General features: G+C 37.7%; 9 protein-coding genes and 1 pseudogene across 14 annotated transcripts in view; 4 read left to right on the forward strand and 6 right to left on the reverse strand.

Annotated features, from left to right (window-relative positions):
* Nucleotides 1-1,984: 1,984 nt before the first annotated feature.
* Nucleotides 1,985-22,947, reverse strand: stxbp1b (syntaxin binding protein 1b). Its single transcript, XM_073839695.1, has 20 exons — nucleotides 22,842-22,947; nucleotides 20,148-20,197; nucleotides 19,752-19,833; nucleotides 19,582-19,658; nucleotides 18,519-18,597; nucleotides 18,328-18,431; nucleotides 14,860-15,008; nucleotides 14,507-14,591; nucleotides 14,212-14,342; nucleotides 13,911-14,018; nucleotides 11,970-12,030; nucleotides 11,820-11,885; nucleotides 11,660-11,740; nucleotides 11,440-11,578; nucleotides 11,089-11,198; nucleotides 8,073-8,177; nucleotides 7,897-7,982; nucleotides 7,650-7,804; nucleotides 6,668-6,794; nucleotides 1,985-2,789 (listed from the first exon to the last, which is right to left on the reverse strand). The coding sequence occupies exons 1-19, from the start codon at nucleotides 22,876-22,878 to the stop codon at nucleotides 6,685-6,687; spliced, it is 1,815 nt and encodes a 604-aa protein (XP_073695796.1). The 5' UTR covers nucleotides 22,879-22,947; the 3' UTR covers nucleotides 1,985-2,789; nucleotides 6,668-6,684.
* A 3,705-nt stretch (nucleotides 22,948-26,652) lies between these two features.
* Nucleotides 26,653-63,689, forward strand: niban2b (niban apoptosis regulator 2b). The gene is made up of 14 exons (XM_073839938.1): nucleotides 26,653-27,005; nucleotides 39,370-39,500; nucleotides 39,919-40,047; nucleotides 40,818-40,923; nucleotides 42,302-42,469; nucleotides 51,496-51,611; nucleotides 54,229-54,333; nucleotides 54,487-54,649; nucleotides 56,187-56,374; nucleotides 56,480-56,635; nucleotides 58,512-58,625; nucleotides 58,738-58,845; nucleotides 58,934-59,045; nucleotides 61,417-63,689. The coding sequence occupies exons 1-14, from the start codon at nucleotides 26,951-26,953 to the stop codon at nucleotides 62,325-62,327; spliced, it is 2,562 nt and encodes an 853-aa protein (XP_073696039.1). The 5' UTR covers nucleotides 26,653-26,950; the 3' UTR covers nucleotides 62,328-63,689.
* A 2,307-nt stretch (nucleotides 63,690-65,996) lies between these two features.
* npdc1b (neural proliferation, differentiation and control, 1b) lies at nucleotides 65,997-97,510 on the forward strand. Of its 2 annotated transcripts, none has more exons than XM_073841127.1 (9): nucleotides 65,997-66,295; nucleotides 82,726-82,872; nucleotides 90,644-90,739; nucleotides 93,390-93,611; nucleotides 93,732-93,798; nucleotides 93,881-93,965; nucleotides 94,060-94,136; nucleotides 95,708-95,807; nucleotides 96,011-97,510. In XM_073841127.1, exons 1-9 carry the CDS (start codon nucleotides 66,211-66,213, stop codon nucleotides 96,086-96,088), a joined length of 957 nt encoding a protein of 318 aa, XP_073697228.1. In that variant the 5' UTR covers nucleotides 65,997-66,210; the 3' UTR covers nucleotides 96,089-97,510. The 2 variants fall into 2 exon arrangements, with proteins under 2 accessions (XP_073697228.1, XP_073697229.1); XM_073841128.1 differs by having other exon boundaries at nucleotides 90,647-90,739.
* A 2,051-nt stretch (nucleotides 97,511-99,561) lies between these two features.
* Nucleotides 99,562-115,859, reverse strand: LOC141335790 (corticosteroid-binding globulin-like; annotated as a pseudogene).
* A 528-nt stretch (nucleotides 115,860-116,387) lies between these two features.
* On the reverse strand, nucleotides 116,388-118,570 carry LOC141335712 (corticosteroid-binding globulin). The gene is made up of 5 exons (XM_073841247.1): nucleotides 118,448-118,570; nucleotides 117,593-118,210; nucleotides 117,213-117,495; nucleotides 116,957-117,101; nucleotides 116,388-116,869 (listed from the first exon to the last, which is right to left on the reverse strand). The coding sequence occupies exons 2-5, from the start codon at nucleotides 118,191-118,193 to the stop codon at nucleotides 116,669-116,671; spliced, it is 1,230 nt and encodes a 409-aa protein (XP_073697348.1). The 5' UTR covers nucleotides 118,194-118,210; nucleotides 118,448-118,570; the 3' UTR covers nucleotides 116,388-116,668.
* Nucleotides 118,571-128,770: 10,200 nt separating this feature from the next.
* Nucleotides 128,771-130,811, reverse strand: LOC141335470 (corticosteroid-binding globulin-like). Its single transcript, XM_073840946.1, has 5 exons — nucleotides 130,710-130,811; nucleotides 129,920-130,559; nucleotides 129,556-129,835; nucleotides 129,302-129,446; nucleotides 128,771-129,203 (listed from the first exon to the last, which is right to left on the reverse strand). The coding sequence occupies exons 2-5, from the start codon at nucleotides 130,518-130,520 to the stop codon at nucleotides 129,012-129,014; spliced, it is 1,218 nt and encodes a 405-aa protein (XP_073697047.1). The 5' UTR covers nucleotides 130,521-130,559; nucleotides 130,710-130,811; the 3' UTR covers nucleotides 128,771-129,011.
* A 434-nt stretch (nucleotides 130,812-131,245) lies between these two features.
* trafd1 (TRAF-type zinc finger domain containing 1) lies at nucleotides 131,246-140,393 on the reverse strand. The gene is made up of 11 exons (XM_073840945.1): nucleotides 139,936-140,393; nucleotides 139,649-139,686; nucleotides 138,992-139,127; nucleotides 137,945-137,998; nucleotides 137,343-137,748; nucleotides 135,256-135,617; nucleotides 134,549-134,797; nucleotides 133,959-134,088; nucleotides 133,643-133,853; nucleotides 132,231-132,291; nucleotides 131,246-132,091 (listed from the first exon to the last, which is right to left on the reverse strand). Exons 2-11 carry the CDS (start codon nucleotides 139,681-139,683, stop codon nucleotides 132,053-132,055), a joined length of 1,683 nt encoding a protein of 560 aa, XP_073697046.1. The 5' UTR covers nucleotides 139,684-139,686; nucleotides 139,936-140,393; the 3' UTR covers nucleotides 131,246-132,052.
* Nucleotides 140,394-141,775: 1,382 nt separating this feature from the next.
* traf2a (Tnf receptor-associated factor 2a) lies at nucleotides 141,776-156,709 on the forward strand. The gene is made up of 11 exons (XM_073840741.1): nucleotides 141,776-142,232; nucleotides 142,473-142,723; nucleotides 143,053-143,131; nucleotides 145,403-145,501; nucleotides 147,913-148,074; nucleotides 148,234-148,308; nucleotides 148,409-148,483; nucleotides 149,069-149,572; nucleotides 149,658-149,835; nucleotides 149,965-150,113; nucleotides 153,611-156,709. Exons 2-11 carry the CDS (start codon nucleotides 142,536-142,538, stop codon nucleotides 153,827-153,829), a joined length of 1,728 nt encoding a protein of 575 aa, XP_073696842.1. The 5' UTR covers nucleotides 141,776-142,232; nucleotides 142,473-142,535; the 3' UTR covers nucleotides 153,830-156,709.
* A 12,500-nt stretch (nucleotides 156,710-169,209) lies between these two features.
* LOC141334841 (leukotriene B4 receptor 1-like) lies at nucleotides 169,210-170,115 on the reverse strand. The gene has a single exon (XM_073840066.1). It carries the CDS (start codon nucleotides 170,113-170,115, stop codon nucleotides 169,210-169,212), a length of 906 nt encoding a protein of 301 aa, XP_073696167.1.
* Nucleotides 170,116-258,989: 88,874 nt separating this feature from the next.
* tncb (tenascin Cb) overlaps nucleotides 258,990-288,358 on the forward strand; it is a 43,375-nt gene continuing 14,006 nt past the window's right edge. Inside the window, exons 1-11 of one of the 5 annotated variants that reach the window (XM_073839926.1) lie at nucleotides 258,990-259,274; nucleotides 269,729-270,272; nucleotides 273,596-275,656; nucleotides 276,001-276,264; nucleotides 276,355-276,470; nucleotides 277,134-277,287; nucleotides 278,647-278,916; nucleotides 279,095-279,280; nucleotides 282,605-282,694; nucleotides 283,923-284,186; nucleotides 286,522-286,797. In XM_073839926.1, coding sequence (XP_073696027.1) covers nucleotides 269,798-270,272; nucleotides 273,596-275,656; nucleotides 276,001-276,264; nucleotides 276,355-276,470; nucleotides 277,134-277,287; nucleotides 278,647-278,916; nucleotides 279,095-279,280; nucleotides 282,605-282,694; nucleotides 283,923-284,186; nucleotides 286,522-286,797 — 4,156 coding nt within the window. In that variant the 5' untranslated portion in view covers nucleotides 258,990-259,274; nucleotides 269,729-269,797. The remainder of the gene's footprint in view (nucleotides 259,275-269,728; nucleotides 270,273-273,595; nucleotides 275,657-276,000; nucleotides 276,265-276,354; nucleotides 276,471-277,133; nucleotides 277,288-278,646; nucleotides 278,917-279,094; nucleotides 279,281-282,604; nucleotides 282,695-283,922; nucleotides 284,187-286,521; nucleotides 286,798-288,358) is intronic. The other 4 variants (XM_073839928.1, XM_073839924.1, XM_073839925.1 and 1 more) reach the window with 4 other exon arrangements.

Consider the following 288,358-nt stretch of genomic DNA (forward strand, 5'->3'; position numbering starts at 1 on the left):
CAACCCACCTTCGTGAGATTGCCAGACCTTCATACAGGTCGCGTGGACCGGGCTGTGCACGCTTCCCCTTTTCATTAAGGGTTCCCTAAAAAGACAGCAGTGCCCCCTTCTGGAGAAGCGATTCTCCCTGTGGATCAGGGTCAGGATTTTTGTCCTCCACTGTCGTCCACTATTGCAGGATGGTCTCAGCTCCATGTTCTTCTCTGTTGACAGATAGCTTGCGAGCTTCTGTCCAGGGGAGGGTTAGTGTGGCAATCCCCTCACCTTCAGGGTTATCCCCTTTCCGTCTCTTCAGACGGCATGGAGCTGATAGTGAAACCCTCTGGGAAAACACTCTCCTTAAATCCGATCATGTCGGTAAGCGTCCCACGCTATGCCTGGGCGTCTTCCAGTTAAAACCACAAGTGTGGTAAGTGCACACACACCTGGGGCACTTCTATAAAATCCACGTGTTGGTAGGTTCCCACCAAGTTTGGGTTCCTCTTTTAAATCCCTTTTTGGTATGGGTCACACGTTTTGCCTTGTTCCCATCTATTGGAGTCGGCTCACAACCCCGGTTCCCTGGGTTCGACTCCTTTGATATCTTAGCTGATGTCTGCTGACCATCCACTATTAGGGCGCGCCACTACTAGTGGCCCTTTGAACGGACCCAGGACAGGTTTCTGCCCTCATATGGGAGCCAGTTCCTGAGGGAACTAGGCCCTATGTTGCGGTAGTTTCTGGTTCTGACAAGTCTAAGTTTCCATCGAAGCTTAGCCGTTTCCCTCAGAAGGAATTACTATAATTCCAAGCCTGAGCTGTGCCCTGGGTTCTACCCAGTCTGGTAAGTGGGTAACAGGTCAGGCCTCTGGCCGGGAGGGGTAACGTTTTGACAGCCGTCACCACGTCCTAGTAGGGGCAATTCCTCTCAGAATTGTTGCTTAGTGCTCGCTGGCTTAGCATGCACTCCCCTCAGCATGGCAGTGTTGGTATACCGTTCCCCAAAAGCGCCCTCTAGAGGACGCAGTGAGAGTTCCCTTCGGAAGGGAACGTCTCAGGTTACGTATGTAACCCTAGTTCCCTGAGAATAGGGAACGAGACACTGCGTCCTCTAGGCTTCTTCGCCATGCTTCGGACGATAAAGCTTCAGACTTTGAAGATGTATTGTGTTGCACGGGCGCCTCTTTATGTTATGGTCGCCCGGTAGTGACGCAACGGCAGCGACTGACGCGCCGCGGTGACGTCATACGCTGGCGCCGGCCATTTCATGTAGTTTTTCTATGCATTCTTCAGACTCGAGGCACGCTGCAGCGTTCCCCAAAAGCGCCCTCTAGAGGACGCAGTGTCTCGTTCCCTATTCTCAGGGAACTAGGGTTACATACGTAACCTGAGACGTTTTTCAACCCCAAATGTTGTTTCCTTCAGATGTTTTATTCATACACCACATACCTAAATGCAGATACTCTGTCTTTAAGTTGATAAAGTTGATCTTCTTTTTGTTATTTTGTTGCTTGTCATTTGTTGTACTTCGCAATGTGAAACACATAATATTGTAACTTTACAGGAACTAAATTATCGTAGGCTGATTACAGAACAACACCATATAAAGACAGCGCACAATCCGAAGGTATCAATATTATGCCTGAAATATTTATGATTTATGCCAAACTGGAAAAGAGACTTAAATAAATATTTAAAGACTGAATTAAATGTCTGTAAATTATTATTTGTATTTCTTGGTTAATTTATATTGTTAACAGCCAAAAATGTGTTCATCCAGCTCTGTTTTCTGGTGAAGTTGTGTTTTGGTGCCCTCATGTGTTCAAATGAAGCACTTTTTGGTTTTAATTTCAAAGGTTTGCAGTACTTCTAAGGCAGTGACAATAATGTGACACCATTCAGATTTTTGTTTTGAGCATTATTCTTTCTAAAGTGTTTGAAAATGTCTGTAATAGATTGTTATAATGATGACAAGATGTTAAGGTGAGGGTTTTTTTGTCAGGAAGATGTTTAACAGGAGCCAGTTTATTTTACTATATGCACAAGACAATAGTTTGCACTTCATAACCTCTGATGTGTTAAACATGTTAAATATATTTAAATATGGCAGATATATTGTGTATTTACACTGCATGAATTTGAATTCTTAGTGTAAATAACAGATTACAACATAAAAAGCAATCATACTACATTACTACACAAGGAGCAGTCATTTGGTGCTTAAGATGTAAAACAAAAATAGAGTATCAACAAGGGAGGCTTTACTATAATAACAAAGTCTATATACAGGACTAGCTACTATTATTTCCAAACCACAATATTAAAATAACACGAAGCAGTTGATATTCACAATGGGACATCCAGTATTAAATTGCACGAAACAAGACACTGCACAGCAGGCCAAACTACTGATTCAATTCAGAATAACTTTACAGAAGAGGAAAGTGCAATCTTAAACTCAATTTGCTATGCTGAACATTGACAGTGTTCAAATCATCTTCTGTTATTGTTTTATCTACCTATGAGGTACACTCAAGTCTACTGGTCCCATATTACCAACACCTAAATAATTTTCTATTTTACTGATCTTTGATGTAATCTGAAGCTAATATTTAGGTGGTTATAAATGTAACAGAGGCTAATTATGTAATAATATACTTCACTATAGCATATTGCTGAATGACAAGGAGAGTGCTAAAGGGTGACAAACTACCTGAAATATTGTATGGGTGTGTGAGTTAAGATTCTGTCTTCTGACTTTCTGGTTGGATCATCAGATTAGTGAGTCAGGGCAATGACGTCACCGCATTCTAAAAGGAAAGAAAGAGAAAATCAGGCAAATTTGATTAAAGGAGAAGTTCACTTCCGGAACAAAAATGTACAAATAATTTACTCACCCCCCTACTCATATCCAAGATGTCATGTCTTTCTTTCTTCAGTCGATAAGAAATTTTGTTTCTTGAGGAAAACATTTCAGGAATTATCTCCATATAGTGGACTGCAATGTGCCCTTAAGTTTGAACTTCCAAAATGCAGTTTAAATGCAGTTTCAAATGGCTCAAAACGATGTAGTATGGCAAGCTGTTTTAGCCTAAAATATACTAAGTGTTACTTGTCGTAATTGCATTTTTACTAGTAAGAATTGAATTAGAGGGCTCTATAATTTAATTCCTACTAGTAACAATGCCAGTTAGAGAGCTCTCTAATTAAATTCTTAGTAGTAACAATATTAATTAAAGAGCTCTCTAATTCAATTCTTATTAGTAACAATTCCAATTAGAGAACTCCACAAATTAATTTTTAGTAGTCATATGTCTCCTTTGACTTCCATTCATTTTTAATTACAGAGCTCTACAACAGAATTTTTACTAGTAAGAATTCCAATTAGAGAGCTCTCTAAATCAATATTTACTAGTAATAATTCTAATTAGAGAGCTCTTTAATTCAGTTTTTACTAACAATTTCGATTAGAGATCTCTAATTTAATTATTACTAGTAAAAAATGCAATTACACAGCTCTATAATTCAATTTTTACTAGTAAAAAACCACATTAAAGATATGTTTAATTGCAGAGATCCGTAATTGAATTAAAGAGCTCTCTAATTCAGTTCTTACTAGTAATAATTGAATTCGAGAGATCTCTAATCGGAATTCTTAGTAAAAATTGAATCAGAGAGCTCTTTAATTGGAATTATTACTAGTAAAAATTGATTTAGAGAGCTCTCTAATTGTAATTGTTACTAGTAAGAATTCAATTGTAGAGCTCTCTAATTGTAATTCTTAATAGTAAAAATTGTTGTAGAGCTCTGTAATTTAAAATGAATGGAAGTCAATGGAGACATGTGACTAGTAAAAATTAATTTTTAGAGCTCTCTAATTGGAATTGTTACTAGTAATACTTGAATTAGAGAGCTCTCTTATTGTAATTGTAACTAGTAAAAATTGATTTAGATAGCTATATAATTGGCATTGTTACTAGTAGGAATTTAATTATAGAGCTCTCTAATTGAATTGTTACTAGTAAAAATGCAGTTACAATGAGTAACGCATAGTATATAGTTTAGGCTAAAACAGCTTGCCATAATGTAGGGCGATTTTGAAGTTGGGGAAGAAAACAAGATGGGATTTTTTCGACATACCCTACCTGTATTGAACCGGAAACAAAATTTCATGTAGACTAATGCTGCGTTCAAGTGCTCCTAGGACTTTCAAGTCATCATTACGACGTCAGGTGCGTTCAAGTCACTTTGGTCGGAACAATATGGCGATTTACCTTTTCTGCATTAAAATTCAACAATTTTTTAAAACTGCATTCACAAAATGATAAATAAAGAATGTGCATCATTGCGTTTTTTTCTGTTTTTATTAAGTTTATGAAGGTGCATCAGTATATATTCTATGATAATTATACAATAATATAATATTTTGTATATTGTGGCGAGGCGTCTGCCCGCCCCCCTAATTTTCATCACCACCCCGTCCCGTATTCGCCGCCCTTCTCCAGGCTCCCGACGGGAGTGGGTGTGTAGGGGAGAGGAGGGGCGTGTAATCGGCTCGGGCTGGCGGCGTGTGATGGGGACACCTGATGTAAATGAAGCCTCATCACCGCCGCTGTTTAAATCCCGAGCGCGCCTCTCCTCGGGAGACCGGTCTCTTTCCCCCGTGCATGCACGCTGGTGTCCTCGCGGGTCCAGGAGGGGGTGAAGAGGGAATCCCGCGCCACAAGAGTTTGGAGAGCCGCCGGACCCGCGGTCCGGTTGAGGCCGCCAGAAGCCGCCGCCCCAGCGCCGGACAGCTCGAGAGGGATGAGCCTGCCGGAGATGCCGCCGCCCTAGCACCCCGGCGCTAGCATGGAAAGCGCCCGCGGCCGCCGGACTCCGCCCCTCTCCTGGACCCTTCCCCTCTGAACACTACCGTTCCGTCACGCTGCCCCAGCACCCGAGGACACCAGACTCCCCTTTTATTTTGGACACTGTTTTACTTTATGGACTCACTTTCCCTTATTTTCTGTTTAATAAAAGCCTCTCCGAGGCCTGACGCCACACCCACTGTGTCTGTCGTTTGCCCCTCCCGCCACAGTGGTGGAGAATGCGGGCAAGGCGGGGCTTAGACAGCGCAGTGGGCAACACCTGATGACGTCATCCCCTCTCGCTCGCAAAAGTTCGTGAAAACCCGGACAGGGACGGAGGAACGACGGAGACGGCCTCCCAGCCGCAAGAAGGGTAAGTGATGTTTCAGTTAGTCACTTATCCTGCGGTTGGTTGAGGCTGTCGACTAATACCGGTTTTTCTGTCCCTGTTCCGGTACGCGGCGAGAGGGAGCGTTGCCTTGGAGAGGAATCCCCGCCCACTCCGACCGCTGGAGCCTGGATGAGGAAGGTAGCACTCCTGCGTGGGCGGCGACCTTAGGACGGGGATGTCGCTTGGGGGGGGGAATGTGGCGAGGCGTCTGCCCGCCCCCCTAATTTTCATCACCACCCCGTCCCGTATTCGCCGCCCTTCTCCAGGCTCCCGACGGGAGTGGGTGTGTAGGGGAGAGGAGGGGCGTGTAATCGGCTCGGGCTGGCGGCGTGTGATGGGGACACCTGATGTAAATGAAGCCTCATCACCGCCGCTGTTTAAATCCCGAGCGCGCCTCTCCTCGGGAGACCGGTCTCTTTCCCCCGTGCATGCACGCTGGTGTCCTCGCGGGTCCAGGAGGGGGTGAAGAGGGAATCCCGCGCCACAAGAGTTTGGAGAGCCGCCGGACCCGCGGTCCGGTTGAGGCCGCCAGAAGCCGCCGCCCCAGCGCCGGACAGCTCGAGAGGGATGAGCCTGCCGGAGATGCCGCCGCCCTAGCACCCCGGCGCTAGCATGGAAAGCGCCCGCGGCCGCCGGACTCCGCCCCTCTCCTGGACCCTTCCCCTCTGAACACTACCGTTCCGTCACGCTGCCCCAGCACCCGAGGACACCAGACTCCCCTTTTATTTTGGACACTGTTTTACTTTATGGACTCACTTTCCCTTATTTTCTGTTTAATAAAAGCCTCTCCGAGGCCTGACGCCACACCCACTGTGTCTGTCGTTTGCCCCTCCCGCCACAATATGTAACTTAAATAGTTTTATTGTACATTACAAAAAATAATTGTATTCATTTCAATACATTCGATCAATACAGACATTGCAGATCTAATGTCTTTGGCTGCGTCCCGTGCATCTGACACGTTTTTTCGCTGACACGCCCCAACTCGGAAACTCTGGGCTTAAAGAAAATTTTGTGTTTCCCACTCATAAAACGACTTTGTGGTGGCATTCATGTGCGTCCAACTCATAAATGCGATCTATCCAACATGACTTGAACGCACCATTAGACAAGATGAGCATTTGAGGTTAAAAGGTATATAAATTGTCAATTTGTTTCGAAAATGACCAATTGTTTTGCTAAATAAGGCCCTTTATCTTTGGCTGGAATTGTTTAGAGCCATTTGAAGCTGCAATTAAACTGGATATTGGAAGTTCAAACTTCTGGGCACCACTGAAGTTTACTATATGGAGATACTTCCTGAAATGTTTTCCCAAAGAAATATAATTTCTTATTGACTAAAGAAAGAAAGACATGAACATCTTATGACAAGGGGGTGAGTAAATTAAATGAACTTGTCATTTAAAATAAATTCAATTTAATCAATGTAAAATGAAAAAGATCTGACCATTTTTCTTGTCTTGATCATTTATCATCTTCAGGAAGCTGGTCCTCGGGGGCTGCATTAGGGTCCAGGAAGTCTTGGTGCTGCAGGTGCTTTAGGTACTTAACAGGAGTGATGGTGTGGGTGGAGCCTGTGAGGGAGGTCAGAAAAATGATCAGGGGCCAGTTGCATTTATCTTTTCTGTCACTTGCTACAGTGTATATTCACTGTCAAGCCAAATGACAGATTGTTTTAAAACCATAACCCATATGTTCCTAGAGCAGAATGCTTTTGATGCTCAATAATTCATATTTGTGACCCTGGACCACAAAACCAGTCTTAAGTAGCACAGGTATATTTGCAGCAATACCCAAAAATACATTGTATGGGTCAAAATTATCGATTTTTCTTTTATGCCAAAAATCATGTAAAGATCATGTTCCATGAAGATATTTTGTAAATTTCCTACCGTAAATATATCAAAACTTAATTTTTGATTAGTAATATGCATTGCTAAGAACTTGATATGGACACTTTGCCTTTCAATATTTAGATTTTTTTGCACCCTCAGATTCCAGATTTTCAAATAGTTGTATCTCGGCCAAATATTGTCCTATTCTCACAAATCAATCTATACATTCCATACATCAATGGAAAGTGTATTTATTCAGCTTTCAGATTATGTATAAATCTCAATTTTAAAAAAATGACCCTAATGACCCATAATGGTCCATAATGGTCATCTTGGAAGATATGTGGGAGAGTAAAAAACTAAAAAAAACTTGATGACCCCAAACATTTGAATGGTATATTTATAATGCAAAGTCTGATATTATATTTTTAATATAAATAATATATCGCCTCTAATTTCTAAAGGCACAGTGACACAACCATAAAAAGAAAGCCAGAACTGTATAATGCTGTCTGTTGTGATGGTTGTCTCTGAAATGGTGAGTCATTGATAGTTTTGAGGTGTCAGAAAGGGCCCTTGAGCACTGCAACCCACCGATGAGAGCTTCCCATTTGCCGTTGGCCTGTGTGACCTCATAGACGCAGCGCATCTCGCTGTAGGTCACACCCCCGATGATAAAGACGATGATGCGTGGGCCGTTGCGTATCTCTCCCGGGCTCTTGTTTTTATGCCAGTTTCCATAACGTGCACTGAAAATGGACAGCAGTGGTATTATCACTAGATTAATGAGAAGATGTTGCATACTGAATCCATATGTTTGTGCAGGTAACACAGATTCTACCTGGTAGCTGTGGTCGTCTTTGAGGATGCCGTGCGTGTGGAGATGTAAGGGTATTGTTTTGGGTCGAGTTTGTCTTCAATGGCATCCTGTCATAGTGTAATTAAGAGAAATTAAAAAGAAAAGTAAAAGCAAGTTGACATATCTTAAGTGAGGCAGGTACTGATATTTCAGCTCACCTCCATGATGTCTTTGACCAAAGGAGTCCATCGGGAGAGCTGGTATGTTTGCTCACTGATCCTTTCCTTGCGGTCAGATTTCTTTCCTTTACGTGTGGTTACTTGCTGTGGATACATATTTAAAGAGCTGCATTTTGACCTCAGACATTATGGATGAAAAACTGAGAATTATTTAGATATATATTTTTATTCTATATTCTATGTATTTTGATGCTTCAAGTAAATTAATGCTTTATAAAATTCATATGTGACCCTGGACCACAAAACCTGTCTTAGGTAGCAATAGCCAAAAATACATTGTACGGGTCAAAATTATAGATATTTCTTTTATGCCAAAAATCATTAGGATATAAAGTAAAGATCATGTTCCATGAAGATATTTAGTAAATTTCCTACCATAAATATATCCGAAAATTAATTTTTGATTAGTAATATGCATTACTAAGGACTTAATTTGGACAACTTTAAAGGCATTTTTCTTAGTATTTAGATTTTTTGGCACACTTACAAATAGTTGTATCTCGGTCAAATATTGTCCTATCCTAACAAACCATACATCAATGGAAAGATTATTTATCCAGTCTTTAGATGATGTATAAATCTTAATTTAAAAATATAATACCCTTATGAATGGTTTTGTGGTTCAGGGTCACATAACTATATTTTTCATTTTGAGATTTACTTTAGATTACAGGGAACAATATAATTCAATTGTAAGTGTTATTAAATATTAAGTGAGTAAAGCTGAATTTCAGCATCATTACTCGTCTTCAGTGTCACATGATCCTTCAGAAATCATCCTAATATGCTGATTATTATCAATGTTGAAAACAGTTGGAACCTGTGATACTTTTTTAAGGATTATTTCATGAATAAAAAGTTAAAAATAACAGCATTTCTTTAAAATAGAAATCTTTTCTAACAATATACACTAGCGTTCAAAAGTTTGGTGTCAGTAAATTCTTTTTAAGAAAGAAATTATTACTTTTATTCACCAAAGATGTGTTAAATTGATAAAAAGTGATATATAAGACTTATATTTTTATTAAAGATTGCCATTTTCCACTTTTTTTACCTTTTTATTCATCAAAGAATATTGAAAAAAGTATCACAGGTTTCAAAAAATATTTGGCAGCACAACTGTTGCCAACATTGATAATTCTAATAATAAATCAGCATGTTAGAATGATTTCTGAAGGATCATGTGACACTTAAGACTGCATCAAAGGAATAAATTGTATTTTAACCCTCATGTGGTGTTCATGTCATTTTTGACTGGAGAAGATTTTCTTTTTCCTGAAAATACTAGTTAATGTTATCGCATTGAACTGAAACTTAGTGACTTTGTTCACAGAGACTATAACAACTTGTCCACATTTTTTATTTATTTATTTTTTACTTTTTTGTGTTGTTTTTTTCACCTTGTTACACCTATGGTGTTCCCTGTCAAAAATGACAGGCCTACACAAAATAGCTTATAAATCCCTTGTTATGCTATATTATCCCCAAAAATTGGATTCAATCTTGTTTTCTTTCAATTAGGACTGGTTTTGTATTCAATTTTCAAACAGTTTAATTGTAGGAGTCATTTATCTGAGCTTATGCACCTCAGTTTTTGAGTGAAAAAAGCATTATTTGTTAATAATTTTGGCAATATTGAGAAAAATATGAAAATAAATTGCACTGTTGATCACACTAGTCTACTTTAATGTTTAACCAGGAAATTTCGTTTGAAATGCTTTTATTTTGTACAAAATGACACAGAGTCACACTTGTGGTGTTCCCGGTCAAAAATGACGAGCCTACACAAAATATCTTATAAATCACTTGTTATGCTATATTATCACCAAAAATTGGATTCAATCTTTTTATCAACTTGTTTTCTTTTAATTAGGACTGGTTTTGTATTTCATTTTCAAACGGTTTAATTGTAGGAGTCATTTATCCGAGCTCCTGGTCATTGAAAGTGAATGGGGGAGACTGAAAATTAGAGAAAAATTTAGTTGTCAGGAGCATGTTTATCATGTTCACATATGTATATGTGTGCTTGCAGACATAGAGCCATTGGACATGTGCATGCATGGATACACATGCCACACATATGCCACACACACACACACACACACACACACACACACACACAAACAAACTATTTTCTGAAAGAAACATTCTTTTTCACAGTGATAATTTTTTTTTAATCTAATATCCATTCATCAATCTGCCATTACCACATTCGAACACACACTCACACACCTAAACTCACACTCACGCACAAACTGGCTGTGACTGCAGTGACCCTGCTTCAAAAGAATCTCTCTTTCATGTTCTTGTTTCATCACACCTTCCAGACAAAATATTATGACATTTTGTTTTGGAACTGTGATGTTCTCATTTTTTTACTTAAAAAATTAGATGCCTACTCTCAGATAAATGAGGCCCACAATTAATTAGATGCAAATAGAAATATAAAACCAGTCCTAATTGACAGAAAACAAGTTGACAAAAAGATTGAATCCAAGATTGGGTGAAAATGTGGTTAAATGAGTGATTTATAAGCAATTTTTTATAGGCCTGTCATTTTTGACCGGGAACACCACAAGTGTGACTATGTGCCATTTTTTTTACAAAATAAAAGTTTTTCAAAACAAACTTCCTGGTGAACCATTAAAGTAGACTAGTGTGATCAACAGAACCAATATTTGTTCATATTTTTTTAATATTTCCAAAATTATTCAAAAATAATGATTTTTTTACTTAAAAAATTAGATGCCTACTCTCAGATAAATGAGGCCCACAATCAATTAGATGCAAATAGAAATATAAAACCAGTCCTAATTGACAGAAAACAAGTTGACAAAAAGATTGAATCCAAGATTGGGTGAAAATGTGGTTAAATGAGTGATTTATAAGCTATTTTTTATAGGCCTGTCATTTTTGACCGGGAACACCATAGGTGTAATAGGATTTTGAACACCACATGAGGGTTAAAGAATATTAAAATAGAGGATCAGCTGACCTCAGAAATGATGGGAAGCCCCATATGGGCCATGTTAGAGATGATGTCACTGTCCTCCGGAGGAATCTGAGCATGCTGGAGGAGCTTACAGAGATTCTCCTCTGACACACCTAGGAGACACACACAGTCAACCAGGATTAATTATACATAATTATTCACATAATTATATAGTTTGAACTGGCTCTAAATTCTCACAGCCCTGCATTATGACAAGTTTTGCTCACTGTTGTGTGATATTAGTAATGACTGAGTGTACAAACTGTACATGTCAAACGTACCACCCCCATCTCACCCACACACAACAAAACAAATAGAGAATACAAAGCATTGGGCATTTTGCAGCTTTCTCACCATTCTTGAGGAAAATGTAGAGCAGGATGATACGGATTTTGTCCATGATGGTAACATTGGCATCCAGTAGGATGGGTACGATGGCTCTCATGGGATCTTTGATCTTCTCACCCTCTGCATCTGTGCCCATAGCTAGATCCTATGACAGAGCACATAGACACTATCAACACTAACTAATGTGAGGCCTTAAGCAAACAGAGTGATCGAAAATAAGCTCTACCTGCTCGACACGGCATAGTTTGTCCACTGTGCCCTGGTAATGCTTCATGCAGTCTTCTGCTAAGTGCAGGTGAGTTGAATACTGCAAGATTACAAAACCACCATCAGAAAGACTGCAATATTGACTTAATTCATATAAAACTTGTAAATGATCTCAGTACCTTGCTTAACTCTTTCTGGTACTGTGGCATCTTTTTAAGCATTTGGGAGAGCTCTTTCATGGTGGTCTGGCAGATGCAAAAATATTTTTTTCAGTTATTAGAAATAATTAGGAAATTGCAGTTATCTTTGAGCAGTGATCAATAACACACCTTCTCCCCCGTGTTCATCTTTTTGCTTGCAGAGAAGTCCTTAAGTGATTTAGTCACAGCCCTAAAAGAGAGAAACTGTTATGCTGTATTTAACTTATTTTAAACTTAAGCAGCACAACTGTTTTCAGAAAAAAATCGTAGAACAAAAATAAAACAATGGCAATATTATAAAATATATCATTAGAAAGTGTATAAATCATTTGTTTTGTGACACCAGCAGGTAAAGCTACAGCGGGAGTCCATGTCTCTCTCTCCTCCCCTGAGCCCATTGAGTTTTAACAGACACCCTAAAGCATGCAGTGATAATGAATGGGATGTAAGAGGTGAGAGAAGCCAATGCCTCCATCGCAATATGATTGGATATTACTTGGATGTTATGTTCGGCTGTGATTGGTTATTGCGATAAATCCTGCCTCTTGGCAGGATCAGTCTTAATGAACAATATAATAGCGTTAATGGGAAGACTCATTTAAAAAAAGTATATAAACAACTCACACACTTAGATATAACCACTTTGTTATGTCAAAATAAGACTTAAAATTGCTTAAAAACATGATCTGTGGGAGTTTGTAGTGAATAATTAGCTTGGTGAAATTTAAAGTAAATGTCAGTGTCTGTTACCAATATGTACCGAGCTTTGATGACTAATGATCCAAAAATTCAAAAATAGTTAAAAATGATATATTAATATAATAGCTGAATATAAGAACAAATAAAATACATTTTTAAATGGTTTATGCATTGAGTTATTATTTTGGAATGTAAACTGCTTAAAAACACTAACTTGAGATTCATACTTGACTTTAATAAATAGAATATTGATTACATTGTTAATGTAAAAATATAAAATAGAATTGTTTTTCTTTTTCTGATAGTAGTATTCTAAAGTAATGTTTATTTAACCAAAAAAATGTGGCTGGCAAAATAATTTACAAAAAAAAAAAAAAAAAAAAAACACATTTAAAAAAAAAATTAAATGATTTCTGAAAGATCATGTGACTAAAAATTGGGCTTTGCCATCACAGCAATAAATTATATTTTAAAATGTATTGAAATAGATAACAGTTATTTGAAATTGTAATAATATTTCACAATATTACTGTTTATACTGTATCTTTGATCACATAAATGTGTAAAAAAAACTTATTTAAAAAAAAAACTTAATCGGGGAAAGTTACTTTTAAAAGTAATGCATTACAATATTGCATTACTCCCTAAAAAAGTAACTAATTACTTTTTATGGAAAGTAATGCATTACATTACTTTTGCGTTACTTTTGCTTTACTTTTCAAATCTCGGCAGGGCTTGCTTGTTTGTTTTAACTATAAAAAGTTATATTTTTAGCAAATGTAAAAGCCCTTTCACACCAAAAAGTAAAATGAATAAGCCTCAGGCTGAAGGAAAAGTAAATTCACATCTGTACAGTAGAACGCAGGAGACGAAGGTTCAACACTCTTCAGCAATAAAAAAAAAAACAATATAGCACATGTTTGTTTATCTAAAATCATTTTTGCTTATTAGTATGGTTGAACAGGATCATCAAAGGTCAGCAGCAAAGACACTGGTTAATAAAATGGGATTAAATACATAAAGGATATTTGTGATATTTAACATATTTAATTTTTGTAGGCTTGCATCATATTCTGTTTGCATTTCACTCTTTTAATTCATTTTGATGAGTACTGAATCTGTTTTTTGCGAGTGAGAGTTAATTCATGTTCACATTTAGTCTAGAACTACAGTAACATTATGTTTACACAGCACACAAAAGTAACTCAGATATTTTATTGTAAATTTAAAAGTAATGCTCTACTTTACTAGTTACTTTAAAAAAGTAATTTGATTACGTGACTTGCTTTACTTGTAATGCATTGCCCGCCAACACTGTTGAATGGTAGTGTGTATATAAATGTGAACCTGCGTTGGGCTAAACAAACTTACGTGGACACTTCCGCTATGTGTTTATGTCTCAGAGTCATCCACAGGTCATCATCCTCATCCAACAGCACCTCCTTCATACGAGTGTCACCCATTCCACTGGTCTCATACCTGATTAACACACACACATATGCACCATTAGCATCAGTAAGCTGCATATAGTACATGTGTAGAGTCTGGTGATGGATGGAGCTATTAACATCATGAAAAATAAAAAACTTGAAATTGACCGAAGGTCAGTTTAAATGATCTGAGTGACCTCAGAGCAGTATACAGATGAATTACAAACTGTTGGAGTTATTACTTGTAGACATCATTCTCAATGGGCAGCAGGTCATAGGCCATGGCCTGAAATGTAAGCTCGTGTAGAAGTGGCGAGACAGGGTCAAAACCTCGATCTAGAATCAATAGCTGGGAACGTGCTTTATCAGGTCCCTGTGAAAGAGAGGAAAAAAAGAAAGAGACAAAGATGGAGCACAAAACAGTAGAGCAAGGAATTAAAGTTAGACAGTGAGAAATTAAGGTCACTGCTGCCAGACAGAAGCAGTTTATTTTTATCACCCGGGACAAAATATTGTGCTACAAACTCTGAGACTCACCTCTCCCAAAGTGGGGTCATCCGCTTTGTAACCGTCCAGTTTATCCTGAAGCATCTGGGCCAGGACTGCATTGTCTTTGTAATCTCTTCAAAACACAGCAACACATCAATCATGATGCGGACTTTCGCTGACCATTAATGATCACTGAAGATGAAATCTAATCACTAGACACTTATGATCTGTTATATCAGATTTTTAAATAACAGTTGTGTGCTTGTGGTTTTTATATTGTTTTGGCAGATGGCTGATGATGCTTGGACTTGCATTACAGATATGAGTCAGCAGATGGTGTTTATGAGAATGCGAGTTTGACAGTGAGCTGTTTGTGTGTGTCTTTCTTCTTCCTGTCTCACCCTCTGTATCTAACAGCTGGGTACTCTTTCAGCGTGGAACACAGGGTGGCTATTTGCTCTGCTAAACGCTCCAACACCTGGTTCTTTACATCAGCTTTAAACGGGCTGTAGAAATCCTGGAAGGCATCTGTTTTGTCCACTGAGAACACCTGAAAACAACAATAGATGCATTTATTCTTAACAGTTTAGATCTTTAAAGTGACTCAGATGTATTCAAAAATTGATTTAGAGGCTGCATCACTGAAATTTTGCATACTGTCTAACTGGTACTATAGTTGGTTTAAAGCTGCAGTCGGTAACCTAACCGCTCTAGCAGTTAATAAACAGACATGCATGCATCTTGCGGAAGAACACTATAGCCAGAGCTGCTCTCTGTTTATGTCTATGACGAATCACACAGGTACTGGGCTACTTCGCAGGCGAACATAAATTATGAACACAAAAAAAGGTTATGGACTGCAGCTTTAAACATACATTGCAATTGTTAAAAAAAAAATTCAGATTTAGTATAAATGAAATACTGTTAAATAGGGAAGAACATTAGAGATGTAGAACATTATTACTGTGTCCTAACCAGGTGTGGTGAGATAAAGTGACTATTAATTGCTTTTCTTTAATCTTCCAGGTTACTTTTTGGCCTACCTAGCCCTAATTCCAACAGACTGACAGAACATTTTCTCACTCGCTTGGTTTTATTGGTCCTGCCCTCAGTGAAATCTCACTGGTTCAAAGAACTGCTTCATGTAACTATAAAAATATGTTCTTCAGGTAACATGTTCTGTCCCTTTAAAGGAGTAGTTCACTTTCAGAACAAACATTTACAGATAATGTACTCATCCCCTTGTCATCCAAGATTTTAATGCCATTTTAAGCTGCATTTTGGAAGTTCAAACTCGGGGGCACCATAGAAGTCCATTATATGGAGAGAAATCCTGAAATGTTTTTCTCTAAAAACATAATTTTTCTTACCACTGAAGAAAGAAAGACATGAACATCTTGGATGACAAGAGGGTGAGTACATTATCTGTAAATTTTTGTTCTGAAATCGAACTCCTCCTTTAAATCAGTATTTCTCAGCGTTTGTGAATTCAATGCCCTTCACTGTTCAAGACTATATTTGAAGATATCCCTATGGCTGTAATAACAAAATATCTGACTTTTTTATTAACAGAAACTAGGTGTCCCCAAAATAATTAAAATATTTATTAAAATATGAATCTATATAAATCTTTTTTACTTTTTATATAAACAATACAATTGTATATAATTTTATATTTTATATAAATAATTGTTATATATATTTATTTATTTTATATAAAATAATTTAGCATGCAGGTTTTTCACTCCGTCATTACAGGATAAAGGTTTATTATTATTATTAATATTGTTATTGTTATTATTATTTTTACATGTTGACTCATTTTTGACATGTAAAATGTATTACAAAAATTCCTATTATTTTATGATTTTATTTATTTCCTTCCTAGAAATCCTAGAATCCTAGAAATCACATGTTTAAAATATTCCAAGACTATGGGAGCCCTTATTCTTAACTGAAAAAGCCAATTGTTAGAGGGAAAAATGAAAACAACAAATATTATGTCAGTTTAAATCTTGATTTTTAACTGTTTTGGCTTATTTGAGTGCTTATTTTGTCGTATTTTTTAAATCATTTTAATACAGTTGAGGTCAAAAGTTTACATCCCCCTTTCATAATCTGTGAAATGTTAATTATTTTACCAAAATAGGAGGAATCATACAAAATGCATGTTATTGTCTATTTAGTACTGACCTAAATAAGATATTTATAAGAGAAAATAATAGTTAAATTTATAAAAATGACCCCATTCAAAAGTTTACATCCCCTTGGTTATTAATACTATGTTGTTACCTGAATGATCACAGCTTGTTTGTCCTGAAAAGTTTAACTGCCCGCTGTTCTTCAGAAAAAATCCAAAATTCTTTGGTTTTCCATTTTTTTTGTGTATTTGAACCCTTTCCAACAATGACTGTATGATTTTGAGATCCATGGGATGTATATGCAACTATTATAGAAGGTTCAAACACTGACTGATGCTTCATTAGGAAAAACGATGTATTAAGAGCCGGGGGGTGAAAACTTTTGGACAGAATGGACTGGAGACATAGGCGTTTTTTTTTTTGCTTAAATATCACATTTTTTTTTCATTTAGTGCTGCCCTTCAGAGGTTACAGAAAATAGTTACATGTTTCTAGAAGATAAAATAAGTTAAATTTACCCTGGCCTTCAAATTCAAAAAGTTTACACCCCCAGGCTTAATGCATGGTTTTTCCTTCTGGAGCATCTGGAGCATTCCTTCCTGTAAACATCTTTTATGTGAAAAATCTTATTCAGGTCAATACTAAAAACACAATAACATGCATTTTGTATGATCCCTCTTATGTTGGTAAAATAATGAACATTTTACAGATTCTGAATGGGGGTTGTAAACTTTTGACCTCAACTGTTTATTAAAAATATATATTTAAACCACCTTGCAGCCCCCCTTGAAAGTGTCCTGAGGCCCCCTAGTGAGGTTCAGCCCCCGGCTGAGAACCAGTCCCTAAAATTCATCTTAAATAAAACTATAAACGGGTTTGACCAACTCTACACACCATGTTCTCAGTCATTTTTATTGAAATATTACTAATAGCAGTGGCAATTCACATCAGTTTAAAGTTTGTACCTGCTTGCTAATTGGTAACTGTGATTTAGTGCCACAGGCAACTTTTAACAAATAACTTTTCTGTACTATGGCAAATTGCATCTCACTGCTGTCCATCTGCACAGGGGAACCAGCTAAATGCTAAAATCCTTTAGCAAGGATGAATGTTAATGGCTGTTACTGTCCCATAATCCTCTTTCACAACAGTAGTAACTCATTGACACATCATCTGCCTCGCCTCTCCAAGTACATGTATGCTATGTTCTGTACATTCTACCTGTTCGGCCAAAAACATGGTATTCAGATTAATCTACTACTACATAATAACTGCACTATCCTCTTTTCTTCCCTCAGCTTGACCTATAATCCATATCAGTGTTGTATCTCTCTCTTTCTATCCTAACACACTAGCCTCAACATACTGCCCCATCTGTCACATGAACATAACCCTACTGACATCCAACCAAATTCCAACTCCACGCTCTCTCTCATTGGCTGCCTGGTAATTCATTGATGGGGCATTAGCCAATGGGGAGCTGGATTAGAGTTAGGACAGGGAGGGCTGATTCAGCCACTCCTTGGGATTAATTATAGAGGGCAACAACAGAGGATTGGCGGCACAGAGACAGGCCAACCAGAGCTGCTCTCGAATGTTCCAGCATGATACAACCAGGGCTCATGCGTTCACTACCCTTCCTCCCACATCTCCATACATCCTCCTAAGAATCATCCCTTCTTTCCCGGGTCCTGGGAAGTCTCAGGATGTAGTGTAGAAGCTACTCACCTGTGATTCATAGGGCAGGAAGGCGATGTTAATCTCAGTCAGTGTCTTTATGGCTTTAGAGGCACGGGATTTACTTATCAAGTTGAACAAAGAGTCTGGGATTGCTAAATTCAAAAATAAAAACAGAGATTGAGTGAGATATACTGTATATCCTAGATAAATATCTGCAAAAAGACAAAAAACACACTCACTGTCTGTGAAGAACACATGTGCCCCTCTGTATATGGGATTACGTGGATCTCTGAAGTCATTGATGAGTCCCTCAACTGACTGTTGAAAATACAGACATATATTATTTATTCATTTATAATAAAAATTCTGTATTCACTACCATTCAAAAGTTTTGGGCCAGTAGGATTTTTAAATGTTTTTAAAGTCTTTTAAAGCTCACAGAGGCTGTATGTATTTGATTAAAAATCAAGAAAAACATTAATATTGTGAAATATTACAATTTGAGATAACAGTTTTCTTACAATATTGTAAAATGTAATTTATTCCTGTGGTGACAAAGCTGAATTTTCAGTTATTACTTCAGTCTTCAGTGTCACATTATTCTTTGGAAATAATTCTCAAATGCTGATTTATGCTCAAGAAACATTATTATCAATGTTGAAAACTCAAATATTTTTGTTTTTCTGTGACATATTTTTCAAGATTCTTTGAATGATGAATCTTTTTTTTTTAGGATTCTTTGAATATAGATTTTTTGAATCAATTGAAAGTTCAAAAGAACAACATTTATTTGAAATAGAAATCTTGTAACATTACAAATGTCTTTACTTTTCTCTTCATCAAATTACTGCATCCTTGCTGAAATTACAATTGATTGCATATCATCTTGTGTATGTTGGGTTACGATACAAACTACCATATGTTACCCTGGACCACAAAACCAGTCATAAGGGTCATTTTATAAATAAGCTTTCCATTGATGTGTGGTTTGTTAGGATAGGACAATATTTGGCCGAGATACAACTATTTGAAAATCTGAAATCTGAGGGTTTGAAAAATCAAACTATTAAGAAAATCACCTATAAAGTTGTCCAAATGAAGTTTTTAGCAATGCCAATTACTAATCAAATATTGTTTATATATATATTTATTGTAGGAAATGTACAACATATCTTCATGGAACATGAGCTTTATTGTTGGCTATCGCTACAAATATACCTGTGCTACTTAAGACTGGTTTTGTGGTCCAGGGTCACATATAAGCTCTGTTTTTTATATATAAAAATACACAAGACAGTTTACCTCATCAGATGGAGTGATGAGATATATGGCTTCCATGGTAGGAAGAGGCTCACGCCGCTTGGTTATGTCCTCAACAACTGGAGAAATAAAATAAAATGGTCAATTTCAGCCTACTGTTAAGCAGGTTGTGCCTGTTTAAAGCATTTTTTTTTTACAGGAGTTAAACTCACTTGTGATTCCCTCAGACATAATGTCTGTCATTTTACAGCATGATGAGATCATTCTCATGCTCAGATTGTCCACCACCAAAACCTGAGAAAGAACAGCATGCATGATATACTGTATGTAGAACAACACATAACAAATCAAAGACCAGTGTAACACAATATTTTTAAATGCTGTTGTTGGGTTAATTTTAATACTGGTTTAGGGTGGTCTTTTAAGAAGGCCTAATATGACACCAGAATCATCTTTAATTTAAGTTAGTTTCAAAATTCTTTGCATCGACTAAATAAAAATTGTGTTTGGACACAAGTGCTGCACAATACAACACATCAACAATAATCCTTTTCAGAATGATTGACATATTCTACATAAAACGATGGTGAGATTGATGTACTGCATACCTTCCATTCTCCCTTCTGCTTCACCTTCTTAATGACATCATTCATAATCTCTGTAGAACGAAGCAAAAAAAAGCATGATTTCTGCAAAATGTGACTGCGTAATATTGATGTTACAATGCTAGAAATGTGACCTTGGACCACAAAACCAGTCATAAGGGTCAATTTGAAAATAAGATGTATACATAGTCTGAAATCGAAATAAATAAACTTTCCATTGATAGTTTGTTAGGATATGTCAGTATTTAGCAGAGAAACAGCTATTTGAAAATCTGAAATCAGAGGATGCCAAACAAAAAAATCTAAATATTTAGAAAATCACTTTTAAAGTTGTCTAAATTAAGTTCTTAGCCATGCATATTACTTAAGTTTTGATATATTTACAGTAGAAAGTTTACCAAATATCTTCATGGAATATGATCATTATTTAATATCCTTATGATTTTGGCATAAAAGAAAATGTATCATTTTGACCCATACAGTGTATTTTTTGCTTTTCCTACAAATTTGACTGGTTTTGTGGTCCAGGGTCACATATATGTTATAGATTAATCTGAAATAATGATTCTACTGTATTGACTGAGACAGATATCTAAATATTATGTTTCATACTCAACATATGGTAAGAATGTTGAGAAATAAATATATTGAAAGTACTTTGAGCTAAATTAAGTTTGAGTAAGAAATCTCCAGGTGTGTGAAAATGTAAGCATTTCTGCCACACTTTAAATATATCTGAGACAATATATCACTTTAAATATATCTGTGCTAAAACAGTGCATAATCATACACTCTGACAGACTTTTTCTCGCACTCACAGTCCACCGAGACAACTATGCAGAGTTTGCCAAACAGTATCAGGTAGAGGTGTTGCTGAGTCTAAACCTTCTCTCCTTTTTTGAACACATTTTAAACATCACCATACCCTCTGCAGAGACTAAACAACACATTTTTGGGGTTTGATATGGTTTGCTGGTTCTCACATTGTTTGAAGTATGAAATGAGGATGCTTTTTGTAATTTGTCCAGTGTGTTTTGGTGTTTTTTTACTCTTTGGATTTAGTGTTTAGCTAATGAAAGTTAATGATTAAGAAAATTGTATGAAATCAAATAATAAAAAGAAATCAAAAATACCATGCATGTTAATGACAGCAGATAAGAAAATGTTCAACTTTATTTGTTGTTTTAAATGACATATATTGTGTGGGGTGAGAGAGACCCAGCAATCGCAGGCCTAATCTCTTCCCAATCCTCTTACACCACCAGCCTCTCTATTTTTGTTCTTCCTCTATCTCTCTTTCTCATGCTCTTTGTCACTCTTTTTTCTCTTTTTCTCATTCTTTTTTTTTCTCTCTTTGTATCTCTGCCACTGGATGTGGACCTGAATCATTTTTACTGGCCTTTTAAAAGCTCCAATAAATGGCGAGATCCCAAATGCAACAGCTTCCTGCAGTCATATAACACATTTCACAGCTACTGACGCTGGATCTGTCAGTTCTAACACCCAGAGGTGTCGTTGCATTAAAATAAACTCGTGATGAACCTCACAGGCTATTACTGAAAACGTCGAACAACAAATCAACATCCAGGCCGACAAAATTTTTGTTTATAAAACAGTTGCTGGTGAGATTTGTGATTAATATAATAACATAAAGTGTGGAAACTGGATTGAAAGTTTTTTAGATACTTACAGACTAAAAACTGATAATACCTTTTTTAATAGTACAAACCAATATGTCCAAAAACAAGAATAGACAAATACCCTCAAGCAGTATTTTTGATATAGGCCTGCTATGTTCATGCAGTAATGAATATGTAGTGCTTGATCTGAAAGTAGCAAACACTCACACCTGATAATTGGTGATGTTTTTCCTCAGAAACTCTAAGATTTAATCAACACCAGGACTATATATGGCAACAAAAAATAACAAGAAAGAATGGCAAAGGGCAGATGGCGAAAAGCGAAGTCTGGATGCGATGAAAGAAGGAATCAAAGATTGTGTTATGAACACCGGAAAATCTCGTCAATCCTCATGGTTGCTTTTAAAGCAAGAAAATAATGATAGCTTAAAAAAAATGTAAAACTGTAAAACTGTAAGGGATGGAGTATAGGAAAATCTAACATCCATTGAGTCTATAGATAAAACAAGTGAAATAATATTATGGTGTGAAGGAATCACATTCATAATGCATAGATAGATAGATAGATAGATAGATAGATAGATAGATAGATAGATAGATAGATAGATAGATAGATAGATAGATAGATAGATATTTTTTTAAATAGCTTTTCTAAGAACAAATTCCTGCCTGTATTATTTGTATTCAGGTCTATTTTTCCATTTGTTTGTGCTTCAATCCAACAGCACTATGAGATTCCCCTCATATCTAGATCCTTAATCCCATAGGACTAACGTTACACAGATTACTGTGTATCTCCAGTGTGCTTTTAGCTACATCACAATTATTTGCATAGTGCAATATAATATAATATAATATGAGATTAATACATTTAAAAGATTTAGGAAGAGCAGTGTTATTGTATGAGGACTATTTTGTTGGTGAATGGTCTAATAGCATTTCACTCAACGTGTTAAACGCATAACGCAAGTACAAACTTCTAAGGAGATGTCGATAATACCACAAATTAGACATTTCAATTTAAGCCCTGAATTAGCTTTAACAAAACATTTCTTACTTTCTCCGACAATCGCCTTGAGCCCCAGAGATGCCATCCTGTCTCCTGTTCTCTCACTCTCTCGTCTCCCTGCTGGACTCAGAGTGTGCGCGCACTCAGAGCTACAGTTGGTGTAAATGGGATGTGGTGCTTGCGTCGTTGCCTAATCCCACCACACGCCTCCGCAGCTCCGCTGTTGACATATGCTGCATGTCTTCTAAACTGCACACACGTTGTGCATATTAACTACAGCCTTCCAGCAGTTTCTATCATGCTCTAATCAAGCATTGACTGTTTTTGTGAGCGATTTGTTTTACCATGTTTTACCATGAACTGCTAAAATGGATTTCAAATTTAAGTCTAGAAAAATTAACTTTTGCGAAATATTCCAAGAGCAATAACTGTAGTAGTTGTGCTTCTGCTTCTGTAAGAATACAAAAGTGCACTAGCACCCACTAGAGGGCGACGTCGTCTTTAATTTTTTTTTATTTTGCCCAGTACAAGTGGCCACTATTTTAATGAAAATGTCTTTAAATCTCCCTATAAATTATATTTTTGATATTTTGCCTAGTATTTCATAGATGAAAAGAACATTTACCTTTACTCTTTAGCAAAAACAAAACAAACAAACTAAAAAACAGTAAAACGAAATTGTTTATTTAAAATAACAGCTTTGTTAGAATAAGAAAAATAATAATACTGGGTTCCTTTTTCATAGTTTATTTATTTATTTTTGTACATTACACACATTTTCATTGTATCTCTTAGTATCAAGCTCTGTATGGTTGTGAGAAATTAGATTTATCCCAGTGATTTATTCCGGAAGATTTTGTGCTTAAAGAGAAAAAAAATATCTTATTGTAACAAAACTGTTATTTTGAATAAACTATTTATTTTTACAGATTTTTTGTGTTTGGTTGTTTTTGCTAAAGAGTAAAGGCAAATGCAAAAAAATAAATAAATAAAATAAAAATCTGTAATAAATAAATAATTTATTCAAATACTACCTTTGTTAGAATAAATACAATTATATTGGACGCTTTATTCATAGTTTATTTTTTTTTGTACATTACACACATTTTCATTGTATCTCTTAAAATCAAGCTCTGTATGGTAGTGAGAAATTTGATTTATCCCAGTGATTTCATTCTTGTGAATGTTTCAGAAGATTTTGTGCTTTACTTTAAGAAAAAAAAAATGCTTATTGTAACAAAACTGTTATTTTGAATAAACTATTTATTTTTTACAGATTTTTTTGTGTTTGGTTGTTTTTGCTAAAGAGTAAAAGTAAATGCAAAAAAATCAGTAAAATTTTACAGATTATTTTCTTTTCCTTATCCTTTTTCCTTTTTTGCTAAACAGTAAAAGTAAATGCAAAACCATCCTAATTAGCAAAAAAAAAAAAGTAAAAATAAACAGTTCATTCAAAATAACAGTTTTGTTAGAGTAAGTTAAATTATATTGGATGCTTTATTCATAGTTTTATTTATTTGTGTATTTTTGCACATTGCACACATTTTTATTGTATCTCTTAAAGGGGTCATCGGATGCCCATTTTCCACAAGTTCATATGATTCTTTATGAAAAGTCTATAATATACTTTGGTTAAAAATTCTCAATAGTAATGTGAAAAAAAAAACAGCATTTTACCTTGTCAAAAGCAGCTCTGCAAAAACTCAGTTTATTTTAAGACATGGCCCCTTTAAATGCCACCGAGCTCTGCTCGCCCCGCCCCTCTCTGGGATTACGAGACATACACTGCGTCCGAAATCGCATACTTCCCTACTATATAGAATGCAAAAAACAGTATGTGAGGCGAGTAGTATGTCCGAATTCATAGGTTGCGTCCGAAATCGCATACTACTTAAGTAGGTACTACATTTAAATTCAAACGTACTACCCAACCGTTAAAACAGTACGTTCTATATAGTATGAATGTGAGTAGTATGAATGGAATTCGGACATACTACATCCGCCAAATTGATGTTGTCACTTGTCTTGCGTCATCACAACAGCGCGAAAATGTACACTTGAAAAGAGCCGCGTCTCCATAGATACATATAAGTAGATGCCTCAATAGTGACTGTTTCTATGGGCCGTTTATACGTAAGCCGTCCGCCATTTCACTGCAGTCAACTTGACGTCATTCACCCATAGATCTATGTAACTGACTATGGTAAATCACTGAATATTCGAAATGCCACAGTCCTGCACAGCCGTTGGCAAACCTACTATATGGTGAATGATGTCAAGTGGACCGTTCCTCATCTACGTGCTTGGAGCGGCCCGATGAGGCATCTACGTATATATCTATGCGCGTCTCCACTTTCCGCCATTTTTCGAATATGACGCCTCCTCCCGCGGAGCCTCATGGGATAGGAAAGTGTCCATGGTATGCCTACTACAGAATTCTGGCGGAAGCAGTAGGTCATCCGGGTACTTCTCGCCTACTGAATTTCGAATACTATGAATTCGGACATACTACTCGCCTCGCGTACTGCTTTTCACGTACTATATAGTAGGGTAGTATGCGATTTCGGACGCAGCCATAGTATTCGAAATACAGTAGGCGAGAAGTACCCGGATGACTGCTTCCGCCCGAATTCTGCAGTATGCATACCATGGACACTTCAGGCTCCAGGACAGGAGTCGTCATATTCGAAAATTGGCGGAAAGTGGAGACGCAGTGGATGAGGTACGTCCGAATTCCATTCATACTACCCATATTCATACTATATAGAATGTACATTTTTAACGGTCGGGAAGTACGTTCAAATTTAAATGTAGTACCTACTGAAGCAGTATGCGATTTCAGACGCAGCAATAATTGTTTACTTCAGCCATTTAGCTGCATTTAGTGGCGAAACTTGGCAACAAGCATATTATTAAGAAAGGCCATTTACGAAGATGCATAAAAAAATCTTCATAGTCACTTCTGCTGTGGGTGAAGCTGCATCAGGAACGATTTGCAGGAACACAGAGGCATATGATATGCAGACCGAGATCGCGCTTTCCTTTTAAACGCGAAAGTAAAGTTTTCAATTGCATCTTCAGTAAATGATAACTGCTGTGTTCATTATTACATCCAACAACAGAACACTTCAATCGCTCAATTAGAGTCTTCCTCTGCACCTGAGTCCACACTGACAATGATGATCTTATTCGGACTGTTTCAGCTCGGTGAAGGCGGGTCTAAGGTAAAACACTCATGTCAATCAATTGTGTTTCGTCACAATGACAAGAAGGGGATATTACTTTTAAAGATAAAAAAAAAATACCACTGGGTGGATTTTTATCATTGTAAGGTGGTTGTGTACACAAACTACCAACACACATTAATGTTCAAACAACATGGAAAAGTTAGTTTTGCATCCGATGACCCCTTTAAGATTAATTTGACTCATCCAAGTGAGTCGATTCTTTTGAATGTTTCGGAAGATTTTGTGCTTTAATCAAGAAAAAAGACAATAACAATGAACTTAATAATTAGGACGTCATTATACCAACTTTTTGTCTATAGCCTAGTATAATAGACATTTGCCCTCATTTATTAAATTCGTTGATGACTCATTCATTGCATGGGGCGTCTTCGTTTATTCCTATTTGTGCTATTTGTCACCTTTACTCATACTATAGTCAGTCTTTGAAGTTAGAATTAAAAGCCCTTTCAAAAGTGAACAACATGAATCAGTAACGTTACATGTAGAGTTGATGGGAATGATTCGTTCAAATATTTGTTCGAGGCACAGCCCCGCCTCTAATTGGAGGTGAATTCAGAATCCTGTAACCCCGCCTTCAGCACGCTCATGTGTCTCAAGAAATGTGTGTTTTGACGCAGAAACCGAGCTCAGGACTGCTTCACGCGGGACTAAAGAATCATAAACCAAAAGTAATGGAAAACTGAGACTTTGATAATTCAGCGCGGTGCCTGTCAACTCTAACGTTGCATGTAACTCCAGCCACTCTTCCTGCGTTTAAACTACTTGGGTAAAAAAGAGGGGCGGAGCCGCTAAAATCAACTTCAGTTCATATCTTATCATAAGAAACCAGCGCCCTGCTGCTGCTACACAGCTGCTCCTCTGAGACGAAGTTGACCGATCCAGCCAAATTTGCCAACTAACAGCGGCGCGATGGGGGATTTGATCTCAACTCATCTGGATGAAGGCAAACGGGAGGTTATAACAGGTAAGCGCTCTGATGGACGTGTCTACTAACCGCGATGCTTCACTAGACGTGATAGATAATCAGTTTTGGTATGCAAAATATGGTGTTGCGAAAGGGTTGCAATGCAGTTAAGGCCAGTGCTGGGGTTTATGGTGAAAGGGTTTACATTCCCCCCCAAAAAAATAAACGTGGGATAATAAACTTTGTGCTGTTCCCGTGCTTTGCTGCGACGTGGCACAGTGTTTCCTGTTACTTTTTAGAAGTTTTAAATTACACACTGCAGAAATAATAATACTATGAGAAGTAAGTAAAAAAAATTGAGAGAACGTTAAACTTGTATGCTTCTCCATTAGGATGTAGAAGATAATGTGAGCTGAACAACCAATTTATGTATCTTATCTTAAGTAAATGTTGACAAAAAATAATGCAGTGTAAATAAATTAGTATGGGTGGCTAGGTGACCTGCATCTCTTCAAAACTTTGTGGTCAGGTGTGGTTTGGGTGGAACAGGATTGAGGAAAGGCCGAGAACTTCACTTTATAGTTTTTGCCGTTAGAATTGAATTTAAAGAGCAACATTTACCCTAGGCGTATAAACATAGCGAGTACAAACAAACCATTTATCTGACTTAAATGATAAATATGAATATTACATAAGTCATAAAGGCATCAAATACAAATGTAGTTGTATAAAATGCAATACGGTCAGGATAGATTGAGATGTAACCATGAGCTGTTGGGAATGTTGCTTTAATGTTTGGTATTTCAGAGCTAACTTCAGCTGTTTTGTTGTTGTTGTTTCATTTTTCCATTTCATTTTTGTAACATTAATTTCTAAAACAGTAAATACAAATATTTGACAGCTACTGGTGTATATGTGTATATATATATATATATATGACCCTGGACCACAAAACTAGTCTTAAGTAGCAATAGCCAAAAATACATTGTATGGGTCAAATTATCGATTTTTCTTTTATGCCAAAAATTGTTAGGAAACTAAGATCATATTCCATGAAGATATTTTGTATTTTTCCCCCACTTTGACTTAATTTGCATTGCTAAGAACTTTATTTGGACAATTTTCAAAAGCGATTTTCTCAATACTTTTTTTTTTTTTTTTTGCACTTTATAATCCTTTATTTGTCATTTTAGTCTGCAAAAAATCTGGAGTGTCACTCAGAAAGCTTATAATTTTGAAACCTTGTAAGAATAATGTAAATGCTTTATTGAAAGATTATTGTTAAATTCAAACTGAGATTGCTTTGAGAAGTGCAAGAGAGAACTTTCTATCCTCTTAGCTTTTGCACATTTTAAGAGAAAGCACATATCAGATATGGAATCTCAGGAATGCATGCAGAGCCGAACAGCAGTAAGGAGGCTGTCTGGATGATCTGTCATACTCAGCATTTAGATAACCTTTGTTCAGGAGGTCATGTATGCATCACTCTCATAGTCATAAGTTAATTAATAGTGGGTGTGACTGACTTCATTTTTAAGGTTCTGTGAAAATGCATGGGAATGTAGTAGAATCATCCTAGAGTCAGTGTATGTAATCATCTTGTCAGACATTATGAAACATCTTCAGTAGGCTTTTGTTTAATGTTGTCTGTATAACCTCACCTTTCTCTTGTCAGTAAAAAGGGAGTCCCCCAATATGAAAAGTGTCCAAGTTGGAAAGCCACACTTTTTTTCCCTATTGTCTTCATGTAGTCTAGAATGAATGAAGTCATCTTCTCAAAATAGTGGGTGGGGAATAAAATGACCTCAGCACTTCCTGTCTCAAATCTGCTTTTCTTTGAGTTTACAATGTTTGACAGATTTAGTGGCTGCAAATGTTTATTTTACATTGTATTTAATTGAATTACATTGTATTTTATTGGGTTTTTATGTTTGTTTAACCATGTTTTTGGGTCAAATCTTCCATGGTGAGGAGATTGAGATGTTTGAGTCCGTTTGGGAAGTAAATGACACCCCCACACCACTATTTTGAGTGGCTGAGGAAATGCTTTAATGGAATGTTCATGGAAGGGTGTTTCTTGGGAAGTCGCAGAACACTAATAGAGCGGAAATTTTCTGAACACAATATGTTTGTTATAGAGCTTCATAATGAGGTCATAGTGCACAACCCATTCAACTTCCTATAGTGTGTGTGTGTGTGTGTAGCCCCTGTTACATTGCTAATGCTAACTCATCGTCTTCTCAAGCGAACAATTCTTAGTCATCCACAGAGCTGACTGGAATTTAGAGCTACACGATTCTGAATAAAATGAGAACCACAGTTTTTTTTGCTCAGAATAAAGATCACGATTCTGGAGAACTTTTTTTTATTTTAAAGATTTACCCCTGAACATAAGGTTATCAAACAACAGTAAAATAGCAGTGAAATAAGACAAAATAAACTTTGCTTTAAATTTAAAGAAATGTAATACAAAGGTATTATGTCAGAGTAAAGCGATTTAAAGATTCTTAGCTAGAAACACTAGCCTATCAACATTTTATGGCTGTCACCATCCACTCTGTGGGATGCCCAAGTTGACTCCATTTTACAAATAAATCCTAATCTAACCATGACAAACTATATATCATTGGAAAGGTCTAAGGCTCCTAAATAGATATTTGACATTTTTAGTGTTACAAATTATGGAGGAAAATAATTTATGACAAGAGTTTCATAGATTAATTTATGACAAGAGTGCACCTCAAAAATCTACTTCATAACTGGAGTTCTGACCTTTTACTCAGACAGACTTTCTTGTTGCCTTTTTTCCCTATTACACATTAGAAATAAGAAATGATATATCAGATGAAAACTTAAAATTTCAAAATTCATCCTTTGGAATGCCATTTTAAAATCAGACATTGAATTAACATGGAAACTGTACATCAAAATCATATTACTAAATGTTCTTGTCCATGAATTATAAAGATTTAAGATTCAATTCAATTCAAGGGGTTAATGGATCGTCATGCTCATGTATGGTTCCATTGCTCTGCCGGTCCATAAATCTGGCACGATCAAAGTACTCTTTCAGTATTCAAAGTGCTAATAGAGACAGAATTTTCCAAGCATGATATAGAGCTATCTACACAACTTATAGCCCACATACTAATAACAGCCTAGATATTTTATGTAGCTTAATTTGCGCGCATTGGGGAGTCGCTCTCTAAACGCGGGGTATTAAAATTGCTTTTGAAAGCGCGTCCGGGTTTTACTTTTGGTTTCGTTTTAACGATCCCGCGAAACTCTCGGCAGCGCTGAGCGTGGATTTTACAATACAAGACATTACTTTAAAAAAAACATTTGAAAGTGGGTGGACACCAACGGGATTTTGAAAAGCGTGTCCCCAGTGGAACTCTGCCGCTGAGTTATCATCTGATGTGAATGAATGCCGCGTTGTACAGTACATATACAGAGGCGTCATGAATTGCATCTGACAGAATGTGCGCTGAAGATGACGTTTAAATGGTTATGTAATGTTGGAGAGAACGGCGAACCTGTCACTGCATCAGCTCACAGCAGACTGTGCAGTAATTAGGCTAGCAAAAGTTTTGTAAAATATAAATAAAATATAATTGGCTGAATCGTATAAATGCCGGATTAAGATTGTGAGGGGGGTCGAATCGAGATCGCGATCTTTTAACGATTAATTGTGCAGCTCTACTGGAATTTAGGCAAAAATTGAAGCGAGTCTGGAGTTAGTCTGAAATATCATCTAGCTGGAATAGCAGTGTCACTGTGGGAAAACAAGAAGCAAAGATTTGTTGTAAGGCCTCTGCTTATTCTTCAGAATTAGATTTTCGCTCAAGGCTTTACTTGACTCTTATCATCAGCCAGTGTCATTTTAAATGGAAATTTTCCATGATGAACATCAGGCTTGCTCAATGTTGGACTCAGCACCAATGAGGCTCTCAGGACAATTAAAACAAATGATGAGCACAGCATGTTTATAAATCACATCCCAGCATGGTTCACTTACTGGAGCAACAGGTCATCAAAAAACAAGTATATCAAGCGTATATATTTTTTGTTTCTCCACTTTGTCCCAAGGCAACTGAAAGGGATGGTTCAACCTAAAATAAAAATTTTATGTTTATCTGCTTAACCCCAGGGCATCCAAGATGTAGGTGACTTCGTTTCTTCAGTAGAACATAAACAAAGATTTTTAACTCAAACCATTGCAACCTGTCATATAAGTCATATAATGGCAGTCGATGGTTAACAAATCTTGAAGAGTAAAAAAACATACACAGACGAAACCAAATGAAACCCTGTGGCTCGTGATGATACATTAAGACACACAACGATCGGTCTGAGCAGATTTGGTAACCATTGACTGCCATTATATGACTGACAGACTGCATTAACTGCAGATTTGAATTAAACTTTGATTGTGTTCTATTAAAGAAACAAAATCACCTCCATCTTGGATGCCCTGGGGGTAAGCAGATAAACATCACATTTTCATTTTTGGGTGAACTATCCTTTTAACAATTTCTAAATTCCCCCTTGTCAGATTTTATATGCGCTGTTATTTATCCCTGACAGTATTTACATAAACTTCAGGAATTTATAAGCTCACTTCTTGATTAATACTTATAATTAAACAATATAATTTATCTAAACTGTTTGTGCTGTCAAACTCAAATTCAAAACCCATTTGTTAGAAATGTTAATGGAATGTTTATAAACTAGACGAGGAGCTCATGTTGAAATAATTGATGACAGACATTGAATTATTAAAAATTTAATGCACCCAAGATGGTAATTTGGCCACGAAGCAGGGTGTGCATTAAAATTTCAATAATCCAGCAGTCTACAGTCATCTATTCCAAATATGCCAAAGCAAATGTAATGTTGAGTGAAATTATACATTTTCAATCAAAGTTTTAGGGTCAGTAAGATATTTTTTGGAATTAAAGTAATACTTTTATCTAACAAGAATGCATTAAATTGACAAAAAGTGATTTTATTTCAAATAAATGCTGTTCTATTTCTCATTTATTTATTTTAATTCATGTATTAATTCATTTATTTTTACTTTAAGTGTATTAACAATATTTCTTAAGTAAGATATTTCTTAAGTGCAAAATCATTAGAATAATAACTGAAAGACCACGTGACATTGAAGACTGCAACAATGGCTGCTGAAAAATAAAATATATTAATACATTAAAATATATTAATAAAAAAACAGTAATTTTCAATTTTTAACAACTATTTTCTGACACAAATCTAAATTTATCAAATTTTTGGTAGGGCCAGTGGAACTGTTGGTCAAGTAAAAAAAAATGTTTCTTCTGATTAAGGTACAGCCTAAGCTGCCTTTACTATTTCAGAAGTGTTAATTGAAGATCTCATCTGGATATGCAACTATAATTCTGTCAGCATTACTTAATGCAGTGCTATTATAGAAAATTACCCTTGGCATTTCAGTCAACCAATCAAAATCAAGAATACAGGTATTATACCCAATGATCCATGATCATACTCTTCTTGAAAGAATCAAACAGGACCATGATCCAAGTGTTTTGGGATTTCCTGCTGTGAGCTCAACTAGATAAGCCTGAATGAGACATGCTTGCTGTGTTTGTATGACTAACAAAAGAAAGAGTCTTAGTCCTTACAAAGACGTTTCTGATTGCACTCTTTAAGTGTAATCGAGTTGCTCTGTGATTATAGTTTGTTTCATTGGGTAATGAAGTGTTGGAGTTTGGAGTCTCTCTTTGAAGTGGCTGCTGTTCGGTAATGCTAACTTGATTTTTTCTGGAGCTTGTAATGAAATTAAAAAGGAACAAGGAGTGGCACCAAGTATCACATGAGACTCATTCAGTGAGTGACTCATAAACAAACAGCACACACACATATACACAAACGCTCTCAGTTTTAGAGATTCACATGAACAGGCCCTCTATCTTGTGGTTTCTTTTAGACCCGGGGCCTAGTTCATAACCATTGTTTTCATTAAACCACTTAAAGAAATGACCTCTCTTAGACCTCTTTTTTTTTCCACTGTAAAAGGATTTTTGAATATATAGTCATGTGCACGCATCATATAGCAGAGTATGTGCTGCAAGTTTCTCATGGTCATGGACAATTTCCAGGCCTGAAGTGATTCGTTGATCATGTTAACTTTTGGAGCATATTTGTTGTCAGTACCAGGATCTGAACTCCCAGATTTCCCAGCTTTCACTTCATCCGCTCTGACATGGACACATTCCAAAGAAACTTCCTTTTCCTTTCCCCCCCCCCGAAGGCCATCTGCCCCCTGTGTGGTCGCCATGATGGTATTGTAATTATCCTCACTAGTGGAACCTCTCTTTAAGTGTCTGTGTCCCAACCTCCACATTACCAATGCAGAGCTTGGCCAGATTTTATTCCCAACCATCAGCTTCATGCACATTGCTGAGATGTTTGTTTTAGTGTCGAAATCAGTAACTGAGAAAAGCAAGCTTCGTTCGTTGGATTTTGGAGGAGATAGGGATTGTGAAATTGTGTCAGGAATGATGTGGCATTGCAGCAGAGCATTGGAACTTGGCCTAAGGATGTTGGCTTAAGATTGATGCCTGATTAGTGTGCAAACAATGTTGCAGGAACAAATGCCCAGCCCTTACAGTCAGCTTAGTTCCCACCATCAATGTTTGTATGTGTAAAATAGCTAATCCACACTACCTATAATCCTGAAACAGGCAGTGTCTTTAATAATCACAATAAGTTGCTGTCATTTCAAAAATGAGAATTGTGCTAAAGCTTTTGTTTCGAATCAAAGTTTGGAAGCTAAAATATAATATAGACTATTATAGTCGTAAATACTATAACAGACTATTATAGTATTTATTAAAACATTTTAAATTAACCGTTTTTTTCATGTTTCATTTTAATTTCTGTTTAATTTTTAGTAGGACTGGGCGATTCTTTCGATTTTTTTCGATTAATTCGAATTTACGTTTTAAGACGATTTAATTTATTAAATCGAGGTATCGCGATTTTTTTTTTTTAACTAAAAATATTAGATACATACATATATGTATTCAGAACGGAAAACAAATAACGCGTTCTGGCAAAATAACGCGAGTCACTAAGGGGACATGATTAGCTGCTTGCAAGCAAGTTAGCCTGTTACATTACAGTACAATTTCACTTATCACATAAACAGAGTAGAGAGATGATTGAAGACAATGGCGAATTATTTGCATATCAGGGCTCTAGAGTGCGACCTAATTTCTCAATGGTGCCACTAAAAAGAATCTTAGGTCGCACCGGTGTGACCAGCCGTTCAAGGGCAAAAAAAAAAAAACTACTACGTGCGACTATGAAAAAATATTTAGGAGCACCGTGTGTGACTGACCCGACCAGCATATTTGTATTTGCGCTGAGTGGAGCTTCAAAGGTTTCAATGTGTTTTGCACGTTGACTAATGTATCTCAAGTGTAGAGAGAGTGTAAATAAGAGACTGAATGGGCAGTAGCTTCGTTTATTATAATAGAGCTTTGTGAGATTGCGAACTAAGATAAGTGACAGCTTTTAATCATTTTTAAGGGAGTTTGTAAACGAGATATTGGTTTATTACAACAGTTAAATAAACAAGAAGTTATTATTAAGTGACTTACATTGTCTGACTATAACGCTATTGCCTGATTTTGCTCTATTTCGTCGTCAAAAGTAGTCTGAAACAAGTCACATTTGAGCCGCTGCGCATCTCCACTCAAACACAGCGGTGTTTTGTTTATGAATGAACGTGCATTTTTAAACTAATCTAGGGAAATGATTCAATTTCCCATTCATAAAGACTCGCTTGCTTTATTCCTGAATGAACCATCCGTTCGAACGAATCAAATGAATATGATTCAGTAATTAAATCAGTGTCTTACCACCACCTGCTGGCAGATCGTTTCAGTTATTTAAATCATTTAATATTTCTGCGTTCAAAATTGTATATTTTTGTATACGATATAAGTGCAAGAGAAAAGCATGGAAATATATATTTTCGTCCCATCTCATATTTATTTGTCTTACAAACATTTACTGTGTCTGGTATGATAAGAATGGGGTCTGGTGGAAAGCGATCACTGATGCAGTTGCATTGTATATTGCAAAATATATGGTGCCCATATATATTGTGGAAAAGCTGGGGTTTCTTTACATGCTAAAAGTAGTAGGGGGGAAAAATCGATTTAAATCGTTTTTTTTTTTTTTTTTTTGTGAAAAAATCGGGGATTTTATTTTTAGGCCATATCGCCCAGCCCTAATTTTTAGTAATTTTACTTTAATTTTTTATAGTAATTTTAGTTTTTTTATCTAATTTAATTTAAGGTAGTTTACCAGGGAAAATGTAAAATTTTTAAATGTAAGTGAACGTTTACATGAAATATTTGTATTTTATTTATTTCGTCTTTATTTCAATTAACAGCAACATTACTCTTAGTTCGAAGAGTAGTTAGCTTCCAGAAGGACAAGTTCCTGATAATTTACTCAACCCCATGTTAGCCAAGAAGTTCATGGCTGTCTTTCTTTAAGGAAAGAATTTAAGGTTTTTGTGGAAAACATTCCAGGATTTTTCTCAATATAGTTTCCTTCAATGGGAGCCAATGGGATGAAGGTCCAAACTGCAGTTTCAGCGCAGCTGTAAAAGGCTTTACACGATCCCAGCTTAGGAATAACGGTCTTACCTAGCAAAACGATTGGACATTTTCTGAGAAAAATGCAAATTTAAATATTTTCCAACCACAAATGCTTGTCTTGCATTAGTTTGACCTCACGCGTTACGTAATCATGCTCATGTGACGTAGACGGAAGTACCGACCCAGTGTTTACAAACTGAACATTCAAAGAAAGTCAACAGCCCTTTTCAAAAAAGGTAAAAAAAACAATATTTTATGTTGGAGGAGAAAATGAGGTTCAGTTTTGTTCACCCTACCCAACCCTACCAATTGTTTTAACCGAAGTACACAGACAAAGAACTAACCACCCCTCACTTTTCTAACATGATAACGTAATGCGTGAAGAGATCCAGTGCAAGACGAGCATTTATGGTTAAAGTATATATTCTACCAGTCAAAAGTTTGGACACACTTCCCCATCAAAGAGAATATGGAAGTGTGTCCAAACTTTTGATTGGTAGTGTACATCTTTTCGCTATATCATTTCACTAGATATGACCCTTATTCCTTAGATGGGATTGGTGTAGAGTGCTTTGAAGCTGCATTGAAACTGTAGTTTGGACCTTCAAGCCCATGGCCACCATTGAAGTCTGTAATATGGAGAAAATTCCAGGAATGTTTTCCTCAAAAAACTTAATTTCTTGTCGACTAAAGAAAGAAAAACATGAACATCTTGGATGACATGGGGGTGAGTAAATTATTAGGAAATTTTCATTCTGGAAGTGAACTAATCCTGCAACACTGCAGAAGGTTCAATTCACTTTCCATAGCTTTCTTGGCACGTGAAATCATCACGTATTTCCCATCGCCTCTAATATAGTACTTTTTAAAACAATGCAGATGGTCAGGGTGACCTCATTCTCAGCCTCCTTGCCTCCTTTTTCACATCCCCCTCTGTTAAGTACTGCCTGCACAACTGCCTAATGGCTTTAGCAGTTTATTTAATTACATATTCTGGCTTTATAGGGCAAATATGATGGATTGAGTGTTGGTCAGGAGAAATCATAAGCAGAGCTCCAAAGACTTTTAATTTCTTCAGTGTAGAGTGTACACATGTAGAGAGGGAACATTTTAGGGTGTTCCTGTGTGCATTTGACTTGGCAGACTGAAGTATGTAAATGCTATGCGTCAGGTCTGTTTATAATTTGCTTTGATGGAAACTTTGATGTTAATGACCTTGTTGAACTTGAGCATCTAGCAGTATGGATCTGATTTGTTTGAGTCTCTGTTTGTGGGAATTTTAAATTTTATCGGTCAAAATCATATACAACCTTGGAATATCCCGTACTGTTATCCAATTCTATATTTATTTTCGGAGCTAATGTGCAGGTGATTTCACTGACGTTTCTTAAGACTAATCACAATGGACATTCAAAGGCAATTCGATAACTAAGTTTAACATTTAATGTCTTTCTTTGTACCATCACTAAGTGCTTTATTTTCTATGCCCCTCTCTAATTTAATGGCATCTTCGCATTGTAAGCAAATGGAAAGGAATGTTGTTGTTTTTTTTGTTCCCCTTCCCTCAGTCTTTCCAAGAGACTGAATGCCTCCAAAGTTTTACAACACGCCCTACATAGTCATTTGGAAAACATCCCGCTATAAAGCAGTCAATAATGGAGCTGCCTTTGTACTTGTGCCAACTGCAGTGTTGATCTGCTGTTACATGCATGTGAAGGACAAAGCAGTGAAGCTCAAACACTGTAATCTCCTCTTCTGATCAGATACATGGAGCTCAGTGTGAATTGCTGTTAATGTTTAATGTCTATTGATTCATTGTACCGTAACTATCTGTTGTAAACCTGCAGTGGCCTGCAATATGTAAAATCTTAATGGGACTGCTTTCCATATAAATATTTATATTGCTGTGTTTGCTTAACTTTTTTTTTTATCAGTGTTATTGTTGTTGTTATTATTATATAAAATATTACATTTTAAAGTTGTTCAGCTATAGCATTACACTTACTATGGAAACTTACCAGGCAAGCATGACATGACTTGGAAGGATATATGAGTGTTTCAAAGAAATTATGTCATGCTAATATATTTTACAATGATTTTGATCTAATTTGGTATATTTTATACATGCTCACATTTATTTGTGTATATGTGTGTGTATGTGTATGTGTATGTGTATGTGAATATTAGGTCTAACTTGCCTGTAATACAATACTGCATATATACAGTCAAGCCCAAAATTATTCATACCCTTGGCAAATTCTGACTTAAAGTTACTTTTATTCAACCAGCAAGTTTTTTTTTTTTTTGACCGGAAATAACACAGGCTTCTCATAAAAGATAATAAGATGATGTACAAGAGGCATCATTGTGGAAAAAGATATTACTCCTTTTATTTACATTTGAACAAAAAGTGACATGTCCAAAATTATTCATACCCTTCTCAATAATCAATAGAATAGCCTTTTTTTCTATTACAGCAATCAAACGCTTCCTATAATTGCTGACTAGCTTTTTGCATGTCTCCACTGGTGTTTTTGGCCATTCATCTTTAGCAATGAGCTCCAACTCTTTCCGGTTGGAGGGTCTTCTTGCCATCACCCTGATCTTCAGCTCCCTCCACAGACTCTCAGTTGGATTTAAGTCAGAACTCTGGCTGGGCCACTGCAAAACGTTAAATGTTTTGTATGCTAACCATTTCTTCACCACTTTTGCTGTGTGTATTGGGTCATTGTTGTGCTGAAATGTCCACTGGTGCCCAAGGCCAAGTTTCTCTGCAGACTGCCTGATGTTGTTGTTGTTGTTGTTGGGAATTTTGATGTATTGCTCATTTTTCATGTTGCTGTGATTCTGTTCCCTGGTCCACTGGCTAAAAAACCCCTCAAAACATTAGTTTCCCACCACCATGTTTGACAGTGGGGATGGTGTTCTTAAGGTTGAAGGCTTCTTATTTTTTACGCCAAATGAAGGCTACATCATTGTAACCAAACAATTACATTTTTGTTTCATCTGACCATAAAACAAAAGACCAGAAGTCTTCTTTGTCCAGACAAGCATTGCAAAGGCCAAGCGGGCTTTTGTGTGCCTTATCTGGAGAAGTGGCATCCTCCTTGGTCTCCAGCGGTGTGCAGTGTCTGTATACTGTCTGCCTTGAGATGTTGCCACCAGCAGAGCCCAGATTCATCCTTGGATTCTTATTTTTTTTCCTCTCACTATCCTCCTGGCCAGCACAGGTGCCGACCACATCCTCTGAGATTTTTCACAGTGCGAAACACTGTAATGAATAATACTTTTCACTGTAGCCACGGGAACTTAAAAACATTTAAATATGGTCTTCTAGCCCTTTCCTGCGGCTTCCACAATGTGCAGCTGCAGGTCCTCAGTGAGCACAAACCAACAGCAGAGAGCTTCTGTTTTTCACCTGTTGAGTTGATTAAAACAGCTGTTCCCAATGAATCAGGGTAATTAGGATGCTTTAGAACAGCTTGGACTATTTGGAATGGTATAGAACTTTGGACTTTCCCATGGACTGTGACAGTTTGCAAAGGGTATGAATAATTTTGGACATGCCACTTTTTGTTGAAATGTAAATAAAAAAATAAAAAAATCCCACAATGATGCCTCTTGTACATGGTCTTATTATCTTTTGGGAGAAGCCTGTGTCATCTTTACCGGTCAAAAAAACTTAAACTATCATCTAGTTGTTTGAGTTCTGTGTATATTCATTAATTGTGGGTGTGGGGTTTTTTTTTTTTTTTTTTTCTTAGCACGGACAGGGGAGCTGATGGGAGAGTTTGGTCGGCTATATGAACAGCAGTATGCAGTCGCTCTCTTTAACAAGATGCGCTATGACATTGAGGGTGGAGGAGGTCCTCAGAATCAGCTCCTGCACAGGAAGGTAAAGCCATTTTCTATTCCTCTTTTTCAGCTCTGTTTGTCTTTTTTAAAGGTGCAAGTGAAACATTAGATCAGGGTTATTTCTAATAGGACTGATGGTCTGTGGTTCAAACAGCAGATTGGAATTGGGGATAATTGCTGTGTTTGAACGCATAGATTTGTTTATTTGGAATATGTAGTATTATCACAGTATGACGCTTTAAAGATGAGCACTTTGTACACTTCATTCATCCATGGGGTGTGTGTCTGTAGACTGACACACTGGGTGGGCAAAGTAAATACAAATTAAGTACTTCCAGTCTCTAGATAATGTATAATTAGGTGCTGGGTCCTTACTGAAAATAGGGACAACTGTCTCTTTCTCTTTCTGCCTAAACCAGATGTTATTTGAACCACGCTTCAATTTTTGTGTTTCTTAGGTGCCTCTTAAGAATAAGTCCATCTTCTCAGGGGCTTTGTTCCAGTATCTAGAAGAGAACAAAAAATGGAGGAATCGTTTTCTCTTTATTCCTGACTCCTACAACATCAACTATTATGAAAACAAACAGGTAATGAGTGTAATAAAATAAATTGCTCTTCAGTAGTAATGGACTAATACATCAGCCAAGCTAATCTTTTAGTCTTGAACTTTTTGGCCAACTTAAAAAAAATAAATTGGCTGATAATCTTACATCCCAAAGGCACTATTAACTGTTTTATAAATCCAGAAGTTAAAAATATATATTTATATATAACATAAATTATATATCTTTTCAAAATATATACTGTATATGTGTCTTTATATATATACATAATCCCCCGGTTTCATAGACAAGGCTTAAGCCTAGTCCTAGACTAAAATGTAAGTCTGAGCTGTTTCAACTGAAATAAACTTGCACTGACTGATCTTAAAATATATCAGTGCCTTTGTTTTGACTCAAGATGTACACCAGTAATGTTTTTTTTTCTAAGCACATTTATAAAAATTACTAAAATGTCCTAATTGAACTATTGCTTAATCATGGCTTAGTCTAAGTCCTGTCTGTGAAACCGGGCCAATATGTATAAAGTACACACACGTGTATTATATAAACAATTTTTTTTTTTTTGGATGCGATTAATCAATGGCCAGAGACAATTATTTTAATATGTTCCTTGAGGTTTACTTATAATGTTATAAGGTTTTTGCACAAAAAAAAAACAAATAAATATGTGCAAAGATTATTATTTTCAACCTCTTATATGCCAAAAGATCAAGGCAATTTTGATTTCTCGTGTCATTCATTTATTTGAAATAAAACTACTTGCTTTATACTTTATCTGTTTCTGTTTAATTTAGGCCCATGATAGAGGGCTGCATCCTAAAGGCACCATTAACTGTGCTGGCTACAGGGTCCTGACCTCTATGGAGGAATATCTTGAGCTCCTTAACACCAGCCTACCAGGTCAGTCTAAAGGAGTGAGAGGAAAATAAAAAAGAATGATGGGAAAACCTCAGGGAGTAAGGGAGTTCTTAAGGAATTTTCCTAAAGGAAAGTTAAGCTCTGTAAAACTATGCAAAAGTTACCAGCTTACAGGTTTTACTAGGATCATGTCATCATGACCAAGAAGTTGAAAGATTAGATAACTGCACAGTTAAGGTTAGTAAGCGATTCTGTCACACAAGACTCATGTGAATATGTACACTACCAGTCAAAATGTTTTTTAAAGAAGTCTCTTCTGCTCACCAAGCCTACATTTATTTGATCCAAAGTACAGCAAAACAGTAAAATTTTGACATACTATTTAAAATACCTGTTTTCTATTTGAATATATTTAAAAGTGTCATTTCAAAGCTGAATTTTAAGCATCATTACTCTAGTCTCACGATCCTTCAGAAATCATTCTAATATTCTGATTTGCTGCTCAGAAAACGTATTATTTTTATTATGTTGAAAACTACTGAGTCAAATTTTTTTTTTAGGTTTCTTTGATGAATAGAAGTTCAGAAGAACAGCATTTATCTGAAATATAATCTTTTGTAACATTATAAATGTCTTTATCATCACTTTTGATCAATTTAAAGCATCCTTGCTAAATAAAAGTATACATTTCTAAAAAAAAAAAAAAAATATATATATATATATATATATATACTGACATGTTAAAGCTTTTTATTTCAGATAAATGCTAATCCTTCTATTCATCAAAAACCTTGAAAAATGTACTCAACTGTTTTAAATATTGATAATAGTAATAGAAAAAAATGTTTCTTGAACAGAAAATTAGCATATTATAAATGTGACACTGAAGAGTGGAGTAATGTTGAAAATGCTGAAAATTTAGCTTTGATCACAGAAATAATTACATTTTAAAATATATTCAAACAGACAAAAGTTATTTTAAATAGTAAAAACAGTTTGAAATTATGAAATGAACATTTTGAAGTTTTCTTTGTACTTTGGACCAAATAAATGCAGGCTTGGTGAGCAGAGGAGACTTTAAAAATCGTAAAAATCTTGCTGTTCAGAAACTTTTGTCTGGTAGTGTATAATTTTTAAGTCATGTGGTTATAAAAAAATGTAAACCATGTGTATTTATTAGCTGGCCCTGTGACCTTGACTAAAAACCTACGACAAAAAAAAAAACAATATTGTATTGACCTTGCAGCCTTTTTTATTTGAATAAATGTAGAGTTGAGCCAGAGTCTAGATAAGAAATGATGAAATGGAGTGTAAAATGGGCTGTGGTCTTTGCATGTTGTGCAGCTTTAGTCATGATGACTGTGATCTTCTCATATGGCCACTTAATAGAATATTGACTCATGCAACATACTTTTTGCAGGTGTAAAAGCTAAAGTTGGCAGTTCTCCATTCCTGAAATGTGCGACGCAGTTTCCCCTCATTCTCTGGCATCCTTATGCTCGTCACTACTATTTCTGTGTGGTGACGGAAAAAGAGCAGCAAAAGTGGAACGCTGTCTTTCAAGACTGCGTCAGGCACACTAACAATGGTGAGTCTTAACCCTGTTCTTAAAAACAGCTTTGCTAGTGTGCACATTCTCCTCTGTCACTTCAACACCAGACACATATTTAAGGCATGACTCATTACTTCAGGTAATCGGCTTTCATTACGGTTATTGTTTGTGAGGATAAGCCGCTTTCAGACTTGCTAGATTAACTGATGTGTTATTTTCATAAATCAGCTCTTTTAGACATCACATTATCAAAAAGGAAACTCGAGCGGAACGCTTGGCATGGTCCATGGTATTCATTTGGCCTGTTTGATAATAGAAAGAATTTTACAGCTCAAGGCTGTAAAAAGAGTCAGATGAGATCATAGAGAAAGCTTGAGATGGGCTGTTATTCGTTCTCTGTGTGTGAGCTTGAAGACCGTTAATTCTGTAGAGCTTTATATAATTAGCAGAAATTATAGTATTTCACTATAAATGTCACTTTCTGTGTTATGTTTGTGCAAATTAGATAAAATGTGATTTGAGCAGACCTTTTATTTGTTGCATACTTCTAGCCAGTGTCAATTCCCAGACTGGACATGCATGTATTGCGCAAAAATCTCGGTTGTGTTTCTTGACGTTATGCTTGAATTTAAATTTACAAATAGTCACGTATTTGCTCGTGTAAATATAGTTACACCATGCCTAGGGTTATCAGAAAGTTCATTGTTACTGTGAGAGTGTCGCTCTTTCACAGTGATGTCACTGTTAGATTACTTGATATGCTGTTTGTCAGGCCCCTTAAACAAGAGTATACCTGTCTATTGAATCATATGTTGCAAATTATTGTGGTTATGTCACCTGCTTGGTGGGCCCTTCATATGGTTTTGTTTAATACTATTCACTGTTGAAAATGGCACTGTGATTACTAGATATTTTAAAGTGATAGTGACAGAGAGCAGTCTTATAACAGACAACATGAGGGTAACACCGTGTTACACTAAAATAATGCAATAAGCATTAACTAAATACCTGAAAATGTAACTTAAAACACTGTAACGTACAATTGAGGTCAAAAGTTTACATCCCCCTTTCATAATCTGCAAAATATTATTTTACCAAAGTAAGAGGGATCATACAAAATGCATGTTATTGTTTATTTAGTACTATGTTTCACATCAAAGATGTTTACATATAGTCCACAAGAGAAAATAATAGTTGAATTTATGAAAATGACCCCACTTCAAAGTTTACATATGCTGGATTCATTTTGTTGTTACCTAAATGGTTCACATCTGTGTTTTTTGTTTAGTGATAGTTGTTCATGAGTCCCTTGTTTGTTCTGAAGAGTTAAACTGCCTGCTGTTCTTCAGAAAAATCCTTCAGGTACCACAAATTCTTTGATTTTCCAGCATTTCTGTGTATTTTAAGATATGTCTGTGATACTTTATTCAACGTTGCAAAAAAATGTAGAAACCTTAAGCTCAACGCATTTTAAATGTATTTTATTTTTAAGGCAATGTTTTAAAATAATTGTGTTCTTGTATAAATTATTATAGTTTTACAGTATTTCTTGCTATTTATTTAATCAAACTCTGGTAATGGTATCGAATTTGGATCGGTCATGCATCACCGATATCCGATCCATTCAAAAAGCTTGGATCGGCGTCGATACCGATCCAGAGTATCGGATCGATGAAACCCTACTAAATAAACAATAACATGCATTTTGTATGATCTGTCTTATTTTGGTAAAATAATTAACAGTTTGCAGATTCTGAAAGGGGGATGTGACCTCAACTGTACATTACTCAGACATTGTCACACAGGAACTTCTAGGAATGTAATTTTGCCAATTTTACAGTAACTTATATGGTAGTTCATAGTTGTTATGATAGTTTTTACTTCCACAAACCCTAAATATAATGTGATTGTTAAACCATTTAGAGTTTATTTCTAGAATTATAGTTTGCTGGTTTTTAATGTAGCATTTTTATAGTCTCTCTGTAAAAAGTAAACATTTTTGTAGGTGTTGGATGTGAGGTTCTCTATGTCTCATAGACATCTTATGATGGCTTCTATGGCTGCTAGAGCTGTTTTCTCTCCGCTGTAGTCCAGATTCCAGAGTGGTCACAGCTGGGGCTGTTAACCCATAATTCAGTTTGGACGGGAGGCTGCCGAGAGGGAATGCACACTTGCGGCGAGGGCAGTAATGTCCCCTGGGGTAATAAAGCGCCCATCTAAAAGCGCGTGTGTGTGTGTGTTAGACTTAGCCAAATCCCTGCTGCGTGTAGTATGCTCTGAATGCAAGCACATCTGCAGAGCCCTTTTTCCCAAATAAGGGATGGTTCAATTCTGGTTAAGTTCTTTGCTATTCATTAGTCTGTTTAAGATGTTCCCTGACATATTTGAAAATGTGTTCAATTGTCATTTTCTATTCTCGCTGTTTAGGTTATCTGTTAGCAGAGACTGTGTGCTTCTAGAGAGGTGACTGAAAATTTTGACAATGTAACAACGAGGCACTTGTTTTTGTTCTCTGTTCATCACAGACACTAATAGGAGTGGATAAGTGGTTTTCCTTCGTTAGATTTTAATGAAGCATGCTGTAAACCGTAGTGCTTAATTTCTGGAATGTATCTAAACGCTGTGCTCAAACAGTTCAGTAACTATTGATTGCCTTTAACAGCAGAACAAACACTCTTTGTAGTGTTATGTAACTAGAGTCTGATTCATCAGTTGAAAATATGTTCTTTCTGTGAGTTTGTACCTGGTCACAATGGCAGGTTAAGACAAACCCTGCAAGAGGAGTGTAGGTCTGAGTGATTCATAATAGGGTGTTATTTATAATTTGACCACTGATATAATTGCCCTTCCCTTTTACCTGTCAAAATAACACGTTCATTATGTTAGTGCTGTAATTAAGTTAAGTAATGAGTCACTATAATGTGAGCCTGTGAATTGCAACATTTCCTGAAACACTGAGCATTGCCGCTGTTGAATCAGTTTTGCCACACCAAAAATAATCTTATTTAATGCGAGTTCTGTATGTGAGTTTGCAGTTCAAATTTAATTTGACAAGATGATGACAAGAAATATATTTTTATTAAGTTGTTTGATTCACAACTTACAATTAAATGACTCTTATGAACCAGTTATTTTTAGTAAATCAGAAACATAAAAACTGTAGTCTGATTCATGGACAAATGACTCTTATGAGCCGGTTCTTTTAATGAGTCATTAACAAGCATTCTCAAACTTAAAAGTTATTGGTTCAATTTGACAAATCCTCTGAATGAACGAACTTACTGAACTTTTAGTGATTTCTGTTGCAAAGCAAAGCAAGTTTTGGGTACTTAATTGGGTACTGTGAAATTATTCGTCACAACATCTGCTGAGAATTAAAGCATCTAAACTGAAAACATGAGCCGGGCACATGTCTTCGCTATGGTTGTGGGTGAGCATTGTGTCAGAACTGTGTTGGTTCAAATTGCACTTCTCCATAAAGAGCTAAATGGGATGTGTAACTTAATATGTTAAATTGCTTATAACAGCTCATCTGTGTCCTACAAAGTGTCAGGACAGTAGGATCCAGGAACAAGCAGTGATCCAATAGGATGGTGTTATTGTGTGAATGGTTGCCCAGAGGAGTGAACCCAAGCATGCTTGAACAGAGTTAGATCGGGGCTGGATCCTGACAAGTCAAGGCATGTTTTTGGAAGTGCTTCATTTACATGTACAATGTTTAAGACCACTTAATCATAGTGCTGTTGGAGCAACCCATGCATCTCTACTAGGGATGCACCGAAATGAAAATTCTTAGCTGAAGCGGAGCAAAATTAAACACTGGGCCGAAGGCCGATTACCGAACACGGTTTTTCGTAGTTTATTGCCCCAGGTATTTTGCCCTTTTTTTTCACCACTGCATAAATTGAATAGCCAAAATGTGCTTTTTACAATTTTGTCTTGCTTTTCAAAAAAAAAAAAAAATAAATCAATTACAAAACAACAATTTTAAAATATTTACTTAACACTGAACATTTTAACATTCTAGTAGACATTATAGTCTACTTCATACATTGTAGACTAATTTAACTTAAAAATAAGTTAGACAAATAATATTCTTTGGCCATTTTTTAAAGGGATAGTTCACCCAAAATGAAAATTTGATGTTTATCTGCTTACCCACAGGGCATCCAAGATTCAGGTGACTTTGTTTCTTCAGTAGAACACAAATGAATATTTTTAACTCAAACCATTGCAGTCTGTTAGTCTTATAATGGCAGTAAATGGGCAACAAACCTTTTGAAAGTAAAAAAAAAACATGCACAGACAAATCCAAATTAAACCCTGTGGCTTGTGACGATACATTGATGTCCTAAGACACGAAACTATCGTTTTTTGCGAGAAACTGAGCAGTATTTATTTTTTTACCTTTGATACACAGCAATATCCAACTGTCCTGAACGCGCGCTTAGCATCTGGCACGTTACCGGTGTACGTGCTTTGGCGTAGTATACGCAAACGTCGGAAGGGGAAATCGGTGAAAAGTCAACAGTCCCAGATGAGTTTGCGCAAGCAAACGTAATCTTTTAGCTTTTAATCAGTTTGAACAATCAGGATAAGCGCAAGTAATTACCATTTTCAATAGCCGCTATATCCACAATCTCTGTGCGCTGTGTAAACAATGAGTGTCATATACACATGACAGTTGGCTTCCAGCGTTTGTGTATACTACGCCAGAGCACATATTACGCGTGTAACACGCTGGATGCTGAGCTAAGGACAGTCGGACATTGATGTGCCTCAGAAGGTAAAAAATGATATAAATACTGTTCAGTTTTTTGCTCAGACCGATCGTTTTGTGTCTTAAGACCTCAATGTATCGTCACGAGCCGCAGAGTTTAATTTGGATTTGTCTGTGCATGTTTTTTTTTTTACTTTTAAAGGTTTGATGCCCATTCACTGCCGTTATATGACTAACAGACTGCAACGGTTTGAGTTAAAAAATATTAGTTTGTGTTCTACTGAAGAAACAAAGTCACCTACATCTTAGATGCCCTGGGGGTAAGCAGATAAACATCAAATTTTCATTTTTGGGTGAACTATCCCTTTAAGACCCCCTTCTTGAATTAGCCATGTGTTTTTTATTGTACAAATAAATGCAGCCTTGCTAAACAAAGGAGAATGTTATAATAAATATATTAATAAAGCTGTTGTAATGATTGTTATCATTATTTTTGTCTTACTTTTTTGTTTTAGTTTACAGAACAACAGTAAAATTACAATGCTAACATTTATGAATGTTCAGTCATCATACAGTAACCAGCAACAACCACCCCTTTCTCTTGTCCTCGAAGACATGCGATGCAGTTCTAAACAGTCTGTCGCTGTCGGTGCTTGTAATGATTTTTGCGTCTTTCTCTGACAGTTTTAAATGCTTCCACACTGCCGACAGGTTGGTTGCATTAGTGCGTGCCTCTATTTGATCGCGCCACGTCATTGTTGCTGTACATTCGACGCATCCCTAATTTCTACTGTACTGTACTATACTAGATGTTGCTTTAAGTATCCTGGCTTGTTGAGTTATGTTTGCCCGTGTTGTCATGAGCAATCTGTTTGGACTGTTGGCCCAGTAAAGTCTGGAATACAACAGCAATTAATTTAACCATGTTGTCCGTTGTTTTGTTAGTCAGAAGAGCTTTATTGTCAGGTATGTTTACACATATGAGGAATTTGTTTTGGTGACAGAAGCTTCTACAGCACAAACAGAATGACAGTGACAAGACACAGATAGTAAAAAGAATAAGTGAATGGGGAATAACAATATACAAAAATGGACAATAGATGGTTTTGTGTGTACAGGTATGTTATGTACAAATGCAAGGAAGTGTAAATAAGAAGTATAGTGTGTAAAAATAAATAAATGTATAAATAGTATTGTGCATTACACAAGTGTTCATGAGACGGATTGCCTGTGGGAAGAAACTGTTCTTATGTCTAGCCATTCCAATGCTCAGTGCTCTGTAGCGCCGACCAGACGGCAACAGTTCAAAGAGGAAGTGACCTGGATGTGAAGGGTCCATAATGATTTTGCCAGCTCTTTTCCTCACTCTGAATGAGTACAGTTCTTTGATAGTAAGGAAGGGTTGTACCAGTGATTTGCTCAGCAGTCCAGTCTTCTGATGTCAGTTTTGGTAGCTGAGCTGAACTAGACAGTTATATATATAGTGCAAAGGATGAATTCAGTGACTGCAGAGGAGAACTGTATCAGCAGATCCTGTGGCAGGTTGAACTATCTCAGCTGGTGAAAGAAGTTTAGCCTTTGCTGGGCATTTCAAAGGAACCTAAATGAGAAGCCCAAAGCTGCTTGTGGGACAGAGTCATATGCATCCTTAAAGGGATAGTGCACCCAAAAATGAAAATTCTTTCATTAATTACTCACCCTTATGTTGTTTCAAACCCGTAAGACCTTTGTTGATCTTTGGAACACAAATTAATATATTTTTGATGAGATCCGACAGCTAAGGTAGTAAGGGCAGTGGTTCAACTGTAATTTTATGAAGCTACAAGAATCCTTTTTATGTGTAAAGAAAATAGCACTGCTTGATAAATTGCATACAATATCAAATGTGCATCTTGTTAGTAAAGCCAGTTCTGTAATCAGTAGTAAATCTCCATCACGTGTGTGCTTTCAGATAGAGCAGCGTTTACTACACAGAGCTGTAGTTCATTGCTTGCGCAGCTTGTCAGTGAACAATGGTTCTGTGTAGTATACAAAAATAATGACTTTATTCAACAATTGTTTCTTTTCTGCATCAGTCTTTGCTGCACATTCACAATGTGGTGCCAACATTCTGACTTAGAATTATCCCTTTAATTGTGGTGTAACAGTGGTCAAGTATATTACTTTCTCTGGTAGGACATAATGTGCTGTCTGTATTTTTGCAGTTTACGGGAGAGATTTGCTTTAGAATCCCTGAAAATGATAGTATAGTTCACCCAAACATGAAAATTTGCTGAAATCTACTCAGGCCATCCAAGATACAGATGTTTCTTTGTTTCTTCATCAGAACAGATTTGGAGAAAATGCATCATTACAACACTTGCTCACTATTGGGTCCTCTGGACTTCTGCAGTGAATGTGTACCATCAGAATGAGAGCTAAATAAAAACACAACTTATCCACATGATTAAGTCCATCAATGAATGTCTTATGGAGTAAAAACTTTGTGCTTGTAAAAGGGAAATCCATCAAGATGTTTTTAACTTCAAACCATTGCTTCTGACTAAAATATAGGTTCCATAATATTATGGACTTGGATATTTTGTCCAGAAGTGACAGTTTAAAGTCATGACTTAATAATGGGTTTGTTTCTTACAAACTTGCAGATTTTCACTTCTGAAGATGATAATTGAGGGAATGGAGTCGTGTGAATTACCTGTAGGATGTTGTTGTTGTTTGGACTCTTTTGGTTAATAAATGAAGTAATGATAAATTTCTCCAAGTCTGTTACAATGAATACATCTTAGATTGCCTGCGGCTGGATACATCTTCAACAAGTTTTCTTTTTTGAGTGAACTATTCTTTTAATGTCTAAAACAGAGCAAAAACACTTCTGTGCAGGTCACAAGTCTTACTTTGTTGAAAATTCTGTAATTCATGGTCATGAGGTGGCCTACACAAAGTAGCTTGACTATGTCTCAAGGCTCACAGAGCTTTATAATATATATGGTACATGCCAGTCTTGGGAGAATGTTTTATTAGGCTCCTAAACAGGTTTACAGGCATGTTAATGAATTAAGTCCAGGTGGTTTCAAACCTCTCCAATGTCCAGACGCAAAGTTGCTCTTTGAAGGCCTATTGAATGTCATTGTAAAGGCCTTAGATTGACAGCCTGACACAAAAATGCGGAAATAGTCAGAATAATTTAAATTCCTGTACACATAAATATGAGTATTTATCTACAGTTACATGATGACTCAAAGGGATAAAAATGTAAAACCTCAAAGCTTAAACTCAGCCTAGTGTTATAAAACCGAAGTCTCATGTTGAGCAAGGTGTTTTTCAGCTCATTGGTGTCATAGGGTTATTAGGGCATGGTGTTTAAAGAGGATTTCTTTTTCTTCACCAAAGATCCTCATTTTTCTCACATTGTACTTTGATCATCTGACTTGAGATCAGTTGTTTTTACGGTGACCGAGCAGGAATAAGTGGCCCGTTATGCTTGATATCTAGTATTTGCATAACACGTCTAGGGGTCTGACCAGATGTTCATAAACATTTGTTTTATTTTATATTTTATTTTTTCCACATGTTCTTGAATACACTTACCTATGTGCAATTATTTTGTTATTTTACTTTACTTTTACTTTATTTGACTAGGCTTGAATGAACAACCCATGTTTCTTGTTTTCGCACAACGTTCTCCACATGTTCATAAATACATTTGCCCATCTGTGCATGCACTCACAAGAGCGTCAAGCTGTGCTGATGTGAAGTGCTGGACTTCCTGCCTGTTCTCCTCCAGCCCCCCACACCCAGCCTGCTTGAACTTCCTCTCTTTGTAAGGGTTCAGGCACTTGTGCACGCATACTATATTTACAAGAGGCTTTTACAATATGTGGGCTTTTACAGTAGAGTGTCATCAGAATTGCCATATAGATTGTCAGAGTACTCAACTTATCTTCAAATTGTGTTCGATTCACACATCAGTTAGGTCACTCCTCTATGACTCTTCAGTATATGGTGGCAACTATGGCGTTGTTTAGGGAATTACTATGGTAACCGATGAGGCAATGCTTCCTGTTTATCACGGTGACCAAAGCAGATTGAAGTCTGTCTGTTGGTTGATGGGGAAAATCGAATTGTTAGACGTGCCTGTGAGCGTATTTATAAAGATGACCCCTCTTTCATTTTTTGTCACCCGGTATTTTCACTTCTCTAAATGAAGAGGAACTGTGCCATGTTATGATGTCATTAGAAATTAATATCTTATGGTGTTTGATTCTTGATTGTTTTGTTAAAAATAAAAGGTTTGTTACTTGATCATATGATGATGATGATAAAGTCCTGTTTTCTCACTCAGGACTGCCTGAGGAATGTAAAGTTCAGACCCCGGCGTTCACAGATGCAGTGCGACTTTATCGGCAGGCCCATGGTCACTATGGAACCTGGGAGATGATGTGTGGGACGCCTCCACAGGTAAAACACACACATAAACACTTTCATGTATCTTTGGCAGCTCTCTCATTAGGAGTTGGGGCGTGAATACTTTTTGAATTTGAAGATTAGGGTAAATTTCACTTATTTTGTCTTCTGGGGAACAGTAGCTGTAGCTTCTGAAGGGCAGTATTAAATGAAAAAAAATATTATATTTAGGCAAAATAAGAAAAATGTAGATTACACATATCTGTTCAAAAGTTTTCACCCCCTGGCTCTTAATGCATTATCTTTCTGAAGCATCAGTGAGCATTTGAACCTTCTGTAATAGTTGCAAATGAGTCCCTCAGTTGTCCTCAGTGTGAATAGATCTCAAAATCATACTTTGTCATTGTTGCAAAGGGTTCAAATACACAGAAATGCTGAAAAACCAAAGAATTTGTGGGACATGAGGGATTTGTCTCTTATGAACTATGTGTAAACGTCTTTTATGTGAAATATCTTATTCAGGTCAGTACTAAATAAAAAGAAAATAGCTTGCATTTTGTATGATCCCTAATATTTTTGTAAAATAATTAACATTTTGCAGATTCTGCAAGGTGTATGTCAACTTTTGACTTCAACTGTGTTTATTACAGTAAAATATATTATAAATTATTCTAAATAAATCAAATAAACATTTATTTTCTTATTTATATTTTATTTTTATTTATTTTTCTGATTTTTTTTCCCTCACAAATAAATGCTAATATTTACAAAGAGATTGTTTGTTAAACAATGCTCAAACTATTCGGTTTATACAAATGTCCTGTGATACCTTTGCATCTCTAGTGACCCTACATTAAGGTTGAGAACAGTATGATAAATCTTCAGTAAGTCTTTTTGATTTTTTGTTTTGTTCTGTTTTTAAAAAAGTCGCTGCGTAGGGAGGTGAAAGGACGTCACACAGCAATTGTTTGGGTTATAATAGAATACAGATGAAGGTCAGAGCTAAATTGATTCACAGGAAGTGACCCGTTTCAAATTGTAGTGTCCCTGGAGAAAAGTTTTTGTGTGGCGTCAGAGAAAGAGAGGATTTTATTCCTGGTTGGGTGGGGGTTTATAGGTTTCTACTGTATAGGTAGTCATTGCAAATAAAATATGTACATTATGATGGATTAACATTAATATAAACAACACAATAAGTGAAAAACTAAAATGTAGATAACATTAGTGGAATCTGACCTTCCAGCCTGCATAACTGTAACAATTAAATCTTTTATACAATGGTTATACTGTGGCTAATTGGCCAGCTTTATCAGATAATCTGATAAAGAAGTATCTCGGAAGTTTAAAGCTAAAAAATTAAATGTAGCGTGTCAGTATTTAACCTGTGATCCTCCTGCCAATATCAGTATTATTTTCCTTCTTAGCGGAGTTCTTTAACAGCATTGTTTTCTGTCTGGAACAAGTGAAACAAATAAAAATGGAGACATCATGTGAAAGTCGTAGGAGTGTGTCCTCTGCCCTGGTGAAAAAAACAGATAATACCAGCCTATGCTGGTTGGCTGGTCTTAGCTGGTTTAAGCTGGTCTCCCAGCCTGGCCAGGCTGGTCAGGCTGGTTTTAGCTGGTGGTTTCCCAGCCTGACAAGCTAAGACCAGCCTGACCAGCCTGGCCAGGCTGGAAAAGTGGCCAAAACCCCTCTAAAACCAGCCTGCCTTCCAGCTATGACCAGCTAAAACCAGCCAACCAGTTTAGGCTGGTTTTAGCTGTTTTTTTCACCAGGGTGGTAACTTGTAGTCTCACGTAGCCAGACCTTCAGAATGATGGCTGAAGGTCTGGAATTCATGGCAGCTTTCATTGGCCAAGGCCCGCCCATAAGACCGTTTGATCGACATGTCAAACAACCAATCACAGTTCGTTTCGTTCAGCGTCACGTTTCTGTGCGTGGAAATGCCCCCACAACAACAGACTGGCATGCAACAAGTCAGTCATTGAAATAACCAGCATCGAAAGTTAACGAAGAAGAGGGAGAACAAAGCAGTAAGTCAGTAATTTGTTCGCGAACGTCTCATGTGTATAACAACAATGTCGTCTGCATAAGCACATTTTAGCAAAACGCCGAGTAAATCAGTCTGCGCTTTGTTTCCCGGCGGACCGAAATTAAACGCGACACGCGTCTCCCGGAAATCCGATCAAATTCAACTAATCAGATGACGACTTCGACATTCCTGAAGTGTTTCCAGTTAAGCGTACCATATGTATCAGAGGTTTAGCCAACGTTCCGTGGGCGTGATGTCTGAGGCTGAGACTAGGTAACTTGTGACTGTAAAACCATGTTCACAATAATAAGCCTACATAGGTTTATTTTTCTTGTAGTACAGTAACAGAAGTCCTGTAGGCTTTGGAAGGATGTCACATTAACTTGTTTAATGATATATGATCGGTTTCCAGACAAGTCTGGCAATAGTAATATTAAAACATGCTCCAGGCAAGCCAGGTTTCCTGTTATATCAACAAAAAAAAAATGATAAGAATGAGTTAACACACCCTCCAGGCCTATATGATCCTGATATGCCACTTAAACACATTATTTATGATTTTTCAGAACTGATGTTGATTTTAATAAAGGTACATGTTAAAGTGTTTTTTAAAGTGTTTTATGATTGTCTTCCCAGATCCTTGCCAACCTTGTCATGGAGACCCTCCTCCCTGAGATGAGGGACCTTATAACCCCTAAACTGAAGGGCAAGATGCATGAGAGACAGAGGAATTGGATGCTGGTACTTCACACTATCTTTTTACTATTTTAATTTACAACAGAGTATATGTGGGTTTGAAATATACAGCTATACTGTACAGCTTTGGATGTAACCCAAAAGCTTTATAAAACAACCTGGATGAATTACAGTGGCTTCTGTTTCATTTTTGGCCAGATATCAGATGCAGTGCATGGCCTGGTTCAGAGCCAGACTCAGGCGCAGTATGAAGCAGTAGTGCAGAGCTGTGAAGCAGGTCGCCCCCCACTGGAAACCACTATCCGCACGGACATGGACCAGATCATCACTTCCAAGGAACATGTGACCAGCAAAATAAAAGGTAGCGTTAACTGGTAATTTATGCCTTCATTTATCTTTATCAAGTAACACTGGTGTCAAGTAACTTACCTGGTATCTAAACAGCCAAACATTTATCTGAGGAAAACTGACATCAGATTGCATTATGTTTCTAGTGATCCACTTTCAAGGAAGTTTATTTAAAGGGTGTTGTGAAAGAAGCCGGCCGACAGATGTCACATTTTGACAGCTTCACTTTGATTAATGAGGATGATGACAGAATATGACAGAAGTCAGAATCTGCAAAATGTTAATTATTTTACCCAAATAAGTGGGATCAAATGTGTACATATAGTCCTCAAGAGAAAATAATAGTTGAATTTATTAAAAATCAAGTGTATGTAAACTTTTGAACTGGGTAATTTTAATACTGTGTCACCTGAATGATCCACAGCTGTTTTTTGTTTTTGTTTGTTTAGTGATACTTGTTCATGAGTCCCTGGTTTGTCCTGAACAGTTAAACTGCTCACTGTTCCCTCAGGTCCCACAAATTCTTTGGTTTTTCAGCATTTTTGTGTATTTTTAAACCCTTTCTAACAATGTATGATTTTGAAATCCATCTTTTCACACTGAGGACAACTGAGGGACTGATATGCAGCTATTACAGAAGACTCAAAAGTTTACTGATGCTCCAGAAGGAAACACAATGCATTAAGAGCCAGGGTGTGAAAACTTTTTGAATTTTTAAGATCTGGGAAATTTCACTTATTTTGTCTTCTGGAAAACATGTAAGTGTTTCTCCTTCTGAAGCATCAGTGAGCGTTTGAACCTTCTGTAATAGTTGCATATGACTCATATGAGTCCCTCAATGTGAAAAGATCAATTTCAAAATTATACAGTCATTGTTGGAAATAGGGGTTGAAATATACAAAAATGCTTAAAACCACAGAATTTGGATCAGGATCTGAAGGATTTTTCTGAAGAACAGTGGGCAGTTTACCTGTTTGGGACAAACAAGGAACTCATGAACAACTATCACAAAAAACAGCTGTGGATCACTCAAGTAACAACACAGTATTAAGAATCAAGTGTATGTATTTTGAATGGGGTAATTTTTATAAATTCAGCTATTATTTTCTCTTGTGGATTATATGTAAATGTCTTTTATGTGAAATAACTTATTCAGGTCAGTACTAAATAAAAAATAACATGCTTTTTGTATGATCCCTCTTATTTTGGTAAAATAATTAACATTTTGCAGATTCTGCAAGGTGTATGCAAACTTTTGACCTCAACTGTATTATGGCAAAGATTGAATCCTTTAAGAGCAGAATGTCTTGAAGTTAGTTGCTGTGCATATGTACGTACTGCAATATAACAGTATTTATCTTTCATACTGTACTTTATACTGTGAGTACTTAATTCACTTTAACCTGTTGACTTCTTTAAGTATTAAAGTCGTTTTACAAATTATAGTGTTTTGTGTTGTATCATGTATAACATGAAAATAATTAGTGATATTTGTATATTCCAGAATTTTAATATCAGCATGTTAAACAATTTTTTCTGTGTGTCTGTAGCACTTGTGCTGCCCAAGGCAGAGAAGCTTCTGAAGGTGAGTATCCAGCCGTACATCAGCTCAATCCTGGAGGCACTGATGGAGCCCACCAGCAGAGGCTTCTTTGAGGTGCGAGACTTGTTCTTCAGAGAGCTGGTAGACATGAGCAAGAACCTCCTCAATGATGGCAACAAGGAAAAACTCGGGGAGGTAATGTCAAGTCCCCCTCATGACATCTGGTTGCACTTTCACTGCTAATAGGCTGCTTGAGCCATGACTTTGCAAGACCTGAAACTTTTTTTCTTTGGTGTCCAGCACATGGAGAAGATCTCCATGCTAGCCTTTCACCCTGTGAAGATGCAGAGCTGCTACGAGAAGGTAGAGACTCTGAGTTTAGAGGGACTTCAGCAGCGCTTTGACGTTTCCAGCCCTTCCGTGTTTGTCCAGAGAGCCCAAATTCTAATGCGAGAGGTCAGTCAACTTTGTACCAAGAACAGCAACAAACTTGGAAAAATTTATTTTATAAACAACCACAACTAATACTGGCAAGTACTCTAAAACAGTGGTATTAACAACAAAGTACAAATATGTACCACACATCCGAGCTATTTTTATTTTGTTTATGAAATCAAGATGATTCGTTAAACTGCAGCTGGTTTGAAGAAGTACACAATCATCTCTGTTAGGGGGGTATCTTACTTTTGTGGGCAAAACAAGTGGCTTGTGTGTGCCACTTAGGGTTTGGTTTGTGGTTTTGTTGTGTATGAAACTGTATGCCCTGAGGAGGTACGTGCTGTTGTGGCAGAGATGTTAAACCTCATTTTGGTGACTAAATTACATGGCTACAGTTTTAAGGACTAGCATATGGCTGCTGATTGTGAGCACAAGAAACAAAGGTGTGTCTTTCATATAAAGTGCTAATCATGCATTAGCACTTTATGTAAAAGCCATTTTTACAACAGAGATGGGTTTTCAAAGCACAGGGAGTGGAGAAACAAGACTAAACTTGTTGTGAATTATCAAAATACTGTTGCACCATCTAGTTCCCACCCATCTTGTGTGATAAATATGCCCCCTTGTGGCAAGATTGATTACAATATGTGTCTATTTCATATCCAAGACATTTTCATGAATCCTGCCACACTTTGGCTAGAGACTTGAATACAGTTGAGGTCAAAAGTTTACACCCCCTTTCAGAATCTGCGAAATGTTCATTAATTTACCAAAATAAGAGGGATCATACAAAATGCACGTTATTGTTGATTTAGTACTGACCTGAATAAGATATTTGCATATAGTCCACAAGAGAAAATAATAGTTGAATTTCTAAAAATGTTTTTTGTAATTGATAGTTGTAAATGAGTCCCTTGTTTGTCCAGGACAGATAAACTGCCTTCAGAAACATCCTTTAGGTCCCACAAATTATTTGTTGGAAAGTGTTCAAATACACAAAAATACTGGAAAACCAATGACTGTATGATTTTGAGATCCATCTTTTCACACTGGCGACAACTGAGGGGCTCACATGCAACTATTACAGAAGGTTCAAGCTTCTCACTGAACCTCCTGAAGGGAAAAACCATGCATTAAGATGCACGTAACTTCTGTAGCCTCTGAAGGGTAGTTCTAAATCAAAAAATATGATATTTAGACAAAATAAGAAAAATGTACTCATCCCCATTCTGTTCAAAAGTTTACACCCCTGGCTCTTCATGCATGGTTTTTGTTCTGGAGCATCAGTGAGTGTTTAAACCTTCTGTAATAGTTGCATATGAGTCCCCTCAGTTGTCCTTCATGTGAAAAGATGGATCTTCAAATCATTTAGTCATTGTTGGAAAGGGTTCAAATACACAAAAATGCTGGAAAACCAAAGAATTTGTGGGACCTGAAGAATTTTTCTGAAGAACATTTTGCGTATTCTGAAAGGGGCATGTAAACTTTTGACCTCAACTGTATGGTACATGACTTTTAACAGATTTTAAAACATGGCATCATACACTACATGACTGGATCACACATTACTAGACTTTCAAATGGTTCCAAAAACAACAGAAGACACACAAAAAACACCAAAATGAAAAATGTGCTCTAAAATCAACTCAAAATATCAAATATATCCCCCGAATAGATGGAATCATAGTCTGTGAGATATATAAAAAAACTTGTAAGAGCCCATTGTACACTATCCGATTTTTTGAAATCTGTCAACTCTGGCCAAAATTCACAGACGAGCAGTAACTTTAGGAAACTAGTGTTGACTCCAGACTGCAAATTGAGGGCAAAAAATCTGGGCAAAGGTTTTGGAGTGTATTATAGCCTTAAAGACATATCCATCTGTTTCGTGCAGCAAATGGATGATGCGGTATACACATTTGAGCAGCTCCTGCACCAGAGTTTGGAGGGCCAAGAAGGGGAGGATCTCTGTAAAACCATCCAGCGCTGCCAGGATCGTGTCATCAAGGTAAAACAAAAAACCTGTCTGTATCATATCTTTTTGACCCATTAGGTTCTAGTTTTATATTTATAAATGTACTGGGTTTTTTTGTTTTTGTTTTTTTAAATTTGGTCTCTAGAAATTTGATTACGACAGCAGCACGGTTCGTAAGAAGTTCTTCAGAGAGGCTCTTCTGCAGATATTCATCCCTTACATGCTGAAACAGCTCTCCCCATCATGTTCTGCTGTAAGTCTTGGCTGGGGTCTAGCAATAATGCATTATCCAATCTAAAACAACACTGAAAATATTGAAAGTTATTATGTTGATTTTGCAGGAACTCCCTCGTTTCCAAGAGCTCATTTTTGAGGATTTTTCTCGTTTCATTCTGGTGGAAAACATATTTGAGGAAGTGGTGCTGCACACAGTCATGAAAGATATAATGATGGGTAAGACTTCTTTTAAAGAATGACAACTTTGCAAACTAAGAAGAATTGGGGCTAGGTTTACTAAACAGGCTCAATTAGCATTAGAGCGCAATTCCATTAAAGTGCTGATGGGAGGGGAAAATTCTGCGTGTGATTTACTGCCAATATGCACATTAAAGAACACAGCCAGATCATTTCCATGATGACCAATGCAATCTAACAAAAGCAGTGCAAATTACTGCCTGCTTTAAGGGCGTTAAATAATGCTGCAAATACCAGTAATTTGACGAGCGCAAACGTTAGTAAATCGCATTGCGTGATTCATTTTAATACACTCATACATTTTGTGTCTGAAAGGGAAACTACTGAAACTCCTACAAATGCTTATTCAATAAGGTCAGGTGCAAAAATAACTGTCCACGCCTTTTCGGGGGTAATTCTTCACTCCACATCCTGACAGTATTATTTTAAAGCCAAAAGATGGTTTGCGGTGGCGCAGACTGTTAGTAAATTTTGCCCTAAACATTTAGAGTTGTGATTTATTGGAAATAGTGACCAATCGCTTTTTTGTATTGTGAAACATTCATCTGGAAATATTAGTAATAATTAGTGGTGGGCCGTTATCGTGAGACTCTTATCGGGCGCTAAAAAAAATATCGCCGTTAATCTATTCTCAAAGTTGGGTTGGGAGCTGGGTCTATACTACGGAAGCTATGATGACTTTCACCTTGATATTTTAGCGCGGATGTATACCTAGCCGAATTGCACTGTAGGGGGCGAGAACGAGTCTTCAACCTGTGTGTATGCCTACTGTGAAATTACCGCATCAAACGTGACGTGCTAACATGGATGCAGCTATGAAGCCGCCGGGTTTGCTTCAGGGCAGGGGCGTTGCTAGACCCTTTTTACTGGGGCACGTGCCCCAGTGAAAATCTGCTGTGCCCCAGTTAAATCTCATATTTGAGTTATAATTTACTTTGATAATCCCGAAATAAAGACATTAAACTATATGCAACAACTGAATTGATGCATCTAAAAGCAACGCAGTTTAACCGAAGACTGTGCACGCAGATATCCATGCCCGTGCGCGTCTGTGTATTTAACTGCAACGCGCACGTCGCGCAGCCTTTTACGCAGAAGTACATGCAGTGTAGGAATAGTTGGTTACACAAGTTTGTATAGTTAATTGTGTTGTAAATGCAACTGTCAAGCAGTTTGATGCATTTTGGAAACAGGAGATGAGCCCCTGGTCTAATGCGCCACCTGGCTTGAGAAACCCGTTCTCAAAGACTTACTTTTAGTCATTGTGTATAAAAGGTTTTTAGCAAAGCTTTAATCATGTTGATCAATTAGAGGCCTTATAAATTTGAGCCAACGGTAAATGATTGGAAAAGTCAGGCATATGTCACTGCCTTATAATGGTTAAAGGCACAATATGTAAGATTTTTTTTAATTAAAATGTCCAAAAATGTTATATATTTTGTTGACTTCTAATTAAATTATCCTAAATGTTCCCAACAATGTTTAAATCCAGAGAAATAAGCAGTTTTAACTAGTGTCCTGTCCCTGTTCATTGTGTTGCCTGTGCTAATGACGCAATACACCCTTGATTTCCATATTTTGTAGAAAATATGGAAACATGAAGTACACTTTAGTATGTTATGCGTTTTATTAGACCGGTGACAAACCAGAGAGTAGCATTATAGCAGAACTTTCAACACACTCAAGCAGTCAACTGTGGCATAATAAAAGCGCCGGTGCTACGAGCCATGTGTTGCGCTTGTCTCTCATTAGCGATTTCTCCAGTGGCCTCGTTTCTTCATACTACAGTAATAAACCTTTAAATGCATTAGCTCATTCGTTAACATGATTTCTGCCCGTCCCATCAGATTTCAGTGGCTGTGGGGTTGAAGATGACAACTCGCATGATTCCACACAGGGTTGCCAGGTTTTCACAACAAAACCTGCCCAACTGCTACTTAAACTAGTTTTGCGGGGGTAAAATACATAGTTTTTTGCAGGGTTCCCCTGGTTAAATTTGCATTCCAGGGGATAAAAGTCATGTTTTTGGGGTCGCTTTAACCCGCGAACATGAAAAACAACCCGCGGCAACCGTGTTAATCTAGCTCAATTCTGCGGGAAAACCGCAACTTGGCAACACTGATCACGGCGTCATCAAACTACACCTTTGTTTCTAGCGGAGAAAATTGCATACTGTGTCTTTAAACATTACAAGCTCAAAAAAAAGGAAACTTGCACGGGTGAATCGTTCACAGTAAGATCTAAAACATTTAGAAAAGTAGATATAAAGAAGTCAATTTTCATTTCACAAAATTTTACAAAATACCTTCATACTAACACTGTCCTTATCAACTTTCCTTCTATGTTCCAGCTGTGAAGGAAGCAGCCGTTCAGAGGAGACATAACCTGTACCGAGACAGCATCGTTTTGACCAACAGCGACCCTAACCTTCTCCTGCTGGGGGAGAATCCTCCAATCGACTGGACTGAGGAATATGGAGGAGGCCAAGAGGAGGTGGAGGGAGAGAACGCAGGAGATCCGGAGGCTCAAAAAAGGCGCAGAATGAAGCAGGTGGTCTCCATGATCCAGATAGAAGGCAATGCCCCTATGCTTCCCAATGAATCATGCCTGGAAGTACCCGCTGGAGGCAATATTCCAGAAGAGGAGACGGAGGTACAATCAGACACCTCATTATCCCAAAAGTCAGAGAAGCAAGTGCCCAATGGAACCAAAGAGGATATGAACAAAAATGCGGTTAATGAGAAACCACCAACAAACGGAAGTGCAATAAAAGAGGAAGAAAGCACAACAGAAAAGTCACTGCAGGGCACAGGGAGCAACTCAGCCATAAACTGTGCCATACAGGAAATCGACAACGCAGTAAAGGAAGCGGAACACGAACTCAGGACACAGAAAACTGCAGAGTCATCATCCTCAAAAGAGGAAACTGCAGCCGAGGAGGTAAAACCCACCTCAGATTGTGAACCAATAAACCAAGCAAATGAAAACAAAGATACACCTTTAAGCACAGAGGAGAAGTCTTTGGATTCAATGGTAAGGGAAGCAGAAGCAGTGCCACCATCAGACCAACAGGAAAATCACATCACGGTGAGCACTCAAGACTCCCACACGGAGAACTCCAGCTCTCCATCACAGCACGACGACAGCGGATTCCAGTCGCCCGCTAATGAAGCAGCAGAGGAGGAGCATCAGACGGAAAAGGAAGAATGCAATGACTCTGAAACAGGAGAGGACACTGGGAAAGGAGAAAGTGCACAGTGAAATATCTCATGAACTGTTCATTTGTTGTGTTTATGCCTGTAAACAGTGAGTAAATGCATCACCCACTGCTCTAAAATGACTTTTGATTGAGTGGCAGAAGCTTTTTGTGGCGTTTTTGCCTGTAGAACACTTTTGTCTCACTACTCTGACTGTATAGACATCATTGTCTATATCTTTTTGCATGCACACTGTCATTTTTTTGCACTTAAAAAAAAGTCACTCTTAGTTAGAGCTGGGCTCGAATATGAACACATCCTAGGTCAAAATGTCTTCACCCTTCTGTTCACAAGTATGATATTCACTTTTGTTACAGATCTCCGTTCCTAGTTTAGTGTCATTTCGTTCATGCGTGGTGGAGAATGACAGACTGTGGAAGATTGATGTCAGAGTGGAAACCAGCAACGTTATGCCTCGTGTTAATAGTATATGGTGCCTTATTGAAATCTGCATATACGTAGTACTGCCAGAATTCACACTAAAGACATAGAATTTTATTTTTCGTCAACTTTTCTAGAGGTTTGTTTAATGCTTGCTTTATCAGTGGGATGGTTTGTAAATCAAAGCATCTTTTTAGACATAAGGAAGTCTGTTGAGTTGCCTGGACAGAAGACATAGCTAGTGAATGCCAAACAGGCTGCATCTCGTGTAAGCTTGTTTAAGACTGGAGTGAGTTGCTTGCGTTGCTGCAGCTGGTGGACTAAGCATTATTTTCTTGTGATTACAGAACTGACTGCATAGATTTTTTGTTAACCAGGTCAAACTAGTATAACTGACTGTAAGCCATTTTCCATATGGTGCTTTTCCCCTCCTTTTTTTCATTGTTCAGTCTGTGGATGTTTTTTGAATTGCATTTGGTAATTGCATTTTGATATCAGTATCTTCTGGGTCACACATGCACGGTATAGTTTTAGTTTATGCAGAGGATACTGCTCGATGGGTTGTGGGTCCTAGTGGAAATAAGTGTCATGTTATGATGCTTTGATTTAAGTACAGGCGACTTTTGTAAGGATGAGAGCCATCCAACTGGTATTCATATTAGTACAGCGCCACTGTTAGGGAACCAGAAAGTTATCTTAGATATTTGTATTTCAAATTGAAATTATTAATGTGCAAAATGTTATCAAAAAGGTCTGGCCACAACAGCTTCCTAATTTCTTCCATTCTGTTTAAGACTAGATACGTAGTTTTATCTATGAAATGAGAATGACTTCAACTTTTAATTAACGTAATTGGATATTTTTATTTATTAGTTAAAGCACTTGGTACTACGCATTATCTTAACCTTTTTTTTAAATGTATCCACAAGTCCTATTGTGTTTTTATTGCATTATGTTTTGAAAAAATAAATCAGTATCACTGAGAGACTGCATATTTTTTGACTTCAAGCTGTTGTTTGATGAATAGTAGTTGATGTAGCTGTATGTACATGACTTAATGTGAAAATGTGGCTTGGTGTATCTGTCACACCAGCAGGCGGCAGTGCAAACGTTTGTCACGCTCGTTCTGTCACGATGAACATTCAGTGATGATTTTGATTCACCCCAGTGAGTCGAATCTTTTGAATTCGTTCACAGTAAATCGGTTCATTAAATGGGTAAAAATGTTCCATTGCTGTCCGTACTTGAATTATTATAATAATAAGCCTTTGAGGACAGGAAGGCAATCACTTTTTAAAAGAGAAAAAATGAGGTGAACGAAAAATAATCATGAGAACTGTTCGTTCACCTAATTTTTTTAAATACAAATTTGTTCATGAAAGAAACGTTTATGGCATCCATTTGAGTGTTCATTAACCTAAACGTATATTTTTGTTTGGAAACCTATGTACTTTATCATTTGAGTTTATAACAGTAAGATTTTCTCCTTACCAAGCCGGCATTTATTTGGTCCAAGATACAGAAAAACACTCAAATGTTAAAATATTTCAATGCTTAATTTTCAGCGTCATTACTTCAGTCACATGATCCTTCAGAAATCTCTCTAATATTCTGATTTGCTGAAAGTTGAAAGTTAATTTTTTTCAGGTTTCTTTGATTAATAGAGTTTAAAAGACTAGCATTTATCTGAAATAGACATCTTTTGTAACATTATAAATGCCTTTATCATCTCTTTTGACCAATTTAAAGCATCCTTGCTCAAAAGTATACATTTCTATAATTTCCCAAAAAAGGAAAAAAAAATGACTCAAAGCTTTTGAATGGTATAGTGTATAATTTTATAAAATGTTTTTGTTTCAGGTAAATACTGATCTTTGGATCTTTCTATTCATCGAAGAATTCTGAAAAAAATGTACTCAACATCTGTTAACTATTTTAAATTGCGATAATTTAATAATGTTTTCTAAACAGCAAAATGATTTCTGAAGGATCATGACACTGAACAGTAACCGAGTAAAGATGCTGAAAATGTAGCTTTCATCACATGAATAAATTACATTTTAAAATGTATTCAAACAGAATGCAGTTATTTAAAGTAGTAAAAATATTTCATAATTGTAATGTGTTTGCTATATTTTAGATCAAAAAATGCAGGCTTGGTGAGCAAATGAAAACTCTGTTCAATAACTTTTGACTGCTAATGTATTTCTTATATTATTATTGTAACTCAGTAGTAACTCAATATAATATTTTATGTAGGCTATTTCACTATATATTTAAATATTTAGTGTTATATAAGCCTATACACTGTGTGCATAATTATTAGGCACGTTGATATGGTCATATTTTTTTTTCCAAGCACATTTGACCAATTCCAAACCACATCAATCTTTTGTATTTAATTATTTATAAGTGATATATAATTGTCCATGAAGGCTGGAAGTGAAAAACTCCTTATATTCAGGTGTGCAGAATTATTAGGCACATTTTCTTTTACAGATAAAATGAGCCAAAAAAGTCAAAAACTATTACATGCCCATGAGAAGGATGTAATGCTAATGCAATACTGGAATTTGCAAAGTTAAGGCATGACCACCGGACAGAAAAACGCTCGTTGTGTCTGCAGGTGGAGGAGAAAAGATGCATGTTAATTGCAAAAAAAGTAAGAATTAATGTTAAGAATTATATATGAAACCATCAGGAACCATTTAGGCTCTAGCGCCACAGAACTGCAACCTACCTTAGCTCCAGAAGTGCAATGTGTCAGGTTCTCAGAGACTTTGCTTGGGCAAAAAATGCTAAAAAATGACCCTCAATTAATAAGAATAACATTCTGAAGTGTTGTGAAATACATGGAGACTAAAGGAATAAGGAGTTTTTCACTTCCAGCCTTCGTTGACAATTATATAACACTTATAGATAATTAAATACTAAATGAATAGTAGTTATTAAGATTGATGTGGTTTGGAATTGGTCAAATGTGCTTGGAAAAAAATATGACCACAATATCAACGTGCCTAATAATTATGCACACAGTGTACATTATACGTGACATTTTAACATTTTGCTCATTAATTACTCGACACATATGAACTCCAACACCCGCATTTGGCGTTATCCTCCCACAGCGTTATTATTATCCCAACATGCACTTGTTACAATCATATTTATTTTAGAGAGGACCAAAAAATATCCTGACGTGATGACGACATCGTTTTGCGTAGCCTGAACGCACAGCTCGGGTATTTTCCTCGCTCACAGAGAGATCATCATCTCACGCAGAGCACGCAGAGCACACAGAGCACACAGGCACCAGCATCAGCATCAGCATCGGCGGTGGACGCGCAGCATTGAATGATCCCGCGCAGCGTAAACACATCGGTTACCGACTAACGTTACACACTTAAGGGTCATTGCACAGAAATTGCTGGAAAAGGTTTTTCACAACTGTGGGACGGGGGAATGATAAACCCCGGATCCCCCGGGCCGTTGTACTGTTCGTAAGGATGCGATCACTGAGCCCACCGTGGGCCTCGCTACTCACCGAGGCTTTCCTCATCACAACAGTCGCCGTCAGCGCTGCAATGGCAGGTAAGACGCGTTTACTTCATGGCATTTATGGGTGTCGTGATGCTGGACAGGGTTCTTGGATTAAATAAGCAGTACCTAACTATTTAAATAGCCCTGAAACAGCTTTGCTGCCACATAGTGGGGATGTGTTTTATATATTTTGCTTGTTCTGTACACATGTGCACTGCAAGTGTTTGTAAAAGTCATAATTGGACTATTCAAGTGTTTTTAAATCAGATTTATTTGGAGTAATTAATAATAATGGAGTAGTTTTGGTTTCATTCAGGGCTTAGGTTTTGTTTGAACTGTCTTTGATTTAAATGAATGATTCTGCTGTATGAAAAACAAATCCAATTTGATCTCAATATGAGATGTAATAAAATGTTATGATACTGGGAGTAGAGTAGGCTAAATCTTCTCTGTGACGCAGGTGGGAGAGACGTGGACCCCCTGTTATCCAAATGTCTGTCCATTTTGGGAACCGTGCGCACTTGTGGGTACATTCACATTGTTTTGATGTCATCATGCCTGTATGTTAGTCATTCCCACTCTACACTTAAGATTTGGCAGTAATGTCCTGATAACATCATTCATTGACACCCACACCCCACGGGATATTCTTTAACCCCTCAGCGTTGTGTAATGGAAACGGGCAATCGGCAGTCAGGAATGAGAACTCCAGACCCTGACACGTTCCTCCTGCCACTCAGGTCTGGGCTATAAATAAGAACAATAAGAATGTAGAACATGACGGCCACTAGAGTCCCTCAAACCACAAGACCAAAGAGAGTCTGTAAACTCAAGGAAAAACTGAACCACAAAGGACTTTTTTCATTGTACAAGACCTTGTACATATATCAGTAATTCTTGTTGTATATTTTCTGCACTAGCTGATAGGGGGGAAAAAATCGCAGAATAGACAACCAAGGCTACAATTGTATTACCAAGTTGTTTTGAACTAATATAGATATTCTTTGAGGAATTAACATTGGATCATTAGTAATATAGTACTATGAGGAATACATTAATGGTTTTTATCTTATAATAGAGTTTTTAAAAATGATCTTTATCGATTGAAATTGAATATACTGTATATACTGGCTGACATATTTCATTGTTTATGGTCATTTCTTCTTTTTTATATATTTAATTACCTAAACACATTAGTTAATGACATTGTTGAAGGTAATATTTATCTAGCAAATGTCAAAATTAATATCCAATTTTCATATTGTACAATATAATGTTGGCATGCCTAAATTCCCTTATATAGCATATTGAAATTATTAGTTTTCAGAGGTAATTCAATGTAGACGAGATAGTGTTTTACTAAAAGTTAGCTGTCTACAGAGTAGTAACATATTTTCTTGTATAAATTAGTGCTACACAACTAGAGAAAACAGAGGAAAGCAGAGAAAAAGAGAAAAATGGCTGTTGCAAAAAAGATAAGAAACTGCAACATTCATAACGCACTGGGTTTGATTAGACTGTCCGTATATGGGGATACAAAAATGTGAAGTTCTGTAGTTTTCACAAAAGCCCTAGAGCTGTCAAAAATTTTGTTGACAGGGTAAGTAAACAGGGATATCATGGTGAAGGTGACATGGAAAAGTAATACACACTGGTGATTAATTTATTTATGCTATCAGCGCTGTAACAATAGCTGGTAAAAAAAAAAAAAACATATTTTTTTATTTATTTAGACAAAATAGTATCGCATTTTATTCATTCCTATTTATTGCGGTATAAATAGTATAAATCGTTATTATCAATATCGTGGTATTGCAATAGCAAAACTGTCTTGATATCATCGTGGTCACATGACAATATGAAACCATAGGTTTTCCAGGCAAAAAGTGTTGTTTTTAAAATATTTTTAAACTTATTCTACATAAAAGGTCTTTAAAGTTGTGTTTTGGGTCATTATGCTTTGGCACAGAATCTGTCAAACGAACTAAAACTGAAAGCACAATATGGCTTAATCCCTTTATTAGTGTTTTCACTACGTGTTTCCAAGCGAAGCGTGCACTTCGTTCAGGCGATCAGCTCATGATCCAGTGTTTTCTGCGCTTCAGAACAGCTCAGTTCACAGTGAACTCATTTATTGCTTTTGCTGTTAGTTTAGCACACATTTGGGTACGCAACAGCCATCAGTAACACGTTATTTTCGTGGCAGATGATTACAGTATCTTACTCGATTTGTAGTGAGTTTTGACTGAAGCTGGAGTTTTCCATCAAAATAAAAGCTCTACTGCCGTTTTTGTCTAAATAAAAGCTTAAAAATGCAGTATTAATTGCTAATAACCAGCAGTTTAAATGGGTAACAGTACTGCAGTCCGAATTCAAAATATCTCTTTCAAGTGTAGAAAATAAGAAAGAAGTATTGTAATTTCTCTACTGTAGTGTAAAGCAAAAATAATATACCTATGAAATATTCATTTTCATTTATTTTACAGTCCAATTGTTTTATAATATATAGCTATTACTGTCATAAGAATAACAATAATATAAAATTGTTGTCATTATTATAATTTGTTATATTCTAATTTGTTTGGCTTCTTTCAACACCAGTGTGAGACAGTATACCACACCTAAAAATAGGGTTGAGTACCCTTTAAAGTTCAGGTACAAGTTGACCGACTTTTCTTTGTTAAGCACATGGGTTGGAGCTTTTAAATATGAACTCTCAAAGTGCATTAGATAGAAGAATGTAACTTCAAAATGTACAAAATTTTCGTATTTAAGACTTTAGACTTATCTTTTCTGTGCTGCGGTAGTTTAAATAACAGATGAAGAGAGTTAAAACTGCATAAAGTGACTGTGAGCTTGCTGGATGATATTAAACCAGAAGCACAGACATTTTATTTCGGCTTTTATGAGTTGCCAGGGCTTTGCTCGCACTGTAGAGGAGCTGTGAAGTCGATAATTGACCATCTAATGAGAATGAGGACAATTTAAGTAACCTTCAAAAATGAGCGCTCTGAATGTTTCTTCTTTCAGAGAACTTGTATAGAGCACAGAGATATAATATAGATCATTTAGATAGATGCAGAAGGAAGAGGTAGGTGTTGCTGCTGTTGCAAAAGAGAGGGATGAAAAGACGAGGCAAAAGAAGAAACCACAAGAGAAATAAGTGAATGCCAGTTATGGATGAGGATTTCAAGGTCTAAGCCAAAGAAGCTGAATGTGACACTGGATAAAAGTCTTAATCAGTATCTTGTTTTTCCAGTGTAAATATTCAAGCTAAACATAATTGAAGGAAGACTTCAGGCAAAAATGAAAATCAGCTGAACATTTACTCACCCTCAGGCCAAACAGCTCATACAAATATTGCAATATTTCACAAGTAATCCAGTCCGTCAGAAAGTCTTGTGAAGCAAAAAGCTGCGTAAGATAAGATAGACCTGCAGTAGATAATAAATTACATTAAATAAAGTTTATTTGTCTTCGCTGACTATTATTATTTGCATAATTATAATACACACTTTAAATATGTATATTATTAGAACAGATTGACAAAAATACAGATAAAAATTGATTTTTGCAGTGTATGAAATGTATTTAGAATTATAGCACGTGGTTCAAGGCCTTTATTTAAGCACTCTGACTTATTTAAGAGATTAAATGCAGTTATTATCTGTCTGAGTCTGTCTTTCTGGTGCTTGCTTTCTGCTGATGTTGCCTCCTGTATGAGATCCTCTGATTTAATGCCTGGAGTGCAGGAAGTCGTTCTCATTTTCAGTTTGTCTCTCTCTCTCTCTCTTTATCACCTTCTCTCTGTTTCTAACTGCTCCCTGTGTGTTTGAGTTCCTCTTGTGATCTCACATGATGAACCGTGTGTGTTTGCGTGTGTACGAGTGTGTGTGAATACGCGCAGTCAGGTTAGACTTAAGCTACCGTGAAAGAGGGTGAGATGTTTTAAGCAGCCCGTCGGGTTGACTGTAATCCTCCTGTGCTCGTGAGTGTGAGACTTCAGATTGTTCTGTCATTTTAATCTCGCTTCAAAGTAGAAGCCTAAATCTAAAATTCTCACCGCACCACTTTGAAAGTGAAGAGATCTGCCGTCAAGTTGAGTGTCTTTTTCTTTTGTGCTCTGTAATCTTTGTGTATATTTTAACAACAGGAGAGGTGTCTGGTGTAATAAGTATAATTTAGTTGTTCTGTCACTCTTCATTGTTTCAGTTTTGCTGCTTTCTTTTGATGTAAGAACAGGACACAATAGAGAAATGTGTACTGAGACACAAAAGGTTACAGCTGCCACTCAACACAATCATGCATCATGAATATTCTCCAGCTGTCTCTTGTCTTTCATTCTAAGCTATTATTCTCTTTTTTCTTTCTCTGTTTTTGCCCTCTTACTAGTCTTAACTTTTTGCTTTCTGCTTTCTGTATTCTTTGTTTTTGCTTATTTTTTTTCTCTTTTAACCCTCAGAAACCCACTGCAGCAAAACTGATACCCATGTTTAAGTAATTAAATACCTGTTCTTCACTAATTATGAGTTAACAGCAGCTCACGGATTGGCGTGTATCATAGCAACATGTTTGGCAGGAAAATATTTACAATCAGAATCTCCCAGCAAGCCAAAGTCACACAACATGTTCACTGTCTACTGACACAGTTACATACAATGTAACAATGTATTTGTTATTCAACGTGTTTAGTTGTGGAAAAATCATGACATTACAAAAAATAATAATAGAAAAATGCACCAGTGGCCACGGAGTCCATTTAAGAGATCAAAGATAAATATTTCAAGTCATTTTCAACAGTGCCACTGTAAAAAAACAAAAACACACAATTCGTTGAGTAAACTTAAAATAATTTGTTATCCTGCTGCCTTAAAATTTTAAGTTGAATCAATTAAAATATCTAAGTTGTCACTTAGTACAACTTAGCATTTTAAGTTGACTAAGCTTTTTTGAGTTGACTGAACTAAAAAATTATAAGGCAGCCATGTAACAAATTATTTTTTGTTGATTCAACAAATTGTTTTTTACAGTGTAAAGAAATTAAGAGAATGTATTAGGGTTGCTGCTGAGATACTGTTCAGTGCATCTGTGCTATAGACCTCTGAAATGTATTTTGTGGTAATTTAAAGGGAAGTCAGCTAGGTTTGGGAATGATCCCTGGATCATGAAATGTTATAGAGTATGAGATGTACATAAACAAATGCCAGCTTCTTTGCTTGCTAAAACGGCTTTCTCGTGAAAGGATAAGACAAAAAAGTTAAATGATGCTGGATGATCAGAAACCAAAATTCATAACCTGTAACCGGCGTAATTTTCTCACATTGGTTATTTCATTTTTTAAATCCTGTAATACTTTCCCCATAAAATATAGAATAGAATAGAATATCTCATTGTCATTGCATGTTACATACAATGAAATTGCATCTACATTCACACTCATACATATAAATATATAAATATACATTAATAAATGGGATGAATTAGTCCTAAAAGAAAACCTAAAAGACCAATGTTAAAGTGACTTGTGCATTTCATTGTAATAAAAGTCCATCCTTTCAAAATTGTAAAAGAGAAAAACAGGGAGATATGCTACCGCGTATAGTCTTTAGGGTTCTTTGAGTTCAGAAGAACAACAATTTTAAATAGAAATATTTTGTAACAGTATTTTGTTAGACCTTTGTATTGCTAAAATCACTTTAAAGAGCAAAAATATGTATATGAGCTATTTTACAGAATTGGTCCAGAGTTGGAAACGTCTTGAAAAAAAATGTCAATAAATATTATCGTGGGTTTCAATAGATGATAGAAGGATCTTAGTAAACATCTAAGATTTAAATACTTAAATGCTTTTTAAATGTGTTTTTTGGTTGTGGGACAGCAGTTTGCTCCAGTTCTGTAGACTGGCCCATATATACTTAAAATATATCCTTCCCTCTCTCTTATAATGTGGTGTTCAGTCATTCAGGAAAAAAGTCATTATTTCAAACACAGATTTGTTTTGTTATAAAGTAATTTCCTATGTGTATGTTACATAGCAGTTCACTCGAAATTATCAGCCTGACACTGATATAATGCATATGTGAAATCTCTCTGGCTCCTTTTTGAAGGATCTATAGAGTGTCTGTAGAGTGTCTGAAGTGCTGCACGTGTGTCGGATAATTTCATGCTCACCTGAGAATGCTCTCTCTCCTGGTTTGAACTGTTGTGGCCCAGCACTCTCTCAGTCCATATTGCTTTTAGATCTAAAAGTAGAGTTGCTGTCCTCGAGTGGCATTTTCAGTGATAAGTCTATTTAAGGACAGAATACGTCAGAGAGGAAGTTGTTTTGCATTGCACATAAATTTACATTATTCCTAAGTGACATATTGGTGCTCTTATTGTCAGACTGAGACAATAATAGATACATGTCATGTTTTTTACTGCACATTGTTGATTAATTGGATAATTACATTTCCCCTCTAAGTGACACAATGGATTTCAGCTCATTACTAATTTAGAAAGAAGACTGGCCACCTAATGTCTACCCTGAATAAGACAAATGTATTCACACATGAGCACCAGTCTGAGGCCAGGAAGCAGACAGTGATGTAAGAGTGTGCGGTGGCTAAAAAAAGAAGATGTTTCATTTTTTATGGTTATTCACAGTTCACCAAGACAGCAGCTGATGAAAGAATACTATTTCTGAACTCCACTCTCACTAAATGGGCTGTTTCATTGTGTTCAGACTAGGGCTGGGCGATATGGCCTAAAAATAAAATCCCCGATTTTTTCCACAAAAAATTTACGATTTAAATCGACCCCCCCCCCCCCCCACTACTTTTAGCATGTAAAGAAACCCCAGCTTTTCCACAATATATGTGGGCACCATATATTTTGCAATATACAATGCAACTGCATCAGTGATCGCTTTCCACCAGACCCCATTCTTATCATACCAGACACAGTAAATGTTTGTAAGACAAATAAATATGAGATGGGACGAAAATATATATTTCCATGCTTTTCTCTTGCACTTATATCGTATACAAAAATATACAATTTTGAACGCAGAAATATTAAATGATTTAAATAACTGAAACGATCTGCCAGCAGGTGGTGGTAAGACACTGATTTAATTACTGAATCATATTCATTTGATTCGTTCGAACGGATGGTTCACTCAGAAATAAAGCAAGTGAGTCTTTATGAATGGGAAATTGAATCATTTCACTAGATTCGTTTAAAAACGCACGTTCATTCATAAACAAAACACCGCTGTGTTTGAGTGGAGATGCGCAGCGGCTCAGTTGTGACTTGTTTCAGACTACTTTTGACGACGAAATAGAGCAAAATCAGGCAATAGTGTTATAGTCAGACGATGTAAGTCACTTAATAATAACTTCTTGTTTATTTAACTGTTGTAATAAACCAATATCTCGTTTACAAACTCCCTTAAAAATGATTAAAAGCTGTCACTCATCTCAGTTCGCAATCTCACAAAGCTCTATTATAATAAACGAAGCTACTGCCCATTCAGTCTCTTATTTACACTCTCTCTACACTTGATTCTTTTTAGTCGCACCATTAAAAAATTAGGTCGCCCTGATATGCAAATAATTCGCCATTGTCTTCAATCATCTCTCTACTCTGTTTATGTGGTCAGTGAAATTGTATGTACAGTAATGTAACAGGTTAACTTGCAAGCAAGCAGCTAATCATGTCCCCTTAGTGACTCGCGTTATTTTACCAGAACGCGCTATTTGTTTTCCGTTCTGAATATATATATATATATATATATATATATATATATATATATATATGTATGTATATAATATTTTTATTAAAAAATCGCGATACCTTGATTTAATAAAAAAATTAAATCGTCTTAAAACATAAATTCGACTTAATCGAAAAAATCGAAAGAATCGCCCAGTCCTAGTTCAGACTTGGTCAGTAATAATAATCACAGCGCTGTTATATATTTATAGCAGATGTTGTGTTTCTCTGTCCACAAGTGTATCGACCAAACTGGGATGTTTTTGGAAGATACTAAGTTTTTTTTAAATGTCCTGATTGAACCATGGCCTATTCCTGGCTTAGTCTAAGCCCTGTCTGTGAAACCAGGCCTAAATGTTACAGAAGATTCCTATTTCAAATATATGCTGTTCTTTTGAACTTTCTATTCATCAAAGAACCCTAGAAAAAAAAAAAAAACTAAAAGTTTCCACAAAAATTCTAGGCAGCAAAGATTTTAACAATGATAATAAGAAATGTGTCTTGAGCACCAAATCAGCATGTTAGAATATTTATAATAAATATACATTTATGTCTTCATTTATGTCATTTTTTTCTTCACTTTTCTGTGGAGTACTTTATCCATAGCTGCAAATTATGCAAATAAATTTTGTAATGGTTTACAGAGGAAAGGATTAACATTAGCATAAAACCTCAGGAAACAGGGAAAATACCTAAATGATGAGAAGTGACAGGTTTGTAACAATTTATTTTACCCTGTGTTCTTACAGTTTGAGTCAGCTTTAAATGTGCATGCGTATTGACTCGCTGTAACATTATAATCTTTTTTGACATTGCACAATGTCAGAGAATTCAAGGCGCTCAACACCTCCAAAAGACGAGAAAAAACCCACAGCTCTGTGCCCTCCTAAATCAGCTTGTCATGTCACATAGAACGCCAAGTTCTTTAGAGTGACATCATGCGTCATGCAGTGCACATTACTTCAATGTGTTTTTCAGACTTTGTATTGAGAAGCAAGTGTACAAGGTTTTGAAAGACTGGCATAGTCTGAAGCGAAGAATAACAACATCATTCGTTTTTCTGTGTTCACTGAATGGTGTTGCTAGGCGAATAATGCTTCACAAGAATGCCAATTGAAGTTCATTGGAAATGTAGTGACAATATCAAAAAGATGTAGATATGTTGCTCCTGCTTAAAGCATTCATGACTTTGTTGGTCCATCCTAGACCTCAGGTGACCTTAAAACACTGGTGGATAGCAACGTAATTACGTATGTAAAGCATGTCCATTTATACTGTGGAGCCAGAGAGAGTGAGTTCTATATAAATAGCAAGTGTCTTGTGGAGGCTAACAAAAACACTCTGCTATCATTCATTATTTTATTTTATTTTCCATTTTGCAAACTGTTTTCTTCTGTATGGTTGTGAGGATGCTGGAGCCTATCCCAGCATCTTGTGACAAGGGTGGGCTAGTCCATCTTAGGATTTCATTTGATTTTTGCATGTTGTAATTAGGGCTGCATGGTAATGGTTAAACAGTTAATCTAATTATTTTGCTTCAAAATATAATCATGATTATTAACAATGATTTTGACAATTATATATATATATATATATATATATATATATATATATATGGAAATGCCACCGATACCACAAAAAATTCTAGCATCAATATCAACGAGTACTTAAACCCACATACCATTCCGATACAGGAAGTTGTGCTGTGTTGCCACCACTGTTTACGACTGTTTAGAGCAGGGAAGAAGAAATACAAATGTGCTAGCAGTATGTCCACTGTATGATGTTTTATTAACAAGGTTCGGGAGGAGCACGATCAGATAATCAATCCATTCGGCACAGGTGCAACTCGTTTAACCAATCATTGAATTAGCGCATCATCTATATATTGCCAGCCGTCTTACCTCCATCCAGCGACAGTTTCTTGGCATCCCTCCTCCACCCCTACTCCCCACTTCTAATCTGTTTCTATCCTAAACTAGCAGGGGGAGTTCTCTGGGTCTGGCCTGTATTCCGGGCCCGGAACCCTTACCCAGGACAGCACGCCAAAATATGCTTATTACTCGCTCAAGCAGATTAGATGTAAGGGCGAACTCGTGAATTGGCAGTATTTCAGACTGGACCAATTAGCCAGTAAAACGGCGACATGTCTCATATGTAGGGCCCTATGAGCCGCAAAACTACTATTTAAATATGAATTCTGTGCGTCTCTAGCTGTGTTTCCATTACCCTTTAAATTGCGCAAATTGAAATTGCGAATTTAAAAAAATTTGCCTAATGGAAATGCGTCAATTGCACAAAAACTCCCATATATCACAAAAAAGTTTTTACGGTGGTTTTTCAGGCAATTTGAAAAAGGACTATTTTACAAAACAGCAATAGAAAAAACGGCTTCCCTGATGAAAAAAACATCATATGCTGGTTAGGTAGTTTTGATGGTGGGATGCTGGTTAGGTATGTTTTGATGCTGGTTTAAGCTGGTCCTTTGCTGGTTCAGCTTAAACCAGCATCAGAACCTACCTGGCGACCACCGCGTTGTTCAGCTCATAAGTGCTGGCATTTCTGTTGCACATGAGAAACATCAAACGGCAAATGAAACGAAAGTGAAAACACGCCATGTTTGAGCTTCGCAGCGCGGACTGTTTATCAGCTCGAACCGCAACGCAAACAAACTTGCACGGCTTTATCCAGGAGCCAAAGATGATCCAGTGAAAAGCATTTGAATTCCCTGCACAATGAATAAGGTTGCTGCGAGATCTAGTGAGAATCTTTCAAATTCTGCCCAGAATTCTCTGTTGATGTACGTCAGAAAACCAGAATTAGTAATGCTAATTGCTAACTATAAAAAAAATAACTGTCAAATGCATGTCATGATAATAAAAATACTCTAGTTCACTGTATATATTTGTTCATGTTTTATTAAAAGATAAGTCTGAAGCACACCATAAAATAATTCTATCAATTCATACAGGGCTAGTAGTATCTACAGCTGTATATATAGACACCCATCAGTACTCTGTGTCGGCTCTGTGAGCCCAGGTATCGGAATCGGTATCAGGAAGGGAAAAGAGGTATCGGGATAGTGGTCCTGACAGAATTGTAAGATATAAACTCGCAATTGCGCTTTATAAGGTCAGACTTGCGAAACATAAACTCAAAATTCTGACCTTTTTTTCTGACTTTATAACATGCAATTGGGAGTTAAGTTGAGAACATATCAGTCTTTTCTCCTCTCAAAATTGGACTTCATAACTCTGAATTTATATCTCACAATTCCGAGAATAAAGTCAGAATTGCGAGAAGAAAAGTCAGAATTTAACTGAAAATAAACTCGCAGTTGCAAGGTATGAAGTCATAATTGCAAAATTCGCAATTCTGACTTTTTTCTCCCAAATGCGAGTTTATATCTCACCATTCTGATTTTATTCTCACAATTCTGACTTTTTTCTCAGAATTGTGAGATATATATTCGCTTATAACTCGCAATTGCGAGTTTATACCACGCAATTCTAAGTAAAAAGTCAGAATTGTGAGTTTATATTGTGAAATTCTGGCTTGATTTCTCAGAATTGTGAGTTTATATCATGCAATTCTGAGAAAAAAATAAGAATTGTGAGATAAAAAGTTGTAATAACCGTAAGTGGTGGAAATGGTTTTCCATACAAACAAGAATTACCTCGGCTCTTTTCCCAAAACTGAGTTTCTCAAATTGAGGTTTGTGAGGAAACTTCAGGGATAGTGTGGATTGCTGTTAATTCATCAAATCATGAAGTATGACTGAAAAAAAAAATCTAAATACAAACAGTTTACTTTAGGTAAACAGTTCAGCAAATAACCTAGGTCAGATGGTTTCAGCTGACAAAAACGTTTGGGAATCCCTGCTTTAGAGTGATGGTGAATTATAAAAATCCCAGCTGTGTTTAAAATACAATATGCCAAAAAACAGCTCTTCATTTAGCCAAATCTAGAAACTGTCCTTCTGTCAGCTATGTTTTGGGCCCTTTTTCAGTCTGTCCTGGTCTGGATGAGTGTCATCTTTACTCTGCACAGCAGGACCAGCATGACTGGGTCACCTTGATGCATGTCTGAACCGTGGCCAGGCACCGACACTTTCCACCCTCAGCAGAGCCACTTTGGCCTTTGTTGGCTGTTGGCAGGAGTAGGATGAAGTGAGAGATGATAGCAGTGCTCCACAGCAGCGTGTGTGTATGCGAGTGGGATGTGCTTGGAAGTAGGTATTAGATTTGCGTTGTAACACAGATTATGGCGGATCTATTTCCCATCACTTCTAACTACAAAGTCTTACAAAACTGCAACAGAACTTCTCTGGCTTAAGTATGTGCAAATTTACATACAGTATTTTAAAACGTCACCTGGATGTCTGAATGTGTAATTAGAGTAGTCTGGTTTAAAGCAATTTTTTTGTGTTCGAACACAGCTGGACAGAATGAAACAGAATAGAAAAAGATTTATCTTGACACATCTTTATGTATCTTGACATTATCATTGAACCTACTATTCTTCAGCTACTTGGTCCGTCACATGGTTTAATTAAGATGGTCACATGCAGATGCATGTGTGATAGTCATCTCAATATCATGCGGAAGATTGATGTTAAATTGATAGCTTAAGAACGAGATTTTTAGACAAATGGATTGTTGTGTTTCTAAGAGTGATAAAGAGCAGGAAATGAATGTGTGTGTTTGTGCAGCAGCGTACATAATTGTGCCTGTACGCGTGATTGAGAGACTGTCAAATAAAAAAGCTGATGTTCCTCTCCTAATGAGATTAAGATCCGAAACTGATAGACAACAGAGAACAGCTCGGCTTTAAACACTCATGTGCATCTCTGCGTCACCTCCAGCACAGTGACAATGAGAGATTCTGGTAAAAACCATCATTGCTGATGCATTGTAAGTTTAATGAGTCACTTCTTCACATTTGTGCACGTAATGGACAGTTCCAGTAAAAAGCAAATTGCAAGGCAGTGATTGTTGGTTTGAGCATTGAAATCAATAGCAATTAATAAGCTGACACAGATCTGTAAAAGACTGTGTAAGCGATATGGGATGAATACATATAGGCATGATGCTCAGTTATATTGCACGCATTATTTTTAAATAATACATTTTTTATAACATTGTCAATTGTTGTGGTTTATTTTCTTCACTGTCTCCCTTGACTCGCTCTGGTTCAAAAGAGTTCATCCCCGCCCCCTTTTCAGCTACTGCATTGGCAGTGACTCACACCTGATGATGTCACACCTACTCAGTTGCCATAGCAGTTGTTATGGAAACAGGAGCCAAGGTTTCAATGGCTGAGTCTTTCAGAAGTAGAACTCAAGGCTGTGCATTGTGATGATTTTACCATACATAAGAGGTGTTCTTATAGGCGTGAAGTGCAGTGAGATGCTTGAAACCCCCTTATGCATGTCAAAGTCAATGTTGCACATGGCTTTGAATTGATTATTGCATTTTTAAAATGGTAAGAGCAGAAATAAGATAAAAGACACTTTTATTATGAACAATGATATAATATGATAGTAATATAGTTTTCAAATGCAAACAAAATGTAATCATGCATAGTTAGGAAAGCAACTATTTTCAATTTGTACATTTTTTGTTTTGGCAAAATAGTACAATATCTATAGTATTTTTTCTACGATATGCTCAAACCCCAGTGACGATTATTTTTAGGGCTGGGGGAGAAACTTCAAGGCTTAGTTCACCCAAAAATGAAAAGTAGCCCATTATTTACTCACCCTCAAGGCATCCTAGCTGTATATGACTTCCTTTCAGACTAATCCAATTGGAGCTATATTAAAACTTGTTCTGACTCCTCCAAGCTTTATAATGGCAATGGGCAGGTGCTTTTCTTCAACAGTGCATCCATCCATAATAAAAAAGCGCCTCACCTGGCTCCGGAAGGTGAATAAAGCCCTGCTGTAGCGAATCAGTGTGTTTTGTAAGAAAAATATCCATATTTAAAATGTAATAATCCCTTTTCTCTAGCTTGCGCTAACTGTTGTATACGGAAGCCATTCCGGGCAGATGACGTAGGTGTCGGCGTTGCGAATGAAGTGACGATTGTGGATGTGCAGTGGAGAGAGCAAAAGAAAACAGGGGTCATGAATTAGAAGTACAAAATGAGGATTTGTAAAAAAAAATCGATATAAGCCAAGAGAAATATGGTTTTCCTTTGCTAAGTAAGGAAACTTTGCTTCTGTAAACAAACGTCGGTTTTCACCAGACTCACATAGTCGAGTGGCTTCCGTGTACAACTATTAGCGCTAACTAGATTGAAGTGATTATTTACGTATTTTACTTGCAAAAACTCATTGATTCGCTACAGGAGTCCTTTATTCCCCGGAGCCGTGTGAGGCACTTTTTATTATGGATGGATGTGCTTTATTGGACTTGTTTTGGACTGTTGAGAAGAAACACGGTGGGTGTTTGCCATTATAAAGCCTGGAGGAGCCAGAACAATTTTTTAATATAACTCTGATAGCATTCTACTGAAAAAGGGAAGTCATATACACCTAGGATGCCTTGAGGGTAGGTAAATAATGGGCTAATTTTCATTTTTGGGTAAACTAACCCTTTCAGGTTTACTGTTTTCTAAAAATCTTACATTTTTGTATGATTCACATTGAATGAATTCATACAATGTCGCCACCTTGTGAAAAAGATCATGTAAGATCTAGTTGGATATCACCATCTGCCTTTTAGTTTACATTTAACATGATTAAACCTCGAAATGTGCTGCACGGTGCTGTTTTTAAAAGGGTTATGAACTGAGAAATCAAAATTAGCTTGATCTTTTGACATAAGAGGTCATTGTACTATAAAAACATCCTGTAAGCAGGCTTCCCATGGGTCCTTGAAAATTGGTGAATCTGAAAAAAAAAAAATGTTAAGGCCCTGGCAAGTTTTTGAAAACATACATAGATACGGGTCCTTGAAAGTGCTTGAATTTATTTTGTGCAAGAAGTTTTCTGGACAGAATTACGTATTATTCCCTCCAGTCCACTAATGTGTTATTTCGCCAACACTTCATGGCCTGTGCATACTAGCTTGCTTGGTTTACATTAGTTACGTTAAGTGTTTCACATTAAGTCCCTGAATTTGAGGGTATTGGACTTGGAACGTCCTTGAATTTGAATGTAACCAAGGTGTGGGAACTCTGTAAGTTTCAGAACTCAAAACTTTCTCGTTAGAGAACAGCTTATATTGAAGCCAATCTGCCAAAATGATTTTGGTGGTTTTGGAATGTGCCACTTTGTGATGTAATAATGTGGCTAAACACCACCTCCGCAGAAAAAGGTCAACGCCTGCTTATACATTACTGCCTGTTTAGCCCTGCCCACCGATTCAGGCATGTAGTGTAAAAAAAACGTGAGGGTCGAATGCAGGTCTATGTAGAAACCAAACGAAAAACAAAAAGTTCCAGAACACATCAGCAAAAACTTGGTCTTTGTTCACTTCATTTTAATGCAGATTCGTTTACAAACAAGGCATAATTTGACAAAGGATTTTTAGAAAGATTTAAACTAAAAGCAGATGCTGTGCCAAATATATAGGATCTGACAGTAATGTTCCACCACAAAAGTGTAACTGTTTTTATTGCGTGGTCATTATTGCTTTGTCTGTTATTACATATTGTTTGACAAATACTGAGTATTTATGAGTTTTTAACCTAAATCACAGCAGTGTCCATCTGTAAAGGATGTAGGCTGTCAAGCATACACAACAGTTAGCCAACCATAGCAGTGGGCTTTTACTTCTGAGTCTACAATCCGCCACACCTATTTAAACAGAGCTTTTTATGTAAAAATCTTCAGTATAAGTGGACCTCATAGAACTGTACAAAGTAAAAAAAGGCCCCCTTCTGTTTATATTTTCAACCAGTTTTTTGTGTGAAAGTTGTTTTCACAATAACACATTTTTGCATTCCACTGTGTTAATTTTACCATCTTTCATCTTTTGCCTCAAGCATAAACAGCCTTCTAATAACAAGGCACTCACATTACAAGGAGTTTATTATTCAGATCTCCCTACTGAATACCAACAAAGCTTTACAAGCTCCACCAACGTTGTTTGTTAGAATGATTCTTGCACTTGCGGTGTTATGATGAACATTTGTTCAGCATGGATCCCTGCTGACAATCAGTGGGAGACACATGACTGCTGTGTTGTTCTCGGACATATTTTGATACTTGTGGGTGTTGGATCTCCTCTGCCATTCGACCTGCTGCCCCAGTTCTGCCCTCAGCAGCATTGCCCACGTACAGTAGCTCTGCTGTTTTATTGATGCACTGTCGTTCCTGAGCTCTCCATCATAACAGTAACAAGACACAATGCACTAGATCAGAACAAGCTATTCTTACATGAACAGGCTGATTGCTGTTAGCTGTTAGTGCAATTATTTTGTATGACAAATAGCCTGACATGTTCTTGTTGCATCCGTGGAAGCTAAACAATAATGTGTGAGGATCACTCAAGCTGCAGCTCGCTTGCTCTAAGGCATCTCAAATTAGACATACTAAGAGAACCAAGACAATTTTGCATGTTGAACATTTTAGGATGAAGTAATTAGATATTTATATATTTTCCATTCACAGATTCAGATTTCAGCACTGTACTGGTACTCGTCTTTCAAGTAAGGCAACCTTAATGGAAAGTGTGTAAGTAGGTCATTTACCAGTGCCTTCGTCTTTTCTGTTACAGTTGTGGGACATTGTCCTCGTAGTCTGGATTGTGCCCGGGAGCGACGGCACTTCTGTCAGCCTGGCTCTTCACACTGCGGTCCATGCCTAGACCCATTTGTGGAGAACAAACGAGGGAAGTGTGTGATGAGGAGACGAAATCACCCTGGTGAGTATTGTCAACTTCAGACTGAGTCATACCAAAGTGTCTTTCAGAAAAGTATGGTCACTTGGCGGCCATATTTTCAGTGGCTCCAGGCAGCTGTTTCTGACATGCAAGGCCAACTTCTATCAGCTTGAATAGGGAAAAACTGAAATGTGAATGTGGGATCGGGCTCGGACATAAATATCTTAATGCCTGTCGGGCTCGGGTCGGGTTCGGTTACTGCTCTGTCGGACGCGGGCCGGGCTCGGACAGAAAAATGCGGCCCGATCCGCACTCTATTATGGTTCTGTTCTGGAGGAAGAGCATAAATAGCCCCCCTATAGTGTAAATAGAACAGAACCAACAAAATTCTGTGGTCTGACTCAACAAGAAATATCAAAGCCAAGTCTTTACTGGACAAGTGGAGAAGCTGGGGATGGAGGTGGGTGATTAGCTCCTGAGCAAAGTGATAGCTGCTGAATAATGACTGAAAGGACCTTATAAAGGGAATTATGACTGGCGTCGTATTCCTATAGGTAGACGTCGACTGAGCATCCTGCCAGAACTAACACTGCGCTCCATTAATGTGATGGCTTTACTAACCAAACTCTTTTTAATTAGAAACTGACATTTTCCCACCAAATTGCACATAATACTTTTTCTCATTCTTAGCAATATAAAATAAACCATCTGTACAGTCTTTTGTTTTGGTAAATGTGACCCTGGACCACAAAAAAAGTCATGAGTAGCACGGGTATATTTGTAGCAATAGCCTAAAATACATTGTATGGGTCAAAATTAGTTTTCTTTTATGCCAAAAATCATTAGGATATTAAGTAAAGGTCATGTTCCATGAAGATATTTTGTAAATTTCCTACTGTAAATATATCAAAACTTTTTTTTTTTTTTTTTTTTTTTATATATGCAATGCTAAAAACTTCATTTGGACAACTGTAAAGGTGATTTTTGCAATATTTAGTTTTTTTGCACCCTCAGATTTAAGATTTTTAAATAGTTGCATCAGATATTCCCCTATCCGAACAAACCATACATCACTGGAAAGCTTATTTATTCAGCTTTCAAATGATGTATAAATCTCAATTTACAAAATGGACCTTTATGACTAGTTTTGTGGTATGTCTTTGCGGCAGCAGTGAAAGCAGTTTACAGTGATTACAGTCAGTTTCACTTGTTGATCTGATACATGGCATTTTCAGGGTTTCCCTATCATACGCATTAGACTGCAGTGGAAGACCTCTCACTCCTTGCAACCTTCCAGCCTGGCTTCACTCTCCCCCTCTTCCACCCACACATTGCTGCAGATGCAACAGGAGGGAGGGAGGGAGGCTAATGAAATAATTCAGGCGGTCTCTTTCTACACTGCAGTGGTAGGGATTGACAAATGGGGTTGGTGTAAATCACTTAGCTTTAACCATACCAACAAGCAGCAGTTAGATGTAAATATTCTCAAGCATTTCGTTTTCGTTTTAAGCTTTCAGTTTGTAGAAAAAAACTAAAATGTTCATCTTGACTACAACCTTGGAAGATTATTGATCGGTAATTTTCCAGTTCTGCCCTAGGAGGGCAGTGCTGTTGTCTACACCTAATCGATACCATTCAACAGGCAGGAGTATGAACAGCGCCCTTTTCTTCTCTCGCCTTCTTTTCTACAGTTCATTTAGAAGACCTTAGAGGCCTCCCACATTTTTCACACGCGCTGCATTATTTCTTTTTCTCATGACAGACACAGCTGCTCATTTTGTATATAGATAAATGACTGATATAAAGTTGCACACGTGTGTGTTTATGGCTTATTTGGTTATTTAGCTTATACCAAACTTATTGGCTTTTATTTACTAACTGTGCACATATTTTTTGCACATATGCATTTTTTATTGTTACCGATGTGTGAATGGTTTCACATTAGCTGATGACAGATGAAGAAATGTGCAAAATAAATGTATTCAATTCTAAATTTAATTCGTAAAGGATTTGTTCACTTCCAGAATAAGTGTCCTGATATTTTACTCACCCCTATGTCATCCAAGATGTTCATGTCTTTCTTTCTTCAGTTGAAATAATAAATTAAAGTTTTTGAGGAAAAAAAAAATCCAGTATTTTTCTCCAGTGAACGTCAATAGGGATCCAAATTGCAGTTTCAATGCAGCTTCAAAGTGCTCGACGCGATCACAGTCGAGGAATAAGGATCTTATCTAGCAAAACGATTAGTTATTTTCTAAAAAAAATATAATTATATATACTTTTTAACCACAAATGCTCATCTTGCACTAGCTGCAGATGTGCATCTACGACTACACATATTGAAAAGTTCACATGTGTTTAGTTTTTCCTCGCCATCGCTGTTTTATCTTTTTTTGTGACTTTCTTTGCATGTTCACTTGGTAAACACTGGGTCGCTACTTCTGTCAAAGTGCAAAACGAGCATTTATTTATTTTTTTTCACAAATGGCCAATCGTTTCACTACATAAGACCCTTATTCCTCAGCTGGGATCCTGTAGAGCCTTTTGAAGTTGCATTACAACTGCAATTTAGACCTTTAACGCAGTGATCCCCATAGAAGTCCATTAAGGTACATTTTTATTCTGGAAGTGAACTAATCTTTTAACACTGACTTAAACCACATATACAGGTATTTAAAAGTCTTGGTGGTCTTAAAAACTGTTTTATTTATTAGAAATCGAAATAACTAAGTGATATTTTTCATTTCAGAATAAAAAAAAAAATGTCTTTTGTAGCTGGGATTGGTGCCACAAAGGTCTGTTTAAAAGTTGCTTATGTGTTTCAATCGGTTTTGAGACTGACACACTTGGCTTTTAAAGATTTTGATCTCATGCAAGAGTGCAAGAATGTGTTTCAGAGAGTGATGAATGGCTGTACGAGAGAGGTTGTGCGGAAAGTCCTTATATGGAGATGGCTAGGGCATGCATTATGTAAATTCATAACTGTGAGTTAGTGCTCCTTCACTTACAGTAGAGCAGTCTGGAATTATCAGCGTTACAATGAGGCATGACAGAAATTTGAACATGAAAACCTTTTCACACAAGAACACTTGTACACAATTATTAGTAAATGAGACCCATTAGGACTCTCATAAGTATGCAATTATTGATTAATCATGATTTATGTTTGAAAACATCCACAAACAGGTTTTGCATCCACAAACAGGAAATGCAACGATAATACATGTTTAGTAAATGAAACCCATGACTCACTAGAGTTTAGTGAACACTGAGTTGAGTTTAATTTGCAGTTTTTTTATTTGTGACCCTGGATCACAAAACCAGTCATAAGTAGCATGGGTATATTTGTAGCAATAGCCAAAATACATTGCATGTGTCAAAATGATAGATTTTTCAGTTAAAATTATTAGGATATTAAGTAAAGATCTGTCACAGATATAGCAGGATGAGGAGTGGAGATACAGAAGCTGGAACCGGAGTAAAATAAACACTGATATTTATTGTGAAAACAAACAAAGAACATGAAGAAAACAAAACAGAAGTAACGATTAAACCATTAGGACTAGAAACAGAGGGGGAAAACCACTAAGAAAACATGACAGAAAAGACTATAATCCTGACATTACCCCCCCCCCCCTCCCCCGAAGGCAGACAGTCCAGGAGGCAATGGCGGATCTGGGGGCTCAGGAAGCCATGGCCAGGCAAACAGTCCATGAGGCCATGGCGGATCTGGGGGCTCAGGAAGCCATGGCTGGGTAAACAGTCCATGAGGCCATGGCGGATCTGGGGGCTCAGGAAGCCATGGCTGGGTAAACAGTCCATGAGGCCATGGCGGATCTGGGGGCTCAGGAAGCCATGGCCAAGCAAACAGTCCAGGAGGCCATGGTGGATCTGGAGGCTCAGAAAGCCATGGCCAAGCAAACAGTCCAGGAGGCCATGGTGGATCAGAGGGGTAGCCCCCACCCAAAATTTTCTTGGGAGAACCCAGGGCGTAGCCTGCCCAGGGGAGCACGGGAGGGCGTGTTGTAGGAGGCGCCGGCTCTGGAGGGCGTGTAGGAGGGCACGCTGGAGAAGGCGTCGGCTCTGGAGGGCGCTCTTGAGGAGCGGGCTCTGGACGGCACTCTTGAAGAGCGGGCTCTGGACGGCACTCTTGAAGAGCGGGCTCTGGACGACGCTCGGGGCGAGCGGGCTCTGGAGGGCTGGATGACCCCAGCGGAGACTCTGGAGGGCTGGGCGACCCCAGTGGAGACTCTGGAGGGCTGGGCATCTCCAGTGGAGGTTCTGGAAGAGTGGACTCTGAGCGAGCGGTCACTGGAGGGCGGAGACTCTGGGAGGCTGGGTGGAACCAGCGGAGGGCACTCTGGAAGGCTGGGCAGAACCAGTGGAGACTCTGGGAGGCTGTACGGAACCAGACTTGACTCAGGAGGTGCTACTTGACTTGCCTCAGGAGGTGCTGCTAGACTTGCCTCAGGAAGTGCTGCTAGACTTGCCTCCGGAGGTGCTGCTTGACCTGACTCAGGAGGTGCTGCCTGACTTGACTGTTCAGGAACTGCAGCTGTGACGCGACTTGACTGTGCAGGAACTGCAGCTGTGACGCGACTTGACTGTGCAGGAACTGCAGCTGTGACTTGACTTGACTGTGCAGGAACAACAGATGTGACTTGACTTGACTGTGCAGGAACAGCAGCTGGTAGGGTGGCCTTGATGGGTGCAGACTCTGACTGGGCGGCAGCCATCTTGGGTGCAGACTCTGACTTGGCGGCCATCTTGGCTGGGAACTCAGGCTTGACGGCCATCTTGGCCGGGGACTCAGGCTTAGTGGCCATCTTGGCCGGGGACTCAGGCTTGGCGGCCATCTTGCCCGGGAACTCAGGAACGGCGGCCATCTTGGCCAGGGATTCAGGCTTGACGGCCATCTTGGCTAGGAACTCAGGAACGGAGACCATCTTGGCCAGGGATCCAGGCTTGAAGGCCATCTTGGCCGGGAACTCAGGCTTGACGGCCATCTTGGCCGGGAACCCAGGAACGGAGGCCATTTTGTGTGCAGACTCTGGCGTGGCAGCCATCTTGCGTGCAGACTCTGGCGTAGCAGCCATCTTGCGTGCTGACTTTGACGTGGCGGCCATCTTGTGAGCTGACGCTGGCCTGGCCGTTGGCGGGCTTGAGCACGGAGAGGAAGCCAGCGGGCTTGAGCGTTGGGTGGCGACCGGCAGACTAGAGTAGGGAGGAGGCCGGCCGCATCGGGCTGAGGACAGCGGCGGAGCTTTGGAGGATGACTGGAGATTTGGGACTGGGCTGGCGGTGCGAACCGTTGGCACGGTATGTGGGGGGTCCTGGCTTATGGAGGGCTGGCGCGATGTGCTGTGTTTGCGAGGGGACTGGAAGATGAGACTGAAAAGTATTTGAAATTTCTTCCACTTCAAAATCAGACCCATTTAAAAACAGAATGAGATTGACTAGCTCGATCAAGGGGAATTTACTGGCTGGAAGATCGCAGCAGATAATCTCATCATCCAGTCCCAAAACAAACACAGCGCCAAGTGAAGCATTTTGCACCCTCAGATTCCTGATTTTTAAATAGTTGTATATTGTCCTTTCCTAACAAGCCACACATCAATGAAAATTTTATTTATTCAGCTTTCAGATAATGTATAAATCTCTAGTTCATCTTCTAGACTCTTATGACTGGTTTTGTGGTCCAGGGTCACATTTTTGTGTCTAGTTATGTGTTAATTTATGCATTTGTTTATGCAAGTATACGAATATAAAACATGCAAATTGCAATGCCAATTATCTAGTCTGGATATTAACAAAATTGCAAGGTCACTAGAAAAAAATGTATCCCTTAAATGTGTAGTCCACAGCAAACAAAAGCTGCTTTTCCACATTATTTGGAGTGGAAAATAAATAATCTGACACTATTAAATAAATTTAGCTCACACTGGTAAAAATAGAACTTTCATGGTTGATGGCTAATGCATCCATGTCTCTCTCACTCTCTCACACACGTACACACACCCTCTTTATCTCTCTCTCAAGCACTCCATCTTTTTTTCCTATCCCACTTATGAAGTTTTTGCTCTTGGCACTTTCTCAGTGGTTGCCGTGGTGACTGGTTTCATTCATGAATCTGTAGAGGCCCCTCCCCTTTCTCTCCCTGCCCGCTTGTACGCCCCACTGCCCACATACGCATAGCAGCACCACACAACAGAACCACTGACCAAATCCGCCTACACTCACTGCAGTACGAATACACACACTCACGCATTCTGCAGTGCATGCATATGCACTGTATTACACAAGCTCATAACACCTTAGCACACACATTTTTGGTGCATGTTATGATGAATTATTTTAAATCTTCATAAATATGTATATTAGCAGTATTGCATGCACATTATACCCAGTGCAGTACAAACTATGCCAAGATCTATCTCATATTCCTTGCTGCATTATTATTTAACTTACCTTAGCAGTTCCCACTTTAGATCTTCTAGCTCAGAGCAATAGCTTTAACTCTTTAATTCTAAGATAAATGGCTATGAATGCGGTTCCTTGTGTGTATATAGTATAATTTGCGAATACACTACCAATCAAACATTTGGGGTCAGTAAGATTTTTGTTTCTTTTATTGTTTTTGTAAGAAACTATACTTCTATTCAGCAAGGCTGCATTAAATTGGTCAAAAGTGACAGTAAAGACATGTTAGTAAAGACAAGTTACAAAAGATTTCTGACTTTTCTTTTGAACTTTCTATTCAACATAAAAATCAACATATTGAGACTTATTTCTGAAGGATAATGTGACACTGAAGACTGGAACTTATTTACATGAATAGGAAAGGAGGTGAAGTGAGGCCAAGTATGGCGACCCATACTAGGAATATGTGCTCTGCATTTAACCCATCCAAGTGCACACACACACAGTAGTGAACACACACAAACACCGTGAACACACACCCGGAGCAGTGGGCAGCCATTGCTGCGGCGCCCGGTGAGCAGTTAGGGGTTCGGTGCCTTGCTCAAGGGACTCACCTCAGTCGTGGTATTGAGGGTGGAGAGGACCCTGGTGATTCATTCCCACCACCTACAATCCCTGCTGGACCTGAGACTCGAACCCACGACCTTTGGGTTACACGTCCGACTGTCTAAACATTAGGCCACGGCTGCCCCCCGTAATATTTCATCTTCTCTACTTTAATACCAGTTTCAGCACAAAATAAACATGAATAAACAGCCAAAGGTATGTTAAAAGAAGGAATACAACTTACCGAAATCCATATCCTGTCTCATGTAATCAGTGTTTCAGCTGTGTTTGTAAAGTGTTGTGTAACGTCACATTTACCTCAGAAAAAAACATATTCTTGTTAGTTAGCTAGAAAAAATAGCTCTAAAGAGGAGCATTTTGCTAAATATATGCACAATGTAACATATTCATTATAATTTTTACTGTTCTTGAATGTTTCATTTATGTTTAAGTAGAAGGTAGTATAACTTTGTTATCATAAAAACTTAAGTAATTTAAGCATTTGTATACAAATCAGTTAATTTTAACCTTCATTGTTATAGTAATGTAGTACCAATTTATGTATATTTTACAGCATTAGTTGTAGCTTTGAGAAAATTTGGCATGTACTGTATTTAATATATATCCAAAATAACCATATTGAATCAAATCGATTGGAAATCAAATCAAATTGAATCGACTTGACCCAGCCAAAGTACTGTAAATTTTTCACTTATTCTCAGTCTTCAGCCTTCCTCTCTTTCTCATAACTTTTATGTTATTTCTCTGTCCCACTTTCTTACCCTAGCAGTCAAGGTCAGCCATCTCCCAGAGCTGGATGAAGAGATAGACATTCTCTCCTCCATCATCAGCAAACACAGAGAATCAGAGATGAAGCACTCAGGTAAGTTAGCATGGGAATCCTGCCAATAAAGGGACAGTTTGACCTAAAAATCAAAATGTCCATTTTTACTCTCCCTTATGTCATTCCAAACCTGAATGACTTTCTTTCTTTCGTAAGACATAACAGAAGAAAATATGTGCTCCCAGTACCGCCGCTCCCTATACGCAGAGTACGCAGTCTGCGTAGGGCACCAACTCCCAGGGGGCACCATCCCAGCTGCTCAAAAAATATATTTTTATTATTTTTTATTATTATTTATTTTAGTTTTTATATAGCCTGTTATAATAATAAATTAATATTAATAATATGAATAAAATTAATTAATATTAATAATATACATATACAAATAAACAAAAATATAAACGTTTAATATTGCAATTTCTGTGAACGCAGAATAGGCTAGTAAGCACACGTGATGACGCGCAGCGACGCGCCTTTACCTCTGTTTACGGCTGCCTATTTGGCCAAAATGATGATAATAATTGATGAACAATATGCCTGGTCCTGGAAAGAGACATCAACAATCCGGCGCCGAGAAACGAAAGAAAAAAAAAAAGCCCAAGATGAAGCCCGTGCATACGTACTTAGGTACGTTAAAAATCCTGTGAAACTTTATTTTATTCTGTCGACGTTAATAGTGTTTTAATGTCGGTAATAATTTCACGACTAACGCATCCTTCTTAATATGAATACAAGTAGATCTAAGTAAACAAAATGACTTAAAATGCATTATAGTAAAACACAGAGGCAATTATGATTATTGATTAATATTGACCATATGGTGTCATTAAATAACAGTGTTAAAATACATAATCTAATACAAAATTAACAGTTTACATTACAATTTTAAAAGAAATGCCTGAAAAGGGCACCAAAGGCCTGGTAAATGCAGTTGTTACACTTACATGATGATCGAATTCCTTGTTTAACATTGACCAAACATTTAATTAAAATGTCCACATAATCTTTCCTATCATTTCCTCAACAAAAATATGTGGACATCATAACCCTTGTCTGCTTTATTGTCAAAGTCTGCTTTATTGTCAAAACTGCCACATGTACAGTGCATGTACAGGTAAAAACATAAATAAAAATATATTAAAAAAAAAATACAGAAAAATACAAATATTATATATTCTATAAAACACAATTTACAAGCATGGATATGATAGAAAGATAGATAAAAAGGCAGATAACCATGTTTTTTATCATAGTAAAACTGCTTAATTTCCTTTTGTATGATTCTGAGATTTATAAATCAATCAGACAACTGTATTAATAAAATCATAGCCATTGGAGGTAACTCTTTTTGTTGATAAAACTCTTGCTCTTGCTCTTGCTATTTCACTCTTTATTTACCTTTTTGACCAAAAATAACTTCCGTAATATTTGGGGGAGGGGGCACAAAAGTTAATTTCTGCTTAGGGCACCCATTTGGCCAGCAGCGGCCCTGTGTGCTCCTACTTTCCATGTAATGACAGTGAACATGACAAGTACATACTTCATGTGCACTAGTCTATACTACGGTGGCCGAGAGAGGTCAACGCGCTGCAAACAAGAAAACACATGCAAACAGAAAAAAACGACAACAAATTATGAAAACATCTTCATCAGTTTGACAACACAGGCGCTGCAAATCCTCGCAACGCAAACACAAATACTGAAACGCGCTGCAAATTCTCACAACACAACCAAACTCAGAAACGCGCTGCGAACACACGAAGGCGCTGCAAACTAACAAACGCGCTGCATATAGCACGGTCCACAACGGAAATGTTTCAGGGGACCTCAAAAAGTGACGAACTCATCTGGGACCTGATTATTTATATCACTATATTACCTGATTATTTATATCACTATCACCTTTAAGTGATACTATACTATCACTAAAAGGTGATAGTTCACCGATAACACCTCTGCTCTGACCAACAGCCACTGAACAAATAATCAGGTCCCAGATGGGTTCGTCACTTTTTGAGGTCCCCCTGAAACATTTCCGTTGTGGTCCGTGCTATATGCAGAGCGTTCGTGTGTTTCGCAGCGCCTTCATGTGTTCGCAGCGCGTTTCTGAGTTTGGTTGTGTTGTGAGAATTTGCAGCGCGTTTCCGTATTTGTGTTTGCTTGGCGAGAATTTGCAGCGCCTGTGTTGTCAAACTGATGAAGATGTTTTCTTAATTTGTTGTCGTTTTTTTTCTGTTTGCATGTGTTTTCTTGTTTGCAGCGTGTTGGCCTCTCTCGGCCACCGTACTATACAGTGTTTTATTTTTCAGCCATACGATAGCTTTTAATATTTGTATTCAAACTGACACACTGTTAATGATGCTAGTGACGTCAGGGCTGGCACGACCCATCTAAAGCCACTATTTGAATAGAACGTGAGCGAGAATGTGATTTGTGGGCTGGCAGGGACAGATTATGAGTAGATAATGAATCAGTTTTGCTGTGTTACTACAAAAAGCAATTAAAAGCTTTAAACGCAATGAAATTAAAAAGTTGTACATGAGTTTTTTTCTGTCTTAAGGAGAGTGCTACCATAATTCACCGCCTACTACACATCTTTAAAAACTAAACTAAAATAAAACATTGTAAATTCAGTGTTTTCCATTATGAGTGACAGTCTCTCTCTTTTTTACTCTCTTATGTTCTTCAGCCCCCTCTCCAGCTGCTTCCAAAGCCCCTGAGGATCGATCTTGGCCGAGCAGTCAGCACAGAGCAGAGGCATCTCCTGCTGCTACATCAGAACAGCCTTTGACAAGTGCCCTGACCACCGCCGCCTCTACCACCAGCCCGGCCTCACACTCTCCCTTTGTCTCCGCTGTGCACAGCGCCCCCTTTATCATCCCGTACCCTTCTGAGGACCACTCTTTCATCAGTACGTTATACTGTGGATTGTTTGCTGATGTTAATAAAGATATACAGTATGAGTTTGTGTACTGTTACCACAGAGCTTTTCATGACAATCTTCTTGTTTTTTTTTTTTTTCCTCCTTTAGTATTTTTGGGTGTGTTTCTCATGGTGGGCTCAGTTGCCATGGTCTTGACTGGAGTGTGCTGGGTCAGGTGAGATAATATAATCTTAACAAACCTTGTTGGATCAAAGTATACATCAGTGATATTGATGCTGTGGTATCTTTCTTCTCAGAATGCAGAGAGGCAGTCGTCTAGCCCAGAAAGTTGATTATCCTGCTTTTAGGTTAATAGGTTCCAATTCTTATGATAGTGGCATGGTGAGTAGACATACATACACATACAAAAACAAAGAATAATCCTTGTGTTGTGATGTTTGTATGTTTACACACACTACTATTATTCTGTTTTTAGGCTGGAGATAAAACACTTGCACAGAGTGCCCAGATGTACCACTTTCAGCTTCAGAAGCAGCAAATGATGTCACTCAAGTGAGTAACCAGAAAATAGATTTAAGTTCAAACAATGTTTCCATTTTCTCAAAATATGCATTTAATAGCACCTCATTCTCCAGTGATTCTCAAATGATTCCTTGGTAGCTGTTCGAAAAGAAATGATAGAAATTAATACTTTTGTTTAGCAAGGATGCTTTAATTTGATCAAAAGTGATGATAAAGACATGTATAAGATTTCTAGAAGGTTTCTATTTTCAGTTTATTTCAACATAATATTAATGAATGTTTTTTTGAGCAGCAAATCAGAATTACAAAGATTGCTGCAAGATTATGTAACTGTGAAGTAATAATGGCAAAAAGAATTACCTTTAAAATCACTGGAATAAATTACATTTTAAAATATATTCAAAAAGAAAACAGTTATTTTAAATAATAAAACATATATCAGAATTGTGCTGTTTTTGTTGTACTTTTAGATACTTTGGTGAGGAGAAGAGACTTATTTGAAAAACATTAAAAATCTTACTGTCCAAAAACTTTTGACTGATAGTGTATTTTTAATTTTTTTAAAGAAATGTTTTGTTGTTGTTTTTTTCCTGAAAATGTGCATGAAATTGGTCAAAAGTGACAGTGAATAATAAATAAATAAATGCTGTTCTTTTGAACTTTCTATTTATCAAAGAATCCACAAAAGCAACCAGCACAACTCTTTTGACTACCAGTCTCTTCTGCTCACAAAGCCTGCATTTGTTTAATCCAAATACAGCATAAACAGTGCAATTTTTAAATATTTTTACTATTTAAAATAATTGTTTCAATATATTTTAAGATGTAATTTATTCCTGTATTTCAAAGCTACATTTTTAGCATCATTATTCCAGTCAGATGATGTTCCAGAAATCCTTGTAATATTCTGATTTGCTGCTCAAAAAAAAAAACATTTATTATTGTTATGTTGAAAACAGCTGAGTGGATTTTTTTCAGGTACCTTTGATGAATAGAAAGTTGATCTGATTTATCATAGAAATCTTTTGTAACATAAATGCCTTTATCATCACTTTTGATCCATTTAAATCATCCTTGTTTAATAAAAGTATGAAAAAAGAAACAATTATACTGAAGCTCTGAAGCTTTTGAATGGCATAGTGTATAATGTTACAAAAGCTTTTTATTTCAGATAAATGCTGTTCTTTGAATCTCTATTAGTGAAAGAATCCTCAGAAATGTACTCAGCTGTTTTAAATATTGATAATATTAATAATAATGAAACTGTTTCTTGAAAAGAAAGCAAATTAGAATGATTTCTGAAGGATCATGTGATGTTGAAGACTAAAGAAAATGTAGCTTTGATCACGGGAATAAATTACATTTAAAAATATGTTCAAATATATAGTCAAAATATTACTGCTTTTGCTGTATTTTGAATCAAATAAATGCAGGCTTGGTGAGCAGACTTGTTTAAAAAACATTAAAAATCTTACTATTCAAAAACGTTTGACTGGTAGTGTAAATCAGCCTATTTTGTGACTAAAACTAATTTAGACTCATTTATTTACATTATTGTTCAAAACTCAGTGGCATGCCTTCGGTGTTTTATCCTCATGCAGACCTCGGAGTGATTCCAAGATTCCTGAGTCAGGAGCCACTTCGGATGAGGAAAATGAAGACGGAGACTTCACTGTGTATGAGTGCCCAGGACTTGCCCCAGTAAGAGCAATACTTTTATACTCTACATCATTCTGATTGTGGTGGATCACGTCTGTGTATTTGTGTTCACGTATGAGAAAGATCCCCCCTATCACTGTCATAAATCACAACTCCCGCAGGTGTGATCTCTGGTATTATTTGTCACCCACTGTGCTACAGTTTGAAGTCTCCCGTGGTGTTCAAAAGTATCTTTCTCTTTCCAGACCGGGGAAATGGAAGTGAAGAATCCACTGTTTGACGACTCCACCTTTCATCTTCACCTGCAGAGAAGTTACAACTAAACACGAGTACTCAGAGGACGCATCACTCCACGCTTGAAATCACAATGGCGTGCTTTCCTCATCTGATCCAATCAGGCAAGGCCACAAAGGCCATCTGCACTTGCATCATGGTTTGTGTGGACATTTGAGAGCTTCTTTTTTTGTGTGCAGTTAAATCCAAGTTGACACCGGTCAACTGGTGAACAAAAAACAGAATTGCAACACTGACAAAAGTAATTCACTTTGTTTGATTCACACATACACAAGCATCCTTTCTAAAGACCAGCCCCTTGGGATCAGGACCCTGCGCTGTAGTACCTTTCAGTTTAACGGCAGATCTGCATGGATTTCTGATGTAGAGTTGCACCCATCCTGTATAATCATGCACAGTTTGTGTCTCTTTCCTCAATGTCTGCTGTAAACATACTGTACGTAATAGACTGGGCATCCTCAGTGCTTTCAAAAAGCTTGATACCAGCTCAAGACTCATTTAACACCAGGTCACTGCTGACGTCTTCTGTAGTATATTGTGAATACTGTGCAATGGAAAGGAAACTTATTTATAGAATTAATTGTTTGAACATATCTTGCCTGCAAACGCTAGTCATATTTAGGATGAACGTGGAAGGTGACGCCCCTCGAGGAGCAACATAAATTACACGGTTAGCGTATTTTATGTTTTCTTCTACCAAATTCGTCTGTGACTGTATTTTTTAAAATGCCAATGGTGATTTTAGTATTTTTTTATAATTGTGCTCACAAAAATAACCCCTAAATGATATTATGTAGCCTCTGTATAATCAGAATGGTCCTACTATGCATGATTTGAAGCTGTGTAATGAAGAAAGTCGGTGTGCATTTCTGGTGCATTTATAGAAACAAAAACATATGAAATTTTTTACCAAACCCAGTAAAATCAAAAAGACCTGATTTGCAGCGTAACACATTGTATATATAGCTGCTGTTGTGTACAGTACAGGCCAGGATTCTCCAATCTACGTGCAGATGCTAGATCACTACCGGTGACGTGATATAGTTTGATTCCGGAGCGTGTGTCGCTCGCTGCTGTTTCTCAGGAAGTCTGCCAACAGTAGCCGGTTTCTGTGCAGCATTTTCTGTAATGGGGATCCATTCGGGTTCCTCTGGATCTTATACCTTTGAATCTTTTAGTCAAAAGCTGTGGCAGTGTCGTCAGTCTTTCGATGTTGCATTGGGGCAAAAGGAAGCCCTTAAAATTTGAAATGTGCCTCCTTTAACATCCTCTATCTGTTCTGTTCTGTTCGACAGTCATTGTGGGGATGTTAACTCTGATATGACCTACACCTTTCAAAATAAGTCATGATGGTCTTTAGTCGAGCCCAATAAATCTTTTTCAGCTACTGAGATTGCCTGACATGCATGTAAAGATGGAATATATAAAGAGGAAATAAATATTTATATCTGCTCAAATAATAGTGTCATGTTTTTATTGATATTAAACCTGTTTTGTGTGAAGATATTTGTAGACAAAAAGATGCTTACATGAGAAACAGTAAAATAGAGTTAAACCTATACCAAAGACAGGAGACCTTATTAAATGATTAAACGGGAACCCTGAGTATTAAGACTTGTACGGTTTAATATAAGGTAAATGATGTCTCTTACTGAAATATGTAGAAGAAAACCAATGAAAGGCGTAATTAATATTAAAAAATCCATATCGTTTTATACATATTTTGAAGTATTGGAGTATTATACATATTTAGGCTACTGGCGCTGCCTGTTACTATTTTTACCACAACACAACTTGAAATAAGCAACTCGGAAAATAAAATGCTGATATGATGCCACATTGTGCAGCTTTTGGTTGTAATTTTCAGTCGAAGGGCAACAAGAGAAGAGATGTAAGTCTTTACTGCTTTTCCTAGCCATGAGAAAAGGAGAAAAGAATGGGAAGATGCCTGTGGACGAATACAATTTCATAAAGACCTGCATTGTTGTTCTCTCCACTTTAGCCCTGATGTCTTTTATTAGACCACAGCTACTGAAAGAGCTTACAAACAGCAGAGACAAGAAATGCTAGATGCCATCCTGGCAGGATGTAAACATGTTGACGCTTGTCATGACGCCGCAGCCACTGAAGGAGTTTCTCAGCGCAGATTTCACTCAATATCCCGGGCGTTTAGACTCTTTAGGCATTTGGTTTAAGCCTATACTTATCCATTGCCACCTGTAGCTCTTTCAGTACTGTAGCTGTGGTCATTGTGTCAGTTTTTTATTTTCAGAGTAAAAAATTACCAGAAAAAAAAACAGGTAGCGCCAGTACAATTGAGGTCAAAAGTTTACATCCCCCATTTAGAATCTGCAAAATGTTAATTATTACAGAAGTTTCAAATACTCAATGATGCTCCAGAAGGAAACACGATACACAATGTTTTTGGGAAAAAAAAAACTTTTTGAATTTGAAGATCAGGGTAAATTTAACTTATTTCGACTTCTGGGAAACATGTAACTGTCTTCTGTAGCCTCTGAAGGGCAGTACTAAATTAAAAATATATATATTTAAGCAAAATTAGAAAAAATTTAACATCTCCATTCTGTTCAAAAGTTTTCACCCCCTGGCTCAAAATTCATTGTTTTTCCTTCTGAAGCATCAGTGAACGTTTGAACCTTCTGAAATAGTTGAATATGAGTCCCTCAGTTGTCCTCAGTGTGAAAAGATGGATCTCAAAATCATACAGTTTTTGTTAGAAAGGGTTCAAATACACAAAAAAATCATGCTGGAGAATTTGTGGGACCTTAAGGTTTTTTCTAAAGAACAGCAGGCAGTGTTCAGGAAACTGAAACAAGAGCCTCAACATCAACTATCACTAAACAACAACAACAAAAAATACACACAGCTGTGGATCATTCAGGTAGGAACATAGTATTAAGAATCAAGGGGATATAAACTTTTAAACGGGGTAATTTTTATAAATTCAACTATTATTATCTCTTGTGAACAATATGCAAACATCTTTTATGTGAAATATCTTATTCAGGTCAGTACTAAATAAAAAATAATATGCATTTTGAGTGATCCCTCTTATTTTGGTAAGATAGTTGACATTTTGCAGATACTGAAAGGGGGATGTAAACTTTTGACATTAACTGTAGCTCATAGAGTGCAACCATTTCACGTCATAATGGCAACCCCCATAGTCCAAGATATGCATAAAATAATGTGTATTTTTTAAATAACGTAAATCTTTCATGGGTTTTTTACTACAAATTTCAGTAAGGGATATCATTTATGTTATATTTGTTACATTTGTAATATTATGTTATTTTACCATACAAGTCTTTATACCCCAGGTTCCCTCGTAATAACACATGCTGACTATGTGTTTGTGGACAGTAACATGGAAACACAAGATGTTTAAAGCAATAGCTGTACTTGTTACAACACTCAGTCATAATCTGTACCAAATCATGGCAGCTTATTGTCAGTTCACATCTTGAATCATGTCACATCACTACTTTTCCACCGGATTGACTATTTTTCCCATGAAAAGGATGTTGTAATTGTTTGGGTCGACAATAAAGATCATGAATGGACGATCAAATTTGTAAACTGGTAGTTGTCTCCTGGAGATATCTATCCCAAAGTTTGTTTTTTCAATCCCTTCCTCATCTACTTCAAAAGCAGCTTGATGTATAACCTGAAATAAAATCACAGAGTCCACTTCAAATCAAAGTGAATGTAGAATATGCTCAATGAATTTCACCTTAATTTTAAAGAAATAGTTTGAATTCATGCTTTCTTTGCGCTCAAAAAGTCTTCTTTTAGCTTCATAACATTAAGGTTGAACCACCGACGTCACATGGGCTATTTTAACAATGTCTTTACCTTTCTGGGCCTTTCTATGCAGGATCAGAAAGCTCTAGGATCTCTTCAAAAATATCTTAATTATGGGTTTGGAACGACATGAGGGTAACTAATAACAAAATTTTCATTTTTGGGTGAGCTATCCCTTTAAGGATTCAATTTTAATTTCAGTTAGCAAAGTGTATTTCTTTACCTGTGACATAAACACCTTTTCTTCTGAAATTCCTGTGAAATTGGCCTCATCTGTGAAAATGTCAGCAATTTGCATTCCCTTTAAAAAAATCAGTCAGGGAATATGATGCTTTTAGAGAGAGCTTGGGGACGTAGATGTCAACCGGTCTGAAAGACATAAACAAATAGTTCAGTAAAAAGTGACCTTAAAAATTGATCTTAAAGTTCAAGTATATTAAAGTTTTATCTCGTAGATTAATAACCTTCTCCAGCTCAGAGATCGAATTATCTGGGAGAGCTATAAGGAGTAGGAGTTGTTGTGGTCCAGAGAAAGGACTCTAGTGGAGATGAGCATGTCATGAAAAATTTGGATATAGTCTTTCTGATTCATCATTTGAACTGGAACTGTGGTTTTAGGATCTACATAGAATTTAGCCTCATGAGTAAATCTTGGGTCAAACGGCATAGTCCATTTTCCTGAAATAAAAAAAAAACAAAAAACACTGGAGTGATTGACATTTGAAACCTAAAATACAGAATGACATTACAAGTACAATTTGTTTACCTTTGAAATATATATAAGTAAGAAGGATCATCATGGTGTTAGTATCCAGATCTTCAAAAACGTTATCTATTTTCCCTTTTGTTTTTTCCCTGACATATGTGTTAATCTTGTCTAAAGTTTCATTGAGGAGGAAATCCACAGCGAAGCCTTCCGGGAGGTGAAGCTGCTTCATCTTCTCAAGGAACTCAGGAAGTGGTTTTGATTTGTTGCTTACAAAAAGCGCACTACCTACATCCATGTCCACCCTTCTTTGGCTGATTTCTTCCAAGAACCTTCGGAAGGCCTTTCGCACTTCTTCGGTGTTGAAGACGGAGCTGTCATGACCGATGGCCCTGAGAAGCTGCTCTTTGGTCTTACCACCCGCTCCTAAAGACAGTGCAGAAAGGCCCATGGACACACTCAGCGGAGAGAAAAAAAGATATTCTTGTTCTGATATTCAGGCAGTGAGCTAAGACTCCTGTACAGGTGAAAAGCAAAATCATTTTTTTTTCCATAACATTTTTGTAGTGTTGAGTGTAGAAAAAGTTGGTAGTGGATCATCATCATTATCTCCGAGGGCGATTGGGTGAACTATTACCAAAGAACAAATGCACAGACATATGATATTCCTTCCCATGATCGCTTTTCAAGTTGAGATACTGTATTACATGAATTTCCTCCCTGAGGAAACATAACAGAAACAGTTTTACACATGTAGCAAATGCACTTAAACAGTTTAACACATCAGTGACAAAACAAAAACTTATTTATTCTAGTATCTGTTTTGCTCTGTCTGTTGTTATGTATCATATTCTATCTTATAGACACACAAATTTCAATTTTCCCACCTGTCCAGGCAGCTGTCATCTCGTTTTCCAAACTGGACTAAGCTAAAAGGCCTATGTCCTTATATTTGTTCAAACTTAAAAAAAAAAACTTAATTATTAACTACTGTGGACACAAACCAGTATACAATCAACATATGTACAATATACAATCAACATATGCTTTCCACAGCACCTGCATGACCTTGATCTATATCATTATTTAGTCAGCAAAGTAAAAAAAAAAAAAAAATTATGATAATTCCCTATTGATCCTCTTAATGTTAACCTTTAGGCATTTTGCCTCCCTGAAGGTGTTTTTTTCTTTACATTCGGACATTGTCATGCTGAGAAGTAGGTGATAAAATGTAAGTAAAATTTGTGCTCAAAGGAAATTTTTATCTGCCCGTGGTAAATTCCATTTTCGAGGGACTACTCAGCATTAGTTAAGAGTTTATCAAGATAATTATATGCATTAAAAAGCTGAGTTTCTATTGTTCAGTGGTTGCTTAGTAATTAATTTTTTTTTTCTTGGGGATAAAATGCACACAAAACATCACAGTGTAGGCTGAGATTTTCAAGAGATCAATGTACTGAATCACTCTCAGAAATCAGTTACATGAAACCATTGTAAGATATGCTTACAAAAGAGTCAAACTTTTCCTTTTATTATATATATATTTGGAGTCTGTCACTGGAGCTGTGGATTCGTTTAATGCCATAGTAAGACATGCTTACAAAAAAGTCAAATGTTTCCTTTTATTATATATATATATATATATATATATATATATATATATATATATATATATATATATATGGGTCAATCTAGAATTGTGGGTATTTTGCGTCTCCAAGATAAACCTTTTATTATTTTCCAAAAACAAAAAAAATATTGAAACAGTTTTGAATAATTACACAAATTACATCAAGCTATCACTAAAAATAATGTTTATATCTGTATTTAAGAACATTTTGTCTTAAAAATATTAAATTAAAGACTCCCTCAATACCTATTTTTGACTGTCTATGCCTCCTGAATCATACATTCAGCTTCAATTATCATGAAATAATTGCGTCTAATTTTAATCTTTTTTGTGTTTACTCTATGAATTTATGTAAACAGTTGCATAAAACATGTATTTTGTGTATTTTTTGTAGTTTTAGTAATTAAAAAAATACATTTTGTGTCTGTCCCTACGGTCTGGTCAACTCTGTTAACTCTGTTATAAAAAGGCGTAACAATCTTTAAAGCACTGATAGAAAAAGCATGTGACCTGCTCCAAGTGATGTCACTTCCTCTGGTGGGAAAATCTGGAAGGCACTGAGGTTTGTCATTATTCCTCTCTCATTAATTTGTACGAAATGTTTAGGACACACCAATAGTAGATTAATTATTTGTCAAATCTGTTGCTGTGATATTTCAGTGAATCTCTCATTCACGTTTTTAAAAACAATATTATGATAAAAACATACATTTCTGTTTTAGACATGCCATGTGGTATCTGGTTTGAGGTTAGCTTCTTGAGCTAAAGCACAAAATGGTGGAAAATGTCAACTCTGTTATCATTAAACTTTTTAGACCACTAACAGAGTTGACAGTGATTAACAGAGTCAAATGTTCCCTATCTCATTTAGGCGTTTTGTATTATTTTACAAATATGGATTTATTTTATTGTAAATTATACATTAGTTGTTGTATATCATTACAGGTTAAGGAAAATGAATGACAGGTAAATGAAGCTGTCAGCAGCAGAAAGGCAGCAGCAATACAGGGCACGGCGAGATGTCGACCCTGTAAGGCAGGCGGAAAATTTAAGAAAGGACAGAGAAATATGGCACAAAAGGAAAAATGCAGGGCAGACAAATGAAGTGGCTGATCTGTGTGAAAGGGAGAAAAGGTACAAGCGCAGGTATTGGAGAGAGGCAGAGCAAAAAGGCAGAGACTTGTAGAGATGACAGCACCACAAAGTCCTGAACTAGAACCTGAACCACACACTGTAAAAAAGTTTTCACCAATTTAACTTGTTAATCAATTTGCTATTTTTCAAATTATAAGAATGTGAAGTGTGTCAAAATGATCACATAAAGCTCTATAAACATTTTCTTACCCCACTATAGTTAGAGATGCACCGATCTGGATTTTGGGGGCCGATCACCGATCACCAAAAGCAGTATCTGCCGATCCCGATATTACCGATCACAGCGTCAAATCCATAAATTCTTCAATATTGTTGTCTCATGTACAAACATTGACATTGTATTATTAGTATAAAAAGTAGGAAATGAGAAAGTATCATGAATTGACCAGTTTTATTGCAGGCTGAGGCAAATTTCAATATTGAACACTCTCAAGACTCTCATAGACAACTTGGATTCAGCTTACATACAGTAGAGTAAGTGTTGCTTACTATCTTAAACAGTGATGGGCAAGCTACTTGGAAAATGTAGTGAGCTAAGCTAACAGTTACTCCTCATTAAATTAAGCTTAACTACACTAAAGCTACAGCCTTTGGTAATGTAGCAAGCTAAGCTACAGGATCATGGCAAAAGGAGTTCACTACATCTAAGCTATTTTATAAATTTCATTTTTCTATTGAACCAACATCATACAGAGTCAATGCTCTCTCAGTGATCAATTAAATTGTCAGTCATACAGGCATACAAGTTCTTTCAAGTGATTCTTTCTTGAAAAAAAAATAAAAAATGGCACCAGTTTCAGAATATTAAACGAATAAAACATGGAAAACATGAAATTCCACAACAAATTCTTTAACTTTAACCTTATTCAGAACAGAACAATGATGAAATAAATAAATAAATTTGCCTAAACAATCCAAAACAAATTAAATGCGAAACTGAAAGTAAAGTTTGGCTTATGTAGACTACCTCTCTTGCCACAAATACAAATGATCCATTTCTGCAATGTATTTGAAGCGAAATTATTATGCATTGGGTAAGCTTTGTACTTCATGCACGTCGACGGAAAATATCATGATGAGCAAAAATGTGCCACAGGACCGATGGTCACGCTGAACTGCATGTAATACACACTATTTAAATTGACTAGTGTAACTTTTGGGTGACTGTGTTTTATTTTTCAAATGAACAGCTGCAAGACACCGGCGCGATCAAACAGCTGAATAGCATATTCTGTAATTTTGGTCATAGTAAAGGCATAATTCAATACTGCAAAGTCCAAAGCAGTTTGAAGTATCACGAATATTAGCAAAGATTATTATAATTTGTTTGTTTTTGCTAAGAACGAACCGAAACATTTTGCCTTTCGCCATGAATTTGACACCCGCTCCCACAGACCCACTCCCCATCTCGTACTTCTGAGGTTTGAGATCTTCCCAGAGCACTAGCCTGCTTCAAAGACTAAAATCAAGGCGCCCATCACTAGTTCTAATACTACGTTTTGCATTGCAGATTATACAGTTTTCTGTTGCTATGTGGGCGCTCAGTTTTTTCTGACATTTAGCTAAAATATAAAGATTCAGCACTTCACATAAGCAATTTGGTTGACTAAATGCTAGACTAAGACACACTTTTCTCATCTCCTCGAATGCAAAAACACCCCATTAGCCTTTATAAATACAGTACCGTATTATAAATACAGAAAACATGCACTTTTCAATCAACACTTCTTTATTTACCTCAAGTCTGCAAACACGCTGAGATGCTTCAAACTGCGGGCCGCACTTCATTGACGAGAGAGGCGGGAGGAATAATACGGTTTGACTGACAGTTTAACGAGCCAATGGCGTCACGAGGTTTAGTGGTGGTGGCGCCGCTTACTGACCCAGGATCAGTGATTCGTAGCAGTTATATTTCCGATTTGAGCTTAAAGTATAGAAAAATATATAGCTTGTAGCTTTTGTTGACGCTACCGCGCTACTTGATCAAAATAATAGCTTAGTTACTGAAAAGCTATTTGATTCAGAAAACAGCGACGCTACCACCACGCTACTGAGAAATATAGTTAAGCTAGTAGCGTCACTACTTGTAGCGACGCTACTGCCCAACACTGATCTTAAACTGTCTTTTGGCAGTAATTATGTACAACACAACATTTCACTCTTTTAGAGCTGACACAATTTGTAAACTATGAACCTTAGTTTTTCTGTGGAAAAAGTTAAATCTAATAAAAGAGTTAAGTCTTAAAATAAAAAAAATGATTATGTGCAAAACACACATGTGCACCATAATAAACATTTAACTCTCAGGAGGCTCTTTCTTAAAATCACAATTTAGTTTAGCAACAAGCTTTTTGTGGAAAAATAAAATAAATATGCCATACATATGCATATACACATACATATACATGCACAGGGTGCAATTTGTGAAAAAAACAGAGGGGGGGGATGCTTTTAGAAACTTTTTTTTCTCTCTCCATAGGGAGAGGTTGACCAAACTGTTACTGTTATCTGTTAACAACGCGCATTATACCCCTCTTTTTAGGCAAGAACCAGATAATGAGTGTCAGGTCATGTATTTTTTTTTATATGACAGAAGCTGTATTATGTGATCACAATTTAATAAAAACATTGTATTAATAGTAATGGTTTAATTTCAAACAACGAATACATTTTATAGAGAAGGTGAGCAAAGTATCAACGGAGCTTTTTGGAAACTCAGAATCAGTAAACCACTGCGTCGCAAAAAGATTCACTGTTTTGAAGTGCTCCAATCGGATCGCGAATCATTTGATTCAGTACGTTCAACTTCAAAGCGCGTATGGCGAATCATTTGATTTAGACGACTTTAAAGCGCGTTTGCAAATAATTTGATTTAGATCGGGACGTAGGAGCGGCTTCGCGGGACGTTTTATCCCCACCGTGGATAAAAATAATTCAGCAGAGGCAGGGATGCATAGACCAGAGGGGAGGAAATCCCCTCACCGGCGACGTACATCTTCAGTGTTAATGCGTTGTAGAGACAAAGAGTACTTCTATACTCTTTGGTAGAGACAGCCACGCCCATTAGGAGACCCTAGTCTGAGAAGTGGGAATGCGTGCTCTGGCGGCTGTTTGTTGTTGTAAACGTCATCTGATCGGCCTGCTCTGATCTATTTTGAGAACTCCGATCAAAACCGATAGCGCCCCTATCGGTCGATTGCGATCGGATGCCGATCGATCGGTGCATCTCTAACTATAATATGCAAATACTCATCATTAGAAGCCAAACACTGGGGTGGACAGTAACCCAGGTAGCCAAAAACATCTGGCCCAGTACTGGCCCAAATCCGGCAATCCGGAAGAAATGACTCGGCCCGGATCCGGTTGCCGGACTCTTGTGAATTCCGGTAATGAATGACGCGCCAGAATCGGCCCGAATACACTGGCCCGAGTCCGGGTGCCGAAACTGAGCCGACACTGCCGGCATCGGCCCGCAATCGCGCCAGCAGAGATTATACAGTTAGCCGGTACTGGCTCGTGTCCGGCTGCCGAAACTGAACCGGAACTGCCGGCATCGGGCCGCAATCACGCCGGCATACATTATACAGTTAGCAGGCTGGCCCGAGTCTGGATTCCAAATGGAAATGTATATGAAATACAGACCTATTTATTTAATTAATAACGAAATTTAAGCAATATTAGCTTGTTTGCTAAAGTATATAGCCTACTTGGATAGGTGTAACTGTTCATGTAATTAAATGGTTCCTTAAAAACTACAAAAATGTATTATTCATGATTTCCTCCAGGTTTTTTTTTTTTTTTAAATGTTCTTTCCACAAATATCACACACACACATGCCACTCACTCTCACCCCTGCCCCCAAGTAAGAATGACACCATATAAATACTGTACGAGAAACGTTTATTGAATTTATTATTGAAAAAATAAAAACATCAACAAATGCATAAAAACACTATAGAAACTTTAAGAACGATCAGGACCTCAAGGTTTCCTAAAGGAGAGACAATAAATGAAAGAAAGAGATAAAGAGGGGACACATATTGACACATAGTTAGTCAGGTCTCAGTGATCTCGGTGGTGAATGGTAACAATATTTGGAGCTTACCTTAGGAAGAAATTCTTTTGTTGTAGGACATGCTCTCTTCTTCCACTATGACACTCTTATAAACTTCTCGGTTTCTCTCTGCATCACACTGCTATATTTGCAGAAAATATTTTTAAAAGAAAATTGTCAGTCATATGGGGCACAAGTTTGCCTATTTAAACATGAAGCTTTGAAAAAAAAAATCACTTTATGTGATTAAACAGTCATCTTATTCAGACCACTTTTTTTCAGACTTTATTATGTTTAATAATAATGTATGTTTAATATATTTAATTTATTATTTAATTTTAACCTAATACAATTTTACAGTTTAAAAATTACAAAAAGAAAGAGTCCTATAAAAGTTCTGGCACTCTGTGTGTCACTACTTGGCAATTAACTTATTGGCAAATATCACAGCCTGTGAAACAATGCAGTTTACAGCTATACAAATAATAAGAGTATTTAAAATGTAACATGTAAAAATTTCGGTAAAACTTAAAATAAACACTCACAACACGCTGACTTGGTACAACAAAATTAATCTTAAGATATTATGGACCATCTGATTTGAATTTCCTAAAATAAACCATATACTTACACATGGCAAAATATAACATTAAATTACTTACATGGCACAGATGCACTTTTTTCAGATGATCTTGACAAATCTGACAAAAAATATGAAAAAGCAATCACAAAAAGATTAGAAGAAGTACAGCAGAAAGGCACACTATTTCACTATTCACTAACACTAATGAATACATGAATAAAAACTGCTGTATACAAATATTGTGAATTAGTTTGACAGTCAGCTGAAAAAAATATACCTGCAAAGCCAAAGGCGCTCAATGCTGTGGAGCCTTTGGGGTTCAGCTGCTACTGACACAAAAACAAGGGGGAAATGAGTCACACGATGCATATATCTGTACAAATTGAAATGTATTGATTTTTAATAGGTTATTACTTACTCATCAGTGTGTTGAACATGGCAAATCCAAGATGCAGAATGAGTTGATCACTTACAACAATCGGATGACAATCTGACAAAAAAAAAAGAAAGAAAAAGAAATAGTTTTCATTATTAAAATTAATTATTTTACTTGTATATGACTTTTATTCCCTGTATATGCAAGCCTAATGTTTTACTTTTATTGTAATTCGTTATTAAAAAAAAAAAAAGAATTATTATTCTCATAAGGATAGGCTACATTGGCTTAAGTCTTTCTGTCTCTTGCTCGCTCTATCTCACATACAGCGAGAGAGAGAGAGAGAGCGCGCGACACTGACGCACACTGAACGCGCGCGCGCTCTCTCTCTCTCGCTGTATGTCAAATCTGAGACAACACAACTCAAATCTGATAATGTTATTGTTGATAATTGTAAAATTAATATATTTTTTAACTAATGTTACCTTGACCGACATGAATGTGAGGTTTTCTCAATTCTAGCAGATCTGCGCAAATGACGTCATACAGATAACGGCATTAACGGTCAACGGTGCTGAAGAGCGGGCCATAAAAAATAAAGACGGAAAGACTCGTTTATGTGAACAGTAGTTTTAGATATTGTACATTTAAATAACAGTCCGTTGATTTTACACGTATGTACACAAAAATACTTTACCTGAAGAAAGCTCTTCTGTCGAGCGATGTCCACTCAATCAAAGGGAGTCCGGCTGTGCGCGTGATGTGAACTGATCGCAGCTTATATAGCCTCTGGTTCCTTCGCGGACTTCGCACGTGAGGTGTAAAATAGTCAAAGTTATATTTATAACAATTTTATTAATTTAATTTTTATCATCTGAGGTGTACATTTAGTTAATTATACCTTGTTATATTTCCCTGGCCCCCCAAAAAATAAATAAATAAATAAATAAACACACACACACACACACACACACACACACACACACACACATATATATATATATATATATATATATATATATAGAGAGAGAGAGAGAGAGAGAGAGAGAGAGAGAGAGAGAGAGAGAATGTATGTACAATTATTTTTAAATATATAACATATCAGTTATTAATAAAATATCATAACAGTGTCACTCACTTATTTCATAACCAGAAGATGTCAGCTGAAGGTCAATTATTGGTTCATATACTCATTAAATTTTGCTTTTGGATTTGTGTTTGGCCATAAAATCACGGTTATAACATTTCAAATCAAATTTTGCTAAATGTTTTTGCAATTATGCCACATTATGATTATCAAGCCTGAAAATGGTGTTATAAAGGGGAAACATGTTGAAAGCATTTTATTAGCTCTGTTACAGACATATACGGTTCTATTTTTGGGGTGCAGAACAACATGAAAGTGTCATAATTTAGATGAAGTGAACATTTTTAAATTATAAACAAAGTCCATGGTTGGCCTGACAAAAATAATAGAATATTATTTAAAATAGTAATACAATTAAATAAATAACATTGACTGGGAAAAGATTTGACATCTCAGGCATTTTGTTAAAAAAAAAAATATTTTAGCAATTTTGTAATTAAGTTAAGTGTTTATGTGTTTTAATCTGTATTGTGGGGACAAAATATTTACACAAGGAGTAAAACCTGAATTTTTGACATTTTTGGGACTTACACTTATGGCCCATAGTCAGGCTGAATGTGTCTAAATGTGCCGTTTCTCAACCAGAATCGGGCCAGATCCGCATATCCAAAGCCTAGCCAAATCCGGCAACCATTGCTGGGCCAGAGCCGGCTCACTCCTGGCGAGCCGCTGCCAGAACACAGCCGAGTGAGCCGGCACTCAGCCGCAATCGGCCCGATTCCGCTGGCTACCTGGGAATAAACCAATGTCAGAAGTGAAATCATCTCAGTATCCAATGGACTGAGGAGATTTATTAATTAATTTATTATACTTGTTTGCATTGTTATGAAAAATTGTATATAAGTGGCCATTTCGCTAGTTTTGTAAGGGTGAGGTTAGAGATGGATGTAACTACATACAACAAAATTTTTGAGTTCAAGCATTCTGGAACATTACCTGAGGGTACTTCTAGGAATGCTAAAGTTTTCCACAGAAAAGCTAAAAACTTCATTATACAAAGTGAGTATATGTATATTCTACATCTCAGTTAATTTTTTTTAATAGTATAATGACTAACCTGCCTTTTTTAGATGAAGTTTTGCATTATATAAGGAGGAAAGAAGGAGGTGCTTTGGCCAAAGAAATCTGCACAAAAGAGAAGGCCAAAGAAATTTGTATGGAATTGCACAGTAGTGCAATAGGGGCTCACTGTGGCATTCATAAAACCTTGGATGCAGTGAGCAGAATGTTTTATTGGCCAGGCATGTCTTTGGACATTAAAAAATGGGTGAGTGCAATCTCATGTGTACACTTCTACTTGTGTATGAGCCTACCAATCAACAAGCAAGAGACAATTTTTTTTATATATATTTTGCCTCTCCCTCCCATAGAAGACCTGAGTGACTTATGCATGGCCTGTGGCAATAAATATCCTTTTAGAGATGACAAAGTAGACTCTTAGGTATGTTTAACTGGGGGCATGATTTCATTGCTGTACACTGTAAACCCGGATAAGTTGAATTTACTTAAAAAATTTGAGGAAACCGGTTGCCTTAAAAAAATAAGTAATGCGTAATGAAAACCTAAGTACATTTAACTGAAAATGTTAAGTACATTAAACTCATATATCAGTCCAAAACGAACACAGAAGGCCTTAGGAAGGTTGGCCAGGTCATCCATCACCACATTCCCTTCCAAGATGATTCCCACTTTGGACGGGTTCAGCTTAAGATTTTCTTCACCGATGAAAAGCAATCCCACTGGAGTTTGCAATCCCACAAGTCATTGTCAGCTGTGTCCTTACAGAGAAAAAACATGTACAATCATGTGTTAGTTAGCACATACATTTTCAAAATGTTAACAATAAAAATACCCTAAGAAGAAACAGTCTACACTGACATATAGTAAAAGACACTCTGTTCATACAAGATATGAGGCCTGGCTTGTTCAGATTCCTTTTCACTGTACAATTAACATCAACATATTTAATGTTAACTGAACCCAAAAAAAATTTCAGCCATGTTTTTTCAGTTAATTTCATACCACTGATTAAACATACAAACAATTTTATGGTAAAAAAAAAAGTCAAAGTCTGAAATTATGTGTAGCACATAGTCCTGATTAATGGTTTGAAAATAAAATAAAAAACAAAGAACATGCATCTATGAGGGGCCGTGCAATCCATAATTCATTCTGGTACTCACACACACATATATTCTCCTCTCACACACACACACGCATGCATTCACACATGTATTCTCCTCTCACACACGCACACACACACATGCATTCTCCTCTCACACACATATTCTCCTTTCACACACACATGCATTCACACATGCATTCTCCTCACACACACACACACGCATTCTCCTCTCACACACACATGCATTCTCCTCACACACACGCACACACACACACACACACACATGCATTCTCCTCTCACACACATATATTCTCCTTTCACACACACATGCATTCACACATATATTCTCCTCTCACACACACACACGCACGCATTCACACATGCATTCTCCTCACACACACGCACACACACACACATGCATTCTCCTCTCACACACATATATTCTCCTTTCACACACACATATTCTCCTTTCACACACACATGCATTCACACTTGCATTCTCCTCACACATATATATTCTCCTTTCACACACACACACATGCATTCACACATGCATTCTCCTCACACACACACACAGGCATTCTCCTCTCACACACACACATGCATTCTCCTCTCACACACGCACACACACATGCATTCTCCTCTCACACACATATTCTCCTTTCACACACACATATTCTCCTTTCACACACACACATGCATTCACACATGCATTCTCCTCTCACACACACATGCATTCTCCTCTCACACACATATATTCTCCTTTCACACACACATGCATTCACACATATATTCTCCTCTCACACACACACACGCACGCATTCACACATGCATTCTCCTCACACACACGCACACACACACATGCATTCTCCTCTCACACACACATATTCTCCTTTCACACACACATATTCTCCTTTCACACACACATGCATTCACACTTGCATTCTCCTCACACATATATATTCTCCTTTCACACACACACATGCATTCACACATGCATTCTCCTCACACACAGGCATTCTCCTCTCACACACACATGCATTCTCCTCACACACGCACACACACACACATGCATTCTCCTCTCACACACATATTCTCCTTTCACACACACACATATTCTCCTTTCACACACACGCATTCACACTTGCATTCTCCTCTCACATACACATGCATTCTCCTCACACACATATTCTCCTTTCACACACACATGCATTCACACTTGCATTCTCCTCACACACACATATATATTCTCCTTTCACACACACATGCATTCACACTTGCATTCTCCTCTCACACACACACACACATGCATTCTCCTCACACACATGCATTCACACTTGCATTCTCCTCTCACATACACATGCATTCTCCTCACACACACATATATATATATATATATATATATATATATATATATATATATATATATATATATATATATATATATATATATATATATTCTCCTTTCACACACACATGCATTCACACTTGCATTCTCCTCACACACACATATATATATTCTCCTTTCACACACACATGCATTCACACTTGCATTCTCCTCACACACACACACACACACACACACACACACACACACACACACACACACACACACACACACACAAACATGCATTCTCCTCACACACACATATATTCTTAACTTACCAGATACAGTAGGCTGTGGTAAACCGCGTAAAACAGCCGCACGTGTTCCCGCTATCTTCATGGAAAAAACGCCGCTTGCATCAGCCGGCCAGGTGAAAGCCTAAAGACAGTGAAACTGGTTAAAATCATGTTTTTACAGCACGCGATCAGCAACTCAGGTGAAAAAGTGATCTAGCGTTAGATATCGATTAATTGTGGATAAAAAAAACAACGAACCGGTAAACGTTAAAAATTGTTTCCACCGCTGCCCCAAACCCTTCCCCCACAGTTAGCTAAATATAAATTACACAGGTAAGTTAGCCAGTGTCTAAAATGTCCGTCGAAATGGCGAAAAATTTAAATGAGGTTTTTACAGTTAAACTCACCTTCCAGTTCCTCGCCAGCAGTGCCTGAATCCACACAACCGCAACAAAGACGGTAAACTTCGACTCAGTGCTTGGCTGAAATCAGTTTTGGACTGTTTTTGTTTTGTATTATATGTCTGTATTTATTTGTGTGTAGAGCAGGCTGCAATAAAGATTGTTAAAATAAGGAAACACACACACATTGATACCTTGAGCAACTGATCATGTCACAACTGGGAAGAAGAGGTGTGGTCTGTTCAATAACTTTTCAATTTAAGCTTATTGTACTTCAAATTATTTGCACATTGGACTATGCCAACTAATTAGTAGAATATACTTAAAATTATAAAGTAATACCATCAAACTTTTTTGTTTTAGTGCATTATGCTTGAATATTAAAGTAGAAACTAAATCCGGGCTAACAGTGTATATGAAACTGCTATTTAAGTGTTTATTAATCCATGATCTTAATCTCTCTCAGATTGAATGCGACAGCTGCAGTGGTTGGTACCACTGGGACTGCATGAGCAGGTATAGAGGAAGTCTTCATTTGTCCAGAGTGCCAAGGACCTTTATAGTGCATAATGTGCATGGCTTTTTCTGTTCTTCCCTATTTAGTTATTTAGCTATTTTCTTTCATAAAAGGCTGTGATTTATTTTTCTCTTTTAATGCAGATGTACCCAAAATCTATATTTTTACTTTCTATTTCAATACTTTTCCTAGACAAACTACTGCAGCACCTTTACATAGTAATTTGCTTTATTGAAATGCTTTTCATCCAGCACAACAATGAAACAAGTGATAAAAGAACAGACATGTTGATGTCTTCAGGCTAATAGGCTTATTAGTCCAAGTTAGTTTATTTACACAAAGTGGTTTGATCACAAGTTAACAAGACTTAAACAATCACATTAGGTTATTTTCTAAACAAACGTATTCGTCCACAGATACGTTTCTAGACGTTTAAGATGTTTCAGGCAGTGGTGTATTTAACAACGAATAACAACAATAAAGTCCCAGTTTAAGCATCGCAATGTAGACGTTACGAACTGAAATCAATACTGGATGCAGATGAGCTTTGCGTATAAAGTTACATGAAGTGAAAGCCTGTCATTCTCATTTAACGTTAGTCGTGGATGAAAGAACATACTAATAAAACTTTTGTAACTGCATTAACAAGGTAAACACGTTTATTTTAGACATAAGTTCATAGATTAGACAAAGGTCTGTTAGGTTTATGAAAAAAAAAAATCGTTAAACATTCAGAGATGGAGCAGAGCTGATATTTTCAGTTTCACGACCATTTCGCGCATATCTGGTCATGTCTCATTAATATGCATATACGCTCCGCCCACAGAAACCGAATATCTCAGAAACCAAAAATCTCGTAACACCGTTCTCACTTGTCATTAAGTATCCCTCCGCATTTACCAGAAAAGGGAAAGTTCAGTGTAGCTTTTATGATGATAGCTATGTTTTTGTACAGCACTTTGTTCCACTTGAGGAATTTGATTCGTAAATTGTTCGTGAATGGGGCCATTCCTAACGTCTGTATGTTATCAGAGAAAATGAATTAAAAATACAACTCATAATATTTCGTTTCATCTTCTGATGTTCTGATGGTTGAGTGGTCAACATTTTCTGGAGGATAAGCACCTACTGTAACTTGAGTCTAACGCTTACTAAAGTGTTTGTTTGAGCCATGTTGTGCCAATCCATCCTTTCGGACAATAGGTCAGGACCAGATTAGACTTGTAAAATGGCTTTACATTTCTGAATTATGAGATTCTAAGCAAGCATGTTATTATGTGCCTACTGCCATGTTAAAATATGGTTGTTTGAAAGAATGTTTATTCTATTATTTTACTTCACTTATTCTTTGTTTTCTGTCCAGAAATTAACAGACAATAAAATGGACAAGCCAGGAGACTTCCTAGGAGACTGTGGAACATCTGGTGCATTTCTTCAGTGCTGAAGACTGAGCTATTATGGCCGATGCCTCTTAGAAGCTGCTCTTTGGTTTTACCACCGGCTCCTAAAGACAGCTCAGAAAGAGCCATGGACACACTGAGAGGAGAGAAGAAGATATTCTTGGACTGATAATTGGGCATTTCTACAAGCCTCTTGTACAGGCAAAAAGCAAAATCATTGTTCATCTTGATCAGTGATGAGAGTTGATCGCTGATGGGAGGTTGAAATCACAAATATATAATAATATGTGATATATAATGTATCATATGGTATCGTTTAAAGGCCCTGAGACAAAATAACAGAAACAGTTTAGCAATATTTTAATGACAGCTATGCAGCACATGCTCAAGACACTTTAAGATAGAGATAATTTGTTCTTAATTCATTCATCCTATTTTCCATGTTCTTCTAACAGTTCAGTTTTACATATTTATGGAACAATTTCCTGTAGAGTTTAACATTTTTTTTAACTTGATAGTTTTGCTGATTCCGATGATTTATCTTGTGAACACAGAAATGTGTATTTTTTAGTATACTCAAAATTTGGTGCTTTTTTTTATTTAGTCATAACAGTTCTACTGACCCTCTATAGGTGACCTGCATGACCTGTAAAGAAGAGATATTGACCCACTGTTGAAATACACACAGATCAGTGTTGTAGGCTGGGCAAAGAGAAGCAAAGCCATTGACCTTCAGCATAAGTTTCTACACAGACTGTGGTGTATGAAAGTAATGTGAGACAAGGGTTGTATTTGCAGATTTTTGTTTTATTGTTATTGTTTTTTTACTTAACTTTTTCCAATTAAGCATTAAGAGTTGTCAGTTGTCACTTGGCAGATGAATATACAATCACCAGAGGAAACAGAACTAGTGAGTCCCTATGACCAGGGTTGAATACTTCTAGAAGAAGAATTAAGTATATCTGTCCTGCATTAAAACACACTGTAGAGTCAGTAGATAATGGCTACAGTTGTTTAAATCACAGCCACCTGCTGGCTGAAGTTGTCATGACATCTTGAATGTCACATCACTGTTTTTCTGCCGGATTGACAACTTTTCCAAAGAAGAGGATGTTGTCATTTTTTTGGTCAGTGATGAAGATCATAAATGGACGGTCAAAATTTAAAGTATCCAGTGGGCTGTAGGACATTGGCCTGAATTCAACAGTTGTCACCCCTGCTGCGGTGGTTCCTTTCTCATCTATATCCAGAGTGGCCTTATGCAAAACCTGAAAGTGAATCATAGTGAGTCCTCTTAAAAATGGGTGTTGTTTTTAATAGTACATTAAATATCTAACGTAAATTTAAAATACTACCTTTGAAATTAATATCCTTTCCTCTGAAATTCCTGTGAAGTTGGCTTTATCTGTAAACATATCAGCCATTCCCATTCCTTTTAAAACATCTTTCAGGGAATACGATGTTTTCAGAGAGAGCTTGGGGACATAGATGTCAGTTTTTCTGAAGGACAAAAGAAATCATTGACTGGTCCATATGGAGATATTGAACTTAAAAATATTTGAACATCTAAAAGCTTAATTTTGATATACATTAATAATTATGGAAACAAACCTTTTTCTGACAGCTGTCCTCCACTTTTCAATATGCTGTCTAGAGATGGCCTTCTCCAGATCTTTGATGGTGTTACCTTTCCTGTTAATATCTGGTACAGCCAGAAACATGGAGAAAGAGTCGTTGTAGTCTAGACAGAGGACTTTAGAAGTGAGGTCAGCATCATAATAAACTTTGAGGGATTCGTACTGGTGCATCATTTCTACTGGAACGGTGGTCTCAGCATCCACATGAAATGTACTTTGACGAGTCTTGCTTGGGTTAAATGGCATATCCCATTTTCCTTTGGAAGAAAGAGTCACATTTTTAAAGGGATCTGAGACAATGGCATCACCAGAATTACAAACGTTTCTGACTACTGTATAGGTGTGTGCATTTACCTTTAAAATATATGTAAGTGAGAAGAAACATCAACGTGTCATATTCCAGATCATCAACAGCTTGGTCTATTTTCCCATGTGTTTTTTCCTTCACATATGCATTAATTTTATCCACTGTTTCTTTGACACTGAAATTCACAGTGGAGCCATTAGAGTGGTAAAACTCCTCCATATTCTTTAAGAACTCGGGAAGGGGCTTAAATTTGTCGCTTATGTATAGAGCACTGCCAACATCGATGTCAACCCCAGTCCTCTTGTCGATGTCTTCCAGGAGACTGTGGAACATGTGGTGCATTTCTTCAGTGCTGAAGACTGAGCTGTTATGGCCGATGCCACTGAGAAGCTGCTCTTTGGTTTCACCACCAGCTCCTAAAGACAGCTCAGAAAGGGCCATAGACACACTGAGAGGAGAGAAGAAGATATTCTTGGACTGATAATTGGGCATTTCTACAAGCTTCTTGTACAGGTGAAAAGCAAAATCATTGTTCATCTTGATCAATGATGGGAGTTTATCACTGATGGGAGGTTGTGGTAAAGTCTCTTGATTCCCATGAACTACTGCAAAAGCACAAATCCACAAATATATGATGTTGCTCTCCATGGTATCGTTTGAAGCACCTTGAAGAAGTTTAACAGACACGGTTTTACAACATTTCATTGACAGAAATACAGCAAATGCTTGTGGCAGTTTAACATATTAACCAAGAGTTGTTGTTCCTAATTCGTCTATCCTATTTTATGTTCTGCTAACAGATCAACTTTACATATTTATCAAACAGTATGCTATAAAGGTTGAAAATTGTATGATTTATTAATAATTCTATGATTCATCTTGTGAACACAGAAATTTCCCACCTTTCCAGGCTGCTGCTGTTTCTCTTTCCCCAAACTGGACTGAATTATAAAGCCAGTGTCCTTAAGTTGGATCATAAAACAACCTTTACTTTTTACTTTACTCTGTTTACTTTTTACTTTACTCTGCAGAGAAAACAAATTATTAACGAATGAACTCAAATCAATGCAGTCAATGAACGTTTGCAACACACTGTTGAGATGACAGCTGATATGTACTTGATATACTTGACATCATTTTCAAACTCATCCCTTTTTCATTATGTAGTATATTTTAGTATATCCTTTAATTAAAATACCTACCCCATATAGATGACCTGCATGATCTGTATTATTATTATGAAAGCAGAGTAAAACTTGGGTTCATGTGATGTGATAAAGAAAAAATATTGATCCACTTACTGTTGAAATGCACACAGATCACTGCGTAGGTTGGGTAAAGAGAAGGGAAGCCATTGACCTTCAGTGTCAGCAAAATCCTTGTATTAAAAAGATTTGACATTTATGTGCCATTACAGTAAAACAAGCTTACAATGCTTACTACAATATATATATATATATATATATATATATATATATATATATATATATATATATATATATATATTTAATTAATGATCTACTAAATCCCCAACAAATGCTGTCTGTGAATTAAACAAATGTAGCCAGATTGCAGAGGTTTATCAAAAATAATTATTATTACTATTTGATTAGCATATCCATACAGGGAATTAAAAAAAAAAACAGTGAGCGAATGTTTTAGCTCACTAGTTTCAAACTCAATTCCTGGAGGGCCACAGCTCTGCACAGTTTAGCTCCAACCCTAATCACACACACCTGATCCAGCTAATCAAGGTCTTCAGGATTACTAGAAACTTCCAAGCAGGTGTGAGTTGGAGTTGGTTGGAGCTAAACTCTGCAGAGCTGCGGCCCTCCAGGAATTGAGTTTGAGACCTCTGTTTTAGCTTATAGCTATCTTCAAACAGCAAATCATTCCGCTTTTATAAACATGATTACAAATTGAGACCAGCTGAGATTATTCAGGAGAGCCCCTTAGAATCACAGTTTAGGGATTTTTGTACAATTTTACCTATTTCACAAATTATGAATTCTGTGAAATAGTGGGTTTTCATGACCAGGGTTGAATACCTCTAGAAGAAGAATTGAGTATCTCTGTCCTATATTAACAAATAAACAAACTGTAGAGTTAGCAAAATAATGGCACAACAGTTGGTTAAATCAAAGCCACCTGCTGGCTAATGTTCTGACATCTTGAATGTCATATTACTGTTTTTCTGTTTTTTTTTTTTTTTTTTTACTGTAGTATCTAATGTATTGTAGGTCCATGGTCTTAATCCAACTGTTGTCACTGCTGCTGCGGTGGTTCCTTACTCATCTATGGCTGTGTCCAAATTCAGGGTCTACATCCTTCGGAGGACTCATTTGAAGGATGTTACGTCACAGCGCCGCGACGAAGGCTGTCCAAATTCATAGGATCCTTCAAATGCGGCCCACAAATACGTCCTCCTTTTCCCCGAATTTGAAGGATGGGTCTGGTGGATCCTTTCCCGTCCTACCTATCCCACAATTCCTTTCGGCAGAGCGCTTCCAGTATTTTCATATAATGGCGGACGAAGCAAGCGGTAGTAATGATGGAAGTTTAAAAAAAACTGCCGTTTCAAAAAATATTTTTTTACAGCGGTTGTCTAGTTTGGCCTTTGGTTTAGCGTTAAGCTTTACATTTGTATGTATATATGATAAAAAACAGCACTTTCGTAAACTAGCTTCTTTCTTACTGCCTGTGTGAATATCCCCTTACACACAGCTAATTTCTTGTTAGTTATTGAAGATGTTTTTAACGCTTTTAGGGATGAAAGAGTAACGTTAGTTATTTTGTTTAGTGCAGTACAGATAACCTTACTTCTTGCTTAGCGCTGTCACGGTTGCTAGGCGACAGGATATGAGCAACGGAGAAGGGAGGGAACTGAAAGAAGTGTAGGCTGTCCAAATTCACTGCCACCTACTTCCAGGTTTTGCGGTCTTCGGAGGACCCCTCCTCCTTCAACCTGGTAGGAAGGATCCTAAGGAGGATGCAGACCCTAAATTTGGACACAGCCTATATCCAGAGTTGCCTTACAGGACATGCCATTTAACCCAAGCAGGACTCGTCAAAGTACATTTCATGTGGACGCTGAGACCACTGTTCCAGTAAAATGTATTTACCAGTACAAATCTCTCAAAGTTTATTATAATGCCAACCTCACTTCTAAAGTCCTCTGTCTGGACTACAACGACTCTTTCTCCATGTTTCTGGCTGTACCAGATATTAACAGGGAGGGTAAAACCATCAAAGATCTAGAGAAGGCCTTCAGAGAAGCTGACATCTATGTCCCCAAGCTCTCTCTGAAAATATTGTATTCCCTGAAAGATATTTTACAAGGAATGGAAATGGCTGAAATGTTTACAGATAAAGCCAACTTCACAGGAATTTTAGAGGATGTTAATTTCAATGGTAATATTTCTAGATCACTTTTTTAATTATTTAAAATTATGGGAGATATTTAATGCACTGTTGAAAAAAACTTTTAAAATTTAAGAGGATTCACTGTCAGGTTTTCCATTTTCCTTTGGAAGAAAGAGTGACATTTTTAAGAGTGCCATAGAATGGAAAACTGTATTTACCTTGGTATAGTTGAATAATAACAGTTGTGTACATAGACATAACATACCGTGAGTCTCAAACACCATAATTTCCTCCTTCTTAAATAAATCTGGTGTTTGCAAAAGAGCACTGAAAAATAGGTCAAAAATAGGTCTTGAGCACCTGCCCTTTTGGCTCCTAGTGATCAAAGTGCCCTTTTGTTAAGATTTTTTTTTTGTAATAATATAAAAATTAAATAACGAATTAAATTAAAAATTAAAAATAACGAATTCGCGACAGCCTGCCCAATCGAACTATTAGTAAAATTAATTAATAATGTTTTAGCTGTAAATAGAATGACCCTCGTGATGACCTTTCACGTGACGACCCCACCCGGAAGTTCAGGACGATCCGATCATGTTTATAAAGCCAAGGATAGACACGTTCGTGGCTGTTGGTAAGTGGTGTTTTCACCAGATTTAAAGTTACTTATTATTATAAGAATGACGTGAAGAAAAGAGAGTATGCACGAGTATTTATAATTTTTTATAGCTTGTGCATGTGTAGTCTGCTCTGAAATAGCTGCCGATAACGTTAATGTCATGTAAAAATAATCGTAAATCTATCGTAAAGGAGAGGGCTCCTGCAGGCCATAAAATGTTTTATATATGTTAAATAGTATAAGAAAAGACTTCATTATAATTTAGGAGGTCTTACATTTGGGGAAGGAAAGACGAGAATAAAACTTCAGAAGGCAATGATGTCATTGAATAAATATGCACGTTTCAAAGTCAAAACGTGGCACTGATGTCTTTATATGAATGTATCTGAAGGGAACCGACTGTCCTCAGGCTCAGAAACATGTCGTTTGCATTTTCATTTCACGTCTGATAAAACTGCGTTAATGCTGCTTTGTGTTCAGCCGTTCCTATGGAAACCGTAGTATTTCAGCGCTCCTAAAGCGCCCCCTCGTGACAGAGAATGAATTATTTCCACATTTTTCAGCTCTTTATGGTCAAATTATTGCAATGATCGACCTAGTTTTTATGCAGCAAACACATAGAGTTGTAAATGTGAAAGATGTTAATGTGCCTTCTAAATATCTAAACAATTAAGACAGTACTATTTATGTTTTAAATAAAATATAATAATAAATTAAAAACTCGATTTATCCCTTTTAATGGTATAAAGGCTGAAATTCCATTGTATAAGATATTTTGTTTTTGTGTGAACCTGTATCTGAATTATAAATCATGCCATTTTATGGCTTAATATCCTACCGTCTACAATCTTACAATACAATACATCAGGGGCCACATATATTTTCAATAGTGACCACACAGAGTTTAATATAACAGCTGTTCTTTATTATTGTTTAACAGAGAGAAGAAAATCTTTAGGTTTTGACAATTTAATACACAACAATTTCTAATCAAAATGAATAGGTCCAAAGAAAATATTTTTAATCTTTTAAACATTAAAATGTTTTTTTATGTTCTGTTTCTTTCTCAAAACTGCTTCACAGCATTGGCTGCTAGAAGCCTCTGTAATAATATGTATATCAGCAAGGAATGTGTCACAATATACAGTACAGTATTGCTGTACTGATGTTTTGAGCACAGCCCTATTTAGAGAGCCCCTTTTATAGTGATAAAAATATTACTAATTCTATTGTTTGAGTCCTGAACTTAACATAAATGCAATTAAAACTTTGAATAATGCATTATTTGTCTTATTAATGACATTGTTACTTGTTACGTAAGTAACTGGATGCCTACAATGAGGTGATGGACCCGAGGGGCTCTTTAATGTCTTGTTCCAGGTGCCCTTTTTATACTTTGAGCACCTGCCCCTTTAAAGGTCTCTGCACGGCCCTGTATCAGCCATTTCAAGCCTGAAACATAAAGTGTCAAATTCAGCTGACCTTTCTTCACGATCCGCTTGCTGCCTGCCCCATAAATTGGCTGTAAAAAAAAACGCGTCTCTGTGGCCAGCCTAGGTGATTGGTTGGAACACTGTTTGTTTTGCAGTGGAATCGTTGGTAGCACCAAATGTTTTTTTTGGCATATCTCGAACCCTAGGCTGACCACAGAGACGCGTTTTTTTTTTTTACAGCCAATTTATGGGGCAGGCAGCGAGCGGATCATGAAGAAAGGTCAGCTGAATTTGACACTTTATTTCTCAGCCTAGAATTGCTGATACAACCTTTAATACTGCTTTGTATACAGCCGTTATCTACACAGAGCACGTGCGATCGCCGATCTCAAAAGTGAAACTAAAAAGTTATTGTGCATTCAAAACGGCAGTTTTAATGCCCCGCATATTAATAGCGGCTCGAGCTCCGTAATTAAATATATATTTTCCTATTATATATTTTCCTTATTATATATATAGTTTCCTTACAGCTGTGTGAGTGCAAGCCGCTCTGTGAGACAGCCAATCAGAGCAGAGCTCCTCATTATTATTCAGGAACCTTCCAAATAAGGTAATAACAGACCATTTCATTCTAGGGACAAATCCTAGGTAAAACCATTTCTGGAGAATTTTTGCCCCTACATAAGCCATATTCCTTCTATGTAGATGTCAGAGAAAAAATTTAAATATGCATTCTGTGGCACCTTTAAAGGGATCTGAGACAATGGCATTACCAGAATTACAAAAGTTTCTAACTATTGTATAGGTGTGTGCATTTACCTTTAAAAATATGTATGTATGTATGTATATGTCAGGGTTCAGGTAGAGGGATGAGGCGAGGACTCAGTAATGCAGAAAATAGGGCTTTAATTGGTAAGTAAAAATAAACAAAACAACAAAAACTACCCCTTAGGGGAAAACAAACTGACAGGCTTGGCAAGGCAAAAGCAGGACTGGAAACATCAGGTGAATACATCAACGAACTCGCACCACACTGAAGACACAAGGAGAATAAATAGGGAGCAAATGAGGAAGGTAACGAGGAAAATACAGGTGGGGCAAAATAACCAATAATCAGGTAACAAGGTGGGTGGGGTTAGACAATAGACATGAGAGCACATGGCACACAGAAACAAAAACAAAAGCCATGTGCTCACACAAAACAAGAACACAAGCACATGGCCAGCAAAACAATTCACTAGCCATGTGCAAAACAGGATCTGAACACGCAGCTAATGAGAATGCTCATCAGCTGCATGTTCACACAAAACATCACAAACAAGCAATAAAGCATGCAGCCAGTGAAAGACAAAAGCTGCATGCCACACAAGACGAAACATAGTAAAACACGCAGCCGATAAAATGAGCTGCATGCAAAAAAAACAAGAAAGCACGCGACTAGAGTGCAAAAACACACAACATTAACAGACAGGAGCGTACGGCCCGAGCGAACGCCAGACCGCACGCTCTCATAGAAACATGAAGCGTGAATGTTCGAACCCCGACGCAAAACCGAAACATGAACAAGACATCAGTGCCGGGATCCGAACACCACGCTCCAACACAAAACAATGCACACAGACAAGAGAGCGCGCGTCTTGAGCGAACTCGAAGCCACGCGCCCACAAGTAAACAAGACAAGAGGGGAGCGTCAGGGCTCTGTCAGGAAACCACAAATAAACAAGACCGAAGTGACAGAACCCTGACACTACCCCCTCCCCAAAGGGACGCCACCTGGCGTCCCTAATGAGGAACACATAAAACTAGACAAGATCATGACATAACAAGACCAACATAAACATGACAACACAAAACAGATAAGTTCAAAACAAAAAGACAAGGGAGGGTGGGAGGGATAGGAGCCAGGCCAAAACCAGTAGGAAAGCCCAGCAAGTCTTTAGAAAGGTCCAGGGAGGGACGGGAGGGTTAAGCCAGGGAGGCTCTGGCAGTCCTAGAGTCCTGGCAGAAAACCAGGTTGGAGCTGGAGGGACTAGCCAGCGAGGTTCTGGCTTAACAGAAAGCCTAGCGCACGGCCAGGGTGGAGCTGGTGGGATGGACCAGTAAGGTTCTGGCAGTTCTGGAGTCCTGGCTGTAGGCCAGGGTAGGACCGGAGGGACGGACCAAGGAGGCTCCAGCAGTACAGGAGCCCTGGAGAATGACCAGGGCGGGGCTGGAGGGATGGGCCAGGTGGACCCTAACACTTCAAGTAGCTCCACAGGGGGTCTGGGCAAAGCTGACAGCTTGGCAGGTGGTGAGGGTGAAGCCCACCTGGAGGAGGGAGCCGGCAGTGCAAGGAGCATGGGAGGTTCCGGCAGCGCAAGGAGCATGGGAGGCGCCGGCAGTGCAAGGAGCTTGGGAGGCGCCGGCAGTACAAGGAGCTCGGGAGGCGCTGGTAGGGCAAGGAGCTCGGGAGGCGCTGGCAGGGCAAGGAGCTTGGGAGGCGCTGGCAGGGCAAGGAGCTTGGGAGGCGCTGGCAGGGCAAGGAGCTTGGGAGGCGCTGAAATGGCCTCTGGGCAAGGAGTGGGCTCTGGGACAGCCTCCAGGGATAGTGGGATGGAAGAAGTCTTCTTCCTTCCCTTCCTCCTCCGCTTACGAAAGCGTGGCACTGCAGCGTTGTCAGCCACCTCTGGGAGCGCTGCAGCCTCTACAGCCGCCACGGGGAATACTGCAGTCTCTTCAGCCACCACAGGGGGCGCTGCAGTATCTATGGCCATCACTTCTGGTGATATTACAACGACATCAGCTGCCACCAGGGGTGCTGTAGCTTCTTTGGCCACCATCAGGGGTGCTGCAGTATACTCAGCCAGCATTTCTGGAAGCATATCAACAACATCAGCTGCCACCAGGGGAGCTGCAGCCTCTTCAGCCACTACCGAGGGCACTGCAACCTCTTCGGCCGCCACAGGGGGCGCTGCAGTGTCTTTGGCCAGCATTTCTGGACGCATTACAACATCAGCTGCAACCGGGGTCTGTGCAGCCTCTTCGCCCACCACTGGAGGCGCTGCAGCCTCTTCGGCCATCACTGTGGGTGAGGCAGCATCCTTTGCTGGTGGACGAACCAGGAACTCAACAAATCCCCAAAACGTCAGGTGGTCCAGCCCTCTCATCCGCCACCAGTTGAGGGGCTCATCAAGGGCACTATTGAAGAGGTCTTTGAGGGCCGCATCATTAAACCCCAACCCCTCTGCTGCATCACTGAATTCTACAGCAAACCTCTTCAGGTCAGTCCCCCGCTGATGGAGGGAACTCAGGACCCTGAATTGGAGGATACGTTGATAGAGGGGGCTGGAGAAAGTGGAGGCTGGTGGAGGGCGCAAGCCTTTTTTCCGCTGAGTCCTCATCTGGCGAGTTCGTTCTGTCAGGGTTCAGGTAGAGGGATGAGGCGAGGACTCAGTAATGCAGAAAATAGGGCTTTAATTGGTAAGTAAAAATAAACAAAACAACAAAAACTACCCCTTAGGGGAAAACAAACTGACAGGCTTGGCAAGGCAAAAGCAGGACTGGAAACATCAGGTGAATACATCAACGAACTCGCACCACACTGAAGACACAAGGAGAATAAATAGGGAGCAAATGAGGAAGGTAACGAGGAAAATACAGGTGGGGCAAAATAACCAATAATCAGGTAACAAGGTGGGTGGGGTTAGACAATAGACATGAGAGCACATGGCACACAGAAACAAAAACAAAAGCCATGTGCTCACACAAAACAAGAACACAAGCACATGGCCAGCAAAACAATTCACTAGCCATGTGCAAAACAGGATCTGAACACGCAGCTAATGAGAATGCTCATCAGCTGCATGTTCACACAAAACATCACAAACAAGCAATAAAGCATGCAGCCAGTGAAAGACAAAAGCTGCATGCCACACAAGACGAAACATAGTAAAACACGCAGCCGATAAAATGAGCTGCATGCAAAAAAAACAAGAAAGCACGCGACTAGAGTGCAAAAACACACAACATTAACAGACAGGAGCGTACGGCCCGAGCGAACGCCAGACCGCACGCTCTCATAGAAACATGAAGCGTGAATGTCCGAACCCCGACGCAAAACCGAAACATGAACAAGACATCAGTGCCGGGATCCGAACACCACGCTCCAACACAAAACAATGCACACAGACAAGAGAGCGCGCGTCTTGAGCGAACTCGAAGCCACGCGCCCACAAGTAAACAAGACAAGAGGGGAGCGTCAGGGCTCTGTCAGGAAACCACAAATAAACAAGATCGAAGTGACAGAACCCTGACATGTATATATATGTGTGTATATTTTAAATATATAATTTCACTCTGCAGAGAAAAGTAATTATTGCCAACTAAGAATGATTCAATAATCAATCTTTTAATTTAAAAATGTTCCAGCAACTATGTATTTTCAGCTATTGTCAGCTATTAATGATGAGCTGTTTTAATTTAATCTTCATGACAGTTCTACTGATCCCCTATAGATGACCTGTATGATCTGTATTATGATTAATACAAAGTAAAGCAAAGTAGAACTCGCTTGCATGTCAACAAATGAGTAATAGAAGTAATATTGATCTACTTACTGTTGAAATACACAAAGATCACTGCGTAGGCTGGGTAAAAAGAAGGGAAGCCATTGACCTTTAGTGTTAGCAAAATCCTTTAAAAAGGAAAGTACGTGACGTGTGACCAAGTACAGTGTTCCATACTCAGAATTTGTGCTCTGCATTTCACCCATCCAAGTGCACACACACAGCAGTGAGTAGTGAACACACACACACACACACACACACACACACACACACACACACACACACACACACACACACACACACACATATATACACAATATTTCTTGATATTGCCTAAAGGCAGGGTAGGTGATTTGGTTCGAAAACATTTGTTGTTATGCTGGTTGAGAGATAGCAATAAATAACTTAAGTGGTCTAAATGTATTTATTAGTTCTGACAATTGATTAAAGAAAATTAACTAATTAATCACACATTTGTTTCTGAAATTAATCAAAATGAATCCCACCTAACATTAAAGTTTTTAATAAATACTTTTAAATTGCAATATTTTCACATTCAATCTTTAAATTAATGTAGAAACAACATAAAGACAGTATTATTTTGTGATTTGATTTATGGCATCTTTTTTATGACTGAAGGCGAGTATCACTAAGACCAGTATTACTGATGTCTCTACAAAATTGTTCTTTGTTTCCTAATATTTAACCGTTGACTATAGCCATTCAACGTCACAGTGTAATTAAGAGCTAACAATTTAGACTTTAAAAAATCATAACTACTAATTTAAGTGAACCTAAAATAATCTTCACATAAACCCATTTTAATAAGGGCCAGATTTACTCAACAGGGCAAATTATTATTATAGCGCAATTCCATAAAAGCACAGATGAGAGGGGAAGTTATTGACTTCCTCTTTTTTTCTTTTGTTCTTTGATGAACAGACATCACAGCAGCTGGGTTATTAGGTTATTTGGCTGCTATTACTTTAGGAGCTGCCAGTGCTGAATGACGGGGATCTGATACGCATGTTTAATATGAAATTATACAAGATACGGCGTGCACCGCCATATTTGTGTGTGCAATTGCTAATGCTAGACTTTCTGAAAATGTTTTAAATAATTTAAATTATATATATATACACACACACACACACACACACACACACACACACACAGTCAAGTTAGTAAAATGTAGTTTTCATTATAGTAAGAGCTGAGTATAACGTATGAGCAATAGCAGGAATTTGCAGGAAAGATACAAAACAATTGTGGCAGTTGCTTTTGTCTTATTTTACTGAAATCTTTTGAAAACTTCTTTCCAATTATTACATTTAATATAGACATAGTAGAAGCAGACATTCACTATTAAAGAAGATCTAGCAACCATATTCATACGGTATATAACACCAGCAGTCATATAAAATTCTAAAGGGGCTGGCAAAATGATGGCATGATAATAGTTGTTGAATTATGGCCATCTGCTGGATAAATCTTGAATGTCACATCCTCACTTCGCTGCCGGGTTGACAACTTTTCCTAGGAAGAGGATGTGGTCATTTTTTTGGTCGATGATGAAGACCATGAATGGACGGTCAAATCGGAAATCCATTGGTACAAAAGCACGTTCAATTACAATTGCGGTCACTGCTGCTGCGGTGGTTCCTTCCTCATCTACATCCAGGGTGGCTTTATGCAAAACCTGAAAGTGAAAAAGCAATTTATGTTAGCTTCTATGAATTTGAGCTTTTTCATTTACTGGTCACTTTTTAAGATTAGGACACTGATTTGTGTCTTTACCTCTGAAACATGGACATTTTCTTCCGTAATTCCTGACAAGTTAGCTTTATGTGTAAACATGTCCGTCATTCCCATTCCCTTCAAAATATCATTTAGGGTATAGTCTGTTTTTAGAGACATCTTGGGTACATAGATGTCAAGTTTTCTGAAGGACACACAAAAAACAAATAATAATATAATATGATAGGTTGACACTGTGTACAAAAACAGAGGTAATCATGATTCATGGTTAATTATTAATTTTTTTGTTTTACCTTTTCTGGACAGCTCCTTTCCACTTTTCAATATGCTGTCTAGAGATGGCCTTCTCCAGATCGTTAATGGTCTGATCTTTTTTTTCATCTGGTACAGCCAGAAACATAGAGAAAGAGTCGTTGTAGTCTAGACAGAGGACTTTAGTAGAGAGTTCAGCATCATAATAAACTTTGAGGAGTTCGTTTTGGTGCATCATTTGTACTAGAACGGTGGTCTCATTGTCGACATGAAATCTATCCTCTTGGGTTTTGTTTGGGTTAAATGGCATGTCCCATTTCCCTTGAGAAAATAAAGAAATGGTTATAGACAGACAGTACTGATAAACTGCTTGAGTTCATGATTAAAGTATGTGTACATGCTTACCTTTAAAATATATGTAGGTTAGAAGGATCATGAAAGTATTGGGATCTAGAGAATCAACAGTTTTATCTATTTTCCCATTTGTTTTTTCTTTTACATATGTATTAATTTGATCTAATGTTCCCGCAGCCCCGAAATCCACAGTAAAGCCATCAGAGTGGTAAAACTCCTTCAAGTTCTCCAGGAACTTAGGATGAGGCTTGGATTTGTCGCTTGCATATAGAGCACTGCCGACATCGATGTCAACCCCTGTCCTCTTGTCGATGTCTTCCAGGAGACTGTGGAACATCTCATGCATTTCTTCAGTGCTGAAGACTGAGCTGTTATGGCCGATGCCACTGAGAAGCTGCTCTTTGGTTTCACCACCAGTTCCTAAAGACAGCTCAGAAAGAGCCATGGACACACTGAAGGGAGAGAAGAAGATATTTTTGGACTGATAATCGGGCATTTCTACAAGCTTCTTGTACAGGTGAAAAGCAAAATCATTGTTCATCTTTATCAATGATGGGAGTTTATCGCTGATGGGAGGTTGTGGAGAAGTCTCTTGATTCCCATGAACTACTGCAAAAGCACAAATCCACAAATATATGATGCTCCTTTCCATGATTCCTTTTCAAGTCGAGCCAATAGATGAATTTAGGCCCTGAGGAAATGAGAGTTTTACAACATTATGGTAACAGAGAATCAGCAAAATCTTCAACAAATCAGTGTTAAACTTAAGAAATTATTCTTTACAGATCAACTTCATGCATTGAAGTTCTATCTTGTATAACCATGAACACAAATTTCCCACCTGTCCAGGCAGCTGCCGTCTCTTTCCTCATGCTGGAAACGATTATAAAGCCTACAGCTTGTCCTGAAGTTTGATCAGAAACCAACCTTTACTCTGTTTACTTTTTGTTTTGTAGAAAATGCTCCAATTATTAACTTCAAAGAGTAAACAGTACAGTGTCCAGAAGCTGTCTTAACACGTGTTGGAACATATACTCCACACAGTAGATCAGATGATAGCAGTACTATTGAAGCAAAAGTGCAAATATTTTTCTTTTATAGCAAACAGTGATGCTCAGTTTTAGAAAAAAATGAAGATGTAGTATCAAATAAGACAATTTTGTATTATTTTAAGATATATATATCTGATATAGGTCCTTTGTTCTCATAACCTCTGTACAGTTTTCTTGTGCAAGCAGCAGAGTACAGAGTGCATGCCCAAAAATGATATAAGATGAGTTCTTATTGATCTTCTGATTGTCGTAATGCCTAGTTATCACTTTGTAGACTAGAAAAAAACAACAACAAAAAAAAAGTTGATGGCCAGGCCATCCTATCTTCAGCCACAGCAAAATCTTTTTAATTGTAAAGATGTGATAGTTACATGACCAAAGGAAGATAAACAGTCAGAATAACAACATAATCAATATTGCCACCATACAGACAGCCTTACATGAAAATATGAAATAATACTGAAATATCCACAATTTTTTTTTCATTTTGACATTTTAACTGTACATTGTAAAATTACTTTACACTCAGGATCAAATAAGAATTTGTAATTTCCGCAGCACTTCACAATACAGTTCTGTAACATTAGTGAATGCATTCAGTATCATTATTTTACAGCATTTATTAATCATTGTTAATAAAAAAAAAAACAATATTGGTCATTAGTGCATTATTAGTTCACAATGCATTATGAACTAATAATAATGACATGTTAAAATGTATATGTAAAAAATAATATTAACTAGGATAAATAAATGCTGTTTATGTTAACTATTGCATTAACTAATGTATAAAACAATACAGTAAAGTGTTATAGGAGTTTCTATATTTATACTATAACGTGTGTAGAGTTTTCAGTAAAATATAAAACATTTATCCAACGTCTTGGAAACGGAGAAAATATAACAAAGCTCAAAACAAACATTTAAAATCACATACAAACACTAGAAAAAATACAATGAAGGAAAAAAACCTAGTGCAATTGAAGAAATACATTTACAAGCCAACGAATTTATAAATTCTGGTTTGACATGTAAATGTTTTACAGACACAAACATAATAGCCTATAGACAGTAATAACAGGTCACTGCTTTGAGTCACAGAGACTCAGAAGAGTGGACTCTTTCTCCTTTTCTACTCCTCCTCTTTTTCAACATTATGATTTTTAGGCACCTGGAGATAAAAATGTAATGTAGAACAGGTCAAAAAGTATTTGTAGAATTAAATATCTAATAACATCTGATATATTCTGCATTCAGGTCTCTATAAAATTGTATATATGTTCCTGTAACCATTCACATACTGTACATACCTTTGGTGTCTCAGTGTTTTTATCACTCCTTTGACCTTCCAGTCTTCCACTGTGTGGAGGTCTGTCATGGAATTAAAAAACAAAAAACAAATTTTAGTTTAAATGTAGCTTTTCAAAAGTGTTCTTATCATTTACATACTCAGTAATCATTAATTACTCAAACTCGTGTCCTTCCAAACCTGTAAGATCTTTGTTCATCTTTAGAACACAAATTAAGATGTTTTTGATGAAATCTGAGAGCTTTCTGACCCTCTATCGACAGCAATGCAACTGAAATGTTCCCAGGCCCAGAAACATGTTAAAGGGTTAGTTCAGGCCAAAATGAAAATTAGCCCACGATTTACTCTCCCTCCAGGCATCCCAGGTGTATACGACTTCCTTATTTCAGACAAATCCAATCAGAGTTATATTAAAAATAATCCTGGCACTTCCAAGCTTTAGAATGGCATAAAGTCCAATAAAGTGCATCCATCCATAATAAAAAGTGCCTCACATGGCTCCAGCTGGTAAATAAAGACCTCCGGTAGTGAAACGATGCGTTTATGTAAGAAAAATACCATATTTAAAATGTAATAATCACTTTAGTCTAGCTTGTGCCAACTTGTAGTACCTGTAAGCAGATAACGTCGGATGTCTGCGTTGCGCATGCACCAGTGAGTTTGTTTACAGGAGCAAAGAAAGCAAAGTTTCCTTACTTTAGTAAAGGAAAACCAGTCTCCTCTTAGTTTATATTGAAATCCTCCAACATTTTCCTTTACAAATCCTCGTTTTGAACTTCTAATTCGTGACTGCTGTAGGTGCTTCCGGGTATGGCCAGTCGGCGCAAGCTACATTGAAGTGATTATTACATTTTAAATATGGATTTTTTTTTTAACAAAAACGCATCGATTCGCTACAGAAAGCATTTTTTTAATCCCCCGGAGCCGTGTGAGGCGCTTTTTATTATGGATGGATGCACTTTATTGGACTTGTTTTGGACTGATAAATAGAAACACCCACCATATGCCATTCCAAAGCTTGGAAGTGCCAGGATAATTTTTTATATAACTCTGATTGGATTTTTGGGTGAACTAACCCTTTAAGGACTTTGGTAAAACAGTCCATTAGCATCAGTGGTTCAACTGTAATTTTACGAAGCTATGAGAATACTTTTTGTGTGCAAAGTAAACAAAAATAACTTTATTAAACAATTTCTTCTCCTCCAAATCATGTCTTCTGACGTTTCAGTTGCATTGCTGTCTATGCAGGTTCAGAAAGCTCTCAAATTTCATCAAAAATATCTTAAAATATCTTAATTTGTGTTCTGTAGATGAATGACAGTCTTACTAGTTTGGAACGAAATGAGGATGAGTAATTAATGACAAAATGTTCATTTTTTGGTGAACTATCCCTTTAAAAATACATTGGCATACCCCAAAGTGGTTGTGGAACGTGGCTTGAGGCTGTCATTGAGGTACGTGTTCGGTTCTGCTGCTCTGCGCCTTTGGTTCCTGCTCTTCACCTGCTGCTCAGCATTTGTGTTCTTAGTGTAACTGTAGGATGAAGACAGCCACTGGTCCAAACCTGAGGTGCCTTTCTGCCACCCCTGAGCTGTCTCCTGCACGTGCTCCTCATCTGGGTCGGCTGCAGTAAGATACAGAGGTATGACTGATTACATACTGATTTTAAACACATGTATTTTGTAAATAAGACATATGAGATTGTGTTTTATCTATTTCAGTGGCTCACCTTGATGTCTCACCCGTCTCTGCCTCTCAGGAGATCTCCTCTCGTGGGCCTCTTTGGTGGCGTGGTTTGGTTTCCGTGGAGACAATCCGTCGATTGAATAAGCTGTATGGGGGCGGACGTCACACTTGTCCTGTACAGTACGACAAGATTGAAGAGTATCAAGTAAGTGGTAAGCTCCATTTCTGCTCTACTTTCACAAAAGTGCTTCAACATACTAGCAGAAACAAATTGTGGATGAAAAACTAATTAGATGTAAACACCAGGAAAATTTTAAAAATGTAAAATATTTAATAAAATTATAGAAGAACAAACACTACATGAGCTGTGATTAAAATAGAACAGTAAAAATGTACAATGTTTTGAGACAGCACATTTTGTGGATAAGATGCATTTTATTTTCTTTATTAAAATATTTGAGATGACTTTTTGGGTATAATATGTCATTATAGTGTCCTGCACCCACTAGTAAAAAAAAATCATAAATTATATCTAGTGTCTAAATAATTTTTGGTTTGACTGTATGCCATGTAAAACTTAATTTGTAAGACCTGTTACGTACTGGAGAAAAACACAACAAGGAGTTGTTATACCTGATGGTGAAAGAGCACATCCTCTTCCAAGGCAACACCACAGAACTCACAAGGAATGAGCACGTCGCCCTCGATGGGGCTGGAGGAGGAACTGTAGGAGAGCGGTGAAACGGAGAGGGGCAGGGTGGGTGGACTGGGTGTGCGGGGAGGAATGACATGACTAGCCTCTTGAGTGATGATTTCTTCATATTGAAGAGAAGGAGCTTGTTTACTGAAGGAAGCTATAGCAGAAGCTGGGCTGCAGCCAGTCTAGAACAAAAAAACAGAATATTTACTTTATGCTGGCCACTACAGGCAAAAATCCAAAACAAGCGACTCGAATAGCACACCCCTCCTCTATGGCCTCAGAAAGAGGAGAAGAATCTGATCAGGCTTCGCCCTGTGGGAGAAGCTAGACGGCTGAAATTCGAGGAGGTTTCCATGGAAACCAAACACCACATTGTGAAACAATAGAGACCTGACAAGAAGAAATGGAGTGGGAAATTCAACATCAGTGCTGACATTACAATAGCCTGCCATGAAAAACATGGCTTATGTTGTACTCCGTTAACGTAGACATGTAATGGCACTCAAAAGAGGCGACTCTAGAGGCTGTGGCTAATGCAACTTCACACTTGCCAGCTCTATCAAGACATAAGAGGCCTGGGTTAAATATCAAGCCAAGAGGGAGTGTAATGTGATGGGATGATTGGGGCCTTATCACTTACCTGGTGTAAGATAAGGTCTTCCTCTGGAAAGAGCTCTTCGCAGAACTCACAAGGCAGCATGATGTTTGAGGAGGAGCTGTGGGCCGTGGTCGGGTTGGTTTTAGGGGGGGCCGCAGTGCAGTTGTTGTTAGTGTTGGAGGACAGCTGGGAGATGAGATTGCTGTGGGCTGGTGTCCTTCCCAGGCGACGGTCCCACACATCAGTCCACACGCCCTCCTGACGGGGGTCCTCCAAGTCACCTTCACTCTGCAGGCTGAGGGCCAGCATGTAGTCCAGACTGGAGGACTCATAGTCTGGCAGTTGTCCCAGAGACCACAGCAGGCTGTTGTTGTTGTTCCCCAGCTCCGTTTCCTGATCCAGCACTGAGGAAATGAGCAGAGTGGAAGGTTCATTTTTTTCCTCAAGCATCCTGTTAATACCCGATAAAAACTCCCATCATATTCAACATGTTTAAAACCCATTCAAAACCCATTATGTTTACTGTAAGGATGAACTGATATTATAACTCTGACTCATACAATAAGCCAAAGAGTTCAATGTTATAGACAATATTTAAATAGATAGTTCACCCAAAAATGAAAATTCTGTCAATAATTACTCACCCTCATGTCGTTCCAAACCTGTAAGACCTCAAACAAGATATTTTAGACGAAATTCGAGAGCTTTCTGACCCTGCATAGACAGCAACGCAACTACCTCGTTCAAGGCCCAAAAACTTAGTAATACATTGTTAAAATAGTCCATGTGGCATCAGTGGTTCAACCTTAAATGTTATGAAGCTACAAAAAAAGTTTTTGTGCACCAAGAAAACAAAAATAACGACTTTAAGGCTGGGCCAAAAATGGCAAGTCATCCTCTCTGTTGAAATCTTAAGGCATGTTTACGAAGACTGTTTTACGTACAGCGTGCATCTTCCTTTGCTTCTAAACAAGGCGCATTGTATCCGGGTTGTATGTCAGAAATGCAGACTTCTGCGTCAGCAGCACCACACACATGCACCGTGGTACTCTCATAAATGCACGTCGAAGACTGACACGGAAGAGAAGAAATTATTGAATAAAGTTGTTATTTTTGTTTACTTTGCGCACAAAAAGTATTCTCATAGCTTCATAAAATTAAGGTTAAACCACTGATATCACATGGACTATTTTAATGATGTCCTCATTTCCTTTCTGGGCCTTGAATGTGTCAGTTACTTTGCTGTCTATGGAGGGTCAGAAAGCTCTTCGATTTCATCAAAAACAATTTGTTCTGATACTGAACAAAGGTCTTACGGGTTTGGAACGCCATTTTTTTACATTACTTTTTACATTATGTTTCATCTGAAGTAAGTGGACAAATGAATTGTGTCTAAATTATGTAAAAAAAAAAAATATATACTAAAGATTAAAACTCATTTTAAATGCTACCAGTAAATTTAGGTGTAAAAACATTATAATGTAGAGTACTAAAAATGGATATTAATTTTTGAGATTTGTTAAATACCACATTTAAGTGTTATTAAATTATTAGTATTTTTTAAAGGATAACTTGAAATGTTAGATGACAACAAAAGTAATCTAAAGGCATCTGTACATGTCAGCTTTGTGTCTGCTCAATATTCTCTGTGAAGATTCAATGCAGCATAAAAACCGGATGACCTGAGTATAACCCTAATAATGTAGTTTTAATTGCTGCGTAAATGTATTTATGCCACCTCTGAGTAGCATATGTGACCCTGAACCACAAAACCAGTCATAAGTAGCATGGGTGTATTTGTAGCAAGTCAACTATACATTGCATGGGTCAAAATTATCGATTTTTCTTTCATGACAAAAATCATTAGGATATTAAGTAAAGATCATGTTCGATAAAGACATTTTGTAAATTTGTAAATATACCACAATTTAATTGTTAATTAGTAACATGCATTGCTAAGAACTTCATTTGGACAACTTTACATTTTCTCAGAATTTACATTAATAGAAAGCTTATTTATTCATCTTTCAATTTAAAAAAATGGACCCTTATGACTGGTTTTGTGGTCCAGGGTCACATATTATGAATACTTTGTGAATAAGGACTAAAACAGACAGGCGAATACATACAATAAGCAAAATCATTGTTCCTTGTCTCTGTGTTTCTCCTGGTTCCTCCCCTCACTGTTCCTCTGGTGCTGTTGTGTAGTCTGTCCTCCAAGGGTCGTGGTGGGCCCCTGCGGTCTGCTGCCCCTGGGCTGTTATTATTGTGTATTAGGTTATGGATTGAATGTGTCTCAAACCATGCTCCAGGAGACTGGGCTCCTGCCCTACTACTCTGCCTCTCCTGAGGTGGAGTCAGACTTCCGCACAGGGCTGGATGGATGTGTTGTTCTCTCAGCATAACGTTACACTTGCAGACGGGGCAGGGCTCGGTGCGGGTCCCACAGTAATCCTCATGCTCTTTAGACTGAAAGGAGGCCACCTCCAGATCACAGAACTGACATGGGACCAGTCGATGACTGCACTCTGACCTCTGAGAAAGGGGAAAGAAGTTGTTAATTCTATAGAACTCATCATCTAAGGTAGCATGGGTATCTTTGTAGCATTAATGGAAAGCTTATTTATTCTGCTTTTAGATGATGTATAAATCTCAATTTCAAAAAATGGACCCTTATGACTGGTTTTGTAGTTCAGGGTCACATATGCATGCAGAACTGTTTATACTGTACCTGGTGGACCTCCATGAACCTTTTCTCGATCTTTAATCCACATTTGCACTGTTCCTGTAAAAAGAGTTTAAGATTTTATAAACATCTCGGTTTCTGTTTCATTCTGAAGTATACATAACGTGGATACTATATTTTAATTCATACTGTTTAAAACAAAGCTGCTGTTTAATATATCCTTCAGCCTTAAAGTCGGCACAAAACGAAAATTTAAATTGCAAAGGTTTTTTTTATTCATGTCTACAGGTCCTTAGGAATATTATCGAATATACCAACAATAAATATGATTTTGAGATCCATCTTTTCACACTAAGGGACTCATATGCAACTATTACAGAAAGTTCAAACGCTCACTGATGTTTTGAAGGAAAAACAATGCATTAAAAGCCAGAGGTGAAAACTTTTGAACTGAATGAGGATGTGTACATTTTTCTTATTTTGCCTAAATATCATATTTTTTCATTTAGTACTGCCCTTTAAAAGCTACAGAAGATACTTGAATGATCCCCAGAAGACAAATTAAGTTAAATTTACTCTGATCTTCCGATTTAAAAAGTTTTCTCCCCCGGAAATGCAAAACTTTTCCTTCTGAAGCATCAGTGAGCATCTGCATCTTCTGTAATAGTTGCATATGAGTCCTTCAGTTGTCCTCAGTGTGAAAAGATGAATCTCAAAATCATACATTCACTGTTGGAAAGTGTTAAAATACACAAAAATGCTGAAAAGCCAAAGAATCAGTGGGACCTGAAGGATTTTTCTGAATAACAGCAGGCAGTTTAACTGTTCAGGACAAACGAGGGACTTATAAACAACTATCACAAAAAATACAGCTGTGGATCATTCAGGTAACAACACAGTATTAAGAATCAAGCATAAGTAAACTTTTGAATGGGGTCATTTTCATAAATGCAACTATTATTTTCTCTTGTGGACTATATGTAATCATATTTTATGTGAAATATCTTATTCAGGTACTAAATAAAAAATAAGACAGATTTTGTATGACCTTCAACTGTACAAATATTTAATCACACATCATGTGGATCATACCTCTGTATGTTCCATCTCTTTGTGCTGCACAAGCTCAGCATGAGGAAAAGGCTCCTGGCACACCTCGCAAAGAGCAATATTCCGCCGGCAGTGGATCTCGTGTGTTGTAAAGTTGGCTTCTGGAATGTCATGCTTGCTAGAAACAGAAAGCATATCACAGTCAGTTGGTTGACACATGGTTGGTTCCATACACCACTGTGCCCTTAACAAATAACTGATGGTTACTCCTGGAAAACTGTCAATGTACAAATGCAACACAAGTTGCTTTGGATAATAGCACATCAGCCAAATACTAGGTAGTCATGATAAATAGAAAGGGAGGGCAGTGACTGCAGTACAGCCCAAAGGACTGATGGGAGGGACTGGTAACACACCTAAGTGAAAGCAAAAGGTTGTCTAATAAACTGAAACTACAAAACAGCATTCCTTATTCAAAGGAATAGTTCACCCAAAAATGAAAACTATGTACTCGCCCTCAAGGCAAAATGACAGAATAAGTCACCACTCACTTTCATTTGTTTGGGAAAATATAAAATGAAAGTGAATGGTAATTGTAACCTTCATTCTGACAAACATACCCTTTTATGCTGTACGACAAAATCATGTGGGTAAGTGAATGACGACATGATTTTCACTTATGTATTTATTTTTACTTACCAGTTACTGCAAAATTGGGTATTTTCCTCGGCCATAATCTGTGTGAAAAACAGAAATCATTAAGCACGTACCCTACTCCATGAAACAGCGTTTCTGGTTTAAACTAGATAAAATGTCCTTAATAAAATATAGATGGCAAAAGCGGAAAAATACACCGTAGTGAAACAAAGATTGCATTTCGCTCTCCGCAGACTTTCAAATGTAGTCCATTCCGTGAAAACACTAAACAGACTGATAATTTATTACTATATTACATACTTGACATACTAAAATTACACATTTCTTACCTTATTATTGCCGAAGCTTGTAGGCGACCACCTGAAGCTGCAGTTTCGCTAGAGAAGTAAACTATTCGCTAGTACTTTTCGTCCTTTCTCTCGGTTCAAGAACGAGCATGCATTAAAGGAATTGTTCAGTGATATGAAGACAGTCAACGGTGTTTTGTCCACACATCGGAATATGCACAAATGTATTTTAAATAGCTGCTTTGAAGTCTGATTAGTTTAATCTAAATGACTGCTGCCATCTCGAAGAGTGTCCATTGCTGGTCAGCTGTGACGCTCACTACAGTACTAGGCAAATGAGATTAGCGTCATTAGACTCTGTAAAATTACACAAAAACAAGTAATAAACTACTACTGGCCTGAGGTAGATCTGTGCCAACTACCGCAATTATCAGTTCAGCTTTCGTTTCGTGACACAGTATCAACAAGAGGCGGTATCCGTGAAAACAGCAACACTGACAGATGGTGACGGAGATATTATTATTCATATTTTCAAAATAAAAGACGAAGATGCTCGGCAAAAATTCTTTGTAAAGTAGCTCCACTGTAAAATATGATGCATCTATATTTGACCTTTTATTTAGTCTAATATTTTTTTTTCTTAAAGGTGAAGAAGCAGAAGGAAAACCTGTGTATTATAGCTTTTATTAGTCTATTTTATTTAAGTCAGAAAGATGTTGTATAGGTTAAAGATCCCTTTTGACAGATTTTAGGCAGTTATGTGAAAGACTTAACTATTTTTTGCTGTATTGCTTTATCTCTATAATGATGCATCTATGTTTGACCTTTTATTTTGTCGATTATATTTTTTTTCCTAAAAAGTAAAAAAGAAAGAAAGAAGGAAAACATGTTTATAGGTTTTTAGGCTATTTTGTTAAATCAGAAAGATAATGTCTAGATTAAAGATCCCTTTTGGTAGATTTTAGGCCGTCATGTTAAAGATTAAATATTTTTTTACTTTATTGCTTTATCTTTAGAAAAGAAAAAAACAACAATAATAGTAGTAGTAAGTAGTAATTTTAAATATGCGTCCTATTATATGTTACTGTTAGAGCTGGGTAGATTACTTACAAAGTGTAATCTGTTACTGATTCCAAATTACATGACAAAAATTGTAGTTAGTAACATAATCCATAACATTAAATATAGTAGGTAATATAATCAGATTACTTTCTGATTACGTTTAGATTACTTTTGACCTAACCTGAGTTTAATGAAAAGTAAAAAACGAATTTAATCATAAAAATCTCAATTTTTTTAAATAACAGTGATCAAAATAAAACACTCACTAAAAAAAACCTAATAAAATACTTTAAACTGTTAAAAATATTGGTAACACTTTACAATATGGTTCATTAGTTAAACATTAGTTAATGTATTAACTAACATGAACTAACCATGAGCAATACATTTGTTACTGTATTTACTAATCTTTATTAACGTTAGTTAACAGAAATACAGTTGTTCATTGTTTGTTCATGTTAGTTCACACTGCATTAACTAATGTTAACAAGATTTTAATAATGCATTAGTAAATGTTGAAATTAACATTAACAAAGAATAATAAATGCTGTATAAGTGCAGTTCATTATTAGTTCATGTTAACTAATGTGGTTAACTAATGTTAACTAAAGAACCTTATTGTAAAGTGTTACCAAAATATTTAATAATAATAATACAGTGGTCTAATGTGTCAAGTGTGGCCTCAGTTTTCTATGTAATTATAGCCACTTAATGGGTGGTCTTTCTGTGAATGTCTACAAAACTTTTCTTAATGTATATGAGCAGTAGGCTAATTTAGAATGGAAAGTTTAAAAGATAATCAAATTATGAATCATTTGCTATTGTGTGAATAATATGTAATGGTGTAATAATAGTGTAATCCATAAAAGTAACTGTAGTCTGACAACGAGTATTTCGTTTTTAGAATCTGATTACATAATCCAGATTATATTTAATCAGTTACTTCCCAGCACTGCCTGCTGTATTATTTTTATGATTGTTCAATAAAAAAGAGCAATATGTAAAGTCAGAAGACTTTTATTTTGTAATTGTTATACATTGAAGTTTCTAGCTTCGCATGTTTTATCATCATTCGCCCCCTAGTGGACGGCATGATTATCTGAAGAGACGACGCCTGCCGTTACTCACATTTTTGAGGAACACTATAAATAATATTAATAATACTAATAAATTATGATTATACTTATGACTGCACACGGCAGGGACGCTGAATGTATTTGATACAATGTTTCACACCACTGCAGGAGGTTTTATAATGTTCGTTGGACCATAATATGGTAGGACATATGTGATTTTAAAACGTAACAGTATTTATTGTTTTGAAAACCATAAGAGATCCCAACAACAGTAAACGCACCATGCTACTATAAAACTTTATTAAGACGACGGTATTGTTTTGTCACAGCTGTCATGCCCGTATAAACATTACCTAAACCGTACGTGTATTTAACTATGCATATTAAGTTTGTCATTTTATGTGACACAATAGAAAATGCTGTGTTTGCAACCCCTTTCAGTGAAATGTGTAGAAAGATCCGTGTCTCTTCTCCGGAGCCTGGTCACATGCGCGCTCGGGAATAATGGCTGCACAGGAACCCTCACCACCATCTTCATTAGAAGGCAACAAACCTGGCTTCCCTAAGAAAATACTCGCCAACAAGCTGGAGGACAAGCATCTGTGCAATATCTGTCTGAAAATCCTTAGGAGACCGTTTCAGGCGCAGTGCGGACATCGTTTCTGTTCTTATTGTTTTAATAAAGCAGTGAGGTAAGCGTCATTTAGTCCAGATGGCCCACCTGACACGACACTACAAAAGATGAACACGACCTGTCAGGCCTCCCGTGCCATTTTTATGGTATATTTTATGAGTATACAAGCAGTAAACGTTGCTTCAGATCGGGGGACATAAATAAATGAAGGCTGTCAGGTTGTGTTCGGCTTCTTGTTTAGCTGGGCGAGCTGTAAACTACAATAGCCAGACTGTTGCAGCTATTGTCAAAATCAACTCTTAGTCTATGTGGTGTGCCTTTGTATTTATTCACGATTTTTTGGTGCTTGTGTTGTGGGTGTATAAAACATTTCTTTTTTCATCGCAGCTCCGGACCACAGAAATGCAGTGCCTGTATAAAGGAGGACATATTTGAAGAACCAACATCAATTTTGAAACAGGGCTGTGTAAGTATTCGTTTTATTATTGTTCAGTACAATTTAAATAGTAGGAAAATCGCCTTGAAATATTTTTAATGCTGATAACCCTTGTTAAATAAATAACTAAATTGATGATTAAAATACTATAATCACTGTAGTTTCTACAAAAATGCCACATCTACTAAATTCTGTTACTATAGTACAACCAAAAATTTTTGTTTTGTATATTTCGTAATTTTTTTTTTTTTTTGTGGTGGAGCAATGGTGGCTAATACAAAGTTCCTTAGAAATGTGGAAGAATATCCAGTTTTACTGTAATACACTTCAGGTTTGTACAGTAACAGTTGTGGCAGAAGCTGTGACTTCCTCTGAAGTTTTTCAGAAGGGTGGTGGCAAATGTTAAAGTGATAGTGGTTTCAAATCTGACTTGTTGGGTGGAAAGACAATGCTTTTATAGGGCGTTTACTTTCATTTTATGGGAAACAGATGCAGTGAAACTGAATAGTGACTAAGGCTGTGAGTGCCACACAATTGTCAGTTTTCGTTTCGAACCATCCTTTCATAATAATTTTTAGGTTTTTAAAGTATATATAATTTAGTATATACTACTAGTCAAAAGTTTTAGTTCTGGTAAGATTTGTATTTTTTTAAAGAAATCTCTTTTTTTACTTACCAAACCTGCATTTATTTGGTCCAAAGTACAGCAAAAAGTAACATTTTTGAAATATTTGTACATATTAAAATGTGTTTTCTATTTAAATATATTTTAAAATTAAAAATGTAATTTATTCCTGTGATTTCTAAGCTACATTTTTAGCTTCATTTCTACAGTCCGATGATCCTTCAGAAATCATTCTAATATTTTTTTTCTGGTTTCTTTGATAAATATAAAGTTAAGATGAACAGCATTTATCTGAATTAGAAATCTTTTGTAACATTGTAAATGTCTTTATTATCACTTTTTATCCATTTAAAGCATAAATAAAAGTATACATTTCTATCATCAAATATTGTGACTCCAAGCTTTTGAATGGTACAGTATAGTGTGTAATGTTACAAAAGCTTTTTATTTCACTTTTTTTTTTACATTTTAAATCTTTCTATTCATCAAAGAATCCTGAAAAAAGTACTCAACCATTTTAAATATTGATAATAATAATATGTGACCCTGGACCACAAAACCAGTCATAAGTGTAAATTTGTCGAAAGTGAGATTCTTACGTCATCTGAAAGCTGAGTAAATAAGCTTTCCATTGATATATTGTTTGTTAAAATAGGACAATGTTTGTCTGAGATACAACTATTTGAAAACCTGGAATCTGAGGGTGCAAAAAATCTAAATATTGAGAAAATCGCCTTAAAAGTTGTCCAAATGAAGTTCTTAGCAATGCATATTACTAATCAAAAATCAAGTTTTTATTTATGGTAGAAGTTTATTTATGGTAGAAAATTTACAAAATATCTTTATGGAACATGATCTTTACTTAATATGCTAATGATTTTTGGCATAAAAGAAAAATCGGTAATTTTGACCCATACAATGTATTTTTGGCTGTTGCTACAAATATACCCGTTACTACTTAAGACTGGTTTTGTGGTCCAGGGTCACATATAATAATAATAATAATAAGAAACGTTTTTTGAACTGCAAATCAGCATATTAGAATGATTTCTGAAGGATCATGTGACACTGAATATTGAAGTAATGATGCTGAAAATTTTGCTTTGATCACAGGAATAAATTACATTTTAAAATATACTCTAATAGAAAGCAGTTATTTTTAAATAGTAAAAAATATTTCACAATATTACTGCTTTTGATGTATTTTGGATCAAATAAATGCAGGCTTTGTGAACAGAACAGAATTCTTTAAAAACATTAAAAATCTTGCTCTTCAAAAACTATTGACTGGTAGTGTATACATATATTAAGAGTACAATTTCATAACATACATAATTCAGTAGGTAAAAATAAAATCTCTTTTCTAGATTTTAGGCAGTCACAGTTATACATTCAAGAGAACGATAACTAAAATGATAATAATAATCATGGTTTAATACACATTGTAATTCTATAAGAACAGAAAATCCCACACCACAGACAAAAATATTATTGAAATTACTTTCAGAGCATTTATTTTTTTCTGTGCACTTGTAATAAACAGAATGTTATCATCCATTGGTGTGACCGATAATATAGTTATATTTATAGTGGTAGTTCTTGTGTAAACAGGCCTATTTTTCACTGTCAGTAATGAGACATATTAAAGTTGTAAGACTATTTCTCTTTCTTTTTAGGCTTTTCCTGATAATGCTGCCAAAAGAGAAGTTGAAGCTCTTGAAGCTGTTTGCATCAATGAGGAATGCAGCTGGACAGGCACCATCAAAGAATATGAGGTACTGCGTGTCCCTTCCCTGCTTTAAAAACTGCTTAAACCAAGCTTTGCCAAGCTAGTACATAGCTGGCTGAGAAACAGATCTCTCTGTCTGTCCAGCTGAAATATGCCCAAAACAAACCAGCTTGACCAGACTGAGAGATCAACTAAGACCAGTAAATCATCTTAAAGGAGAAGTTCACTTTCAGAATGAAAATTTACCCCATGTCATCCAAAATGTCACAATGTCTTTCTTTAGTCGCAAAGAAATTAAGTTTTTTGAAGAAAACATTCCAGGATTTTTCTCCTTATAGTGGACCACACGTAGGCCAACAGGTTGAAGATCCAAATTGCAGTTTTATTGCAGCTTCAAAGAGCTCTATACAGTCCCAGCTGTGTATCTATCGAAACGGTCAGTCATTTTCTTAAAAAAGCTAAAAATTTATATACTTTTTAACCACAAATGCTTGTCTTGCACTAGCTCTCCAATGCGCATGCGCATCTTCACGCATTGTGTAATCACGTTGGAAATGTCATGCATGGTTACTTCTTCGTCTGTGTACTTTGGAATAAAAAGGTAGGGTAGGGATCTCATTTTCATCTCCAACTTCAAAATCAACTGACTGTTCATCGTTGTTTTACCTTTTTTGTAAAGGCCATTTGACTTTCTTTGCACTTTCACTTTGTAAACACTGGGTTGGTATTTTCGCCCATGTCCTGTGCCCATGATTATGCAATACGTGAGGTCACGCTAGTGCAAGATGAGCATTTGTGGTTAAAAAGTATATAAATTTGTATTTTATGACAGAGATTGTTTTGCAAAATAAGACCCTTATTCCTTGGCTTGGGATCGTGTAGAGCCCTTTAAAGCTGCATTGAAACTGCAATTTGGACCTTCAAACTGTTGATCCCCACTGAAGTCCACTATATGGAAAAATCCTGGAATGTGTTCCTCAAGAACCTTAATTTCTTTACGACTGAAGAAAGAAAAACATGAAGATCTTGGATGACATGGTGTCAGTAAATTATTAGGAAATTTTAACTACTTGTAACTACAGTCGTGGCCAAAAGTTTTGAGAATTACATAAATATTGAAAATTGGAAAAGTTGCTGCTGAAGTTTTTATAATAGCAATTTGCATATACTCCAGAATGTTATGAAGAGTTATCAGATGAATTGCATAGTCCTTCGTTGCCATGAAAATTAACTTAATCCCGAAAAAAACTTTCCACTGCACTGTTAAGAAGGCTTCAGGGCGTCCAAGAAAGTCCAGCAAGCGCCAGGATCGTCTCCTAAAGAGGATTCAGCTGCGGGATCAGAGTGCCACCAGTGCAGAGCTTGCTCAGGAATGGCAGCAGGCAGGTGTGAGCGCATCTGCACGCACAGTGAGGCCAAGACTTTTGGAAGATGGCCTGGTGTCAAGAAGGGCAGCAAAGAAGCCGCAAAAAAACATCAGGGACAGATTGATCTTCTGCAAAAAGTATGGCGAATGGACTGCTGAGGACTGGGGCAAAGTCTGATTCTCCGATGAAGCCTCTTTCCGATTGTTTGAGGCATCTGGAAAAAGGCTTGTCCGGAGAAGAAAAGGTGAGCGCTACCATCAGTCCTGTGTCATGCCAACAGTAAAGCATCCTGAGACCATTCATGTGTGGGGTTGCTTCTCATCCAAGGGAGTGGGCTCACTCACAATTTTGCCCAAAAACACAGCCATGAATAAAGAATGGTACCAAAACACCCTCCAGCAGCAACTTCTTCCAACAATCCAACAACAGTTTGGTGAAGAACAATGCATTTTCCAGCACGATGGAGCACCGTGCCATAAGGCAAAAGTGATAACTAAGTGGCTCGGGGACCAAAACGTTGAAATTTTGGGTCCATGGCCTGGAAAAACCCCAGATCTTAATCCCATTGAGAACTTGTGGTCAATCCTCAAGAGGCGGGTGAACAAACAAAAACCCACTAATTCTGACAAAATCCAAGAAGTGATTATGAAAGAATGGGTTGCTATCAGTCAGGATTTGGTCCAGAAGTTGATTGAGAGCATGCCCAGTCGAATTGCAGAGGTCCTGAAAAAGAAGAGCCAACACTGCAAATACTGACTCTTTGCATAAATGTCATGTAATTGCAATAAAAGCCTTTGAAACGTATGAAGTGCTTGTAATTATATTTCAGTACATCACAGAAACAACTGAAACAAAGATCTAAAAGCAGTTGAGCAGCAAACTTTGTGAAAACTAATATTTGTGTCATTCTCAAAACTTTTGGCCACGACTGTACTTGTTTAACTAATTGTAACTGAACTTTAATCTTCGAAATATTTACTGTTTTTGTTTGTTTGTTTGTTTGTTTGTTTGTTTTAAACCGCGTTGTTTGCATTTTCCGAACCATTTTAAAATTACATTTACCATCTGTATGGTTCTTTATCTCTCAAAGGCAAACCATGAGGGAAAGTGTGACTTCAGGATCCTTCCCTGTCCATTATGCAAAGAGCTTCTGAGAGCCAATGAACTTGAACGCCACAATGAGAGAGAATGCCCAGAAAGGACTTTAAATTGTAAATACTGCAAGGAGCCATTTCATTTTAAAAACATTAAGGTAAGACTTTTTTTTTCTCTCTGTTTTTTTTTTTTTTTCTTGAATGATGTGAGGATAATTAATCAAGTAATTGTCCTTTATTCATTCATGGCTTTCATTTAATATTTTTAGTTTTTGATTTTTGTGATAATACTAAAGAACATGTTTTTTTTTTTTCAGGCCCATGATGAGATATGCCCTAAATACCCCATGATTTGTGAAGGTTGTGCCAAGAAAAAAATTCCCAGAGAGAAAGTAAGTAAATAGTGTCTAGGCTGTTTATTTAGTTATTTACTATGCTTAGAGAACATTTCATAGTCACTTTTCTTTGGGTATTTGTTTTTTTCTCCTGCAGTATGTGGACCACATTAAACTGTGCACCAAATTCAGAACACCTTGCAGATTTCACGTTGTAGGCTGTGATATGACGGTAAGTAATATTATTTTTTTCTGTGTCCTTTGGACTTTAGAATCATTTCGGTTCCACTCTAGAAGGAAAAACTATGCATTAAGAGTCAGTGGTGTAAACTTTTGAACAGAATGAAGATGTGTATATTTTTCTTATTTCGTCTAAATACCATAATATCAAATACACAAAAATGCTAAAAACAAACAAAAACAAAGAATTTGTGGAACCTGAAGAATTTTTCTAAAGAACAGCAGGCAGTTCAACTGTTCAGGAAAAGGGACTCATGAACAACTAAAACTGAAAAAAAAAAACACAGCTATGGATTATTAAGGTAACAACACAGTATTATAAATCAAATGTATGTAAACTTTTGAACGGGGTCATTTTTATAAATTCAACTATTATTTTCTCTTGTGGACTATATGTAAACATCTTTTATGTTAAATATCTTATTCAGGTCAGTACTAAATAAAAAATAATCTGTATTTTGTATGATGCCTGTTATTTTAGTAAAATAATTTAGATTTAGCAGATTCTGCAAATTGTATGTAAACTTTTGACCTCAACTGTATAATTTTTAACATCAGGCTCTCTGATTGCTTGTAGGTGGAAAAGGAGAAGATCCATGACCATGAGCAAGCCTGTTCCTACGAGCACTTAAACCTCCTATTGCACTTCATCATGGGCATCAAGGTGAACTTGGAGAGTCTTCAGCCTCAGAGTCTGGAACTGGCCAGCCATAAGATCCACGAGCTGCATCAGTCTCTGCGGGATCTGGAGCTGAAGATGGGCCAGCTGAGTGGAGCAGGGGCTCCCGTGCAGGGGGCCTGTGCACCGCTGCTGCTGCCGCCGCCGGCTCCGACGCTGGGTACGTCTTTCACCCCACTCCCTACAGCCGTTGGGGCAGCCTTGGAACTGCAGCTACACAGCGAGAAGACCAAAGTGGCGGAGCTCAGTCGGCGCTGTCAGGAGCTGGAGCTGAAGGTAAGCACCTTTGAGAACATTGTCTGCGTGCTCAACCGTGAGATGGAGCGCTCCGCCACCACCATGGAGGCCTATAACCGTCAACACCGGCTTGACCAGGACAAGATTGAGATACTCAACAACAAGGTAAAGCATTTGATGTAAAGCAGATACAATGTATTTGTAGCCTGAGGTATAGTTTCCTTCACTACCAGATTTTTTTTTTATGCAGGTACGGCAGTTGGAGAGGACCGTAGGCCTTAGGGATCTCTCCATCGTGGAGATGGAGGCGAAGATGAGGGAGATGTCCGCTGCCACTTATGATGGCGTATTTGTATGGAAGATCTCCGACTTCTCGAAGAAGAGACAAGATGCTGTAGCCGGACGCGCACCTGCTATGTTCTCGCCTGGTATTTAGTCTATTTTGTGTATTTTACTTTTACAGTTTCATATTAATTATTAAAAAAGTGTGAGAGATTGCTTGTGTATGCTCATGATGTATGGCATCTCACTCCAATGATCCCTGTTGTGTTTTGCAGCATTTTACACAAGCAAATATGGCTATAAGATGTGTTTGCGCATCTATCTGAATGGGGATGGGACAGGACGTGGTACTCACTTGTCTCTGTTCTTCGTGGTGATGAGGGGACACAGTGATGCCTTGCTTAAGTGGCCTTTCAATCAGAAGGTCAGTCTGATCAACTTCTAACATTGTGTGTCTGACCATTTTTTTGACCATTAATGGAATCCTGATAGACTTTTAAAATTTTAATCAATAGTGCTGCTTTAATTAATATATTCAAAATTATATAAATGCAATTTGTGGTGTGACTCCCCAATAACCAGCTGATATTAATACATTTAAAAAAAGAAAAGAAAAAATTACTTGAAAAAAATAGTGCTGTCAAAATGAGCGTGTTAAAGGGATAGTTCACCCAAAAATGAAAATTTGATGTTTATCTACTTAACCCCAGGGCACCTAAGATGTAGGTTACTTTTCTTCAGTAGAACACAAACAAAGATTTTTAACTCAAACTGTTGCAGTCTGTCAGTCATATAATAGCAGTCAATGGGACCCCTGGCTTTTAGAGTCAAAAAAACATACACAGACAAAACCAAATTAAACTCTGTGGTTTGTGACGATACATTGAGGTGTTAAGACACAAAACGATCGGTCTGTGCAAGAAACTGAAGAGTATTTAAATTATTTTTTTTTACCTCTGATCCACCGCAACATTCAACTGTATTAAGCGCGTTCACAACAGCCTTCAGATGAGATGTTGTCAGGCCATATGTGACCCTGGACCACAAAACCAGTCTTAAGTCGCTGGGGTATATTTGTAGCAATAGCCAAAAATACATAGTATGGGTCAAAATGATTGATTTTTCTTTTATGCCAAAAATCATTAGGAAATTAAGTAAAGATCATGTTCCATGAAGATTTTTTGTAAAATTCCTACTATAAATATATCAAAATGTAATTTTTGATTAGTAATATGCATTGCTAAGAACTTAATTTGAAGAACTTTAAAGGTGATTTTCTCAGCATTTTGATTTTTTTGCACCCTCAGATTCCAGATTTTCAAATAGATGTATCTCGGCCAAATATGGTCCTATCCTAACAAACCATACATCAATAGAAAGCTTATTTATTGAGCTTTCATATGATGTATATATCTCAGTTTTGTAAAATTTAACCTTATGACTGGTTTTGTGGTCCAGGGTCACATATGTCAGTAAAAACTAATTTACCTGTCCTCTCAGCCGTTATACTGTGCTCGTGGCATGTGCGCTTCCATTGCACACATAAATATGACAGTGCACAGAAGCTACAGAAGATACTTGCATGTTTCCCAGAAGACAAAATAAGTTCATTTTTACCTTTATCTTCAAATTCAAAAAGTTTTTACCCCCAGCTCTTAATGCATTGTGTGTATTTCATTTTATATTAAAGCGCAAATGGAACTACGAGCATGTGTGTCAGATCCACGTCACGTTCAGTAGAAGTGGCTCTAAAAGTAATAGCAGCCAAATAACCTAATAACCCAGCTGTTATATCTATTGATGAAATCAATAACTTTTGTAGCTTTAAAAAGTACCTATTATGTGAAATTCACTTTTACATGTTGTAAAAGTGAATAAATGTGTGTCGGCAGTGTGTGTACAACACCACCCTATAATTATAAAAATGTGCCTTCTCCTTTATTTTTTAAATCCCTAAAAATCATGACCAGCGTCTCAGGGCTTACTGATCACAGAATCTGTAAAGTGTGACATCTTACTTTACCAGCCGCACCCACGATTGTCGACTGACATTGCCATATTAGCAGAGTCATTGCCCTGAGCGAGCCGCACACACATCTGATATGTTTATCTACACACCAGAGCATTAAAATCAGCTTTCAAGTATGAAACATCATCTTATTAGAGCTATAGAAGTTGTTCAGTTCAGAGAAGTGAGTGATTTTCTGCTTTTATTTTATTATTTGGGTCATATTAACAGCGTAGTCCCAAACAGCAGTATAGGTACTGTATGTTACGCTGTTGTCACATACACCGATTTAATGTAAACATGTGAATTCTTTCCCAGCTGTTTACCTTCACAGACATAACGGACTGTGTTTTCACACCTTATTCGTGTTTTTAATATAAGCTTGTGTGTGAAAGAGAACTTAGTTTAGTACTCAAGTGCGTGTGACAGCCGCTACCTGACTGTGTGCTTCAGATGTGTGTGTCCAGAAAAATGTATATCAGAAATTTAAACTGATATGGCTTTAAAACGCTTGATTTCAGCATGATATACATGATAATCAAAACCAAACAGATGTTTTTTGGCAGAGATCTGAGATACGAGCTAAAATAGCACAGCCCTGTTCTGGAAAAGAGGGTGGGGAGCAGCAGTTAATTTGCATTTAAAGAGACATGGACTAAAACAGCCTGTTTCTGCATCCACTCAAAGTAGTAATTTTAGCAATTGTCCTTGTTGAAGGGCACAGGTAAATAATGGGTTTACGTGAAGATTTTTTTTTTTTTAAAGTAATGAATGTTAAAATTGATAGCTCTCAATTATACGGTAATGTTGAACGGCTGTAGTCAATAGTTAAATATTAGGTAAAAATAACAATTTCCTAGAGACATCAGTAATATTGGTATCTGTGATACTCACCTTCAGTGTAAAAAAAGTTAACAAATATTAAAAATGTACCATACTAATATTCTTTAAAATACTATAAAATATTCTTTATGTTTCCACAGTAATTTGAAGATAGAATGTGAAATTATTGCAATTATAAAAGTATATTTAAAAACTTAAATGTTAGATGGGATTAATCATGATTAATTTCAGAAAAAATGTGCAATTATTATTTTTTTTGTTAATCGATTGACAGCACTAAAAAACACTTAGACCTTTAATGTGTTTAGGGTGTAAGGAAAATATATAATCATTATAAATCGTTATTGGGGTTGGTAAAATTTTATTTTATACTCTAATGCTCATCAAAGCTGCATTTATTTATTAAAAATACAGTAAAATCACTAATAATTCATAGTAATAATATTTCACAATAACTCTTTAATTTTAATATATATTTTTAATGTATTTTTATTCCTGTGATGGCAGAGGTGATTTTACTCTAGTCTTTAGTGTCACATGGTCCATCAGAAGTTACTCTTATATATGATTTGGTGCTCAAACCTTTTTTTTTTTTGTATTATCAAACCTTTTTTTTTTTTGTATTTTGCAACATAATGTCTTTACTGTAATTTTTTAAATGTTCTTATGTATAGAATTATTAATTTATTTTAAAAAACTTGCCCCAAATTTTAAATGATACTTTTACGTTTTTGTTTTCATTTGATGGTTACCACAACAAAAACATTTTTTATACTATTTTCAAGAAACATTAAATGTCAACCGTGTGACACCAACATGAATACAAAGAGTACATTTATAAGAACTTGGCATGTGTGTTAAACTAAATTAAGGCCAGTCCTTAGTATGTCATTCATACACATATAACCATGTGTGGCCATTTTCCATCCATTTGTGTTTTTCCCTTTCTTACGGTGTCCTTAATGTTCCTTCCACTGAATCATGAATGACTGGCCTCAGCTTTGCATCCATTAGCACCTGTCTAAACCTTTTTGGTATTTCAAAAGCTTATTCAACACCTTGGTCCTCAGGTCACCCTCATGTTGCTGGATCAGAACAACAGGGAGCACATCATCGATGCCTTCCGGCCAGACATTTCCTCTTCCTCCTTCCAGAGGCCTGTGAGTGACATGAACATTGCCAGCGGCTGCCCTCTCTTCTGCCCTCTCCCCAAACTAGACTCCAAGAACTCCTACATCCGAGATGACACCATCTTCATCAAGGCCATCGTTGACCTCACAGGCCTTTAAGGTGTCAGATGTCGCTGCTCCGCCATGCTCCTCTCTCTCCAGCCTGTAGTGGTTCCCGTGCAGTACTTTTTTTTCCTGAGGCCTGTTCCCTCGGTCCGAGCTCTTTGGCGCGCTCGCGTGAGCCCAAAGGGACTACGGTACCCAGCGCAATGCTGCGCTGGGCGTGACGCCACTCTGCATTATGTACCAAAACCGTTCCCAGAGTTTGTGCAGTTCTACTGTAATATAGTTGCCCTTTGGGAACCTCTCACTCTCTCGTAGTGGGATAGCTGTCAGCTGTGATTGTAACGTAACTACTTGCCTGTGCCATAGATGTGGCACCTTGCCTTTTATAGAGATTGAGAAGACTTTCTCCACAAGACAGACGTCATTTAATTTCCAAGCGCTTGGCTTGTGTCGCACTCACTATTTGGGTACTTTTTTCCTTTCCTTAGTGTTTGAGCTACTCGTAAGTGAATGTTTCGTGCGTAGACGGACACGGAGTCACACTAACGAATGATGTCGATGCGCTCATTTTGCCACTGCGTAGTTAACTTGCTTCATACGCATCGGCGGTCTTCTGACATTCCCTTTGAGCATCGTGTGCCTCGAATGTTTCTCGTTTTCTTTGGCTCTCTGTAGTGGTGGACATTGCTTGAATTCGAAGTGCAGAATTTGGGTTTCGATAACCCGCTCGTGAGTTGAGGAGCTTGTGTGCGTGTGTGTGTGAAGGTGTGATCTGTTTTTTGGCCTTCGTTTCCATTTTCGGTGTTCTTTGATGTATTAGTTTGCATGTTGGATCTGTGGAAGATACATTCAAGTTAGCAGCAGACCAGGTTTACACCCTGAGCCTGAGAAGCGAAGGCAGTTTCATTGTAAAATCGCTGTCGAAGAAAACAACGAAATCACGCTGGTGTTAAAATCATCCAGTTTTCCTTTGGACCTCAAATGCCTCATCAGCCGACGTGGTGATACGCCAATAAAAGATGCAGCCTTTAGCCTAAAGGTAGTGTAAGTAGGACAGATAATCTCGTGTGCTTTATTGTGACGTGGAAAGGCTGATGTTTGTTAGCATTTCGGTGTTTTCTTGTGTTTTTGGGTGTTCTGTTGATATTGTGCTGCTTTGGGCAAACATTATGGATGCCGTTAAAACTGTATGACTTGCTTTGGACCGTGTCGATCAGTATAAACCAAGCAGGTGTTCGAGAACTCGTAGTCAGTGATTCCTGTCATCTTTTTCCCAGAAAGACTGTGGGGTTTGCATTCTGTAAATGTGCTAGAAAATGAGGAATGTGATTTGTTATGCCATTTTGAAGTAGCCTCAGTCCTTAATAGACAGTCAGTTCAATGCATTTGGTCCATTTTTCATTAGGTTTTTTTGCAACCAGAGAAGGCATTACTTTACATATACAATGCATAAGGGCTTTTAGTATACAGTACGTCTTCCATGTGAGCTTTTTGGTCTGGTTATTTTCTGAAACGGAGTCTGAGATGCTTTTTTTAAGATGCCTTCATGCTAACAAAGCACCTGGACCCAGCCTATTTTCAAACCAGTTCCCACAGATATCGAAACCTCTCTGTGCATGAGATGTTTCGATAGAGAAGAAAAAAAAAAACGTATTGTAAATTATTGGTTTACTTCGTAGACCAAGATTTTATTTGTATCGTTTACCTTTTTTATCTGTTGATTGAGATGCAGTATATGACAGTTATAAATGTGAGTGTGGTATATTGTTAATTTAAGTATAAATAGATACAACTATACAGCGTACACGGTTTTACGACTGGTGTGGCTGTAGATATAACGAATATGAATCATAAATATATATATATATATTCTAGATTTATATCGATAATACATGTACTATTTCCTGTTGGGATGGTTTCAAAATGTGTTCGGGCTCATTTCGGGCTTTGGTAAGTTCTCCTTCGCTTTGGCAGCATCCTCTGAGGGAATGAGATCTTGAAAGATCTTCCGGTTTTTCCTCTCTCTCCTCTCTCAAGAACCTGTCTACATGAATAAATCTCACTGTCGTAGATTTTCTCGCTTGCTTTTTGCCCCAATGAGATTTCAAAGTACTTGTGTGAATATTTCTACAGATGTGACGTGCCTCTGTAGCATTACTGCTTCTATACAAATGTTCTCTATACATAGCTTTAGCTAACATTGCATGTGGCCAGGGTGTTGTATTGTAAATCATATTAATACTATTCTTTGAGATTTTTGGAAAGTCTACTTTTTATTCACCTATTTTGAGTAGCCGTCACATGATTTACTAGTAGTAGTGCACACATTTTAGCTTGTGCAATTATACAAGTGTCCTTCCTGTTCTTGAGTGTGAAATCTACTGTTTGCATTCACTCAATCTGGGCTCATATTCATACGCTGAAAAGGTGAATAGGAAATGCTTGACCTTGCGTGGGTGAGAGCCCCCTTTATCTGTACGAAATAATATGTTAACTGACTCTGACTTGCGTTTTATTTTTGGATAAGCATACACTAACACTAGAAATGTGCTATTTTTTAAGTTTTTGCATACCGTTGAGATTAAAACTCACAGAAATAATAATTTATGGAATCCAGGACTGATTTTTTTCTTCTTCAGCTGACTAAGATTTGTATACTTTTTATTTCCGAGGTTGCATTTCATAGAGGTTGCTTTAATAATCAAACTTTCTACGTAACTTTGTATGCCTTTCTCATGGTGTCTCAGTGCCACTGATCTTCCCGATTCTGTTTTACAGAGCTAGAGATGTTACTGTGAAGGCACTGTGGGTTTCTTCCGCAAATTGTGGTAGTCGATGTGCCAAGGAAGAAACCTCTGTGTGATTCATCCTGTGTTATGATTTAAATCTCAGTGAAATCTAAAATAAAGTCTTTTCTGTTCTCTTCTTTCTCCAGTCTTGTATGGTCCTAAGTTCTGTTATATCACGCATGACCACATGGGGGTGCTTATGCACCATTGATCATTTTGCACTGCGGGGAGCTTATCAAGAGTTATTTCCTGTTAACTGTGATACATATTGATGAGCGAATCAAAGCTATGTGTCCAAACACCATCTCTAAATCACATAAATGCATTTCTCATTCTCTATTCCAGGAAACACGAGCTGTTATGGGGGTGTAATAAAAGGCCTTCTCAGACTGATGGCTTTCACAGAGTCCAGTGAAGTGCTCTTGAGTTCAGGGTTTCCCTGTTGGACTGAGAGCTAGTAAGAGGTAAAGAGGGTGATGCCTGCCCTGAGCAATGCCACTTTCAGCCAATTGCACATATCCCACATTACTTGATGTTTAGAGGAGGCACAGCTGAAAGCGGTTTGTTTTATCTGGTTAAAAAGTAGTCGGCTGAAATTCCTAATGGTGATTATAATCTCTGGAAAAAAATGCTTTTGTAGTTCAGTAGTAGGAGAATATAGTAGATCTTTGTGGTAATCTGTAGACATGTATACAAAACAAAGATTTCAAGATCTAATCATAAAACCTTGTAGCTAATAGTGGGTCAAGGATAGGATTTATGAATTAGCTTTCCCCCTTTCTTAAGGCTGTCTTTGTAAAACTTAAGTCTTTTGGTTTAGGGAGCAATTTGAGTGAAAATATAACATGGAAGATTGCCTAAAAGGGCTTTTCTGCAGGAAATATGTCCATGAACCATGTCCATGTCCTTGTTAAACTCATTAAGTATAGTCATTTGAGTAAATGATGCCAGAATTTTATTTTTAGGTGCACAATCCTTTTCAAGTTATTTTTATAGTAGCTCTGTATTTTGAACACCCATGCTTCATTATTTTCCCCTGTGACATGTTGTGGCATAAAGGGGCAATGGCAGAGATCTTCTCTCTAGACAATCTTCAATTAGGCTTTTTGTCCATGACTTTTTCCCCCTGGGCAAATCTGGAGCTCTGTATCACAGTTACCAGACCCTAATCTGAGGATTAGCAAGAGGGCATTCCCTCTATCACAGCTTCCTCTCTGTGTGTAGTCAGCAGATAGAAATGATGGGTCTGAAAGAAACAAAGCTGTCCGATGCTTGAGGCTGGTCAGTATGGCTGGGTAAAAATAAAGATTTCAGATTAGTCACAATTGCTTCTTTCAAATTGCCCTGATGTTGTTTCTTAAAAATAAGAGAGATCTTTTACTCTATGTCTGTTTTTATTTTCGCATGACAATGCATTTGTGTGGTGCTGTCTGTCCTGCAGATGTCACTGCGTTCTTTTAAACAACCGCCCTTAACTGCGTAGTTTGTGCCATGTGTTTCATTTTGGCATCCTCAGCACCATCTTCAGAAATCATATTTGTGAATCTGAGTTCACAGTCTGTATTAAATTTAATGCAGCGAAGGACGGAAATGACAGGACAAGTCTTTTTCTTTATTTCTTTTTCGCAAAAACAAACTGCGCGACCAGTGTAGTCTGATTCACAAACGTGAAATTCCTAAATCTGAAAGCAAAATCAAAATGCAGTTAAAGTGAGATCTGAAGTTAGTATTTAAATTATAAATTCAATTTTATTAACTATAACAAATAAACTATAATAATAACAATTGCAGCTCAAACATGTCTTTTATGTTTTTTTTAATAACCAAATTGGCTGCCTTAGGGTATGTTTTAAATGCATTCATTGCGGTTGCGTGTAATCATGTGCAGTATTTTGTTTCTCTTTTTTTTTGACATATTTATTGTGTACAAGACAGATGAACTGCAGCTTTAATCATCTGCTGTATTACTGAGTCCTGTTACATCATTTCCCCTGTAACACACTGATTTCCCATCATCTCTGCAGCCCTAAAAACATCCCCTGTGCTGGGGCTCAGGTTACCATTTAGGGATGTACAAAGAACACTTTGACCCACTTGAGAAAACAGAGTCAGACATCCTCCTGGAGCCCAAAAACTGCTGATTTATCATAGCAGTAACAGATTACACTTGCTGTTCCACAGGCTCCTTTAAGTATTGCACCTGATGCCAATGTCAACCAGCAAATCCTTTCGAAGGAACTGTCGTAATGCTTACAAAAATAAAAGGCAGTGACTACTCTTTGGGCTGTATAGCTGTATATAAAAAAAGATGATTAAAAATAAGGAAAGCTTGTCTGATTGAAGATGGCTATATGTAGGATGAATATGCACATTGTTAAAATTTCTGTATTCTGTTCAGGGTTGTTGTCGTTAACTAAAACTATGACTATTGAAACGTTTTTGTTAATTAAAATATAGCTAAAACAAAATGTTAAATAAAAAATGTAAACAAAAATTTATTAATGTTTTCTTACGAACTCAACCAAAATAAAAGTAAATCTAAATGAGCAATATCACACTCTTAACTGCGATAGGGCTGTAGGTCGGCCATAGTGCCGTAGTTAACCACAGCGTGCCGATGTAGCGCCATATCGCACGGCTACGAGTGTGACATGCATTTATACACTCGTGCTGTGGAACTGTTGTATAAACGCAATAAGGAACTACAACAAAGTGTTTTTAAAAAAACTCTTTTGTGCAGAACTACTTCTGCCACGGATTCAAATCTTAAGTTGTCAGTTTAACAGTTGAACCCAAGCCTCCACTACCAATTTGAAAACATCTCTTAAGAACTAGTAACGAAGGAAGGTTGAGTTGCTTCATTAAAATCATATTGTATTACTGTATTAAAAGCTCACTGTGTTATGTTAAGTATTATGAGAGAGAGATGAACTAAACAAACGTGATTACCTGCATCTGATGCAGCATACATTCTTCAGCTCAATCTCATATTCACAATAAATCCACTGTTTCAGTCTTTTTCAATATAATCTAACAGCGGAACAATGAAACTAATCACCATCATGAACACACACATACAGTTTCCCAATTCTAAATACTATTCTTAAATACTGCTATTATTTATGTAAAATGTTATTTATAGAATAATAATATTTAATAAACAACAACAGCCATCATAAAAGTTGCTAGACAGTTCAATCTAAAGTACAAAGGCAGCGCTGATATACAGCATAAATTTACATAAAATGTTGCATGATGAGATTTTGCCTTCAGCCAAAACTATTAGCTCTGCCGCAGATAATAGATTGAGACCAAAGACTGCCCGTTAGATTTTACCAAAACTAATTATATCTCATGTTTACCCACTATAGAGACATCAGAGCCATCGACAAATTCATGAAATGGGTTCATGAGAGCTGAATGACCACTAGCACCCTGGAGCTCACATCTCTGAAAACGTCAAAGCAAATGTTCAAATAGATGTTAATGCATATTTGTACATTCTTCCCATAAAAACTCATAAAACTTTTGTGTCATTTTGTGACACAAAAACAGTATTATTTATAAAATTCTAGTGGATTTGGGCATCTGCCATGACACTCGCTGTATGAAATACTGCAAACAAAATGATACAAATGGTGAAATGGTTGGATTGCCATTATTATTAGAATATTGCACTCCTCTCAGCCAATCAGATTCAAGGACCAGAAACAACTGCTTTATTATGAGTAAATAAAAAAAAAATACTAGGGGGGCGCTGTTGCGCATTAAGCATGTAAGACGTGTTTTCGAACACTCCCAGGGAAGGCAACATATTTGTTCACTTATTTAACAGTACAGCTCATTTTTTTTTTCCCGTAAATCTTTTTAAAACTAGCTTCAGAGACTCTAAGTGTACGCTTGTATTAGTCATAAGTGTAAACATGGCGAAGTCTCGCTCCAAAGCCGACACGGGTAGGGGAGGCCGCAACAAAGCCCCGGTCTCTACAGGCGATACTAACGGATCCCCGGGAGAAGAATGCGCCGCGGATAACTCATCCGGGAATATCACTAGTCTTCAGATGATGCTGGACTCTGTCAAGAATGAGATCTGTCAGAAAATAGATTCATTATCTACTCACTTACGCTCGGAGATTGTCACAGTGCGATCAGACGTCAAAGGCTGGTTGGAATCTTTGCAGCAGATGGTCGAATCCAATACTAGTACCATCAAAGAATTAGAGCGCTCTTCTTCTGATCATAGCGATCGCATAACAGAACTGGAGAATTTGTTTTCGACTTTCAACGATCGCTTAACTCATCTTGATGCTAAGTGCGAAGATTTGGAGGGCCGTTCCAGGAGGAATAATATTCGCCTAGTGGGTCTCCCTGAAGGCAACGAGGGCTCTCGTCCAACTGAATATGTGGCCCAACTTCTGCAAGATGTATTACAACTACGGGATAAGCCCCTATTGGATCGCGCGCACCGTACACTACGCGAAAAACCGAAGAAAGGGCAGCCTGCTCTTCCACTCGTCATTAGAGTGCATTACTTTCATGTTCGTACTGACATTCTTCAAAGGGCTGCGGAACTCTCTCGTCTTAATTACGACGGTAAGAGACTGTCTATCTTCGCTGACTACACTACGGCGGTGGCAAAGAAGCTCTGAATGCAGACCGATGTCAAACATGTGCTCCACTCGTGTCCTGGAATCAAGTTTGGCTTGCTTTTCCCCGCGGTGCTGAGGATCACTACAGCTGATGGAGTTTCACACAAGTTTGTGGATATGCTTTTTTTTTTTTTTTATGGATGTGCCAACTACAGTTTTCTTTGGTGTCAGAAGCTTTTATCAGTATTTTATTATATTTTATTCTATAATTATTCTTTCTGTACAATTGATTTTACACGATCATTATAAATATGGCTCAGCCTAAGGTGGCATTTAGGCCGGGGGGTAGTAACCTAAGATTTGTAAGTTGGAACTGTAAGGGGGTAAACGAACCAGTGAAACGGAGCAAGGTGTTACATCATCTTCAACACTTAGGTGCACATATTGTCTACCTCCAGGAGACTCATCTTAAAGCTAAAGACCATTTATTATTAAAAAGAAGATGGGTTGGCCAAGTTTACCATTCCTCATTTCAGGGCAAAGCTAGAGGGACAGCAATCCTTATACACAAATCAGTGAAATTTGTATGTTCAGATGTTAAAACAGATCCAAATGGCAGGTATGTCGGGGAGAATTGAAAATACTGAACTTCTTTTGGTCAATATTTATGCTCCTAACTGGGACGATGACAAATTCTTTAGACATTTATTTTCCTCACTGCCAGATATATCTTTAAGTTTTCTTATTTTAGGAGGGGATTTCAATTGTTGGCTTAACCCGAATCTTGATCGTTCGTCTCTCAAACGTAATTCATCCTCAAAATCTGCTCGTGTAATTCAATCTTTTATGGACGAGTTTTCAGTTTCAGATCCCTGGTGTTTTTTTTTAATCCACATGGTAAAGCATTCTCTTTTTTTTCCCATGTGCACCAAACATTAACACGCATTGATTACTTTATAATAGATAACAAACACTTATTCAGTCATTAGAATCATGTGATTATAATGCTATTTTAATATCAGACCATGCACCAGTAACCATGAATATTTACTTTGAGGTGCCTACTTTGGCACACGTCCATTGTGGCGGCTGAATACTCGTATGCTATTAGACCAAAGCTTTGTAGAGTTTGTCTCTAATAAAATAGACCACGAATATCCACGAATAGCAGTCCAGAGATATCTGCATCTCTTTTTTGGGAGACTTTGAAGGCATTCCTTAGGGGAGAAATCATTTCATATATTAGTCACAGGATAAAGTTAAACAAAAAGAGACGCTCTGAGATAAAACAAAAAATTATTCAGTTAGATAATATATATGCGGTTACCCCATCTTCAGATATTTATAAGGAACGCCAGTCATTACAGGCGAAGTTTGATATTCTTTCAACAAGTCATGCAGAGAATTTATTACTTAGAACTTAAGTCAAACTTTGTTTTATTGATTATATCTTATTTTGATAATTCCATATTTGTATCCTGACCACCTTCTCTATGTATAGTCAGGGTGAAGGGTTATGTAAACTGTATTTTTGAAATGTTTTTGATAATTTTGTAATGCTAGAAAAATTAATAAATAAAGTGAGGAAAAAAAAATACTAGTAATAAAAATGGCAAAAGCACACAAAAGTAATAAAAATGAAAACATAAAGATAAAACTTTAGAAATATGAATTGTAATTATATATGCTGTAAATAATAGTAAAATTACAGATTTTATTGACAAAACAAAGAATACTTTGCAACAAAGCAACCATTGTAGCAGAGCGTTAATGATCAGGACCCACCAGCAGTCTGGTGTTACCCACAGCTAATTATTTCAGAATACTGGTCAACAAAAACCTCATTTGATTGGTTACAAGAAGCAAGTCAATTTGCTTGTATATTGCTGCCTCGTAAATCTTTTTGACAGTAATTAGGTTATGTATCTTTACTAAAACTGCAAATAGACTGTGACCAGTTTTTCTTAGACCGATCCTCACTGTCTCCCTCCATGGTAAGAGGATAGTTCACCTAAAAATAAAACCATAATCATTCACTCACCTGAACCTTATTCTTAAATGTGGAAATAATCCTATTGCTGAGACTTCTGGTTTATTAGACACTATAGGGAAATAATGAGAGAGAATAACAACGTGCAGTAAACAATAAAACTATTTGCACTACAATTCAGTGTGTTCATAATTAAGATAATACATTAAAATAATATGGTAAGACACCAATTTGCAATATCAAGCAGTAAAATTAGCTATTTTGTACAGCTAAAAAAAGCTTGATGCAGATGAGTCCAGAAGCCAGACCCATAAAATTTACAAATGGCTGCGCCCAATCTCACGGGAAAAATAAAGTGGACAAATTGTGCAGAACAAATGAAGAAAAAGTTTTCGGAAAGTCTGTGGGGTGAAGTGAAAGTCTGTGGGGTCCTTTGTTGTTTTGAAACAACAAAGAGGTGAGTAAAATGATGACGACAACTTTTTTGAAATGAATTATCCTTTAACGTGGGTGTAACTCTTACATTATAGAGGCAGGGCTCTGAGGAGTAACATGGCATGATTATGGCTCACAGTGGGGAAATTCTGAGTGGTCTTTTGGGGAAGGTGACTGGACAGAATGGATCTACCTGCTGAGAGAACAGGCTCGGCACTGGAGGAGTCATGCTGAGGGCGATGGGGTTTGCTAAGCCTTTTCCCACATGGAGGTTTCCATGCCTTTGATGGTTGCTTTAAAATGTCTCTTACGGCAGCATTTGTATGTTTGATGGAAAATGTGTGTTCTGTAATCATGCCCTTTCCTGTAATTTGTCTACATATGCAGTGGAACTGTGTCAGATACAAATAGTATCTAAAACAGCCTAAAGTATATTTCATCAATTCATATTATAATTCTTTACAGCATTCTGTTGTGACCAAAAGAGGATTGTCTGGAGTCCGTTTGTGTGAAATAAGAGATGTTACAGCTTGTTGTTAAATTGTGTGTCAGCATCTTAAAACTGTAGGAGGCTGTCTTCAGGGAAAAGTTCTCCACTAAACCCTGGGAGATCTTTTCATGTGGTGGACCTCCAGATCTCATGCATTCTTTTTGGCTGACTTCACTTCCATGGCTGTTTCCAGTCTGCGGCTCTACTTCGTAGTTCTTCAAAATATTTGGTAAGGATTAAAATGAAACCTCCTTCATCACCCTGTTTCTAATGACCAGTGTGGATTTTGATATAGCCATTGCTCCCCAAGAAGCATCATTAATCTGTAAGGAAAAAAAACATATAATTTGCTTAAAAAAAAAAAAGAAGAAGAAAAAAGTGTGTCTATTACACCACTATGCTATTCATGGTTTTTTACTAATATGAGTAATGATGAGTATGGATTCTGGAATTTTAGGAAACTCTGAGTATTTCAGAGTTCGGTCACACTTTATTTTAAGGTCCAATTCTCGCTATTAACAAACCATTAACTACAACTTTTATTCTGATGACTCAAGTTGCATTTTAATAGACATAAAATGACTTCAGACATCTAAGATGCGTTTATCAAATTTTCCGTAGTATATGCATATATGGATTTTTAATTTATGTGTGTGTCTGTAAAATATCTTCTTTTTTTTATTTTACATTACAAAATTGTTTAGTAACTGGAACATAGCTTGTCTATATTATACAACTTTACACACAAGGCATTATGACAACTCCGCACCCTTTTTCGCAGGGGCATTTGCTCCGAGGAGGCAAGGGAGGCAGTGCCTCATCAAAAAATTGGATGACAAAAAATTCAAAATACAAAAATAGAATGCAAATATTACAAAATATGACAAAATCATAGAATCACTAGTCTTTAAAAGTAAAACTGTCAAACAGTGACACCAGCAGGTAATGTTACAGCGGGAGTCTGCATTTCTCTTGCCTCATCTGAGCCCACAGTCGATTTTTGCGTTGATCTGAATGAAAGTGCAGATTCATTCTTTGCCACTAGGGGCCACTTTTAACCTTTTCACACGTGAGTTTAAAAAATTCTATCTGACCCCAAAGAGTGAGTTTTTTTAGGCAACCTTATTTTAGAATGTTTCGCATTACTGTTTCCATGGCGACGCGTTATGTGACACACCGCAGCCACAACAGCACTGTAAATCACATGGATCGCCTTTATTTAGTTTTTCCTTTTTTATTATTAATTAGGGATGCACCGATACGTATCGGCCGATCACTTGCGCGTTTTGTCAGTAAAGCCGGTTCTGTAATCAGCGGTAAATGCCATCAGGTGCGTGATTTCACGTTGAGCCGTATATACTACACACAGCCGTTGTTCACTGACGAGCTGCGCACATTCACACTGATAATGAACATTGATTTGCGCAGCTCGCCGGTAAACAACGGCTGTGTGTAGTATATACGGCTCAACGTGAAATCACGCACCTGATGGCATTTACCGCTGATTACAGAACCGGCTTTACTGACAAAACGCGCAAGCATGATCGGCCGATTCGTATCGGTGCATCCCTATTATTAATATTCACAAGCATGCTCACTATATTATGAAATATCTGATATTCCGATTTCGAAATATGTGCAAGTAAATGTATTTAAAAGTTCAAGCACTTTTATAATGACCGCGTTAGTTGATCTATACCGGGTGATGGGCGCCGCCATGTTTGTTCGCGCTGAATCCGAGCTGTGGGATTTAAGACACGCAAATTCATCCTCTCCTCCCGAAAGACATTAAAGTAAGTCTCTGTTGAGCTGGGAGAAGAGGAGAGTGAACTTTATAGTTACCTACATAATATGTATATGATTTGAATAAAATATGTTGTCAGAATATATTTGTAGGATCTTTATTGCCGCTTCCATAGACATCAGTGTGTAACTGTAAATGTATGGTTTTGCTAGTACTTATGTGTATTTAAATGTCTGAAACCTAAAATAAGCATTATATGGTTGAAAACACTGAATAGTTGTGATAATATGACAAGCGCTCAGCGCGTCCGTTCTGGCTCAGCGCCAGCTAAAGCGCCAAAACCGATTTGAATTCAGCAGCTGATGACGTGATGCGGCGAACGTTCGAATCACACCGGTGTGATCGTACGCTTCAGGGACCAGCCAAGACAAATCACACGGGTGTGATCGTGCGCGTTAAAGGGTTAAGACAAATCACACGGGTGTGATCGTACGCGTTAAAGGGTTAAGGTCATTGCACACCGAAATTTTCGTATGCGCATCGTTTCCTATCAAAATGCTTGCTACGGATGCGGAAATGCGGAAAATTAAACCTGATCCGAATTTTTAAAAAAATTTTATTTATTTTTTTACAGGCAGTTTATTTTAGATATACACTAATATAAAAAGTTTTGAAATCAATGTATGGGAAACACTGCTTGGTTTTAAAGGGGTCATCGGATGCCCAAGTTCATATGATTCTTTGATTCAGCTCTGCAAAATATTAGCTCATTTTATCGCATGGGCCCTTTAAATGCAAATGAGCTCTGTTCGCCCCGCCCCACTCTGCTGAGGGATTACGAGCTGTAATGTTTACTTTACATTTAGCTGCATTTAGCCGCGTTTATCGGCGAAACTTGCCAACAAGCACATCATTAAGAAAGGCCATTTGCAAAGATGCATAAAAAAAACTTATACTCAGTTCTGCTGTGGGTGAAGCTGCATCACGAATGATTCACACAAACATAGATGCATATGTAGATCGGGATCGGCGCTTTCCTTTTAAAAACAAAAGTAACGTTGTCCTCTACTTCTTAAGCGGCTCAGATGTCGGGAGTAAATGACGACTGTTATTCATTATTACATCCAACAACAGAACACCTCAATCGCTTAATTAGAGTCTTCCTCTGCACCTGAGTCGATACAATGGCAATCGTATTCGGACTGTTTCAGCTCGGTGAGGGCGGGTTTAAGGTAAGGCACTTGTGTCAATCTACTATCGTGGAAGAGCCCTCTGTCTGTGTGCCGTCACAACGACAAGAAGCTGAGAATGACCTGATTTTAGAAAGGGGATATTACTTTAAAGATTAAAAAAATACCACTGGGTGGATTTTTATCATTGTAGGGTGGTTGTGTACACAAACTGCCAACACACATTAATGTTCAAACAACATGTAAAAGTGAGTTTTGCATCCAATGACCCCTTTAATAAATTGTCGTGGCAGTTTTCTTATTGCAAAGAACAGAGACAGAAAGTGTTTGATGATTTTATTTCTTGCAAGAAAGAGTTCAACAGTCATACAGTTTTGCTGCAGAGTGTGGCAAAGAGGAGGAACACTTTGACCGAGTATTTATATCTATATCAAACCAGGATGCATGTATCTAGGTTTAAGGTATCTAACTCTTTCCGCTAGTTATGTTTCTAAGTATGAAATAGACATCATCATCTCAGAAGCTAGGATGTAGGGCAGAGGTGTCAAACTCACTTCCTGGAGGGCCACAGCCTTGCAGACTTTAGATTTAGATCCACCTGATCCAGCTAATCACGTCCTTTAGGCTTATTTGAAAACTACGTGATGGCTGCTTCCAAAAACTGAAAAATGCTTCCTTCAGAGGACACATTCCAAGGTAGGAAGGCATCAAGGCATGTCCAAATCCAAAGTTAGCTTCACTTCTTGTCTAATGAGATACCTTTATCTTACAGATTTTTAACCCTTTAACTTTCACCCCTAAAAGGAGCTAATGAAAAAATTATTTAACTTAAAATTCTTATTAGTAGACATCTAAATAAGAGCCTTCAATTTATGTTTTTTGTAATACTCTACCATACGGTTGAGATGTCAGTCCATGGTAAAAGTAGTTTTAAATTCAAATAACTATTTCATGAGTTATTTTGCAATAATAAACATTACTTTAACTTTATTAGTCTCTTGGATACATCTCCTAACCTTCAGGGTCCGCAAAGTTAAAAAAATATTTTTAAGTGTCTGTATAATATATATAGCAGTATGGCGATGTATATGCTATACCACGTTTTTTATGGACCTATCAACCGTACGGTCAGGCATGATTTGGATAATTATTATAAATAAGCATTTCTCATATATTTTGCTATATTTCTGTTCTTTACCCTCTACCCTATTCACAACAACTTTATGATTTCATCCCAACTTCCTTGATTGCTTGTTTGACCCTATTATCTGATGACTGACCAGCACCAGTTTCCCTTTTGTCTGTAGTTTGTAAACTGCTGCTGTCACTTGAAAACTGGAAATTCCCATCCCTCCATGAAAACAGCAGACACAGAGATGGGGCAGTATAGTTGTGGAAAGAGAGATGGGACAGTATAGCTGTGGAAAGATTGCTCTTTCATCTCTTCCTTTTGATAGATTTTTTCCCTATCAAAGTTAACTCAACCATACAGTAGAAATATCAGTTAAAGGGTTAAAGGCAGAATAGATGTATCCTTCGCTACTTTTGATATCCCACAATTCTGTGTTCCATTGCGTAATGGTTATAGAAGTTTACTTCCAGAACAAAAATGTACAGATAATTTACTCACCCTCTTGTCATCCAAGATGTTCATGTCTTTCTTTCATCAGTCGTAAAGAAATTGTTGTCCATTTCAGGATTTCTCTCCATATAGTGGACTTCTACTATAGTTCTAGTTAAAATATGCTTATACTAGTTGACTTTTGTCTGAATGTATGCTAGTGTATTTTTTGTATGTGTGTGTGTCCTGCTATAGAACAAATATATTTCAACACTTACAGGGCATTTAACTTGCATTTATTCATTTAATACATGCTTTTTTACAAAGTAACTTACAAATGAGAAAAATCTCAAACAGTTTGTAATAAGAGCCAATACTTATACACAATGTCAAGTTCAAAGTATAAGCTAGATTAGTTACGCTGTAATTAAAAGAAGTGCCCTATACTGTTAATGTGAAGGAATAAAATATATTCAAGTTCAGGTGACACAAGGTGAGAAAACTTAGTATGCACTTCCCCATTAGATACAGTAAGATGAAAAACAGAACAAGCTCTAAACAAGATCTAAAAACAAAACAAAAACTAATAGTAGAAACAAGTGCTCTTTTAGTCAAAGCACTAAAGGAAGTGCATTAACATTTTTATTCAAAGTGTTAACTCAGTTTCATCTTGATATTGTTGTGGCTGGTCTGAATGCTGTTTTCTTTTGAATCGCAGCGCTCGAGCCGAGAAGGCGTAAAGAAAGGGATTCACACAACTGTTGATAAAGAAAAGAGCACCGGTTACATTGTTGCTGACATCTGATTTCCATGACACTGCCATTAAGATCAAGTTGTTGATCAAACACGGGGTGCTGAATATGAAGAAGGTCGCTACGATTCTGACAGCCAGTTGTGTCAGTCTGTGGCTTCTGAAAGAAGCTGATTGATTTACCCGTTGATGAAGTCGAAGGTAGAAGCACAACATGCTGAAGAGAGGCACGACAAACATCACTAGAGTCTCAACAACTAAGACTACTAGCTTTTCTTGATCATTTCTATAATCCTGAAAACATTGTAGAAGCCCATTCTTATTCCTATTCACGTTTCGGTAATAAAGAGCATAAGAAGCCAAAGCTCCACTTGATGTCCATATTCCAAAAATCAGCCCCTTTTGACCCTTCCGTCCAAGCTTCGCCCATCGCTGTGGATACAGCACCTGCAGGTACCTTTGCACACTCAACAAGGTGACAGAAAGCACACTACTGTAGAGGCTGCAGTATACCACATAGGAAAATAACTTGCACAGACCTTGGCCAAAAACCCAGCCGTTCAGAAGGGCATAGATCCAGACAGGCAGAGTAATCAGACTCAATAAATCCGAGATAGCCAGACTCAGCATCAGTTTTGGAGTGAAACTGTCCTCCTTTAAATGCTGGGTGAGCATGGCCAGCACCGCTATATTACCTGGTACACCCAGCGCACAGCACAATCCCAGAACAGTGCTGGATACCAGCTCATCCACTGACGTACGGGCAAACAGAGAGTTGTCAGAAGTGTTCTGGTACTCCATGGTCATCTGCCAGTTGCTGATGTGAATATGAAGTATGAGGTTTGCCTAGTAGCTAAGCAAGAGGACCTGTTTTACTCTCAGTCTGGCCGTATAAGGTTCATGAATGTGGTTTTGCAAGTTGCACTTCCTTCTTCAACATCTAAAGAAGCTCTCTAAAGAAGCTCTCGGATCTTTGTGCAGTTTTTGACTTTTACCTAGATAAAATTGTACTGTATTATTTCAAATATAAGATGACTATGATTTTAAAACAGAACAGGGCTCATTCTAATATTCTGATTTGCTGCTCAAAAAACATTTATTATTATTATGTTGAAAACAGCTGAGTCAATTTTTTTTCAAGTTTCTTTGATGAATAGAAGGTTCAGAAGAACAGCAATTTATTGACCTCGAGCTTTTGAAAGGTATAGTGTATAATGTCTTTAAAATAAATCTTTCTGTTTATCAAATAATCTTGAAAACATTTACTCAACTATTTTAGTCATTAATAATAATAAAAAATCTTGAACAGCAAATCAGCATATTGGAATGATTTCTGGAGGATCACATGACACTGAAGACTGGAGTAATGATGCTGAAAATTTAACTTTGATCACAGGAATAAATTACATTTTTTTATATATATATTCAAATAGAAAACAGTATTTCAAAATTTTACTGTTTTTGCTGTACTTTGGATTAAATAAATGCAGGCTTTGACTGGTAGTGTAGTTGTATGGACTTTTTTCCTGGCTGTTGTTATGGGCAATTTTTTTCTGCTGTTGTTCCTGGTCTATATTGTTTCCTTTTAAAGCCGTGGATTTGAAACTGGGTTATTTAAAGATACCGTTTTTTCCTGGTCATCTTTCTGGGTGTGGCTGCTATGCCTCTAACTGTCATTGACCCTGAAATGCCTTGTCATTTGTTCAGCCATTGGTTGACAGCTTGGTCTTTCTATTTCTATTCTATTAAGTAATTCTATCAAGAACCTATTTGACCAATAGACAAGGGTCAGGTTTTTAGTTCCACTTTCAAATCTCGTTGAATAGAATAGTGTCTTTGTGTCTAGACAGATCATGGACAGAATGAAAGATTGTGCTATAGTTATATGTACTTTACAATCTTCACTGCTTAGTAACCATAACTTCTTGGAGTTTTTTAAGAAAGAATGGGCATTTTTATGTAATCCAACAAGCAGCCTGATATAGATTCATCTCTCTTTTGGGAAACACAGAAGGCTTATGTTAGAGGGGTCAATAATACTTTATTCTGTTGCACGTAAAAAGAGTCTTCTGGAAAAACAACCTGAGTTAGAACACCTTGTTAAGGATTTAGAGAATACATTTACTAACACCTTTCTCATGTGTTTTGCGAAAAGAATTAGATGCAGCTCACTCATTCTTAAATCAAATCCTAACTAGGAAGGCAGAGACCTCATTGCTATTTGCAAGGCAGAAGCTATACGAATACGGCAAATATCCAGGCCATTTACTGGCATGATTGACTGGAATCAGGAATGAGACGAGCATGATTTCATCTATTGAAGAAGGCAACGGCAGTTTATAGTATGTTACTTAACAAATTAACATGATGTGAGACAGTTTAATCAGAAGTTGTACTTGTCAGAGACTATTTTCTCAGATGATTTATATCATTCTTTTTTTTTAACCAAATCAATCTTTCTAGTCTGTCAGAGGAGCAGTAGGCTGAGTAAGCTCATCACAAAGGAAGAAGTGTTAGAGGCAATTAAGTCTTTGAAAGGTGGTAAGGCTTCAGGCACTGATGATTTTGACCCAGAGTTTTACAGAAGAATGAGCCTGTGAGTTTGTTAAATGTGAATTGCAAGCCACTGTCCAAGCTTTTAGCAGGAATACTTGAATCATTCCTCCCATAGCTAATAAACTTGGACCAGACAGGTTTTATTCAACAAAGTCTGTGTTACTCCAATGTCAGGAGACCTGCTAAACATTATACAGTATTCATAAATTTTCAAAACTCAAGTGCTTGCCATTTCCTTAGATGCAGAAAAGAGTGGAGTGGGGGTACATGTTTGAAGTGCTGGGCAAATTTAATTGAGGTACAGACTTTATTAATTGGATTTGGACTGTTTACTGTGCACCTACTGTGTAATTACCAATGGCTTTCGCTCTCCTCCTTTTCTGTTTGGGCGAGATACAAGGCAAGGCTGCTCTCTGCCCCCTCTCCTTTTTCCTTAATTCTTGAAACCCCTAGCAGAGACTATTAGAACTCACACTGATATCCAAGGTGTTGGAATTGGCCAGTCAGTTCATAAAATTGCTCTGTATGCCAACGATATGCTTATTCCTTACAAATTCTGAAACTTCAATTCCCTCAATTCTCAAGATTATTTTAGTTTGGTATTGGGATACAAGAAAAATTTGGATAAATCCGTAGTTATGCCTATCTAGGAGGAGATATCCTTACTAGCTCTCTGTCAAATTGTCCTTTAAAGTGGTCTAGAACAGACCACACATGTCTTGGAATTTGACTTTAACCAGAGCTATGGAAACTTAACTTAACCCCTCTTATTAAAAGTTTAAAAGATGATTTAGAGTGCAGGTTTAAACTTTCTATATCTTGGATCTCATTAACATCCTTCCCAGAATGCTATATCTGATACAAATGTTCCCACTCTGGTTTCCCAAAAATAATATTTTAGATCTCAAAAGTTTTTCCAAATTATATTGGCTGGGGAAGAAAAAAAAAGATTGTACAACTGCCGGTAGATAGTGGAGGACAGGTGTTACCTAACTTAATTAGAACTAGGCTTGCCATACTCAAAAAAGATATATGTCGAACATCACCTGACCAAACCTGGAAAACAGGTCTAATTGCTTCTGATTGTTGGAGAACGTATTAAATGGCAATAGTGTTTATATCTACTTTGAATGCATCTTGAGTAAAACAGCTTCATATTTAACAAAGCATATGCAAAAAGCTTGAACCGGAAGCGGCGACACCTATTTAACAGAATGCGGAAGTCACACATAACCCCTATAATTTGAAATTGACCCTTCGCCAGGACTTGACAGGTGATCTGACCAATCATAATGGTGAATTTGCCATTTTGTCCGACAAACAAACCTGACAGGAGAGTAGATTAACGTCAGTGGACTTGAATTTGAAAAATGGTGTGTATTGACGTCTTTCTGCATTTGAAACAAGGTAGCTTCAGATGTTCATTCAAGTTTATATCATGCTATTACTAGTAAAATAGAAGAGATGATCTATTTACGTGCTGCTTGAACTTAGGCGCTACAGCGATCTGTCACGACACATTAAAGCAGGGGTCCCCAAACTAAGGCCCGGGGGCCGAATGCGGCCCGCCCCCACATTTGGACCGGCCCTCTGAACAATGCCAGTAGAAATGTAATTTTTAATACATGTTTTACTTATTTCATGTCGGTATTTGATAATAGAGGTTGGCTAGTTATTAACATAGCCTAATTATTTGTTAAATTCACCAACAGAATGGTACATTCAACATAATGCGTCATCGTGATTGAACAGGTGCAAAATCAAGATTTCACTCATCTCCCAGTTACCCAAAATTTTTCAGCTGAGAAACCAGTGGCTCCATTCCCAGTTGAAAAGCCTGTGGAAGCGCTGAAAATGCTGAAGGCGGAGTTTGACGTTTGTTAAAAAACACAGTGGACCAACACCAGCAGATGACATTGCACCCCAAATCATCAAGGAACTTGAGCTACGAGCTTCTCCACCCTTCCACCAGACTCCAGGACCTTGGTTTCCAAATGAAATACAAAACTTGCTCTCATCTGAAAAGAGGACCACTGGGCAATAGTCCATTTCTTCTTCTCCTTAGCCCAGGAATGATGCCTCTGATGTTGTCTGTGGTTCAGGAGTGGCTTAACAAGAGGAATATGACAACTGTAGCCAAATTCCTTGACACGTCTGTGTGTGGTTTGCTCTTGATGCCTTGACCCCAGCCTCAGTCCATTCCTTGTGAAGTTCACCCAAATTCTTGAATCAATTTTGCTTGACAAGCCTCTCAAGGCTGCGGTTCTCTCAGTTGGTTGTGCATCTTTTTCTTCTACACTTTTTCCTTCCATTTATCTTTTTGTTAACATGCTTGGATACAGCACTCTGTGAACAGCCAGCTTCTTTGGCAATGAATGTTTATGGCTTACCCTCTTTGTGAAGGGTGTCAATGCTTGTTTTCCGGACAACTGTCAGATCAGCAGTCTTCCCCATGATTGTGTAGCCTAGTGAACCAAACTGAGAGACCATTTTGAAGGCTCAGGAAACCTTTGCAGGTGTTTTGAGTTGATTAGCTGATTGGCATGCCACCATATTCTAATTTGTTGAGATAGCGAATTGGTGGGATTCTGTTAAATGTGAGCAAAATCATCACAATTAAAGAAACCAAAGTCTTAAACTACTTCAGTCTGTGTGCATTAAATTTATTCAATACACAATTTTCACAATTTGCGTTGAATTACTGAAATAAATAAACTTTTCCATGACATTCTAATTTATTGAGATGCACCTGTATATCTTTTAAAAAGAAATGATTATTTTTCTGTGGTGCATAACAAAATAATAAACTATTCTAGCATTAAAAGGTATAATAAATATAGGTAAAATCATAATAAAATAATAATAATAATAGTAGTCAGTCCGGCCCATGGAATTTTCTTTTATAAACCGACCCGACCCCCCATTAAAGAAAAGAAAATGATGTGGCCCTCTCAGAAAAAAGTTTGGGGACCCCTGCATTAAAGAGACATAACAGTATTCAGTCTTTGAATGTTAAATCTTTTCGAAGGAAATCCCAGCCCTGTGTGGAGGAGTAGGCTAAAATGCCATACTTGTTGTTAAAGCCGTATGGGCCTTAAGTTGTTGCCTGAAATTAAAATAACCTATTATATTCAACACATTTCAAGTTTGGCAGGACATTATGAAATTGGCAGGGATAAGGGCTTTTTTGTCAGGTCTGACACCATTGATTTGCAATAGAGATTTTCTCCCTAGCATTCAGAAATCTTTATTCCATAGATGGCATGGAAAGGGATAAGAGTGGCTGGAGATTTATACCTAGATAACACCCTAATGACATTTAACCAAGTGAAGGAAAAATTTGAGCTTGAAAGTGGTGGTTTTTGGGTATATCTTCAGATTCTCCATTTTATTAACTCCTAGTAACCTCAAGCCTCCTGGAGATATGCTAGTATACTGTAATATGGATCTTTTCTGTTGAATTTGACTGAAACATGACACCTTATTTTAAAAGTTTATCTTCTTTTCTATTCAGTGGAGCACAGTGGTATTGATCATGTTTGGTGTACTTGGGAGAAAGATCACAATAATGAATATACTGATGACGACTGGGTAGATACAGTTAGATCAATTAGAAGAATATTTACTTGCAATAGACTGGTCGAAACGCAATACAAAATATTGCTGAGACTCTACTATGTGATAAGCTTCTGTTGCTCACTAGAAAATGCACTTTAATTAAGTGGATTCGCTCTCGACCCCAGTCACTTTTCCTTTGGTATCGAGAGATCTTCAGAATTTTGCCTATGGAGAGACTAACTGCAGTAGTTGGGGTGATAGAAACAGACATGAGGGCCTGTTATGCAGAATGTACCAACCAGTTTAAAAGAGATAATATTTAGGGAAGATTTGTATTCAAATAAGCATTTCTTTTTACTGAACAACAATTTGGATTGCAATGAAATTATCAGCATCTTCAATTAATGTAAGGTTATATGGGTAGTCTCAGCCCTAAGCTAACAGGATTGCTTATTGCTAAGCTAACAGGATTCCCTGAAAAACTCATTGGAACACAAAAATTGGGCAAAATATTATATATTTTTTGTTAGATGATTCAAGTATTAGCCTTATAATTTGACCAAAATCAGGTATCTTAGACAACAACATGATGTTGCTATCTACTGTGTTGGAATCATACCTATAATGTGTTAAAGGGATAGATCACCCTTAAGCTACCTTAGGTGTATATGACTTTCATCTTTCAGATGAATACAATCAGTTATTTAAAAAAAAATATCCTGGCTCTTCAAAGCTTTTTAATGGCAGTGAATGGCTGTTGAGATTTTGCCTTCTGAAGTGAATTGATGCGTTTGTGTAAGAAAAATATCTGTATAAACTTTATAAATCGTAATTTCTAGCTTCTGCTAACTGTTGCATATGCGTTCATGAGGAAGTGGCGTTTCAGCAGATGCACTTTAAAATCTTCAAAAATCTTAACAGCCATTCACTGCCATTATAAAGCTTCGAAGAGCCAGGACATGTTTTATATAACTCTGTTTGTATCCATCTGAGTAAATCATAGGTTAGATTTAATTTTTGGGTGAACTATCCCTTTTAAATCTTGCTTTGGTAGTTAGCTCACTAGGCTTTGGTAACATCTTTTTGCAAGCTTTTTCAGCTGTGTAGCGATAACTGTTATTAAATACTTTTTAAGTGTAAGATGATGAATACTTTAATTTGAAATAGTATTATGTACATTGGTGAGTTTCTAAGGCAAAATAAGTAGGACTAAGCTTCTCCTGGTTTCATCTCCTGCTCGTCACCTCGACACTTCGTTAACTCAGCATAGCCAATAAAAGCAGAAGGTCAGAGGTGAAAAGTGCCCCTGTAAGATACACACCCTAGCTCTCAAGGTCAGAAAATGGACCAAAGTTGAGAGCAGTGCAGTTGCTCCCAGGAGACCAAGAGTATCTAATGACACCTCAGCAGGATGCTGGATTGGTACATGTCAGTAAAAAGGGGCCCTGAGGTTGTCTAGGTCATTTATCTTCCTCCTCTGCTGCATTCTAATTGGACAGGTGGCAACAAGTGGTCTGAATGCACAAGCATATGAAAGGTGAAAGGGTGAAAAGCAAGGTCTGACTGGATTGCTCAGTGTGCGGTGGGTGGACATTGCTTGCCACTGTGTTACAGTTCACGACTGCAAAATGTTTCCACTGAGCACTGCAGTGATATCAGAGATTAGCAACAGAGTTATGCTAAAATCACCAGTTTTCTCCAGTGACCACATTTCAGCATGTACATAACTCACTGAAGCCACTAATGATGCAATTTAAATCCGAACAGCGCAAAGCAGCGTTTCCTGTGTTTTCAAGGAATAGTCTCAACAGTATGCAGATCATGAATTGAACATTCTTTTAAGAGTCTTTAAAGACCATATTTATCTTCTGTAGAGTGAATTTCATCAAATCTATGGCTCCATGAGCATACAGAAGGCTGTCAAACAGTAACATTTGGATAATTAATGGCAATCCTTTCATATGTTAGAGCAACAGCTAATTTTTTACTTTTTACCTCCATCTGGTAGTGCCTAAAATTTACTATATACACCAGAAACTCCAACAAATCAAAAGAAATTCCTTACAGGAAGGGAGTCATTTGTCATTTTTAAGACTAGAAGCATGGCAAGAAAACTAGCATGCTTGTGTGGCAGAAAGGAGTGAATTATGAGGGTATCAGAGGTTTTATCCATTGCGTTCTTTCAGGATGGGCAGCTCGCAGAGCTCATGGAAACTTGTCTCTGTGCTTGAGATTAATAATATTTATATCTATTGAGATCATTGCCCGCTAAAGGTTGAGAGTTTTTTTGTATTCCACAGTGGTCTGTACGTCGATTTTTGATGTAGCTTTGCATCACACAAATGGTCTTTTTTAAAATCTCTATCGATAAAGTAGGCAACTTATTTATGTTATATGATGCCTTCTTTTAGCCAGATTTTAAGGCTAAGAATAGACTATGACAAGCTTAGTAGAGAAAAAAAAATTGAATATAGCAGATAAGAAATGTTCATTATAAATGTAGCTACTTGTGCCTCTCAGAAAAGAAAAGTAATGAACAGTTCAGTGTAAAGAAATTTTTCATTTTATTTTTGTGAGGTATTTTACTTTATTTCCTTATTTCTTTATTTATAAAGCACAACTTTTGGTTGACCTAAAGTACTGTACAATGCAACTAAAAGTAAGTGAAAAAAACTTGATTTGACCATGCACTGCACTCATTTGTTTTTCAAAACCCAGGTTGCAATCAAAAAGAACACCAAGATTTTTGGCACAGGGTGTAAAGTAAGAAGAGAGATGGCCAAGGTGAGGGAAACTGTCCGCATTTGACTTGAAATCAGATGATTTCAGTTTTATTTTCTTTTAACACCAAAAGATTCTGCTTCAGCCAAATTTGTAACTCATTTAAACAATCCAGCAGAGGTCCTAAGAATTCTTAGTTTTTATCCAAGGGGGAAACAACTGAGTATCATCCACATACAGGTGGAAGGACACTCCATATTTCTTAAAGGTGCCATAGAATGCATTGAAACAATATTTTAAATTGTTCTTTGATATCTACATAGAAGGTATATGGCATAGGAAAGGGCAAAAATTCTCCAGAAATGGTTTTACAGGTCCATTTACAACCCTAGGATTTGTCCCATGAATGAAATGCTCTGTTATTGCCTTATTTGGAAGGTCCGTGAATATTAATGAGGGGCTCTGCTCTGATTGGCTGTCTCACAGAGCTGCTCATCTTAATAGCTCGCACATGGAGGAAATATATATTTAATTACGGAGCTCTAGCCGCTTTTAATATGCGGTTTGTTGAATCTGCTGTTTTGAATCGGCAACATTTTACTCACTATTGTGATCGCATGTGCTCTGTGTAAAGTTATAATGCAGCGACACAAGTACTTATCACACAAGTTTAGACGCTTGTCAGTGATACTCAGGATCTGTAAATCATTCGCCTTCATCAGCGCAGTTATTTCTCCATCATTCGCCATCATCAGTGCAGTCATCTCTCTGTTTATGTGGTAAGTGAAATCTTATGTACTGCAATGTAACAGGCTACTGCTAGCATTAAGCTAACCATGTGCCTTCAGTGGCTTGCCGTATTTTACTGATGTACTGACGTTACTGATGATTGGGGGATGCAAATGTTGGGGGCGTAACTATTAACGATCTCGGGGCTATTGCAATAGTCGGTGTTATGTTGGAATTGACCAATTTTTCGGTGGTCTTTTGCAAACACCAGATTTATATAAGAAGGAGGAAATGGTGGTGTTTGAGACTCATGGTATGTCATGTCCATGTACTGAACTGTCACCTCTCTCTCTCTCTCTCTCTCTCTCTCTCTCTCTCTCTCTCTCTCTCTCTCTCTCTCTCTCTCTCTCTCTCTCTCTCTCTCAATTGATAATTCTTTCAAGTAATGTTATATTTAATTCATTCAAAGAAATCTGATGTTACTGCACTATTTCATCTCTGTCTAATTTTAAATTAATTCAATTACAGCCGTAAGTAACGATAATATTTGTCATTTTTACCCAGCCAAATATTGTGCTACAATATGTATAATGTATAGTTGTAACCAGCTAGTTGTGCATTAAACAATTTTAAAGTTCCCATGAAATCAAAATTGCATTTTTTTGGCTTTTAGTATTAATATGACAAAATTTGCATTTACAAGATTAACCATTAAAAACTTAGTCTTTCATTTCCACCAATATGGATCATAGATTTTGATGACATCACCCTGCACTTCAGCTTCTCATCAAACTATCTGTCCAATCAATGGCTCTCTAGAATCCGAAGTGTGAATTCAATTACAGCATAATTAGGCTGTAATTTACCCCTACACAATAAATACACGCTGAACATGCAGCTGAAATCATTCACTTGTTCACAGCAGGGGCGGATCTAGAAAATTATTCATGGGGTGGCAAGGGGGTGGCATTAAAATTAGGAGGGGTGGCAACACTGACGCAAGCATCCTTGCATGGTTTTTGTGGATTCAAAGAACGCTATTCTTATTCGGTGTATACAGTAGGGTGCACAATTTTACATTGTCCTATAAAAATGAAATAAAGGTTGATTTGTGATTGACTTGAACCTGATATCTGGATTGGAAAGTCAGATAAATTAAATAAGATGGTACGGTATATTTAACTGCTCTTTATTGAGTTCTATGCAAACCTGTAGCGAGTTTAAGTCTATGCCAAGTTTAATTTACAAAGCATGACAAACAATGCAGACTGCATATGGATACAAAGTCTCTGTGGATCAAATTTCCTTAAGTCAAAAACACATAATAAATATACAGAAACCATATTTAAATCACCAACAAATATCTTCAAAATGAATAAAATAAATCACAGTATTCAGTGCAACAAGAGCAACAAAATGACCTTTTAAAGTATTCAAATATCTTGGATGAGACATGAAAACAAATTCAATAATTTTAGTGCAAGTAAAGCAACAAAAGTCCCTTTAAGTCCAAGTATCTCTTCTTTTTTTAACAAACCAACAAATTTGCATGGACCGAAAACTAAATAACAAATTTTGGTGTAACAAGGTTATGAACAGCAGTTTATTAAACCATTCACAAACAGCTTTGATGCACATGTGTACAGTTGCAGACATATTGTTGTAGACATTACAGTTGTCAGGGTTCTTACACATTTTCCAAAGTAAAATTCAAGCACTTTCAAGGTGCATTTTCAAGATTTTCCAGCACTGTGGTAAATTACATGTTCACATACATGAGTTCTTAATTGTCTATGTCTATGGTAACATATTAATGACAAATGACTGTAAAAAAAAAACATGATACTAAACTAAAACTAAGCCTAAAAGTACTAAAAGGTAGTCAAAAAGAAGCTATAAAATTAATAATAAAATTAATTTAACTAGCCCAAATAAAAAAGACAATATTTTTAAATATAGAAAATCAGATAGGAGTCTAAATGTCAATCAGAAATATTTTCAATACACAAACAAACAAATATAAAGGAATTAACTTTTTTTTTTCATTATTTACAGTGCATCTGCTGAATTTTTAAATATCAATTTACACAGTATGAGTGGGGTTGGACAATGTACGGTAACATATTAAGCCATAAAATGACATGACTTAGGCTATAATTCAGATTTTCACAAAAACAAAATGTCTTATACAATGGCATTTCAGCCTTTATACCCTTAAAAGGGATAAATCAAGTATATAATTGATTATATTTATTTAAAACAAATATTTGAAACGTGCAGCGTGGATATTTTTTCAGTGACATTATTGCCTTTTGAAGTTTAATCCAGCCCTATCGCGATTTTCGTCTTTCTGTTCCCAAATGTAAGACATCTTAAAATTATAATTAAGCATTTTCTTATTCTATTTAACATATTTAAAACTTTTTATGGCCCTGAATTTGATGCAACTAAATTGAGTTTTTAAGAACCCGCAGGAGCCCTCTACTTTACGATAGTCCGTCGGGGAGGCCGGTGAAACATTTTGGTAGCCCGACAGGAAAACACAATAGCCCCGGGACGTCGGGTTGGCGATTTTGCGAGCCCCGAGTTCTCGTTTTAAACATAATTCGTATTTGTCGTTTTCAAGCCATCGCGGACTGATGCGACAACCTCCCGGCATGTTTTCGCTTGATCGCTTGGCTTCTGACTAGCTCTTCCAGGTGTCCGTCCTTGGTTTCCAGGGCGACGCTGATAGATGACTGGGACGCTCGTCACACTATACGCTATTTTTATGTCATCAAAATACAGAGTCGCTGCTGTAAATCGGTTGAGGAAACTCTTTTATTTTTAGGACACTAGTGCTGTGGTGGCAAATGGGGTGGCAAGGCTTTTTCTTAGGGTGGCAATTCCCACCCCGTGTCACCCCGGTAGATCCGCCCATGGTTCACAGAATTAGTATTTTCTATATGGTGAACGGGACATAGTGCACTATATAGGAGATGGGGAACGGTTCAGATAGTGTAAATATGCTTTCCATTGAAGCGAAAGAAGTCTGGTTTCACACTGTGTCACACGAACCACCAGTGACACGATAGCACAGAGCAGATCATTTGCGTGACCGGTGCAGACCATAAAACTTATCTGATTTGAATTCTAAACAGAATGCTATATTTTATATCAGTGTGGATGAGATTGTGGCTGTCAAACGTGGCTTTACTGAGCTCAAAGGCTTTGGCCCAAGCTGTGATAAACGAAACGCTATTGGCTATTTTAAAAGGGGGCGAGGCTGCTTGATATGTCCCATCTTGTCTTGCTGTTTCAGTTAAAATTACGTCGGCACATAGAATAATGCTGTGTGTTTAAAGCACTTCAGTGGACCTTTAATACACTCCGCGGAGGCAACCACCTTCTGCTTCATATCGGTCAGTTCTTTGCCTCCACCTCTTGTAATAAAATCGTTTAATGCACAGCTAACAGTGCATTATCCCTTACTTATGGTATAGTGTTTTCAACTTAGCAACATGCTACGTCTCCTATTAAATGCTACTTGCTTACTTCCATGAAGGTAAAGGTGCGGACATATTAGCAAAACTTTGTTGGCAAAAAAAGGTTCATTGTCCACAGTCAATAATGTATCGGTGTAGGAAGAACAGCTCACACAGAAGTCACTTTCAAACCAAGCAGCTTTCTAATGGTCAATGTGGTAAGTTTTAGAAAGGAAAAAATGGTTGGTCATAGGGTGGATTACACTATTGAAATTACTAGGTTTGACTTGTGAACATTTGGCAAGCATGCACCTTTAGAAGGATGACTATACGGGGCTGTAGACATGGAGGCAATGCAGTAGGTTTTGGAACAGAACTATATATTGTACAGTACATTTATGCCTTTGCCAGATGCTTTCTTACTAAAGCATTTTGCAAATTGGCTTATTCATTTAAAACTGCATTACACACCTTGTGGCAAAATACAGAGCCTGTTGTAGAGCTGCACTGTATGCATTGAGTATGACTTTATGAAATGTTTCAAACCAACTGGAAACCAACAAGTTTTGGCTTTTACAGTTGACTGATTTATTGAAGAAACCCTGAAATGTTCTGCAACACCAGATGCTTGGAATGTATAGTTGGAACACGGCAGTGAAAGTAATTTTATAAAGAATTCATTCAAGCAAGAAAATCATAGTTCTTAAAAATATCCATAGAACATTAGACTCTTTTTTTTATCTTTGTTCTACTTCAGTGGCATTTTGAAATTATTTGGATGATTGCCACAGCCATTTAATTTCCCATTAGAAGTGATTTCAAAAAGTGTCAAGCAAATAAAAAGACAAGACTTTTATGGTTATTTAACTTTTTTTGTCCTTGATTCTTCAAGTAGCTCTTTAGGCTCGGGTATCAACTCATCTTCATCTGATTCTCCTTGTGAGATGTTCTCGCGCTCAACAATGAATCCATTCTTTAGTGGTTTTATAACGTAGCGGAGGTTTGTGTGGTTAGATGTAGAGGAGGCTCTGTCTCTAAACTCCCTGGATCACCAGGCTTTATTTTCCTTTCAGGAGCACGGCTACTGTGAGACAGGAGGGCCTCTCGAAAAGGCTGTGTTTTTCTTGTCAACGGCTACTGTTTTTGTTCGAGAAGCTTGTGTTCTCGCTGATCGAGCGTTGCTGACGTGGAGAGGCATGGTGCTAAATTAAGTATTTCCCTTCACATCTGCAAAAGCCTGCGAGAAAGGGGAAAAATTGTTCGAAAAAGCAGGAACTCAATATGGCTCTCATTAGGAAGCGAATTATGCAGGGGTTTATTGGATGTCTGCAGTATGTTCAGCTTGGCGCAGACAGTCTCACAGATGTTAGCACTTTGTCGCATATCGCCGCCTATGTTGACTGTGATGTAGCAGCTTGATTTCTTATGTTAAACCATCGAATAACATACTTTTTCTTCACAGCTACTGAGAAACTTTATTTATTGCCTTTAGTCTTTTCTCTACAGGACAGTAAGGAGTAGACAGGAAAGTGGAGGTGGAGAGAGAAGGAGAGGGGGAACAGGTCTGGGAAATGGCACAGGTCAGATGCAAACCTCCGTTTGCGTGAGCACGTGCACCACCCACTGTGCCACAGCTCCAACAGCTACTGAGGAAATTAAAGGGGATGTGACAAACACAACTCAAAAAGTGGGTCATTTCGAAATAAAAAGCGATGTCTGTTTTAAAGAAAGCCAGGAATTTCAAGAATATATATACAGAGCAAAGCACAGAAAACATGTTCCTCCTCTCTTGTCAGCTCTCAGGAGGTATAAGGACAGAATGGGGACATGGTCTAACAAGGCGAAAGGTATGATTGAAGACCGCAAATGTATAAAAAGTCAGCTGAAAGTACAGGTTCTAGATTTTAAAATAAGCCTCTTGTTTTAGATAACACTTAAGCGGTGTCGAGGAATTTATTTTGTAAATAGAGCCAAGTTATTATTTTGAAGTAGTTAATATATGCATATTACACATATTAAAATGTAATATAGGACTTCAATATTATTTAATATTGTATATGTTATATTTGGGATTTCACAATTTGATTTGAAGCTTCACAAGCTTGCAATTTTATTTGATTTCTGATTCTATTTGATTACTTATTGATTATTTTTTATATTTATCAGGTACAGTACATGGCAAATTTTCTCAAGGAAAAAAACCCTCTCAACTAATGCTGTAAAATATAGACGAAAGTCAGTTGCTACTAAATTATTACAGTGTTATATGGTGCATATATTTTATTTAGCAAAATGCTCCTCTCTAGAGTTTTTTTTTAGATCACTGTCGAGTTTTTGGTCGCAGAATATGTTTTTTGACACGTAACGTTACGTTTAAAAGCTGTTACTGTACGTTGACGTCTTTGCATGGCTGAAACACTGATTGAGCAATTACATGAGACAGAATACAGATTTCGGTAAGCTATAGTCTTTTTGCATACTATTGAATGTTTATTATTGCTTATTATTAGCGGATAATGCGATCAGTTCATGTGCACTTTGTGTGGCACTGATCTTGAACTGAAGCGCTACAGTGATCTGTCAATCCACATTAAACAGCGCCAAAACTGCATTTTTTTGGATAAATACTGTAATAAAATGGACAGAATTTCAAATCTGTGACTTTGTTTCATATCAGAAGTAACAAAGCACAAAGCTTATTGTGATTTATTAGATGGAGGGCACAATGTTCTGGTTATTAACTGAAAACAGGCTGGACTAAACGATTTTTGGGATTTAAGAATCTATTGTTTGGTAAAAATGAGAATTATTCATCAGCCCTGATATATATATAAATATATAAATATATGTACATGTATGTGACCCTGGACCACAAAACCAGTCATAAGGGTAATACATTATCTAGCTGACTAAATAAGCTTTACATTGATGTATGGTTTGTTAGGATAGGACAATATTTGACCCAAAAAAATTAAATATTGAGAAAATCACCTTTAAAGTTGTCAAATTAAGGTTAGAGTAATGCATAATACTAATCAAAAATTAAGTTGTAATATATTTACAGTAGGAAATGTACAAAATATCTTTATGAAACATGATCTTTAATTAATATCCTAATGATTTTTGGCATAAAAGAAAAATCGATAATTTTGCCCCATACAATGTATTCTATGTATATACACACACACACACACACACACACACACACACACACACACACACACACACACACGTAGGCTATATATATATATATATATATATATATATATATATATATTACTACACTTTCTGCTGCAGAACACACAAGGTAGTAATTTAATGAACAACTGGTTTAAAACATCTGGTATTAAATCTTTATTCTTTTTGTGTGTGTTTGTTGTTTGTTGGGCAATCTAAAGTGCATGTTTGTCATGATTTTCTTAGAAAGTGTGTTATATATCAGGTTGTTGTTCACACAAAACGCACTTGGCAAATGAATAGTGAGCCACATGTACTTTTTATAATACTCTTGTATGCTTTGCTAAGCTTCAAAGTAAATCAGTTTTCTGCTATTGTTGTGAAATCACCCGAGCGAATGTTCATTCAATTATCTCCTATTGTGTTTCAGAAGATGGAAAGTCATTCTGATTTGGAATGAAATGAGAGAGTAAATGATGACAGAGTTCGCATTTTTCAGCCAACCCTTTAAGCTATTTTCAGTTAGTTGAAACCCACTTATTACTTTCAACACCTTCTGTTAATTTTTACAGATTACCTCTACTTATTTATGTAGCTCTCCAGACATAGCCTACAGACAATGTTACACCTTTTAAAATAACTCTCCACTTTGATCATGTCACTAACATAGTTTTACAGGGTCATGCACCTACACGGGCACCTGGAGCGCATCTGTAGTTTGCGTGGTAGTGTTTTGAACATGATAATGACAGTTATTTGGTGGCTTCACTTCTGTTTTGGAGGTCTGAAGTAGAGACATTTAAACAGTAGCATTGACTTATATAACAGAAGGAGGCTGAGAAAAGAAAAGGACAGCATAAGTGGTCCCTCTGTGGTTCTAGGAAACGAGAGAGAGAAAAAGAAGTTGAGTAGAGGCCTAGACACCTATACAACATGGTGAACTCATTTTGCCCCTCTGCTGGATGCGGTAATAGATTGGGGATTTCACAGGCCCAAAGCTGTGAATGCTCCGGCACTAAATTTTGTTTCAGTTACTCTGAGAAGAAATGGTTTTCATAGAGGACAGCTCAAGTCAATTTCCCTCTGTCTTGAAGCCTTGTGGGACTTGTGTGAGGAAACAGTTTTTGTGTGAAACATTTGTTTTTCTTCATCCTGAACCTGAAACCTTGGGATGTTGCTATCAATCATCTCAAAATAAGCTGGTCAATGCAATAAAACAAAAAGTTAATACTCTAGGACTTTGTAAGTGTTTGAGAAACAAGTGCATAATGAATGAAATGGTGGCCTACAGACAGAGGAAGTCAGGAGAGACATTGATGGATGACTAAAGGTCTCAGTAAAACCCTGTAGCATGGCACAATGCTTTGTATAAACATACATAAAATCGCAGGGGTTCACCTAGCCTGTGAAATGTCTGCAAACCTTCTGGCAAGCCAAAGGAGGTCATGACCTCAGAGGGAAAACAAAGATGTACTGTTTGCTATGTATATGACTCCTTCGTTCAAGACTATTAGTGTTAGAGTTTGTTTGCAAGTCAATTTTGCTTTACTTTTACTCAGACACAGCATTGAAGAAACACTCAAGCCAAGCCCAGTCATCTCAAATAGCGTTTGTGGCATAATACTAATTGAATAATAATGATGATAAAGCTAAAATTGATGTTACAGTGAGGCACTTATGTGGAAGTAAATATGGCCATTTTTGTATTTAAAAGCAAAAAACTGAAGCTTAAGATTTCATAAAAAGCACTTTGTAATTCTAATGTAAAACGTGAATTACTAGAGCCAAAAAGTTTAGTAAGCTTTTTTCCTCTACACTAACATCATTATGACACAAGATCTGTTGGCTTGTATTGAATCTGGAATATTCTTTTAAAGTTATGTAAATCAAATCAAGTATTTCGCCTTGTCTCCATGTAGTTTTAAAACTCAGGCATGTCTGGTTTGCTTATTCACAATGCACAATCTAATGTTTGTAGACATCTTGTTGAACTCTTAATTGGTGCCATGCGCACTGACCTGTGGTAGAAAATGCCCTTGTTTTACGTAGGATTGACCCCAAGAGGAAAAATAAACAGTGAGGAAGGTCACAGGTCTCCATTTCTCTTTCAGTCCCCAAGTGTCTTTTGAAAGTGCATAAAGATATCTCTTTCACAGGTTAACAGCTTCCTGAGCCAGTTTGAGCTGCCAGACCACTGGGAAAAACTGCTGGCTAAATATTTAAATACAGATATAGCTTAGATGGACTGACTGAAGTGATTAAACCATATGTTTGTAATATAAGAGGATTCAACACCATTATCACATAGTCGACATTGTGTCCAAAACGTGAGAAATGTAGGTGAACTGCATCATTTTCCGTCTGTCTGCTGTGTACCCGGATAAAGTTAAGCTGGTGAAATTATTGTCCATTTACCCCTTAACTTTTTGCAACCCGATCATTTCCAGATGTCGTTATACTGTTCGAGCCCAAAGCTACAGCAGCTTGAATGCAAATCACATATAAGCACATCAGCCAACAGTATTTTTGTTACTCGTCCAGAAGTAATTTCCTTGATGATTTGTAACTTTATTCTTAAAGATGATGGATAACAGCGTGTTTTCTATTCTTTCGTTTCTATAGAAGGACAGTACATATTGGTTGCATCGTGACAGTATATCTTTGCCTTGCAGACATTGAAATTATGTCTTTATGAGAGGACACAAGAAGATAAGACGCATATCTATGTGAACTCATTAGTATTTGCAGGTATGTAAACTACAGTTCTAGCACACATACATCTTCACACATTTTCTTTATATAGACACAAAAATGTACCTTATTAGCATACTAACAGCATCTAAAATGTGTTTTAATTACTCATCCTCATGTCGTTCCGAACCCGTAAAACCTTCGTTCATCTTCGGAACACAAATTAGGATATTTTTGATGAAATCCAAGAGCTTTCAAACCATTTTCCAGTCACATGTGTCACATGATCTTCCAGAAATAATTGCTCATCTTATGCTCAAGTAACATCTCTTATAAATGTTGAAAATGGTTGTGCTGCTTAAAGGAGTAGTTCACTTTCAGAACAAAAATTTACAGATAATGTACTCACCCCCTTGTCATCCAAGATGTTCATGTCTTTCTTTCTTCAGTCGTAAAGAAATGGTGTTTTTTGAGGAAAACATTTCATGATTTCTCTCTATATAATATATGGACTCCTATGGTGCGCCTGAGTTTGAACTTCCAAAAAGCAGCTTCAAAGGGCTCTAAACGATCATAGCCGAGGAAAAAGGATCTTATCTAGCAAAATTATGGGTTATTTTCTAAGAAAAAAATTACAATTTATATACTTTTTAACCTCAAATTCTCGTCTTGTCTAGCTCGGCAAGACGAGCGTTTGAGATTAAAAAGTATATAAGCTGTAAATGTTTTTTGAAATAACCGATCATTTCGCTAGATAAGACCCTTCCTTCTTGGCTGGGATCATTTAGAGCCCTTTGAAGCTGCATTTAAACTGCATTTTGGAAGTTCAAACTCGGGGGCACCATAGAAGTCCATTATATGGAGAGCAATCCTGAAATGTTTTCCTCAAAAAACACCATTTCTTTACGACTGAAGAATGAAAGACATGAACATCTTAGATGACAAGCAGGTGAGTACATTATCTGTACATTCTTGTTCTGAAAGTGAACTACTCCTTTAATACTTTTGTGGAAGCCATGTTACTTTTTTCCCCCAAAATTCTTTATTGTAGCTAAAGTTCAAATGAACAGCATTTATTTAAAAGACATTTTTGTAGCAATGTAAAACTAATTACATAAAAAGTAGTGTAGTTCTTGATTATGTAATTTCAATTCATAAAGTTAGAATTTTACTTAAAAAAAATGCACATACTTTTTAAACTCTGTCAATGTGTGAATGTTTCAGCATACAAAAATGTACAAAAAATGTAATTTTCATAAAAAATCACACATATGTCACTTTTTTGATGGCAAATCAAATTCTGTCTGAGTCAGAGGTAATATTTTGCTTCAGTGTACTGAGAATCCACTGGAGACATCATTAGACTCAGTCTACCATGAGGATGGGTTTTCAGCAGTAGTCCACACTGGTAGTATCGATTAACTTTTGCAGTGCTCTCTTTCATTACAAAACGAATCATTCCTATACAACATACTCCTTTGTTTCTTTTCCTCTGTCTGTCTTCCTGTCTCTTTATTTCTGACAGCAGTCTATGGCTCCAGGCCTGAGCTTTTAAAAGCTCTCAAATCTGGAGCAGGAACACTCCAGCTGGGTCACGTTATTGTTATGCTTCCAATATTTCCAAAATCCCAAATACTGTTAGCATTAGATTAGCATGCTGGCCACAGGACATGGGCCGTGGGATAAAATTAATGTTTAATGTATTGTGGATAATCGTTTAATGTAATAGTGGATACAATTACATGGAGGATTTCTTATTTGTTCAAACACTCTACTGCTAATGTGATGTTCTGAAATTTGAAAGAAGAAATTGTTGTTTAAAACCATTCATGGAAATTGAAATTCTGAATCAGACTTCCTATTCCCAGTCCTTTTGTGACTTGGATTTAAATTCAGTCTCAAGTTCGTCCGCCAAATGTGAATGGAGAGCCTGTGAGGACGTCTTTGTGTCTCCAATGAAATAATGAAAACCGGGTGCTTAAAATCAGCTGAGCAGTGATGTCACCGGGGAAGCCCTGACCTCAGACAAAGTTTGAGGAGGGGAGCCCAGCCGCCTGGAACAGACCACTATTGTCCGTGCGCCACTGTATCAAGACTTTCTCAAGTGTCCGATGGTTTCAAATGGATGGTGCCAGTGCTTTTTCGATGAGTCAGTTTTTCTGTGGTATGAGCTCTTTTTCCGCAGACAGTTTACTTTAGAACGAACTTACTCTATGAGCGAATGAATGAACAGACTATGAGTAAGGAGCAACAGAAGTCGTAAAAACTCCAGAGACAGAAAGAGACAGCTGTGTTTCCTGCAGTTTTCTGCTGCTGGTGATTGGGACACATTCCAGTAGTGCTCTGCTCTTGTGATTAAAACCAAAAGAGCAGCTGAGAATAAATCACCTGGCCTTCTGATCCAGTTCGCAAGACAAGCCCACAGTGTTTGCTCTGTTTATGTGTGTTTTTGCTTATATGGTTTATGAACATGAATGCAGGAAGCATTCTTACTTTCTCTCACTTTTTATTGCCAGTTATGTAACAATGTTTGGATACTTAGTTCACTAACACAATGTTTCAGCTTGCTTTGAAATTCAGTGACAGAGGATGTCTTTTCTCTTGGCATCCTGGCAACATACACAAAGGCTCGTTTTGCAGAATATAAGGCAATAGTCGGTATCTCAGAATGATGTCTAGAATAGAAGCAAAACCTATCCGTCAGAAACAGAAGCCAAAAATCACTTTAGTAATTGAGAGAGATGGCAGGAAATCGGCAGTTAGCTACTGTAGTTATTGGATGAATAAAGAAGGTATAAGAATACCATTTAAAAGCATAATATTTTTAATGAAATACTATTATTTAGTAAGAATGCATTTAACTGATTTAATGTAACACTACATACTTTCATTTTACTAAAATAAATGCTGTTCTTTTGAACTTTACATTTATCAAACCAAACATTTATCGACCAAAGCTACTGAAAAAGCTTATAAAATTTAAATAATGGTGCACTCAGTAGTCTAAAATATGTATGAAACAATGTGATTTTCTACATATTTTTTTATTTAGAAACATAATTTACATTATATTAAGTCATACAAGTCTTATTACTCAGGGTTCCCTTTTGAACTCCTTTTGAAGAGTTTAAATAATAGTTAATCAAAAAATTATTTATTCACCCTCAATACATTCTTAACCATATGACTTTTTTCTGAGGAGCACTAAAGGAGATTTTTTTTTTTTTTTTTTTTTTGAATGTTGTGGCTCATTATACTTTTGAAGTGGCAAAAAACCATAAAGTATCATTAAAATAGCCAGCTGGACTTGTGTGCTATATTCCAAGGCTTCTGAAGCCATATGATAACTTTGTATGAGAAACCGGTCCCAGTTCATTGTGTTCCCAAAAAGAATTAGATGGGTTTCTAACAACAGTACATAAATATTTTTATTTTTGAGTGAGCTATTAATTAGGCAGTGTAGCTCATTTGAGTCCTAATCATTTTTCGGACTACAACTCTCCCCGTATGCACACGTTTGAACCATATTACTGTAATCATGAATGCCATGACTGTTATAGCAGAGCAGCATGATCTTCAGAATACTGACAGTGACAGATGCTAATTACATTAGCTAAAACCAGAGGAGAAAGACAGACAAACAAAGTAAGGGAAACCTGGTTCTAATTATCAGAGTATTGACCTAAATGTAACAGGATTCTTCTATATAAGTGAGTCATTTGTAGTCTTGTTTTAATTTTAATTTCTATGGCGTGTAATGCATTTAGTGGAAATGTTTTTCTTTTCCAGTGAACACTACTGTTTACAGTTCCTTTTCAATGCTAAAGTGATTATGGCTACCTGATCTCATAACGAAAGCGTACCTATGGAAACATTTTCGCAAGACGAAATAAGTACATATCACTGCAGTTTCCAACAGAAATGAACACTAGAGGCAGTAAAACAGTGAGCAATTGTAGTTTTCATACACCGTTATGATTACAGCTCCATATGTTTCGCTTTCCAGACGTACAGTGAGGGAAAAAATTATTTGATCCCCGCTAATTTTGTACGTTTACCCACTGATAAAGAAATGATCAGTCTATATTTTTTATGGTAGGTTTATTTTAACAGTGAGACACAGAATAACAACAAAAAAATCCAGAAAACCATATTTCAAAAAAGTTATAAATTGATTTGCATTTTAATGAGTGAAATAAGTATTTGATCCCCTATCAATCAGCAAGATTTCTGGCTCCCAGGTGTCTTTTATACAGGTAACGAGCTGAGATTAGGAGCACTGTCTTAAAGGGATTGCTCCTTATCTCAGCTTGTTACCTGTATAAAAGACACCTGTCCACAGAAGCAATCAATCAATCAGATTCCAAACTCTCCACAAAGATCAAGGCCAAAGAGCTGTGCAAGGATGTCAGGGACAAGATTGTAGACATATACAAGGCTGGAATGGGCTACAAGGCCGTTGCCAAGCTGCTTGGTGAGAAGGTGACAACAGTCGGTGCGATTATTCGCAAATGGAAGAAAGACAAAATAAAATTCTCCCTCGGTCTAGGGCTCCATGCAAGATCTCACCTCGTGGAGTTTCAGTGATCATGAGAACGGTGAGGAATCAGCCCAGAACTATACAGTACGGGAGGATCTTGTCAATGATCTCAAGGCAGCTGGGACCATAGTCACCAAGAAAACAATTGGTTACACACTATGCCTTGAAGGATTGAAATCCTGCAGCACCCGCAAGGTCCCCCTGCTCAAGAAAGTACATGTACAGGTCTTTCTGACGTTTGCCAACGAACATCTGAATGATTCAGAGAAGAACTGGGTGAAAGTGTTGTGGTCAGATGAGACCAAAATCATCTTTGGCATCAAGTCAACTCGCACGTTTTTGGAGGAATGGTGCATATGATCCCAAGAACACCATCCCCACCGTCAAACATGGAGGTGAAAACATTATGATTTGGGGGTGTTTTTCTGCTAAGGGGACAGGACAACTGTACCGCATTAAAGGGACGATGGATGGGCCCATATACCGTCAAATCTTCAATGAGAACCTCTTTCTCTCACCCAGGGCATTGAAAATGGATGGGTATTCCAGCATGAAAATGACCCAAAACACATGGCCAAGGCAACAAAGGAGTGTCTCAAGAAGAAGCACATTAAGGTCCGGGAGTGACCAAGCCAGTCTCCAGACCTTAATCCAATAGAAAATTTGTGGAGGGAGCTGAAGGTTCGAGTTGCCAAACGTCAGCTTTGAAACCTTAATGACTTGGAGAGGATCTGCAAAGAGAAGTGGGACAAAATCCCTCCTGAGATGTGTGCAAACCTGGTGGCCAACTACAAGAAATGTCTGACCTTTGTAATTGCCAAGAAGGGTTTAGCCACCAAGTACAAAGTCATGTTTTGCATTTTTTGTTGTTATTCTGTCTCTCACTGTTCAAATATACCTACCATTAAAATTATAGACTGATCATTTCTTTGTCAGTGGGCAAACATAGAAAATAAGCAGGGGATCAAATAATTTTTCAAGGTTGCTCGGTACCTTAGTCGGCATGAAATTGGACCTAGGATGCAGAATCCTTAGGTACGAATCCTGTGAAAAAAAACATGCCTCACGATGAAAAAGCTGAAAGATAAGAGATAAAAAAAAAAAACAAGTTAAAACGGCATGCTTACAATTGCGTTTTTACGTCAAATTCACTTTTGTTCATACTATCAGGTAGGTTTAGATGTAGTGTAAATGGTACGTCATTTTAAAACATCAGGGAGCATTGGAGTTATAGCGCCACTCAACAGACATTTCTACACACTATTTTAGCACCACATTTCACATCTAAAATGTCACGAAACGTACATGATGGTATGTATTTTGCCTTTTGCAAAAAAGTTCCCACAGGTACGTTTTCGTCATTAGATCAGGTTGGAATATGTACAGTACAATGCTGTTGAACTGTTGAAGGATTGTAAGGACTGATGAAGAGATTATTGTCCTGAGGTTGGAGATCTTGTTTTTTTCAGATACTTGTGAAATACCACTACAATATACTTCACATTATGTCTAAGCAATACATCTGACATTTTGTTATCAGCTTTAATGGATTAGTTGACTTGGATTCAAAAAGACAGGATTGATTTGCCACTTCCAGCCTAAACTCAATCTCCCACCGTCATGAGTGTGAAAGTGTCCATATGCTCTGCACTACAACCTGCACTGAATTTGCTCACTGTTTGGCTCTCCTGCACACTGATATCATTAATCTGTCTTCAGCTTTCATTGAAATCAGTGTTCACTCAATCAATAGCATATGTTTAATTTACTGTACACTGGAGGAGGACTTTAATGATGATCTCAACCGTGATGGTCCTTAGACACGCGACTTGTGCTTGGTTGCTTGTGTTTTGGTTCTGTCACTTATTTGCCCATGAGTCTTCACATTTGGAAAAATCCTCCAACCCAGAACAAACAATTATAGAGAATTTTTGTTGAGCTGTTAGAGATGTGGGTTGACAGGGAAGAGATGTCACCCATGGACACGCAGAATGTTGCTGGCAATTACAATGAAACTGGGTCATTCCCCACGGCTAGTTCAATTCATAATTACGCAGGAACGCCTCGATCCGGCCTCTATTCTTACAGGCTCTGCAGCGCACTCACGTAGGAGTCACGCCTGGAGTGAGAAGATTTCTGAGAGGTCCAGCTGTGCGTGTGCTTAGGGATGATTTTCACTTGAAGTACCTCTGCCCAATTATGGACCGGTTAGTTTGTTGCATTCATTTCTGGAGTTCACTTTCTTGTGCCAGGACTCGAATACCTTGGTTCAGTTACCCTAATGAATAAATCACTGTAAGATGCAGACTTTTTCTTTTTCAGAAAATCAACGATTTAAAGTGCCCTTTTGTTTAAAATGTCTCCTATTTACTCTATAAATGTAATAAAACATTTATAATACATTTATAATTATATGTAGTAGACCTCCATTTAATTTTAATCACTCCTAATTCCAGGATGTCTTTCAGGATCATAGATCACAATGTCATCTCATTTGTGCATAAAATGATTCTAACACATGCTATATTTGCACCAAAAGGGAAATTATTAATGTTTTAACAGCAGTATTTGCTATATTCAGCTCGTTTCGAAGGAGTATAGTTTAGTATTTCCATTTTATACTTTTCAGAGAATATCCAAAAGTCCAGAAATGTACTTTCATGAACCCGAAGACCCAAGGACTCTAATTGGACTTCAGACAGAGGCAGCTATGCTTTTCTACCTGGGAAGTTTGAGAAACACCATCTGGTTTGAGTATCCTTTGACCTTTGATCTGTTTTGGAAGCACACATCTTTGAGAATTTAAGCACTTAAACTCACTTCCTTTTCCATCTTTTAACAAGAGCCATGTCAGTGCAAGAGCCATAACATTTCCCAATAATTAAAAATCTTTCCCAAGCACAGTATGGCCGTTGATAACAGAAGCTGCAAACATTTATCTGAAGCAGATGTGGTGTAATTATCTTTATTGACCATTATGCAAAAAGAACCCTTGCAGAGTTAGAAAGCCCATTTGAGATGGTTTTCGTATCTGTTCGTTGGCTGCATGTTAAATGTTATCTCTGTACTAACAGCAGAGTAAACTTAAAAGCCCAGCATATTTAAAAGATTTGATCTGTTTGACCCTAGAGAGGATTGCACTCCACAGGATGAACATGTGTATTGGTTTATTGGATGAGTACTTTTACTCAACACCATATAAAAAAGATCTTTGAACACATAACGTCTTCCAATAATTAAAGGACCTTTCTCTAGATTCCCCTGTAGCAGCTGCTAGTTAACATTTTAATGAAAATTTCTGTGAATCCAATATTCAGTTTATTGTTATCCTTTTGTTATGTTGTTGGTCATAAAAGTATTAATGTCTAAAATTATGTATAGGAGATTTCAGGCTGCCCCCCAAAAAAATACATCTTCTGAAAAGAAAACTTTTAAAAGACATTTGAACTCACAAATCAGTAAAGATGGTGGTATATGTCACGATGTAGGCAGGAACACACGAACAACGACGTAGTAAAAGACGAATATTTAATAAATCCAACGGAATACAAGCAGACACAGGAACAGCAGGGTAAGACATCCATATAACATTAAAGACCAACAAGAGTACTGGGAAAACACACACCTTAAATAGACAGACTAATTACAAACACAGGTGCAGACAATAAGGGAGAAACCAAAAACACTCAGAACTGCGGGGGAAAATGGGAAAAACCAACAAGAAAGTCCGGGGGTGTGACAGTATACAGACAGCTGCTTAGCTCATTCACATTGTCAATTCTTCCAGCCTCATGCCTCATTCACCTCGACAGTCACGTCTTTTGATGGGAGAGGAAGTGAGCTTAAATTGTCAGATGCATCATCCCCTCCATTATGGATAGCAAGCTGAACTTTTCTGTAGTTTTTCACATCTGTTTCATACATTTATATGATCATGTGAACACTTGAAATGTGTTTGATATCTTGGAGATTGTTTTATAGAGGTAGGTGATTTGCAAATAAATTGTTTTTTTAGAGCCAGTTGAACTGTTTTTGCATATATGGTTTAAATTGAGTCTGAGTTGAGCTTACGAGTTAAGCTTGTTTGATTTAAAAAGTTTTTTTTTTTTTTTCCCAGCTTGAGATGTTTGTACCACATCTATGTCATGCTTTTGATTACTTCCAGCAATTATTTTCAGCTTATTGTAGCCCTTTAATCCAGGTACTGTATATGTGGACAGCACTTTGAATAAACAACAATAAAAACAACAGTTATTCTGTTTTGAAGTTGACCATAAGACTTAAATGTGTAGAGCATGAGGCTAGTGTATAAGTATTGCTTACCCATCTCTTTTTTGCTTCGGTTTCGCACACAGATACCAGGAAGGGACATAGAAGGAGTGTTGCATAAATATATAGCCTCTGGAATATACATCAGCAGCAACATAACCAGAAGTACGTACCTCCACCTAAAAAAACGTTCCACTTGATTGAGGTGACTGTTTTTATTTATTTATTTTATAAAGTTTTTATCTGAGGATATTTTGCCCTTTAAAGTAAATAGTTCCCCCCAAAATGAAAACTATACTCACCCTCATATCATTCCAAACCTGTAAGAAATTTGAACACAAATTAAGATATTTTTGATGAAATCTGAAAGCTTTCTGAACCTGCATAGACAGCAATGCAACTGACATGTTCAAGGCACAGAAAGGTAGTAAGGACATTGATAAAATAATCCATGTGACATCAGTGGTAAGAACACTTTGACACAGAGGCCAGCGTTCTGACGTAAAACCTGGATGAAGAGAAATCTAGAGAAAATTACAGTTAAACCACTGATGTCGCATGGACTATTTTATTGATGTCCTTACTACCTTTTTGGGCCTTACACGTGTCAGTTGTGTTGCTGTCTATGCAAGGTCAGAAAGCTTTCAGATTTAATCAAAAATATCTTAATTTGTGCTCCAAAGATGAATAAAGGTCTTACCGGTTTGGTACGACATGAGGGTAAGTAATTAATGACAGGATTTTTATTTTTTGGGTGAACTATACCTTTAAGCACACTTGTCTGCTAGGCTTCCATTGTAAGTTTATTACTGTAAGCACATTTCCCCGTTTTTATCAATCGCAGTATAAAATAAAAGATCATTTTACAGCTGAGAGATTTAGGGCTGGAGTATTCTACAAAACTTTTAAAATCTAAACAGATTTTAAAAGACTATGCACCATATACATGCCTCACATGGAAACGTGATTTTCTGCTAAATCTTTTAACTCCAACTGCCCAAAATCCACAGACTGGCTCCAATATTCAGACTGTAAATTAGTGCAAACATCTGGTCAAAAGTCGTGTGGTGTATTCCAGCATTTAGACTTTTAGTACTGGATATTTTAAGTACAAATTGTATTGAGGTTATAAATGGCTAAACACTGATAGCCGAAAAGGAGTCAGAGTTTCCCAGCACTAATTACTGTAAGATAGCTGACATATGATAGAAAGCCTGAGTTCAAAGGTGTTTGTGGTAATTGATAGCCCATTGTGAACTGGCTCTGTTTCTCTGAGGTGACTGACTGGGTCCAGAGTCAGAGGATGATAAAATCTGTGTGGACTGTGAGGCGTGAGGTGAGCTGCACTCTCCAGAGGGTCTTAAAGGGCAATCAGGAGCTGAAAGTGGAGGGGCTGATCTCTCGGGAGCTCCAGTTTCCACGTGTACACAGTGGCTCTATTGAGCCCAGCTATCCACCAAAGCACCACAAGCTCTCGGCGAGGCAGCAAAACACTAAAGTAAGATGGATTGCAGTGTTTCATCAGAGCAAATGATCATTTAAGTGTGTGTTATGCTTGGACATTTTTAGGATCTGAAATTTATGGAAAACTTTGACTGGGAATTATTGCCAAAGTAAAAGCAATGCATCAGAAAAAGCGATTTGAATGTTTGTCCAAAACTTTTGGACAGATTATGTAGCGGTTTCCAAATTTTTTTTTTTTTTTTTTTTTCAATTTACTTTTCACAATATTATTCCTAGAACTATTATGATACCATCGTTACACTGTGTATTCAAATGTATGAGATGACAATGAGATAATTTGTTTAAATTTTGCATTATTCAGGTTGACATAGTTTAATACAATTAACGTCAGATTTTCTATAAGTATTTTCTGTTTTTGTCCTCAGTAATGCTAAATAATAACACATTGTTGTCATTAGTGTTCAGAATACTTCAATAATCAGTGATTCTCTCAATCAGTAATTATCCAATAACATGAACACTGAAATGCAAACTAGTTTCAAATCAGTTTGTTACATAATGCCACTAAATAGAGGAGTGAGGCTTGTGGTTTAAAATGTTTCTACTAAGAAATGTATTATAACATTTGCATCCACAAAGCATATATGGGAAACGCTTTAGGGATTTTCTTTGAGCAGAAGAGCCAGAGGGAGTTTTATTCAGCTTGATCTCTAAAAGGAAATTTCAGGAGGTCTCCCCAGGGAAAGGGTACTTCCTCCAGGTCTGCAGAGTTCACTGAGGGATGTTCTTGTAGCGTGTTCTTGACAGCGCTGCGAGCTTGTACGCTGATGAGGAAACCAGATTACCTCAAAAATGTAGTGCAAAAAAATCGGAAAGATGTCAGTGGATAATTCATACTCATTTTATAGATACTCCCCTAAGTGAAAGAAATCACATACAATTGCTCAAACGGTGTCTTCATAGTCATTTAGCCATCATATTGGCTGATAGGCCCTAAATAAGATGTGTGATGGCTGTGTAGACACATGATGTCGGTCAGAACTGACATTTATCAATGCTGTGGAAACTGTGGAAACTATTTCTTATTTTTGGCAACATAGGCAGTATTGCCCAAGTACGCAATATCTTTCATAACAGATGGTGCCCCTTGAGTTCTGATGATATCTACTGATGTGCTTCCTGAGATTTCACAGATGCTGTTGTGAAGAACTGTGAGCAGAAGACTTTGTCTAGTTCATGTCATCATCTACCTGTATATACTTTTTTTTTTTTTTTATCTCTGAGGAGGTGAGAGAGTCAGTGCTGCCTCAGTTCAACAATTCGGATGAGAAAATATGCAACATAAAATATCACTATAGGTATGTCACAAAATGTATGTGTAAATGTAGTTTACCTCATTTTAGATGACCACATTCTCAGTGAAATCCTAATCATGCTATGAATATGAATGTGATCTGCCAAAATGGGCCTTAATGGGTTTAACTGGTGGAAATGGACTGACTAATTGCAAAGTAAACAATGCCATTTTCTGTCACAACTGCATTTAAAAGTAATTTGCTCGCAATCATAATCTTAATAACCAAATAACACTTTTTTCATTCAATGGATTGAAATCTTCTCAAAACCAGAAAGGAGGCTAGAGAGGTTCATTCATGTGTTTGTGTGTGCGTGTGTTTGTTTAATGACTATTTCCCTTCAGCTCAGGAGAGTCTCTGCACTGGCTACTGGGTATGACTTGTTGAAAGATGAAGGGGAGGAAAAGTACACAGATGGAATTGTTATTGCACAGTGGATGCCATAGCAACAAAGCAAGAAACTGAAAGACAGAAACTCCCTCAATATTTTATTGTAACACAAAGTCCTACTTTTATTTACGGGGGCAGCCGTGGCCTAATGGTTAGAGAGTTGGACTTGTAATCCAAAGGTTGCAGGTTCGATTCTCAGGTCCGGCAGGGATTGTAGGTGGGGGGAGTGAATGTACAGCACTCTCTCCACCCTCAATACCACGGCTGAGGTGAGTCCCTTGAGCAAGGCACCGATCCCCCAACTGCTCCCCGGGCGCCGCAGCAATGGCTGCCCACTGCTCTGGGTGTGTGTTCACGGTGTGTGTGTGTTCACTACTGTGTGTGTGCACTTGGATGGGTTAAATGCAGAGCACAAATTCCTAGTAGGGGTCACCATACTTGGCCTCACCTCACTTCCATTCCATTATTCCGTTGGGATGCATTTCATTAATCAAAAATTGACGGTAAAGACATTTGCAACGTTGCAGTGACAAGATTCAAACTTTCTGTTCATCAAAGAATTCTGAAAACAAAAATTACGACAGTTTCTGCAAATATTAAGCAGCACAACTGATTTCAACATTCATTATAAAAAGAACTCTTTCCTAAACACTAAAGAAGTGTATAATGATTTCTGAAGGATCATGTGACACTGAAGACTGATGTAATGACTGCTGGAAATTAAATTAGTCACACTAATGTTGTTCCAAACCCGTAAGACTTTTGTTTGTCTTTGGAACACAAATTAAGATATTTTAGATGAAATCCAAGAGATTTCTGATGCTGCATAGACAGCAAGGGTACCAAAAACATCAACAAAATAGTCTGTGTGAAATCAGTGGTTCAATCATAATTGTATGAAGTTGCGAGAATACTTTTTGTGTGCAAAGAAAACAAAAATAACAACTTTATGTACCAATTTTTCCCCTCTGCATCAGCCTAGCGCCATTTTGGAGTAGTGTCGTGGCGCAGTCACTCCTTCAGTCCTCCCTTCAAGTTGTTATTTTTGTTTTCTTTGCGCACAAAAAGTATTTTCGTAGCTTCATAAAATTACGATTGAACCACTGATGTCACATTGACTATTTTGTCGATAATCTTGGTACCTCTCTGGGCATTGAACGTGGTATTACCCTTGATGTCCATGGAGGGTCAGAAAGCTCTTCGATTTCATCAAAAAATATCCTAATTTGTGTTCTGAAGACAACGGTGGAGGGTAAGTAATTAATGACAGAATTTTCATTTTGATTGATTACCCTTTAATCATCACATGAACAAATTACATAACAAAATAAACAGAAAACTGTTTTAATTGTAATATTTAAAAATACTGTTTTACTGTATTGTTCAGCAAATAAATGAAACCTTAAAGGGATAGTTCACGCAAAAATTTTAATTCTGTCATTACGTACTCATCCTTGTGTCATTACAAATCAGTAAAACCTTTGTTCATCTTTGGAACACCAATTAAGATATTTTTGATGATTTTTGATGAATGCACAGTGAAAACTGACACAGAAGAGAAAAAAAAATTACAAAGTTGGTGTTTTTTTTTTTTTTTTTTTTTTTTTTGCACACAAAACGTGTTCTTGTAGCTTCGTAACATTAGGATTGAACCGCTGATTGGTACCTCTCTGGGCATGGAACGTGGTATTACCCTTGCTGTCTATGGAGGGTCAGAAAGCTCTTCGATTTCATCAAAAATATCCTAATTTGTGTTCTGAAGACAACGGTGGAGGGTAAGTAATTAACGACAGAATTTTCATTTTGATTGATTGCCCTTTAATCATCACATGAACAAATTACATAACAAAAATAAACAGAAAACTGTTTTAATTGTAATATTAAAAAATACTGTTTTACTGTATTTTTCAGCAAATAAATGAAACCTTAAAGGGATAGTTCACGCAAAAATTTTAATTCTGTCATTACGTACTCATCCTTGTGTCATTACAAATCAGTAAAACCTTTGTTCATCTTTGGAACACAAATTAAGATATTTTTGATGAACGCACAGTGAAAACTGACACAGAAGAGAAAAAATTAAACAAAGTTGGTGTTTTTTTTTTGTTTGTTTTTTTTTTTTTTTGCGCACAAAACGTGTTCTTGTAGCTTCGTAACATTAGGATTGAACCACTGATGTCACATGAACTATTTTAACAATGTCCTTACTACCTTTCTACTACCTTGCTGTCTATGCAGGGTCAGAAAGCTCTTGTATTTCATCAAAAATATCTTTTTTATAGTTGTGTTTTGAAGATCTGATGCGTTTGGAACAACATGAGGGTGAGTAATTAGTGACAGAATTTTCATTTTTGGGTGAACTATCCCTTTAAGTTACTTCTTTCAAAAACATTAGATAGATAGAAAAGTTAGCGATGCACTGGAATGAAAATTCTTGGTCGAAGCCGTACAAAATTAAACACTGGGCCGAAGGCCGAATACCAAACACTTTTTTTTTCATTTTTTTTCCCCTCATGGCTAATGAGCTTGTGCAGCGCTGTCAGAATACATACAATTTGTGCGTGTATTAGACAACATAACATTCTGTAGTTTATTTACTAATGGTTTAAGGCCATTTCGCAATATCAGTCATCATTCGGTAACCAGCCACAACCACCCCTTTGATATGCAATGCGGTTCTAGACAGTGTCTCACTGTCTGTGCTTGTAATGATTTTTACGTCTCTTGGACAGTTATAAATGTTTCCACAATGCCAACATGTTTGCTGTATTAGTGTATAATTTATTCTGCCTTTTTGCTTATTTTGGTTGCCGAACATTCGGTGCGTTCCTAAAGAAAGGTCAAAACAAATGACTAAACCAACATTTATTTCTTATAATTATATGTTAATTTAAGTAGTATCAGTCAGTATTATAAGCAATAAACTTGAACACAGTGATTATAACCTTGTGTTAGTGGGTCATATTCAAAAACATTTGCCTATAAATATGTTTAGAGATGTCTAAATGAAATATGACCTCAGCAGGAAAAGTGATTAAAAACTCATGAACAATAGAACACTGATAATCTAATACACTTCCATGAATGGAGGACCTAACTGACTTAGGGTGAATCAGAAAAAAAGATGCAGTGGCCTTAATTTGAATCAACGAAAACAATTCTGTGAGACAAAATGTTACTGCTAATTTTGAATTAGACCTGGCTGCCCTCTGTTGCACATTCATTTAATGACATTTCTCAATGAAAAGCTGAAATTGAACAGGATTGAATTTCCTTTCATGCTGTGATTACAACGGGACAATTAAGGGTGAGAGAAGCCAGGAATATGATTCCCGGTGGACTATAGTGTGAATCTCCTCCTGTCTATCCGCTCTCAGGCCTTAATGATCCTCAATCAGTTTAGTCTACCCTAGTCTCCAGATAAACACATTTCAGCGGCTCATTCATTTTCATGAGTTTGGGAGATAGGCCCTGCTCATTGCAGCTGTCACTCCTGATTTTTCCATATCGCGCTGACATTCTGTCCAACATTATAGAGCACGGGCTTCTATTCAGACCAATTTGACCTAATTTCATCTCCGGTTTGCGGCCGTCTCGTGTCTATACAGGTGCAAAATTTGGCCTTATTGCCATAAATAAGCTAAAGGACTGTGGGCACATGTGCGTTTGCCTGCTTTAAGCTCATATCCTACAGACGTCTAAAACCTCTAGAGCTTGTGTCCTCAGTTCCCTTGGCAACCAAGTATAAAATCTCAGAAAGGATAAGAAAAATGGCATGCACTGGCCAGAGGAGAGATGCTTTATGAGTTTTGGATGGGTGCATTTGAACAAAGACAGAAATATGGTCCTTTTTCACAGGGTGGAAAAAACTAACCCTTGACGGTAATACAAGCTGGGCCCCTTCAGATAAGAACCTTCCCCTGTGGTTCAGTGATAGCAGTTTATTAGAATTCTGTGTTACTCCTCAGAGTCAAGATAGGCTGGCAAGGCTTTGAGTAAATAGATAGACTTGATTTTAGTGCTGATACAGGGGATTGGAAAACAAATACATAATGGAATGTTACCGTCATGTAATTGCTGGTAATGAAAGCAAGAAAGAATCAAGACTATTATGAGGTTACCTTTGCCCATGGCTAAAATTCGGCTTTGAAAGAAAACCTGTTCATTTGGAGAGTTTTCATGGTTGATATGCTATTCAGAAGTAAGTTAAAACAAGGAATATGATCCCTAGGCTTTGTATTTGTTTGACTAATGGTAAAACATTGTTGCGTTGCTCACGGAAAGCTTTGATCTGCTGATGGACGTTTGTTTCAGAATGGTTTTTGAAAAAAATTGGGATAGTTTACTCAAAGAATAAACTAAAGCCTCTTACCCCACATCAAGGGTATAGTCTGGAGAAACTGAGACGCTTTGAATCTCGTGTAATAGATATTTCCTTCAACTTTGGCAGTGATGTATCTCTCTGTAAATGTTGGTGAGATAATTGAAAAGCTGAACATATTTTTTCCCATGTTCTCCTTTCTTTTGTGTTCATGAGGAATGCTTTGCTAAGTACAATATTTACCTGATATGTTTGTATGTTTATGGATTTTGCTGACTCTTTTATCCTAATCTATTTGGTATATGCATTTCACCAGTCCAAGGGTTTCCTGGGAATCAAACACATGACATTGCCACCGTTTGCTCCATGCTGTAGCAGCACAACAACACACATGTAACAACACATTCTCACTCCCAACTCACATATTGACACTTTGTCAGGACCCCTCAGTGTCACATTTTAATGCTCAGGGTACCCCTTAAGCATCACTTTTAAACATGCATGGTACTCCCCTGCTTTGTTGTTTACTTTATGATCAAGATCAAGATGCATTTCATTCTTTGCATACATTTGTAAAAATAGAAATCATTTATTATATTTTATACTGTCATAGATATTTTGAAGCACCTAACCCCACCCCTACCCACTTCGCAATAATATAAAACAGGTAAAAGACAAATAAAAGTCCAGTCACATGTATTTATTGCCATACCAAACCATACAGTGTCTTAATGGGACAACTAAAGCTGACTAGCGCTTTTCTGGCTGCAATTTTTAAATTTGCAAACAGAATGCACACAGGATCTGGGCGTTCTCTGTTTTGTTCATCTCACAAATCAATTGTTTTGCCTCGGAATACTTGGAATTATAATCATTTTTGAATTAATTGTGACTGTAGTTGTATCTATGTTTTATATCCTGTGTTTTATATTGACAAATGGTTAGGTGTAGGTAGGGGTAAGGGTTGGGTTAGATGCTCAAAAATGTGTTTAAATTGAAAACTACATGCCAACATATACACTGCCGTTCAAAAGTTTGGAATCAGTAAGATTTTTAATGTTTTTAAAGAAGTCTCTTTTGTTCATCAAAGTTCCATTTTTTTGATCAAAAATACAGAAAAACGTCAAATTTTGAAATATTAGTGCATTTTGAAAATAATAGTTTTCTATTTTAATATACTTTAAAATATAACATATTTCTTTGATGCAAAGCTGAATTTTCCGTATTATTACTCCAGTATTCAGTGTCCTTTAGAAATCATTCTAATATGCTGATTTATGATCAATGTTGGATCCTTACTGAATAAAAGTAATATAGAATTTCTTTCAAACAAAGAAAGAAGGAAAAATGTGCTGACCCCAAACTTTAAACAGTAGTGTTCTATTTTAAATAAATGCTGTCCTTTTTAACGTTTCATTCATCAAAGAATCCTGAAAAAAGTGTCACAGGTTTCAAAAAAAATATTAAGCAGCACAGCTCTTTTAACATTAATTATAAATCGGCATATTAGACCGATTTCTGAAGAGTCATTTGACACTGAAGACTGGGGTAATGATGCTGAAAATTCAGTTTGTATTACAGGAATAAATTTTATTTTAAAGTATATTAAAATTGAAAACCACTATTTTAAATTGCAATAATATTTCACAATATTTCTTTTTTTTTTCTCTGTATTTTTAATCAATAAACGCAGCCTTGATGAGCAGAAAAAACTTATTTAAAGAATCTTACTTAACTTTTGAACAGCAGTGTACTGTATGTAATTGTGGCTAAAAATTATTGCCTAATATATAATTTAATCATGATAAAATTCTCATGCCCTTCATGTCTGCATATAAACACCAAAGGTTTCTTATTTTAAGCAACGGAGTACCCTACCTCTTGAAAAATTACGCTTTGGTCACCCTGTGTGTCAAAAAGTGATTCCAAAGGGCCCTGACCAAGGGTCAATATGTGACAAGTTGGGGAGTGAGAATGTGTTGACAAGAAAGTAAAATACAAACTTGAAGTACAAAGAAATCACTATGTGATTTTTCTATGTATAATAAGAGAGGGTTGTCTCTTGTGTAATTCTTGATGATCCCAGACAGAAATGACAGAAAGGGTCTACAAGACCTCCATGTTTAATTGTCATTCGCCTTGGGGGGGGGGACATCATAAATTGTGCAAGAGTTTAATTTGGCCGGTTTCTCTTGGATCAGTCTCGAAACATGTGTAGGGAAGGGGACAGGTTATTTATTTTTACAAAACGCCATCTGTCGTGGCAGATTGCAAAATGGCTGCCCTCTAAATATGATCCGAATCCAGAGCAGGACATCAAAGAACAACACGCTGGGGCTTAAAAACTTTTTTTGAATAACTAACTAGCCTAAATATCACGTGCATAGACATTTATATGTTTGGTATCAAATTGTCTATTAAAACTCAATTACAGTAAGCATATGTTTTACAATGGCCAAGTTGCTACTAGTATATCATCCAGATGCTTTTCATAAAGGTTCATTTCAGTTCATACTGTAGGATTGCATATGTCATACAGTACAGCACCAGTCTGTTGATTGAGGGGGGAGGGGGGGGGGGGGCATATACTTTCATAAAGTTCATAGAGGAGAGTGCAGCGAGGACATTTTTAATTAGTATCAAATTGCTGAGAATTGAAATGGATACATTTAATTTGGCTTCTGCTGTGCAGTCATTAATAAAATATCAAGAGTGAGTATTTGCCATGGAATGAAAATACATACTGTATTGCGAGCAATGTTATCTGTATAATTCTAATAGGTTATCATGGTTTGAAATAATACATCAATGCAATACATCTTCATAAAGATCTAATAGGAATCGGGCAGTCTAATATACTTTACATTCTTGTTTCCATATGCCCTAAAATGTGTGGCCATCTATTTTCATAAATTGTTGAAATCCATGCATATCCTTGTTGATTTGCCCTATGCTGAGCTAAATGAGATACTGTATCTTCATGAAAATTACAGGTTTCTATGTGGACCTCACAAGTGGAACAAGAGGGTTTGGATTACAGAGCTGTCAGTCAATCACTCTGGTCTAGATATGGACCCACCAGGAAACGAGCAAACAGATGGCTTGGTGTCTTGAGAATGAAGCTTCCTCACCCACCCCCCACAACCCCGAAAATAAACCATTGGTAAGATACTATAAGCCCCTTGGATTTGTTTAAACTCCTCATCCAGACTAATGCAGAATTCACCACTATTTACTGCTGGTTGTTAATCTTGTGAATTAACCATTCTGATTAATTCTCACCTCTAGATTTCCAGGATTTTCTGATCGATTACAGTATACTTATGGTATGTAAGGATACAAAGTGAATTCTCATTTTGAAATTCCATCAAACATTTAATAGAAAACACAAAGACACTTCACAAATATTTGATCCTAAATTGCAGATGGGATGAGCTCTATTTTTGGGGCAGGCGTCTGATCCTGTGGGCCAAAAGCTGTTGAGGGGACTGGGTTTATACTCAAGCAGGTGTCCCCACCGACATCTGTCTCAGTTCTGAGGGGAACCACCAGCAGATCAGCAGCAACCTTCTGACAATATAGAAGACGAGGACTGACTTTATTCGCATCCAAAAAGGTACATTTTATTACAATAGGTGTTTTGTGGGAAACTGTATTTGAATTGCATTTTAGCCAGAGGGAATGGCCATTTTTCCCTTACAATTTAATGCATCCATAAAAAATTCTGTCAAAAGTGTATGTTCAGTTTAAAAGCTTTCTGATAATCCAGAAACTAATAGACTTTCATTGTTGTGAAATCGCTCTGTTTATATCGTTTTCACAACAAAGCAATAAGATGCTTCATTAAATATTTATTTAGTTTTCATTACCCATTTTCTTGTGGAATTTAACAAGGCAGAAAAAAAATTCTCAAAAGCCTGCTCACTCATATGAAGTATTGATCTATGCCTATCTAAAATTAAGCAGTACTCTGTCCTCATACATTTTGTGTGTGTTCTTCTTGAATTTGGCCAGGATTCGGCTCATTTCTCCCCCCTCTTGACCTGGATAATAAGATTAAAAAGCCCTCTGATCAGTAATGCATGCAACATCTCTGAGGGAATATTTTGAAAGCTCTGAGTGTGTTTGGTGTATAATGCTGACTGTAAATCACAGGAAGACTGACACTCACTCCATGGTGATTACACAGTGGCACTGCGAAGATGTGGGTCAATCTCTGAAGAAATGGTGCATAGTGGGAAGTGAGGATAGATGAGGAGAGAGATGACAGAAGGGAGATGGCTTGAGCTCTCATAAGGATTCCAGGCATGCTCAGGACTGATATTGAATCCTGGTCTTATGCATGTCCTGTAAATAAAAATCCACTGCAAACAAAAAGACCGCTGCTCTCTTATCGCTTTTTCTGGTCCCAGAGGAGGGAAAGAGAGAGCGAGAAACCAAATGATGGGGTAGAGGAACGCATTGCGATTCTTTGGTATTCTGTTTAAACAATGAAGTGGCATTGATGGCATTTGGTGTTATAGAGAAGGATTTGCAGTAAAGGTCAGTAGAACTACACCTAGATGTAGTTAAAATGAAAACAGAGCACCACAGACATACTAATGACTCAGTGTGAAGGTTCTTATCAACAAGCTTCAATGGTGTACGATGGGTACAGTGGGATTTTAGTTGCTTATACTGTACAGAGAGGGTTCAAAAGTATGAGGCAACCTTGAAAATCTGGGTAATAACAAAACTGTTAGAACTTAGATTTCTGAACATAACAGAATTGTATGACATAAAATGAATTAGTGTGTTTAAAGAGTTAGTTCACCCAAAAATTAAAATTCTGTCATTAATTACTCACCCTTATGTCATGCCAAACCACCAAGACTTTTGTTCATCTTCAGAACACAAATTAAGATATTTTTTTAAGAAAGCCAAGAGCTTTCTGACTCTCCATAGACAGCAACACAACTGGTACGTTCAAGGCGCAAAAAGTTAACAAGGATATAATTAAAATAGAAATTGGTCAGAAAGCTCTTGGATTTCATCAAAAATATGGTAATTTGTGTTCTGAAGATGAATGGAATTCTTATGGGTTTGGAACAACATATGGGCGAGTAATTAATGACAGAATTTTCATTTTTGGGTGAACTACACTGCAAAAAATGCTTTTCTTACTTAGGTTTTTTGTCTTGTTTCCAGCAAAATATCTAAAAATTCTTAAATCAAGAAGGATTTTCTAGACAAGTAAAAATTACTGTCTTGTTTTCAGAAAAAAAAAACAAGTCAAAATTAAGTTTTTTAAGTTTTTGCTTGAAACAAGCAAAATAATCTGACAATAGGGTAAGAAAAATAATCTTGTTTTCTGTTTAAAATAAGATTTTTTGTTTATCTCATTGGTAGATTATTTTGCTTGTTATAAGACAAAACTCACTCAATTCTGACTTGTTTTTTTCTGACAACAAGAAAATAAGTTTTGCTTGTCTAGAAAATCAAAAAAATGATTTAAAATTTTGTAGATATTTTGGCTGGAAACAAGACAAAAAATCTAAACAAGAAAAGCATTTTTTGCAGTGTATCCCTTTAAGAAATAATAAAACATGGTTATAATGGTTTTAATTTAGAAAGTCTTTTTAATGAATTCTTAGTTTAAATTTTTTTTTAGCTTTTATTTTACTCTTACTATTATTTTAGTATTTTAGAGCTGCCAAAGTTAAAATGCTTACTGGTATGGTTTAGAAATATTACATTTGTTGCCACAATGTGCCACAATATTTCTATGTCATGGCAGTTTTTAGGTTGAATTCAAGCAAGTTGTAATCATTTCCAGTTTTATAATAAACCATGTATCGAAAAGTGAAACATTAATTTGTGGCTATTTTTAGTTTAGTTTTCCAATGATTGAAATTTAATTTTAATTTAGGTTAGTTTTTGCCAGTTTTTCAGTGTTTATTTCATTTAACAAAATTGTTTTTCATTTTTGTTAATGATAATAATACATGTTTAAAGAAATACTTAGTAAGACATACTAAGAAGTTCTGAAATTCATGTTGATTTGTCTGTTTTTTAATTAAAATTTTACGGTAACACTTTACAATAAAGTTCATTAGTTAACTACTTTAGTTAACATGAACTAAGAATTAACAATACTTCTACAGCATTTATTAATCTTAATGTTAATTTCAGCATTTACAAAGTCATTATTAAAATCAAAAGTTGTACTTTAGGTAATGCAGTGTAAACTAACCTGAAATAACAATGAATGACTGTATTTTCATTAACGAACATTAACAAAGATTAATAAATACTGTAATAAATGTATTGTTCTTTGTTTGTTCATGTTAGTTATAGAACCTTATTGTAAAGTGTTACGACTTTTACTGCTTATTCTTAGCTGAAAGACACTACGTGATTATGTAAATGTCACATGGACATTTAAAGGTCCTTGATTTTCATTGGTTTGATATTCCCACCGCACACTTTATTCATAACGGCGAGCTCAGATCCGATGGCGCTGGGTGAAGGATGAGCAGAGGCTGTTTCGTTCTCTGAGCTAGAATCGGTCTGTCTGGATGTGGGATTAAGAGGTGAGGAGGGACATGAAGCTTTTTAGACAGCTCAAAATCTTCAAGGACTCTGCACGCAGAGATGGACTGGTTGTGATTACCAAGCCCTGTATTAGTGGTGCTGCTACTTGTTGAATCATGCTCAGTGTTGTCTTTACTCCACAGAGTTTGTGTTATGGATAGAGTGTTGCTGTGTGATGCTATGGATACATGGTTTAAACTATTTTAACAAACCAACAAGTGGAAATTATCGAGTGGCTTCCTTTGTGTTGGATTGATTTCAGATCTGCTGGAGACAGAGTCGCTCAAAGCTTCCTGGGTATGGTCTGATATATTTCATTAGGGTTTCAGCTGTCTTGGAGATGCTTCCAACCGCAAACCAACGCACACGCACACACCTACTTTGAAGTTCAGCGTAAATTAGTGTGCTCATGTTGCTGATTTGTGCATGACATCATGAAGGATGTGGTGACGTTCAGTTCCAGGAGTAGAAAGGCTGGTAGCTTTCCGTTCAAATGTGAAGTTCACTAGCCTAATTTTAGACTCACTGCAACCTTCTAGTAATTTTAGTGTGTCATTTTTTTTCTTTTGGAATTAATTGGACAAAATGGTTGAATTTAATTAAGTGAATATTTTATTCTATATTTTGAGAGACTATTGATCTCTCTCTGTGTGTGTGCGTATGTGTGTGTGTGTGTGTGTGTGTGTGTGTGTGTTTAATCCAAATCAAATGTAAGTTGGAGAGTTCAGAAATGGCGTAACACATTTTTCAACATTTTATTTATTTATTTATTTATTTACTGTGCCATTTTAAACTTTGATATAGCATCCCTTTATGATCTAAATGTACAAAATTGTACTAAATTGTGTAATAGAGTAAAAAAAACTACTAGCTAGACTAATAGTAGACCAATATAAAACATAATGTTGTTTATTTAGGGACTATTTATTATTATGTTTCAAATGTATTATGTCAAAAAGTAATTTTAAACATTTAATTTCAAAAAGGTGTACATGGAATATCAAATCAAGCAAGGAAAGCAGTTAATTTAGTTAATACCAGCTCTTTCACTTAAAGGGATAGTAATAAAAATGAAAATTCTGTCATCATTTACTGCTATTTCCTGAAGTTTTTCCAATCCTGTATTAATTTCTTTGTTCTTTTGAACACATAAGAATATGTTATTTCGATTATTGGTAACCAAACAGTTGACGGTATCCATTAGACCCTTTCACACCAGTATATTTCCCTAAAATTACTGATTTTACCGGTAAAGACAAAAATACACTGTTCACACAGGCAGCGAAGTTCCGTCTTTTTACCGGAAAGGTACCCTTCACACATCACTTTCAAAATACCGGTAAATTCTGTGACATCATTAACCAGAAATTACCTCTAAATGTCAATCTTTTTTTTTTTTTTTTTTTTTTTACAAGTAGTTGCATCATCTGCGTCAGAATGTAGTGATTGGCCCAGAGTCGATGTCTTATTATGTGCTCATATGTGACCCTGGACCACAAAACCAGTCATAAGGTTAAATTTTACAAAACTGATTTATATACATCATATGAAAGCTCAATAAATAAGCTTTCTATTGATGTATAGTTTGTTAAGATAGGACAATATTTGGCCGATATACATCTATTTGAAAATCTGGAATCTAAGGGTGCAAAAAAATCTAAATACTGAGAAAATCACCTTTAAAGTTGTCCAAATTAAGTTCTTAACAATGCATATTACTAATCAAAAATTACATTTTGATAGGTTTACAGTAGGAATTTTACAAAAAATCTTAATGTAACATGAACTTTACTTAATTTCCTAATGATTTTTAACATAAAAGAAAAATCAATAATTTTGACCCATACAATGTATTTTTGGCTATTGCTACAAATATATTCCAGCGACTTAAGACTGGTTTTGTGGTCCAGGGTCACATATGGTAATCTTGTTCTGCGTTCACACAGAGCACTTTACTGGTTATTTACTGGTAATGTTACAACAACTTTTACCAGTAAATTGCCTAATTTACCAGTATTTTTTAAAAAGTCCTGCTCACACATGATCTCTTAATGGTAATTTACCAGTAAATTACCGTAAATTACCACTAAAGACTATTATTTTTCCATACTATAGAATTCAATGGATACTGTAAATAGTTTAGTTATCCACATTCTTCTTTTGTGCTCAACAGAAGAAAGAAACCCATACAGGTTTGGAACAACTTGAGAATGAGTAAATGCTAACAGAATTTTCATTTTTGGGTGAACGATCGTTTCAACATTCCTTAACCTGATTGCAAATCAAATTGTGACATTTTTCAGTTTTACCTCAACTCAGTTTAATCCTGTGAATTTAATCCATTGTATTTTGTATAGAGGCATGGTAATGTATGACAGCGATGTCAAAGCTGTAGGTCTTTTTTCTGGTTAAACATACACTACCAGTCAAAAGTTTTTGAACAGTAAGTTTTGTGTGTGTGTTTTCAAAGAAGTGCTCCTCAGGGATGCATTTATTTAATCCAAAACACAGCACGAGCAGTAATATTGTGAAATATTTAAATTAACTGCTTTCTATTTGAATATATTTTAAAATCTAATTTATTCCTGTGATCAAAGCTACATTTTCAGCATCATTACTCTAGTCATCATTGTCACATGATCCCTCAGAAATGATATGCTGATTTGCTTTTTAAGAAACATTTTATTAGTAATGTTATCAATATTTTAAACAGTTGAGTATTTTTTTAGTATTCTTAGATGTATAAAATATTCTAAAAAATTATAGAAATTAATACTTTTATTTAGAAAGGATGCTTTAAATTGATCAAAAGTGATGCTAAAGACATTTATAATGTTACAAAAGATTTCTATTTAAGATAAATGCTGCTCCTCTGAACTTTCTATTCATCAAAGAAACCTGAAAAAACTCTACTTAGCTGTTTTCAACATAATAATAATAATAATAAATGTTTAATAATAAATGTTTGAGCAGCAAATCAGAATATTAGAATGATTTCTGAAGGAACATGTGACTGGAGTAATGATGCTTAAAAAGCAGCTTTGTAATGTCAGGAATAAATTACATATTAAAATATAATCAAATTGAAAACAGTTATTTTAAATAGTACAAATATTTCAACATTTTAGTGTTTTTGAATGTACTTTGGATCAAGTAAATGCAGGCAAAATATACTTCTTTAAAAAACGTTTAAAATCTGTTTAAAAACTTTTGACTGCTAGTGTATGGTGTTATAACACATCTGGTTTCCCCTAATCAAAAAGACATTCAAATTTTTTAACGTTGTAAGTCCAATAATATAGCCATGATTTATGATCTCTGATACACTGTTAAACTTAAGTTTGTACTTGTTTCAGAAATAACCAACAATAACTTCAACAAGATTTACTTTCTTATTTGTAAGAGCAAGTGCACCCGTTTTCAGTTACCAACAAGAATGGGCGGCTAGGACATTGCCTATATGCATTCATTTAGCAGTGATATACAGGGAAGAGAGCGAATAGCCTAGCAAATATTGAATAAGCCTCTGAGCTGTCACAAACAATGATCTACTTTTATGAGTGTGTCCTCGTACCGCCTCTGAAAAGTAAACTTTTATAAGCGAACCAGGCAAAGCTGTTGAGGATAAGTGTTCAAAGAAGAGAGCGCGTGATTAAAGGCTAACCGGCTTCCGTTCTCAGTGCTACCAGATATGATAGAGATTTTGTCCTCCTGTTAGTATTTACCGAGCTTAACGAGAATATATGAGAAGAGTCGGTGGCTAAAACTCATCAAGGAAACCCATAAGCATCATGGCTGTCCAAAGATAACAAGCAAAACAATGCGCTGCGAGAGACGCAGAGGCACTGTGGAGAGTGGCTTGCCAAGGGAGGCTTTCTGAGGTATTTGATTGCAGAATTGCTCCTGAATTACCTTGGCAAGAATGCAGGTTACACTCCATGGATGGGGAGAGGAACTCGTGCCAGGAGAGCAGTGGGTATCATTATGCTATCATGTTTGCAGCGTCCATTGTGTTTGCAAGCAATACATTGCCCTACTGTTGTGTTAATGGCTTTTCTTCTTCTTCTTTTATCATCTCTCTGAGCATGTCGAGCATCGTGGTTAGGTTTTATTGTATTTTAAATGAAAGATAATTAGTCTGCAGTTCTGCACACAATCAACCTCAAGCCCTGTGAGAAAATGAAGCTTCTTAAAAGGCCAATCCCTACATAAATAAAAAATTGCCAATATTTATTCACACTCATGGTGTTCCAAACCTGCATAACAAGACCAGTTTATAGTCTCCACATCTGTCAAGTTACAAAAAGGACCAAACACATAATAAAAGCAGTTCATAAGAGTCTGGTCTAAAGCAAACAAAAAAAAAATCCATCTTTTCCTCTATCATATGAGTTATTTAATGACGTTTTCAGGGTTTTTCCATCTTTTTTGGAACTTGACAGCCACTGATGACTATGAACTGTCTTCATTGTATCATTTAATGTGAATTATTCCTTTAATTCATCTATACAAGGCTATATTAAGTACACTGCCACTCAAAAGTTTGGGATCAGTAAGGCTTGTAATGTTAGTTGCTTATTAGCATGCATATTACTAGAATATTAGCCTTATTCTACATGACATGACATGAAAATTCAGCTTTGCATCACAGGAATAAATTATATTTTAAAGTATATTAAAATAAAACCCATTATTTTATATTATAATAACATTTTGCAATATTACTGTTTTTTCTGTATTTTTGATCAAATAAATGCAACACTGATGAGCATAAGAGACTTCTTTAAAAAACATTACAAGTCTTACTGATCCCAAACATTTAAGCGACAGTGTAAGCCAGAATAACAGGCTTTAAAAATGAATTACAGATTAATTACAACTTCCCCAATCCGCCTCAATCCTTTGCCATATGAGAAAACTACCTTAATGACATTTTTTTGTCAAGTGATTAATTAGACAAAACGTTCAATGGAAATTATATGTAATAATAGGATTTGCAGTATTAATACTAAGTTGTTAAGACACTTCTCTTGAATGTTGAAATGGAGGAAAAATGGTGTGCTTTTTTTACGTTTACAAACCTCAATATTCAGTGTCGGGTTAATTCATTTGTTCTTTCAGCTAGCTAAAATAAGATATACAAGGGTTGCAAATTGTTTGAATGTTTGAACAGCCTTAATAGCATCATTTGATTGAAGGAGAGTCTGTTGTAGTGTGTTAAATTGATGTTTTGGCTCCGTGACTCCTGTTTATATCTGTCCAGACCTCTTCATTGACTGCCAAAAGGCTTCTTTCTGTAAACTGACCCTAATGGGATGGTCATAGTCGGCAGGATCAAGAATATAATTGCCCTTAAAAGCCGAAAAGTGACAGGAGTCGGCTTGGTCAGAGGATCCCTTGTTGAAATAAGCAAATAAGCTTGAATTTAAGTGTAGCACTGCTAAGTCAGCACATGCCAGTTCTATAGACAGCAGTCCATACCAGGCATAGTTTACAAAAAGAGTCAGAGGTTAAGCTCAACTCAAATTTTCTTGATGTGTAAGCAGTTTAGCCCTAAAAACAAATATGTACGAAGTTTCTTCAAACTTTTTTGATTGTTTGAGCATTCTCAGGCTGTTTGGTTTGTTTTGTTTCGGGTCTCCATGAACAACACTCTTGGCTTCTTGTAAGATACCGTATGTGACGAAACTTTCACAATGAAATGTCCGTTCTTTGATGAAATGCCCATCTTGGCTCCTGAAATGAATCTAAAAAGGGTTGTGAGCTGAGCTTGCGTGACACTTAACGGCCGGCTACAGCAACTGAAAACACACAGAATACACACCACCCAGCTGTCCTGCTGCTCCCCACTGGGCTCTGGCACAAACAAAACTCATTTGGCCTCAGCTCCTCTGAATTGAACACAGTGTCCATGGAGAGGGAGCTTCATCTTTCCACAGTCAAGTGCACTTGGCAGCCAATTAATGACAAAAGGATGTGGTGAAAAAACACCTTCTACGGCACTTTATGCTGTGGCTGTTTCCTTGGACAAGAGGAAAATTAGCCATCAAAATGGACAGGTAGTGCATCTAACTCCTCCAAGCTCAATCAAGTTGTTTTTCTTTCACTAAAATGTGAAGAAATTGTTTTGAAATGGAGTGTCTAAGTGTTATTTACAGCTAGGGTCTCTTGAAGACCTTTTCTTCTCTCGGAGAGAGTGAAACATTCTGCTATAGGATCCAGTGCCAGCTGAAGAGCATCAGTGCCAGCTCCTTTTCATTCTTCACAACAACCGATGGCATTATTTAGTCTGCTGTGTTGCTAAAAACAGGCTCATCGATGCTCAACGACACTCAGCTTTCCAATTCCATGGGACCGTGGTTAAGCATTCTGACATCATACTCTCTCAGACGCTCTTAAGTAGCAGATGACCATTCTGTCACTGCGTAAACAAGACAGAAGGAACTTCTGCTGAAGATGAGAACTTTCCATGGGAAACAGGTGAACTCCTGATACTTGCAAGATATTCTGAATAAACATGTAGTCCTACTTTCAGGACAAACTTTGTCATCAGCAGAATAGTGTTCCATTAAGGTTGCTCTATGTTTTAACCTCATTTTAACCTTAGCAAAACTCCAAAAATGTCCATAAACATGCAGTTTTCAGTTGAAAAGAAAACAAGTGGCAGTAAAACACTAATTTTATTCCTTTTCACACAAAATATGACTACAGGGCAGATTATTGGTTAATAAAGATTTATAAATAAAGAAGCAAGCAAATGACATTATTGCTTCAGTTAATGTGTTTTTATCTCACATTTTGCTTTTGTTAACAATTTTATTATCAATTGGTGGTATGTTATTTTCTTATTAAAGTAGAAGTTTACTTCCAGAACAAACATTAACAGATAATTTACTCACGCCCTTGTCATCCAAGATGTTCATGTCTTTCTTTAGGCGTAAAGAAATTATGGTTTTTTTTTTTTGAGGAAAACATTTCAGGATTTCTCTCTATATAGTGGACTTCAATGGTGCCAGCTTGTTTAAACTTCTAAAATGCAGTTTCAATGCAGCTTCAAAGGGCTCTGAACGATCCCAGCCGAAGAAGGGTCTTATCTAGGTCTTATCTGAAACAATGTCATTTTCTTTTATTTTTCTGAAAAACTCCCTTCTCATTTTCTTCTCCAACTTCAAAATTGCCCTACATCGCTGTTTTACCTGTTTTTGTAAAGAGTGTTTGATCTTCTTTGCATGTGCAGAGATTGCCAAGAGTAGGACAGTTTTGAAGTTTTGAAAGAAATGAAGATGGAGATTTTGAAGAAAATGAAATGGGAGTTTTTCAACCTACCCTAACTGTCTTAAACCGGAATACACAGAGTTTAATTTGTTTAGAAAATGATCACTTTGCTAGATAAGACCCTTCTTCATCAGCTGGGGTCATTTAGAGTCATTTAAAGCTGCATTTAAACTGCATTTTGGAAGTTTAAACTCACGGGCATCATAGAAGTCCAGTATATAAAGAAAAATCCTGAAATGTTTTCCTCAAAAGCATCATTTCTTATTGACTGAAGAAAAAAAGACATGAACATCTTGGATGACAAGGGGTGAGTAAATTATCTGTACATTTTTGTTCTGAAAGTGAACTTCTCTATTAAGATGTATACACTTTAAAGACCAAATAATGCAGATTTGTGATCTGGAGACATGCAGCAGCCTCTCTGGCAGGGGTCCCCAAACTTTTTTCTGAGAGGGCCACATCATTTTAACTTGCCGGGTCGGTTTATAAAAGAAAATTCCATGGGCCGGACTGACTACTATTATTATTATTATTATTATTTTATTATGATTTTACCTGTATTTATTATACCTTTTAATGCTAGAATAGTTTATTATTTTGTTATGCACCACAGAAAAATTATAATTTCTTTTTAAAAGATATACAGGTGCATCTCAATAAATTAGAATGTCATGGAAAAGTTTATTTATTTCAGTAATTCAACGCAAATTGTGAAAATTGTGTATTGAATAAATTTAATGCACACAGACTGAAGTAGTTTAAGTAGTTTAAGTACTTTAATTGTGATGATTTTGCTCACAATTAACAGAATCCCACCAATTCGCTATCTCAACAAATTAGAATATGGTGGCATGCCCATCAGCTAATCAACTCAAAACACCTGCAAAGGTTTCCTGAGCCTTCAAAATGGTCTCTCAGTTTGGTTCACTAGGCTACACAATCATGGGGAAGACTGCTGATCTGACAGTTGTCCAGAAAACAAGCATTGACACCCTTCACAAAGAGGGTAAGCCACAAACATTCATTGCCAAAGAAGCTGGCTGTTCACAAAGTGCTGTATCCAAGCATGTTAACAAAAAGATAAATGGAAGGAAAAAGTGTAGAAGAAAAAGATGCACAACCAACTGAGAGAACCGCAGCCTTGAGAGGCTTGTCAAGCAAAATTGATTCAAGAATTTGGGTGAACTTCACAAGGAATGGACTGAGGCTGGGGTCAAGGCATCAAGAGCAAACCACACACAGACGTGTCAAGGAATTTGGCTACAGTTGTCATATTCCTCTTGTAAAGCCACTCCTGAACCACAGACAACGTCGAGGCATCATTCCTGGGCTAAGGAGAAGAAGAAATGGACTATTGCCCAGTGGTCCTCTTTTCAGATGAGAGCAAGTTTTGTATTTCATTTGGAAACCAAGGTCCTGGAGTCTGGTGGAAGGGTGGAGAAGCTCGTAGCTCAAGTTCCTTGATGATTTGGGGTGCAATGTCATCTGCTGGTGTTGGTCCACTGTGTTTTTTAACAAACGTCAAACTCCGCCTTCAGCATTTTCAGCGCTTCCACAGGCTTTTCAACTGGGAATGGGGCCACTGGTTTCTCAGTTGAAAAATTTTGGGTAACTGGGAGATGAGTGAAGTCTTGATTTTGCACCTGTTCAATCACGATGACGCATTATGTTGAATGTACCATTCTGTTGGTGAATTTAACAAATAATTAGGCTATGTTAATAACTAAGGGAAATTTTAGTTTGAAAGCCAACCTCTATTATCAAATACCGACATGAAATAAGTAAAACATGTATTAAAAATTACATTTCTACTGGCATTGTTCAGAGGGCCGGTCCAAATGTGGGGGCGGGCCGCATTCGGCCCCCGGGCCTTAGTTTGGGGACCCCTGCTCTCTGGCATGTTCTTGACTCTGTGGCTTTGTGTTTGGTGTCTGTTGCCTCTTCCAAGGCTTTCTTTCCAATCCACCACTGAACTGTGCAAAATGGCCAGACATTGGCCTGGACCGGTGGTAATCAGAGAAGCCTGCCTGCCCTGGAGGACAAATAGGATTTCGCATGGCTTGGATTCTTGCTTTCTTCCCAATGACAAAAAAAGCACAAGCTCCTCAGCTTTCTTCTAGCAGACTAAAACAGTGAGGTCATTTTTCAAGTGTCTCCTGAAAGGTATCCTTCAACTGATGGTCAGACCTGACCAGACATAAGGATTGCAACGGCAGCAAATCAATCACCAAAGTGTTTAGCTCCATTTAAAAAATTCCTGATTTAGAAAGGAAGAGAATGTGTATACTGTGACTCATGCCTACAGGATGAGGTAGCTTAGTATTACAGATGGCCAAGGTAATGTTCTGGACAAATAGCCCTTTCTCCACAGAGATTAGACGTGGAAGTCATGGAAAAGGTGATACGCCTATAGGTCAGGAGTGTGTCAACATGTGCTCATACAATCATGCTCCTTGACTACATCAGACAGATACAGTAAGATAAATTGATCAGATTAAGCCAACTCTTTTGGCTCTGATCATATTTCCTCCAATATCTGAGCGGTTTTGCGATGAAGACGTCATGTTAAAAATAAGCTCCTGCAGAAAGCATTAGACAGTTTCAGGTTTGTGTAGGGATGAGGTGTTAATGAATTAATGACGAGAACTGTCAGGTCTGCTTATTTGCTCAGATACCATGGTATCTGAAAGAAGAACCTTCTGGTCAAACTTCTAAGGAAATTGCTTCTAAGAATATCTTGAAGAAACGTAGCATTTGTGTGTATACATATGTGTGCATCTTAATTAGACATTGCTTCAGTGAGTAGGCTGACACACGTTTGATCACCCATCTATGTGTATTATAGTTAATGTTTTAGAGGATGAGTTTACTCCAGAAATCAAATTTACTGATAATTTACTCATCTAAGTTGTTGAAAAGAAAAGTTTTTGAGGAAAATATTTCAGGATTTTTCTTCATATAATGGACTTCAGTGGGGATCAGCGAGTTAAAGGTCCAAACTGCAGATTCAGTGCAGCTTCAAAGGGCTCTACACTTTCCCAGCCAATGAAAAAGGGTCTTATCTAGCAATTTCTAAAAAAAAAAAAAGAAAGCTAAAAATGTATTCTTTTTACCACAAATACATTACGTGATCACATTGGAAAGGTCATGCTTTGTTAGTCCTTCATCTGTGTAGTTTGGTTCAAAAAAGTAGGGTAGGTTGAAAAACTCCATCTCATTTTCTCCTCCAACTTCGACATTGTTGTTTTACCTTTTTTTTTGTAAAGGGTGTTTGACTTTCTTTGCATAGAAAATAAATGATCGTTTCACTACATAAGAATCTTATTCTTTGTCTGGAGCCCTTTTGAAGCTGCATTGAAACTGCTGTTTGGACCTTCTACCCACTAGGGGTGGCACGGGACATGAAAAAACATCCGAACCATTCGATTCGCTTGTCTAGGTTCGGAGCGTGTGTGCGTCACACGGTTCAACGCATACGCAATGTAGCCTCGTGCACGTAGTGAGTGTCCTTTTTGCGCGAAATAAGAGGTGTGTATGGACATACAGACAGTAAAAGTGGAGTGCTGCAGGTTACGTCACGTGTAGAAATGGCAAGTGGGACAGATAAGGAAGGCTGCCCAGAGTTGGAGGATGTGCCAGCGTCGTATAAGGGGCCGTTCACATGTAGCCTCTTTTGCACGCTCAAGTTTGTTATTTCAAATGTAGACGCGCGGTATGCGCGCTCATAATGGAAGCGACGCGGTCGCGACGCGCACGCGGTGTGACGCGCTCGTTTTTTCCAGGCGCGTCCGCGCCGCATCGAGATAAAAACATCTCAACTTTTCAGAATGCCGCAAGCGCACCGCAGGTCATGTGACATGAGCCAATCAATCACTTGTTTATAAGACAGAGCTTAAAGATTTCCTCTCTTTTTCTTTTAAAAGATACAATTTTTGTAAGAGCTACACTGAAGTTGGCAGTTTGATAAATGCAAGTTAATTCTTCAGTTCAATCTTTATGTGCTAAAAAGGCACAGAAATTCCTGTAGAGATAGCAATACACATTCTCCTGTTTTTGCCAAATAAATGAAAAGCATGTCATCAATGTCTTCTCTCTTGCTGTATCAAAATCTCACTTAGCTTTCCTCAGAGATAAATAATGTATCCTAAATTGTGGATAATTAAGCTAAATTTCTGGAGTGTTAAAGATTAAAAGAAAAAACAAAAACAAGAACCGTACAGAACCGAAAACCGTGACCTAAAATCATGATACGAACCGAACCGTGGATTTTGTGAACCATACCACCCCTACTACCCACTGATCCCTATTGAATTTCACTATATAGAGAAAAATCTTGGAATGTTTTCCTCAAAAACCTTAATTTTTTGGAAGAATTTTATTATGACAGCATTTATTTGAAATACACTCTTATAAATAAAAGCTCCAGAGGTATGTTTTTGTGGTGATGCCATAGGAGAACCAGTTTTGGTTCCCCAAAGAACCTTTCAGTGAACAGTTTTTGAACCATTTTAAAGAACATTTTTAAAATCTCAAGAACCTTTTCTGCATTTGAAAGGTTCAACAGATGTTCAAGGTTCTTCATGGAACCATTGATGCCAATAAAGAACCTTTATTTTTAAGAGCGTAGCTGTTTGTTTGTTTGTTTGTTTTTTAAACTTGTTTGCGGAATAAGAAATATCACATTTAATTTTTTTTCCAAGAAAAAAATATATATATTTTAAGAATGCAGGTTCGCACACATGCTTGTTTTTGTTGTGCTTTAGTCTTGAATAAAGATAAATGTAAGAGTTTTTCTTTTTTTCCACTGTAAAAATTTATGTTTTTGATTCTCAAGGCCCACATGTCCACAGGAAATTAACATAAAAAACTGAAAATTGCTTTCTTTATGGAAATAGCGCAACAGCTGAACTGAATGCAAAACAGTGTATTATTAAAATGATCCTAAAAAATAAAGAAAAATGGTTTGTGCTTCCCTAATCATCTTAATGTGTAAATTATATAGTTACATGCACGTATGGTGTCCATGTGCATTCTGGTTTTTGCACAAACACATGCAATCATACCAGCAGATTAATAGAGCATGGAGATGTGTTTACTGCTGCTTCTTTAAGAGCTCCCAGGAGTCAATAATAACTCTGTGTGTCAATAGCAGGGCACATCACAGACGGCCAGTATGGTGCTACCATATGCCAGTCTCAAGAGGAGGGATCGTGATAAAATTGTCTCAAACAGGGCTGTGGAGAAAAGGGGGATAGTGGGTAGACACACTCTTTCAGTGTAAGGAAAAAGCTAAAAGAAGGAGTGAAAGGTGGCCTGGGTCATAGTGGTGGGTATTATTTCAGGATTTTGTGATTCCTTGCAAATCTTTTACTAGTATAAATACTTTCACAATGCAGGTAATTGTTTTTGGAGGGAGACTGAACCCAGGCATGAGCTTATAGGACACGAGAAGACATTGAGCGATCTCTATCTGATCCGTATTACATGTCATGCTGGGACTGGATGAACCCATATAGACATCCCAGAGTCTCTCAATCAGACTATGCTCTAATACTCTCAGGGCATGATTGGAGCATCAGGCCAGGGCTGCAACCTGCTGTTTGAGGCACTACATGAGACTGACTGTGAAAGGCAGCACTATGAATATCCATCGCTTACCTTTTCTGGTTGGATACAGATGACTCATTAATGTTTTGTTGCAGTGCTAACCGATGGGAGGTCATGCAGACCAGTATAGATGTTCAGTTTAATCCTGCATGATGGGATTTATTTGCTGTTTATGACAACAAACTCCAGGTTTTGAGTCAGATACCCTTTTAAAGGGGTCACCGGATGCAAAACTAACTTTTCCATGTTGTTTGAACATTAATGTGTTTTGGCAGTTTGTGTACACAACCACCCTACAATGATAAAAATCCACCCAGTGGTATTTTTTTAATCTTTAAAAGTAATATCCCCTTATCCCCAGGTCATTCTCAGCTTCTTTGTGACAGATACACAGTTGATTGACATGAGTGTCTTACCTTAGACCCGCCCTCACCGAGCTGAAACAGTCCGAATAAGATTGCCATTGTGTCAACTTAGGTGCAGAGGAAGACTCTAATTGAGCGATTGAGGTGTTCTGTTGTTGGATGTAATAATGAACATAACAGTCGTCATTTACTCCCGACATCTGAGCCGCTTAAGAGGCAGAGGACAACGTTACTTTCATTTTTTCATATTTACATATGCATCTATGTTCGTGTGAATCATTAGTGATGAAGCTTCACCCACAGCAGAAGTGAGTATAAGGGGTTTTTATGCATCTTTGCAAATGGCCTTTCTTAATAATGTGCTTGTTGGCAAGTTCCGCCGATAAACACGGCTAAATGCAGCTAAATGCGGCTAAAGTAAACATTACAGCTCCTAATCCCTCAGCAGAGAGGGGCGGAGGTGAGCCGAGCTCATTTGCATTTAAACGGCCCATGCGAAAAATGAGCTGATTTTTTGCAGAGCTGATTTTGACAAGGTAAAAGGGTGTTTTTTTACACTACTATTGAGAATTTTTAACCAAAGTATATTAAAGACTTTTCATTAAGACCCTAAAGAATCATATGAACTCATATGGAAAATAGGCATCCGATGACCCCTTTAAAAATGTACGCCTGTTAATATAGTAATACTACAATGTCCATATTAGGGGTGTCCTGCACCTTATTTATTTGTTTGCTTGTTAGTTTGTTTGCTTGAGGGTGCACAAGAGGTGGTAAAAATGGTAGTACAGTTTTCATTCATTCATTCTCAAGGTCTAAATTCATTTGTGCGTTCTTTAATTTGTTTGTTCATTTATTCGTTCGCTTGATCGTTCGTTAATTTATTAATTTGTTCATTCATTCATGCTTTCTCAAGGTCTAGATTAATTAGTTTGTTCACTTGTTCATTTATTCATTAATTCATTCCCAGGGTCTACATTTATTTATTCATTCATTCATTCATTCTCAAAGTCTAAATTCATTTGTTTGTCCGTTCGTTCATTCTCAAGGTCTACATTTGTTCATTCATTCATTTGTTTGTTCATTCTCAAGGTCTAAATTTATTTGCTTGTTCATTTGTTAGTTGGTTCATTCATTAATTCATTCCCAAGGTCTACATTCATTCATTCATTCATTCATTCATTCATTCATACATACATACATTCATTCATTCTCAAGGTCTACATTTATTTATTCTTTCTTTTGTTCGTTCATCATTCATTCATTCTCAAGGTCTAAATTTATTTGTTTGTTCATTCAATTGTTCATTCATTCTCAAGGTCTACATTCATTTGTTCTTTGGTTTATTCATTCATTTGTTCGTTCATTCATTTTGTTGTTTATTTATCCATTTGTTCATTAATTTGGTCGTTGGTTCATCCGTTAATTCATTCATTCATTCATTCATTCATTCTCAATGTCTAAATTCATTTGTTTGCTCATTCATTCATTGATTTATTCTAAAGGTTTAATTTTGTTCGTTCATTCATTAATTTGTTCGATCTGTCATTCAATCATTCATTCATTCATTTATTCTCAAGGTCTAAGTTCATTTATTTGTTCATTCATTTATTCATTCATTCGTTCATTTATTCATTCATTCATTCGTTCATTTATTCATTTGTTCGTTCATTCATTCATTCTCAAGGTCTAAATTCATTTGTTTGTTCAACCATTCATTCGATCATTTATTAGTTTGTTTGTTTGTTCGTTCATTCATTCATTTATTCATGTGTTTATGTGTAACATATTAAATGGCCTATAAATATAATATAATTTTTTCCCCTTACCTATTTCAGATGGCTATAACATATTATATTACATAACAAAACTATGTAACATAAAATATAACAAAATTATTATAGTTCATTTTTATTTCTTAATTTATTTTTGTAATTTTCTTTTTTTTTTCTCAGAAATGTCCCCTCAGTAAGTGACCTGCTATTGCAACATTTGATCAACAAGTAATCAGTAAGTCATGGCAACATTTATTTTTATTTTTCAGTTATTCAAAGATTCAATTAGACTCTTTTTTTTTTTTAGGTTTTTTTTTTTTAGTTGAAATGATGATTTTATTGTACTTAAATATTTAAATTAAAGCCTTTTTAAGCTTAAGTATGTGAAAAATGTTTTGCAGTGTATATAAACAAAAAGTTTGAATAGGCATAATGCTTGTTACAATTACCAATACTCTGCACTCACCTATATGATTACACACTAACATGTGCACTGAAATGTAAAGAGCAAGTTTTCCGAAACTAAGCTGGAAGTAATAAGAGTCTTTCAGCAGCGGTAGAAGAATGTGTACGTGCTGCTGTGTGTCTTCTTCCTCTCTTTTGCACCTTGAGACTGAAACAGTGTGTTCTTTGTCTTAAACACTGCCTAGTGGCACACACAGTTGAAGTTACGGAAACAAAAACAAGAGGGCCACCATGTCCATTCATCCTTCCGAGATACTCTCCCAGCATTTCAATGCACACCCCTTTTCTCTAATGGACTTTGCAGGCGTCTGCATCCAGGGCCACAATGGAATCGGGGGTCTGCTGTGCACGTCAGTCACACATGAATGAACCCTGTAAGCCTAGCCCCTTCAGTCTTCCTTTATGCCACCGAGTGAATATTGAGATAAATGGATGCACCAGTCATTAGATGGGCTGGGTGGGGGTTAAAATCAGCAGTGAATACAGAGTTCTATTATACAACTCCGCTTAGAGGGAAAAAAAAAAAGTCCAGACATTGCCACTGGGCTTTTAGGAAGACAGTTGAACTTTAAGTTATTCACCTCTGTTAATCTCCACTGAGGATGTTCTGATTGAACTTTTCCTCCGCGTCTTCCCAGACCTATCCTTGCTTTAAAGCGGCAGTCGGAAATGCTTGCTGACTGACAGGCGGAAAGAGAAATGAGGGAACCGGAGGAGAGAGGGAGAGTAATTTAGGATCCGAGCAGTGTTGAGGTCTTAGACCCGTCTGAGGGGACGGCTGATGACAGCCGAGGTGAGAGCCAGCTGCCTCGGTGCGCTCTAATGTCAGTCACGCTCCCTCACTCATACATCTTTTCACTTTATCGTGAAATCTTTTCCTCTCTGATCTCCTTTTTCCTCACTGTCTAGGGCTCCTTTAACATTCTCGACTCCCGTTTTAATGCCCTTCAGAGATGTTCACTTATTTCCTTGAACTTGCTGTTTCATTGAGAATGAATACCCTACAGATGTTAGGTGGTTTCACTGGCTGCAGGAGAAGTGGATTTTGGCTCTGTTTTTTGCATTGCTCGTAAGACATGACTAAGCCAAGTACGAATGTTGAGGTTTTGTGTGTTTCCATGTTCATTTCACAACTTAGGTTAAACATATCTGAATTTGCATCTGATACATTTTTTTCCATGTTTTAGTTTAATTCTGTGCACCACACAGACATTTGACAATATCTTTTTAGTTTCAAGTCAATTTCTAATTTTTGAATTAAATTAAAATCGAAATAGCAAACAAGATGCACAATTACAATCAAAATGTGTAAAATAAATAAATAAATAATATTTATCTTGTGGAAAAGTGGAAAAGCAAAAAAAACTAAAATTAAAAAAATTACATTTTTTGAAGAAAAGTTAAAAATATTTTATATACTTTAATTTTGAAGATTAGACAGGTAGACAAAAATAGACACTTGGGCTGGGTTTTGACATAAATTTCACAGTTTGATTCGATTCTGATTCACAAGCTTGCAATTTTATTTGTAATTCGTTTCAAAATCGATTATTTTTGAATATATATCAGATACAGTGCATGCCAAATTTAAAATGTAAAATATATGTGAGAGTCAGTTGGTACTACATTACTATAATATTGAAGGTTAAAATCAACTTATTTGTATACAAATGCTTAAATTACACTCAATTAAGTTTTTATAATAATACAGTTACAAGTTACAGATTTATTTAAACTTAAACACTGAAGAACAGTAAAAAAATTCAAATGAATTTGTTATATTGTACATATATTTATCAAAATGCTCCTCTCTAGAGATTTAACTGACTAATGAGTTTATAGTCACTGAATATGTATTTTCTGAGGTAAAAATGTGATATTTACAAGCTGTTGATAGAATATTGACATCTATGCGCAATCGAAACACTGATTGAGCGATTACATTAGACAGGATATGGATTTCAGTATGTTTTACTCTTTCTTTTAACATACCTTCAGATGTTCATTCATGTTTATTTCATGCTGAAACTGGTATTAAAGCGAAGAAGATGATAATTTCACCTAAACTGAGGCACTAGCGATCTGTCACTCTGCATTAAACAGCACCAAAACGGCATTTATTGTTTGAATACGGTAATAAAATGGACAGTAATACGGTAATAATATGAAATCTGAGACTTTGTTTCGTATCAAAAGTAACAAAGCACAAAGCTTATTGCAATTTACTGGAACTGAAAACAGGCTAGACAAATCGATTCTTGAGATTTAAGAATCAATATCATTTCCTAAAAATGAGAATCGATTAAAAACAGAGAAATCAATATATTTCACCCAGTCCTAATATTTAGTCTTTTGACTAAAATGCCATTTAGTTTAGTCAACTGAATTGTACAGTAGATTTAGTCGACTAAAATTGAATGGGTTTATTTACGGTGTAATGCATTTAGTGAACATTTCTCTAAAATTACCAAACTCATTGTATAGGTTTGATATTAAGGTTTTATCATGATAGACACAGATTTAACTGCTGTGACACGCAGCATGCCTTTAAATTAAAATTAATGAAACTACTTCTCATGAAGAAACAAGAACATTGTCTTCTTCTCAATGAAAATGGTTATACAGGCTAATTATGCATTCTTTTTAACAACTTGTTTACCAAATTCTTTCAAGCAGGCCTATTTATTTATATAAATACATTTAGATTAATCTTTATTAGGGCTACTAAAGTGATTAAGTGATTTTCTGTCTTTCTTTTGTTGCTTAATTACAATCAATGCCATAGACAAAATCAAATAAATTAGGCTGCTGTCCCTTTAAAACCCAACACAGGATACAATGTACGTTGTACATGTCCGATACTCTCCCAAATGTTTATGTTCACCTAAGATGTAACTGAGTGTGTTTACATGAATACTCATCAAAACGGACAATTCAACATCATTTTGTGTGTATTTCTCCATTCATAAGACGCAAAAGAGTACTCGTGCGCTGTGTGAGAGGTGCTGCTTCGGTGTGTGTGCTCAGAAAACCAGACCGAATTGAGTTTTCTTTTGCGTCGTCAAATTTATCCATATGTCTGCTCTTCTCTTACTCACAGATATTGACATTTTTGAACATTTCATGAGACCTAAAGCAAATGTTTGCCAGCTTATGTCCCGCCGGATAGATAGGCTATGTACCTTTATTCGTTATGAATTAAGCTCTTCCCAAATTGTCCCTCCCTAACATTTTCGTCTCGTTTTTATTCGTTGACGAAAATGTTGACGAAATGATTTTCGTCATTGTTTTTGTCATTCGAATCAAGTTTTCGTTTAATTATCGTCTTGTTTTGATCTGTGAAAAATTTCATTGATGAACTACACATCATGATCACGCTGTGTAAAATATATCACGGAGCAAAGAGGAAACCGACAACACGGCGACAGACAAAACAGAGCAGGTTACTTCTGGTATGAAACAAGGTCTTAGCTTTAAAATGTTGTCATTTTTTAAGAAATTCAAACAATAAATAATGTTTTGAGGCTCTTTAATGTGTCGTGACAGATCGCTGTGATCGACACGTGAACCGATCAGAACGTATTTTATTTCAACTGCGAAAAGACATCAATACGCATAATTTTCCAGTGTTAAAGGAGTAGTTCAATTTCAGAACAAAGATTAACAGATAATGTACTCACCCCCTTGTCATCCAAGATGTTCATGTCTTTCTTTATTTAGTCGTAAAGAAATTATGTTTTTTGAGGAAAACATTTCAGGATTTATCTCTATATAATGGCCCCTGAGTTTAAACTTCCAAAACGCAGTTAAAATGCAGCTTCATAGGGCTCCAAAGGATCCCAGCTGTGAAAGAAGGGTCTTATCTAGCGAAACGATCGCTTATTTGCAAAAAACATTTACAATTTATATACTTATTTATATACTTAAATTGTAATTTGTTTTAGAAAATAACCGATCATTTATCAAGACATGACCCTTCTTTCCTCGGCTGTGATCGTTAAGAACCATTTGAAGCTGCATTTTGGAAGTTCAAACTCGGGGGCTCCATAGAAGTCCACTATATGGAGAGAAATCCTGAAATATTTTCCTCAAAAAACTAGGGGGTGAGTACATTATCTGTAAATTTTTGTTCTGAAAGTAATCTACTCCTTTAAGTCTACCGAGGTTAATCTACTCTTCTGTCTGATTTGTTTGTCAGACAAAATGGCAGATTCTGCGTTATGTCTTGTCAGATCACCTGTCAATCAAGCTGTTTGCGAAGGGTTAATTCCGATTCCACTTCCTCTAGTGTGTAGTCATTTAAATTCATGTTCACACTCATGAATGAAGGGATGAAAGTAAATTCTACATTTTAAAATTTTGTACAGCCTTGGTATATTTATGCAGTTATTCCTGAAAGTTACTCGTTGTGTTTTATCCATCACTTCCATTCACGGATGTGGCCATGTTCTGTTCCTCCGCATATCTTTGAATGTTTGAGCTGGCAGTCAGTCAAGGAGAACTGCTGATTTAACTACTGTTTGAATAGCTCAGACTCATTTGATGAGTTTTTGAGTGAAGGCTCTTCTGTCTCTCTCGTGTCTCCTCCCACCATAGTTTGTGGAGCTCCGTGAGAATATGACAGTGCGGTAGGCTGAAGGAAAACTCCATCATTTAACTATGTGTTATGGTTTCTGGCCTCCACTATGTCTCCATCTTCACTAACCAAACCTCAGCTTTGAAGTTAGGCATTAAATTACTGGGGAGTTTCAAGGGCTTGTTGTTTTAAGGACAAAGATTCTGTTCGGTGTCAGCTTGTTGCTATGAAACGCCGTCATGAAGATCTCTGCGGGCGTATGTGATTACTTAGAGATCCGTCAACTTAAGGACTCAGGCTCACCTGGGTGCATTATTATGACGGAGTCTATAGCATGATAGATCGAGGGAAAGGCTGTTTGGACCAATTGTAATTTTGTAGACCTCTGAATACACAACAAAGGTCATGGCCTCAAGCAAATGTGCATCTCCAATTACGCCTAATAGCACTTTTCGAGCCCAGAAGCCCATGTTTCTTCCCTCTGCTACAATTTAAACTCTTTGTTGTATAGCAGTATCTTCCATTACACTGTTATAGCCCTGAAAGTTAAATATACATTTGTAAGGATGAGGATATTTGTGAATGTTTTTTATGGTGGAGTAGATCTGTCATGGTTTGTAGATCTAGTTTTGAACTGGTTGCCCTGAATGATCAAAACACAAAAGTAATATGTTGTCATGGTAACTATGGTAGGTGATATATCTCTCTGTGATTGCTTTGGAAATACATAAGAATTTTTTCTCAGAAAACCAGGTGGTATTTTCTCAATATATTTTCATTAACAGTTTGCCTGGAGGGGTAGAAAATGAAATTGCGTAAATGAGAAGTGGAATTTAAATTTGCCTACACTTTACATTATATAAAGTAGGACGCAAAAGCACACATTTCAGACATTTGCTTTATATTATATATAAATGTGGAATATATGGATATAAAATGGAACATTTAAGAACAGTGATTTCCTGGTCAAAACTGGCTCATTACTGATTACCTTCCCTCTATATTAAAGCAAAACAGCATAGTGAGAATATAAATTCATGCACAAATGAATGTCCCTTTTCTAAACAGAACTCAGCTGGAAACTTTTGAAGTTTCAGACAATATATTAAAACAAAACCATACCGCAGTTCAGTTTTGTTTTAAAAGTGAAGTGCTGGAAACAATGGTAAATCTACAAGACTCAAACTTCTTTAACCAATATTGGGTGACTTCATGCACCATAAACAGTGAGAAATATGTGTCAGATTTTTTTCCCTTCCATTTGGCAAGCAGTTTTTCTTTGTCTCTCTCGTGCAGGGCTTGATATTTGGCAGCATGAACTTCTAGAGGCCACAGGAGGTGACTATATATTAACTTTTACATGTCATAAATTGTCAGGTTTCTCAGACAATGGTGTAACCTTTCGCCAGTTACTGCAAAGGGGAGGGGCTTAGCCATCATGTGTTCAGCAGAGACCAGATTTCCAGTGATTCATAGAGAGATGCAGTCTTTGAAAAATGAGATTCAATGATACTGATCTGCTTTGTTCAGCAAGGGAGATCGTAAATGCTTTAGAGGTGAACAATGTTCTATAACCCATATATTTTATGTGAAGACAGCATTATAACAGAATTCCATATAGCAAAAACTTCTGTATAAAATTATCTGACTCTATATTGTTTTTAATCTGTTAATACCTGGTGTGGGGAGCAGGAAAAGGAATTTGATTCTTGGCCCAGATTTGTCAAAGTTCCTGTCTGTGCATTTAAATACATTGTGGAGGAAATTGCCTCGGCTCTCCATTATTGAACAGAAGTCAGTGCTGTAATTACAGCCTGAATCTCTGAGCAATAGATTACAAACTATACCTGTTCCACAAATAGAAACATGAAAGAACGCCAGACCCATTACAATATAACAAACAGCTTGTTCATGAAAGATAAACCCACAAGTCATACATGATTAAATAACTTGGGTGTAAGATAAAAAAGGTAACAATTTGTACTTATTATCTAGTACATTTGTGGGATGACTGTTATATACAGTGAAAGAGATATGCTTGCAGTACTTCCTAACTTCCATATCTAAAATGTAATAAACTCATTACACCCCATTTATAAATATGTAGAACGATGTTTTGTAGAACCACATTTTACATAAAATATACAAATGATCATAAGATCAAGTTGTACACACATACATGCTGACTTCCATATATATATCAAAGTCAGTGGGGTATTAAAAACACTGGTCTTTAAAAAACATTTTGAAAGTCATAGGGGTTTGGCACAACATTAAGGTGAATTTTCTATCCCTTGATAGATGAAGTGCTGATATTATGTATTCTTGTGGTGCCATTTGTTTTTGTTTTTTATGGATTGTCCCTGGATAAATGTTGAATATGATCTGTGTTTTAAAAGAACCGGCGAATCTGCATTGAATGTATTAAATTCAAAACATGCTTCATTATGGTTTTTAAGGGCCATGTGTAGGGTATGAAAATAAGGAATAAACCTATAGTACCACTCCGGGAGGCTTGTGGGGCCTCTTAGAAATCTGAACTGGTAGTTTATTGTAAGGGAACACTAGCGGGATTCCAGCCACCCGCTTGCCCTGTAAAAACTGGAGAAATAGTCATTTAACGTGGTGAAGGGAAAGAAGTTACTCGCTGCAGATTTCTGACTTTTGTAAAAACTAGAGAGCCATGCAAACGCAGCTATTAAGGTGTATGCCTTGCAGATTTCTCCGTGTTATTTTAGAACACCTGGGTCCCCTGAGAGCCCATGGAGATTTGTGGAGCGTTGCTGTTGGAATTTTTTCAAGCTGTAATTGCACTTGCTTTATCCTTGGGGAGAACTTAAACACAAACAATAGGTGTGATTGGCACATGAAGGTGACCTAAGATGTTTTTTCTGTTCAAAGAAACTAAAGAAACGATAAAAATATAGTCTTTATGACAAAATGATGTGGACAGCTGAAGGAACTATATGTGTGAGACATCTGGACTTAGCCAAGCGTATCTTTATATTTTCTTGTGGCAGCAAATGTGGTTTTGATGACAGTCCACAAAATGTGACAGTTTTAAAGTATTTGCAGTTGCATTGTAACACCTGGGAGGAATAATTCTAAAATATTTTTTGCTTTTAATTGCACTTAAGTGTTTTCTCAGTTCTGGGCACAAAAATGTTTAAAGGGATAGTTCACTCAAAAATTTAAATATTATCATTATTATTACTCACCCTGAGGTTGGTCCTAACTTTATGACTTTCTTTCTTTTACATACTTCATCAAGTAGCAGTCTATGGGAGCCATGGAATAAAAGAATAGAAAAATGTAAATTTAAGTTTATATTTCAAGATTCTGACTTTATTCTTGCAATTCCAAGATTATATCTCACAATTCTGATAAGATCGACTCGCCATTCTTTCTTCTTTCTTCAGCTCAGAATCATAAGTTTATAGCCCACACTTCTGACTTTTTTATTCAGAATCAACAAACTCGCTATTGTTGAGTTAAATCAAGTCCAAACTTCTCGCATTTGCAAGAAAAAAGTCAGAATTTTAAGATAAAATAGGTGTATTATGTAAAACTTCAAATTGGTCTATAAGACGTGCTAGGTCCCAAGTCTTCTGTAGCCGTATGATAGATGTACAACCAAAATGTAAGTAAATATAGGATGTTAATAGTGTGATCAGACCTGTGTACACTACAAAATAAAGGTGCTTTAAAAGGTTCTTCACAGTATGCCATACAAGAACCATTTTTGGTTCCACAAAGAACCATTCAGTCGAAGGTTCTTTTAAGAACCATCTCTTTCTTACTTTTTTATAATCTGAAGAACCTTCTTTCTCCACAAAGAACCTTTTGTGAAACAGAAAGATTCTTCAGATGTTAAAGGTTCTTTATGAACCATTTAGACAAAAAAGGTTCTTCTATGGCTTTGTGAAGCACCTTTATTTTTAAGGGTATAAATGAAACCTGAAAACTGGAACACTCTGATTTGTAAATCAAATATTTATGAATCAAGCATTCTGTCGTGAAGAATTCTCTCATGAACCCGCCAAAGAAAGCTAGGATAGTTGTAGATGTTTTATTTTAGTAAATAATGACCAAAATGTATTGTATGGCTTCAGAAAACTTGACATAGAGCACACAAGTTACAGTATATAGACCACTTTCATTATACGTGTATGTGCTTTTTTACGACATTTTTGAAGGTTTTTCATTTTTGGGTGAACTATTCTTTTTAAGCATTTTATGTAAATCTTGGATCCCTGGAAGAACAAAGCAATTTCTTGATGGCGTCTGTCTTGGCATTTGGTTTAAAAATGTCATGTACATTTATATTTAAAGTCAAACTTCAAGTACATTTAAAATGTCATGTACTTTGAAAATCACATTACCCTAGACCTCTTCTGGCATTGATCTAATGGCACAGGCTTTTCATAGAAGCTGTCTCAATCCACAATCACAGAGTTATCTGGTACTCTTAGATCTCGACATGGAAAACTGAAGTTGTTTGTTCAAAGCCTCAAAGCAATGAGCTTCACACTTGATCTCTGATTTATTATGGCTCGAGGACACTGTTCAATAACAAACATTATGCGCTCACCAGCGCTTCCTCTGCCCTCAGTGTATCTCAGAGTGTCCTTACGTTTGCTGCTGTGAGTGTCAAAAAGAGTGCAGTTGGCTGAGGTGTCTGAGGTCCAACTCAGGGTGAGAGGCCACATGCTGGGTCTCCTATCATGCTCACCCCACCAGCCTAATGACCTGTGAACACAGAGCTGTCTGCTGAGACTGGTCATACAGAGTTATTTTTGTTATTAAACCACTGAAGCAGAACAAATGGAAAAAATAGATAGAGATATCCAGATATGAGATGAAAACAAAGAAATCTAGTTAGACGCATTTAATACTTATGCATTTTATAACTACTTTATTGTGGTGTTTCATAGTTGTGTGTTTAAAAAATATCTTTACTCAAATGAAAAAAATTCAGAAAGAATATGGCTGATTTAAACAATCTAATCATAGTTTAAAAAACACTTTGTATAGGAAGGTCATCTGTCTTCATATATTTCTCTCTGAATAGATGAAGACATGGCAGTTAATTTTCTTTCTGCTTCGAAACTAAAGATTCAAAGGTGAATAAAGCAATCTAACTCTCATGTAATGTTATAGTTTGAACTTTCAGCAGAATGTGTCTGTCTAAATCAAACTTCGTTTGGTTTGGTTGGTTTTTGATGGACAAAACATTCAAAGCATTTTCGTAGTATAGTCTCTGTGCTTTAAAGAGATATTTCTAGCATTAATTGCTTAACCTTGTGTCTTTCTAATCCTGTATGACTTTCTTTGTTGTGTGAAACACAAAAGTAGTGACAAAAATAGTTTTAATTTCCCATGCAATAAAAGTCAGTGGACTTAGACCCCAATGACTTTCATTGTATGGACTAAAGCCATTTAAAGCATTCTTTAAAATATCTTCTTTTGTGTTTCACAGAAGAAAGTTATAAATGTTTGAAACAACATGAGGGTAAATTAATACATTATGACAGAATTTTAATTTCCTTAAAGGATTAGTTCACTTCCAGAATAAAAATGTGTTAATTTACTCACACTCATGCCATCCAAGATGTTCTTCAGTCCAAAAGAAATTAAGGTTTTTTCTCCATATAGTGGACTTCAATGGGAGCCAATGGGTTGAAAGTTCAAATTGAAGTTTCGGTGTACTACATTCAAGGATTTATCTCCAAATAGTGGACTTCAATAGGGGTTTACGGGTTGAAGGTCCAAACTGTGGTTTAAATGCAGATTCAAAGCGCTCTACACAATCCCAGCTGAGGAATAAGCGTCTTATGTAGGGAAACGATCAGTCATTTTCAAAAAAAAAATAAATAAAAATGTATATACTTTTTACCCACAAATGCTTGTCTTGCCCTAGCTCAACCTCACGCATTACATAGTCATGTTGGAAATGTGATGTAGACGGAAGTATTGACCCAGTGTTTACAAAGCGAACGAGCAAAGAATGTCAAAAGTCCCTTTACGATTTTGAAGTTGGAGGAGAAAATAAGATGGAGGTTTTCATTCTACCCTACCTTTTTGAACCGGAGTACACAGACGAAGAACAAACCACGTGGGATCATTTCAATGTAATTACGTAATTCGCAGAACCCTTTGAAGCTGCATTTAAACCACAATTTGGACCTTCAACCTGTAAATAGCCCCCATTGAAGTCCACTACTTGGAAATAAATCCTTGAATGTAGTACACAGACAAAGAACTAACCATTTGGGACCTTTCTAACATTATTATGTAATGCATGAAGTCACACATGAGCATCACAGAGCTAGTGCAAGACGAATATTTGTTGTTATAAAATATATACATTTGTATTTTTTTAAAGAAAATTACCAAACATTTTGCTGGATAAGACCCTTATTTCGCGGCTGGAATTGTGTAGAGCCCTTTGAAGCTGCATTGAAACTGCAACCCAGCCAGCAATGACATGTGGGGCCCAGCTGGGTTATACGGGTTCCATGGGAACTGTGTGGGCATGGGCTTTGGCTGGGTGAAATCAGCGGGTCCCATGTAGGTTTTGTAGTATGAGTCCCACATAGGAAGCCCATTACGTGGGCCACATAAGGGACAGGCATGGGCCAAGTGGGCATGGGTTTGATCTGGGAACACATATATGGGTCTTGCATGACATATTTATGGGCCAAGTGGGCATGGGTTTGATCTGGGACTGCACATATGGGTCCTGCATAGAATTTTTATAGGCCAAGTGGGCATGGGTTTGAACTGGGAACACAAATATGGGTCTTGCATGACATATTTATGGGCCAAGTGGGCATGGGTTTGATCTGGGAATACATATATGGGTCCTGCATGACATATTAATGGGCCAAGTGGGCATGGGTATGATCTGGGAATGCATATATGGGTCTTGCATGGCATATTTTTGGGCCAAGTGGGCATGGGTTTGATCTGGGAATGCATCTATGGGTCTTGCATGACATATTTATGGGCCAAGTGGGCATGGGTTTGATCTGGGAATGCATATATGGGTCTTGCATGGCATATTTTTGGGCCAAGTGGGCATGGGTTTGATCTGGGAATGCATCTATGGGTCCTGCATGACATATTAATGGGCCAAGTGGGCATGGGTTTGATCTGGGAATGCATCTATGGGTCTTGCATGACATATTTATGGGCCAAGTGGGCATGGGTTTGATCTGGGAATGCATATATGGGTCCTGCATGGCATATTTATGGGCCAAGTGGGCATTGGTTTGAAATGGGAACACAAATATGGGACCTGCATGACATATTTATGGGCCAAGTGGGCATGGGTTTGAACTGGGTACACAAATATGGGTGCTGCATGACAAATTTATGGGCCAAGTGGGCATGGGTTTGATCTGGGAACGCATATATGGGTCTTGAATGGCATATTTATGGGCCAAGTGGGCATGGGTTTGAACTGGGAACATATATATGGGTCCTGCATAGCATATTTATCGGCAAAGTGGCATTGGGTTTGAACTGGGAACGCATATATGGGTCTTGAATGGCATATTTATGGGCCAAGTGGGCATGGGTTTGAACTGGGAACATATATATGGGTCCTGCATAGCATATTTATCGGCAAAGTGGCATTGGGTTTGAACTGGGAATGCATATATGGGTCCTGCATGGCATATTTATGCGCTAAGTTTGGTTTGAACTGCACAGTTAAAAAAAAACTAATTTTACAGAAAATAACTGTAACTTTTTTACAGTAGTTTTCTGTTATTTCAAATTACATTCATAAATTAGTAATATTACTAACAATATCTGTAAACTAACAACTTGACTGTTATTTTAGGTCCTATATCATTAAAGACAAATTACATTATTTTTTTCTTTTTTATACAGGAAAATTACTGTATTATTTTTACAGTATTTTTTGTGTTATTTTAAATTATGTTAAACACTTTGTAAAATTACAAACAATATCTGTAAATTAACAACTTAACTGTTATTTTAAGTATTATTCCGTTAATGACAAATTGCAGGAATTCTCATTTTTTTATACAAAAAATATTGTATTTTTTACAGTATTTTTTCAGTTTTCTTACAGTTTTTCACGAATGCCTACACACTAAAATTAAAAATAACACACAGTTAGTGAATCATGGTACCCAAGGAGCAAAACCTCAGCCCAAATCTACACAACTGTAAGCACATTCTCTGCTTCACACTTTTTGCAAAACACTACACACATTGTTTTGCAGGACTCTAAACACACTTCTCTACATTAGACACAGAAATCTAACATGATGCCACTTCTTTGCCATTTTAAGGCACTGCTTTCCAAAATACTACACATATGAACCAATTGATAAAACACGGCCATCAGGTGTGCAGACACTTAGGTGCTTAACTGTAAACACAACAATCAATGTGAAAAGACAATAAAAAGACAACAGGTGATTTTTTTTTTCAACAAAACTGAAAGGCAGTGATGCAGTAATTTGGGCCTTCAACCCATTGATCCCCATTGAAGACCACTACATAGAGAAAAATCCTGCAATCTTTTCTTCAAAAACCCTAATTTCTTTTCGACTGAAGAAAAAAAGACATGAACATCTTGGATGTCATGGGGTGAGTAAATTATCAGGAAATTTTTATTCTGGAAGTGAACTAATCCTTTAAGGTTGATCCTTATAAATGTCAATAAATGATAAATCCCAATTAATTATGTACATCTTATTGAGTAATTAAATAACTGAATGTCTGAACTGTCCATCACTGTCCACCATTATATCATTGTCTCACATTTTGTAACGAGGAATGCATCTAAAGTTTATTGTTGAACACATTTCAAACATAAGCAGGTTTCATGAGGAATATGCATAACATTTGTAGTATGCTGTGCTATGTGCTGCATATGCACTAATGTAAGTGCATGGATGTGTGAAAGCGTATGGATGTGTCTGTGTGTGTGAAAGAGAGAGGAAGAGTTCCGAGGAGTTGACAGAACCGGCTGACGTGCTGAGGCGTGACTTGTCCTCTATTTAGCACCTTGCAGGATTACTCACACAAGGGATGTGGATATGCAGATGACAGAAAGAAGTGATAAGAGAGGGAGGGATAAGCAGAGATAAATAGAGAGAGAGTGAAGGACAGGATGTTGTTGAAGACGGACATCATTTGGAGGTAGGATGAAGTAGTGGCATTGCCAGGGAGTGTTATTTCAGAGGTCTTGTGAGAAAGAACACGTTGGAAAAGCAGATATATATAAATGACAGGCAATAACAGTGAGAATATGACATTTTAAAGTCAGTTCAGATAACACACACCTTACTGAGAAGAGCATATTTATATCACAAGGATTCTGCAATATTTCATACTTAAACGTTTAGCTCTGTTCCAAAACTTGGTGAGCTACTTTACTGCCTATTTTCTACATAGACAACCGCCTCATAAACTTTATGAAACCTTATAAAAGGGATTGTTCACCGATTACATAAATAAACAGCAGATTTATTTCCCTGAAGTTTGCCATTAAAGTATTAGTTCACTTCCAAAATAAATTTTTCCTGAAAATGTAATTACCCCCAATTCATCCAAGATGTTCATATCTTTCTTTTCTCAGTCGAAAAGAAATTAAGGTTTTTGAGGAAAACGTTCTAGGACTTTTCCCGTATGGTGGACTTAAATAGGAGCCAATGGGTTGAAGGTCCAAATTGCAGTTTCAATGTAGCTTCAAAGTGCTCTACACAATCCCAGCCGAGGAATAAGGGTCTTATCTAGCAAAACGATCATCATTTTCTAAAAAAAAATTACATTTATATAGTTTTTCTCCACAAATGCTCATCTTGCACTATAGCTCTGCGATGCATGTCCGCGACTTCAGTTTTAGTTTGTTTAGACATGCACACACACACATTATTGTATATATACAGTCAAGCCTGAAATTATTCATACCCCTGGCAAATTCTGACTTAAAGTTATTTTTATTTAACCAGCACGTTTTGTTTTTTTTTTGACCGGAAATGACTTGGCTTCCTTCAAAAGATAAGACGGTGTACAAGAGGCATCATTGTGCAAAAAAATATTTCTCAGCTTTTATTTACATTTGAACAAAAAGTGGCATGTCCAAAATTATTCATACCCTTTGCAAACTGTCACAGTCTATGGGAAAATCCAAAGTTCTATACCATTCCAAATAGCCCAAGCTGTTCTAAAGCATCCTAATTACCCTGATTCATTGGGAACAGTTGTTTTAATCAACTCAACAGGTGAAAAACAGAAGCTCTCTACTGCTAGTTTGTAGACAGTCATGGCTAAGATGAAGGAGCTCACTGAGGACCTGCGGCTGCACATTGTGGCTGCTCACAAGACAGGAAAGGGCTATAAGACCATATCTAAATGTTTTGAAGTTCCAGTGGCTACAGTGCAAAGTATTATTAAAAAATACAAGACGTTCCTCACTTTGAAAAATCTGAGAGGATGTGGTCCGAAGCCAAAAGTGACACCTGTGCTGGCCAGGAGAATAGTGAGAGTAAAAAAAGAATCCAATGATCACCACCAAGGCCATCCTGATGAATCTGGGCTCTGCTGGTGGCAAGGCAGACAGTCCAACGGACACTGCACACCGCTGGGTTCCACGGACGCAGACCAAGGAGGACACCACTTCTCTAGATAAGGCACACAAAAGTCCGCTTGGCCTTTACAAATGCTCATCTGGACAAAGAAGAAGACTTCTGGTCTTCTGTTTTATGGTCAGGTGAAACTAAAATTTATTTGTTTGACCACAATGATGTAGCCTTCATTTAGCGTGAAAAGAAGAAGACTTCAACACTAAGAACACAATCCCCACTGTCACACATGGTGGTGGGAACCTAATGTTTTGGGGGTGTTTTTTCAGCCGGTGGACCAGGGAGCCTAATCACAGTAAACGGCACCATGAAAAAGGAGAAATACATAAAAATTCTCAACAACAACATCAGGCAGTCTGCAGAGAAACTTGGCCTTGGGCACCAGTGACATTTCAGCATGACAACGACCCAAAACAGACAGCAAAAGTGGTGAAGAAATGGTTAGCAGACAAAAACATTAATGTTTTGCAGTGGCCCAGCCAGAGTCCTGACTTATATCCAATTGAGAATCTGTGGAGGGAGCTAAAGATCAGGGTGATGGCAATGAGACTCTCTAACCTGAAAGAGTTGGAGCTCATCGCTAAAGATGAATGGGCAAAAATACCAGTGGAGACATGGAAGCGTTTGACTACTGTAATAGCCAATAAAGGCTTTGATTATTGAGAAGGATATGAATAATTTTGGACATGCCACTTTTTGTTCAAATGTAAATAAAAGATGAGTAATATTTTTTCCACAATGATGCCTCTTGTACATCGTCTTATTATCTTTTGGCCTGTGTCATTTCCGGTCAAAAAAAAAACTTGCTGGTTGAATAAAAGTAACTTTAAGTCAGAATTTGCCAGGGGTATGAATAATTTTGGGCTTGACTGTGTGTATATAATTAGAGTAAGTGGTAAAATAAAATGGCCTCATCAGCATTAAGAGCGTAGGCGTTTGGGTGAGACAGGTGCAGAAAGACAGTTACAAATGATGTTTGTGTACAGACTGCACACATACTTTGCAGAAGCTGACACTGTATGTAATACTGAGTTGACTGCTGTGCTGACAAAAGACACTTCCAAACTGATCCAGGATCTGCTCCTCTTCTCTCATATTGGGTACTGTGTATTTTTTGAAAGAATGGAGCTGGTCTTAGATCAGCATAAGACAACTTCCATCAGGAGCATTCCCTGCAGCTTTCCATAGAGATGGCTGCCATAACGTCAACTCAGCTCATCTGCCCAGTAAAATACCCCTTATCCTGCTCTTTGTTCCTTCCCCACCCTCTCATTCATCTAAGCAGAGATGCATGGCAGAAAAGAGACAAAGAGGCAGTGAAAGTGAAGACGATACACAGTTCAGACAGATCACAAAGCCAGAGTCTTAAATGAGACAATCCAGGAAATCTCTTGTCATGCTTGCAAAAGCCTCACACCCTCTTTCAATCCATTCAGCAGCTAGATATCCTCACTATGGCAAAAACATATTTCAGAAATATGTTTTAAAAAAACTCTGATTAGAGCATTAGTAGACTGTTAGGTTAGATTAGGGTAGAGTTAGTGGAATAAGTTGACATGACAGTTGACATGTGGTTGCAAAGTCAATTATAGTTAGTAGAATGTCCATAGAGTTCTATCAAAATAAAGTGTTACCTTAGATTTTAACGTATGTTTATATTAATGTATTTTTTTAGTTTTAGTTGATTTTATGCTTAATTTAAACATTTAAAAAATAATTAGAATATTTCTGTATAACTGAAAATTATTAATTAATTACTTTTTGATATTATTTAATTTAATCTATTTTTACACATAGTTTTCAAAATATATTAAAAATACATTTTACATTTGCCCACGGTTTGTGCCACTTGAAGTACATTTTGTAATGTATTTTGGCATTTGGTGGTTTAAATGAAATATAGTTTCGTATTTGCAAATGTAAAAAATATGCACTGCCATTCAAAAGTTTGGGATCAGTAAGATTTTTAATGTTTTTTAATTAAGTCTCTTATGCTCATCAAAGTTCAATTTATTTAATCAAAAATACAGAAAAAAGTAGTATTATAAAATATTATTGCAATTTAAAATAACAGTTTTCTATTTTAATACACTTTAAAATATAATTTATTTCTGTGATGCAAAGCTGAATTTTCATCAGCCATTACTCCAGTATTCAGTGTCACATGATCCTTCAGAAATCATTCTAATATGCTAATTTATTATCAATGTTGGAAATGATAATTTATTCAAAATAGCAATCTTTTTACTATCACTTTTGATCAATTTAACACATTCTTGCAGAATAAAAATATTACTTTCAAAGAAATTAGGAAATTACTGAAAATTACTGACCCCAAACTTTGAACAGTTGTGTATATTGTTAATAAATATTTTATTAATTGTTTTATTCATCAAAGAATCCTGAAAAAAAAAATGAGCAGCACAACATTGATAATAAATCAGCATATTATATTTATTATTATATTTAATATTATTTATTATATATTTCTGAAAGATCATTTGACACTGAAGACTGGAGTAATGATGCTGAAAATTCAGCTTTGCATCACATGAATAAATTCTATTCTAGTGTAAATCAGAATGAAAATCACTATTTTAAATTGCAATAATATTTTCACAATTTTACTGTTTTTTTAATTAATAAACAGCATTGATGAGCAGAAAAGACTGATTTAAAAAAACATAAAAAATTGTATTGATTCCAAAGTTTTAAACAACAGTACCTTCATGGCTAGTCTTCACACACATCTTTATGCCATATAAGATGAAGTAAAAAAAGAAAAACACTACACTTGCAAAATGTCAAACTCCATTTCAGACAGTTATTAACTACAGATGAAAGAGTGTCTTAAACTACAGGATTTGTAGTCTTTTGCTTGTGAAAATACAACTTTGTAAAGCTTTGCTGGGTGTACCAAAGCTTAGTCTCGTCTGTGGCATCCAGTCAACATGTGTTATTGCACTCCTAGCTTGGCGAACCAGAGACATAAACCTCTAGGACATCTTAATCTCTGCAGAAATACACCCTGACACACAGTTTTGTGCCTCTACCTGCTGCATATGAATAAATCATCCGTCCAAACTGGCGGTCTGTCTCTCAACTCAGCACTGCTTCATTCCCAGTACTGCTGGAGATATGGCTTTATACTCTGCGGGCCCGGATAGATGCTCATATAGAGCTTAATATTTCCTGAGTTGATAGGGTGAAGAGAAAGACTGCACATTTGTGATAAAAGTGCCACAACATGCCTTAACTGATGTATTACCCCATTTATTTTGTGAAGGGAAGGAGAGGCAGGGGACATTGGATAAGAGTGTTGTCTTTTGTCACAACTGGTGAAAGTCAAAGGACATAAACACTTTTTCCTCAGAGTTGTACGTGATGGTGGGTTGGGGATTACATGGTATCGGTGGGACATTGTACAATGTCATCAGAGCTGTTTGCGGAAAGGCAGATGGAGGAGGACAGAGGGAGGGATGGGGTGTCTTGAAAGAAAAGAAGGGGAGATGAAGAGAGGAGTGAAATATCAGACATTCAGGGAGAGTTGGACATCAATCGCCAAAGCCTGTCAGAGAAGAGGTCTGAATCAGATTCATTAAAGTCTTAACGTGCATCTCTCCCCTCTGCGTCTTGTAAAATTGTGTTGCATGAGACGTTTAAAGAGGTACATATTAATGAAGTACCGAATACTAGAGCTTTCTCAGTAGGGGAGTAGAAGAGACACGTTATGAACCTTATCAGCCTCGCTCATGAATATTAATTAGATGACATATTGCTCACCCAGTAGTTCTAACTGATTTCCTGAAAGGCAGGTAAGTGGGCACTAATTGTAGCTTTACACTTAGAATGTGACAATTATTTCCAAAAAGGAGAAGACAGGGACAAACACAGAGGGACAAATATAGAAATTTGACATGTTATAAATGTTGCTACAGCCCTGATTATTGCATACTCTTAAAGGGGTCGTGAACTGCCTTTTTTATCCATTTGTACTGTTCTCTGAGGTCCACTTATAACATTATCAAGATTTTTACATCAAAAAACATAATTTTGAATTAATAGGCTATTTTCTGTCCTGTTTTGACTCACCTCATCAGAACACTCTGTTTGAATAGGCATGCTGGATTGGAGACTCAGAAGTAAACGCCCACTGTTAATGATTGGCTAACACTTGTGTATGTTTGACAGCCTACATCCTTCACAGACGGATGCAGAAATACTTAGTACATATCAAATGATCTGTAATAACAGACAATAACAAAAAAATAACAAAAGCAATAGTAACCACGTTATAAAAAAAAGTTACTAGGGCTGCCCTTGACTAAAGTTTTTTCTGGTCGACTAGTTGACGTTCATTTAAGCATTAGTCAACTATTTGTCGCACGTTTATTAATATACCTTATAAATTATAATAATGAGCCTTTAATTGCCTACATAGCCTAATAAGCACTTAAGCACATGCAAAAAAGCTTGTCACAGCACACCTGCAGATATAATGATTACGAATGTGTCAGGGAAAAACAGCAGGGAGACTGCATTAATGTTTTAATAATTTGTCAATAAACTAGTGCTTTCTATGTTTTCGTTTTAAGAGATCAAGTCGGCAACACTGACTTATCATCTCCACAATAGTGATGCTCCTGTATACATGTTTCATACAGATTACATAATCTGAGAATATTTGTTTTCTATTTGAATTGGTTCATTTAAAAGTAGACATTTCACTCTCTATAGATATATTTTTTCATGTCTGTAAGGCAAGTATACACAGAGTTTCGAAGTTTTGCATCCTGTTTGCTTTCATTATTTTACAAAAGCGCAACATTTCATTGTTATTGTGAGTGCACAGTTCCACAAAGTTGTTTGCACCGCGCTGTTCCATAGTTTGATCTTTCGTTTAGGTGCGTCAACTCTTTAAATCACTTTTATACAAAACCATGATTGGCACTCACACGAAACAGTCTTCTGCTTTCGTTTCATTATCTATTTATCACCAATAGGAAAAGGACAGACGCTTTGGCTCAAAGGACAAATGTTGAAAAACCCATCTCATTTTCTCCTCCAACTTCAAAATTGTCCTACATCACTGTTTTACCTTTTTTGTTTTTGTAAAGGGCATTTGATCTTATTTGCACTTTGTAAACACTTGGTCGGTACTTCTACAGCGATTATAAAGCAATTTTGAAGTTGGAGGAGAAAATGATACTGGAGTTTTCGACCTACCCTTTAAATGGAATACACAAAGTACACACAGAGCTATACAAGACGAGCTGGTTAAAAAATATGTAATTTTTTTTTTTTTAGAAAATAACCAATTGTTTTGCTAGATAAGACCCTTCTTCTTCTTCTTCCCCGGCTGTGATCATTAAGAGCTCTTTGAAGCTGCATTTAAACAGCTGCATTTTGGAAGTTCAAATTTACAGGCACCATAAAAGTACACTATATGGAGAGAAATCCTGAAATGTTTTCCTCAAAAATATAATTTCTTTAGGACTGAAAAAAGAAAGACTTGAACATCTTGGAAGACAAAGGTGTGAGTAAATTATCTGTATTTTTTTTTTCTGGAAGTGAAACACAGCTGGCATATCTGTTTCTGTGTTCATCTCATCTAATTATAGTTTTTCTTAAATAAGAACTGCACATTGTTTATGAACAGTTAAAAACAGTAGATGGGAATAAAATATTTTTTAAAAATCTGAATTGGAATTCATAGAATTGTCATTCAAAGTTTCATGCGTCTTGTATTTTTTTTTTTTTTCAACTTCTGTTTAACACATTTTTCCATACATTTTTCCAGCAGAAAATATAAAAAGTTCTGCAGATTCTGTTTGGGTCTGCATGTAAGTAGTTAAGAAATATGCGCCTTGCTTATTATTTGAATTCTTTTGAGACAGTCATAGTTAATTATTTGTGAGATGTATGTATATAAGCATTAAACCTGCATTATACAGAATATGCATATTCATTAACAAGTCTGCAAACATAGCTGGTATTTGCATAAATGTTAATGATGTATGAGTGTTTGTGCTGCCTGTGTGTCTCAGGAGCTATGGGAACTGAGCATTCGTCCATCTCTTATTCACTCTATAGAATCCTCTTTGAGCGCTGATATCTCTGTCAACCCCCAACCCACTGCTTTCACTGGACTCACAATGTTGTGAGCTGCTCTGAAGGATACGGCTTATTTGTTTTTCTATAATTCGGTCAGTGCATTTGGTGTTAAAGGAATGTGTAGGCATTTCCATTCCCCCGCTGAATAAAAAAAACACAGTGTCTTTGTAAAAACATACAGAACCGGAAAATAATGAAAGATGCAGATTCTGCTCTCTAAATTACCCTGAACGATAGTAAATGTTCTTTGAGGCTGTGCCTCATTCTTCTTCATCTTATCATCAGAATGGATAAAAAGACCTTCGGTGAATGTGGTAAAAACAATAGATTATGCAGTGTAGTGTGATCTTACATGGTGTTTGTAGTGCGGTTTCTCAGAGAGCATGTTAATCTTTCATTTTTATGGTTCTTCACATACCTCTGTGCCAGAGAGATGCTCATCTACTATTGGCTAACAAAAGCAGAAGCGAAGTCTGACACAATTTCCGTGGCTCCTGAGGTCTGAACCCCTCAGAGGTTGTCAGGTCACCGGGGTCAGCGAAAAGCCTAATCTTCTGTCTTTGTCCTGAGAAATTTACAGGCTTTTTATGTACGTGCACAGCGATGGTGACCTGTGTGTGGTCCGAAACATCACTCTCTCATACTATATCACCAAATCACATGTGTCTGCAACAATTCTTTCATCCCTTCTCTTGTTTTGGTCTCGGTATTATGTAAAAAGCTACCCTTAAGGGCCGTAATGGCTGTTTTTCATTTCCCAAAGCCTAATGACCATAATTCACCGCATCACCAATGCTGGATTAATGCATAAATGTAGAGGGTAGAAAATAGCCTTTCACCTCTTCCTGTGCTGTTCTTTATTCATGCCAATCCCTATCTTTGCTTTATAAATTATGAATCAAGCCCAATTATGACCGCAGGCCCATTTTACTGATGGCCATTTCAATGATTCTCTTTCCACTTAATCTATGCTTTTTACACTCACGCAGACCATTAGTGTTTTAATTTCCCAGACCTGGTGGCTAAGACGGGGTTGCAACACTCCAAGACTCCAACTTCTGCGAGTTGTCTAAATGACCTTCCCTCAGTTAACCCGTCCCGCATGGGCTCCCTCCTGCATAATAGATAAAGCTAAGACTTGGGAAGAGAGGGAGGGCACGGGACACAAGCCAATATTACCTGTGAATTCATTTTTAATGAGGTAAACAGGTCTGTCCGGGTCATGAGGGTGACTGTGAGTTGTGAGTCCTGTCTCATCATTGCTCCCTTCTCCTCTGACACTTTACCCAGCCGCAGGCAGGGCTTCTCCGCTCATAATTAGATCTCACTTGTGCTGATAGAAAGTGCCCTGCTAGCCGTCAAGCCCTCGCTCTTTCTTCGAATGGACTGCCACCAATTACGTGGGTAAATGAACTGAATGCGAGCTGTGCTCTCAGCAACCTTTTCTTTAATTTGTACAGCCCGTACCTCTGGGTAGATTCGGTTATAGCCAGCAAATGCGAAGTAATGTGGAAAAATATGTACCGAGACACCTGTAAGAAAAATATATGTTTAGTATTATATGAAAGTATAGTGCAGATCCCTGTTGCAGTCTGTTTAAGAAATAGTTGAAAAGCTTGTAGTTTGGCAGTAGTTTCGTTGTTTTTAAAATAATAATGTTTTATTCTAGTAACAAGCTTCTCTTTCCAACAAGTAGCAAAGGAACAAGCTCAAATGCTACATTGTTTTTCATGGCATATTGTTTGCATACACAGGTTTACTGCCAAGTAAGCAGAGATAATAACCAAACACATACATCTAAACTCTTCTTCCTGTTTAGTCTCGGAAAGTCAGAAATTAATTATAGTTTATCAAAATAAAAACAATGATTTATGAGTCATTTTTTGAGTATATTAAATATTTAGTTAAATGTTGCCGTTCATTTTTGAGTGTAAATAAATTTTTAAATACTATTCATTCATTCATTTACAAACACTTTTTGTGGCAGAAAAATACAGCTCTGATCAGATTGTGATTTATATATATATATATATATATATACATACTCCAATAGCTGACTGTAGGCAGTTTTTTTTTTTCAGAACTTTTGCTTTGCTTTGCTGGTTGAAAGCTTGTTTCTGTTTTATATCTTATATTCTTTCTATATATCTTCTGTAGGTTCTGAAGGCTCAGGGCCATAACATTTTTGTCCAATCATTGCATTTGGTTCAAATATAATGATGAATGTCCTATCTACCTATGTTTTTGCATGCCTCTGCACAGCCAATAATGAGAGTTTGGGGCGTGGCTACTGTAGCAAGCTGAGCCAGAGAGTGTTTAGTGTTTGTGTGGAAAAAGAGACTTTACAGAAGTGCAAACCAAAATTTGAAGACTTGCCAAAATACACAGATACAAACAATGGGATAAACCAGGGATAAACATCGAAATTGTTTTTACAAGATGGGGGAATGTGATGGAATGTCTGGGTTTTAGTCGATATGACGAACTTGAACAAGTAAGCTAAACTTCAGGTATGTTGGAGCTTTTATTGAAAGTAGTCTACTTTTACCTGTTGAGACATGCCTTGACTTTTATAGAACTGTAAGAGTTGCATTCGTGGTGTTTGTGTTGGGGGAGGTGTGATGAACGAAAGTGGTGTTTGCAAAGGTTGTTTGGAAACATTCTTTACCCCTTCAGTCGAATCACTTCGACGTTACATTGGGATCTCGCCTGAGAGACCGATCACCTCTGAGCCTTATTAAAAAGGCCAATTGAAAATTGGCGAGTGGACGTGCGCGCCGGCCACGCCCCCGTACATACGGGTATGTAAGATGGCTGCGCGCACCACTCAGTCAGACTTTTGCTTTCAGAGCCGATGTGTCGAGCCTCTAAACAGCCGAGAAGAGTTCTTCAGAGTTCATGCTCCCTCCTGCTGCTGCGCTGCCATAACTAAAAGAGTGTTTCACAGAAAGAGCATTGTTTGGCAGCCGCCAGCGCGGTCCCGCGGGCGGCCGTTTTCACGGCCATATAAAGCCTTTTTGCATTCCAGCGAGCAGCCCCGGCGAGTGCATTGCCCCGCGGCGCCTCCCTGGGCAAACCGGGATCACAAAAGAGCAATTTCTAGCGGCCGTTTTAGACGTTCTTTTCAGGATGTCTTTTCGGCCGTGCGTTTCTGGATGTGGTAGTTTCCTCTCCTCAGCGAACGGACATGAGCGCTGCCTCACGTGTTTAGGCTTTGAGCACACTGGGGTGGTGCTCATGAATGGTTCATGCGGTGAAAGCATGACCATGACCACGCTGAAGTCCCGCCGCTCGTTCGCGAGCTGGCTCCCCCCGCCTCCCTCCCGTGGTCAGCCGTTGAGCCGCCTATGCTCTTCGGCCACCGCGGTGGAGCGCGGGGGGGGACATTCAAATTACAATAGACAGCGTTCCGCTGGCTCAAAAAGCCCTGCGGACCTCTCTATCTCAGCGCGGTCCCGTTGAGTTTCCGCAGCAGACGCTTCCCCGCCTGGCGGGCTGAGCGTCTCCTTCGGTGCTCCTGCAGAGGATGAGATGTCTGTCACAGCATCAGAGGGAGAGTCAGACGGTGACACATCTCTTCCCGCGGCGCGGCGCCCACCCTTGGTCGCTGCCCCCCTGGAGGTTGATGTCGAACTGTCGGCTATGCTTCTCCGGGCAGCCGGGGGGGATCGGTTTGAAGGTTCCTCAGGGGCCCGGCCGATCCTTCTAGGCTGGACGACTGGTTCCTGGGGGGGGCCCGGCGGCAGCGCCGCGCTCCCCCCCGGTCCCGTTCTGACCGGATGTGCATGAGGAGCTGACAAAATCTATGGCGCCCTATTCATTTGACGCGCTCTCCAGCTCCTCTCCCCTCGCCACTCTCCATGGCGGGGCAGCCAAGGGGTACGTGGCGGTCCCCCAGGTCGGGCGCGCCATCGCGGTGCACCTTTGCCCGCGGGCGCGGCCGCCTGGTGGGGCCCTCCGCGTCTCCCTTTTAGGGCATGTGAAATTCTTCCGCCCTCATCGGCTGGGCCTTTTCTGCGCCCCCCGACACGCTGCCCCGCACTGCAGGCCATGGCAACACTGCAAAAGTGCCAGGTGCAAGCACCTTAAGGCCTGCACGAGAGTGGTCCTGACCAGGGGGTACTTGAAGAACTCCGCGCCGCCACTGACTTCGCCCTTCGGGCTACTAGGTCGCGGCGTGTCCCCTTGGTCAGGTGATGTCCACCTGCGTGGTCCAGGAACGCCACCTATGGCTGACTCTGGCCCGGATGGCGGAGGCCGACAAAGTTCGCTTTCTCGACTCTCCCATTCCCCAGAGCGGCCTATTCGGCGACACCGTGAAGGGTTTTTGCTCAGCGGCGTCGAACGTATCGCCGGCCCCCAAAAGCCTGCGATCCTCCGCCCATCAGCATACCCCGTCGAGATGCCAGAGCAGTACGCCTCCCCGTCGTTCGGGCTGGGCATCTCCTCTGGCGCTCCAACGGTCCAGAGGCAGACGGAGGCCGTCCAACATATCCTGCCCCGCCGCGAAGTTACCATTCCGCCGCCTGGGCCCCCGCCTCCGCCTGCCCGTCGCCGAGGGCGTCCCCCCGCAGCTCCGTCCCCTGCTGAGCCACACGATCCAGGCTCGCAGCCGACGTCGAGCCGCCCGTGGGAGAGGGACGCCGCTCGCCTCTCAGGGTCCTGCGACGGAAGACCCTCGCAGGCGAGCTTCGAAGCGTCCCTGATGCGAGCACCCCCGGAGGTGGAGAGAGCTACTCTGTCGGCACTCCCGCTGGAAGCGGGACTTAGCCGGTCATTTGAAATCACAGAAAGACCCAGCCTTCTCACCTCTGGGGCCCCGGCCCCGAGTTTCCTTCCTGAGCAGCACTTCCACTCCTCGGAACCAGACTCGGGACCGGATGTCGCCAGCGCGGGAACCAGGGAAGTAGGTAAGCACTGCTTAGTGCAGTTAGACACTTCTCCAGGACGTTTATCCTTCTGGGTTTTGTCTCCTTCCCTGTCTTTCCCCAGGCTGCCCCACCACGGTCACGCCGGTCAACGTTCCCTTGATACCACTACACTGGTTGATACGGACGGTACGGCCCGGCTCCAGGCGTCCGCCCAGACTCACAGGTACCCCTTACATTCTTTATTCAGAAGCAGGTGTGCCTCTGTTCTGCCTGCGGAGGTCGCGTTCCTACTGGCGAAGGACGCGATCCAGCCTGTCTCTCCAGCCGGGACGAGGTCGGGGTTTGATAAGTGTCCTGACTTCACGTGTCCAGTTAGAGTGGTGGGTTAACATCCGCCCTGGATGGAGCTCTGTTCCGATCCCTTCTTAGGCTGTCGGCACACATGCTCACGACGACGCACATACAAGTATGTTTCCGTCTCCAGGGCTGGGTTGCAGCCATCTGCCTGAAGGGCACCCGCTGTCGCGTCTCGATCTTCCCCGGCGCACACCCCTTCGGCGGTCTGCCCCGGGGATCGAGCGCTCAGCGCGAGGTGCGTCCATTTGGCTAGTCCCTCTCCTTCCTGCCTTCTTAGGCCATGGGAGCTCCCCTGTCCCCTCTTCGGCAGACAGGTATTCGCGTCTTCAACCGTCTCTTCGACTGGTGCTTTACCAGCCCACTCGTGAGTTCCGTTGTGCGAACATTGGGACCTGGTGCCTCGGCACCCCCGCCATCTGGTTCTTCAGGCCAACCGAGGAAATTCGTTTCCTCGGTCGGGAGCCCGACTCGGTCCTCAAGACAGCCCGCCTTACTACCAAGAGCGCGCAGTCAGTGCTGTAGTTCCTGAGTCAATCAGGCACAACACAGCGGTTCTCTCAAACTGAGGCTCCTGGGGCACATGACAGCTCTAGCCGCTAAGAGCCGCTAAGCTTGTTCATGTGAGACCGCTTCAGCACGATCGAGTCCCATGATGGGCATGGCATCTCGGCCCACTCCGGACTGGCGTTTTCCCGCAGTTTGGCCGACAAGCCAGCCCGTGGCTTACCGCGGGTTGGGTTGCCATGTACGACAGAGGCTTACAGCCTCTCCATCTGCTCCCAGGGAGTACGTGGCAGATTTTGCTACTTGCCATTCACTTGAAGCAGGTAAACTCAACCGTGCAGCCTATCGGCTCTCACGGCAGTCCACCACCTGCAGGATGGCGACTCCACCCCGTGACGCAGCTAGTTTGGAGCATATCGGTAGGCCAGCCACATCCGCTCGCCCCCGATTGCTCTCATTACCAGCTGCCTCTTTCAGAGTAGCGCTGGCACTCAGCTGACCTCCGGGGCCCAAGTACGCCCTTCCCCAGCGAGCCTCCTTGCACAGACTCTGTGCAAGTCCAGGGAGGACGAGGAGTAAGTCTGTTGGTTGCGCTACAAGAATGGCCCACCCAGGCTCAGGTCTAGTAACCGTTCCCTCGCGGCAGTCCCTCCCTGTAGGGCACGGGATGACACCCAGACCTCTCCGGCCTTCGCAGGCCGTGATACAATTATCACTCAGTACCGAGCTCCCTTGACTAGGCAGGCTCGCACTGAGATGAGGTCTATTTGCTGGCTTTCCACAGAGTTACACGGTTGCAGTATGCTTCCCTTCCTGCAGGAGAGTTGAGCGCAGACTGTCCCCTCACTCTAAGTATATGCCGCTGCTTCGCCGCATATCACATGCAGTAGATGGAGCTAAGTAGGTAAGCATTCACTGGCCGTGAGGTTTCCCAGAGGTGCCCAGAACGCACCCCACACCCTCTTGGGGCCTTTCCGTCGCCTTCAGAGCCGCGGGACGCTCCAATTGAGCCACTGGCCTCAGTCGAGCTAGCATTCCTGTCATCAAGACAGCGCTCCTGACCGCCCTGGCTCCCGTTAAGAGGGCAGGAGACCTACAAGTTTTCTCTGTCAAGTAACGCCTCATACCCTCTGGGACCCCCCCGTCGCCCTTCGGGGCCGCGGGGTGCTCCTCAGGAGCCTCGGGCCTCAGTCGAGCTAGAATTTCTGTCAGTAAGACAGCACTCCTGACTGCCCCGGCTTCCTTTAAGAGGGTAAGTTACCGACAAGCTCAGGTTCCTCAGAGGTGCTTAGCACGCACCTCATACCTCGTGGGCCTCCCCGTCGCCTTTCAGGGCCGCGGGTCGCTCCGTTGGAGCCACGGGCCTCAGTCGAGCTAAAGTTCCTGTCATTAAGATAGCGCTCCTGACTGCCCTGGCTCCCATCAAGAGGGCCTACAAGCTTCTCTGCCAGCAAAGTGTGTCGAGAATTCGGGCCCGGCGTTCTCCACGTTACCATCGAGACCCCGGCTCGGTGCCCAAGGTCCCCACCACGCCTTTCCGCGACCAGGTGGTAGACCTGCAAGCTCTGCTCTGGAGGAGGCAGACCCAGTCGTGCGATGTAGTGTCGTTAAATATGTGAGACTGAATCACTCGGCACTTCAGCCGCACCAGCAGCTTCATCTGCCTCGGGATTCGCAGAAAGGGAATGCTCCCCGAACTGAGGTTGGCTAAATGGTGGTAGATGCCCCTCCCTGTTATACCCAGGGACAGCCGTGATCCTTGGTTCATGGCACCTCACCAGCAGATGTAAAAATCGGAAGCTGCGGGCTGGGCGACACCCTACCTTCGCTTGGTTCTCCAACCTTGCGTAGAGGCCGTTCTCCCGTGTCCTAACTTAGGGACTCTCAGGCGAGCGGGAAGACCGGCTGGTGTCGGCTTGCTGCGCCATTCCCACGTGGATCCGTGCGCTATTTCCCAGTATGTTCCCTCCGGCGAACCCTGGGTCCTCCTGCCCCGCAGTCAGGGCTAGGCGCGGAGTAGTCCTGCACTGTGATCCTGCCTGGGTTTCCTTCGCCCCGCAGGTTGTGGCTTAGTTTTTTATTATTCCAGCGGAGGAGACCGCTGTTTCCCTCGTATATCCCCAAAAAACTTTTTATGGATATATTGAATTATTCTTATTCCACATGTAAAATTTCATGTGCTCCGCCCCCCCAACCCATGCTTCAGTACAACTGGCATCCCTGGAGGGGCCCCCTTATTGGGCCCCAGGGCGTTGGGAAGGTTACGTTACACTTCGCCTGCCGGCACGTATACTTGTCAGCACGTGAAGCTGTTGCGTAACGCGGCGTCAGGGTCGTGGCCTTTTCCATGGGTTTGTTCCCAATGTAACGTCGAAGTGATTCGACTGAAGGGGTAACGTCTAGGTTACGAAGGTAACCCTCGTTCCCCGAAGGAGGGAACGGAGACGTTACATTCCCCTGCCACGCCCCTGGCGTCGCGCTGACGCCGGGCTCTCCCGGCTCTTCAGCAAAAGCCTGACTGAGTGGTGCGCGCAGCCATCTTACATACCCGTATGTACGGGGGCGTGGCCGGCGCGCACGTCCACTCGCCAATTTTCAATTGGCCTTTTTAATAAGGCTCAGAGGTGATCGGTCTCTCAGGCGAGATCCCAATGTAACGTCTCCGTTCCCTCCTTCGGGGAACGAGGGTTACCTTCGTAACCTAGACGTTATTTTTGTACTGTAGTTCCACTAGGTGACACTAGTAGCGCAGAAACGGCATGCTCAAGCTTTAACGTGTTTTAATCTTTTACATTTGTTTTCCCAGTAAAGTATCTCAATTTTTTTAAAACAAAATAAATTTGCTTAACAACAGCTTAAAGAAATATAAATCTATAGCTTCAATGTACTTTTGTTAGGTGCTTGTAGCATAGCTAATAAGTGTTGTGTTTGAGCATATACATTATGTGACCCTGGATCACATTACCCGTCATAAGAGTAACATTTTTTAAATTGAGATTTATACATCAACTTATTGTTAGGATAGGACAATATTTGGCCGAGATACAACTATTTAAAAATCTGGAATCTGAGGGTGTCAAAAATCTAAATATTGAGATAAATGAAAAAAAATATTGTCCAAATGAAGTTCTTAGCAATGCATATTACATTATTAAAAAATAACGTTTTGATATATTTACGGTAAGAAATTTGCTAAAAAATCTTAATGGAAGATGATCTTTACTTAATATCCTAATGATTTTTGGCATAAAAGAAAAATCTATCATTTTGACCCATACAATGTATTTTATTGCTACAAATTTAACCGTGCTACTTAAGACTGGTTTTGTGGTGCAGGATCACATATGTTCATTATTGTATATAAATATTAAAAAAAAAAATGTCTATATGTACGGCCATGTTGTTGTTGCTGTTTCAGTAAGCTGCATGAAGGTAACTTGACTGTAGTTTGAATTATGAGTAGCTACTTCAATTTCAAAAAAGATTCCCCAAAAACCAGATGCCAGTATTTGACTATTTTCCCCTCTGACTCAGACAATCTAAATGCTCTTCTTTCTAAACACCATGATGAGTCTAAACATCTTCTCACAAACAAAGCTGGGTTCCTGTGTCTTGTGTCTGGTTATGGCTAGAAGAAACTGGCTGTTGGGGAACGATGCGCACACCGTTGTCATCTGGGAAATCAGTTGGTGGATGCATTTTCCCGTGGATGTCAACAGCACGGGGACGCCTGACGAACCCGGAGTGCTCCCGCTCCCACTGCTATTCCCTGTGAAGCGCTGTGATTCGGTGAAGGAAAGAGTGTGAGAGAAAGGTGAGAGTACGAACAGATGGAGAGGGGTGATATGTGTTCTCAGGAAGATAGAGACCCTGAGAAAAATGATGTGTACACACACACACTCACTCACACTCAGACTCAGAATCACTCACTGATGTTCACTGCACTTGAGTTGTATTATGTTCTGCGCATATAGGCAGACATAAATAGATAGACATACTGACTGGATGTATGACATTATGGGTGGGCGTTATATTAATGCACTTCCATAAAGTCTCTTACAAAGGTTCGGGAGTTCACATCTCATTCTGGCTGCATTTCCCTTCACCACCCACCACATATATTCATTTGCAGAAAAACACAAACACGCACGCCATTACCAAGAGCATCTCTCTGTGGAGTTCACCTTGGGAAATATCCTATGCCTGTTCATCTCCTCTTCCACGCATTGTACTTTTCCATTCAAGGCGAACCTGAAACTGATATCGTTTTTGCCTCATGACAGGAAAAAAACTTGCGTTTGAATTTGATCAGCGCCTAGGCCTGATTTGAAATGTAGTGATGATTCTCTCTCTGAAATGAGACCTAGATTAAAATCCCATGTCGACCGGGCATATCATCACAGATTCATGACTTATTGAGCACAGGCTGATGGGGGTTGATTTTCTCTCACCAGAAAAAACGTTCTTGATTCCTCTCTAGGGGTTCGAGCGCCCCGTCTCCAAGGGTGCCTCCGTGTTGTCCCCCAAGAGGACTAAAGGTCAGTTTTTGACATGACGAGAGACATCATCGCATCTCTAATGAAATATGTTCCTCATTTCTTGTTTGAAACGAGGAAGCCTAGAGTGAAAAATCCAATCTGCTGGCTCTTTGTTCCGTGTTTATTTCAAGAAAAGCTGCTGTTTGCGCAAAGCGCTGGATAGTCCGGTAATTGCAGCTGGCTTGGTTGGATGTTCTTCTACCTGCAGTGCACGTGGGGGGAGGTGTTTGTGGGTAGTGCAGATGGAAAGGTGAATAACCTGACACGCTGAAAGGGAAGAGTATTTACAGAAGCGCAGGGGAGCACGAAAAGCCGGAGGTTGCGGCACAGAGATGGTTCCACTTAGGAGAGGCATTTAAGGTTTAAAAAAAGGGTGAAGCAACCTTGACTAAAACGACTCTTTTTGGGTTTTTTTCCATGGCGAGGTTGGATTTGGGGGATTAAAGGTTGATTATGCTGATCACCGTACATAATCCCATCATCCGCCGTGTCATGCTCGTCATCAAACACACAAGGTCCTTCCTCCTTTATCCTCCCTGTTAATTCTAATCTGAAATGTATGTTAATGCAGCTTGGGATATATTCCTTTCATCCAATCATTGGCTGCTCCAGTTTATAGTAAATGGTCTCTCTCTCTGTCTCTTTCTCCTCCTCTCTTCTCAGTGTGTGTGCGTGTATGAGTTTGCGACTCAGCCTTGAGGCATCCCGTTTCAGCTCCTCAGCTTCCAGTCAGAGGGAGAAAGGGGAGGGGGGTGTATATAAGAGTGGTAGGTGGGAGTGGGGTCTGACCGCAAAGTGTCTACTGTTTAAAAGAAAGGGACTTCTCCCTCCCTCCCTCTCTCTCTCTCTTTCACTCATTCCCTCTCTCAGCATCAGCAGACATACACAGGCTGGATGGAGCACTCTCACTGAGAGCAGGGAGACAAGAGGGAATGACAGGACTGTCATCTGTCTAAAGAAAATTAAAAAGCACTTCAAGAGTTCCTGATGTTTTTAACCTTTCGTTTGGCAACACGTCGCAGTTCCCTAGACAGAAGGACATCTCTGAGCCTGTAGAGGAGGATTGGACTCACTAAGGTAAGCTGTGATGCTCCAAGTCATTTCCATCTACCTGTTAGTGTGACAGATTTGCATGTTAAATGACTTGGGCTTGTTCTTGTTTTGATTTAAAGGATTGTTGTCTCACTTTGTAATATTGTTGTAAAAGACTCTTAATAAGTCATTTTACCTTTAGGTGTACAACAGCTTGGCACTGAGGCGGTACACTTAAAATGACAACTTTGTACCTTTTCTACCCCTAAACGGTAGTAATATGTACCCTACAGTGTAAATGTAGTACAAAGATTTACCTTTAAAGGTACTGCCCCATTGACAAGCTATTGTGCCCTAAAGGTACAGCTTTGCACATGTTTTCTGACGGTGTAATTGTTAGCCAGGGACTTTTAAGGCTGCTATTGATGCACTGACTTGCTTTAGGCTGCTCATTATGGTTTATAGGGGAAGTGGTCCACATTTGTTTTAAGCTCAGCAATTATTCCAGCTCCACTGGAGGGGGGAATTACAGTAGCGTGCGCTCTGAGCGCTGATAGTTTGGCGTAACTCTACACGTGGTGGGCTTGTCTGCAGCTGTGGACAAGCCGGTGTCCGTTACCTGGCAGACGGTGTTATCCCTTTCCAGGATCTCTGTCCTCTCTCCAGCCAGCTGGTTTGTGTTAGCGCTTCTGTCTTTAGTCTGCTGCTCCTCGTGTAGATCCGCTGTCAGCTGCCAGCTCTTTTCTCTTGCCTCATCCGCGGTGAGGCAGGGAGGGGGGGTTGTTGAACGGTTCTCGGATCAGTGCGCTGTCCTTACTGATGGGTTGTATCCGTTCAGTAGAATGGAGAAACTGAGGTGATGAGAAGATGTGCGTGTGTGTGGCGGTAGGGGGGAGGGGTCTAAGCTGGGAAACGCAGGGGCTGAGAGACGCCTTATGAGTGCGTATACAGAACGGGGTGGGGGTCAATGACAGAGACCCCCTGGATCCAAGGGTCCTAAATGGGAGGGAGGTTCTTCTGGGAATGAAGGAAACTTTGTCGTTAGCATTGAGGGGCAAAACGTGACTGCATAAATGAGTTTTCCTCTCTTTAAGTTGTTTTTTGAGAAAAGGAAATTCTGTTGTGACTGTTCTCAGAATATATGAATAAACACATAAAACATTTCTGTTTCGTAATAGCCCAAATATTTAAACTGTTTGGTTATGTGATGATGTCAATGCCTCCTGGGTTGTTAAAATCTCCTCAGCTCTCTGCCATCATTATCTTAAGGACATGTGCCAACCACACATGGTTGTTGCCTAGACGGAGTGTTTAAATGTTTTATGATGCTATGTGCAGTGTATTCATTGACAGTGCCACTCAGAACAAAGCTGAGTGGGAAACTAGCCTTTGTTTGAACAGCTGTCAGCTCTGCTCCTGGCCTGGCAATGCACTTGGAGCAGCTATTGGACCCTCTGTGTTTTGCTTTGGTTGTCTGTCAGTCCGTCTGTCTGTCTGTCTGTCTATGTATCTATCTATGTATCTATCTATCTGACTGTCTGTCTGTGAGTCCGTCTGTCAATTTGTTTGTCTATTAGGTCTGTCAATCAATTAAATATTTTAATTTAATTAATTACATGATATGCTGATTAATTAGTCACATTTAGCTAATGACAATTATTCGTATATGTGACCCTGGACCACAAAACCAGTCATAAGGGTCAATTTTTTAAATGTAAAATTTATACATAATCTGAAAACTGAATAATTAAGGTATGTTTCATTAGGATGGGACAATATTTGGCCGAGATACAACTATTTGAAAATCTGAAATCTGAGGGTGCAAAAAAAATCTAAATATTGAGAAAATCACCTTTAAAGTTGTCCAAAAAGTTCTTAGCAATGCATATTACTAATCAAAAATTAAGTTTTTATATATTTACGGTAGAAAATTTACGAAAAATCTTTGTGAGACATTATTTTTAGTTAATATCCTACAGATTTTTGGCATAAAAGAAAAATCGATCATTTTGACCCATACACTGTATTGTTGGCTATTGCTACAAATGTACCCATTCTACTTACGACTGGTTTTGTGGTCCAGGGTCACATATATCAATATTTTACTGGGGAAATCCACCAAAAAAAGATCATTAAAAATCATTAAGTTTTAAGTTTTCATTAAGTTTAAGTATTTTGGCGGACATATAGTGCATTAAATAAAGTTCGGTCATGACAACTCTCAGAAGATTTTAGCATGGTAATGGATGTGGCCTTGGTGGAATAAATCTGCTAGGCTGCTAAATTGCTGCTGCTGCTGCTGTTAGTTAATGCTGTTGTTGTAGATTATTGCTGCTGCTGCTGCTACTGCAAAGCAAGTACAGGATCTTACTACTGTCAATATATTCATACTATTTAAGACATACTGCTGCTGCACAAACAGCATATATAATAACTTGTAGCAAATCTATACAGGTGGAGCTGGGGAAGGTGGAGGGTTTCAGAGAAGGTGAACGCAAACCAGCCATTTAAATGTAAAACAGTAAGCTCATTTGCTATGTATGCAACATGAACCAATCTATCTATCTATCTATCTATCTATCTATCTATCTATCTATCTATCTATCTATTTGTCTGCCTGTCTGTCTGTCTGTCAGTCTCTTTGAAATATGTTCTGTGAAGAAGGGTTCTTTACTTCCACACTCAAAATTGGCCACAGAGGCATTCAGAATGATTTGTCGGCATCAGTGAACAAAGATTTCCTCAGTAGACTTCAATGTGTTAAAGTGTCGCAGCCCCAGATGGTTTTAATGGCTGTCTGATGCTAATGTAACATGGCTAGGAAACCATGGGCTCAAAGCACAGACAATGTCCCTATCTGTGGCGGCCAAGACATGAGCGCATGTGTCTTCCTCAGAAGTGAGGAACTCTGGATAGTTATCCGTGACCCTGCATGCAAGAATGCATTCATCACTGGAAGCCTAGGATAAGGAAAGAGTTTTAAGTTAGCAGAAGATTTTGGGAAGTTGGAAAAGAGAGCTCTACAAAGCTCAGAGTGTCTGAATTTCTGCTTCCAATTTGAACAGTGAAAAAATAGATGTCTTAATCTCCCAGTCAATATTCTCGCATTTCAGTGTGGGAAAACAGATTATTTTCAGAACGTTCAATAGGGTCAATAAGTTGAAAGAGCTTGTTGCTCAATCCCAGAAGATCATATTGTGATTAAGCTAATTACTACAGGTATGCAGGGTAAGTAATTAGATCTGGCAGTATGCAATTTATAGAACTTTTTGAGAGAACAGCAATGCTAAATCAAACTTGATCATGGTTTATTTTTCAAAGTCAGCAAGAGGAAATACAAAATTCATTGGTGTTGGAGAAAAAGCAATTTCCTGTTACACGCAAACAAAAACATGGTTGCTTTTATTATTTCCAGAACAGGAAAGAATGATCAATAGCTTTCCATTTTAGGAAGGGAATGCTTTGCGCCTATGAAAAAATGACCTCCGTGTTCAAAGTAAGTATTTTTGCTCTGTGGCAAAATGACTTCTGGATTAAAATATGGTCTTCTGTTCTTTGCAGTTTCTTCCACAACACAATATATCCTTCAGAAAAAATAAATGGTAAAACAAATTTGTCTTTCGAAGACTAATATGTGAGGCGCTGTCCACATGGTGCGGAAATAGCGTTTGAACTTTGTTGCAACAAACGGGAGTCAGAAATAGCAGGAGTTTGTGCTTTTAAGGTCTGAACACATAAGGCTGCTTTTCTGGCTGTAACAGAGGTTAAGCTAATAAACATGGGGTCACCAGTGCTGGAAATGTAAAATGAGACAGCAAGTAACAAATGTTCCTCTTTCATTCCTTCCATCTGGACTTTGAAAGAAAGCACAGGAATTATTCAACTTCATTCCCAGTAGACTTCTCCAGTGTCTCTGGTCTCAGATGTTGACTGACATGTCCTAAACTTTCCATTTCTCCTTAATCAGCATCATGGAGTTCACCTTTGGCAATGTCACCCTAGCTCTATGGTGTCCGCCTTTGGTGAAAGTGCAGCAATGTCAGCGAACCGCAGGTCCATTCAGAGCAGTGCAAACACCTCTATCTCTGCCCATACACCAGCCCGGCTTATCGCTCACTTACACACACACACAAACCTCCTATCATTGCAATCAGATCTCCCAGCATCATTAGAGCTCTATAAATGGGGCTCGACTGTCACGAAACCCAGCTTTTTCATTGTGAAAACAACCTGCATTGCCTTTCACTTATCAGTCTGCGTGTAATCTTATGCCTCTACTATATACAGATAAAAATAGCCCACAGGAATGGAATGATCAGTAAGGAAAACTACTGTATGACATATTGGGTTTAAAATTGAAATACCTTTAAACTCTGGCAATGAAATCAGATGCAAGATTAACAATTACTTAATCTCATTATTATGAGAATGGCTTAGTTGGAAATATAATACACAGTGGCGTGTGTTCTTAGGTTCTGGTTTCACACCTTGCTGTCAATCCACCGATGGGAGAAATGCCAAGAGAATGTGTTGGGTGATAGATCACTTTATGTGGCATTTGAGAGACCTTTAAGCTCACATTGCACATACAGCGGTGAGACAGCACGTCTGCGTGTTTACGATTGCCAGACATATTCATTTGTTTGAATCTGCTCAGTGAACCCACTCCAAGCCATGACTGATTTTCTTTTAAAACACAGACAAGCCAAGCAAAATAGAGTAGCATAGACAATCATCAGCTCGTTTGAGGCCAGCAGACAGTCACAATGCACCTTCTGCATTCACATCACAGCTTGAAAGTAACAGATGAAAAATATCAGTAAGACAGAAGAACTGCAGAACTATATGGCAGGTCTAATGGTCAACTGAGCCACTCCTCCTAAATGAGTGTTGCTCAGGAAGGCGATGACTTACAAATCCATTTATGAAACAATAACAGTGGCTGTATGCTTTGCCATCGATCTGAGAGCACACACACCATTGAGCGGCGTTATGAGCTGCTCTGGAAATCCATCTCCGTGTTGGATGATTATGAGCTGCTTCATGGTGCTGGTTTCAGCAGACCTCTGCTTGATTATGACCTTGGAAAACCATGCAGTCGATAAGCGTCCACTTCTTAATGACAGCATACTCATATTTGTAATGTTTCTAATCATGATTTATCAGCATTTTTTGAGTCCAGACACCTTTCAGTAGGTTTACTGCTTTGCTGACTGGATTAAGAGGCATTTACTCAATTTCATCGTATTGATTTTTAATGAAGTTTGACCTGCGCTGGTGGAGGAATGATACAGTGCTTTATCATTGACTCCTTCCCAGTTTTAAACAAACTGTCAAGGCGTTTTATGACATCTATTAAGGAGAAGAGAGTCTAGACAATACCTATTCATTCACTACTGCGGGTGACCCATATTAAGGCTGCGTCCCAGTGAAGGCAAGTGCTTTCTGTCATGGGTGACCTACAAAACTAAGTCTGCTTGATGATTTCATAGGAAAAGAGTTGTGCTGCCCCTCTGTTCAACAGACTGTGGATGAATGTCATCTCTAATTATTGAATATGAAAGTGAACGATGAACTGTTAAAGCAACCACAACATTTTTTACAGTTCAATAAATGGGTATTTAAAGGGTTAGTTCACCCAAAAATGAAAGTCAGCCCATTATTTACTCACCCTCAAGGCATCCTCTGTGTATTTGACATCCTTCTTTCAGTTGAGTGCAATTGGAGTTATATTAAAAATTGTTCTGGCTCCTCCAAGCTTTATAATGTCAATGGACAGGTGTTTCTCTTCAACAGTCCAAAACAAGTCCAATAAAGTGAATCCGTTCATAATAAAAAAGTCTCCTGTATGAATTTGATGCATTTTTGTAAGAAAACTATCCATATTTAATAGTTAAACGTAGGACGCTGGCGTAGCACATGCGCCTGTGAGTCGTGAAAACCAATGTTTGTTTACAGAAGCAAAGGAAGCAAAGTTTCCTTACTTTAGCAAAGGAAAACCAGTCTCCCCTTGGCTTATATCGAAATTTTTCTTCTAATTTGTGACAGTTGATTTGTTTTGCTCTCACTTTGTGTCCACTTCTGAGCAGTGTATGCGCAATGCTGATGTCCTACGTCATCCGCCCGGAGCAGCTTCCGTGTACAACTGTTGTAAAGTGATTATTACTTTTTAAATATGGATATTTTTCATACAAAAACTCATAGATTCGCTACAGGAGCCTCGTGAGGCACGTTTTATTATGCATGGATGTGCTTTAGTGGACTTGTTTTGGACTGTTGAAAAGAAACACCTGCCCATTCCTTAAAGGAGCCAGAACTATTTTTAATATAACAAATTGGATTTGTCTGAAAAAAGTCATATACACCTAGGATGCCTTGAGGGTGAGTAAATAATGGGCTAATTTACCATTAACCATTCACTCTCCAAAAACAGGAAGAAAACCCTAGATTGTATCCTATTTTTTACAGATTCTGCCACATCAACAGTTGTCTTCTAAATAAAATGTGTTCAAAGTGCCATCCACTGTACAATAATAATATGTTTTGTACTCTGTAATCTGGTTTTTGGCATAGTCCTTTTATGTTTTATGTCTTTGTAGTATACATCTGATAGCTAATTATGTCACAGTCCCAAACCGCTAACTTGCTAATTGCTCAATTATGTGCACAGCTACAAACTTCTAATTTAACAAATCGCAAGTAAGCTCATTTGTTTGTGGCACATTGGTGTGGCATAAGAATCTTTTTAACTGTCACTATAATTTATGACTTACAGAAGTATTCATCTGGTCTCTGTGTGAGGTTTTTTGCCTTTCAAATGCTCTAGTCAGCATTCAGCACTTAGCACAACGCAGGACCAATTTAGATCACTGGCACTAAATATGTGTGCCAGCAGGTTCACCCCCCATTGAAATTCCTCTCACATTAGACACACGGAAGCCAACTGGCCCAGCCAGAGTCTGAGAAAGTAACAATGTATAAAAACTAGACCTGGCATGAGAAAGCAGCAGTCACATTGTGTCTGGTTTATCTGAAAGTGCCAGTAAGCAGCGGCATTAGCATACTGCTCTGAGCTCAGCACTGTATTGATGGAGCTCTAATAAAAGAGAGCGGCTTTGTGTATTTCTCGCTTTTCAAAATGGAAAAAAATGAAATCTTTTTCAATCTGATGTTAATAACAGCTAATTCTGTCATAGTCAAGCATATCCGTCATTGCTGCCATGAAGCCAAGCTGTCCTCATTATATTTCATATTTAATTTTTCATTCATCTACAGTCCGTCCTTCGCCAGGGGTTAAGGGAGTAAGGGCAAATGCTTGCACAAAGACCAGCTTGGTCCTTCGAAGTCATTTTCTTTCTTCGATTCTTGTGGCAACAAGCCAGGTTTCAAAGTGAAAAAGCCAGCTACCCATCCAGAACTAAAACCGCAAAGCGACTCAAAGCAATTTTCTGCCTATTTTGCTGATTTAATCCCAGGGTTTAGATGTGAGAAACAAGAAGCGGAGTAGGTCCCCTTCGTCCCCGAGGGTCCAGACCGGGAGTCTCCCATCATCGAGCCCCCCTTAAGCGCTCCATCACAGAAGCGCTCATCCCTGTCTGTCTAATCACGGATAGGCGGCAGCAGCCGTGGGATCCCTTTCGCAGGAGCTCATCTGTCAGTACCACTAATCACATGTCAAAGCGAGCTATCCACTCACTAAACAGATCCTGGCAAGATATTACCTGCTGTTGACCTTGCAAGCAGCGGCTTTGGGTCAGCCCCCCTGCAGCCGTGACAAAATTATGATCTGTGTAACCACTTTGTATTGCTCTTTTGTTACTGAAGGACTGTGGAGGGATTGCCTTAAAGGGACAGTTCACCAAAAAAATGAAAATTTTGTCATCATTTAGACGCCCTCACATCGTTCCAAACCTGTATGACTTTTTTTTTCTGTGGAACACAAACAAGATTTATTTTATTTTTTTTATTTATTTTTTTTTACTTTTATGGGAATAATGACCATTTAATGCACAAATGCATTCAAAATATTTTTTAAATAATAAAAGAATTGACATTTTTAAGTAACTTTTCTCTTTTATGTCAAATTCAGTACTTTAAAATATGAAGAAACTTTGAAAAATCAAATTAAAATTACTCATTTTAAAGGGTTACATGTATTTGAACGGCTAAACAATAAATGTTTTTACTTGTCTCTAAAGTGAATGGGGAATGTTTTTGACCACACAGACTTTTATTTAATGCAAAAAAAGCATTCTTCAAAATATTTTTAAAATGATCTGCCACAGTCTGTCATTGGTTCAAACAGTAATTTATGGGTCTTTACTCAGCTTTTATTTTATTTATTTATTTATTTATTTATTTATTTATTTATTTATTTATTTATTTACTTATTTATGTATGTATGTATGTATGTATTGACTGATTGATTGATTTATTGATTAATTCATTCATTGATTCATTCATTCATTCTATTTTATTATTATTATTATTATTATTATTTATCTTCAAAATATTTTCACAACCAAAAGTATCTGCCACACTCCTTCATTGGTTTATACAATATTAATTTACATATGATTAATTTATGGTTATTTACTTAGCTTTTTATTTATTTTATTTTAATTTAGTTTAGTTTTCTGTAAAGTGAATGATGAATGTTTTTGACCACATTGATTTTCAGTTAATACACAAAATAATTAATCAAAATGTTTTTGAAACGATAAAAGAATTGTAATTTTTCAGCAGTTTTTGACTAATCTGTCTCTTATGTCAAATTCAGTACTTTAAAATATAAAGAAACATAAAAAAATGAAAAATTACTAATTTTAAAGGTTTAAATGTGTTTGAATGGCTAGACAAGGTACAAGCTGAAAATGCACACATAAATGTTCTTAATTTGACATAAATATTGGGTGTTGGGTGAATTATTTTTTGTTTGTCTCTAAAGTGAATGGGGAATGTTTTTGACCACAGTGACTTTCATTTTATGCAAAAAAAAAAGCATTCTTCAAAATATTTTCAAAATAATAAAAGAATCTGACACAATCTTTCATTGGTACAAACAATATTAATTTACATAACATTAATTTATGTTTCTTTAGTCCTTAGATTCTAATTAATTTTATTTTATTTGTTTCTAAAGTGAATGGGAAATGTTTTTGACCACACTGACTTTCATTTAATGCAAAAAAAGCATTCTTCAAAATATTTTCAAAATAATAAAAGATAAAGTAATTTTTGAGACATCTGTCTCTTTAATGTCAAATTCAATACTTTTAAATATAAAGAAACTTCAAAATCAATGAAAATGACAAATTTTTAAGGTTTAAATGTGTTTGAATGGCCAGACAAGGTGCAAGCTGAGAAATGCACACATAAATGTTCTTAATTTGACATAAATATTGGGTGTTTTATAGTATTGAAAAGTCAGTGTGTCAGCACTTTGGAAAGGTACTTATTTCCATCTTAAATAGGTCCCATTTGGTTTTCATAATGTTCAGGAAAAAAGCCATATGGAAAACTAAATCTGCAATCCTGAAGTTGCCAAGTATGTGGCCAGATGACACACGCATCAGGACTCTTTACACAGACATCCTCAATCTCCCTGTCACACCCTATAATACAGCACAGTAACATGCTTGAAAAGGTATTATAGCCATTTCATGTTAATTAAATTTTAACAGACCAATGCACTCAGTAAGTGACAAGCCTCCCGAGCCCTGCAAAAACTATACTTCTAACTTGTTTTAATGAGAAAAGTGTTGTGTTTTAATGCAAAAACTCTGCTGCTGTCTGGAGAATGGTCAAAGAATGCTAACTTTTATGAGAAGCGCGAACTCTGAACGCCTACGCTAGCGGAAGTGCTGCAGATGGTCTCCTCCACGCGAGTATTAATCTGTCAGCATGGGTTGTGGGCAGAGCGTCAGAGAGGAGAGTACGCTCCTCAGATTCAGGTGTTGCCTGCTGTGTGTCATGGCAGCCTGTCATAGGAAGCGCTGCTGGAGCCCTCGCTCCTGAGCTCAAGTTTGCCTTGCTGTTATTGGACAGAGTTGATCTTTGTGGGAGCCAAGGCAACCATAACCTGAGTTGTACTTAGTGTCTGTCTATCCTGCAGTGTTGCTGACTGGCATGTATGCCTAATTGTTTTTTTGCTGGAAATGATCACTCCCTAATGTAATGTGGTTCACTTTAGTTGAATATAATTCATTCTGGTTGGAAAGGCACACGCGTCGAGGATTAAAACAGTTCATTTTTCTTTTTCTTCTATCTGTCAACATTGCTGTGCGGAGTCTAAATGACTTATTTTCATATTATTTTATATAATTGTTTAACATTTATATAAATTAATATAGATTTTGTCTGTTGTTTTTAATTGTGCTTTAGAAATTGTGCTCTCATTATTGATGTAATTTGTATGTTTCACTTACCATTTTGCAAGGATAAGTGCAATTTGAGACTGTAAAAGCAATCTGAGTGACTGTTCTAATTCCATTTTCCAGGATTAAGTCCACATCTCCAGTTTCTAAAACAGTTTGAACAATCCCGCCAGTAAGAAGAGTCAAGTCATCATGGGGATGCGAGGCCTGCTACTGGCCTGTGTGGCAGTAGCCATGTTAGTTCATCTCTCTAGTGCTGGCCTGGTGAAAAGAGTAATTAGACACAGAAGAGAATCGCTGTCACCAACCACTGAGAACTTGACCCTCCCGAGTCCTGATCAGCCTGTGGTTTTTAACCATGTTTATAACATCAACGTTCCTTCTGGATCCATGTGCTCTGTGGACTTGGATTCACCTGGAACAGCACCAGTGAAGCCAAAATCGGCTAATCTGCAATCTGACCAGCACATAGAGCACACCACGGACGGAGAGAATCAGATTGTTTTTACGCATAAGATTAACATTCCCAAGCAAGCTTGCGGTTGTGATAACCACATGCCTGACCTGAAGGATCTTCTGAACAGGCTGGAAATGCTGGAGGCAGAGGTATCCAGTCTAAGAGAGCAGTGCACCAGTGGAACAGGCTGCTGTGGTGCTCAGGTTACAGGTGAGGCCAAATATTAGGTAGATACTCTGGTAGTCTATTAGGAGGCTGAGCCTCATTACAAATGTATTTAAAAGAAACAAAACAATGCTAAATTAAAATGATAGTTCATCTTAAAGTGATAGTTCATCCAAAAATGAACTAATGTCGTTCCAAACCAGTAAGACCTTTGTTCATCTTCGGAACACATTTTTAATGAAATTCGAGATCTCTCTGACCCTGCATAAACAGCAACGCCACTACAGAAAGCACTTAGATTTCATCAAAAATACCTTAATTTGTGTTCCAAAGATGAACAAAGGTCTTACAGGTTTGGAATACCATGAGGGTGAGTAATTATTGACATAATTTTCATTTTTGGGTAAACTAATACATGTAAAAAATTTAAATCTTTACAATTTTGTAATTGTAGTTTAGTAAAGCCTCTGCTCATTACTAAACTGACAAATCAGAATGAATATCTGAATGACACAAAGCCATTTACTTCCATCCAAAATGTGTCACACAAGCACAAGCTAAATAAAAATTTTCTTTCTTCTGCATATACACTGCCGCTCAAAAGTTTAGAATCAGAAGGAATTTTATGGTTTTAAAAGTCGTTTCTTATGCTCATCAAGGCTGCATTTATTTGATCAAAAATACAGAAAAAAACTGTAATATTGTGAAATATTATTTCAATTTAAAATAACTTTTTCTGTGTAAATATATTTAAAAATATATTTTATTCCTGTGATACAAAGCTAAATTGTCTGCATCATTACTTTAGTCTTTAGTGTCACATGATCCTTCAGAAATAATTCTAATATGCTGATTTATTATCAATGTTGACAGCTGCTTAAAGGTGCCATAGAATGGAAAACTGAATTTACCTTGGCATAGTTGAATAATAACAGTTCAGTACATGGACATGACATACCATGAGTCTCAGACACCATCGTTTCCTCCTCCTTATATAAATCTAGTATTTGCAAAAGACCACCGAAAAAAAGGTCAATTCCAACATAACACGGACTGTTACGAAACTTTCCCGAGATCGTTAATAGTTACGCCTCCAACATTTGCATCGCCCAATCATCGGTAACGTCAGTACATCAGTTAAACAAGGCAAGCCACAGAAGGGACATGGTTAGCTTAATGCTAGCGCTAGCCTGTTACATTGCAATACATAGGATTTCACTTACCACATAAACAGACAGATGACTGCACTGATGATGGTGAATGATGGAGAAATAACTGCCTGATGATGGCGAATGATTTACAGATCTTGAGAATCACTGACAAGCAGCTCAACTTGTGTGGTAAGTACTTGTGTCTCTGCAATGTAACTTTACACAGAGCACATGCATCACAGTAATGAGACTAAAATGTCAGCGATTTAAAACGGCAGATTCAACAAACCGCATATTAAAAGCGGCTAGAGCTCCTAATTAAATATATATATTTTTATCCATGTGCCAGCTATAGAGATGAGCAGCTCTGTGAAACAGCCAATCAGAGCAGAGCTCATTAATATTCATGAAGCTTCCAAATAAGGCAAAAACAAAGCATTTCATTCTAGGGACAAATCCTAGGGTTGTAAATGGACCTGTAAAACCGTTTCTGGAGATTTTTTGCCCTTTCCTATGCCATATACCTTCTGTGTAGATATCAGAGAACAATTTAAACAATTTCTCTCAATGCATTCTATGGCACCTTTAATATTATTTTTTGGAACCTGTGATACTTTTTTCGGGATTCTTTGATCATTTATTTAAAATAGAAAGGTTTTCTAACAATATACACTACTGTTCAAAAGTATGGGGTCAGTAATTTTTTTTTTTTTTCTTTTTTAGTATTAAGAAATTAGTACTTTTATTCACCAAGGATGTGTTAAGTTAATAAAAAGTGGCATAGATTTACATGGTTAATAATAAATATAAATATTTACATTTTGAATACATTCAGATTTTTTAACTTGTTATTCATCAAAGAATCCTGAAAAAAAGAATCACAGGTTCCAAAAAAATGTTTGGCAGCACAACTTTCCACCATTGATAATTCTAATAATAAATCAGCATATTAGAATGATTTCTGAAGGATCATGTGACACTCAACAGCTGATGAAAACTCAGCTTTGCATCACATGAATAAATTATATTTTAAAGTATAGTAAATAAAAAAACATTATTTTATATTGTAATAACATTTTGCAATTTTTTTTTTTTTTTTTGTATTTTTGATCAAATAAATGCAGCCTTGATGAGCCTACGAGACTACTGACCAGCCATTATCAGACATAACCATTCAAGCCAAATTGCTTTTAGTATCACATTAGTGTGTCAGCAAGCCTGCTTGTGGTTAAGGAAAGAGGTATCACTAAAAATACACTGACCTGTTTCAGTGCATGACTCTTTAAATGATAATGAGCTACTGCTCACTCCACCCCTTTCTTCAGTTTTTTTTTTTTTGTGTGTGTGTGTTCCGTGGCACAATACCATCAAAAACTAATTCACTGCATCCCCAATGGCTCTCATTAGGGGGAAAATGAAGACTTTTATGTTCACTTTTACATCCAACTACAAAACACCTGCATTGCTTATAAGACAACTGGCTGAGGGCAGAAATATCCTAATATGAGACAGTCTGTCAGCGGTTATGGGCGGGGCCTGAGTAGTATGATGTCATACTGCTCAGAAAATCAAAACAGCTTGATAATTGAGACTGTTAAGGTTATGAATTTTTTTTGTAGGCTGGTTTTTGCACAAGCCCCTCCCACTATAGTTGATTGACATTGGCTTTTACATTAGTTCCTCCCTGAGGGAGCTGTGAACAGTCCGATAATGAACATAGCAGTCGCCATTTACTCCCGACATCTGAGGCACTGAAGATGCAGTGGATTATTTTCATTTTTGATGGGAATGCACCCCCCGATATGCCTAAATGCGTCTTTTTTCATGCAAATTATTCGTGATCCAGTTTCACCTACAGAGTAAGAGTTTTTTATGAATCTTTGCAAATCACCTTTCCTAATAATGTGCTAGTTAGCAAGTTTCGGGGCTAAATGTGACTAAAGTTTACAGCTCATCACCCCAAGGAGGAGAGGGGCGGGAGAAGCAGAGCTCATTAGCATTTAAAGAAACATGTACCTGAACGGCTTGCTGTGAACAGAGCTGATTTTAACAAAGTAATAAGGGTGTTGTTTTACACTACCATTGAGAAATTTTAACCAAAGTATGTTATAGACTTTTCATTAAGAGCCTAAAGAATTATATAAACAGAAATTCCCATTCCTGTCTAAACCAGCATGAAAGTGTTTCATAGCCAAGAATGACTAAATTCCTCTTTAGCAGGTGAAATCACAACCAAACCCTACTGCAGTGGCCGCGGCAACTACAGCACCGAGACCTGCAGCTGCGTGTGTGAGCCCGGCTGGAAGGGAGTCAACTGCTCCGAGCCAGAATGCCCAAACTTTTGCCAGGATCAAGGCCGTTGTGAAGATGGCAAGTGTGTCTGCTTCGAGGGCTTCGGCGGTGACGATTGCAGCATTGAGCTGTGCCCTGTGGACTGCGGTGAGAATGGAGAGTGCATAGACGGGGCTTGCCTCTGCGCGGAAGGCTTCAGCGGTGAGGACTGCGGTTTGACCAACTGCCTAAACAACTGCCTCGGCAGAGGGCGCTGTGTGGAAGACGAATGTGTATGTGACGAGCCTTGGACGGGTTTTGACTGCTCCGAGCTCATCTGTCCCAACGACTGCTACGACCGTGGCCGCTGTGACAATGGAACCTGCTATTGTGAAGAGGGCTTTACTGGGGAGGACTGTGGGGAGCTTACCTGCCCCAAAAACTGTAACCACCATGGCAGGTGTGTCAATGGACAGTGCGTCTGCAACATTGGCTACAGCGGAGAGGATTGCTCCAAGCTTACTTGCCTCAATGACTGCAATGAGAGAGGTCACTGCTTCAATGGGAAGTGCATATGCGACCCTGGGTTCGAGGGCGAGGACTGCAGCATACTTTCCTGTCCTGACAACTGCAATGATAGGGGGCAGTGCATCAATGGTGAGTGTATTTGTGATGAAGGATATGAAGGTGAGGACTGCTCTGAGCTTTCTTGCCCCAATAACTGCCACGATCGTGGCCGATGCGTCAACGGGAAGTGCATTTGCAAAACAGGCTTTGCTGGAGAAGACTGCAGCATCAAGACTTGTCCCCATGACTGCCACGGACATGGAGAGTGTGTAGATGGCAAATGCGTTTGCCATGATGGCTATGGTGGAGAACACTGTGGCATCAAGACCTGTCCCCATCACTGCCATGGACGTGGACAGTGTGTGGACGGCAAGTGCATTTGCCTCCATGGCTTTGCTGGAGAAGACTGCAGCATCAAAACCTGTCCCAGTCACTGCCATGGACGTGGACAGTGTGTGGATGGCAAGTGCATTTGCCACGATGGTTTTACTGGAGATGATTGCAGCATTAAAACTTGTCCCAATGACTGCCATGAGCGTGGAAAATGTGTAGATGGCAAGTGCATATGCCATGAAGGTTTTGCTGGTGAAGACTGCAGCATCAAAACTTGTCCCAATGACTGCCATGAGCGTGGACAGTGTGTAGATGGGAAATGCGTTTGTCATGAAGGTTTTGCTGGTGAAGACTGCAGCATCAAAACCTGTCCCAATGACTGTCATGACCGTGGACAGTGTGTAGATGGCAAGTGTGTTTGCCATGAAGGTTTTGCTGGAGAAGACTGTAGCATCAAAACTTGTCCCAATGACTGCCATGAGCGTGGACAGTGTGTAGATGGGAAATGCGTTTGTCATGAAGGTTTTGCTGGAGAAGACTGCAGCATCAAAACTTGTCCCAATGACTGCCATGAGCGTGGACAGTGTGTAGATGGGAAATGCGTTTGTCATGAAGGTTTTGCTGGAGAAGACTGCAGCATCAAAACTTGTCCCAATGACTGCCATGAGCGTGGACAGTGTGTAGATGGGAAATGCGTTTGTCATGAAGGTTTTGCTGGAGAAGACTGCAGCATCAAAACTTGTCCCAATGACTGCCATGAGCGTGGACAGTGTGTGGACGGCAAGTGCGTTTGCCATGCTGGTTTTACAGGCCATGACTGCAGCGAATTGACTTGCCCCAGTGATTGCCATAACCGAGGACGTTGTGTAAATGGCCAATGTGTGTGCGAAATCGGGTTCACTGGGGAGGACTGTGGTACAAAGACGTGTCCATACAACTGTCTGGACCGTGGCTACTGTGAAGATGGAAAGTGTGTCTGCTTTGAGGGCTACACCGGTGAAGACTGCTCTGTTCTGACCTGCCCAGAAAACTGCAATGACCAAGGCCAATGTCTGAATGGAATGTGCATATGTGACCTAGGCTTCACTGGCGACGACTGCTCTGAAAGTAAGTCACTATAATTTACACTAGAATATGTAACACTGCATGTGTATAGGTTATACTCTAACTTTTTTGGCTATTATACTTTCTCAAAGGTAAAGTAGGTCTGTCATGAAATTTACAGAACCCCAATTTCAGCCAAACCATGAGATGCAGACTAAAAAACTTTTATTTTTTAAATTTTATTTTCCAAATTAAGTATGAATAAATGACTCGTGGTAAAAAATGTGTGTTTGCATTGTAAGTAACATGAACAAAACAAATGATAAAATCATTCCTGCATTTTCTTTTTTTATTCAGAGGTTCTTAACTAAGATAAAGTCAATAATTTGACATGTTTCAATCCACAGTCTCCCCACCCAGAGACCTGACTGTGACTGTGGTCGATCCAGAAACAGTAGACCTTGCCTGGGTCAATGAAATGCTTGTGACAGAGTATCTTATCACCTATGCACCTACGGCTCCTGGCGGTTTGGAGATGGAAATGAGAGTCTCTGGTGAAAAGAAGACAGCCACTATTAGAGAGCTTGAGCCTGGCATAGAGTACCTGATTAGTGTCTTTGCTGTCCTGAACAGCAAGATGAGTGTCCCTGTCAGTGCCAGAATATCCACACGTAAGTCACCCACCATCATGCTTAGAAAAAAATTACTTGTTATTTTGTCCTCAGTATATTTTGCTAAACTGCTTCATATCCTAAAATCAGATCTTCCTGAACCCGAGGGTCTGAAATTCAAATCGGTTAGAGAGACCTCAGTGGAGGTTGAGTGGGACCCCTTGAACGTCCCTTTTGATGGCTGGAACCTCATCTTCAGAAACACAGTGAGTGTCCTGGCATCATCTGTAAGTCTCTAGGGTGGCTGTGATCCAAAAGGGTATCTTTGCCCTAATATTTTCTCCTAACAGATGTAATATAAAAGGGCCGTTCTGTTTGCAAGTAATAGTATAAAATGAGAAGCTCAAAAGGCGCCCAGTGGAAAATAGCTGAGTGGTGCCACTAAGCAAAAAGCTACTGTCGAGAAGTCTGCGGTTTTCAAGACAAAACCCTCTAAGAAGCTCCTGGCAACAGCATGCGTGACCATGTGCCACAGAACTGCTATTGTCTCTGTAATGCTTTATTTTCTTTCTCAAGGGCTTATGCAAACTCCAAAAAACAGCACCATTAGAACATGCAAACCTCCCCTACATACCTCTTTCAAAACACAGCTTGGCAGTCTCATTCACGCATCAAGTTTAGGGATGTCAATGCCAAAATAACTCTCACTGTGAAATAAAACACTCATCCAAGTAGAATCAGCTAATAGACCAAAGTGTTTACTCTCAGGACACCCTCTCATTACCCTGTAGTTCATGGGAGCTTGACTTTGTTTCTTCTTTGAAGATTTGAGGGTTTTTTTTATTAACCAGCAGAACCTTTGACCAGCGATCTGTTATTAGATTTAATATATTCACCAATTCAGTTCTGAATCTGTTTTTGAATGGCAGAAAGAAGAGGATGGAGAGATTTCGAACTCTCTCACCCCTCCTGAGACCACCTTTGAGCAGTCTGGTCTTGGACCTGGGCAAGAGTATGAAGTCAAGCTTGAGGTCGTAAAGAACAACACCCGTGGACCCCCAGCCAGCAGGAACGTTGTCACAAGTAAGCAGCTGTCAATAGTAATTAACTGGCAGCCTTGACCGGTCTGCTTATTTTCAGGCCTTTTTTTTTTTTACATTTTAAAGAGACAGGATGTCTTACCTGAAATTAGAAAGAGTCGTCAGCGGTTTATTTTAATTGGCAGTCATTTGCAGTGCAGTGAGCTGCTGAAGATTTCAAATTATTATTTTAAGTTTAAATAACTGGATATGTAAGTGTTAGTTTTTCAAGACTTTATTTTGCAAGGCTTTAACACTTGTATGCTTGTCATGTGCCTTACAACACCAGACTAGCTAAAATACAGTTGAAGACAAAGTTTACATACACCTATTTGATAATTTGATGTTGAGTCCATCACCGTCTATCAGTACAAAACTAAAGTTACATTGTAAATATTATAAACATTCTTGTATTACTCCATGTATCCTGTGCAATATCTACAGAACCGAGCATTACAAGCTTTTTCATCCTCTTCAACTATATGATATGACATGATTGTAGGATTAGGGTTTACCCTCAAATTTTATACTTCAAAAATGGCTTGTGGTTTGCTGAAAAACATTTTACCATTGTGACATTTCCCAAATATCCTTTCACTTTTATCACTAACTTCTTTTAGAACGCACCAAAGATTATATTAGAAAGTGATGTGCCGTTATAACATTGGCTTTTTATGCTGTCAGTGCAAGTAACCAGAGTTTCCCTTCATGACAGGCTGTTTTTGCTGTCTTACAAATGTCTAAAAAAAATCTCCCAGCATGCCTCTAACGCTCCATCTACTCCATTTCTTCGGCTTGTGCCACATAGGATTTGCATTAAAGAGGGACTAATTGCTCAAAGTGAGTTCTCTCCCTCACTCTGTGTGTGTGGGAGGCACCACTCAGCAACATGAGAGGCTGTCCTCCCGTGAGATAACTGGTGCATTGGAGCATCTCACATGCACAAATCTGCTCTAAGCTGCATGCAGTTCCTCTATATTATCTTACGCTCACATAAGTATGAGCCCTCAGTACATTTCCTAATCTAACAAACTGATTTTACCATGAAAATAAGGCCCTGTTTGCAGGTGTGCAAATAAAATTCCATGGTCTTATTGTCACATGTAGGGACGTAGATATGCATGCATCTGTATAATCATGAATACAAATCATAAAACTAAATTACTAATATCACTCTTAATATTTTTCCCACATAGTATAAATGGATCTTTAAAAATAAAACTGTATATCTGCTATTATATTTTAGAAGGGCAATCATCATTTTTGGAGGTTCTTGACATCAAAAACTGTATTTAGCTTGCATAAAAGTTCCTGTTTTGTAGATTTTTTCCTAGCTGTCACAAACTTCTCTTCCCATCCGCAGTGATTGATGCTCCCAGCCAGGTAGATGTGCGTGATGTGACAGACTCTACAGCCCTTATCACCTGGTTTCAGCCTGTCGCTCAGGTGGACGGGATCTCTATGTCTTATGGCCCAAACGCAGATTCCACAGACAGGAAAACAATCGAGCTTTCCTCCTTGGATACACAGTACCATCTGGCTAAGCTGTATCCTGACACAGAGTATGAAGTCTCTCTCATGGCCCGAAGGGGAGAAATGACCAGCTTTCCAGTGTATGAGACCTTCACTACAGGTACAAATTCCTTTCAACAACTACAAATCACTTCAGAACCTAAAGTGAAAATTCAGTCTGCCTTAGCAGGTCTACTGATAAACCTGCATTTTGAAGCAATTTTCTTTGTCTTGCCCTGGAGGATAAGCGTACGTCTACAGGAAGTATTTTCTTTCATCCACATGTTGGCGTGTTTCAGACCTCGATGCCCCCAAGCACCTCAAGGCAGTTGAAGAGACAGATGAGAGCATAACTCTGGAGTGGAAAAACAGCAAAGCCAATGTCCTCAGTTACCGCGTCAAATACGGCCCACTTTCTGGAGGGGAGCACGGAGAACTGGTCTTCCCAAGCGGCCCGCAAGACACCACTCAGGCTAAAATCACTGGTGAGAGGCCAATTTGAATTGCACAGTAATTCTTCTCCAGAGATTACTAACCACAACAGATCATAGAGTTTGAAAACTGGAATAAAATTAGGCTCAGCTGCAGTGCGCACCAAACACTAGAGTAATTTTCAGTAAACCAGTTTATTTTATTACTTGAAAGTGACCCATCTGCACATCCAAGCCATTTGTATCCTCTTGAAATTAGAAATGTAGTTCTCAGGTATTGAAGTGTGAAGTCACATTTTTGGAAAGCATTCTCAAAAAGGATTTAAAATAATTGGAATCCCACTGTAGGTGTGAATAGAATCAGGCTAATTAAAAAAAAATTCTTAATTTTTTTTTTGTTCCGTACTTGTACTTATTAAAGTGGTCATTAACTGCCTTTGTTTTATATTTTGTACTATTCTCTAATGTCCACTTATAATGTTGACAATTTTTACATTAAAAACATCATAATTTAGCAGCAACAGGCTATTTCATGTCCTCACACCCTCATCAGAACGCCCTTTTTGAATAGGAATGGCGGATTGTAGACATCCACGGAAGTAAACGCCCACTGTTATGATTAGCTAGTTGTGTATGTTTGACAATGTACATTCCTCATAGTTAGATGCTGTTGTGATTCAGTACAATACATACTGTATCAAACAATCTATAAAAAGAGACAGAACAATAGTGACCACGTAATGAAAACAGTTACTCACACTTGTGTTGCGACATTATTGTCAGATCCATTATAGTCTGCACAGCGTCTTTTAGTTTTAATCTTTTTGAAAGTCAAAATTGTGCCTTGTCTGTAAACGAATCCGCGGTAAAATGAAGTAAACAAAAGACAGAGTTCTTACTGATGCGGTCTTTATTGAAAAGTGACTGAAAAAAAGTTAATTCACTCTTTCATAATGTTCAGATCAGAAGGAAGGCAACACAGTAGGGATGGGACTATAAAACAATTTGTGGATCGATTCTGAGATCTTCCGGATGCATTGTGATTCTCTTTGGAATTGATTCTGAGCTTATTTAAAAGCAGGTGGCGCTCTAATGTAGTTTTTATCCGCACACTCAAACACTCACGAAAGAAAGAGTGCTGAAGAACACTTGTGTGTTCGTTTGAGTCATTTAATTTCACCTCAGCTCAGAATGCTTTTATGATGCGAGATTAATGTAAACAGCCCACTGTGAACATCTTTGTAATTCGCTTCAACCTTTTCGAATTGTATGAATGAATATTTTAGGTTAAAGTGCGTGTAAGGATTTGGAAACAAGCAGAGCACTGCTGTTTCTAAAGCAAGCAAAACTAAGCTCAGAATCGATTTGAGAAAGAATTGCGATGTGTTTGGAAAATCTCAGAATCGATACTGAATCATTTCTCGATTCGTGTTGCAACGATTTCTCGTTCTACAATGCAAATACTGTTTCTCCACAACTTGTGTCAAGGTTGCCAGGTTTTCACAACAAAACCCGCCCAATTGCTACTCAAACCTAGCCCAAAAGTAGCCCAATCATGTTTCGAGGGGCGTCCACCAGTAACAATTGCGTTCCAGGGGGTAAAATGCACATTTTGTGGTGGAGTTCCTCTGGTAAAATTAGCATTCCAGGGGCTAAATATTACGTTATAGGGGTCCCTTTCAACCCACGGACATTAAAAACACCCCACGGCAACAGTATGAAAGTAGCCCAACTTGGCAACACTGTTCTGCATAGACCTGCATGTTCGCTTTTCTCGTAACACACTAAATGTGTGAATCGATGGGCGGGGTAAACAGGCAGCGGTGTCGATCTTCTACTGCGGAGGCGGTGCTTATTAACATTATTACATCATAGAGTAGAACATTCCAAGAGCTGTCGTTTTGGCATATCGACTGCAATATAAGCTCTTTTTGAGTTCTGAAACTTAGAATATGTTTTTATAGTACAATGACCTCTTATATGTCGAAAGATCAAGGAAATTGTATTTTCTCAGTTCATGCCCCCTTTAACACTTAAAGGTTGTATCAGCGATTTCTAGCCTAAAGCATAAAGTGTCAATTTCAGCTGACCTTTCTTCACGATCCGCTCGCTGCCTGCCCCATAAATTGTCTGTGAAAAAAACGCGTCTCTCTGGTCAGCCTAGGGTCCGAGATATGCCAAAAAAACGCGCTATCAACTATTCCACAGATAAACAAACAGTGTTCCAACCAATCAGCATCAGGGGTTTGGTGTTGTGGACTTTCGTACTGGTGCAGGGATGTGAGGGAGGCGGAGCGAAAGTCCACAACACCAAACCCCTGACGCTGATTGGTTGGAACACTGTTTGTTTATCTGTGGAAAGGTTGGTAGTGCCGATTGTTTTTTTGGCATATCTCGGACCCTAGGCTGACCAGAGAGACGCGTTTTTTTCACAGACAATTTATGGGGCAGGCAGCGAGCTGATCGTGATGAAAGGTCAGCTGAATTTGGCACTTTATGTTTCAGGCTAGAAATCGCTGATACAACCTTTAAATGAGTACCTTTGTTTTAGTAACATGCAACGTTTACATGACTAAAAGTGAATGAGATGCTATCCTTTTTGTTGGCAATGCCTTATCCATGTCCTAAATGAAGTAACACTGGTGCTTCAATGTGAAAATCCCAGTCAAAAAGGGAAAGAGGAGGCTTTCTTCGTCGCAGCAGCACTTCTATTATACACTTGTGCTTTGAGGCAATCTCCTGCGCTAATTCTTATTCTCTACAACCATGTGTTACCGCAAGCAGGGATTATCATGGCTGGGAGAAAAAATATATTCAAAATGGATAATAGATTCTTTGTCTGGTTTGCTCCTTTGTCCTTGGGAGGCCTGTTCCCTGTAAATAAGGCAGACGATCTGTTCGGCTAATAACGCAGAGTCTCTCTCTCACACATACATCTCACTAGTTGTCTCTTTCACACAGTTATTATCTGTAATTGCCGTCACGCCTGTGATTTTATTGATAATGAGCTTCCTCTGCATTAGGCGTAATTTCATGCTGGAGGACTCCAGCACAGTGACCTCTGCAGGAGCCAATACAGGCATTAAGAGGGGTAAAGTGTGGGATTTGGGCTAAGGGCTCTTGTGAATGGGGGCTGTGGGGATCTGAGAATCTCTTGTATGATGGTAAATATTGTTTCTGGCCTGTGGAGAAGCTCTTTGATGCGGCCAATGAAAGGCATTAGATTGATATGGCGTGCAGATGAAATCGAAACCGCACTGTGGCAAGTACAAAAACAATTGCCTACCATGGAGGTTCCAAAAACAACTAATGTGAGAGATGAATGGTTTCGTTTGTCTAATGATTTGAGAGGATTGAATTTGATGGCCTCTTTCTTAGGCCTTCGGCCCGGGACAGAGTATGGAATGGGAGTGACATCAATCAAGGAAGAACGTGAGAGTTTGCCTGCGACAACCAATGCTGTGACTGGTAAGACTTAACAAAATGGTCAGTAATTGATATGTAATTTATTTTACTTCATTCAATGTGCTTGTCTTCCCTCTTTTCTCCTCTTATTAGCAGAGTTAAAAGTACATGTGAGTTCTATTGTTGTAATAAAGTGCAGTTGTTTGGTATGTAACGTTCATTCTGAAAGGAATGAACATTACACAGGAAAAGGAAAAGCGATTCACTCACTCACTCATAAGTCAAAAGTGAATGAGGACTCGGGCTGCCAGGTACCAAAATAAAAAAAGCACCAAAACAAAATGCTCATGTGTCATAAAAATTGTCCATGACTCCTCTGCCAAAATCCAAATCGTCTAAAGCCTTTGTTTGACAAATAGACCATGATGTAAATTATGATTTATTGAAAATAGTGACATCCACCGTAGCATTTTTTGGTTTGTTTATGTTGGATTTGTAAATGATTCATTCTTTTACGTTGGATCATTTTAATGAATTCAGTTCACAAAACAGGTATAAATGGCTTGTTCAGTTCTCAAGTTAAACTCGCTAACTCAGTGATCTGGTTGCAATTTTTAAAGGCTTAGTTCATTTCCAGAATAAAAAAAATCCTGATAATATACTCACCCCTATGTCATCCAAGATGTTCATGTTTTTCTTTCTTCATTCGAAAAGAAATTAAGGTTTTTGAGGAAAACATTTCAAGATTTTTTTCCATATAGTGGACTTAAATGGTGCCCAATGGGTTGAAGGTCTAAATTCCAGTTTCAATGCAGCTTCAGGATCGTTTCACTAGATACGATTCTTATTCTTCGGCTGGGATCATGTAGAGCCCTTTGAAGCTGCATTCAAACTGCAATTTGGATCTTCAACCCTTTGGGCACCACTGAAGCCCACTATGTGGAGAAAAATCCTGCAGTGCTTTTCCTTAAAAGCCTTAATTTCTTTTCGATTGAAGAATGAAAGACATTAACATCTTGGATGACAGTGGTGAGTAACTTATCAGGAAATGTATATCCTGGAAGTGAACTAATCCTTTAACAGCTCCCTAGATTATCAAAAGTAGCTTCAGAAAATTATATTTATAGTGCTTTTGCATACTTTTTGAAGCTTAAAAGCTCCAATTCCCATTTATTTTAATTGCATGAAAACCAGTTTCTTCACAATTTCTCCTGTTGTACACAGGCTGGGACATGAGAATTTTTTTTTTTTAAAGAACTAATCTTTTAATTTCATGTCTCTATCCTCTTAGATCTTGATGCCCCCAAAGACCTTATAGTAAGTGAGACCATGGAGAACACATTGGCACTGGCTTGGAAGAGGCCGGTTGCTAAAATCGACACCTATGAGCTAGTGTTTACATCTCCGGATGGCACAGAAACTAAATTGGAGGTACCTGGTGCTGCCAACATCTACATCCTGACTGACCTGATTCCCGGCACGCAGTACACCATCAGCCTGGCTGCCAAGAGAGGAAGAAAGATGAGTGCGCCAGCCACTCTGTCAGCATCCACAGGTTAGTATGCATTTTAGTTAGTTACATTTTCATTCATATATTAAGAAAGCATCTTCACGCTCCCTTTTCTCTTGCCTCTAGAGAGACAAAAGCAATTGGTTTGGATCATAAAATAAACTTTCAATTTTTTTTTCATTCATAAACATTTATTCAGCAGGCCACTGAGGATCTGAATGCAACTCTGGAATTTATTATCTTCATTCTTTTTCCTCCATAAGTTTAAATATTTCTTTTGGAGTTTGGAGATACTGCAGTCCTTGTTCTGTGAATTTTAATTAAACATTCTGTAGCTTTTTATCATGAGAAAACTTCTATAAAAATCTCAAAACATTAATATTGTCAATACGCCACCATGTACTGGAAACTGAAGCATAATAACCCTATTCTCTGCCCTCATTAATGGCATGTGGGTTTATTTTTCTCTTTAAAGAAAATCCAGTGTAACCCCAAAATCTCTGTGGACAGGAAGGCACTTGCTTCCAGATTTTTGTTACCAAAATGTTCTTGCTTATATAATGGAATAATCTTTAACTAACACCAATAAGCCACAAAATTTAACATCAGTTGTTTGCTTTGGTTGCCAAGGCAAGACAACAGATATAGTGTTTCTCAAGACCCCAAACACACACACTCTCGCACACACATACAGAAAGCTCATTCATGTGATAATCGTCAGAGTGAGCCCACTCCCCTTTTGGATTTGCGTGATTTGACCACAATGAACTGTGGGGCGGACTGATAAATAGGACACATGCTGAGCCGCCTGTTAAAATGTTGTCTCTGAAATCACCAGCACTATAATCCCAATGCATTTATTTCAGCAGCCATTATCGGCCTTAGACACAGCACACAAACATGGGTATACACTTCCCTCAGACCCGATGGAAACTAGAAGGTGGGGGGCAGGGAGACCTTTAGGGTCTGGGCTTTCTTCTGTTTACTGAATGCTTCTCTGGCATGATTATAAGAGTTTCAGCTTGTAACATGGAGACCTGATGACCAAGATCATCTCAAAGGAAACACATGAGGACACCACCGGGGCAAAAAGGATAGAGCAAACAGTCACATATGCATGCACAAAGTTATGTTATGTTGTGTTAAGGTATGGTCACATAAGTGAATTTTCAGCAAAATTTCATGGGCCAAAAAGGTCAATAATGTGGCTATTTACAGTATAAAGCAAGGCATAGAAATCACCTTCAAAAATGAAATGACCTGCGAAAATTTGCCTCCCTGAAAATTCACCAAACAACTATAAATGGAACCACACCTTTATGGCTTTTGCATGTGTACAAAAAAGGCTTTATGGCTTGAGGATCTCACAGTGATAAAGCCATTCTTTTATTCTATCTCCTCTCATTCATGCATGCGTGCAGTGAAGGCCATTTCTCAGACATACGTGGGCCGCTTTCAGGGGAGGGAGGGAACTCTATTGGATAAGTGTGCAAAATGAATCAAATTCACCAAATTTCAGTTCCCATGAATGGCACGAGATGATCAATGAGTTGTTTTGCTGTTTGACAGCTTTGTATTGTTTCATCTCCAGGTTTCAAAAGCAACAACCGGCCCTTATGCCTGGGAAGGTCATTCACTTCATCCCCATTGTCTCTTACCCTATTTGCACGCCACGTTTCTGCCCTCTTGAATGTGCATAGACAGGATAATGGTTAGCCCACCGTGCATCTCTCTTAGCTATCTGCCCCCTCTTCGTCTGTGAATGCTGACAATGCACAATGATGTTCAATTATAGGTTGCAATGCACCGTGCTGCATGGCTGCCTTCCATATTTGAAGTGTTCAGCGTACCTCTGCTCAGGCAGGCTAGGCAGGACCTTCAAAAATTAATGGCTTTTCTCAGGGCCATTAATACTAAAGCTGTCTCAGCAAGCTGGTGCTTGGATGTTAATAGGTTGCAAGAGAAAAGACTGCAAATTAGTTTGTTTGTCACTACAACTTTCTGAAAGTTATTACTCACAGTTATTACTGTGTTTTTTTTCATTGCATTGACAGATGTTCCTGTTCTCTTTGGAACAGATGGAGATTAATTTGTTAGGAGTAACAATTAAAAGGTTTATTGTTGCTCATAACATGGATTTGTCCCTCTAATTTTTAAAATGCTTTGCATTGTTTTGAATAATGATGCAGTGTGGATTTTTAAGTGTCTTCTTTGTTTGTTTGTTTTTAATTCAGTTCATTCAGCTCCAAGCAATAAAAACGACCATCATCTTAAACAGAGAAATCAGCCAAACTTGTTTACCATTACCTATGATGTTCTTCTCCTATATGTACCATTTCTTGCCAAATTAATTATCTGATCTGATTTGTTTGTCATCTAGATGAAGAGAAACCTCAGGTGGGCAACATCACCATCTCTGATATGTCCTGGGACAGCTTCACTGTGTCCTGGGAGCTGGACAGAGGAGAGGTTGAGGGCTTTCTAGTTGAAGTGTCTGACCCAGATGGCTTATCTGATGGCCAGAACCATACACTATCCAGCCAGGAGTTCAGCCTGGCTATCACTGACCTCTCCCCTAGTACTTTCTACAGGGTCACACTGTATGGGCTCTACAAGGGAGAGCTCTTAGATCCTGTCTTTGCTGAAGCCATCACAGGTACAAATTCTTGCCCAATCTTGGACCAGCTTGGTCATCTCTTCCGGTTTTCTTTGGATCAAATTCTGTGTCTCAAGAAGTCACACTCACTAACCTCTTTTCTCTTTTAATGTACACTTCATCACATTACATGGTGAATTAAAACTAACACATTTTGTATTATTTCAACCAGTTTTTGCAGTCTTCATAGTGTGTTCATCTCTTCACCTACTATCATCTAGTACTAACATTAGTTTCCAACTCGTATTTCATGTATTTTCCACAATTAAAAATAGTTAGTTCGCCCAAAAATGAAAATTCTGTCATTAGTTACTCATCCTCATGTCATTCCAAACCCGTAAGACCTTTGTTCATATTTGGAACACAAAAAAATAACGACTTTATTCAACCATTTCTTCTCTTCCCTGTCAGTTTTATGCGACTTTGGGCTTCTTTTATTGTTAAGTTGCATAAAAAAATCCTGGAAAAATTTATGGTTGAACTACTGATGTCACATGGACTATTTTAATGATGTCCTTACTACCTTTCTTGCCTTCAATGTGTCAGTTACGTGGATTTCATCAAAAATATCTTAATTTGTGTTCCGAAGATGAATGAAGATCTTATGGGTTTGGGACAACACGAGAATGAGTAATAATGTCAGAATTTAAATTATTGGGTGAACTATCCCTTTAATACAGAAGGTAAATATTTGGGCATTTTCAACAAAATAATGAATATAATGCAGCCACATCCAATATGACTGATTTCAGAAGAAATCTCAATGAATTAATACTTTTTTTCAGCATATGGATGCATTAATCAAAAGTGCATTGATGCACTAACTAAAATGCAATTTTATATGGTTATACAAGATTTCTAGAAAACAGGTATTTTGAACTGTAATTTCACAATTTTAGTGTTACAAAAGTTTCACAAATATTTTTCAAAATCTTGCTGACCCCAAAATTTTACGTACTGTAATGAAGGCTCATCCAACATGACTGAATCCAGAATAAATTCCGGAGTCCGAATAAGCCTGTTTCTTTATATATTATGAGAAAAGCAATATATCAAATATAATATATCAGAATAAACATTTTTCATAAAACATGTGATGCACTGGACATCATACAGTATTCGTAAAAAGCAAGGAGCAATGTAGCTTTTGTCAGAAGTTGTATCATATATATGATGATACCAACATGGCTAAATTGTATTTATACTGTTATAACTCATGCTTACTTGTAGAACAAACAGTACCTTAACACCTGTCAAGTAAGTTCATAATCAAATGCAGTATATGATTTCAGACAGTTATAATCTCTCAAATGTGCATAGCACTAACAAACCAAGCGTCTTTTAACTCAGTGACAATTTCTGTGAAATGTCGACACTCTTCCCGTCTGCTGAATTATATGTTGAAGTACACTGACATTCAGAGCACACCTGCACTGCATCATAATGCCTCCCCACACATTCACGTCTGCATAATCACCAGCACAGCCTGCAGGTGCAGTAAATGACCTCTGCCTGTCATCGCTGGTACATTTGTGTTTAACAGGCAAAACAAAGTTAGACT

The sequence above is a fragment of the Garra rufa genome, chromosome 5 (assembly GCF_049309525.1).
Source record: "Garra rufa chromosome 5, GarRuf1.0, whole genome shotgun sequence".
Lineage (NCBI taxonomy): Eukaryota > Metazoa > Chordata > Actinopteri > Cypriniformes > Cyprinidae > Garra > Garra rufa.

What these genes read in the sequence shown, in the direction of transcription:
- stxbp1b (XM_073839695.1), bottom strand. Translation starts at nt 22,878, where the DNA reads ATGGCATCTCTGGGGCTCAAGGCGATTGTCGGAGAAA. An exon ending in TATGTCTGAGGGAATCACAA is followed by an intron (nt 19,659 to 19,751) that starts GTGAGTTTAACT and finishes TTATTTCTCCAG; the next exon opens with TTGTTGAGGACATAACCAAG. An exon ending in TGGTCAAAGACATCATGGAG is followed by an intron (nt 7,983 to 8,072) that starts GTGAGCTGAAAT and finishes ACACTATGACAG; the next exon opens with GATGCCATTGAAGACAAACT.
- niban2b (XM_073839938.1), top strand. Translation starts at nt 26,951, where the DNA reads ATGGGGGATTTGATCTCAACTCATCTGGATGAAGGCAAACGGGAGGTT. An exon ending in ATCAGCTCCTGCACAGGAAG is followed by an intron (nt 39,501 to 39,918) that starts GTAAAGCCATTT and finishes TGTGTTTCTTAG; the next exon opens with GTGCCTCTTAAGAATAAGTC. An exon ending in GCCAGGATCGTGTCATCAAG is followed by an intron (nt 58,626 to 58,737) that starts GTAAAACAAAAA and finishes TTTGGTCTCTAG; the next exon opens with AAATTTGATTACGACAGCAG.
- npdc1b (XM_073841127.1), top strand. Translation starts at nt 66,211, where the DNA reads ATGCGATCACTGAGCCCACCGTGGGCCTCGCTACTCACCGAGGCTTTC. An exon ending in ATTCTTATGATAGTGGCATG is followed by an intron (nt 93,966 to 94,059) that starts GTGAGTAGACAT and finishes TTCTGTTTTTAG; the next exon opens with GCTGGAGATAAAACACTTGC. An exon ending in CAGCAAATGATGTCACTCAA is followed by an intron (nt 94,137 to 95,707) that starts GTGAGTAACCAG and finishes ATCCTCATGCAG; the next exon opens with ACCTCGGAGTGATTCCAAGA.
- LOC141335712 (XM_073841247.1), bottom strand. Translation starts at nt 118,193, where the DNA reads ATGGAGAGCAACATCATATATTTGTGGATTTGTGCTTTTGCAGTAGTT. An exon ending in CACTTACATATATTTTAAAG is followed by an intron (nt 117,496 to 117,592) that starts GTAAATGCACAC and finishes TTTCTTCCAAAG; the next exon opens with GAAAATGGGATATGCCATTT. An exon ending in AAAGGATATTAATTTCAAAG is followed by an intron (nt 116,870 to 116,956) that starts GTAGTATTTTAA and finishes ATTCACTTTCAG; the next exon opens with GTTTTGCATAAGGCCACTCT.
- LOC141335470 (XM_073840946.1), bottom strand. Translation starts at nt 130,520, where the DNA reads ATGGAAAGGAGCATCATATATTTGTGGATTTGTGCTTTTGCAGTAGTT. An exon ending in AAAGGAGCTGTCCAGAAAAG is followed by an intron (nt 129,447 to 129,555) that starts GTAAAACAAAAA and finishes TGTGTCCTTCAG; the next exon opens with AAAACTTGACATCTATGTAC. An exon ending in AAAATGTCCATGTTTCAGAG is followed by an intron (nt 129,204 to 129,301) that starts GTAAAGACACAA and finishes TTTCACTTTCAG; the next exon opens with GTTTTGCATAAAGCCACCCT.
- trafd1 (XM_073840945.1), bottom strand. Translation starts at nt 139,683, where the DNA reads ATGGCCGAGGAAAATACCCAATTTTGCAGTAACTG. An exon ending in AAGAGATGGAACATACAGAG is followed by an intron (nt 137,999 to 138,991) that starts GTATGATCCACA and finishes CTCTTTTTACAG; the next exon opens with GAACAGTGCAAATGTGGATT. An exon ending in AAGACCTTATCTTACACCAG is followed by an intron (nt 134,798 to 135,255) that starts GTAAGTGATAAG and finishes TTTTTGTTCTAG; the next exon opens with ACTGGCTGCAGCCCAGCTTC.
- traf2a (XM_073840741.1), top strand. Translation starts at nt 142,536, where the DNA reads ATGGCTGCACAGGAACCCTCACCACCATCTTCATTAGAAGGCAACAAA. An exon ending in CAATTTTGAAACAGGGCTGT is followed by an intron (nt 143,132 to 145,402) that starts GTAAGTATTCGT and finishes CTTTCTTTTTAG; the next exon opens with GCTTTTCCTGATAATGCTGC. An exon ending in AGTGGCCTTTCAATCAGAAG is followed by an intron (nt 150,114 to 153,610) that starts GTCAGTCTGATC and finishes CTTGGTCCTCAG; the next exon opens with GTCACCCTCATGTTGCTGGA.
- LOC141334841 (XM_073840066.1), bottom strand. Translation starts at nt 170,115, where the DNA reads ATGGAGTACCAGAACACTTCTGACAACTCTCTGTTTGCCCGTACGTCA.